The sequence below is a fragment of the Manis pentadactyla genome, chromosome 3, assembly GCF_030020395.1.
Source record: "Manis pentadactyla isolate mManPen7 chromosome 3, mManPen7.hap1, whole genome shotgun sequence".
Lineage (NCBI taxonomy): Eukaryota > Metazoa > Chordata > Mammalia > Pholidota > Manidae > Manis > Manis pentadactyla.
The window spans coordinates 183,877,416-184,129,260 of NC_080021.1; the positions used below are offsets into that span (position 1 = coordinate 183,877,416).

Consider the following 251,845-nt stretch of genomic DNA (forward strand, 5'->3'; position numbering starts at 1 on the left):
AGTTTTTCTTGAGGGGTGTGGTTTTTATTACTTTTTTTTTAAAGACTTCACCCTCAAACAATTTGCAGTTGAAACCAGTTGCTTAGTTAGGATGGTTTGCCCTCCACAAAAATAGTGATATAGGGGTTTTTGTGTGTGTGTGTTTTAATAAGTAATTGACTAGCAAACTGTGGCTTAGATCAACAAAAGGTCATTTTTTGGTTTGATTCTGGAAAATACTTGCTTAATCTGACTCCAGAAGCTTTTTTTTTCTTCCCTATACAAAATTCTATAAAGCTTAAAGTAACAAGGGCAGCTTTCAGCATGCCAGAACCACCTACATGGGAATATACTTGATACAGAACCCAAAAGTGGAGCTAGAAGCAGAAGGATATAGTTGTCACCTTTGATTGGAAAATAAAAATCTTCATTAGGCATGCTGTGTGTGGAGAGGAGTTAGAGAACTTTTTTCCCTTAGGCATAAGGTAATACTGTTTTGTGGTGGATGAAGTCCTTGTGAAGAATCACTAGCTAGGAACTTATTAACCATTGGCAGGTGACTTCTTTTCTGTAGCCTTGGTATCCTTACAAGACCTCCACCTTCCACTTCCCATTCCGAGAAGAGATAATGGCATTCTTGTAGACACTGGCCACGTTCAAATTTAGATTAATTCAAGTCAAAAATAAAATTCATTTCCTCAGTCTGCAGTAGCCACATGTGACTACTGGCTACTATTTTAGATACCATGGGGACATGAACATTGCCATCACTGCAGAAAAATTCTGTTAGACATCAGTATGTGGTAAGGCATATGAGACATCCAGCCTTTGTACAACTAGTGCTGTCCCAGCAGTAAATGTGCTGTTCGTAGTTAAGGAAGAAGTAGGTGAAGACCAAATTCATCAGCTTCCCTGATTACTTGGAACTTGTGTGCTGAAGAATTTTTGAATGAAGTTACTGGTCGTACTGCTCCATACCATACTAAATGAAAAAGTCAAAGAATGTATCGGGACAAAAATGCAGTTTAAAGTATTGTGAAATAATCCTCTATTTAATGTATTGTGAAATCTACCTCTGTTTAAATAACACTTGGTTTTCTCAAGTGACTGCAGTTAGTGTTTCTCACTGCCATGATTTTTTAAGATGGCCACAACTACTTAGGCAAATTACTTTTTCTCACCCAATTTTCTTCATCTGAAATTACATCATTTTGAGGATCACATGTGATAATGTGTCCAACATGCTATAGACAATAGGTGCTCATCAGATGTACCCTGTGAAGCTCTTCTTTCATTATCCTTTACCATTTTTTACAGTGCATTAAACAAAATGCAGCATCTCAGATTTTTAATGAGCAATTTTTTTATTCTAGGTAAAAACGTTGTGCATCAACTCTCAGTAACCTTAGAAGACTTATATAATGGTGCAACAAGAAAACTAGCTCTGCAGAAGAATGTGATTTGTGACAAATGTGAAGGTATGGTCTTCAAACATCTTTAATATAACTGAAAATGGAGCTGAAGCCTTTCTGAATATATAAACTGACAGATAACATACTACCTAAGTCTTGGAAGAGAGAATATGAAGGAAAAAACACCTGAACCTCCCACCTAGACAAATACTAGCAAAATAATCAGCACTGTCTTGGGTGTCTGTTCAAGATCTGATCTGGTGTGTCTTTTTTTTTTTTTTTTTTTACATGGTTCAGAGATGAGCACTTTTTGTTATCTCTAAAACTTCAGAATAATTCCAGTGGCTTCATAATATGGATATGATTTAACAATGTCCTTTTTAGAGCTTGAGCTATTTCATGTAGAGACAAATTTCTATGAACCTCTAATCTTTTCTATAAGTACAAGTTATTTGTTGGAAGTAATGGTATCTTCTAAAATGAATAAACTCTAAAATGTTTTAATCTCATAAAGTAGCCCTAGGAATTTTGCTTTGAGAAGACAGCAGTCAAGATAATTGAAGCTGATTGCAGCTGTATTTTGTCAAAAAAGCTGAATTGTGGATTTTTAAAGCAGCATTCCATCAGACTCTAAAATAATGTGTAGTGTTCAGGAACATTCATTACTGTGTCTGATACTAAATGCACAAACAATTTCTTTTTAAACGGTTCAGGCCGAGGTGGTAAGAAAGGAGCAGTAGAATGCTGTCCCAATTGTCGAGGCACTGGAATGCAAATAAGAATTCATCAGATAGGACCTGGAATGGTTCAGCAAATTCAGTCTGTGTGCATGGAGTGCCAGGGCCATGGGGAACGGATCAGTCCTAAAGATAGATGTAAAAGCTGCAATGGAAGGAAGATAGTTCGAGAGAAGAAGATTCTAGAAGTTCATATTGACAAAGGTGAGTTCTGAACTACTTTTTATTCTGAAGTCTTAAGTGCTATGGCAAGTTTGTTAACATTATATTTTATAATCGTTCAAAACTATCCTTAGTAGGGTTTGAGGGTATGATCTTAACACCCAGAGATAGTTTTTAACGACAGAGTAAATAATGCTATTCCTTCCAGACATTTTCACACATTTGTGGGAAAAGCATTAAGAACCTCCTCACTTAATACAACAGTGATATCAATAAATGTACTAAATAGTGTTTCAAACTTAATTTACCTGTATTAAACCATTTAGTACTTCCCCAGTGGGGAGACAACTCCACAAACATTCTTTATTTCCTTAGGAACTGCTAGATTAATAGTGCATTCCACCCACCCACCCCCAGACTTTGCACACATACCTGTCAGTTTCTTGTCTCTTGGCCCCCAAGTTTTAACTGTTTGACCTTTTTTTTTCACATTAGGATTTAATTATTTTACCAATTCCTTAGTTTATAATGTTTTAAAACATTTGTTGTGGAAATTTTAGAAATGTATATAACCCCAGAATAAATTAAAATCTAATTCTATTCTGAAATTATGGGAATCTCTTTTATAGACTTTGCTGTTTTTAAATTTAATAGTATACTATACATACTGTTAACAGAACTGTCAAATATGAACACCAGATACTTAAACCTACATCTACATTAACTTAAGCTCCTGCAGTGTTCTCCCATGCAAATCCTGATACTGCCCTCCCTCCCACTTTTTTCCCCCCTTTCATTGACCCGTGTTTAGTAGGGCTTGGGTTTTTCTTTTCCCCTCTGGTAAAATGTGCCCCCCACTTGCTGTTAACACTGTGTACTTAGAAGGCATTAATTGAAAGTGAAACCATTTATGCTGTGTTTATGTATGCTCTTCACAGTAATGGAACCACCAGCAAAACTTAGCTGATTGCTAGTGTAAGATATTTTGCCTCATTAGTTAAAGACAGGTCATGTTTACTTTTTTTTAGTGTAGTACTGGTATTGTGGTAAGTCCTGTTTTGAAGTATTTGTGGGTTTATGGGTGTGTCTGTATTTGCTTCAAAATACATGAGGTCGGGAGTGGTGGATGGAGGAGGTATAATACATGAAATGTTAGTCGTGAGTTGATAACTGCTGGATCTAGGTAGTTATATAGGGGTCCATTAATTGACTACATTTTTATAGGCTCATTATTTTCCATAATGAAAAGTGAGAAAATAATCAGCACTTTGTTATGTGTCTGTTCCCCTCTTGTTGAGGGGAGGGGGACCTCAGTTGATCATTGGCTCAGGAAATAATCAGGAGACAACTACTGCCAGTGTGATGACCTGCAAACACATTACATGAGTTATGCTTAGAGATGTTGTGTAAGTAGCCCTTGCTGAACTAAAATATGTGGGCCAGGGGTAGGAGGGAGGGAATCCCAGTGAAATATGTTGGCCTTTAAGAAATTTTTGCTCTATCGGAAAATACTTTTCTCTGTACTTTTGATACTAACCACATGGGCTGAAGTAGTCTCCAGTGGTAATTACCCTTTTTTAAGGGGGCTACATAATGTGAATCATTCTTGAACAAAAAGATTACTGATATTTCAATTTTTTTAATCTATATATAGGTTTCCCATATATAAATACTGCTAATGAAATAGAAGAAAGTGTTGATGTTAGAGTTAATGGGAATAATTTGATACAGGCTAAGTAAATAGGGAAATTGAAATAGTTAATACTAGTGGTTATAATGTTTGTCAGGGTACTAACTTGGTGCCAACAGAATTTTTAATCCTCACAACAGCCCTGATGCAGGTCCTTCTGGGAAAGTTTATGCTTAAGAAGGTTACACAATTTGCTTCCCCATGGTAATCCAGCTAGTAGTAAATAGCAGCTCTGAGATTAAAGCCTCATCTGTTTGCCTCTGGAGTTTGTGTTCATCAATATGATAGTTTTTCTCAGAAACGGAACTGATGAATTGAGATTTTGACCTTAGTTAGGATGTTAAGTAAGAGTATAAAAATTAACCTTTTGTTTTTAGGCATGAAAGATGGCCAGAAGATAACATTCCATGGTGAAGGAGACCAAGAACCAGGACTGGAGCCTGGGGATATTATCATTGTTTTAGATCAGAAGGACCATGCTGTTTTTACTCGGTAAAAACTTTAATCAGCTATTCAAACTGATTCTCACATATTTGGGGACTTTTTTTTTTTTTAATGAGCTTTTCATTACTCTATAACTTATTTCCTGGAAATACCTTAGAATAGTAGAGCAGGAAAATCACACTGGTTTTAGCCCTAAGTTGTGAAAAAGTTGAGTTGCTTTTAATTGTAAATACTGTGTAGAACCATCACTTTGGAAAAGTAAAATAGCATACAAATTCAGATCTTTTACTATGAAATACTCAATACTGTGTACGATAAACTTCTAGTGAAGCACAAGAAAGATTGGCTAACAGTGAATGTGTTAAATATATATGGCTGATTTTAAAGCATTGGTTTGGAGTAGGGTTCCAATAAATATGTTGGGAATGGCACCTGAAGGAATTAGTTTTGGATTAATCATAAAAGGATATTCCACAGGTGTCTCAAAAATGAGAAATGTTACCAGGATTTTTATGCTAACATCTGAGGTGAATCCTTGAGTTTTTCTGGAGAGTGTTATGCCTGATTACATATATTTTACTAACATGGATTGGAAAGAACGTCCAAGCAAAAGAGGACATGGGCTTTTACTAAGTATGAAAGATTGTATTCATAATGTACCAGGCACTATATTCATGCACATCAGTAATTCTATGCTTGAAATTGGCCATATCCCCATTATTTAATTCCATAGAGCCTAAATAATCCAGGACCCAGCTAGGGTTTGTTCGTACCATAATGTCCTCTATCCCTAATGAATGTTTGCTTTCTTTTAGTCTCACTTTTGAGAATTTTTTCTTCTCCCTCTATGTGAGGAATCAGATTTAAAATTAGGTAATGAAACTATTCAATGATGATAAGTGGTACAAGCTGTACAGTGTGTATGAAAGGATTGTGAATCCATTTTTAGAATGGGTAGAAAGGGCGTCTTTGTGAAAGATGATCTTGCTATTAAGGAAACAGTTACCTGCCATGGTACTTCTAATCATTGGTGATTGAAAGACGTAACATATTTACGTTGATACAGACGAGGAGAAGACCTTTTCATGTGTATGGACATACAGCTGGTTGAAGCATTGTGTGGCTTCCAAAAGCCAATATCTACTCTTGACAACCGAACCATAGTCATCACCTCTCATCCAGGTATGCTAACTAGATGAGATTCTATTTCTTTACTAGTTATTTCCTTTTTACTGGCTGCTGGTAGGTACTGAGAAAACTGGTATTTGCTTAGTTACATACCCTCATCATCTGAGCTGAAATTACTGTCTTGGCTCTCTTTTGGGAGCCGCTTGAAAATCCATATGAAAGGATTATGGGGCTGCTTATATGAATTTATCAGTGCGCTAGCTGTGACTTTGCTCTTCTGTTCATTTTCCCTGCCTCAAAAATGTGACTGTATTTAAAGGAAGAACTTGGCTTCAATGTTTTTAGGTCAGATTGTCAAGCATGGAGATATTAAGTGTGTGCTAAATGAAGGCATGCCAATTTATCGTAGACCATATGAGAAGGGTCGCCTAATCATCGAATTTAAGGTAAGGTATAAAGTATTCCAGGAATATTTGCAAATGATAAGCTTACTAAAATCAAGTAACAAATTTTCTGAATGACAAGTGGCATCAAATTTATATTCTCCCTTGTCTAAGAAGAAATATGTTGAGCTAATAATACTCCTGTTAGGTTGAACATTTTTTGTTCGTGAGTTGGGAATGGGTTTGTTTGCATCACTAGTGGCTAATGGTTGGTTGAGGGAGGAATGCATGGCAAGAGGGTATTTAATTAATGAAAGGCTATAACTGGGATCTTAAAAAAGTACAGCAGAAGCACTTAACCACTGTGGATTTTGACAGAATAACAACAGTGCTTGGTCTGTTAATTACGGCAGTTCATAAAAAAAACTTAACCACTTGCCTCAATCCTAAATTGGCCTCTTACATATATAGTATTTGTTAAAAACATTTTTGGTAAAGGGCTATCTTCTTGAATAAGAACTTTGCTAAAATTATCTGCTAAAAGGGATTAGAATATGTTAGTGTGTGTTCTCTGTTTAAAAGTGGTTGATAGAACAATGATTCAGTGCAGTTTTATTATCAGTATTTTTAACAAAGACCGTTTGTTTTTTATTTTACTTCAGAGTACTAGATGGTGTGCCTTTTAGAACATGTGTTGTAAACCTGCGATTGGCAGATTTGCTGAAAGATGTGATTATATGTTTTTCTAATGATGAAGCAAATCAAATTGAATTTAAGTAGAAATTTCTTTTTATAGGTAAACTTTCCTGAGAATGGCTTTCTTTCACCGGATAAACTCTCTTTGTTGGAAAAACTCCTCCCTGAGAGGAAGGAAGTAGAAGAGACTGATGAAATGGACCAGGTAGAACTGGTGGACTTTGATCCAAATCAGGAAAGACGGCGCCATTACAATGGAGAAGCTTATGAGGATGATGATCATCATCCTAGGGGTGGTGTTCAGTGTCAGACCTCGTAATGGGGCCAGTGAATATAACACTCACTGCTGGCATTTTATATGCAGTAGTGAATGAGTGAAGGACTATAACCATAACTCTCTACTTGATATTGTTTTGTTTTAATATTCAACTATAGTAGTGTTTTATTAAAAGTTAAATGAAGAATGAACTCAAAAAGCTGACTTTGCCCTGTATGTATGATGACTTAAGTATGTAAGATAACTTTAATACCTGTAAAAAACTACTACTTTAGAAAAATCTCCCCTAGTATTTGTTAGGTTGTATCTTGTAATTGATTTCAGCTGTGTACAAGAAATTTCTTAGAATGAAAATGCTAGGTGTGTGTACTGATTTATTAGTGTATGAATTGTTAAGCTTTGAAAGTTAAAACTGTATTTAACTGGCAATCAAATAACTGAATTTGTAGAGAAGTGTTGGTCTGTTATAGTTACATTGAGATTTCATTGTGATGCTTCTGCATTCTGTTGCCTCAGCTGTTAAAAGATGGCATGCTATATAATTTAGCCTGTGGTGTCAGTGATAGGAATGATACCTTTCTAAAGAAGGAGTTTATCATAATAGGCTGCTTCTTGAGGGCTTGCACTTGTAGAATTGCATTCCCTTTTGCGCCATCTTTTTTTTTCTTTAAATACATTTAATTATACCAGTCCTGGTTACATATTTTTTTCTTTGGACCACAGTAAGCCTCAAGTAGTGACTTCTGGAGCAGAGTACCATAAAAGTCAGTGATGAGACATTTACATGGGGAAGTAACTTGCATGTATGAGATCAGAAGGTATTCTTTAGGTATGTTCCAGGCTTCCTTTAAACCATTTAACTTAAGCTCCAAAGTAACTGTAATGTTGGTAGTATAGCAGATTACAATGAATAGCTTTAATTGTATGTGTTCAAAAGTCATGTTCACAAGCTTAAATCCTGGGTATCAGGATTTAAGCAATTCTTGAAATGTATGAATGTCTCCTTAATACACTGATTACAAAGCATTTCCAGTGTGTCACTACAGGCTTTTTTTACCCAGCTTCTAAGATAGGTAACTTCATATAACTAGTTAGTTAACGTGGGGGGGGGGGTTGTGCACGCGTGCGCACAAATGCAGTGGGAGGTGGTTAAGAACTTGGCAAACACTGAAGTGAGAATGAGCTTTCTGCCTGTTTTTTCCTGTCTCGTTTTACTACAGCTCCTATAATCAGGAAGCTTAAACATTTCCAGCCTGGAGGTGGCTCACATTTTAAGTTAACCTCATTAAAAATACTTGAGTTTAAATGGAGAAACTAAAACTAAGGAATAGTTCCCAAGCCTTCAGTGTTACAGTGACACTCCTAATTGGTAACCTGTTGTCTCCTTGCATTGTCTTTTTTAGTCTACCAGACAGCTACTTGCATATATTTGGATATGAAGCAGGTGTTCAGAAAAGCATAACAAAATACTCAAAATAATGGCTGTGACAAGAAATGTTAGTTTTTACTGGATTTATATATCGATTCCTAAAATTTCTATAGTGACTGGTTCTATAATTCATTTAAAGTTATTTTCATGAGGGAAATAAAAATAAAAACCACAGTGAGATACCACTTCACACCTAGTAACCTAAAATGAAAACAAATGAGAATGTGGAGAAATTAGAACCCTGTACATTGCTGATGGGAATGTAAAATGATGCAGCTGCTATGGAAAAGATGGGTAGCTCCTTAAAAAACCAAACATGGAATTAACATGTGACCCAGTGATTTTAGTCCTTGACCCTGGTGTTTGTATGACCATGTCTGTTAGAGCATTACAACAAAAGGAAACCTGTGTAACAGATAAAATGTGAATGAATGTATGTAAGAACAAATACTATATGCTTCCACTTACATGAAAATAAGCAAAGTCAGGTCACCAAAGGCTGGAGGGGGAAGGAATGAGGAGTAGGTGCTTTAATTGTTGAGGGTGATAAAGTTTTTGAAATGCAATGATGGTGCTGCACGACATTGTGGATGTAAACGCTACTGAACTATACACTTAAAATAGTTAAAAGATTTCATTTTATATATGATGTACCACAGTAAAAATCCTTTAGAAATAAAAGTACAACCTGGAGAGGCAGAAACACAAATTTGTAGTCTAAAACAAAATGAATGCCTCTTAGGACACTAAGGTCATATCTTAGAACTTTGACCCAAGGTTGTCACATCCATACGAGTGCAGTTCCTAGCCCTACCATTAATTCTAATGCCTTTTGTGTGATGCTTCTGCATTCATACTTGAAGGGAGTAAGAATCATAGAGGTGACTGTCCTATGAATATGCTCGGGAACATAGTAGCAGATATTCCTGTGTGTGAAATTAGTGTCATCTTTTCTGTATATGGTAGTGGTTCTCAAGCTTGGTTACAATTGGAGTTAGAAAACTTCAAACCATTAGTGATTTGAGTCCCAGCCCTCTAGAGATTTTGATGTAACTGAGGGGCAAGTAAAGATTTGAGGCTCAGACTAAGGGAGCTTCCCAGCTTAGATCTATACTTAGTTGGAATTTATTATCCTCTGAAATGTGGGAAGTGAACCATAAGCTATAAAGGCAATCAGATTGCCAGCAAGCTACAGCAGTACAAAGATGTTCTTTCAAGGGTTTTCAAAGGTTTGTACTTTATCAGCAACCTTGTGAGACTGACAAAAAACCTGTTTTACAGACGAGGAAACTGCTCTGGTCACCTGGTTCTCAAATTCAACAGTGCTTACTGAGCTCCACTAATAATTTCTGATTATGAAGGTCTGGGGTAGGACCTGAGAATCTTTGAAATGTAACTGGGTGACACTTAGAACCACTGTTACGGCTCAAGTAATTCAATGACAACAAAAACTGGAATCCATAATCTTGTAATTCAGCTCTTTCTACTCCTCTCACTGCCTGTGGTGTTCATGTGGTACTCATGGATTCTTTATCTCTGCCCATACCTGAATATTCAGGAGAAACTGACAACTAGATGCAAAAAGAGTAAAGAAAATTGAGTTTTGGAATCACTTCATTTTCAGTGTGAGCTCCATGAGTGAGATATGTAACCTGGAAAACTGTTCCATCAACTGTATTGTGGGAATTATAATACGCTGTTCTTCATAAAGTGGTTCTGATGTAAGTCTGCTTACATAAGAAGGGCTTAATATTATTAATGGTAGTAATATAAGTTGACAAAACTAGTGAAGATAATTGTGCCTGAGACTATTTATTTAAAAAGCTGCTCTGAAATACTATCCTTAGGTTGTTCCATGCTTTCCAGTCATTCGAGTGGGGGATAGGACAAATGTCCTTAACTTCATAGAATTATCTTTAATGCCACATATTTTAATTGCTAGAGAAGAGTATCAGTTACATTGGTGGGCTGCAGCAGAGTACCTTCCTTAGGGAACTTAACATAGTTGCAGGAGGGAGTTCAGTAGCCCCCCTTTATTTGTGGGAGTTATATTCCAAGACCCCCAGTGGATGCATGAGACCACAGACAGTATGGAACCATATATATACTGTTTTTTCCCATACACTCAGTAAAGCTTAATTTTTAAGTTAGACACAATGAGATTAATACAAAATACTGTAATAGGGCAATGTGGCCTCCTTTGTACTTACCCTTAGGACATAAGATGATAAAATACCTGTATGACAGTAAGAAGTGAGGTGACTGACATAGGCTTTGTGACGTAAGCATTAGGTTAACATTGACCTGACTACGTCTGGAGGATTGTATGCTGCTTCATCTCTGGTAACAAACCTCAGGAAGTGATTGGCTACTGATTGCCAGCATCCAGCTCCCATTCACTAAGCCTCTGCCATTGACCCTGTGATAACAGAGCCAAGTAACAATCTCCAACAGCCAATTTGTAAAGTGAAAAAGCCCAGTGATGCGATAACAATTTGAGTCCCTAACAGCTGGCTGTGGTGGGTATGCAGTGTACCTCTATAGCTGTAAGGGCTTCACTGCTCAGCCTCATCCAGACCCACAGCAAAGGCCCACCAGACTCAACCATTAGCCCAGAGGGGCAAAGCAGCCCTGGAGCTCACATGGCCCACCATCTGGTGTTGATGCCTTTCTGCTCAGGAGAGCTGGAGAAGTCCTGGAGGTGTTGACTGTGTGTGGCCCATCTTCCACCTAGGTCTGTCCCCAGGGCTTACCCTGCCTTCTGTACTGGGAGATGGCCACATGGGCCTTAAAAAGAAAAGTGAGGCAGTGTAAAGGGAAGTGCTTGTTTCCACTTCTAAATCAAGTAACACTTTAGGTTTATACAACATGAAGTTGTAGATACGCAAAAGGGTTACCTGGGGAAAGCAGATTTTGTGTCACACCAAGTACATTTTTTTTTTTTTGGTATCATTAATCTACATGAAAGACATGTTTACTAGGCTCCCCCCTTCACCAAGTCCCCCCCACATACCCCTTCACAGTCACTGTCCATCAGCATAGTAAGATGCTGTAAAATCACTACTTGTCTTCTGTGTTGCACAGCCCTCCCCGTGCCCTACCATACTATACATGCTAATCATCATGCCCCCTTTTATCCCCGCCCTTATCACTCCCTTCCCACCCATCCTCCCTAGTCCCTGTCCTTTTGGTAACTGTTAGTCCATTCTTGGGTTCTGTGATTCTGCTGCTGTTTTGTTCCTTCAGTTTTCCTTTGTTCTTATATTCCACATATGAGTGAAATCATTTGGTACTTCTCTTTCTCCACCTGGCTGATTTCACTGAGCATAATACCCTCTAGCTCCATCCATGTTGTTGCAAATGGTAGGATGTTTTTTTCTTATAGCTGAGTAATATTCCATTGTATATATGTAACACATCTTCTTTATCCATTCATCTACTGATGGACACTTAGGTTGCTTCCATATCTTGGCTATTATAAATAGTGCTGCAATAAACATAGGGGTGCATCTGTCTTTTTCAAACTGGAGTGCTGCATCCTTAAGGTAAATTCCTAGAAGTGGAATTCCTGGGTCAAATGGTATTTCTATTTTGAGCATTTTGAGGAACCTCCATACTGCTTTCCACAATGGTTGAACTAATTTACATTCCCACCAGCAGTGTAGGAGGGTTCCCCTTTCTCCACAACCTTGCCAACATTAGTTGTTTGTCTTTTGGGTGGTACCCATCCTTACTGGTGTGAGGTAATGTCTCATTGTGGTTTTAATTTGCATTTCTCTGATGACTAGCAATGTGGAGCATCTTTTCATGTGCCTGTTGGCCATCTGAATTTCTTCTTTGGAGAAGTGTCTGTTCAGCTCCTCTACCCATTTTTTAATTGGATTATTTGTTTTTTGTTTTTTAAGGTACATGAGCTCTTTATATTTTTGGATGTCAAACCTTTATCGGATCTGTCATTTATGAATATATTCTCCCATACTGTAGGATACCTTTTTGTTCTATTCATGGTGTCCTTTGCTGTACAGAAGCTTTTCAGCTTGATATAGTCCCACTTGTTCATTTTTGCTTTTGTTTCCCTTGCCCAGGGAGATATGTTCAAGAAGAGGTCACTCATGTTTATGTCTAAGAGATTTTTGCCTATGTTTTTTTCTCAGAGTTTTATGGTTTCATGACTTATGTTCCAAGTCTTTGATCCATTTCAAATTTACTTTTGTGTATGGAGTTAGACAGTGATCCAGTTTCATTCTCTTATAGGTAGCTGTCCAGATTTGCCAGCACCATCTGTTGAAGAGACTGTCGTTTCCCCATTGTATGTCCATGGCTCCTTTATCAAATATTAGTTGACCATATATGTTTGGAGTCTCTATTCTGTTCCATTGGTCTGTGACTCTGTTCTTGTGCCAGTACCAAATTGTCTTGAGTATTGTGGCTTTGTAGTAGAGCGAGATCCCCCCCCCCCAACTTTATTCTTCCTTCTCAGGATTGCTTTCGCTATTCGGGGTCTTTGGTGTTTCCATATGAATTTTTTAACTATTTCTTCCAGTTCATTGAAGAATGCTGTTGGTAATTTGATAGGGATTGCATCGAATTTGTATATTGTTTTGGGACACCAAGTACTTTTTGAAAAAGATAAAATACATACTTAACAGCTCCTAACCCAGAATTCTCTTCTCCTGGTCTCCCCAGACACTACCATTTGTCCTGCACATGCCTTGCAGCTATGCCACACTGCAGTGCCTAGAAAAAGTTCCTCTCAATTTAGATCAACCCTTTACTTCTAGCTCCTCCTGGGAGCCTCTCCTGACTCAGTAGGACTGGATTAAGTGCCCTTCCATTACCAAAAACACAACTCAAGATCTTCTCTTAACCCATTTAATTTATTCCTTTTAACTTGCATTTCTTCCCTATCATATGACAAACTGGTCTTTTTTAACAATCCATCCTCAGCACCTCAGCAGGAACAGATATTTGATAGAAAGGCCTAGGAATGAATGAATAATGATGACTACATTCTTGCTTATGAGCCTTGGCACAAAGTTTTTTTTTTATTTTGTTATCATTAATCTACAGTTACTTGAGGAACATGTTTATTAGACTCCCCCCATCACCAAGTTCCCCCCACATACCCCATTACAGTCGCTGTCCATCAACAAAGCTTTTTTTGGTAGATAATTATTTTTTATTGAAGGGTAGTTGACACACAGTATTACATTAGTTTCAGATGTACAACAGTGATTCAACATTTATATACATGATAATTCTAGGTACCAGCTATCACCATACCAAGTTGTTACAATATTTTGACTATATTCCTTATGCTATACATTACATCCCGGTTACTTATTTATTTCACAATTGGAAGTGTGTACTTTTTGTTGTTGTTGTGAGGGCATCTCTCATATTTATTGATCAAATGGTTGTTAACAACAATAAAATTCTGTATAGGGGAGTCAATGCTCAATGCACAATCATTAATCCACCCCAAGCCTAATTTTCGTCAGTCTCCAGTCTTCTGAAGCATAACGAACAAGTTCTTACATGGAGAACAAATTCTTACATAGTGAATAAGTTACATGGTGAACAGTACAAGGGCAGTCATCACAGAAACTTTCGGTTTTGCTCATGCATTATGAACTATAAACAGTCAGTTCAAATATGAATACTCATTTGATTTTTATACTTGATTTATATGTGGATACATTTCTCTCTTTATTATTATTTTTAATAAAATGCTGAAGTGGTAGGTAGATACAAGATAAAGGTAGAAAACATAGTTTAGTGTTGTAAGAGAGCAAATGTAGATGATCAGGTGTGTGCCTGTAGACTATGTGTTAATCCAAGCTAGACAAGGGCAATAAAACATCCACGTATGCAGAAGATTTCTCTCAGAACAGGGGGGGTGAGGTTCTAAGCCTCGCCTCTGTTGATCCCCAGTTTCTCACCTGATGGCCCCCCTGCGACTGTGCCTGTCTTAGGTTGTTCCTCCCTTGAGGAATCTTACCCGTCTCTGGCTAACCAGTCATATTCCGGGGCCATACAGGGAAATGTAAAGTTGGTAAGTGAGAGAGAAGCCTTATTGTTTGAAAAGGTTAGCTTTTTACTTCTTTGCAGATTTATGCCCTGTGGCTTCTATGCCCAGCATTTGTCTTGAGGTATCTTTACCACTTGGAAGAATTATGATACTCGGTAAATTTGATATGAGGCACGAATTCTATTTAAGGGTTGTAATTAGGAAGGAAGAAGAAAAGCTATAGAAGTAGCAGGCGGAAGAAAACATGAGAAGATTGATTATTTCTTTGACGTATCTTCTTGTAGAGTAACTTCAGCATGTATAGGTTTTAAACTACTAATTAAATTGCGCACACATTAACATAATAGGAGTATAGTTACATAACCAAAGCATACCTGTAATTACCAGCCATCTCCAGTGAAACCAAGAAAACCAGTTAGGCACCTCAGGCATTTGTGAAAACTTATCTATGATATGGTGGATACTGTCCAGCTGAGCTTGAACAGTCTGAGAGAAATCAGACAAATTAAAACAGCCCATTCCTGGGGACTGTTCACATCCCATATGTTCTTTTAACAGTAAATAATCTGTAGTTGTAAGATTTTGGAGCACTACAATTTGCACTTGTCCTAATTCTTGTTTGAGTTCCAACAGTATAGATCCAGTCAAATTTGTAGTTTTACTGTATGCACAGGCCAGCTTAGATATCTCCTTCTTCATTCCCATGGCAAGTCCAGGAACTGGTGGGATGAGTGCATCTACAGCTGTAGCAGTGTGTGGATCTTTGTTGGGGTTTTTTGATGATCATCTTCTGGCATGAGTCTTCCAGAGAGTGCTGATGTTGGAAGTTCTTTTCCACATCGTATCTTAGTTCATTTTCGGGGTAGCCAAATTAGGCTTTGATCCTCTGTACAAACACAAACAGACCCTTTGCCTACACTTTTACATGCCCTTTATACCCTTGTGTAGAACTCATTGGAGGTCTCCACACAGGAACTGCCTTTTTCTTTTTTTTTGGTATCATTAATCTACACTTACATGACAAATATTATGTTTACTAGGCTCTCCCCTATACCAGGTCCCCCCTATAAACCCCTTTACAGTCACTGTCCATCAGCATAGCAAATGTTGTAGAATCACTACTTGCCTTCTCTGTGTTGTACAGCCCTCCCCTTTCTCCCAGCCCCCCATGCATGCTAGTCTTGATACCCCCCTTCTTCTCCCCACCCTTATCCCTCCCCACCCACCCATCCTCCCCAGTCCCTTTCCCTTTGGTACCTGTTAGTCCATTCTTGAGTTCTGTGATTCTGCTGCTGTTTTGTTCCTTCAGTTTTTCCTTTGTTCTTATATTCCACAGATAAGTGAAATCATTTGGTATTTCTCTTTCTCGGCTTGGCTTGTTTCACTGAGCGTAATACCCTCCAGCTCCATCCATGTTGCTGCAAATGGTAGGATTTGCCCTTTTCCTATGGCTGAGTAGTATTCCATTGTGTATATGTACCACATCTTCTTTATCCATTCATCTATCGATGGACATTTAGGTTGCTTCCAATTCTTGGCTATTGTAAATAGTGCTGCGATAAACATAGGGGTGCATTGGTCTTTCTCATACTTGATTGCTGCATTCTTAGGGTAAATTCCTAGGAGTGCAATTCCTGGGTCAAATGGTAAGTCTGTTTTGAGCATTTTGATGTACCTCCACACTGCTTTCCACAATGGTTGAACTAATTTACATTCCCACCAGCAGTGTAGGAGGGTTCCCCTTTCTCCACAGCCTCGCCAACATTTGTTGTTGTTTGTCTTTTGGATGGCAGCCATCCTTACTGGTGTGAGGTGATACCTCATTGTAGTTTTAATTTGCATTTCTCTGATAATTAGCGATGTGGAGCATCTTTTCATGTGTCTGTTGGCCATCCTATTTCTTTTTTGGAGAACTGTCTGTTCAGTTCCTCTGCCCATTTTTTAATTGGGTTATTTGCTCTTTGTTTGTTGAGGCGTGTGAGCTCTTTATATATTCTGGACGTCAAGCCTTTATCGGATGTGTCACTTTCAAATATATTCTCCCATACTGTAGGGTTCCTTTTTGTTCTATTGATGGTGTCTTTTGCTGTACAGGAGCTTTTCAGCTTAATATAGTCCCACTTGTTCATTTTTACTGTTGTTTTCCTTGCCCGGGGAGATATGTTCAAGAAGAGGTCACTCATGTTTATGTCTAAGAGGTTTTTTCCCTATGTTTTCTTCCAAGAGCTTAATGGTTTCATGACTTACATTCAGGTCTTTGATCCATTTTGAGTTTACTTTTGTATATGGGGTTAGACAATGGTCCAGTTTCATTCTCCTACATGTAGCTGTCCAGTTTTGCCAGCACCATCTGTTGAAGAGACTGTCATTTCGCCATTGTATGTCCATGGCTCCTTTATCAAATATTAATTGATCATATATGTCTGGGTTAATGTCTGGATTCTCTAGTCTGTTCCATTGGTCTGTGGTTCTGTTCTTGTGCCAGTACCAAATTGTCTTGATTACTATGGCTTTATAGTAGAGCTTGAAGTTGGGGAGTGAGATCCCCCCTACTTTATTCTTCTTTCTCAGGATTGCTTTGGCTATTCGGGGTCTTTGGTGTTTCCATATGAATTTTTGAATTATTTGTTCCAGTTCATTGAAGAATGTTGCTGGTAGTTTCATAGGGATTGCATCAAATCTGTATATTGCTTTGGGCAGGATGGCCATTTTGACGATATTAATTCTTCCTAGCCATGAGCATGGGATGAGTTTCCATCTGTTAGTGTCCCCTTTAATTTCTCTTAAGAGTGACTTGTAGTTTTCAGAGTATAAGTCTTTCACTTCTTTGGTTAGGTTTATTCCTAGGTATTTTATTTTTTTTGATGCAATTGTGAATGGAGTTGTTTTCCTGATTTCTCTTTCTGTTGGTTCATTGTTAGTGTATAGGAAAGCCACAGATTTCTGTGTGTTGATTTTGTATCCTGCAACTTTGCTGTATTCCGATATCAGTTCTAGTAGTTTTGGGGTGGAGTCTTTAGGGTTTTTTATGTACAGTATCATGTCATCTGCAAATAGTGACAGTTTAACTTCTTCTTTACCAATCTGGATTCCTTGTATTTCTTTGTTTTGTCTGATTACCGTGGCTAGGACCTCCAGTACTATGTTAAATAACAGTGGGGAGAGTGGGCAGCCCTGTCTATTTCCAGATCTCAGAGGAAATGCTTTCAGCTTCACGCTGTTCAATATAATGTTGGCTGTGGGTTTATCATAGATGGCCTTTATTATGTTGAGGTACTTGCCCTCTATTCCCATTTTGCTGAGAGTTTTTATCATGAATGGATGTTGAACTTTGTCAAATGCTTTTTCAGCATCTCTGCAGATGATCATGTGGTTTTTGTCTTTCTTTTTGTTGATGTGGTGGGTGATGTTGATGGACTTTCGAATGTTGTACCATCCTTGCATCCCTGGGATGAATCCCACTTGGTCATGGTGTATGATCCTTTTGATGTATTTTTGAATTCGGTTTACTAATATTTTGTTGAGTATTTTTGCATCTACGTTCATCAGGGATATTGGTCTGTAGTTTTCTTTTTTGGTGGGGTCTTTGCCTGGTTTTGGTATTAGGGTGATGTTAGCTTCATAGAATGAGTTTGGGAGTATCCCCTCCTCCTCTATTTTTTGGAAAACTTTAAGGAGAATGGGTATTATGTCTTTCCTGTACGTCTGATAAAATTCCAAGGTAAATCCATCTGGCCCGGGGGTTTTGTTCTTTGGTAGTTTTTTGATTACCGCTTCAATTTCGTTGCTGGTAATTGGTCTGTTTAGATTTTCTGTTTCTTTCTGGGTCAGTCTTGGAAGGTTGTATTTTTCTAGAAAGTTGTCCATTTCTCCTAGGTTTCCCAGCTTGTTAGCATATAGGTTTTCGTAGTATTCTCTAATAATTCTTTGTATTTCTGTGGGGTCCGTCGTGATTTTTCCTTTCTCGTTTCTGATACTGTTGATTTGTGTTGACTCTCTTTTCCTTAATAAGTCTGGCTAGAGGCTTATCTATTTTGTTTATTTTCTTGAAGAACCAGCTCTTGGTTTCATTGATTTTTGCTATTGTTTTATTCTTCTCAATTTTATTGATTTCTTCTCTGATCTTTATTATGTCCCTCCTTCTGCTGACCTTAGGACTCATCTGTTCTTCTTTTTCCAATTTCGATAATTTTGACATCAGACCATTCATTTGGGCTTGTTCTTCCTTCCTTTTTTAAATATGCTTAGATTGCTATATACTTTCCTCTTGAGAGTGCTTTTGCTGTGTCCCACAGAAGTTGGGGCTTAGTGTTGTTGTTGTCATTTGTTTCCATATATTGCTGGATCTCCATTTTGATTTGGTCATTGATCCATTGATTATTTAGGAGCGTGTTGTTAAGCCTCCATGTGTTTGTGAGCCTCTTTGCTTTCTTTGTACAGTTTATTTCTAGTTTTATGCCTTTGTGGTCTGAAAAGTTGGTTGGTAGGATTTCAATCTTTTGGAATTTACTGAGGCTCTTTTTGTCGCCTAGTATGTGGTCTATTCTGGAGAATGTTCCATGTGCACTTGAGAAGAATGTGTATCCTGTTGCTTTTGGATGTAGAGTTCTGTAGATGTGTATTAGGTCCATCTGCTCTACTGTGTTGTTCAGTGCTTCCGTGTCCTTACTTATTTTCTGCCCGGTGGATCTATCCTTTGGGGTGAGTGGTGTGTTGAAGTCTCCTAGAATGAATGCATTGCAGTCTATTTCCCCCTTTAGTTCTGTTAGTATTTGTTTCACATGCTGGTGCTCCTGTGTTGGGTGCATATATATTTAGAATGGTTATATCCTCTTGTTGGACTGAGCCCTTTATCATTATGTAGTGTCCTTCTTTATCTCTTGTTACTTTCTTTGTTTTGAAGTCTATTTTGTCTGATATTAGTACTGCAACCCCTGCTTTCTTCTCGCTGTTGTTTGCTTGAAATATGTTTTTCCATCCCTTGACTGTTAGTCTGTACATGTCTTTGGGATTGAGGTGAGTTTCTTGTAAGCAGCACATAGATGGGTCTTGCTTTTTTATCCATTCTATTACTCTGTGTCTTTTGATTGGTGCATTCAGTCCATTAACATTTAGGGTGACTATTGAAAGATATGTACTTATTGCCATTGCAGGCTTTAAATTCGTGGTTACCGAAGGTTCAAGGTTAGCCTCTTTAGTATCTTACTGCCTAACTTAGCTCGCTTATTGAGCTGTTATGTACACTGTCTGAAGATTCTTTTCTTCTCCCTTCTTATTCCACCTCCTCCATTCTTCACATGTTGGGTGTTTTGTGCTGTGCTCCCATCTAGAGCAGTCCCTGTAAGATGTCCTGTAGAGGTGGTTTGTGGGAAGCAAATTCCCTCAGCTTTTGTTTGTCTTGGAATTGTTTAATCCCACCATCATATTTGAATCATAGTCGTGCTGGATACAGTGTCCTTGGTTCAAGGCCCTTCTGTTTCATTGCATTAAATATATCATGCCATTCTCTTCTGGCCTGTAGGGTTTCTGTTGAGAAGTCTGACGTTAGCCTGATGGGTTTTCCTTTATAGGTGACCTTTTTTCTCTCTGGCTGCCTTTTAAACCCTTTCCTTGTCCTTGATCTTTGCCATTTTAATTATGTGTCTTGGTGTTGTCGTCCTTGGATCCTTTCTGTTGGGGGTTCTGTGTATTTCCGTGGTCTGTTCGATTATTTCCTCCCCCAGTTTGGGGAAGTTTTCAGCAATTATTTCTTCCAAGATACTTTCCATCCCTTTTCCTCTCTCTTCTTTTTCTGGGACCCCTATAACACGGATATTGTTCCTTTTGGATTGGTCACACAGTTCTCTTAATATTGTTTCATTCCTGGAGATCCTTTTATCTCTCTCTATGTCAGCTTCTATGCGTTCCTGTTCTCTGGTTTCAAGTCCATCAATGGCCTCTTGCATCCTATCCATTCTGCTTATAAACCCTTCCAGAGTTTGTTTCATTTCTGTAATCTCCTTTCTGGCATCTGTGATCTCCCTCCGGACTTCATCCCATTTCTCTTGCGTATTTCTCTGCATCTCTGTCAGCATGTTTATGATTCTTATTTTGAATTCTTTGTCAGGAAGACTGGTTAGGTCTGTCTCCTTCTCACGTGTTGTCTCTTGTCTGCCTGTAGCTTTGCCTTTTCATGGTGATAGGAATAGTTTGCAGAGCTGGGAAGAGTGACGGCTGGAAGAACTTCCCTTCTTGTTGGTTTGTGACCTTCCTCTCCTGGGAGAACAGCGACCTCTAGTGGCTTGTGCTGGGTAGCTGCGCGCAGACAGGGCTTCTGCTTCCTGCCCGGCTGCTATGGAGTTTATCTCCGCTGTTGCTGTGGGCGTGGCCTGGCTCGGGCTGCTACTCCAAAATGGTGGAGTCCCATTGGAGGGGGAGCGTCAGGGAGGCCATTTATCTCTGTAAGGGGCCTCCGTGCTCCCTGCAGCCCAGGGGATTAGGGTGCCCAGAGATCCCCAGATTCCCTACCTCTGGATTAAGTCTCCCTCCCTGACCCTTTAAGACTTCCAAAAAGCACCTGCCAAAACAAAACAACGACCACACAAAAAAAAAAAAAAATTTTAAATTGAAAAAAATAAATAAATAAACAAAAAATAAATAAATAAACAAAAATTGTCCGCTCGTTTTTCTTTACTCTCCGGCGCCAGCCTCAGGCATCCGCTCACCGGTCTTGCTGCCCTGTTTCCCTAGTATTGGGGTCCCTATCCCTTTAAGACTTCCAAAAAGCGCTCGCCAAAACAAAATAGCAAAAAAGCAAAAAAAAAAAATGGTCGCGCGCTTTTCTTATGTCCTCTGTCGCCCAGCCTCCAGTGCCTGCTCACTGTTCTTGCTGCCCTGTTTTCCTAGTATCGAGCGCCCTGCACTCTGGCCCGGATGGCGGGGGCTGGGTGTTCAGCAGTCCTGGGCTCCGTCTCCCTCCCGCTCTGCCTGCTCTTCTCCCGCCGGGAGCTGGGGGGAGGGGCGCTTGGGTCCCGCATGGCTGGGGCTTGTATCTTACCCCCTTTATGAGGCACTGGGTTTTCGCAGGTGTTCATATGGTCTGGATGTTGTCCTGTGTCCTCTGGTCTTTATTCTAGGAAGAGTTGTCTTTGTTATATTTTCATAGATATATGTGGTTTTGGGAGGAGATTTCCGCTGCTCTACTCACGCCGCCATCTTGGCTCCACCTCCTCAACAAAGTATTTTTAAAAAATAAAATTCAACTGAGTAAACTTGAAGATTTAGTTGACTTTATTCAATGATGGGTGAATCAGACAGCATCCTCTCTGGTAGACAGAAGCTCTGAAGAGCTGCACAAAATGAAAGGATTTACAGAAGAGTAGGAAAAGGGAATTCCTAACAAAGAATTTACTTCTGGAAAGGTCACCTTCCTCTGGGGGATGGGCGGCGTCTATCAGGCACATTACTTCACTAGCATTGGCCAGGTAATTCGACATTGAGTGGTTAAAGGTTACATGCCTGGGAGAGGCCGAAACTGCAATTAGGTTGGGTATTAAGTCTCGGTTTGCTAACTTAGGACTTAGCGCAAGTTGACTCCATACTGGCCTGCTGTTTCCTTTTTCTTAAACAGTGTGTGCAATTGCCAGTTCATGAGGTCACAGGCTAAAACATGCAATTTCTTGCAGATCGTTCTCAAGAATTTTAGCATAAGCTGTTTCCTCTTTGCACTTAAAACCCCTTTTAAGTGAAAACTTCTTTTCACTGGGATGGCAGATTGCATTTGCATGAATTCATGGATTCATGGCTTTCACCTCTCAAAATGGCAGCAAATAATATTCTGTCAAAAAGCTGCAGGTTGGAGGGCGGAGCCAAGATGGCGGCGTGAGTAGAGCAGCGGAAATCTCCCAAAACCACATATATCTATGAAAATATAGGAAAGACAACTCTTCCTAGAATAAAGACCAGAGGACACAGGACAACATCCAGACCACATCCACACCTGCGAGAACCCAGTGCCTCGTAAAGGGGGTAAGATACAAGCCCAGGCCTGGCGGGAGCCGAGCGCCCCTCCCCCCAACTCCCGGCGAGAGAAGAGTAGGCAGAGCGGGAGGGAGAAGGAGCCCAGGAATGCTGAACACCCACCCCAGCGATCCGGGCCAGAGCACAGACAGTGCGTGCGCGGGGTGCTGGAAACTAGGGAAACAGGGCAGCAAGAACGGTGAGTGGGTACCGGAGGCCCGGCGCTGGAGGACATAAGAAAAGCAAGCGGCCATTTTTTTTTTTTTCTGTTTTGTTTTGGCGAGCGCTTTTTGGAAGTCTTAAAGGGATAGGGACCCCAATACTAGGGAAACAGGGCAGCAAGACCGGTGAGCAGATGCCTGAGGCTGGCGCCAGAGAATAAAGAAAAACGAGCGGACAATTTTTGTTTATTTATTTATTTTTTTCAATTTAAAATTTCTTTTTTTTTTTTTTTTTTGTGTGGTCGTTGTTTTGTTTTGGCAGGTGCTTTTTGGAAGTCTTAAAGGGTCAGGGAGGGAGACTTAATCCAGAGGTAGGGAATCTGGGGATCTCTGGGCACCCTAATCCCCTGGGCTGCAGGGAGCAGGGAGGCCCCTTACAGAGATAAATAGCCTCCCAGCAGCTCCTGCTCCAACGCGACTCCACCATTTTGGAGCAGCTGCCCGAGCCAGGCCACGCCCACAGCAACAGCGGAGATAAACTCCATAGCAACCGGGCAAGAAGCAGAAACCCTGTCTGCGCGCAGCTACCCAGCACAAGCCACTAGAGGTGGCTGTTCTCCCAGGAGAGGAGGGCCACAAACCAACAAGAAGGGAAGTTCTTCCAGCCGTCACTCCTCCCAGCTCTGCAAACTATTCACATCACCATGAAAAGCAAAGCTACAGGCAGACAAAGTTCACAGAGACAACACGTGAGAAGGAGACAGACCTAACCAGTCTTCCTGACAAAGAATTCAAAATAAGAATCATAAACATGCTGACAGAGATGCAGAGAAATACGCAAGAGAAATGGGATGAAGTCCGGAGGGAGATCACAGATGCCAGAAAGGAGATTACAGAAATGAAACAAACTCTGGAAGGGTTTATAAGCAGAATGGATAGGATGCAAGAGGCCATTGATGGACTTGAAACCAGAGAACAGGAACGCATAGAAGCTGACATAGAGAGAGATAAAAGGATCTCCAGGAATGAAACAATATTAAGAGAACTGTGTGACCAATCCAAAAGGAACAATATCCGTGTTATAGGGGTCCCAGAAAAAGAAGAGAGAGGAAAAGGGATGGAAAGTATCTTGGAAGAAATAATTGCTGAAAACTTCCCCAAACTGGGGGAGGAAATAATCGAACAGACCACGGAAATACACAGAACCCCCAACAGAAAGGATCCAAGGACGACAACACCAAGACACATAATTAAAATGGCAAAGATCAAGGACAAGGAAAGGGTTTAAAAGGCAGCCAGAGAGAAAAAAGGTCACCTATAAAGGAAAACCCATCAGGCTAACGTCAGACTTCTCAACAGAAACCCTACAGGCCAGAAGAGAATGGCATGATATATTTAATGCAATGAAACAGAAGGGCCTTGAACCAAGGACACTGTATCCAGCACGACTATGATTCAAATATGATGGTGGGATTAAACAATTCCAAGACAAACAAAAGCTGAGGGAATTTGCTTCCCACAAACCACCTCTACAGGACATCTTACAGGGACTGCTCTAGATGGGAGCACAGCACAAAACACCCAACATGTGAAGAATGGAGGAGGTGGAATAAGAAGGGAGAAGAAAAGAATCTTCAGACAGTGTACATAACAGCTCAATAAGCGAGCTAAGTTAGGCAGTAAGATACTAAAGAGGCTAACCTTGAACCTTCGGTAACCACGAATTTAAAGCCTGCAATGGCAATAAGTACATATCTTTCAATAGTCACCCTAAATGTTAATGGACTGAATGCACCAATCAAAAGACACAGAGTAATAGAATGGATAAAAAAGCAAGACCCATCTATGTGCTGCTTACAAGAAACTCACCTCAATCCCAAAGACATGTACAGACTAACAGTCAAGGGATGGAAAAACATATTTCAAGCAAACAACAGCGAGAAGAAAGCAGGGGTTGCAGTACTAATATCAGACAAAATAGACTTCAAAACAAAGAAAGTAACAAGAGATAAAGAAGGACACTACATAATGATAAAGGGCTCAGTCCAACAAGAGGATATAACCATTCTAAATATATATGCACCCAACACAGGAGCACCAGCATGTGAAACAAATACTAACAGAACTAAAGGGGGAAATAGACTGCAATGCATTCATTCTAGGAGACTTCAACACACCACTCACCCCAAAGGATAGATCCACCGGGCAGAAAATAAGTAAGGACACGGAAGCACTGAACAACACAGTAGAGCAGATGGACCTAATACACATCTACAGAACTCTACATCCAAAAGCAACAGGATACACATTCTTCTCAAGTGCACATGGAACATTCTCCAGAATAGACCACATACTAGGCGACAAAAAGAGCCTCAGTAAATTCCAAAAGATTGAAATCCTACCAACCAACTTTTCAGACCACAAAGGCATAAAACTAGAAATAAACTGTACAAAGAAAGCAAAGAGGCTCACAAACACATGGAGGCTTAACAACACGCTCCTAAATAATCAATGGATCAATGACCAAATCAAAATGGAGATCCAGCAATATATGGAAACAAATGACAACAACAACACTAAGCCCCAACTTCTGTGGGACACAGCAAAAGCACTCTCAAGAGGAAAGTATATAGCAATCTAAGCATATTTAAAAAAGGAAGGAAGAACAAGCCCAAATGAATGGTCTGATGTCAAAATTATCGAAATTGGAAAAAGAAGAACAGATGAGTCCTAAGGTCAGCAGAAGGAGGGACATAATAAAGATCAGAGAAGAAATCAATAAAATTGAGAAGAATAAAACAATAGCAAAAATCAATGAAACCAAGAGCTGGTTCTTCAAGAAAATAAACAAAATAGATAAGCCTCTAGCCAGACTTATTAAGGAAAAGAGAGTCAACACAAATCAACAGTATCAGAAACGAGAAAGGAAAAATCACGACGGACCCCACAGAAATACAAAGAATTATTAGAGAATACTACGAAAACCTATATGCTAACAAGCTGGGAAACCTAGGAGAAATGGACAACTTTCTAGAAAAATACAACCTTCCAAGACTGACCCAGAAAGAAACAGAAAATCTAAACAGACCAATTACCAGCAACGAAATTGAAGCGGTAATCAAAAAACTACCAAAGAACAAAACCCCCGGGCCAGATGGATTTACCTTGGAATTTTATCAGACGTACAGGAAAGACATAATACCCATTCTCCTTAAAGTTTTCCAAAAAATAGAGGAGGAGGGGATACTCCCAAACTCATTCTATGAAGCTAACATCACCCTAATACCAAAACCAGGCAAAGACCCCACCAAAAAAGAAAACTACAGACCAATATCCCTGATGAACGTAGATGCAAAAATACTCAACAAAATATTAGTAAACCGAATTCAAAAATACATCAAAAGGATCATACACCATGACCAAGTGGGATTCATCCCAGGGATGCAAGGATGGTACAACATTCGAAAGTCCATCAACATCACCCACCACATCAACAAAAAGAAAGACAAAAACCACATGATCATCTGCAGAGATGCTGAAAAAGCATTTGACAAAGTTCAACATCCATTCATGATAAAAACTCTCAGCAAAATGGGAATAGAGGGCAAGTACCTCAACATAATAAAGGCCATCTATGATAAACCCACAGCCAACATTATATTGAACAGCGTGAAGCTGAAAGCATTTCCTCTGAGATCTGGAAATAGACAGGGCTGCCCACTCTCCCCACTGTTATTTAACATAGTACTGGAGGTCCTAGCCACGGTAATCAGACAAAACAAAGAAATACAAGGAATCCAGATTGGTAAAGAAGAAGTTAAACTGTCACTATTTGCAGATGACATGATACTGTACATAAAAAACCCTAAAGACTCCACCCCAAAACTACTAGAACTGATATCGGAATACAGCAAAGTTGCAGGATACAAAATCAACACACAGAAATCTGTGGCTTTCCTATACACTAACAATGAACCAACAGAAAGAGAAATCAGGAAAACAACTCCATTCACAATTGCATCAAAAAAAATAAAATACCTAGGAATAAACCTAACCAAAGAAGTGAAAGACTTATACTCTGAAAACTACAAGTCACTCTTAAGAGAAATTAAAGGGGACACTAACAGATGGAAACTCATCCCATGCTCATGGCTAGGAAGAATTAATATCGTCAAAATGGCCATCCTGCCCAAAGCAATATACAGATTTGATGCAATCCCTATGAAACTACCAGCAACATTCTTCAATGAACTGGAACAAATAATTCAAAAATTCATATGGAAACACCAAAGACCCCGAATAGCCAAAGCAATCCTGAGAAAGAAGAATAAAGTAGGGGGGATCTCACTCCCCAACTTCAAGCTCTACTATAAAGCCATAGTAATCAAGACAATTTGGTACTGGCACAAGAACAGAACCACAGACCAATGGAACAGACTAGAGAATCCAGACATTAACCCAGACATATATGATCAATTAATATTTGATAAAGGAGCCATGGACATACAATGGCGAAATGACAGTCTCTTCAACAGATGGTGCTGGCAAAACTGGACAGCTACATGTAGGAGAATGAAACTGGACCATTGTCTAACCCCATATACAAAAGTAAACTCAAAATGGATCAAAGACCTGAATGTAAGTCATGAAACCATTAAGCTCTTGGAAGAAAACATAGGGAAAAAACCTCTTAGACATAAACATGAGTGACCTCTTCTTGAACATATCTCCCCGGGCAAGGAAAACAACAGTAAAAATGAACAAGTGGGACTATATTAAGCTGAAAAGCTCCTGTACAGCAAAAGACACCATCAATAGAACAAAAAGGAACCCTACAGTATGGGAGAATATATTTGAAAGTGACACATCCGATAAAGGCTTGACGTCCAGAATATATAAAGAGCTCACACGCCTCAACAAACAAAGAGCAAATAACCCAATTAAAAAATGGGCAGAGGAACTGAACAGACAGTTCTCCAAAAAAGAAATAGGATGGCCAACAGACACATGAAAAGATGCTCCACATCGCTAATTATCAGAGAAATGCAAATTAAAACTACAATGAGGTATCACCTCACACCAGTAAGGATGGCTGCCATCCAAAAGACAAACAACAACAAATGTTGGCGAGGCTGTGGAGAAAGGGGAACCCTCCTACACTGCTGGTGGGAATGTAAATTAGTTCAACCATTGTGGAAAGCAGTGTGGAGGTACATCAAAATGCTCAAAACAGACTTACCATTTGACCCAGGAATTGCACTCCTAGGAATTTACCCTAAGAATGCAGCAATCAAGTATGAGAAAGACCAATGCACCCCTATGTTTATCGCAGCACTATTTACAATAGCCAAGAATTGGAAGCAACCTAAATGTCCATCGATAGATGAATGGATAAAGAAGATGTGGTACATATACACAATGGAATACTACTCAGCCATAGGAAAAGGGCAAATCCTACCATTTGCAGCAACATGGATGGAGCTGGAGGGTATTACGCTCAGTGAAACAAGCCAAGCCGAGAAAGAGAAATACCAAATGATTTCACTTATCTGTGGAATATAAGAACAAAGGAAAAACTGAAGGAACAAAACAGCAGCAGAATCACAGAACTCAAGAATGGACTAACAGGTACCAAAGGGAAAGGGACTGGGGAGGATGGGTGGGTGGGGAGGGATAAGGGTGGGGAGAAGAAGGGGGGTATCAAGACTAGCATGCATGGGGGGCTGGGAGAAAGGGGAGGGCTGTACAACACAGAGAAGGCAAGTAGTGATTCTACAACATTTGCTATGCTGATGGACAGTGACTGTAAAGGGGTTTATAGGGGGGACCTGGTATAGGGGAGAGCCTAGTAAACATAATATTTGTCATGTAAGTGTAGATTAATGATACCAAAAAAAAAGAAAAAGGCAGTTCCTGTGTGGAGACCTCCAATGAGTTCTACACAAGGGTATAAAGGGCATGTAAAAGTGTAGGCAAAGGGTCTGTTTGTGTTTGTACAGAGGATCAAAGCCTAATTTGGCTACCCCGAAAATGAACTAAGATACGATGTGGAAAAGAACTTCCAACATCAGCACTCTCTGGAAGACTCATGCCAGAAGATGATCATCAAAAAACCCCAACAAAGATCCACACACTGCTACAGCTGTAGATGCACTCATCCCACCAGTTCCTGGACTTGCCATGGGAATGAAGAAGGAGATATCTAAGCTGGCCTGTGCATACAGTAAAACTACAAATTTGACTGGATCTATACTGTTGGAACTCAAACAAGAATTAGGACAAGTGCAAATTGTAGTGCTCCAAAATCTTACAACTACAGATTATTTACTGTTAAAAGAACATATGGGATGTGAACAGTCCCCAGGAATGGGCTGTTTTAATTTGTCTGATTTCTCTCAGACTGTTCAAGCTCAGCTGGACAGTATCCACCATATCATAGATAAGTTTTCACAAATGCCTGAGGTGCCTAACTGGTTTTCTTGGTTTCACTGGAGATGGCTGGTAATTACAGGTATGCTTTGGTTATGTAACTATACTCCTATTATGTTAATGTGTGCGCAATTTAATTAGTAGTTTAAAACCTATACATGCTGAAGTTACTCTACAAGAAGATACGTCAAAGAAATAATCAATCTTCTCATGTTTTCTTCCGCCTGCTACTTCTATAGCTTTTCTTCTTCCTTCCTAATTACAACCCTTAAATAGAATTCGTGCCTCATATCAAATTTACCGAGTATCATAATTCTTCCAAGTGGTAAAGATACCTCAAGACAAATGCTGGGCATAGAAGCCACAGGGCATAAATCTGCAAAGAAGTAAAAAGCTAACCTTTTCAAACAATAAGGCTTCTCTCTCACTTACCAACTTTACATTTCCCTGTATGGCCCCGGAATATGACTGGTTAGCCAGAGACGGGTAAGATTCCTCAAGGGAGGAACAACCTAAGACAGGCACAGTCGCAGGGGGGCCATCAGGTGAGAAACTGGGGATCAACAGAGGCGAGGCTTAGAACCTCACCCCCCCTGTTCTGAGAGAAATCTTCTGCATACGTGGATGTTTTATTGCCCTTGTCTAGCTTGGATTAACACATAGTCTACAGGCACACACCTGATCATCTACATTTGCTCTCTTACAACACTAAACTATGTTTTCTACCTTTATCTTGTATCTACCTACCACTTCAGCATTTTATTAAAAATAATAATAAAGAGAGAAATGTATCCACATATAAATCAAGTATAAAAATCAAATGAGTATTCATATTTGAACTGTTTATAGTTCATAATGCATGAGCAAAACCGAAAGTTTCTGTGATGACTGCCCTTGTACTGTTCACCATGTAACTTATTCACTATGTAAGAATTTGTTCTCCATGTAAGAACTTGTTCGTTATGCTTCAGAAGACTGGAGACTGACGAAAATTAGGCTTGGGGTGGATTAATGATTGTGCATTGAGCATTGACTCCCCTATACAGAATTTTATTGTTGTTAACAACCATTTGATCAATAAATATGAGAGATGCCCTCACAACAACAACAAAAAGTACACACTTCCAATTGTAAAATAAATAAGTAACTGGGATGTAATGTATAGCATAAGGAATATAGTCAAAATATTGTAACAACTTGTTATGGTGATAGCTGGTACCTAGAATTATCATGTATATAAATGTTGAATCACTGTGTTGTACACCTGAAACTAATGTAATGTAATACTGTGTGTCAACTACCCTTCAATAAAAAATAATTATGTATAAATAAAAAAAAAAGCTGCAGGTTTTGTGGCAAAAAGAAGAAAAGTTTTGGGAATATGACCGGGAAAGAGGAATTTAATCTCAGGGTTTCTACGAATGCAGCCAACACTAAGCATTATTAAACCAAATACAGAATTAGGCTGTATTTCCAAATTACAATCAAAGGTAAATTATAAGGCTGCAAATTTTTTTTTTTAAGTTCCCAACTAGTTTGTGCCTAGTAAATCCTAAAATTTAAAGGGGGCATAAAAGACCTACACAACAAGGTCTAACTTTCTTGAAATTGTACCAGTATAGTTCTTCATACATTAAGATCAACTTGAGTTCATACTGCATCATTAGTTGAAACAAAACACTGTCAGGGGTTTTGTTGGCTTTCAACTTTTTTCTTTAACAGGTAATGATGCACATAGCAAAAAAAGGCTTCTAAATCTCAGGTCCTTTTCTAATTTTTCTTCAAAACAGCAGCACATTTTCAATGCCAAACCCTCCTTCACATACAAAGGGGAGATGCCAAAACTGAATTCTCATAATGCATCCTGCAACTAGTTCTATCTAGACGATAGAGATGATATTTTTTAGAGTTGGCCATAACATGGGAAAAGGTACAGCTAAGACGAATGAGTGGACAGGTAAGGGCAGTGAAATGAGAGTCTATGCAACACCTGACTTTTTTATATTCAGTTTATCCTTCTACCCAGGAACTGACTTGCTACTGTACTTAAAGATTCATGGATAATACTGTGTCCCACCCACCTTCACTTGATTCTAAGTAAATGTTAACTGGATGAGCATTTATTTACATTTAAAACAAAGTCTCCAGAAAGGCGTAGAGTTTATTGACATCTAAAAAAAAAGGATGAGAACAGCAAACAGCTACTGAATATGGGACAGTTAGCTCTTTATTTACAGGTTTTACTGCAAGAGGTACATTTTAATCAGCACTTCCAGTAATCAAAGGAGTATAATTTTTTCCTAGAAATATCATTATTTCATTCTTCAGGTAGATTATTGAAAATATTAAGTGACACCACAATTAGAAACAGATGAATACCTTTAAAATATGTAAAAAAGAGTAACTGCTACTTAAACATGTATTTGCACAAAGTAATTATTGTGCCTACCTTAATTTGCTTAGAAAAGCTGGCCAAAAAAAGAAAGCAATACATGAATATCAGGTACATGCTATCAAGCTAGCTTAAAAAGAAAAGTTGAATTAGGGTTTCCAGAGCTTTAGGAGGCCATCTTCACTGTAGGTAGCAATCAGGTTCTGGTGAGGGTGATGAGCGATACCAATCACATCCTTCTCGTGAACCTGGAAAACAGGGTTAGGGCATGTGGGTCTATTAAAAAATCATTTTGGTATCATAATTCTTCCAAGTGGTAAAGACACCTCAAGACAAATGCTGGGCATAGAAGCCACAGGGCATAAATCTGCAAAGAAGTAAAAAGCTAACCTTTTCAAACAATAAGGCTTCTCTCTCACTTACCAACTTTACATTTCCCTGTATGGCCCCGGAAGATGACTGGTTAGCCAGAGACGGGTAAGATTCCTCAAGGGAGGAACAACCTAAGACAGGCACAGTCGCAGGGGGGCCATCAGGTGAGAAATTGGGGATCAACAGAGGTGAGGCTTAGAACCTCACCCCCCCCGTTCTGAGAGAAATCTTCTGCATCCGTGGATGTTTTATTGCCCTTGTCTAGCTTGGATTAACACATAGTCTACAGGCACACACCTGATCATCTACATTTGCCCTCTTACAGCACTAAACTATGTTTTCTACCTTTATCTTGCATCTACCTACCACTTCAGCATTATATTAAAAATAATAATAATAATAATAATAATAAGGGAGAAATGTGGGATTCACATATAAATCAAGTATAAAAATCAAACGAATATTCATATTTGACCTGATTGTTTATAGTTCATAATGCATGAGCAAAACCAAAATTTTCTGTGATGACTGCCCTTGTACTGTTCACCATGTAATAACTTATTCACTATGTAAGAATTTGTTCTCCATGTAAGAACTTGTTCGTTATGCTTCAGAAGATTGGAGACTGACGAGAATTAGTTTTGGGGTGGATTAATGATTGTGCATTGAGCATTGAGTTCCCTATACAGAATTTTATTGTTGTTAACAACCATTTGATCAATAAATATGAGAGATGCCCTCTCAAAAAAAAAAAACTAAGTAAACTAAGGAAAATAACTTTAAAAAAAAAAAATCATTTTGAAGAGGCTTCCAGAGCTGATTGGGAAGAATGGTGAAGCTTCCATTTCTTACCAAAGGAATCAAGCCTAACGCAGCCTCAAAAAAGGGGTAAACACACAAACCAAAATTTCAACCAGGCTATCACACAGATGTTTATTTTTCGTACTGTTTTTCACTATGTGTGAATAATACTTTGTTCCAAATCACTTCCTCACTATAGCAGACCCTAATCATCACCATTTTGTAAATTCTAGGCCAAGATAGTGGCTGAGACCAAATGATTCCTTCAACTCAGTGAACCTGTATTGTCCACGCCCTTCAGCTAGAGGACACTCTCCATCTCACCTTATTTTACTCACATCTTAGATGTGTACTGCAGGCTTCACAGGGCAGGTGCACCCAAAGTACTCATGATTAACATGAGATTATTCCCTAACATGCATATATATACAATTTTTTATATGTTCACCATATTTCTTTTTCTTCCTGGAACACAGAAAACTACATTTTCCCTGTCCCCCTTGAATTTAAGTTGTGGCCATGTGACTGAATTCTAACAAGAAAAGAATGAGATGTGGTATGTGAGGGGTCACGGGGAAGACAGTGCAGCTCAGAAAAGACAAATGGGGACTCTGTGGCATCTTACTACACTGATGGACAGTGACTGCAATGGGGTATGGGGGGGACTCGATAGTAAGGGTGAATGTAATAACCACATTGTTTTTCTTGTGAAACCTTTGTAAGAGTGTGTATCAATGATACCTTAATAAAAAAAAAAAAGTTACATAGGACTGAGTTAACTGAAAAAAAGAATGAGGAACAAATATAAGCCACTTCCAGATATGGATCTTAATAGCATCCAGTAGAGCACTCCAGCTATCTTTTCTCCTTCTGACATCTTGGAGGCCACATATTCCAAATGACCCAGCTATGAGAAGAGGAGGGTTCTCCAACTCCTATCACATCATGATATAATAATAAACTTTCATAGTGTTAAGCCACTGAAATTTAGGGATTGGTTATTAAAGTTGGCATTAATTGATCCTTGTACTGATACAACACAGAATTACTTAAAGACATCATTATCAAATCGATCTGACGGGAATGTAAAAGTAATTTGCCAATAAAAAGACATGGAGATAACTAGCTCTATCTGTCACTCTCCAATTCTTTTGTGGAAGATATGGCTAATCCAGCTTGCTAGACAGGCATGTTCCTTTCTTTCTTCTCTGTTGTATATACACCCATCCTATCCACTTTGAAGCTGAGGGCTCAATGAAGGATGATTTCTCCTGAGACAGGAGGTAATTCCATACAATTACTACAGAGCCCTTTATTTAATGATAAAATTTTTATGTTTTTTATACCTAGACTCACAGTGACAGCAGTCTGGAGAAGGCAGGTTACTTCAAAATTCATAAAGATACAAGCATTAATGTAATTTCTTTAGATGGCCTATGTCAGTAATACTCACTGTCAAAGTTCTCTCCAGTTTGCCAGTGACTGTGCTAAAGCAATAGAGCACAAAGTCCTCCCCTACACAGTAGATCCATTCACCGCGGGGGGAGAGGGCACAGCAAACAAAGTCACCACCTTCTCTCTTACCAGAGCTGAAGCTTCTGACAATCTAGATCATACAGCAGTGTAAGGCAAAAACAAAACATCTGGATTAGCAGCAGTTCTGACATCTTAACATTGTTATTTTGCATTTTGGTTTACTGTCCCCTATAATGAGATCACAAATTCCAATCATCATGTGCTAAATCCTCTTGCCTGGAAAATATTCAACAGATAAGCTATCTAAAATGAGTGGCAGACATCAATTTAGAATTCCTAAGTACCAAGTCACCAATTCTGCTCTTTAGTCTACTGAGCCATTTTATCTGAAGCCAATTCACTACCACATATACAACAATTTCTAAATCATATGCCATTGGTTCTCAATGCTCTGGACTCATGCTCCCCAGTTTCCTCTTTCTAACAGAATGAGATGCTCTCCCCATGTAGGACAGAACTCTGTCTCTAAGTCCTTGCTTGCTCTATTTATATACTACTAAAATCACAAGTCAGGCTGAGAGAAACCAACCTCAAAGGCTAAAAGGTTACATACCACATGATTCCATTTATACACCATTTTCAAAATGATAAAACAATAATAATGAGAAATAGATCAGTGGTTGTCAGGGGTTAGGGTCTGACTGTAAAGGTGTAGCACAAGAGAGGTTATTTGGGGGTGATGATACAGTTCTGTATCTTGATTGTGGTGGTAATTACATATATCTGTACATGTGATGAAATTTCATAGAATCATTAACTTCCCACTTCAAAATGAATGCATATAAAAAGTGGTAAAATCCAAGTAAGGTTTTTTGAGTTAACAGTATTGTACCAATGTCAATTTCCTGGTCTTGGTAATTGCACTAAGGTTATAAAGGACATTACCATTGGGGAAAGGGTAGACAGGCACCCTCTATACTGTTTTTGCAATTTCTTTATGAATCTAAGATTTTTTAAAATAAGAAGTCCTCAAATCAGAAAACAAAGAAATGGGCAGGAAATTGGACTATTACACAGGGTCCCAGCAAGTACTACAGACCAGCCATCTGAACCATGGGTTCTAAACTACTAAATTATCAGTTATAGGGACTAAAGAGATGGAGAGAAGGTTCCATACATCAGCCCCTTGGTGTTCTCCATGCTCAGCAGAATCCACAAGTGCCCAGGCCAACATTTCAGTAGCACCACAACACATTCCCACAGCTTGAGACATCAATCTTGATGTCCTTAATGTCTCTGGTACTACAAAAGTGAGGTTCCTTGGGAACCATGCAGGTGTCCTGACTAGAAATACACATCTTAAAAACACTGTTGTCCTTCTCCTATGACAGTTTCACCTTAGATCATGTAGTGGCTAGGAAATGTCCCAACTTGGTAATCCACATACTATATACCTCCCTTACCCAGAGATTACTATCTTAAAATCTTCAGTGAGATTCTGAAGAAGACTTAAAGACAGATCAGAGCCTCATTTATCCAAACAATGCAAAAGAAGGTAACCCTTTGAGACACTAAAGAGATATACAAAAATGTATAGTTTAAATAAAAGTGTCCAAAAAACAAATACAGAGCATATGGTTTTGGGCATGGTGAACTCGTATTTGGTCACTGGAAGGGCCAGGACCAAGACATGCTGATTTGGGAATAGCCCACAGGATCTGTGCAAAGGCACTTTGTGAGCACTCACCTGCCCCTGCATGTTCATGATGACCACTGTGTTTGATCTGTTGCACACCACAAAGTGCTCTGGGTTTTTAGGAAGCAGGATCACACTGTTGACAGTGATATCTGTCCCTGCAGTGCTGCCCAGTGATTTAAAGGTATTTGAACATTCTGTGGTCTTCATATTCCAGATCTATGACAGAAAAATGTAACACATGAACATTTTGGGGGTATAAGAATTTTTCAAAGTGCTGAGGTTTAGAAAAATGAAAATTAGATTACTAAAATATAAAATTGACTCAGAATAAAAAGCTTCTTTCTTGATTTTCAGTCCAAGGAAATACCGAGCATTACCATATGCATAGCAAGCACATATCACCTATTTGCTGATAAACTGGAATAAATAAAAGTCACAAAGCTAAATAATAAAAACCTTTTAAAAATCTATAATCTTTTCTTTAAAAATTTTCCTAACAAGCTATCTTTGAAATTAGCTATGTCAACACTATTACAGTCATAAACCACTGGAAAACTACCCTTATCTGGATATCAAAATAAAATGGGGTTTTTTTTTAGTTACATGGTTGGGACCCTATTCTCTGAGATTTTGATTTGGTAGCTCTGGGGTGGGGATAGGTGTGTGTGCATTTTCAAAAAGCTCCACAAATGATTCCAGTGTACAGCCTGAACCACTAAAACAGAAGTCACGATGTTAATGCACAGACGGGGATCCATGAAGTGGAAGCCGCTCTTGCCACTTGTATTCTCTCTCCCAGTCCAACATGTCTTCTGATAATATTTGTCCCTGCTAATGCTTTTCACGTTGCCCTTCTGGGCTGTCAGGAACTGAAGGGGGTTAAATCAGACATCAGCTATTGAAATCTGAGATGTGCTTAGAGAAGGGATACACCACCCATTGCATGGCATTGTCCAACACCATTCAATGAGTTATAAAAGCCTCGAGGGTGTAGACTGTGTGGTGTTTCCTCTGTGCTGTCAACAAAGTATAGCACAGAACAGATGCTGAATATCTAGAACAGGAGGAAATAGTTGCCCCCACTAGTGGCCCCAGTGTTTATGAGAAAATTGTTACTTTCCTAATAAATACTGTTACCATCTGCCCCAACTCCTCTCTCAAGCGCAGTTACATTGGAGAAAAACATTTCAGGGATCAAGAGTTCTACAACTTCTAGTGTGTTCTGTCCAAAAGGCCAGAAGATGCTTTACCCTACTCACTGCACAACTAAAGGAAAAAGCTAAAAAACAAAAAGGCCTAGACAAGCCACCTCCAATGGCCTTTTACACGTTGTGAGGCCCATATACATAGCACGAAGAGGGCAAATTCCATTACTGAAGTACTAAAAGCTCTGTGTATCTGTCCATCCGTCCTGAGGAAGAATACATCTCCCACCCTCAGGTTTCTTGTTTTAATTCCCAAGCCAGAACAAGCAATCTCAGAGGATGGTATGACTTCTAGGTATTTGTATTAAAATGTTTAGTATGTCTTCTACCACAAAGCACTAACTTACATTAGGCAATTTAAATGCAAGTCTAGGATGTACATGGAGTGTCTCAGAGATCTCCAGCAATATTCTGTCTGGATTTCTCATCTTTTCTAATGAGGTCATCTCTTGAAATAACTAAATCTCTTAAGATCCATTACTTTCAGCTGATAGCCAAGGGCAGTAAGTATCTGAGAGGGAGCTTAGTTCTACTCTACACCTCTCCTACTCCTTCCTCTGTGAACAAATGCTGTGAGAAAGGCCCTAAATGTGGGGGGCCAAGGATGGAGTGAGGTTGTGTGATAAGAAATGGATCTATTTATTTGGGGACTGAGCCCTTTGTGAATTTGACTGTTCTGGATGGACCATACCTATGGTAAAACAGAATTTAACCACTGTAATGGGTGATGACTTAAGTTTAGGCCTCCACACCCTCCCTCTTTTCCTACACATGATAAAGTCTGTTTTTATTTTGTAGGTTTGAGATTTGAGGTCCTTAGGCCAATAGGTCCTTACTCACAGAATTTTACTATTGTCTCAGACTCACCCAATTATGGCTATAATAACTAGTAAAGAGATTTACTCCACCAGTTATTACCATTATCACCACTGAAAACTCAACAAAAATGGAATATATGCCCAAAATAAACCAGTAGCAAATACTTAACCTTTACAGTGCCATCAGAGGATGCACTAATAATATAATGTCCATCTTGAGTAAATGTTGCTTCATTAACAAAGGAGGAATGGCCACGAAATTCCTTCAGAGTTTTCCCAGATTTTAAACCATGAATTCTACCACAAAAGCAAATGAAAAGAACAATTAATATTCTGTATATTATGGTTGGGACCAAGTGTTGAATGTATTTTAGATGAATCATAGAAGTTCATGTTACAGTATTAGGTGATTAGGATTATGCAGTTATACCTATAGTATAATTTTCATTATGTCAAACAGACAAATAAAACAAGTGATTGACACAGAGAGTGGTAGAAAATATGTCAATAATACCAAACGCTTCTGTTCAAAGACACACTTCTAGGTCTTGGCTGGGTCCCAGGAAACTATTTGTAATATGCCCTCTAAGGTGATTTCTGATGCAGGTGGGTCCAAAGACCATACTTTAAAAAACATTAAACAGTGCTATGACCCCTTTCTAATCTCAAATGTACAAAACAACAGCACTGTGTTAGCTGTAATCTGACTAGGGAAATGAGGTTTCACATACCCTTTGTCTCCAAATAATACCCTATTGAAAATATAAGGAATCACTAGGACCCTTCACTAAGTGAAGGCAGTTAGGAGAGTCTTACTTACCTAATTGTCTGGTCAAAAGAGGCACTAAGGATCTGACTGCTATCCTTAGAAAAGCTCAGACAGGTGACACCTTTACTGTGTGCCCTTTCAAATCTCCTCAAACACTGTCCACTCTGAATCTTCCATACCTTTACAACACACACAAAAAAAAGCAAACACTTTGTAAACAGTGTTCCACTCTAGCCTGCAGAGCCAACAAGATGCAACGCTCACTAATGTACTAAAACAACATAAAAAATGCATGTTAATACATAAGAACAAAGCAAGGGGAATAAGAGGAATTACAATTAGCACACATAACTGGGGGGGGGCATGGGGAAGGCAGTATAGCACAGAGAAGACAAGGAGTGACTCTATCGCATCTTACTACACTGATGGACAGTGACTGTAATGGGGTATGTGGTGGGGACTTGATAATGGGGGGAAATCTAGTAATTACAATGTTGCCCATGTGATTTTATATTAATGATACCAAAATAAAAAATAAATGCATGCTAATAGCTGAATATATGTCTGGTTCACATAGTACAATGATAACTGAATCCTTTGAAACTTAAACCTCTTTCCTTATAAATGATTAAAACAAAAATATGTAAGTTGAATTAGCAGAGACCATTTCTGTATTTTACCTAGGCCAGGGCATTTACCAGCACTTAAATACAGACCATAGCTAATCAGCTGTAGACCATCCCACTTCGTAAAAAAAACAAAGTATATTATATCATGTAAGGCAAGCCAGGGTGGTACAGTGCAAAGGGCATAAGCAGATCTAGACTGAAATCCCAGATCTATCACTTACCAACTGTGTGATCTTAAATTATTGGACCTACCTAGGCAGTTTTTATTGGGATTAAACAAGAAAAAAGTGATTAGCATAAAGTTGATGCTCAACAAACAACAGCTGTTATTAAGCTGAATATCATATAGGACACTACCTCATTGCAGAACTCTCAAAACATCTACATACAACAGTTTGTGCCATTAAACCATACCTTGATTTTTCCATCTTGGGCCCCAGTTGCTAACATTTCTGTATCTCTGCTGAAACACATGCAGAGGACAGCATCATCCATCATCATAAAGTTATCCTGTGCCTGGTACTTAAGGTCCTAAAGGAAAAGTGATAAGCAGTTATAAAAATAACACTAACACAAAAATCTGTTACCCCAGATATCTACAAACTCACTGAAAGTAGGAAAATGCACTGTACTTACTCTAAATCTCCAAAGCAAATAGTAGTGTCATGCAAACACATTCCTAATGAACAACTGATAATGTGGGGAATAAACAATTCTACACTATTCAAATGAATACTGTAAAAAATGCCAATAAAATACCCTACATTTTTTGCTTACTATCTTTTCTAAGCAAAATTTCCCTACAGTTTCATATTGCACATCTTTAACAAATCTGAATGTTTTAGGAGTATGATGTGAAAAACTTTTTTTAACTGTTAGCTACTTTTCCTAAAACCATGTATTGACTAATTTATTTATTTGTGATGTGATTTTTCTTTTATCATTCATTATTATTCAAATCAAAGTATTTTTTTCTAATTATAAAGTTAGACTGCTTCATGGTTTTTTTAAAAAAAGGAAACTTTTTTTTAAAAATAAAGAAATGTATCAAGTATTTATATACTGTGAAAACATATAAAAGTGAAAATTATCACAAATCCACTGCCCATGGAGTGGAATTTAGTGCTCTGTGATAAAGACAACATTTTAAATTAGTAGACAGTCAGTAAATAGCTATTTGGGGAAAAAATTAAGTTAGATCTATAATTTTATCCCCCTAAACAAATTCCAGATGGATAAAAAATTAAACATAAAATGAAACAAAACCAGAAGAAAAGATGAGTATGATGATACAAAAAAATTTTAGGTTACAAAGCAAAATCATAAGCAAAGGCAAAAGGCAACAGGCGAAATTTTAAAATATTTTTAATACATATTACAAATCCATAAGGAACAATCCAAAAGAAAAAGGGCCAAGGAGATGAACAGATTTCATGGGACAGGAAATATTAGTGGCTTTTCATATATAAAAAGATACTCTATTCATAATAGGAGACACACAATTAGTACTACAATTAGGTTAAACTGGAAACAGTAAGTAATTGCTTACATATACCTACAATATTCCAAGAAGATTACATAGGAAACTGGTAACCCTGGCTAGAACAAGGAAGAAAACTGACCAACTGAGGAACAAGAGTGGGAGTAAGGCTCTTTACTGAATAACTTTTCTATTTTATAAACTGTTGCATCACATATACATACTACCCATCTAAAAAATAAATTCAAATTATAAAAATGACATAATTATTTTATGTTATTATAGAGAATTCTCACACTGGAAAAGTGAATATATTTTAAATATTTTACCTTTCTGATTTTTCCGGTCGTAAAGTTCCATACTTCAATGAATCCATCAACAGACCCAGTGACCAGATACTGACCATCTGGAGAAAATCGAGCACACTCCACATGTGATTTCTGACCAAACTGTTTCAAATGAAACAATGAAACAGACACATTTTTATCTAGTGGCCTTAAAACAATTCCTATTTAACTTTCTGAGAAACAATGCCCTAGCTTAAAGTCACAGCTAGCCTACATTATGTGGGATTGGAGGCGCTTCTGTATACCTGGATACAGAGAGAGAGTGGAAAATTTTTCTCTGATCAGTTTTATATCTAGGATTTCAGCTGAACACTAGCTTTTTAATGTGAAGCTGGTATTTTCAAAGAAAAGTGAAAAAACTGTTTTAACACATGGGACTTAGAACAAATAATCCTGTTAACTCAAACAATACATAATTTACCAGAAATTACCCACTGTTAGAATGACTTTCACACTGAACTTAAAATGGCTTAATATGTTCCTGTTGTGCCTCTGTAGAAAAAAATTCATTTTTTTCAAAATGTCTGTTTTCCTACATTTTATAAATAAATTTTCCATCACTGTTCCTTCTCATGACTTTCATTTTCAATCAAATGATAATGTGTGGCTAACTCTAGAACTAGTTAAAGCTGATAGATTGTTTGCCTCAGCATTAACCAGTAATGATGCTCCCGGTAACAGATAAAAACTATTACAGAACATTAGCCAGATAAGAACAGAGAAAAGCTCTATTATGAACCTCATTTTAAACACCAAAAAAGGAAAGTGTTTTTAACAGAAAATCTTAGCCCAGCAGCATAATTACAATGGATTTTATTTGTCTTAAGGCTTCAGCCAGGGTAAAAAAAGGTGCTGCTCAAAAGTATCTGTACATGCAAGTGAGAACACATAACCCAGAAGAAACAAATGCAGAGCACTAGCCAAAGTTAAAGATTTGAGGAATATGAAATATTTTTAAAAACATACATTCAGTGAGAACATAACCCAGAGAGAAATTATAATGTAAAGGAGATGATGAAGCAGCAAATATGCTTGTAATTCTCAGGGCTGTAGCAATTACTTGATTGTGTATTTTCCTAAAAAAGCCTCAGATTTTAAAAAATAAAGAACCAGTCATAAAATGCTAAAATTATTTTCCTCAAACACCACACAAGCCTACTCCACACTCCATGCCTGGATACTCTGCCTGACATGTAGAAGGCAAAAACACCAATGCTAAATAGGACAAATACAGAAAGTTCATAGACCCAGGCTTAAACAAAGGGCTAACCATTCTTCCAAATGCAGGATTCTTTGGAGGAAGTGCAAGGGCAAATGATGGGCCAGATGTCAAATGTATATCCACTGGGCTATACATTTGAGGTGTGCCACAGGGGAACCCCAGCGGTTACCAGCAGCACCCTAAATACCATCAGAACTGGAGAACTGTGCCTCCTGGCACAGGCTGACTGAGCAAGTACGTGTTGAGTCCTTAACAAATGATTACCATCAGTCTGAGTGACTAAGGATCGTACCTTAATATGCCTGCTCAACTGTGTAGGAAACTTTTCTTCTTCCACATCTTTCACAGCCGCTTTGCCTCGGAACAAATCTATGGTCATGCCAGGAGGAAGCAACCCCTGGTGCTGCTGCCACTTCAGTGCCTAGGAGAAAGGAAATGCACAGTAATCCATGTGGGTGCCTTTGAGATCTGGTCCTGACTGCTCAGACAAAGCCACACCGAAAAGGATGAGATTCACAGGACACTGTGAGCCCTCCCCACCCAGTCATTGTTGGTTATCCAAACACAACATACTCTGGGATACTCTGTATGCCCTAGGAACACAGGCTGATCTCAGGGTGGAAGGGGACTCTGAGAGCCAAAAAAGTTGCAATTATATTACATGTAAAATTTCATATTCTCCTGTTTTCACCTATCATCAATCATGCTATGATACAACATTTCAATGGCTGTAAAATATATTCTACCTGATGGTGTTTAACAGCTTATTTAATTACTATACTAATAGACATTTACACTGCTTCCAATTTTCACTCACCTAAATAATGCTGCAACAAACATCTTTGGACATAAGACTTTTTTTATTTAGGGGATAGTCTCCCCTTAGAATAGATTTCTAAAAGAAATACTGAATACAAAAAGAACATGAATGGTTAAAGCTCTTGATAAGTACTACTAAGCCGTTTTCCCAAAACAGTTGTTTTTACAACTCCAATAGCATTCACAACTGCATTATATAGAGTGAAAAAATCATGGACTTCAGAGACAGATGGTCCTAGACTAGATCATTTGCCAGTATTGACTTCCAATTGTGCCAGGCAAAAAGTCAAGAAAAAAGCCTGATTTCTAGAGCTGCTAAAAGGATTAAAAAATAAGTTATGTAAAATCTATATGGCAGGTACATAATATAGTTTATTCCTTTTTCCCTTTATTATATCAAGAAAATTCAACAATTCTGGATATCATTTTAAAACTCTAATTTAATAAGTGGAAAGTTATTCCCTGCTTTAGTCAATTCTCTGATTAATGAACATGAACTTTTCTCCACACTTATTAACTAGATATATTTCCCCTTCAGTTTATTGCTTATTCATGTTCTTTGCTCACTTACCTATTGCAGCCTTGTTTTTTTCTTATCAATTTGTGAGTATCTATGTGATCAAGGTATTTGTTGTTTGTGTTTGCTGAAAAGAACTTTTTCCAATCTGCCTATTTTTGATGAAAGCTCTATAGATTTCTTTTTATCCTAAAATACTACATGATAAAACTTGTTGATCTTTACCTTGGTGTTTACTCCCTAATTATAGGAACCCCATTCCTATCAGAAGATTTGATATGCTATGCTATTTTCTGTTTTACTATTTTATTAAAATACGTAACTTTTAATCTACCTGAAACTGCTGCACTGTAGCCAGGAACCAGGAAAGACCTCTGTCCTCCTATGAGGTACAAGCGCCGCATGCCTGAGACCCCCACCATTGCTCTAGTCCAGGCAGAAGGCAGCCCTGCCTACAACAGCTTAGGGACTGAACGCAGAGGCTGCTTCCTGCACACAGCCCACTGGCTCTGACAGCAGAGGCTGGCACCAAAGCCAGGTGTCAGGAAACAGCATAGACACTGACACTGCTCACCTGCAACCACTACCATTGCTCCAGGTGCTGGGCAGCTCCGAAGAGCAGAGCTTCTAGGCACTAGAGGGTGCAGCCTACACAAACCTAATATTTCTCATTAGCCAAGAGGATTATAAAAAGGCAGAGCCAAGAGGATTATAAAAAGGCAGAAGAACCTTGTTCAATCCAAAATCCCCCCCAAACACCAGAAAGAGGGCTCACTGAAACTGAAACCACCAATCTTCCTGAAAAATAATTAAAAATAAAATCCATAATTGGATTAAACATGGCAGAATGAGAGGTGAGACAGAGGCTTCCTTCTAAAACCGCATATAATATGAAAATATAATTAATCAACTAATCCTGAAAGAGCAACAGTAAAGAGGACTGCATCAAACTGCATACACCTGTTCCTCAAGGAACAGGGTAACATACCAAAGCTGTGGCCCAGTGGGACCCAAGCCCTTCCCCTACCCCAGCTCACTGGACGAAGGAAGAGAAACGGAGCGGAGAAGGGGTGGAAGGCCTGGGACTGCTGAATACCTAACTCCAGAGATCTACTCTGGGGGCACAAACCTACATTTCATGGTGCTTTCATGATAAGGGGATTGGAAAGCTAAGACCGGCAGAATTCCTAAAGACACTGAGATTCCAGCCACTTGTAGAAAGCAGGGATCCATATCCGGCTGCCCCGGGACAAAAGAAAGGCAGGCAGTCTGAGAGACTTCCTAACAAGGAAGCTCTTAGCAAGATGGCTGCTGAAGGGGCAAGGACTGCACAAAGCTTAACTGCTGAGGAGAAAGGACAGATAGACAAAATGGTCCAGGTGCACTCTGCCCAGCAGGTTGAGAACTTTCAGGATTTTCAGGTGCTCCAGCTCCCTGGCTGGCTACACAGCTCCAAGGACCCCCTCCACGATACGCAGCCTACTGTGTCTTTCTCCCAGCCAGGCCCACCTAGCTCACAAACCGGCAAACCCTATCCTGGCGTTAGGCCAGCCAGAGGGAAGATATGTCTACAGCAACTACAAACACAAAGCACAGAGGCTTATACCTGTGTGCTCGGCCCACTGGTTCAGGCAGTGGAGACAGGCATAGCAGCCAGGAAGCAGTAAATAGCTCTTTCCTCCCCCCAGGCACCAATACCACTACCCTGCGACCCCCGACATTGCTTCAGGGGCTGAGCAGCTACAGAAAGTAGAGCTTCTGGACACTAGAGGGCGCCATATACAAATATGAAACACCAAAGGAACCTGGTTCAAAGTAAAATTAATACAACTCCTGAAAAAGATGACATCAACCTCATGAATCTCCCTGAATGGGAGATCAAAATAAAAATCATTAACATGCTCATGGAGGTATGGAAAGACATTCAAGAACTCAGGAATGAATTCCGGTCAGAGATCCAATCATTGAAGAGCACAATGGAGGGTATTAAAAGCAGACTAGATACAATGGAGGAGACGATAAATGAAATATAAACTAGAGAAGAGGAATACAAAGAAGCTCAGGCACAGAGAGAAAAAAGGATCTGTAAGAATGAAAGAATATTGAGAGAACTGTGTGACCAATCCTAACAGAACAATATTTGCATTATAGGGGTAAGAGAATGGCAGAGCCAAGATGGCGGCATGAGTAGAGCAGTGGAAATCTCCTCCCAAAACCATATATATTTTTGAAAATTCAACAAATACAACTATCCCTAAAAGAGAGACTAGAAGATACAAGACAACAACCAGGCTACACCTACACCTGCGAAAACCCAGCGCCTCGTGAAGGGGGTAAGACAGAAGCCGCGGCCCGGCGGGACCCAAGCACCTCTCACCCCAGCTCCCGGCGGGAGGAGAGGAGTCGGAGCGGGTAGGGAGAGGGAGCCCAGGACTGCTAAACACCCAGCCCTAGCCATCCACACTGGGAGCGCAAACACACAGTGAGTGGGGTGCTGGATACTAGGGAAACGGGACAGTAAAACCTGCAAGTGGGTCCCCTCAGCCAGTGCCCCTGGGACAAAGAAAAGCAAGTGCTTTTTGAAAGACTTAAAGGAACAGGGATCCCACAGCTGGACAGAAACATCCCGGGACATTTAGTCCAGCAGCTGAGAATCCCGGGGAACTCCAGGTGCCCTAACCCCCTGGGCGGCAGTGTGGCTCAGAGGACCCTCACAGAGATAAACAGCCTCCCACCTGTTACCCCTCCAATGCCGCTCCGCAACAGTGGAGCAGCAGCCTGAGGCAGCAGGGCAGAGCTTCTTTCACAGCGGCGGGCCAAGAATTAGAAACTCCGTCTGTGCGCAGCTGCCCAGCACAAGCCGCTAAGGGTCGCTGTTCTCCTAGGAGAGGAAGGCCACAACTAGCAAGAAGGGATGTTCTCCCAACCAACACATGTGCCAGCTTTCCACAACTACCTCTATCGCCATGAAAAGTCAGAAGAATTTTACACACACCAGACTAACCCAGGCATCCTCCCCTGAGAAGGAATCTGGGAAGATAGACCTAACCAATCTCTGTGAAAAAGAATTCAAACAAAAGGTCATAACCATTCTGATGGAGCTGCAAAGAAATATGCAAGAGCTAAGGGATGATGTCCGGAAGGAGATTACAGAAATGAAACAATCTCTGGAAGGATTTATAAGCAGAATGGATAAGATGCAAGAGGCCATTGATGGAATAGAAACCAGAGAACAGGAACGCAGAGAAGCTGACGCAGAGAGAGACAAAAGGATCGCCAGGAATGAAACAATATTAAGAGAACTGTGTGACCAATCCAAAAGGAACAATATCTGCATTACAGGGGTACCAGAAGAAGAAGAGAGAGAAAAAGGGATAGAAAGTGTATTTGAAGAAATAATTGCTGAAAACTTCCCCAAACTGGGGGAGGAAATAATCGTTCAGACCGCGGAAGTACACGGAAATCCCAACAGAAGGGACCCAAGGAGGACAACACCAAGACACATAAAAAGTAAAATGGGAAAGATCAAGGACAAGGACAGAGTTTTAAAGGCAGCTAGAGAGGAAAAAGGTCACCTACAAAGGAAAAGCCATCAGGCTATCATCAGATTTCTCAACAGAAACCTTACAGGCCAGAAGAGAATGACATGATATATTTAATGCAATGAAACAGAAGGGGCTTGAACCAAGAATACTGTACCCAGCACGATTTTCATTTAAATATGAAGGAGGGATTAAACAATTCCCAGACAAGCAAAAGTTGAGGGAATTTGCCTCCCACAAACCACCTCTACAGGGTATTTTAGAGGGACTGCTCTAGATGGGAGCACTCCTAAGGCTAAATAGATGTCACCAGAGAAAATAAAATCACAGCAAAGAAAGCAGACGAACCAAATACTAACTAAAGGCAAAAAATAAAATCAACTACCCACAAAAGCAGTCAAAGGCAACACAAAAGAGCACAGAATAAAACACCCAACATATAAAGAATGGAGGAGGAGGAATAAGAAGGGAGAGAAATAAAGAATCACCAGACAGTGTCTATAATAGCTCAATAAGCGAGTTAAGTTAGACAGTAAGGTACTAAAGAAGCTAACCTTGAATCTCTGGTAACCATGAATCTAAAGCCTACAATGGCAGTAAGTACATACCTTTCAATAATCACCCTAAATGTAAATGGACTGAATGCACCAATCGAAAGACACAGAGTAATAGAATGGATAAAAAAGCAAGACCCATCTATATGTTGCTTACAAGAGACTCACCTCAAACCCAAAGACATGCACAGACTAAAAGTCAAGGGATGGAAAAAGATATTCCATGCAAACAACAGGGAGAAAAAACCAGGTGTTGCAGTACTAGTATCAGACAAAATAGACTTCAAAAGAAAGAAAGTAACAAGAGATAAAGAAGGACATTACATAATGATAAAGTGGTACCAGAAGAAGAGAGAAAGGGATAGAAAGTGTCGTTGAAGAGGTAATTGTTGAAAACTTCCCCAATCTGGGGAAGGAGATAGTCTCTTAGGCCTTGGAGATCCACAGATACCACAACACAAGGGACCCAAGAAAGACAACACAAGACATATAGTAATTAAAATGGCAAAGATGAAGCATAAGGACAGACTATTAAAAGCAGCTAGAGAGAGAAATAAGATCACATACAAAGGAAAGCCCATCAGGCTATCGTCAGACTTCTCAGCAGAAACCTTATAGGCCAGAAGGGAGTGGCATGATGTATTTAATGCAATGAAGCAGAAGGGCCTTGAACCAAGATTACTTTATCCAGCAAGATTATCATTTAAATTTGAAGGAGGGATTAAACAGTTTCCAGATAAGCAAAAGCTGAGAGAATTTACCTCACACAAACCATCTCTACAGTGTATTTTGGAGGGACTGCTATAGATGGAAGTGTTCCTAAGGTTTAATAGCTGTCAGAAGAGGTAATAAAACCACAGTAAAGAAAGTAGAACAGCGAATTACTAAGCAAATGCAAAATTAAATTAACTATCCCCAAAATTAATCAAGGGATAGACAAAGAGTACAGAATATGATACCTAATATGTAAAGAATGGAGAAGGAAGAAAAAGGAGAAGAAAAAGAAAAGAACCTTTAGATTGTATTTGTAACAGCATACTAAGTGAATTAAGTTAGACTCTTAGATAGTAAGGAAGTTAACCTTGAACCTTTGATAACCACCAATCTAAAGCCTGAAATGGCAATAAGTACATACCTATCGATAATCACCCTAAATGTAAATGCACTGAATGCACCAATGAAAGGACACAGAATCAATAAATGGATAAAAAAATAAGACCCGTCTATATGCTGCCTACAAGAGACTCACTTCAAACACAAAGACATACACAGACTAAAAGTGAAGGGATGGAAAAAGATATTTCATGCAACTAATAGGGAGAAAAAAGCAGTAGTTGCACTACTCATATCAGACAAAATAGACTTCAAAACAAAGAAAGTCACAAGAGACAAAAAAGGACATTACATAATGATAAAAGGGTCTATCCAACAAGAAGATATAACCATTGTAATTGCCTATGTCCCCAACACAGGAGCACCTACATATGTGAAACAAATACTAACAGAATTAAAAGGGGATATAGAATGCAATGCATTCATTCTAGGAGACTTCCACACTCCACTCAGGCTGAAGGTAAGATCAACCAGACAGAAAATAAGCAAGGAGATAGAGGCACTGAACAACACATTAGAACAGATGGACCTAACCGACATCTACAGAATTTACACCCAAAAGCAGCAGAATACACATTCTTCTCAAGTGCACATGGAACATTTTCAAGAATAAATCAGGTACTAGGCCACAAAAAGAGCCTCGGTAAAATCAAAAAGATTGAAATTGCACCAACCAGTTTCTCAGCCCACAAAGGTATGAAACTAGAAATAAATTAGGCAAAGAAAATGAACAATCCCACAAACACATGGGGGTTTCACGACATGCTCCTAAATAACCAATGGATCAATGACCAAATAAAAACAGAGATCAAGCAATATATGGAGACAAATGACAACAATAATTGAACACCGCAATAGCTGTGGCACTCAACGAAGGCCATGCTGAAAGTTAAGTATATTGTAATACAGGCCTACCACAGGAAAGAACAATCCCATATGAGCAGTTTAAACTCACAATTAACAAAACTAGAAAAAAAACAAAGGAGGCCCAAAGTCACTAGGAGGAGAGACATAATAACGATTAGAGCAGAAAAAAATCAAGAAAAATAAAAAAATAGAAAGAATCAATGAAAGCAAGAGCTGGTTCTTCAAGAAAATAAACAAAACAGATATACCCTTAGCCAGACTTATCATGAAAAAAACAGAGTCTACTCACGTAAACAGAATCAGAAATGAGAAAGGAAAAATTACTACTGTCACCACAGAAACACAAAGAATTATGAGAGAATACTATGAAAAATTATATGCTAACAAACTGGATAACCTAAAAGAAATGGACAACTTTCTAGAAAAATACAACCTTCGAAGGCTGACCCAGGAAGAAACAGAAAACGTGAACAGACCAATTACAAGCAAGGAAATTGAACTGGTAATCAAAAAGCTAGCTAAGAACAAAAACCCTGGACCAGGTGGCTTCACCACTGAACTTTATCAAACATATAGTGAAAACCTAATACCCATTCTCCTTAAAGTTTTCCAAAAAATAGAGGAGGACGGGATACTCCCAAACTCTTTCTATGAAGCTAACATCACCCTAATACCAAAACCAGGCAAAGACCCCACCAAAACAGAAAACTACAGACCAATATCCCTGATGAACGTAGATGCAAAAATACTCAACAAAATATTAGCAAACCGAATTCAAAAATACATCAAAAGGATCATACACCATGACCAAGTGGGATTCATCCCAGGGATGCAAGGATGGTACAACATTCGAAAGTCCATCAACATCATCCACCACTTCAACAAAAAGAAAGACAAAAACCACATGATCATCTCCATAGATGCTGAAAAAGCATTTGACAAAATTCAACATCGATTCATGATAAAAACTCTCAACAAAATGGGTACAGAGGGCAAGTACCTCAACATAATAAAGACCATATATGACAAACCCACAGCCAACATCATACTTAACAGCAAGAAGCTGAAAGCTTTTCCTTTAAGATCAGGAAAAAGACAAGGATGCCCACTCTTACAACTTCTATTCAACATAGTAATGGAAGTCCTAGCCACAGCAATCAGACAACACAAAGAAATAAAAGGCATCCAGATTGGTAAGGAAGAAGTTAAACTGTCCCTGTTTGCAGATGACATGATATTGTACATAAAAAACCTTAAAGATTCTCAGGGCGGAAGATGGCGGCGTGAGTAGAGCAGCGGAAATCTCCTCCCAAAACCACACATATCTATGAAAATATAACAAAGACAACCCTTCCTAGAATAAAGACCAGAGGACACAGGACAACATCCAGACCATATGAACACCTGCGAAAACCCAGTGCCTCATAAAGGGGGTAAGATACAAGCCCCAGCCATGCGGGACCCAAGCGCCCCTCCCCCCAGCTCCCGGCGGGAGAAGAGCAGGCAGAGCGGGAGGGAGACGGAGCCCAGGACTGCGGAACACCCAGACCCGGCCATCCGGGCCAGAGTGCAGGGCGCTCGATACTGGGAAAACAGGGCAGCAAGAACAGTGAGCGGGCACAGGAGGCCGGGTGCCGGAGGACATAAGAAAAGCGCACGACCATTTTCTTTTTTTTTTTTTGCTGCTTTGTTTTTGCGAGCGCTTTTTGGAAGTCTTAAAGGGATAGGGACGCCAATACTAGGGAAACAGGGCAGCAAGAAGTGCCCATTTTATTTATTTATTTATTTTTTTGCTGTTTTGTTTTGGCAAGTGCTTTTTGGTAGTCTTAAAGGGATAGGGACCCCAATACTACGGAAACAGGGCAGCAAGACCGGTGAGCAGAAGCCCGAGGCTGGCACCGGAGAATAAAGAAAAACGAGTGGCCACCATTTTTTTTTTTTTTTTTTAATTAAAAAAATTTTCTGTTTTTTTGTTTGGTGGTCAGTGTTTTGTTTTGGCGAGTGCTTTTTGGAAGTCTTAAAGGGGCAGGGCAGGACACTTAATCCAGAGGTAGGGAATCCGGGGATCTCTGGGCACCCTAACCCCTGGGCTTCAGGGAGCAGGGAGGCCCCTTACGAAGATAAATAGCCTCCCAGCCGCTCCCGCTCCAACGCGACTCCACCACTTTGGAGTAGCTGCCCGAGCCAGGCCACGCCCACAGCAACAGCGGAGATTAACTCCATAGCAGCCGGGCAGGAAGCAGAAACCCTGTCTGCGCGCAGCTGCGCAGCACAAGCCACTAGAGCTCGCTGTTCTCCCAGGAGAGGAGGGCCACAAACCAACAAGAAGGGAAGTTCTTCCAGCTGTCACTCGTCCCAGCTCTGCAAACTATTCCTATCACCATGAAAAGGCAAAGCTACAGGCAGACAAAGATCACAGAGACAACACCTGAGAAGGAGACAGACCTAACCAGTCTTCATGAAAAAGAATTCAAAATAAGAATCATAAACATGCTGACAGAGACGCAGAGAAATACGCAAGAGATATGGGATGAAGTCCGGAGGGAGATCACAGATGCCAGAAAGGAGATTACAGAAATGAAACAAACTCTGGAAGGGTTTATAAGCAGAATGGATAGGATGCAAGAGGCCATTGATGGACTTGAAACCAGAGAACAGGAACGCATAGAAGCTGACAGAGAGAGAGACAAAAGGATCTCCAGGAATGAAACAATATTAAGAGAACTGTGTGACCAATCTAAAAGGAACAATATCCGTATTATAGGGTTCCCAGAAGAAGAAGAGAGAGGAAAAGAGATGGAAAGTATCTTAGAAGACATAATTGCTGAAAACTTCCCCAAACTGGGGGAGGAAATAATCGAAGAGACCACGGAAATACACAGAACCCCCAACAGAAAGGATCCAAGGAGGACAACACCAAGACACATAATAATTAAAATGGCAAAGATCAAGGACAAGGAAAGAGTTTTAAAGGCAGCTAGAGAGAAAAAGGTCACCTATAAAGGAAAACCCATTAGGCAAACGTCAGACTTCTCAACAGAAACCCTACAGGCCAGAAGAGAATGGCATGATATATTTAATACAATGAAACAGAAGGGCTTGAACCAAGGATACTGTATCCAGCACGACTATCATTCAAATATGATGGTGGGATTAAACAATTCCCAGACAAACAAAAGCTGAGGGAATTTGCTTTCCACAAACCACCTCTACAGGACATCTTACAGGGACTGCTCTAGATGGGAGCACTCCTAGAAAGAGCACAGCACAAAACACCCAACATATGAAGAATCGAGGAGGAGGAACAAGAAGGGAGAGAAGAAAAGAATCTCCAGACAGTGTATATAACAGCTCAATAAGCGAGCTAAGTTAGGCAGTAAGATACTAAAGAGGCTAACCTTGAACCTTTGGTAACCACGAATCTAAAGCCTGCAATGGCAATAAGTACATATCTTTCAATAGTCACCCTAAATGTTAATGGACTGAATGCACCAATCAAAAGACACAGAGTAATAGAATGGATAAAAAAGCAAGACCCATCTATATGCTGCTTACAAGAAACTCATCTCAAACCCAAAGACATGTACAGACTAAAAGTCAAGGGATGGAAAAACATATTTCAAGCAAACAACAGCAAGAAGAAAGCAGGGGTTGCAGTACTAATATCAGACAAAATAGACTTCAAAACAAAGAAAGTAACAAGAGATAAAGAAGGACACTACATAATGATAAAGGGCTCAGTCCAACAAGAGGATATAACCATTCTAAATATATATGCACCCAACACAGGAGCACCAGCATATGTGAAACAAATACTAACAGAACTAAAGGGGGATATAGATTGTAATGCATTCATTCTAGTAGACTTCAACACACCACTCACCCCAAAGGATAGATCCACCGGGCAAAAAATAAGTAAGGACACGGAAGCACTGAACAACACAGTAGAGCAGATGGACCTAATAGACATCTATAGAACTCTACATCCAAAAGCAAGAGGATATACATTCTTCTCAAGTGCACATGGAACATTCTCCAGAATAGACCACATACTAGGCAACAAAAAGAACCTCAGTAAATTCCAAAAGATTGAAATCCTACCAACCAACTTTTCAGACCACAAAGGCATAAAACTATACAAAGAAGGCAAAGAGGCTCACAAACACATGGAGGCTTAACAACACGCTCCTAAATAATCAATGGATCAATGACCAAATCAAAATGGAGATCCAGCAATATATGGAAACAAATGACAACAACAACACTAAGCCCCAACTTCTGTGGGACACAGCAAAAGCAGTCTTAAGAGGAAAGTATATAGCAATCCAAGCATATTTAAAAAAGGAAAAGCAATCCCAAATGAATGGTCTAATGTCACAATTATCGAAATTGGAAAAAGAAGAACAGATGAGGCCTAAGGTCAGCAGAAGGAGGGACATAATAAAGATCAGAGAAGAAATAAATAAAATTGAGAAGAATAAAACAATAGCAAAAATCAATGAAACCAAGAGCTGGTTCTTCGAAAAAATAAACAAAATAGATAAGCCCCTAGCCAGACTTATTAAGAAGAAAAGAGAGTCAACACAAATCAACAGTATCAGAAACGAGAAAGGAAAAATCACGACGGACCCCACAGAAATACAAAGAATTATTAGAGAACACTACGAAAACCTATATGCTAACAAGCTGGGAAACCTAGGAGAAATGGACAACTTCCTAGAAAAATACAACCTTCCAAGATTGACCCAGAAAGAAACAGAAAATCTAAACAGACCAATTACCAGCAACGAAATTGAAGCGGTAATCAAAAAACTACCAAAGAACAAAACCCCCGGGCCAGATAGATTTACCTCGGAATTTTATCAGACATACAGGGAAGACATAATACCCATTCTCCTTAAAGTTTTCCAAAAAATAGAGGAGGAGGGAATACTCCCAAACTCATTCTATGAAGCTAACATCACCCTAATACCAAAACCAGGCAAAGACCCCACCAAAACAGAAAACTACAGACCAATATCCCTGATGAACGTAGATGCAAAAATACTCAACAAAATATTAGCAAACCGAATTCAAAAATACATCAAAAGGATCATACACCATGACCAAGTGGGATTCATCCCAGGGATGCAAGGATGGTACAACATTCGAAAGTCCATCAACATCATCCACTACATCAACAAAAAGAAAGACAAAAACCACATGATCATCTGCAGAGATGCTGAAAAAGCATTTGACAAAGTTCAACATCCATTCATGATAAAAACTCTCAGCAAAATGGGAATAGAGGGCAAGTACCTCAACATAATAAAGGCCGTCTATGATAAACCCACAGCCAACATTATATTGAACAGCGAGAAGCTGAAAGCATTTCCTCTGAGATCGGGAACCAGACAGGGATGCCCACTCTCCCCACTGTTATTTAACATAGTATTGAAGGTCCTAGCCACGGCAATCAGACAAAACAAAGAAATACAAGGAATCCAGATTGGTAAAGAAGAAGTTAAACTGTCACTATTTGCAGATGACATGATACTGTACATAAAAAACCCTAAAGACTCCACCCCAGAACTACTAGAACTGATATCGGAATACAGCAAAGTTGCAGGATACAAAATCAACACACAGAAATCTGTGGCTTTCCTATATACTAACAATGAACCAACAGAAAGAGAAATCAGGAAAACAACTCCATTCACAATTGCATCAAAAAAAATAAAATACCTAGGAATAAACCTAACCAAAGAAGTGAAAGACTTATACTCTGAAAACTACAAGTCACTCTTAAGAGAAATTAAAGGGGACACGAACAGATGGAAACTCATCCCATGCTCGTGGCTAGGAAGAATTAATATCATCAAAATGGCCATCCTTCCCAAAGCAATATACAGATTTGATGCAATCCCTATGAAACTACCAGCAACATTCTTCAATGAACTGGAACAAATAATTCAAAAATTCATATGGAAACACCAAAGACCCCGAATAGCCAAAGCAATCCTGAGAAAGAAGAATAAAGTAGGGGTATCTCACTCCCCAACTTCAAGCTCTACTATAAAGCCATAGTAATCAAGACAATTTGGTACTGGCACAAGAGCAGAGCCACAGACCAATGGAACAGACTAGAGAATCCAGACATTAACCCAGACATATATGGTCAATTAATATTTGATAAAGGAGCCATGGACATACAATGGCGAAATGACAGTCTCTTCAACAGATGGAGCTGGCAAAACTGGACAGCTACATGTAGGAGAATGAAACTGGACCATTGTCTAACCCCATATACAGAAGTAAACTCAAAATGGATCAAAGACGTGAATGTAAGTCATGAAACCATTAAACTCTTGGAAGAAAACATAGGCAAAAACCTCTTAGACATAAACATGAGTGACCTCTTCTTGAACATATCTCCCCGGGCAAGGAAAACAACAGCAAAAATGAGTAAGTGGGACTATATTAAGCTGAAAAGCTTCTGTACAGCAAAAGACACCATCAATAGAACAAAAAGGATCCCTACAGTATGGGAGAATATATTTGAAAATGACATATCCAATAAAGGCTTGACATCCAGAATATATACAGATGGCCAACAGACACATGAAAAGATGCTCCACATCGCTAATTATCAGAGAAATGCAAATTAAAACTACAATGAGGTATCACCTCACACCAGTAAGGATGGCTGCCATCCAAAAGACAAACAACAACAAATGTTGGCGAGGCTGTGGAGAAAGGGGAACCCTCCTACACTGCTGGTGGGAATGTAAGTTAGTTCAACCATTGTGGAAAGCAGTATGGAGGTACATCAAAATGCTCAAAACAAACTTACCATTTGACCCAGGAATTGCACTCCTAGGAATTTACCCTAAGAATGCAGCAATCAAGTATGAGAAAGATCAGTGCACCCCTATGTTTATCGCAGCACTATTTACAATAGCCAAGAATTGGAAGCAACCTAAATGTCCATCGATAGATGAATGGATAAAGAAGATGTGGTACATATACACAATGGAATACTACTCAGCCATAAGAAAAGGGCAAATCCAACCATTTGCAGCAACGTGGATGCAGGTGGAGGGTATTATGCTCAGTGAAACAAGCCAAGCGGAGAAAAGAGAAATACCAAATGATTTCACTTATCTGTGGAATATAAGAACAAAGGAAAAACTGAAGGAACAAAACAGCAGCAGAATCACAGAACTCAAGAATGGACTAACAGGTACCAAAGGGAAAGGGACTAGAAAGGATGGGTGGGTAGGGAGGGATAAGGGGGGGGGAGAAGTAGGGGGGTATTAAGATTAGCATGCATGGGGGGGTAGGAGAAAAGGGAGGGCTGTACAACACAGAGAAGGCAAGTAGTGATTCTACAACATTTTGCTAGGCTGATGGACAGTGACTGTAAAGGGGTTTATAGGGGAGACCTGGTATAGGGGATAGCCTAGTAAACATAATATTCGTCATGTTAAGTGTAGATTAGTGATACCAAAAACAAAACAAAACAAAACAAAACAAAAGGGCAGTTCCTGTGTGGTAACCTCCAATGAGTTCTACACAAGGGTATAAAGGGCATATAAAAGTGTAGGCAAAGGGTCTGTTTGTGTTTATACAGAAGATCAAAGCCTAATTGGGCTACCCCGAAAATGAACTAAGATACGATATGAAAGAGAACTTCCAACATCAGCACTCTCTGGAAGACTCATGCCAGAAAATGACCATCAAAAAACCCCAACAAAGATCCACGCACTGCTACAGCTGTAGATGCACTAATCCCACCAGCTCCTGGACTTGCCATGGGAATGAAGGAGATATCTAAGCTGGCCTGTGCATACAGTAAAACAACAAATTTGACTGGATCTATACTGTTGGAACTCAACCAAGAATTAGGAGAAGTGCAAATTGTAGCACTCCAAAATCTTACAACTACAGACTATTTACTGTTAAAAGAACATAAGGGATGTGAACATTCCCCAGGAATGGGTTGTTTTAATTTGTCTGATTTCTCTCAGACTGTTCAAGCTCAGCTGGACAATATCCACCATATCATAGATAAGTTTTCACAAATGCCTAGGGTGCCTAACTGGTTTTCTTGGTTTCACTGGAGATGGCTGGTAATTACAGATATGCTTTGGTTATGTAACTATACTCCTATTATGTTAATGTGTGTGCACAATTTATGTAGTAGCTTAAAACCTATACATGCTGAAGTTACTCTACAAGAAGATATGTCAAAGAAGTAATCAATCTTCCCATGTTTTCTTCCGCCTGCTACTTCTATAGCTTTTCTTCTTCCTTCCTAATTACAACCCTTAAATAGAATTCGTGCCTCATATCAAATTTACCGAGTATCATAATTCTTCCAAGTGGCAAAGATACCTCAAGACAAATGCTGGGCATAGAAGCTACAGGGCATAAATATGCAAAGAAATAAAAAGCTAACCATTTCAAACAATAAGGCTTCTCTCTCACTTACCAACTCTACATTTCCCTGTATGGCCCCGGAAGATGACTGGTTAGCCAGAAACGGGTAAGATTCCTCAAGGGAGGAACAACCTAAGACAGGCACAGTCACAGCGGGGTCATCAGGTGAGAAATTGGGGATCAACAGAGGTGAGGCTTAGAACCTCACCCCCCCCGTTCTGAGAGAAATCTTCTGCATACGTGGATGTTTTATTGCCCTCGTCTAGCTTGGATTAACACATAGTCTACAGGCACACACCCGATCATCTACATTTGCTCTCTTACAACACTAAACTATGTTTTCTACCTTTATCTTGTATCTACCTACCACTTCAGCATTTTATTAAAAATAATAATAATAAAGAGAGAAATGTGGTATCCACATATAAATCAAGTATAAAAACCAAATGAGTATTCATATTTGAACTGACTGTTTATAGTTCATAATGCATGAGCAAAACCAAAAGTTCATGTGATGACTGCCCTTGTACTGTTCACTATGTAACTTATTCATTATGTAAGAATTTGTTCTCCATGTAAGAACTTGTTTGTTATGCCTCAGAAGATTGGAGACTGATGAAAATTAGGCTTGGGGTGGATGAATGATTGTGCATTGAGCATTGACTCCCCTATACAGAATTTTATTGTTGTTAACAACCATTTGATCAATAAATATGAGAGATGCCCTCACAAAAATAAAAATAAAAAATAAAAAAAAATTTTAAAAAAAACGTTAAAGAATCCACTCCAAAACTACTAGATCTAATATCTGAATTCAGCAAAGTTGCAGTATATAAAATTAATACACAGAAATCTGTGGCTTTCCTATACACTAAGAATAAACTAGCAGAAAGAGAAATCAGGAAAACAATTCCATTCACAGTTGCAACAAAAAGAACAAAATACCTAGGAATTAACCTAACCAAGGAAGTGAAAGACCTATATCCTGAAAACTAGAAGACACACATGAGAGAAATTAAAGACAATACCAACAAATGGAAACACATCCCGTGCTCATGGATAGAAAGAATTAATATTGTCAAAATGGCCATCCTGTCTAAAGCAATCTATAGATTTAACACAATTCCTATCAAAATAACAATAGTTCTTCAGTGAACTAGAGCAAATAGTTCTAAAACTCATACGAACCACAAAAGACCATGAATAGCAAAAGAACTCCTGAGAGGAAAGAATAAAGCTGGGGGGATAAGCTCCCCAATTTCAAGATCTACTACGAAGCCACAGTAAGCAAGACAATTTGGTACTGGCACAAGAACAGACCCATAGACCAAAGGAATAAACTAGAGAGCCCTGATATAAACCCAACCATATATGGTCAATTAATATACGATAAAGGAGCCATGCACAGACAATGGGGAAATGACAGCCTCTTCAACAGCTGGTGTTGGCAAAACTGGACAGCTAAATGTAAGAGAATGAAACTGGATTATTGTTTAACCCCACACACAAAAGTAACGTAGAAATGGATCAAATACCTGAGTGTAAGTCATGAAACCATAAAACTTTTAGAAGAGAACGTAGGCAAAAATCTGCTGAATATAAGTATGAGCAACTTCTTTCTGAACACATCTCCTCGAGCAAGGGAAACAAAAGCAAAAATGAACTCATGAGACTACATCAAACTAAAAAGTTTCTGTACAGCAAAGGACACCATCAATAGAACAAAAAGGCATCCTACAGTATGCGAGAATGTATTTGTAAATGACATATCCGACAAAGGGTTAACATCCAAAATATATAAAGAACTTACATGCCTCAGCACCAAAAAAGCAAATAACCCAATTAACAAATGGGCAGAGGATATGAAGAGACAGTTCTCCAAAGAAGAAATTCAGATGGCCAGTGGACACATGAAAAGATGCTCCACATCACTAATCATCAGGGAAATGCAAATTAAAACCACAATGAGATATCACCTAACACCAGTAAAGCTGGCCAACATCGAAAAGACTAAGAACAACAAATGCTGGCAAGGATGTGGCGAAAGGGGAACCCTCCTACATCGCTGGTGGGAATGTAAGCTAGTTCAACCATTGTGGAAAGCAATATGGAGGTTCCTCAAAACCTCAAAATAGAAATACCATTTGACCCGGGAATCCTACTCCTTGGATTTTGCCAAAAGAATCCAACTTCTCCTATGTTTATCACAGCACTTTTTACAATAGCCGAGATATGGAAGCAACCTAAGTGTCCATCAGTAGATGAATGGATAAAGAAGATGTGGTTCACATACACAATGGAATACTATTCAGCCATAAGAAACAAACAAATCCTACCATTTGCAACAACATGGATGGAGCTGGAGGACATTATGATAAGTGAAATAAGCCAGGTGGAGAAAGGAAAGTACCAAATGATTTCCCTCACTTGTGGAGTATAACAACGAAGGAAAACTGAAGGAAAAAATGGCAGCAGACTCAGAGACTCCAAGAAGGGACTAGTGGTAGTTACCAAAGGGGAGGGTGGGTGGGGAGGGAGGGAGAAGGGGATTGAGGGTTATTATGTTTAGTACACATGGTGTGAGGGATCACGGGGAAAACAGTGTAGCAGAGAGAAGGCAAGTAGTGATTCTGTGGCATCTTACTACACTGATGGACAGTGACTGCATAGGGGTATGGGTGGGGACTTGATAATATGGGTAAATGTAGCAACCACATTGTTTTTTCATGTGAAACCTTCATAAGAGTGTATATCAATAATACCTCAATAAAAAATTAAAAATTAAAAATTAAAAATTAAAGCCATAAGCATACTAATGGAGCTACAGAAAAATACTCAAGAGCTAATTCAGGAGGGAGACAGACACCTTGAAAAACGAAGTAACTGAAATGAAACATACAATAGAGGGATTTAAAAGCAGATTAGATGAGGTAGAAGCGACAGGAAATGGAATAGAAATTGGAGAACAGGAATACAAAGAAGCTGAGGCACAGAGAGAAAAAAACATGTCTAGGAATGAAAGAATATTAAGAGAACTGTGTGACCAATACAAACAGAACAATATTCACATTACAGGGGTACCAGAAGAGAGAGAAAAAGGGATAGAAAGTGTCTTTGAAGAAATAATTGCTGAAAACTTCCCCAGTTGGAGAAGGAAATAGTCTCTCAGGCCATGGAAGTCCACAGATCTCCCAACACAAGGAACCCAAGGAACACAACACCAAGACATACAATAATGAAAATGGCAAAGATCAAGGACAAGGATAGAGCATTAAAAGCAGCCAGAGAGAGAAAAAAGATCACCAACAAAGGAAACCCACCAGGCTACTATCAGACTTCGCAGCATAAACAATACAAGTCAGAAGGGAGTGGCATGATAGAGTCAATGCAATGAAACAGAAGGGCCTCAAACCAAGAATACTCTATCTGGTAAGATTATCATTCAAAATTAAACAATTTCCAGATAAGCAAAAGTTGAGGGAATTTACCTCCCACAATCTGTCTCTACAGTGGGTTTCGGAGGGACTCTTATAGACAGAAGTGCACCTAAGGCTAAATAGCTGTCACCACAGAAAATAAAACCACAGCAAAGGAAGTAGACCAATTAATTACTAAGCAAATGCAAAATTAAATCAATTCACAAAGGCAGTCAAGGGATAGACAAAGGGCACAGAATATGACACCTAACATATAAAGAGTGCAGGAGGAACAAAAAGAACGGAGAAAAAAATAAGAATCTTCACGTTGTGTCTATAATAGCGTAATAAGCAACATAAGTTAGACTGTTGGATAGTAAAGAAACTGCCCTTGAACCTTTGGTAACCACAAATCCAAAGCCTGCAATGGCAATAACTACATATCTATTTATAATCACCCTAAATGTAAATGGACTGAATGCACCAATCAAAAGACATAGAGTCACTGAATGGATAAAAAAACAAGACCCGTCTATATGCTGCCTAAAAGAGACTCACTTCAAACCCAAAGACATACACAGACTAAAAGTAAAGAGATGGAAAAAGATATTTCATGCAACTAAAATGGAGAGAAAAAGCAGGAGTTGCAGTACTTGTATCAGATAAAATATACTTCAAAACAAGGAAAGTAACAAGAGACAAAGAAGAAGAACATTACATAATGATAAAGGGGTCAGTACAACAAGAGGATATAACATTATTAAAAATCTATGCACCCAACAAAGAAGCACCTACATATGTGAAACAAATACTAACAGAATTAAACGGGGAAATAGAATGCACTGTGTTCATTTTAGGAGACTTCAACACACCACTCACTCCAAAGGACAGATCAACCAGACAGAAAATAAGTAAGGAGATAGAGGCACTGAACAACACATTAGAACAGATGGACCTAACCGACATCTACAGAATTTACACACAAAAGCAGCAGGATACACATTCTTCTCAAGTGCACATGGAACATTTTCCAGAATAGACCACATACTAGGCCACAAAAAGAACCTTAGTAAATTCAAAAAGATAGATATTGTACCAACCAACTTCTCAGATCACAGAGGTATAAAACTAGAAATAAATTGTACAAAGAAAACAAAAAGGCTCACAAACACATAAAGGCTTAACAACATGCTCCTAAATATTCAATGGATCAATGACCAAATTAAAACAGATCAAGAAATATATGGAGACAAATGAAAATAACAGCACAATGCCACAACTTCTGTGGGATGCAGCAAAGGCAGTTCTAAGAGGAAAGTATATAGCAATCCAGGCCTATTTAAAGAAGGAAGAACAATCCCGAATGAACTCTCTAAATTCACAATTATTAAAACTGGAAAAAGAAGAACAAATGAGGCCCAAAGTCAGTAGAAGGAGAGATATAATGAGGATCAGAGAAGAAATAAATAAAATCAAGAAGAATAAAACAACGGAAAGAATAAATGAAACCAAGAGCTGGTTCTTTAAGAAAATTAACAAAATAGATAAACCCCTAGCCAGACTTATCAAGTAAAAAAGAGAATCTACACACAAACAGAATCAGAAATGAGAAAGGAAAAATCACTACAGACACCACTGAAATACAAATTATTAGAGAATACTATGAAAAATACATGACAACAAGTTGGATAATTTAGAAGAAATGGACAGCTTTGTAAAAAATACAACTTTCCATGAATGACCCAGGAAGAAATAGAAAATTGAACAGACCAATTACAAGCAATGAAATTGAATTGGTAATCAAAAAAACTACCCAAGAACAAAACTCCCAGACAAGATAACTTCACTGCTGAATTTTATCAGAAATTTAGAGAAGACCTAATACCCATCCTCCTTAAAGTTTTCCAAAAAGTAGAAAAGGAGGGAATACTTCCAAACTAATTCTATGAAGCCAGCATCACTCTAATACCAAAACCAAGCAAAGACACCACAAAAAATGAAAATTACAGACTAATATCCCTGATGAACATAGATGCAAAAATACACAACAAAACAATAGCAAACCGAATTCAAAAATACATCAAAAAGATCATCCATCATGATCGAGTGGGATTTATTCCAGGGATACAAGGATGGTACAATATTTGAATATCTGTCAACATCATCCACTACATCAACAAAAAGAAAGACAAAAATCACACATCATCTCCACGAACGCTGAAAAAGCATTTGACCAAATTCAACACTCATTCATGATAAATACTCAACAAATTGGGTATAGACGACAAGTACCTCAACATAATAAAGTCCATATACAACAAACCCACAGCCAACATCATACTTAACAGTGAAAAGCTGAAAGCTTTTCCTCTAAGATCAGGAACAAGACAAGGATGCCCACTCTCCCCACTTTTACTCAACACAGTACCTAGCCATGGCAATCAGACAACACAAAGAAATGAAAGGCATCCAGACTGGTAAGGAAGAAGTCAAACTGTCACTGTTTGCAGATGACATGATACTGTACATAGAAAACCCTAAAGAATCCACCCCAAAATTACTAGAACTAATAACTGAATTCAGAAAGTTGCAGGATACAAAATTAATACACAGAAATCTGTTGCATCCCTATATACTAATGATGAACAAGCAGAAAGAGAAATCAAGAAAACAATTCCATTCACAACTGCATCAAAAAGAATAAAATACCTAGGAATAAACCTAACCAAGGAAGTGAAAGACCTATATCCTGAAAACTACAAGATACTTATGAGAGAAATTAAAGAAGGTACTAAGAAATGGAAATACATCCTGTGCTTATGGATAGTAAGAATTAATATTGTCAAAATGGCCACCCTACCTAAAGCAATCTACTGATTCAATGCAATCACTATCAAAATACGAAGGACATTCTTCAAAAAACTAAAGAAATAGTTCTAAAATTCATATGGAACCACAAAAGACCCTGAATAGCCACAGTAAGTTCTGAGAAGGAAGAATAAAGCTGGGGGATTATGCTCCCCAACTTCAAGCTCTACTACAAAGCCACAGTTATCAAGAGTATTTGGTACTGGCACAAAAACAGACCCATAGATTAATGGAACAGAATAGAGAGTTCAGATATAAACCCAACCATATATGGTCAATTAATATATGATAAAGGAGCCATGGATGTATAATGGGGAAATAACAGCCTCTTCAAGAACAGATGTTGGCAAAACCGGACAGCTTAATGTAAGAGAATGAAACTGGATTATTGTCTAACTCCATACACAAAAGTAAACTAGAAATGTTTAAAAGACCTGAATGTAAGTCACGAAACCATAAAACTCATAGAAGAAAACATAGGCAAAAATCTCTTGACTACCAACATGAGCAACTTTTTCCTGAACACATCTCCTCAGGCAAGGGAAACAAAAGCAAAAATGAACAAATGGGACTAAATCAAACTCAAAAGCTTCTGTACAGGAAAGGACACCATCAGTAGAACAAAAAGACATCCTACATTATGGGAGAATATATTCGTAAATGACATATCCAATAAGGGGTTAACATCCAAAATATATAAAAAGCTAACACACCTCACACCCAAAAGGCAAACAACCCCATCAAAATATGGGTAGAGGATCTGAAGAGACACTTCCCCAAAGAAGAAATTCAGATGGCCAACAGGCACATAAAAAGATGCTCCACATTGCTAGTCATCAGAGAAATGCAAATTAAAACCACGAGATATCACCTCACACCAGTTAGGATGGCCAACATCCAAGAGACAAGGAATGATAAATGCTGGCAGGGATGCGGAGAAAGGGGAACCCTCCTACACTGTTGAGGGGACTGTAAATTAATTCAACCATTGTGGAAAGCAATATGGAAGTTCCTCAAGAAACTACAAATAGAAATACCATTTGACCCAGGAATTCCACTCCTAGGAATTTACCCAAAGGAAACAAGATCACAGATTCAAAAAGACACATGCACCCGTATATTTATCACAGCACTATTTACAATAGCCAAGATATGGAAGCAACCTAAGTGTCCATCAGTAGATGAATGGATAAAGATGTGGTACAAATACACAATGGAATATTATTCAGCCATAAGAAGAAAACAAATCTTACCATTTGCAACAACATGGATGGGTATTATGTTCAGTGAAATAAGCCAGGGGATAAAGACAAATACCAAATGATTTCACTCACCTGAGGAGTATAAGAACAAAGCAAAAACTGAAGGAACAAAACAACAGCAGATTCACAGAACCCAAGTATGGACTAGCGGTTACCAAAAGGAAAGGGGTTCTGGAGGGCTGGCGGGAAGGGAGGGATAAGGTGATTAAGGGGTATTATGATTAGCACACATAATATAGGGCAGCACAGGGAAAGCAGTATAGCCCAGGAAGACAAGTAGTGACTCTATAGCATCTTACTATGATGATGGACAGTGACTGTTACGGGGTTTGTGGTAGGGACTTGATAATAGAGGGTAATGTAGTAACCACAATGTTGCTCATGTGAAACCTGAGCATAAGATTGTAAATCAACCTTAATAAAAAACATAAAGTTTTTTATTCTCAAGTATCCAACACCATACACTGAATAAATCTTACCTGTTCCTAGATTTTGTGACCTTCCCATTATCATGTACTAAAATTCTTAAAAATAATCAGACCAATCTCTTACACTTTTGTTGCACTGGTTGCAACAGGTATTCAATGAGCCTTCACTAACTGCTTCAATATTTCTAGGGTTCATATGCTCTCAACATTCTTTTTTTTTTTTTCAAAATTTCTTTGATGAATATATTTTCAACTTAATTTTTCCAGATGACCACTAGAATTATTCTGTGAAATAGTTCTAGTCCTATTGTGATCTTTATTATAATTGCCTTAAGCCTAAGAACTGATAGCAATGCCCAGTCTTAATCCAGGAAAATCAGTATTTCTCCATTTACTCAAATCTTTTATTTCTTAAGTTTTGAAGGGTTTTTGCCTTTTTTAAAATGGAAATTATCTATTTCCCACAAAAGCTAGTGCTAGAATTTTTACACTGCATATTATTGCTACAAATGAGCTATTTTTCACTGTATTTTCTGGCTGTTGCTGATATATGGGAATGCAATAAACTTTTGTATATTTTATATCTAGAAATGTTATCAAATTTTTTAATTATCTCTACAATTATTATAGTTGAACTATTCAATATTTCTAAATGCTACTGTGTTTCTTTCTTTCCAAAACTCATGTTACTTATTTTTCCTGTTTGATGCAAAGACCAGAGAACTTGTACCTCCTCAGGACCTCTCTCCAATCAGTATATACCCTAGGCTGGCTCTTTACCCTCAGTCTGTAATACTTTGAAATCTCTCCCATTTACAAAAGAAAAAAAAAATCCTCTCTCACTCTCTGTTCTTTAGTTACCATTACCCACTCCCCTTTCCCTCACCATCTTCTACCTTTAACAACCAAGTGTCATGAGTTATCTACACTGTCTTCACTTCTCAGTTAAATCACTCCCAGCTTGCTGCAACATACCTTCTGTCCCCACTTTTCCAATGGAAATGCCTCTCAGCTATCCCAATGGCCAAATCCAGACTGACTTTTTTTTTTTTGAGAGGGCATCTCTCATATTTATTGATCATATGGTTGTTAACAATAAAATTCTGTATAGGGGACTCAATGCACAATCATTAATCAACCCCAAGCCTAATTCTCAACAGTCTCCAATCTTCTGAAGCATAACGAACAAGTTTTTACATGGTGAACAAGTTCTTACATAGTGAATAAGTTCTTCCATGGTGAACAGTGCAAGGGCAGTCATCACAGAAACTTTCGGTTTTGATCACGCATCATGAACTATAAACAATCAGGTCAATTATGATTATTTGTTTTATTTTTATACTTGATTTATATGTGAATCCCACATTTCTCCCTTATTATTATTATTATTTTTAATAAAATGCTGAAGTGGTAGGTAGATGCAAGATAAAGGTAGAAAACATAGTTTAGTGCTGTAAGAGGGCAAATGTAGATGATCAGGTGTGTGCCTATAGACTAAGTATTAATCCAAGCTAGACAAGGGCAACAAAACATCCACGGATGCAGAAGATTTCTCTCAAAACAGGGGGTGTGAGGTTCTAAGCCTCACCTCTGTTGATCCCCAATTTCTCACCTGATGGCCCCCCTGCGGCTGTGCCTGTCTTAGGTTGTTCCTCCCTTGAGGAATCTTACCCATCTCTGGCTAGCCAGACTGACTCTTTTTTGATAAACTTCCTCACATTCTCTGTTGCTCTCAACCCTGAAGACTTGTCTTCTTAAACTCTCTCAGCTTTTCTACCCCTTTTCTCTTGGCTTCCCTTTGTATCTCTCTGGCTTTTCCTTTCTCTGTTCACCCTGTTGACTTTAAGGATTGCCTATGGCTTCCTTCTCAAGTTTTTACTTTTCTTACTCTACATACTTTCCCTGGGTAATCATACTTACATGTATGGCTTTAACCACTGCTGCAATTTCCCAATCTGTAGCTCTAGCCAAAACTTCAAGGCTGAGGTTCAGATTCACAAATCCTAGTACCTATACTGGATATCTCCACTGTATGTCCCAAAGGAACTTCAAAATTCGTACATCCAAAACTAATCATCTATCCCACCCAGTCTCTACCTCCATCCCAACAAATCTACTCCTCTTCTTGTTTTCTTTTTCTTTTTCCTCCCCCCTCTTCTTCTTGGATTCTTTACCAAGTCATCAAGAAACCTAAATGAGCAACCAGAGCCAAAGATTCACTCACTCCTCACATCTAACCAATTAAATATAGAGAAACAAAATGAGTTATTTCCACTCTCTCTAGAAACTCCAGTAAAGTAACAATAACAAGAAATTAAAAAGTACATACCCAAAAGACAAAGAATATTGAAGAAGATAACAACAGAAAATAAATGTTAGTTGAGTTCAGAAGTTTAAAGTGAATGGACCAGTCACAACCAAGAAGAACAGAGAAAAGTGAAACCTAATTATACAAGGTGGGAATGAGGAAGTCAAAAGAAGCAAGCCAAATTACCTTGCAAATTCCAAAAAGGTTTAGGAATTGGAGAAAGCATCATACACTCCTCAAGGGCAAAGTATGACATAGGCAGTGATAAGATCTGTATCAAAAGCAGTTGGCTCCCAGAGCCTCTCCCAACTCTATGCTTTATAATGACAACACTAGTAAACTATACTACTACTAATTTTTAAAAAAATCACCACCAACAGTTACCATTCACTGAGTTTTAACAAGGTACTAGGTAATAATAGGAAATGCTTTAAGTGCATTATCTCATTTAAGCCTTACTATACTACCACCATTAATAAATGGGATCAGAAAAGTTAGATAATGTGCCCAAGACCACACAGATACAAGTGAGAGAGCTTGGATTCTAAAATAAGGGTAAATATTTGTTCCAGTTTTCCTGGGCAGTGTCCTGGCACAATGATCAACAGTGCCCCCCAAGCTATCACAGATAGAAAGATAAATTCTATGGTCACCCTAATTCTAACTGACTCTAGAGCTTATGCTCTTAACTACTAATCTATACTGACTCTCCTAGGGAAGATTAGACTGGCATGGCACAGCTATTGGTACAAGCAGCTCAACAGGTAGTCCCCCAATCTTAGGATGTCTGATTTTTTTTATCTCATACACATAGCTTCTATATAGAAAACTGTACCAGGGGTTCAAGGTAATTTTAGTTCCATAGACGTTAATTACCTGTCCCAACAATGCCATGAGACGAGATGGAGGCACCACACTGACTTCCCCAGCTAAGGCCTGGGCAATTGCTGCTCTTCTCTTCTCTTTGCTACTTCCATCTGGGTATGCCTGAAAAAGACAGGGGGCAACATCATTTTCAAGAAGCAGCTACAAGATGTAAGTGTGCTTATTTTTTAAAAATAACAAAAATTAAGCAGAAATATTCTAAAAAGGAAATATGAAAAGAAACTACCCAGTAAACAGGGGACTAATTAAATCAATCAGTTCTTAAAACAACTTCCCAATTCTATCCACTTGCATTTTCAAAGTATTACTGGAAGAGAATGGAGGTCAACCAATCCACACTATTATTCCTGAAAAGAGTCCAATTAAACTACATCAAAGCCAGACCTGTTTTTTCAGTTTTTTTAAAAATTTGCATAGCTAAGGATTCTTTTATATGCCTTGGTAATTTCTTCCACTCAAATGATTCCCAGCTCTGAAGTTCTCCGGGACCTCTAACTAAAATCCTACGTTGGTAATCTAAACTCCTTTCCTTCCTCCTCATAGTTTCTCAGTTTACCTTAACTTCCCATAGTCCAGTGCCTATTATATTCTTCTTCCTCCTATTTAGACAAGTAAGAGACTACATGAGAAAGAAGGAAATTATACACATAAAAAAGTTTTATTAAAATTAAAGAATATCCATCACCATGCTCTACCAGTTAGTATAATCAGCTGAGAACAAAAAACATGTTTTCTAAGAACTAAAAGAGCTGGAAGAAAACTGCAAACTGTCAGGGGCAAGCAACACAAATGCACAGTGACTGTACCAGCAGTCAGGTAGCACTTCAGGGCTAGACAGGTATGTGGCCTAGTGTAGAAATAGTACCATAATAAATTTTCTGCTTCTTTACTAATCAACACACAATCTTCTATAATGGGGTATGTGAGGGAAGAAAGACCCTCAAATATTCCAAAAACTGAGTATGACTATTCTCTTTAACATATGCAAACTTTAACCAATATACATCAGCAAAAAAGTATCACTCTCAAAAATTAAATTAAGATCACAAAAAGTATCCAATAAAATGGTAAAAAAAAGAAAGATCACATTAGTGCATGTTTTTAAATTTAACAACTTTTCATTATTACCACAGTCATACCTCACGAGGATCAAAATACGACCTTGCCAACAGGTTCTCCAGATGAATATATCGCTCTGGCTGTGTTTGTTTTAACATGATCATGGGGTCAGTCTGTCTCAAAAGTGACCTGGCAGCCCCCAGTTCACGGAGCTCTATCAATTCCAGAACCACCTAGATAATTGAAAGAAAATGGCTGTTTTAAATCAATCAATCAGTAATATTTCTTTTCAGTACAATTTCTGATCCAGAAATGGCCTGCCAAAGTGATTTCAAATATTAGAAATGCCCCTTTTCACTAGCATTTCACTAGTATACCACTGAAGTAATTACAAGTAATCATTTCAATCTTTCAACTTCCATGCTTCATTTTTCATGCTTCCTTTTTATCTATTAATCTCTTCTCTTAGGCCTCTTGTTCTGAATGTAAATGTTTAAGAAAGAAAAGATGGTAATAACTCCATGCACTCCACAGAAATCTTTCTCTAGTTACCAGAATTTTCTTTGAGGAATTACTGAACTCATATAGATTATTAAAAAAAACCAAAACCAACTATTCCATTTTTACATCAAACAACATTACAGTCTTATTTCCAGGAGCCCACTCTGTTCTGTTAGATAATAACTACTGTGTATGATCTTTGTCCTGGTTTCCTGGCACAGAGATTCTAAAAATCTTGGAATTTCCTCAGTGACAGGAGTATCTTTGTTATTAACATTCACCCAGCATCACACCTGAGTTTGTGCTAAGATGACAGCTCATGATAAGGGCTGGTTAGCAGAAAGCACAACCGTGTGATTAGAGGGCTGAAACTCTGAGCCAGCCTGATGTACAGAGAGTTGGGGAGCTGGAGATTAAACAAAACCCCAGTGGAGCTCCCTGGTTAGTGAGCACTTTAATATACAAGATGAGAGAGACACCCTGATTCCACAGGGAGAGGACAGTGGAAGCTCTGCATTCAGGAACTTCCCAGACCTCACTCTACGTGTTTCATCATCTAGCTGGTCCTTGATACAAGGATCTGTATCCTTGATAATAAAACTGTAATCATAAATATAGTACTTTCCTATTTTGTGAGTCACTCAAGTGAATTATAAATTCTGAGTCATGGGGACCCCCAAATTTGTAGTTTGTTGTTCAGAAGTATGGGTGGCCTGAGACCCCAAAATGAAGTTGGTGTCAGAAGAAAGGGCAATCTTGTATAGAACTGAGCCCTCAACTTGTGGGCTCTGTGCTAACTCTGAGTGGTTAGTGCCAGAATAGAATTGCAGTTCACTAGTTGGGTGTCAGAATAGCTCACTTAATGATCAATTTGAAATAATTTCAATTTGGGAAAATCTTGGTTTTTCCAAGATGAGGTAAAAAAATACAAAGTAGCACTCAAGCCCTGACAGTGTAAGTGTTAATGGCTATTACAGCCTTATAGTGCTTGAAGGAATGCCCACTGCTGCTTTCTAGTCAGAGGGCCCACAGTAAACCTGCTCTTGGGTATCAGCATCACCTCCACTCTTACCTGTTCATAGAGGTCAATGAGGGTTTTGTCTGGCAACTTCAGAGACTGTATGGCCTGTAAAACAGTATCCCAATGGCCACTATTAATGTCAGCCACAAAACTCTCAATGCTATCCACGGTATTCAGAGATACAGTAGTTTCTTCCTGTAAGGTAGCCAACGCCCGATGTAAACTATTCTCCTTCAGGTACTGCATGATAAGGCGGATCACACTGAAAAAAGAAAGCAAGTCATCCAGCTCACAGATCCTCTTTCACCAAAGAGGCCACAAACAACTCTTACCCCAGCTTATTTCTCTTACTCAACCATCCTCCTTTCACTACCTACTTTGTTTCGTTATCACGTAAGTAAAAATTTCCAAAAATCACAGAACCTAAGTTACCAGGGACCTTGGGGATCATCCTGTCCTACCTCCATCTCAGAAATAGGAGTAATGGAGTTTAACAAAGGGGAACTAATTCGCCCTATGTCTCACAGGCAGCTAGAAAGGGAGTTGATACTAAGGTGACTCTTTATTTTCAAGGTTTGAGACCTTTTTATTATGCCAAGTTTCTTATTAATCTATGTAATTATATTGTTGTACACTTTAATGAAATATTTAAACCTAGTCTAGTCATTGATATAAAATAGCGTAAATGCTTGTAGGATGATTTGGTTCATTTTTTAAATAAACCCAAAATTACAGATTGAGATTTTCTTAATAGGGATTTGCTGGACACAAATAAGTAGAGCTACACTGTATGTAAAAGCAAAACAAAGCTGTGTTCTCATCTGCAAAAATAACACCCGTCCACTGCCTTTATGACCAAATTTTCAGGACAGGTCAAACAAAAACATTTATTCAGCTTCCCAAGGAAATAAAGTGAAGTTAAAACTTCAGTGGGTTCAGCTTCCCAAGGAAAAGAGGAGGCAGACAATTTCCAAATACTGAGAGAATAAGCAACATTTTTCAACATATGACAGAAAACTTAAAATTATTTATAGTTAAACATATAAATTTTACACTTAAAACTTCTTGATCTTGGACTTAAGAATGAGGAATCTGGCAAAGATATGTTCATACAGACTGTAAAAGTTCACTGTACAATGCTGTGACACACTGTTTTCCTTCTCTTTCTTTAAAAGTGCATACTTGGCTCACACCGTATTTCTACTGGTAGGGGGTCAGACTGTCCTGGTTGGAATCTCATACTGAAATTTAGTTAATTCTCTCTCCTGAGGAGAAATAATAATCATAGAATAACCAATGTTAATTATGTATTTACTATATACCAGGTACTGTTCTAAGCATTTTAGACATGCTGTCATTTATTCCTCAAAACAACCTTATGAGGTATTATTATGTCCATTTTACAGATGATTTGACCAAGTAACAGAGGTAAGTGGAAAAATGAAAATTCAAACTGACAGTGTGGCTCTTGAGCATAAATTCATGGCAGGAAAGCAAACACCTAAAAACAACTCCTACAGAAGGAAACTGTTTACTGTTACTCATAGTATTCTCAGAGTCCCTTTAAGAGATACCCAGGTTTAGATCCCTGCTATTTTAGCACCTATCTTCCTTGGCACACCTCAATTTGCATACCCAAAATAAGACATTCAATTCCCTGTAAAGATGTTCATGTTTGACATAGCCAAAATCAAATGCATTTCCTTCAAACACAGTGTAATACATAAAGAGCTAAGAACTTTGAAGACAGGCTGTAATTTGAATGAATTCTGTCCCTTACTAACTGTGACCCTGGGCAAGTCAGTTAACATCTTTGTGCCTGTTTCCTCATCTGTTAAGAAAAATATCTAACCCTGCAGGTTTGGTGAAAGGGTTGACTATACTGCCTATAGTGTGACTAGCACAGAAAATACTTAGTAACTACTAGCTATTATTGCTAATAAAAACATGCAGCAGCTCAAGGCTAGGACAATAGTTGGTGTCCAGCTATTACTCAGACCTCAAGGCATGAAACCCTTTCCAAATCCTACCCTGATTTAGTTGTCTTAAATCTCCAACATTCTCTATCACTTTTCTTTGCTTTATTTTTCTCCATAATACTTATCACCATCTGTCAAGTCTCTAATACTTTACTTACTGTTTTTGTCTATTGTTAGTGTTCCCCAATCACAATGCACATTCTATAAGGGCAAAGATTTCCGTGTTTTGTTCAGTACTGTATCCTCAGGGTCTAGTAGAGTATATAGTGGACTTCAATATTTGTTGAATGAATAAACTTCCTTCCCACCTATGGCAGGGCTTCAGGACAAGTCCTATCCCTTACTAACATTCAGGACACAAATATTGTCTGTTCACTTAATTATTAAGTGTGGCAAGGGCAAGGTGGAAGATGGATTCCTAGAGAAATTCACTGAAGACCCTCGGTCACTCAGTCGCCCTCGTCTCCAGACCTATCATTCTTCTGACCCCATCTTCACATTCTGTTTCTCTTTTAGACAGAGCTCACGGTCTAACAAAATTCAGCGCCAGATAAAACCTGGTAAAATAGCCAGTCGTCATTTCAAAGGCAGCAGTCGAGTCTGCTGCCTAACTAGGTACTAGGACATTAAGGAAAAGGAGCCCCTAGGAGCCTACACAGACTAGTAGCATGGGCAACGGCAATACTGGTTTAAGTGCCGGGCAGGGGAAAGCAAAGGGCCATGTAAACACAGGAAATACATCACACCCTTTAAGAAGGGTGGTGAGAGAAGCAAGTTTTAGAGTCCAAGCCCTCTTGTGCAGATAATTAGACTGGTGAATGGGTAATCTGATCAATCACTGGGCGCGCTACGAGTCGAAGATGGCTACAACTCAGGTCTTCAACGTGTAGTCTTCCCCCAGCCCTACAGCACCTCCCACGGGGCTTTGGCTTCTCCTCCGCTACTTTCTTGTGAGCCCGTCTCGAGGTAGCCAGACCCAAGAAATTTCTTTGTGGGCAAGGAAATGCCCCTCCACTCCCTAGCCTCTCGGATGCCTTCCCCGAGCACCTTCCAGCCCACATCCTTCACTTCCCGCCCCCGCCACTTCGCCAGCATCCGCCACCGCAGGACTCACTCCGAGGACTCTATTTCAATCGACATGGTACTTTCTTCCCAGGGACAGGCGCCACTCCACTCTACGGCCCCGTCGCGCAACACACCAACGACACCTCCGGCGGCCGCTTACGACACTTCCGCTCGACGTACGGCGCCCTCTCGGTGCAGGACCGAGGGGCGTGGAGTACGTGGGAGGGCGAGGGCTTGCGGAGCTGTCTGAAGTAGGTGTTCTAACGCCTGCTGCAGAGAAGAGGTCTCCATTTCTCCCTGGAGGTCGACTTATGGCTAGAAGCACTGTTCGAAAATTTTGCTTTCATTTGGTACAAGTAGTTGATTATATTTGAAGATAGGATTGAATTTGCAGTATCTGACTGAGAGATTAATACATTCAAAACCAATGGAACCGTAGCCAACATTTGCAGGAAGAGTTGAGAATAGGTAAATAGATAAATAAAAATTTAAAAATAAATGAGGCTTTGAAGCCAAAACACAGTTTAATCAGTCTAAATATAAAAGTCTGGGACCTAGTTAGGATTTACATACCCACTTCTTGGAAAGAGCTAAATTACAGCATTTCCAACTAAGTATTTAGTTGTAAAGGGTTTTACTGCAGTGGTAAGGTTACTGGAAAAACAATGACACCAAATGCAAATGTGTAAAGGAAGATTTGAAAAACCTTTTCATAGACTTTAAACCATACATTATTAAATTAGTAGAAACAAATGAAATGTAAGGGTATCAGTGAATCACAAAGACTAGTTTTTAAAATATTTTATTGCCGCTCTATACACATTTTTTTTAATGTTTGCAGGACAATGATAAATCTATGTTTTGAAAATTACATATTGAAATGGTTTATTTGGATATTTCCTCTTGGTTTTCAGTCTTTCCTGATGCTGTCCCTGAAAATCTGCTATACCACTTCTCCAGCTTCTTAAGTACTGCTCCTTTTTCTCCAATCTTCCTCCATTTCCCATAAGTATGGGAAATATATATTACTATATAACAAATTAACTTAATGTTTCCTACATTTTAGGCAAGATACTGATTATTTTTAATTATCTGTGTGAGTAGATAACATTATCTATGAATTTCAGGTTACTGAAGGGAATGTTACAAAATATTTGAAGGGCCTGGAGCCTACAAGCACTTGAGAACATGTTAGGAAGATCTGCATCAGAACCAATTTCAACATAATAACTCCACTTTCTTATTATTTCTCTTACTCTTTCTCTTTAACCTTAAAAAGATATTTTAGAAAATATTTCTTTTGACAAAGAAACACTTATGTAAAGTGAAGCAGTTCCTTTGGTTTCACTTCAGTTTCTTTTTATTCTATTACAGGTACAATTAAATTGATTACTTTTTTCTTAAAAAAAGAACACGTGTTATATGATCCTACATTATGAAAGCACAGGTCCACATTCCTTACCTGCAATTCTGAAACCTAAAACGCTGTGAAAATTAAAGGTATTTTATAAGTCATTTACCAGTAAAATTGTCCTGAATTTAAGTGAGGCCATTTGCAGTTTTTAAGACATGTCTTAGTGTTAGTAAGTATTCATATGCAGCAATGTTAATATATTTGATTATGGAGTACTGCCTAGATCCTACTGGGAGATATAAGATATACAAAATATATGCCATATTATCTTTCCAAAATATAAAAAACTCCAAATTCCAAAATATCTAGCCTAAAGATTTTTCAGAATAAGTATTGTAAGCGTCTTCTATCTGCTATCTATCTTATCTCCTATAGTATGTATACATAAAGGCTCTGGATTTATATTTACCTAACAACACTGGGTGATAGGATTTGGACAAATAGTTAATTCTCTTCATTCTTCTGCATCATCTAAATTATTTTTCATAAGCATGTAAAAAGTAAATTTTTTTTAATTTCAAGAAGAAAAATTACAGTACTTAAAGATGTGAATGTTGGTTATCTGAAAAATTAATATACATGAAAAAACTCAATCTCTGATAATTCTAATTTCAGAGAAATAAAAATTTGCTTATCTTAAGAAAAAAAGATGCGTGGAGTGGGGGTAGGAGAGTAAACCACTAAAATTCTATCTACATTGCTTGCTGCTTGAGAAAATACCTGGTGGCAAGTAGCCTGTTTCAAGTAATAACTTGTTATTTGCTTCTGTATCTATGCTTTATACATATACAACAACCAGATCATCAGACACCATTCTTGAGAAATGAAACTTTTAGCAGCCACAGATGTATCCTCATTCTTTGCTTCTTAGATACATTGGATTTTTAATCTCTGATTGACAACCAATGTTTGTGGCTTTGCAAACTGTCCTTAAATGTAATGATGGACTTGAATACGACATTTTGTTACCATATGCTAGTGAAACTGCAATCTTTTCCTAGTTAGGAAAGTTTTTTTTTCCACCTAAACTAGCTGTTACATATAAATCTTCTGTATCCCAACTATATAATCTGTCAATTTCCATTTCCTTTCCATACCCAAAGGGTCAGCTTTTGTTACCTTGATTGATCCCTTATTAGTTAGTTGATAAAGTTTGGCAATTGCTAAAGATCAATTTGCCTAGGAAATTTTATTTTTAGTGCTAGACAAATGAGGTCTCTTACATCTGTCCATCTGTATATAGATAAAGAAACTCAAACAAGACGCACTATACAGACAGCTTCTAACCTCTAAACTAGGGGGTTGTATTCCTTAGGAAGCTTCCCACCACCACCTCACACTCAGGCTGGGTCACCACCTCATTGATCTGATCTCTAGGACTGAACAAATGGCCTAGAGTGACCCCAAGGGAATCCGACCTACTGATCACGTCTCCTTTCCGGAAAGCTGCCCCTTCCCTTAAATTCATGTCTCCAACATCTACCTCCATTAATCCAGCAGAGGGCAGACTGACCACAGAAAAGCTGCCATGTAAGCCAGCTTCCCGGTGTCTGGTTTTTAAATAGGAGAGGTGTAGGTAAAGGAGAGATATCCTAGGTCTCATGGGCAAAGGAAGTATAAGGTCGGGTCAGTATTTGAGTAACAAAATGGGGCAAAGGTTTACCCCTTCCTATTAAACTGGATCAATTTCATCTAACATGACAATAAGGCAAAGTATAGAAAAAAGTAATTACACCATTCTACCGGCTCATGGCAGGACATGACTTAGTGGTTTCAATTTTGTTCATTTTAATTCCCACCTCCAACCCTAGGGCAGGAATCCCTTCATCATCCCTGATGACAGACCTTCATCTTTTTTGTATACCTACATGAATGAAAGCCACGTATTCCAATTTAGAGCAACATGTGCTTTCCTGTAACAAAAAGCAAAACTGTTCCCTTCAGAGATTGCAATGTGACCCTGGTCCTAAGTCAAAAGGGGAGTTTCTCCACATGGATTAGTTTTTATCAGGGACAAAAACCTTTCCCAGAAACCCCTCCCCATTCAGTTGATACACTGGCCAAAGTGGCATCATATGTCAATTCTCAAATTGAAGCCATCCCTGGCAAAGAGAGTAGAATTACCATGGTGGCCTGAACATGTGCATGTGCCCCCTGGGGCTGTAAAGGGACCGCTTTCCTGAGCATCTAAACACAGTTGCAGATCATCTGGCAAGAAAGAGGAGATGGAGCTTGTGGAATGATTGATGGGTGGACACCACTCGTATCTGCGTGGTCTTGTCTATGAGGCTGGTAGGAGGCACTAAAGGGTCCCATCACACAGACAAGAAGGCAGAGAGCAGGAACTGAAGGGCCCCACTTAGATCTTACAGTGAGTGAAATTCCAAGCTTGTAAAAACTCATTTATGTTGACTCCTGTCCCTTCCCTTCCTTCTTTGACCAATGTCCAAATCAATAGCTACAGATGCTGTCCTCAGTGGACTTGGCAGTTCTAGGCTTGTAAGATTGGAAGGAAACAGAGGGAAAAGATGCCTTCCTAAGCAGGTAATGAAATGGGACTGATTTGGGGCACAGAGAATAGCTCTAGCCTGACATGACAATGGACAAGACCTGAGCTGCACATGCACATGAAGCACCTTCCAAGGAAACAGCCTCACCCACAGCATCACCTAAAAGGACAACTGTAGATGACTATGTTTCATACCATGTGACTCCAATCTCCATCCTAGTTTGAACTGATTGGACTAGAAGTAGATACTGGACCCAAAAGAAGATAAACTATAGCCTAACTGGTATTCTACAGTGTCAACTGGTTCAAAAAGATGTGTTGAGCCAGTATGTGTTTCTCTGTCTCAGCTTGAAAATGTGGAGAGATCAGGCACTTAGGAGTAGGAGCAACTGAAAAGTCTAACGTGTGTGGGTGGGGTGGGCGTAATGAGGTAAGTAAGACAGACGTGTAAGGCAGCTTTAGCAGAGAGTGTAAAAAGGTACTGAACTGAGAGAAGAGGAAGTCAGTGAGTATATATAAGGTGAGCATGGAATAGAAACACTTGAATTATGCTGAGTGGTGTTAATGAAGGGATTCTGTAGTGGGTAACCTTAAATTCCACTTTCTTGTTGAGGATGCTGGAGTGACCTCGGAGCTTAGAGAACCTCCACTTCAAGGTTCCTAATGGCCTGCACCATTGTTCCTATTTTTAGATTTCTGAGCTTCTGTCTTCTTCTTTTAGCTGACTTTTATCCCATAATAACCCTTCTTTCCTTAGAGTAGCTTGTAGAATGCTGTTTCTTGCTTCAAAAGGAGCCTAAGCAATATATACCTTTGGAGTGAGAGGGGCTGTACTGAGAGTGGTTAAGAGCACAGATTGCCAGGGTCAGAATCTCAGCTCTGCCACTTACGCACAGTGTGACTTTAGGCAAGTTACTTAACTTCTCTGTGCCTTGTCTCCTCATCTATAAAATAAGGATAATGATAGTACTTGCCTCAAAAGTTATGAGGATTAAGTGTACTAATACATATAAAACACAGCAGTGCCCGGTATGTAAGCACTGAGTGAGAGTTTGCTATTATTATTATATATTAAGAAGTAAAACCCTTTCCTTATTTTTGCTCCTTAACACAATATAAAAATTAATACTGAAAGTCAAGATGAAGTTTAAAACTGGTGAGTTTTGGAGGAAAGGATTCCACCCCTCTTTGGTGCAAGCTCTCACAGATGGGTTTGTACCCTGATCATGCACCACCAGTTGGTGGATGACTGATCCCCCATAATCCTCTACTTTGTCTTGATCCCTGGAATTCCTGTCTGTGTCCCTGCTGTCCATGACCCAAAACCAGAATAGGGTGTGTGTGGCCAACACTTTTATTTACACAGACAGGATTCTTCCCACAAGCCTGGGGCACAGATGGGAGGCAAGGGTTAGAGAACCCAGTTCCCCACACCATGACTTGTTAACACTCATGGTTTCCAGAGATTTCCCATAGGACATCTTTGATTTGGCATCTGTACACACAGAATCCTCAGGGCCAGACCAGGATGAGCCCCAACAGCTTCCTGTGCTTCCCCCACAGTGACTTCCCACTGTTCTCCTTTTTCTTAAATAGCATCTCTGACCTCCTTACCAAGACTACTTTCCTTCAACCTTCAGGGACTCTAGGGTATAGAATGAGGGCTAAACTTATATACCTGGAATGCTTGGCCTTTCTTTACCTATACCAAGGGGAAGCTTCTAGCTTCACTCCCCATATTACTCCCACTCATAGAGCAGACTGGAGAATTCCTCATTCTCCAATTGCAATGGACACCTTTTGGGATGTCTGGCAATTCAGAATCCTCCTTTATCCCTGTGGTACTCCAACCCTCAGGGTGGGCCTGCTATAGCCACATTTTACCAGGTATGTCTCTTCCCACCATACCTAAATGACCCAGTGGTGGACACTGATCCAAACTAAGCCAATAGGGTTTTCTCTTCCAAATATTAAGAATTGGGATCAAAATATTCAAAATAGTCTGATATGCTGAGGAGAGGTGCTGTGAGTGATTACTTTCTCTTATGTGACTGGGGAGCAGAGAAAGTCAGGCTGCAGAGAAAAGAATGAAACCAACTGCATAGAGACAGAGAGATGAGAACCACCAAGAGTGCTATCTGGGTTTCTGATGGCTTTTATTGCTCACAAAAACTGTGTGGTAAGGATAGTTATTATCCCATTTTACAGATGAAGGAACTGAGGCACAGAGTTGTGCCATTATCCAGGTGGCATCCCATAGCTCCTGGATCTAGCTGTTCTTAAAAAGGATATAACTTAAAAAAAAAAGGATACAACTTTGAGCATCTGGTTGTGTGAGCTAGTAAAGGATCCCTTTTTGTCTCCTCACGCTGGTTTGGGTTGGGATTCTGTCACTTTTGATTAAAAGAATATTGACAAAAGAGAACTGAGACCCATTCTTTTGGATGGATCTTAGATGTGAGGAAGGACACCAAGACACAAGAAAAAGAGATGAGAAAGGGTGCAGCCGCAGGCAAGTATGAAGGTGGGAGAGGGCAGGAAATGGGAAGTTCCCACCCACTAACCTGGGGGTGCGGGTTCTGTGAGGTGGTAAGAAGCAAGGTGTTCGTGTTGAGATCAACTGAAGCACTTGGGGTTGAGGGAAAGGGTGCAACTGGAAAAAAGGAATAGCTGTAAATAGGAGAGGGAAGGTGGTCTGTATGAGGTAGAGGTATCCCCAGCTGTGGTTATAGGTGATGAGTTTTAGGTAGACTCATCCACCCTACTGTATATGATTTTTCTCCAGCAAGGCTCAACAACATTGCTGGGGATTAGCTGGGTGGGGTAAAAATGGGAAAAGGTTAGGACACTGAGGATGCTGAGGAGAGAGCTGCTGAAGTGATACCGCTGCAGTCAAGGCTGAAGAGGATGGGTTGCTGTGCAAGGTTGCAAGCCCCAGTGAGATGGAAGACACGTGCGGTGACAGTCACAGTGTGAGAAAACTGAAGAGAAAGGATGGCATGCCTGACCTGAAAGTGGATTTCAAGACTTCTGTGGTGGAGCCCTTCTCACTGAAGACAGGATTCAGGACCTGACCACAAGAGGGAGTAACCGAAGTGAAGAAGAAATGTTGGTGAGGAAGTCATGGAGTTTGTTGGCTAAATACCTATGAACATACAGGCTTAGAAACACATGCAAACATATGTCAGATACACCCAAACACAAACTACAGACATACATGCAGACATACATGCAGATAGCCACACGTACAGACGGGCATACACTAATTCATGGATTCCAGACACAATGCAAATCCTCCCCTCATCTTCCTCCCAGCATACAAAATGCAGGTACACACATGGACACAGGACATGCACATATACAGACATGAAAAACATGGACAGAGACACATAATCATGTGACACAGACACACACACCATATACATACACACCATAAACTTGTGACTTAAGAGCATAGGTCTTTCTCTGGCATACTGTTTTTCTTGTTGATTCTGGCCACTGTGGTACCCGCGTGGCACATCCTTGTTCTTAGAAAAAAATCCTCTTCCAAGTTAGAAACAATGGCCCTGGCACAGCACAGCCCAGGCTCACTAGTGCAGGATGTCTGTTCCTACCTTTGTCTCCCTGGAACTATAGTTCTGGCTCATAGGTGCCCCAGGGGCTCCCAGCCAAAAGAAACAGAGCCTCCCAGGTACAGAGTAGCTCTGGGACAGCTGACCTGGGCTGTGCAGACAAACTATGACATCCAGAGCCCATGCCTTCCCCAACCCAAACATTTCTTTCCCATATAGGCCAGCCTTACTCCTTACAGTGGTCTGCTGGGAAAAAGGAACTAGGGTAAGGCTGGAGAGACAGGTAGGCATTAAGGCAACCAGAGGAAAATGGTTAGCCAAGAGGTATTACTACGTGAGAGAGTGACATGTTTAAATTTGCACATCAGAGCTCCTAACACCTAGAGTGGTGGGTGGTTGACACATACTAAATATGAATGGCTTTAGTAACTCCCTATAGAGGGGGAGGCTGGAAACTGGTGACCCTAATCATGAACATCAAATCAGGTAAAAGGGGATGGGGGACACAGTCTAGTTCCAAGCACAATATAGGTGCAAGTAGATGAAGAAATGGAAGTGATTATGGATGTGATCAGAAAGGCTGACTAGAGACAGACCTCAGGAGTGGCAGGGCTCATGGGCTTTAACTCAAGCTAATTAAAACACCACCATGGGGCAGAGAAAGGAAGTCAACTTGTTTATCTATGGAATTGGAATAAAGTAATTCTGGAGTGCCAGTGACTCCCAAGAGCCTGGGAGAAGCAAACTTAAATCCTTTCTGGAAGAAGACATTTTAGGCCTCAAATTATTATTTAAACAATCTTTTGCATGGTTTTTTGCAAACATAATGGTCCATGTACAGACAATACTAAAAATACATAATCATTTCAAAAATAAGGCAAGAAGGGAGAGAAAAAGGAATGTAGAGGATTTGAGACAAAGAGAAAGCACTTAATAAAATGATAGACTGAAATATATCAGTAGTTATTATGAATATAAATGGAAAAGAACTCTCCAGTTAAAATACAAAGATTATTAGACTGGACTTAAAAAACAATCAACTGTATGCTGTTTACAAGAGACAGGCAAAATATAAGGATACAGAAATATGAAAAGAATAGAAAATATAGAATGGGAAGACAAACCAAAAGAAAGCTGATGTAACTATATTAATATCAGAGAAAGCATAATTTTTCTTACCTTTTAAGGTGTACAACTCAATGATTTTTTTTTCATATATTCACAAGATTATGCAACCATCACCACTATCTAATGCCTAGCTGAAGTTGACTTCAAGGCAAAAACTTTACACCAAAAAGATGCAATTCTAAGTTTATAAGCCCCTAATAACAGAGCCTCAGGACAGAAAAGGTAAGAATCAATAGAACTACAAGAATACCCAGAAAAATACACAATCACAGTGGAAGATTTTTAACAAGTAAAGGGTATAGAAGATGTGATTTAAAGATTCACTAAGGTTATAAAGATTTGAACAATATAATTAGCAGAATTGACCTAATGGGCAAGCATAGAATGTTGTACCCTAAAATTCTGACTACATTGTCTTTTCATGCATACAAGAATACTTGCAAAATTTGACCATATGCTGGGTCACAAAACAAGTCTCAGCTAATTTCAAAGGACTGATCCATACTAAGGATGCTTTCTACTGACAATGCAATTGAGCTAGAAAGCCAATCCTAGAGCAATGAACCATATAGAATTCAGAAACAGATCCTCACAGGTATGGACATTTGCTTCATGACACTGAAGGGCAGTGGGAAAGGACAGCCTTTTCAATAAATGGTGCTGGGATCACTGGCTATCCATATGGAAAAAAAGTAATCTGCCCAATGTCCTACAGTGGCTATGTGGTGAAGCCAGGTGTTTGAACCCAAATATATCTGTCCCTTCAGTCCATACCCTTCACACTCTGCCAACAGCCCAGACACCTCCCAGAGCTGTCAGGAGCAACAAGACCACAGTTATGGAAGTGCTTTATGAATCAAGAAATGCTATGAGCACACCTGTGTGAGAGGCTGTGGCCAATGAGGTGATTACCTTTTGCAGCTTATTCCAGGTGGTAAGGCAGACTACAGAAGGAAAAGCAATAGACCTTCTGAGAAGTCTTGCAGCAAAGACCTAGTTCCCTCTGGACTCAGGGCCATGTCCTGAGGGTGACTTGGACTGCCAGGAAATGCCCTTCTTTCCACCCTCCCCATCCCTTGTTTCCTGGATTGATAAAGGGCCTTTGTTTCTGGCCTTGAGTCCTGTCTTAAATGCTTCAGCAGCAACCTCAAACAGGCAGAGGGGACTGGAGGAATAAAACACCAAGAGTTTTCCTAGAAGCACAAGCTGGCAGGCCTGAAGGGCCCTCACAGCCTCCCCACCCGGTTTCCGGCCTTGGTCACCAGCAAGTCAACACTGGTCTGCCAGTCCAGGGCTTCCTCAACTGCCCCAATCACCTGGATCCCCCCAAAGCAAGGCGCCCCCAGCAGTGGGCTAGGATGTGTCCCCACCTCAGGGCTGGTAAGGGGCTAGGGAAAGACCTGCCAGGCTTTGTTTCCCATGAACGAAAGTCCTGGAACAGTCTTCCGGAGGGTGTGGGCAGTGAACCTACAAGACAGAGCAGGCCCAAGATGCGGAGCATGCCCACAGGCCCTAGCAAGGCCAAGCTCATCACACAAACCTACCAGTCAGAAAGCCCAGGGCCCATGAGAGACACAGCAGAGCCCCAGCCCCTGAGGTAGAGGCAGAGCACGCAGAGCTGGCAGACAGGCAGGGCTGAGGCTGGCGTCTGAGATGCACTGCCCCACAAATGGGGCTCATGGGGGAGATTTCTTCTGTCTTCTCTCTTCGTTATACCATCTCTCTGTGGCTAAGTCAGCTTCTATCCAGAGCAAATAACCCGAAACCTAAATCACAGGTCTGGAGTCTGATGAAATTCAACCCAGCAACTGCTTTTTAGAGCTCTTGGTTCAGCTTGTCTAGAAATCATGCTTGATCAGACGAAACCAAAGTTCCTGGCTTTTTAGGAAAATGCCATTGGCTAAGATCATTTGGGAATATGGGAAAAGGAGCTGCCCTCCTTTGGGGAGGAGGGTGTATGGTGCGGGAGAAGAGGTACCAAGAAAGAGAAGTGAGAGCTGAGCAGGAGGCCAGGCTCAGCGAGCTGCCTGCCTCCCCAACCTCCCCCATGGGTCTCCACAGCCTTGAGACAAATACTCTGAGTCCTGGACACCAGGCATGGCCCAGGGCAGAGAAAGGCTGAGCAGTGGAATGAGGAGCTGTACTGTCTGCGAGCAGGACAGCTGCTGCTGCCCAGAGGCAGAAAGCAGCCCCACTTTCTTAGGCCCACATGGGTCCTCACACTCAAGTGTCTCCCTTCCTCCCTGTACCCGTAACCCAGTTCTCCTGCATGCTTCTGCATGCTTTCAGTGTAAACCACTCCTGTGAGTCTCCCAGATGGAGGCTGCACTGATGTCCCTGGTATAGGGAGCTGCTGCCGTGATGTAAGCCAGGTTCCCAAGTCCTCTAAAACAGTAAAAGGTAAAAAAACCAAAATAAACAATACCTAAAACAAACCCATGCTCATGGGTCCAGCCCTTAGTCTACACTGCATTTCTCTTGTAATGCTGTTGAGGCCAGGTGTGTAGTGAGGGCCACACATTCCTGAATGGGACAGGGCCCCCCTCAGCCTCCAGCCTCCAGCTCCCACACCGTTCTGTGCAGGGAGAGCTGCTGAGGCTGGAGGAGTGGCTGGATCGTGGGCTGGTGGACTGGGACTCAGGACACCTGGGTCAGACACAAATCTGTGACCTTGTTCAGGTCACATGACCTCCCTGAACATAAGTTTCTCATGATGGGGATTATTGTCATGAGCAACACAAAGCGAGTGGGAAAGTGCTGGGTGTGCTCATAAGGGGAGAAGCCCTGCGAGGGATGACAATTGTATAGCTGTTCACCAAGTCTCCCCTTACCACATATGTGCCTTTGGTGAAGCTGGGAACTACAAAGCTGGGGCCTTGGAGCTGGCCTGTCTCCTGCTGCTGTCATCAGAGGACACCAAATTCACTGCAGCCACAGCAACAGGACGCTTTCACAGGAAGAGAGCCCTCAGAAGGCCCCACCCATGGCCTGAGTCCACATTGGATAACCTCTGGTGCCTCACCCTGTCTTCAGTGCAGGAAGTTCCAGCTGGCTGGGCTCCATAGAGCTAAGCAGGATGGGAACAGGGCTGGGCACACAGCTCTTGGCAACCCACCACATAGAAATTCAAAGACAGAGGCGGGTGCTCTTGCTAGTCATGGACTGGTGTCTGCCCTCCCAGTCAGGGACCGTGTCCAGGGGCACAGACCAATTGTTCAGCACTCACATTTGGCCTAGATATGAGCCTACAGTAGCTCCAGGCTTGGGTCTGTGTCAAAACCCAGATGTCAGGGCCTCCCTCAGCAACAGGGCTTCTGGATTCTGGGGCCACAGATCCATGGGCAGTGGAGTTCCCCTCACTTCCTCTTGGGCCTACATTCCTCACAGGGCCCCAGTCAGGTGCCCCAGGCCAATCTTGCCCCTCCAATGCCAGGGCACAGTGACCCCCACCATTTTTTCTGTTCTTCAATATTTTTATTACCCAAGTATAATAGGCACAAATATACACTTGGGAAAAAGTGACAAGAATGTCCTAACTTTATTTTTCTAAATCTGAGAGAATAGCTAGAAGTTCCCCAGCCCAAGTTGAGCTTCTTTCTAGCCTCCATGGACATCCCCACAGCATGCCACATCCCACATGAGAAAAGGGTACAGGCCTCCACCATTCTCCTGCGGAAAGAAGCCCCCATTTCTCTTCCCAGTCTGGGCACTTCCAGAGAATGCAGTCACCCTAGGGGGCACCCAGCTCATTGTCTCCAATGGTGGGCCAGCACTACTAAAGGCCTCAGCCCTCAGGCAGCCCCTGAAACACTGGAGGTTGTTACCCCAGAATGGGAACCTGGCTGCACAGCCTGTGCAGAGAAGGGAAGATCACATCTTCATTTTGTTGCTCATGCATCTGCTCCCACAATTACAGAGTAATTTCTGCACTGAATTATTCATACATTTCCCTGCCATATATGGAAATGTCATTCTGCAATTTGCTTCTTTCCCTTAGACCTCTTTCCAATCCATAAATATAGATCCACTTCATCATTCTCAATGGCCACATGGTACTTAATTGTTTCAACGCACCTCCTTTCACTCAGCACAGTTTCCTATTGAAGATGGCTTCTGAGTTTTCTGTGTTAGGAGCAGCAGCAGAGCAAACATGACTGCACATGTATCTTGGCACACGGATTTGATGGTTTTCCTTAGACAAACTTCTAGAAGCTGAATTGTGGGGTCAAGGGATAGACCCACAAGATCTCCTACAGTCCACCCCCACAGAAAGGCTGTACCAATGCAGCAACACAGGGGTGAAATTCCACCCCCCTCACCGACACCAAGCCGTAGAGCCATCTCTGCTAAGGGTCCCTTCTGCCCTCCAAGCCCCAGAACTCACTCTGGTTCTCCCTCCTCACACCCAAGGGCCTTCCTCCCCATCTAGACAGACCCTATCTAGGTGACTGTTTTCATCCCCAGGTGTAATCTGGCCCCAGCTTGTCATTTCTTCCCTTAAAAAGCCTCCAGTTCAACCCCTCATTTCTGCCAATAGTAAATGGGAACCAAGTGGGACTTGGAATAAACACCTCCTTGCCTTGCCTCCCCTCCTCCAGTCCCGAGATCCTGCCTGAGTCCACGCTTCACCTCCACCCAAGCCCCTAAGTGATATCTGTACCTGTGCCGTGGTTTTGCCTCGTCTAGCTTCTTTAGGGAAGGATGTTTGTTTGGGGAAAAGGTAGCAACTGAAAAGTCAGTCATCTAGGGTAGAGTGCAAGCTGGATTCTGCAGCCAAGCTGAGTGCCCAAGATTCACCTGTCCTCAGGTGGTTAACACCCCACACAGCCAGCCCATCTCACTCCCCAAATCTCCAGGTGGGTGCTGGACTCACAGCAATGTATTTGGTCATCTCCAGAGTAGGACAGAGTCAAGCCTGGCCACAGAGAGCCTCCATTTTTAAAAAATGTGGTAAAATATACTATCTTGGTCTTTTGGGGCTGCTGTAACAAAAATACTGTAGAATGGATGGCTTATGAATAATAGCAATTTATTTCTCATGGTTCTGGAGGCTGAGAAGTCTAAGATCAAGGTGCTGTCAGATTCAGTGCCTGGTGAGGGGCCTGCTTACTGATTTGTAGACTGCCTTTTCACTGTAACTTCACATGGCAGGAGGGATGCGGGAGCTCTCTGGGATCTCTTTTATAAGAGCACTAATCCCATTCACAAGGGCTCTGCTTTCACGACGTAATCACTTCTCAAATGCCCACCTTCAAATACCATCACATTGTGAGTTAGGTCTCAACATACAACTTTGGGGGAGCAGGTGAACACATTCAGTCCATGTAACACAAAATGTATCATTTTAACCATTTTTAAAGTACATAGTCCTGTGGCATTTAGTACATTCATATTGTTGTGCAACCATCACCACCATCCATCTCCAGAACTTTCATTTTTCCAAGTAACTCTGTACTCTTTAAATACTAACTCTCCGTTCTTCCCTCTACCCCACTCTCCCCTATGGCCCCCTCACAAACATCACTCTAATTTCTGTCTCTTTTTTTGACTACTGTAGGTACCTCATTATTAGTAGAATCATACAATATCTGTCTTTTTGTAACTGGCTTACTTCACTTGGCATGACTTCAAGGTTCATCCATGTGGTAGTATGTGTCAGAATTTCCTTCCTTTTTAAAGGCTGAATCATACTCTACTAGAAGTATGTACCACATTCTGCTTATCCATTCATGTTTCAATTCACACTTGAGTCATTTCCACCTTTTGGCTATGGTGAATAAGGCTGCAAGGAATGCGGATACACAAGTATCTGTTCAAGTCCTTGTGGATATATGCCCCAAAGTGGACAGGTGGGTCATATGGTAATTCTATGTTTAAGTTTTTGAGGAATCACATATATTTTCCACAGGGCTGCATCATTTTACATTCCCACCAACACTGCACAGTTCAAATTTTTCCACAACAACCCTTGTTAGTTTTTTTAATAATAGCCTTCCTAATGGATGTGAAATGGTATCTCAGTGTGGTTTTGATTTGCGTTCCCACAGGGAGCCTTCTTAAAGTTGGGATTTTCTTAGTCCTTTTGTCTCAGGGCAGATGGTCCAGCTGAAAGGAGCCGGCTCCTGCACCACCTTTAATCCTCCCTCCTTCTCCAGGAGGTGAACAAAGGCTCAGACCTTCCCGCCCCAGATCCTGTGCTTTTCCGTCAGGTCCCCCGGAATGGTCAAGAAGCCTGAGTTTTGAAAAGCCAGAGGAGAGTAGGTGAAAGGAGTCTGCCCTTGGCCTGGAGGGACCTCAGGCAGAAGATGGGGATGTGATCAGCACACCAGCCCTCCCTGTCCAGGTAGAGCTTTAAGGGTTTACCCCTGTGATGCTCAAGGCAGCCCTAGGATCAGGGGGAGGCAAGGGAGCTCCTGCCGTTTTCACAAAGGAAGACTCAGAGATAAAGTGACTTCCTTCAAGGCGATAGAAGGATTAGCTTCAGAGACAAGAGGAAAGGCAAGACTGGGGCACTTCCTACTGCGGGAAAACCAGAACTCAGACAAGAGGTGGATTCTGAGAGCAAACCACGAAGGCTCAGGGCGGGAAGGGCCTTGTCCAGAGTCACACAGTGAGTGGGAGGCAGAGGGGGCCAGAGGTAACGACCAGTGTCTGTATGGCTTCTTCCTGGCATCTTCCCAGGTCCCCTGCTTGGTGACCTGGCACACAACTTGCTCAAGTGCAGATGTCCTTGGAGAGCCACGTTCCTCGGTTTCTGGTCTGCTGACTCTGTCACTCCCTGTGACAACCATTCCCTACAGGTTCCTCTGCCTCACAGCCTGGTTACAGGTTGCGGTGCCCAAAGGCAGCAGCCACGTTCCCTGCCCGGAGCCGGGATAGAGGAAATGAGGCTTGTTTGGCATGATCTGCCCATCCAGACAAACCTCATTTCCTCTGACAGAGTAAGAAGTTCCAGTTCTCAGAAGAAATCAGCCCCTAGGAATATCTGAACCCTCACCTCCTGGAAGAAGGGGGGAGCTTGGGAGTGAGGTGGAGACTTGTAACACCTAGAACTTGGCTTCATTTCCTCAACTTCCTATGCATAGCTTCCATCAGCAGCAAACACTACTGCCTGGGGGGCCCCACTCCCACCTGCACAGGCATGTATCTACCTGGGCACCACAACTCTGTGTTCTGTCACATTCTCCCATGGAAAAGGGCTACAATAAAGGCAGCAAGATGCCTGGGGCCCACCAAGTCCACACTTCTGACTACTGGGCTCTCCCAGGCTCAGACTGGGGCCCATGTGAGGTGGGAGACTAAAGACAGAGCATTTCTCAAGGAAATGACCAACCTCAGGAGCCCTGCTTCTTGCCACCTTCCCTTCCTGGGTCTCTTGGAGTGCAGCAGGGGGCTTCAAGCTCCCTCCCTTGCCAAGGCTGCCATTCCAAATACCATTGCTCAGTTGAGGCAGGGAGGGGTGGAGAAACACCACCGGTGAGGTCCTGGGTGTTCTCCAGAAGAAGAGTGGTCACTTACCCTGAGATTCACCCACTCGACTTCCACAGTTAAGCCCTAGACCTGTGCTCTAGAAGAAGAAAAAAGAAGATCCCCCAGCACACCTAGTGTGTGCATGTACGTCTATGGGTAATGTGTGCACAGCAGTCTGGGTGTACATGCCAGCACGTGTACCCACATGTATTTTTAAAAATTTAACAAAAATTAAAAACATTTGTAACATGTATAAGTTTATTATGAGCCAGGCATGTTCTTAGTGATTTATAAACATTAATTCACTTGATCTTCATAACAACCATATGAATAGGTACTGTAATCTCCAAAACAAAGATGAACAAACTGAGGTGCAGAGAGGCTAAGTGATTTTGTTCAAGATCACAGGACTAGGAAGAAAGAGGCAACAGCAGGATTTAAACTGAGGCATTTCTGGCCTCTCACAGCCAGATGACAGGTGTGTTACACATGTTAGTGTGTATGCATGTTTGTGGATATGTGCCTTTCTGGGGAGGGAACAGTATTTCACAAAACCCAGATCTTACAGCATGCAAAGCCCTGTAAGGCAGCACTTTGTCCAAAGGACCAAAATCTCCTGTTCAAGCTCAGATCTGAACCCTGTTCAGGCCTGAAACTACTAGGGATCCTTCTAGCAGTCACAGAGATGGGTGGAGACAGCTAGATGGCCCTGGGGAAGTCTATAAGGGGCTGCTCTTCCTGTTCCTGTTTCCCAACTGGTGCCACATTCACAGCTCCATCCTAGCCAGGTCTGTCTGCAACTCCCTTAGCCTAAACAGCAGGGTGACCTTTCCTGCACAGTAGTCTCGTCTGGCCCATTTCTTCCAGATGCCAATTCAATTCAACCAGCACATAGAGGAGGGCCTGGGGGGCCCCACTCCCACCTGCACAGGTATGTACCTACCTGGGCACCACAACTCTGTGTTCTGTCACATTCTCCCATGGAAAAGGGCTACAATAAAGGCAGTAAGATGCCTGGGGCCCACCAAGTCCACACTTCTGACTACTGGGCTCTCCCAGGCTCAGACTGGGGCCCATGCTGGTGCCTGACCCCAGGGGCACTGAGGAACAGGAGCAGGTACCCAGTCTACTTTCTTGTCTCAAGTCCTTGGATCACAGCAAAGACCCTTCAGAGCACCTGGTGAAATTTCCTGGGGCTGACAAGAAACCTTATTTTGGATATTATCATTTAAGTTACACTGTGAACACCTTGCGTAAATGGCTCTGAGAACTCTGCAGGCATTTGAAAATAGCAGAATGCGACCAGAGAATTCCTAGGGTAAATTCTACTCTGAAGTGGCACTAGCTACTATGCAGTGAGTACCTGTGGGGTATCAGTAATCATTTTAGATACACCATTTCTTTTAAGACTCAAAAGGTCTCTTTGTTATTTTTCCCATTTTATAGATAAGAAAATAAGGCTCAGATGGGGAAATAGCTGATTCCAGGGAGATGTGTATACTCCAGCTGTGTGATTCCAGGGAGGTGAGTGGAGCATACCCAGGTAAGACTACCCCCACCCCTTACCCCCAGCTATGATACCCGCTGAGCGAGTCAGGCCCAGGAGGCAGATCTCTGCTTTCCTCAGATCCTCCCAACACAAAGCCCTAGTCACTGCCCTCAAGCTCTGGCAGAGCCCAAATCCCTTCAATCAGAAAAGAAACCACCTGCAGTTACAAAGATAGGGTCATTTATTCATGTTATATTACCAGATTTTAAAGGTAAAAATACAGTTCTGTTTTGAACACCCATGTCAGACAACAATCCTCCCACTTATAATGGTAAATTCATATATTCGCATACATGGCAAGTCAAAATACATAGCATAACAGTTCTCTAGGACAAGAAAGCTGCTGTCCTGGCAGTGTGGGCACCCCACGCCCAGCCGCAACGTCAGCAGAGGCCTGCCTAGGCTGAGAGCCAGCACCACCATTTCCTTTACCCTCCTGTGCCACCTAAGCCCTATGACCTTTCATTTCTCAAAGGCCACTTTACAGGGTCACCAGCACTGGGATAGACAGAAACAGAGAAGGGCAAGCACATGATGGCTTCATGGTGACAACTTCCAGGTGAAGGAAATGTTCCTTGAATGCTGAGCCCTGAACTCCCCGGGGAGGAAACAGAACTGGCAGCATCTCATGAGCCAGGCAAGCATCCAGGCCTAACTGTGGGCCAAGGTAGGCCCCATGAGAGCACCAAAAAGGCAGCAAGTGAGGGACAGGTGAAGCAGGATTTCACTGGTTCTCAGAATGAACCATAAACTTGACTATTCCAATGGAACATCAAGGAAAATGTAACAGGAGAACATAAAAGAAAAAAAGGTCACAACTCTGTTTTAAGAGTAAAGGAAGTAACAAAGAAGTTACCACTCAGGGTATTTGTTTCCTTTCTTTAAGGCACTTTGTAAAAGTCAGGATCTGGGGACAAAAAGAGAGTCCTTCATTCTTTGCATTTCCCAAAACTCCCTCAGTGCAGTCATTCTTATATATATTAACATTGCCATTAAGGAGTGGGGAACTGACAGAAGGAATACTCTTTGCATAGCCTAGCTGCTTCTGCATTGGAAAATAATTTTTAACCAATACAAAGACTTCTGGAAAAAAGAACCAAGTCTGCATCTGGGATGCTCAAAGCAATAAAGGCACAGGTAAGACTGGAGGCACGGCTCAGCCTCCACACTGAGGCTGGACCCCAAGAGGTCAGTGATGGGTGGTATCCAGGCTGTCACCAGCTGAAGGGTCAACCCTGGGATTAGACAGCTGAATCTTTTGCCTTAGCACAGGATGGACACAGTGGTAGAAACTGCCTTGAGCATCTCACCCCAGAAGGCTAAATCTCTCCCAGCAGAGGTGTGTTTGGGGAAGACACCCCAGCAGATCAGCCTCCCTGAAGTGGGAGCACCTGCTAAAAACCTGAGAGGGAGTGGGAGGCTTTAGGCACCAGAGTGGTCATGGGGGATTATAGGTGGATTCAGCTGAACTTTCTAGATCACTAATTAAAAGGCACATTCATATTGAAGAATGAGGTCTGTTTGACCCTGAGTGCCACAGGTAAGAGGCAAAGGAACAAAAAGGGGGATGGAAGAATGAGAAAGACAACAGAAGGCAGGAAGGGGGAGGAAGAAGAATGGGTTCTTCAGGGTGGGCCAGGCAGTATGGCTGGCAGAGCCTCAGGGAGGCAGGGGCAGGGGGAACAAAATGGAGGTTTCTCCATCTCCTCAGGCTAAGGGCCAGTAAACAACCTGATTGCTGTCACTACAGCTCCCCAGCCTAGGCCCGGACAGGAGGTCCCAGGGTAAGTCAGTGGAGGTGGAGGTCCCCCCAGAAGTCTGGCAGGATAATGCTGACCAGGAGGTCCTTGCTGACTCAAAGGGCCTAAAGGTGATTTCGCTCCTCACAAAACCTGCCTGCCAGCTAAATCAGAGGCCTGTTCAGGGCCACTACAGCACACATTATTTTTTTCCCTAAAAAATGCTCAATCCCCTTCCCACATTTAAAACACCACAATAAAAATACATAGGAAATTCAAGTTCACAGAGCATGCTCAGAAAAATAAATTGTGCCATGACTTAACACTAAACAGCTATGCAAATCTGGATCAACACAAAATCAAGCTAGATCATAATTAGAACCTGATTTGTTCTTTGTTTAAAATACTATGAACTGCTATTTTTAAAAAGTCTTTACATTCAGAAATCAGACATTCTGGAGAAAGGCCACTGAATGTGAGAAACCCAAGACTTCTGCTCTGATGGCTAAAACGGCCTTGGAAGTCACACGTTAGCAGGGCAAAAGGTCCAAGGCTCAAGTTTTAAAATTATTTTGCTAAGAAAAGACACACACACATAGTGATTGTAATAGTTCAGCATACCAGTGAAAGGAGGTCAGGGAGGGGTAAAATGAGAATGATTGAAATTGTGTGTTTTTCTGTTAAAATATGACAACCAAAAACATCACACCAATCTAATCTCAGCAGCACTCTCCAATTTTTCATAAGGTAATAAGAATACCAAAATTTAAAGCGAAATTCTTACCTATTTCACAACAAATTATCAGTTTATCACTGGGAATAAGTCCCAGTCACCAAATTTTGGGCTGTGTACAGCTCTGATTCTTTGGGGTGACTCTCTCAACATGCCAAGAACCCGCCAAAGGCTGACAGTTTCTATGCTTATAAACACTTCATAGAGCTAGGAATTCACATGCTGAGCCAAGGCGGAGGCAAAATATCCCCCTCGTCCTGGTCATCTGGAAAGGCATCTGAATGATGAGCGAAGGGGGCCTATCGCTCTGTTTGGTAAAGATGAGAGGGACCAGCCCAGCAGATTGGCAGAGACGCACTATGAGGTCCCTGGCCATTTTCAGGTCTCTTATTATTGCACCAAAATGCTAGCTTGGTGTCCCGATGTCCACTGTGATTTTGGTATATAAGGGATATCTCTGTATGTCCAGCACCTGGTAGGTGAGTGTGTTCAAGCCATCAGAGAGCATTGTTTCCTTTGTGTGTGCAATTCGGTCAAACCTGCAAGGAAAAAAGGGCAAAGGATTGGTGTCAAAACAAAAATCTTTAAGAAAAAAAAAAACATTAAATGGACTTCATTGTCATGCCTGCCCCCCACCTACTCCACCCCCTGTCCAAGGACTGAACTCTTCCATGCCCTTGAGGACGGAGCCCTCTCTAGAGCCTCATTCCTGCAGCCTGCCCCAACCAAAAGAGAGAAGGAATATAAATGAACACAACGCACCTCTGGGGATTGGGTTCATTTTTCTTGTCTCTTGAGTGGCGGATCATCCGACACTTGCCAACTATAGTATTTGGGCGAGATACTGACATGCCTCTAAAAACTAACCTGCAAGAAGTAAAAGGACAAGTCATCCTCGTGGAACTACCACAGGCTTATGTCCAATAGCCCAGCTGCAAGACTGTGGCCCTGTTCACCATCCTGCTTACTGTTCTCACTCAGCCCATACCCCAGCCCAGTGTGGTCCTCATTACAATTTACACCCCTTCCCCATGTCCTTTTACCACTGGTCTGTGGTTTGTGTGGGTGACTATTCTGCGCCAGGCACTGGGGCTGTCTGCCCTCCCAGAACTTACACCGTGGATGTGTGGAACACAGGACCTTCAGTGCCAGGATGGAGGTGAGGAGGGCAAGGTTGTGGAGCACAGAGGTAGAAGCAACTAACTCTACCTGAGCTAGCTTGCAGAGCCGTGTCACAGAGACAAATGGGCGTCTGCCAGAGCATTTCCAGCTGCAAGGACAGCAAAGAAAAGGGCAGGGTGGTGAGAGACAGCACAGGGCCCTCAGGGAGTTAGAGGATTGCAGGGACTAGTGAAAAGGGTCTGGGGTAGGAAGTGGCCTCAGATGAGGCTGAAAAGAAGGGCAAAGGCTCATTACAGAGGCCTTCTCAGAGCTTCAGTGCCCCAAAGAATGGCACCAGTGTCTGAGATGAATGCATCATGCCGTGTTTCCCAAAGGATTTTGGCCAATGGAAGTCTCTCTGATAAGCAGTATAACAATGGAAAGCAGGGAGCAGAGCAGCCAACAGAGTGGAAGACTCTGTGCAGGTCTCAGGGAAAGGAATGAGGACCAAAAGCAAAGCAGGAATACAGAAGTTAGTTAAGAGGCAGGACCGGCTGGTCCCGGACGACTTAAAGCCTTCTGGCCTCACCTTGCCCACTGCCGCTCTAGCACCTGGCACACCGTGAGTAGGCGTGTTAGAGTTAGGGCCTTTATCCTGTAAGACAGCTGCTCCATGAACCACTCAGCCTTCCAGGTCCTCTCGGTGCTCCCCGCTCCCGCTACCTGTCTGACCACTCAGGTCTGCAGCGTCACATCAGCCCTACACACTGTCACCTGGGCCCAGCATCTACACAGGTGTGGTGCTGTGGAAGCAAGTTTGTTTTGGTCTGGACCCCTTGTCCAGAACTTCAGTGTCCTCCCCTCTGGGCCTGCCTTACACAGTGCTCTGCATGCCACAGTTGCTCAGTAAGTGCATGCTAATCAGTCTTCATACTCTAAAACTGAAGTTGTCCTCAAGGCCTACGTATTGGGTTATGCTAAGTTCTCACACAAACCTAACCTGGAATGACTTGGGTGCTTCTCTGGCAAACACCTTCTGTTAATTGATCAAATTAATTTACTCCAATTTGGGAAGGTACTAGGGTGTATTCTGATACCAAACACAGTGACAAGCTCACTCTAGCTCCCAGAGGGAGAAGGTGTTTATCATTTTCACTGGGCAGGGCTGAAGCCACCACTGCCAGAAGAATGGGGAACAGCATGGTTCCTTCTTGTTTCTTTTTTTTAAGAGCATGGTTTCAGATGCCACTGACAGACTTTTTTTTTTACCCTCTGCAATGTCAACCCACATGATAAAGACTTTCCAGCTTACAACAAGCCCCAGGGTGTAGATGAAGCAGGGCTGGCCATGGAGAAATGCTTGTTGGGGCCAGGTGGGTCTACAGAGGTTCATTATACTATTGTGCCCTCTTTTGTGTATGTTAACACATGTCTAATTCTTCAGAACAAAACAGCATGTGGTATAAATAAAAGTAAACTCACTCTTCATTTGGTTCCATTTTACATTTTCCTAGGCTAATGCAAAAGTCACAGAACCTAATGTTCTCAAGGACATTCCTCAACACCAATAGCACCTACAGCAGGGCCCACTTAAGAATTTGGTTGGAGTGGGGACCATGTCTCTCCTGAGAGTCAATCCTTGCACAATAACGAGGCACTGATTAAAAAAACTGGAAGTAAAGGGAGACAGGGAAGAAACGGATATAACTTGTGACCATTACCTGTTAAAAATGTCATCATCTTCACCTCCCCAGCCCCAGTAATTATTAGGAAATCCATTGATGGTGAGAAACTGTTGTTTACTTAGAGCAGAGACACCTCCAAAATACTGAACATAAGGCAGGCTGGGAGGAACAAACATACACAAAGAAACAGTGGTTAGTAAGTTTTGACAGTTCAAAGTAAAGCTTGCTCAAAAATAAACATTTCTAAAGGTACTTCTATTCTCCAGAGAAGAATAAATTGGGGATTTAAGGGTTTTCTTTGTTTTGTTTTTATATCACATTCCACTTATCTTAGAGAAGACACAGATAAATAAAGTAGAGTCTTGCTCTTTTGGAGAATACCATGTTGCTTCTGTGGTTTATTGAGAAAAATCAGTCAGTGACCCAAGAACAAAAAAGCCCAGTTGTTTTGCCCCACGTGTCCTGCTCCTACACAAGGCATCTTTATCCTGGAGGTCTTGGAAACTAAGATTGTTTTAGAGGCTCCCTGTACCCACCCTGTCATACCCAGCCTTCCCATGTACCATTCTACCTTTCATTCTTCCAAAGGTGTAAGTGGCTTGAGCACTGATCCCCAACAGTCAAGGCTGCCTTTCTGAAAATTTGCTAAAATAAAATTTTCTTGGAAATTTCTACCATACCCTGACTTAGCAAAACATATAATGGTAAATCTATTTGACACATTTTTAAGCAGTAGGGCATCTGGGCTCTCAGCCTTCCAAACCTTTTTGTATTTCAGTATTTCAATGGTTATGAGTCATGAACTCTTGAGGGATGCAGAAGAAGCATTGATGAGAATTACAAATCAGGATGTTCCCAGAGGCCATGCGAGGCCTTCCTATGGGCGCTTTAAAAGCTGTGGTTTTATGATGACCCTCTATGCAGCCCCAACCACACTAGCACTCTTACTGGAACCCAAAGAGACCAAAACCCATCATACAAATAAAGGAAAACTCTACCTCAGACTCTGAGGGGCAGAGACAGACAAACCATATAGAATGTATGAAAAAAAGATGCAATTATTATTTTCAAATACATGCAGGAATTCTGACTGTAAGTACCCATAAGCAAAGGTCCCTGGGGGCCTGCTCTAATGACCGGTAGTCAATCTATTTGCAATTAGATGTCATCAGTTAGGTGCCAAGTCATCCACCTTTTGGCATACCTCACCTACAGCCTGTGCTTGTTTACAGGTGAGGGTTTGAACCAGAGGTGGCCAGGCCAATGAGGTTTTTTCATAATCAAGGTTTTTACAGAAATGGACTCTTCACCACCTCAGGGGAAGTACATAGTGAGTTGACAAAATCTGGTTTTGTTGTCCCTGCTGCTTTCTCTTACCTACCTGCCCTATCCCCCAAGTCTAACTGCTTCTGGGTAAAACAAACATGGTGCTATGGTAAAGAACTAAGTGATCACTACGATGCTTCAAGGGAAGAATTAAGAGGGATCAGGGTATAAGCCTGTGTATCTCAAAGAGAAGAAGGTACATAAACAGGAAGATAAGGAGGGAAGACAGGAGGGCACAGAATGTTTACTGTCAAATTCTCCCCCTTTTAAGATGGCAAGGTTAGGGTCTGAATACCTGTGATGTGGGGGAAGGACTTCATAGCATCCCTATATTCATCTCACAGCCAAAATGCCCCAAGCAAGGGAGGATAGAAATAAATTATGAGAATAACATGAGCCAGAAAGAAGCTGTTCTACCTAACCAAGGGTTGCTGGTTGGCACAGGCTCACTACATTATGGGAGTCAGCCTAAGCCAGGGATGCTAACCCCCAGGATACCTGTAGAACACCTTCACAGCTTTGAGGGGACTTAGAGCGGGAGAGGGAAGGTGTGGTTACTCAGCTGATAGGTGATTGAAAACAATTTTATGTTAATATAAACATGGATAAATACAGAACAAAATGCAGATTTATTATGACTACTTTTTAACATTAAAAAAAACAAGTACTACGAAGCTATTTTCATCACCAAAGCATATGCTTTGGATTACACCACTGCCCCTGGGGACAAGCATCAGCTGGCCTCCTCAATGGGTATTTTGGTGGAAAAGCTTGGGCCCCAGTGTTTATGCAGAAGCCTGTGCTCTACAGGAGAACAGAATTGTGTTTCTTCTTAAAGTGCCTAGGAACATGGGCTGAGGTATCCAAACCCAAGAATTTACTGGGGGAAAATGATTCCAATTTGCTTCCCAAACTGTGTGGGAAAGGGGAGAGAAGACAGCAAGGAAATATAGCATCTGTCTGGAACGTACAGATGAGATCCAGCCCAGACACAAAAGCTCTTCTCCCTTGCATGTGCAGCGGTATAGGCTTTTATGGACTCCACTTTCCTTCTCAATTAATAACTGACTTGGAGCTTCAAAAGCACCCAATTCTCAGAGGAGTCATCTTTCCCCAAGAGATAAAAGAGGCACTCCTGGGCTGGAGGAGTTGCATTTTCTAGTCATTATGTTACAGAGGAACATATTTTCTGCAGATTCTGGTAAACATCTCTTACCTAAATCCAAACTTATCCATTGCTACAGAAATGTGCCGTGGCTGTGAAAAACACCTGTAGGTGTTATGGTCATTCATTGGAATGAGGTCCACATCGCTAAACACAAAGCAGTTGTAGTCATAGTCCTTCAAGGCTTCTTGAAAGCCAATGTTCAGGAGCTTAGCACGATTGAACATGGATTCTCCAGCCTGGTGCAGACACAAAAGAAGTGGTATCAGATGCCAGAAGGCCTTTGAACAGAACACTCACAGGGACTAGTGACTTGTTCACTACACGTGGTCCACTCCTGGGCCTCAGTTTTCTGCCCTCATGTTACAAATCAATATTGAATGGCGTGCCTTGAGTCAGCAATCCCACTTCTAGGAATTATCCTGTAGGACACGCAAATGTGTGAATGACATAGGAACAATGTTGTTCACCGTGGCATGTTCATTCCAGCCAGACTACAAACAATAATGTCAGTATCACTAGGGAACTAGTTAAATAAATCATGGCACATCTGTATAATGGACTAGAGCTTTTTAAAAGAACAAGGAAGCTCAAAAAGGAAATGATATCAAGACAGTATTGTTAGGTGAATAAGGATTTAAACATTTATTAACCTATCATTTACTTATATACTATACACAGACTGATTCCAGGAAAGATACCCAGGAAACTGGGGCCTATGGGACTTTTCTATCTTCTTTGTATGGGTGACTGTGGGTGGTTTGCTCACCACACTGTGTACCTTCCAAGTGTTTCTCACTAAATTAGGCACCAAAGAAATATGGCAGGCTCAAATCAATCTCTGCCCTTATGGGCCTCACAGTGTATAGTGGGAAGCAGTGTGATACACACCACGATAGAAACCAAGAGGGTGACACATGCTTTAGTATGAAGACGACTGGGTCCCAAAACACCGAGTCTGTTGGTGCAAAGGTACTTCATATTTTATTTACTTATCTTGTTTATTTTCAGTTTCCTCCACTAGAATGTAAACTCAATGAAAGCTGGAAATTTTTTTGTTCACCTAGTGCCTAGAACACTGCCTGGCATATAATAAGAGCTCAATAAATAACTGCTGGATGGATGGATGGATGGATGGATGAGTAGACCAATGGATAGCTTTCAACATACAATGACAGCAATCCTTTTGGGAAGCTCCAATGAAAGGGCCCCCTCAAGGTCACCACCATAGGTCTCTGCTCTTACCAACTCCCACGGCCCTAGGTTAATAAAGACAGTAACAGCACTGACACTGCCACCCTTATACTTAGCAGTTCACAAGCCCTTCTATGCATGTCCTCTCACCCTGACCGGCCTCCTCCACACAATGACATGAAGAAACTAAGGCCACATAAGTGACAGCCAGTGCTGGAGCCCAACACTCTGGAATTCTCACTTAGTGCTCTTTCTCAGTATCTCCCGGGATCAACAGGGCCCACTGCTTTGTGGAAAAACATTGTGCAGTGGCTACACAACATCATAGGTGTGATTCCCAACACCCTCTCTCTAAGACCCCACTAGAAGACTCAGAAACTGGAGGTCCACCAGGAGGCCTGCGAGTACAGAGCACCCCAGCACCCCCCACCCCAGCCTCAGGTGGGTGACTTGAGAAAACAAACCACTGAAGACAAAAACCAGGAAGTCAGAAAAAGCAGCCAGGAGAATAGTACCCCAATTAAGGAAACACCTTACACAAGGCCCTTTCTTCAGCCCAGGACAAAGCTTTCTAACCAAGCGTGACGAAAGGAGGGCTGTGCCCGATGGCACACACTGTGCTCTGCGGCTATCCCACCAGTCAAGAGTCTTTAGAATTCTGCCTTCAGCTAATTCTGTGTAATTCATGAGGCAGAAAGAAGTTCAACCTTTAGAAACTGCATATAAAAACTAGAAGTTGTTGTGATTATTATTATTACAACAACACATTGCTGATATTCATTGGTGGGTATGATATACCAGTTACAAGGTGAGTGTGTTTACACACATGATGCATTATTTAATTGTCTCAGCAATCTTGGAACAACTGTGCCCAGCCCAGACTGACTTCATTCCTCCCATACCCTCTACCTTCTGGTAATGGGGAGAGAGGCCTGCACCTGGTGCCTTCTTTCTTGCTCTTCCAGCCCCACCCAGAGAGAGTTAGTTTTCTCTAAATATTTTCTAACACAATTCGCCCCACTGAACTTTTCCAACAAGTGATAAGGTGGTGTCCCAACAAACTTTTTACACCTGGGCCGTAGACCCCTGAAGGTGGCTCCCCAGTGACAGGGGCAGGAGGCTTGTGGTGGCCATGTCTTAACCACAGGACTGGCCTGCTGGCTGTGACTGTCTGGTCCACACAGATGCCTGAGACTACACCAAGCATTTTTCCTCTCCCAGGAACTGGGAATTTTGGATCATGAATGGGCAACCTCTGGTACCAAGCCCTGAGAACAGTGGCAGCCTGGAGAAACCCAAGCAGCAGACCTGCCCTACTACTCCTTCCTCCGCCTGTGGTGTAACAGCTCCTTCAATTTGGAGATGATCCAGTGTCTGGCCCACTCTTAGAATCAGTCAGGCAGTTTTTCCAAAATAACCTGAACTACACATCACTCCTCCCAGCCTGGCCTCACCTCTGTGATCCTGGGAATGTGAAAGGGCAGGGTCCACTTTTGCAGGTGTAATTACCTACCAGAGCCCCTAGGAATGCCAGACCAGCAAACCGGGAGATAAGAAAAGTGTTTTCCCCTTCCTCCCCTGGGACTATAAAAAAGTCAATTCTAGTCTCTTTTGGGTGAAATGGTGCAACACCTTGGGTAACTTTCTTGATAAGAAACACAGGCCCTAGCAAGTCCTGCAATTCTCACCACTGACAGGAGGTGCTCTTTCCTTTCCATGGGGTGGGAAGACAAGCAGCCCTCATTCCTGCCACTCCTCACTGGACACATTCACCCAATACATCTGCTACTTCATTCACTCCGGTAAACATTTCTCAAGCACCTATTGTCCAGCCAAGCCAAATGCACAACTGTGACACCAACATGCATTTTTACCCCAGCAATGCCAGCTTCTTCACTTACTAAATATGTGACTTTGGGCAAATCACACCTTTAGGCCTCAGTTCCCTCACTTGGTCATGGGAATGACAACAGGAGAGTTGTATTAAATGAGGCAATGCATGAAAAGGCCTTAGTACACTGCCTGGCAACACAGGTTGACTACTGTCACTATAGGAGTAGGTTTTCCCATCCATCTCAGCAGGCAAACCTTCCAAAATGTCTCCCAGAGACCCAACCTGGAGAGTCCTCCTTCTCTAATACTAGTGGGTGTTGTTCCCAACTGCTTCAAGATTCCTCCCAAATCTGCTTCTCTAATGGAGGGGGATTTCTAAAAAGGATTAGCCTGTGGTTCACATGACTGTTGTTTCCACAGCAGCAGAAGAAAGTCAGAGAAACCTGAAAGTCATGCAATATGCGATGGACAAGTGCACTGGGGGCAGCGTTCCTCTGAAGGAACCGAGATTTTTAGTGCAGGCTTCATCTTACATCAGTAGCCAAGACTTATACTTACCACTTCTTTCTAGGGCAACCAGCACCTCTTAACAGAGGGAGAGGAAGAATGAAGAAAGGCCCAAAACAGTAACATTCCCACAGCTAGACAGGACGCCTGTCCCACTGACCAAAGCTCACAGAAAAGCCTGTAAACCTTTTATATCTAGGCACACATCTGACAGTGGGTTCATCAGTTAGTCAAGCAGCTGGTCAGGTTGATGGCCTGGGGTGGAGTGAGGAGACTTGAGGTGGTAGGCTTGACAGACCGGAGGCCGAGGTCCTCAGAGGAAAGAAGGAAGAGGCTACCCTCAGACACTTCACATAGCAAACCCGGCACATCTGGGTGGCAGGGATGAACATTTTAAGAAGCATCAGATGGCTCTCCAGGGCTGTTTAATTAAGCCACTTTCTAGAACTCTCATTTACACTAAAGATAACAGAGAGCATGTAGTATGTCCGCTGAAAATGGAACCTTAATGCGCTGCTGGTAGCAATGTAAAATGGTGCAGCCATCTTGGAAAACAGCTGGCAGCTCCTCAGATGGATGAACAAAGAATTACCACACGATCCAGCAGTTCTACCCCTTTCATTTCATACCCAAGAGAAATGAAAACATATGTCCACACAAAAACTTTTACAACTTTTATAGCAGCATTATTCAAAATAGCTAAAAAGTAGAAACAACCCAAATGTCAATTAACTGATGAATGGATAAATGAAATGTGTATAGCCATATAATGCAATGTTATGAGCAATAAAAAGGAAGTACTGATACATGCTATGACATGGATGAACCTTGTAAACATCATGCTAAGTACAAGAAGTCAGTCACAAAGGGCCACATATTATATGATTCCACTTATATGAAATGTCCAGAATAGGCAAATCCATAGAGACAGAAAGTAGATTAGTGGTTGCCTAGGGCTGGGGGGAATGAAGGGGTTGGCAGCTAACAAGTACAAGGTTATTTTTGGTGTAATGAAAATGTTCTAAAATTGAGGTAATGGATGCATAATTCTGAATATACTAAAAGCCACTGAACTTTGTACTTTAAAAATAAGTAAATTGTATGGTATGTGATTATATCTCAATAAAGTGGTTCCAATAAATAAATAAATAAAAGAAGAAAAGAGAGAGAGAAAAAGCCAGCCTCAGAAACAGAAGTTCCTGTTTCTCCCTCTTTCTCATATATTCATTCTTGTCATTTACTGGGTGTCCACTTCATGCTTATCCGTAGGAATATAGAAAAGGAAAAGACACAGGCCCTGCTTTTGAGGAGTTTGAGTTGAACAGGCAATGAACACTCACAGCTACTAGAGAGGGGAGGGCTGCAGAGCCAAGCACAGACAGAGCAATGGAGGTGGAGACACTGACCTAATCCTAGAGGGTCCAAGAAGCCTTCAAAAAAGTTAGCCAAGTTTATTGAGGAGGCATGAGAAAAATATTCCTATGAGAGAGGGCAGCATTTGTAAAGGCTACAGGGAAAAGAGAACATTCAAGGAACTACAAGAAATCCAAATGGGGAAGCCAGAATAAGACATGAAGGTGGACATGGACCAAATCATGTGGGGGAGGTACAGGCTGAGAACTGTGCTAAAATACTCAGGTTTTATCTTTTATTTAGGCCATAGGGAGCCCTTGAGGGTTTTAAATGAAGCTTATGCTTTGTATGTCAAAGAGGGATTTGTGCCTCACCCTTCCAACTGAAGGCAGGAATACCAGTTTAGAAGCTGTTGCATAATTCATGTGAGACACATCAGAGACTAGGCAATAATGGTGGGCAAGTAGAGAATGACTCCCTGCAGGGCCTAACTCCAGGCTCCACTTGACCATTCCATGTCTCACCTGCTCCCTGGGCATGTGCACTGCACCCAAAGGAGCTTTCAGGGGTAGCCAGGAGGGGTACCAGAGTCTGCTCTAATCCCCAGGCAAATCCTGTCTATGACTAAGGCAAGAGTGACTTTCCCTTGATTGCAACAGGGGGCAGACGACCAAATGCAAAAAGCCATGACTCCCCTTGCCCAAGTCTCTTAAAGAGCCATCAAACCACCCTGCTTTACCTGAATGCCAGGCCCACATGTGTACACCAGCTCACATGTCCCCAACCATGATGGCTTGGGGACTGATCACACCTGGCCCCTCCTCCACCAAGAGACACAGTGGCAGTGAGGTTGGAAACATCAACCTGAAGACAAGACTCTCAAAGAATCAGAATTTCTATGTAAAGGGAGCAAAATTTCTATATTTTGCTTGTGTACATATGCCCTGGCCCATTACAAAGTCCCCTCCTCCTCAATACCAACAGTAACCACAGGGTCTCAAGCTCACAGATTCAGAGGCAGGTCTGCAGTCAGTGGAAATGTTTGTTGAAACACCCTCTTGCATGCTTTTCTGTGCCCACTCAGGGACCAAGAAGAAAGGCCTGGGCTGAGTGGGTGGTAGGACAGCAGAGAAAGCTGGCTGGACAGTCTGAGATGGGACTGACCTGAAGGCCTAAGTGTGAGCCTTGCGGTGGTAGACAGGCTGGCTGGGAGGTGATTCCCAGAGAATTACTGGGATTATATATATGCTGAGTTTGTGAAGGGCTAATATCTACTCACTCATGATTTCACAGCAGTTAGGCCTCTGATATTTAGCCATAATAATATGGGAGCTCTGATGTTGGACAGGGCAATCAACAAAACCTAGATCTGAGACTTAAGCTCTTCACCCAGGGAGTGAAGGAAATGGGCCCTTCAGGATCAGGGAGCTGATGAGGTGGATCTGTTTGCCAAAGTAATTATAAGAGTGAGCACATCCTTGCCCCTTGCCAGACTTGAGCCCAGGTCAGAAGCCATAACTGCCTTTAGAGAGAACAGAGCTAACAGAATAGCCCCACAGGAATCCTGGGTACAGTAAGCACAGAGAAGAGAGTTTTTAACACCAACTCCACAGAAGCCATAGCAGGATGTCTGCCTCTTTCCCTGGACCTATGGCACTGAGACCTGACCTTCCATAGAAAAACTCTTGAGAAAATAAGGGCTTCTCTCATTTATATGAAGAACTACATATATGTTTAAGCCATTTCTGAACCCATAATCCCATATCTGAAGTCTGGGTAAGTGATTCTAAATGTGAAAGAAGCAAACACATAATAAGCTTCAGACTCAAAGATATTCATTACGGTATTATTTACACTAGTGAGGAATAAAAAAACTTATCTAATAAAAAAATTATCTAAATGCCTTTGAACTGAGGAACAGCCAACTTAATTATGGCAGAACTTCATGCTCAACTACTATGAAAACATGGAAAATGAGGATTATGAAGACTATAAAATAACATGGGACGATGCTGATGATATAGAATTGAAGATAAAGCAGGTTGCAAAAGTATATACACACACAGTATGAGCTCAACTGCGGCTTATCTTGAAGGGAAAGTCTCTTAGACCTGTGCACTACAGGCTGGCTTCCAGCAACCTCGGGATTTCCTAACAAGCCCACAGAGGCCACGGCCTTGACTGGGAGACCCCAGGGCCTGAGGATGGCACACTCTCAGGATTATTTACCCAGCTTCCCACAGGCACCAGGACCCGGGCTCTGGTGTGATCTGGTGGCAGGCGGACATTATCCGGGCGGCAGCAGTCACAGCAGCAGTGAGGTCGGCACTCCTCTCTCTAGGAGGTGGAGGGCACAGAAGAGGAGGCAGGTGGAGAGTAAGAGCAGATCACAGAGAGCAGCTCCTCCTTCAGCGTGCTTTGCTACAAACCGGATTAACAAGTAAAAGCAAAAGTCCCCCACTAGAAGGAAAAAAAAAGAGAAAAAGAACAAAGAGACAAGGATGGACGCAAGGGAAAGAGGCAAATGTCAAGGCCATGAAGGAAAGGGGACCCATTTTGACTACCCTTGTTCCAGGACAGAGGCCAATTCCCAATAAGGTGTCATTCCCTGCAAGGAAGTCAAGGGTTAGCAGCAAAAAATGGCATTTCCAAGAACAACTGTCAAGGGAGGCAACTCACTAGCAAGTGAGTACCAGTGAATACTTTGACATCCTCCAGGAGAATGGTGTGGGCCTTGGACAGAGAGAGAAGGAAACACACAGCAAAGAAAATGACCAGTCACTGGGTCAGAAGGCAAGCAGTAGTAGGACACAGACGCTGCCAGCCTCCCAGGCCCCAGGCTCCAAAACGTCCCCATGCCCAAAGGAGGAGGATGCTCAGGACAGGACTGGCCCTAGCCCTTCTGAGCCCCATTCACACACATCAGTCTGGGTGCTGACAGCTAGGGGGCTTGGAAGGCAGGCATTGCAAATGCCAAATGGACAATATTAAGACAGAAATCAAACTATTGGGGCCACAGGCCCAGGCAGCTATCCTCAGTAATGGGGCGGACTCATAAGTCTGCTTCACTCTGATTTACCTTGGCCTCATTAGGAAGCAGCTACCTGGCCCAGGGACAGAAAGAAGTCCCTATGGTGACAGATGTTCTTACTGAGGGTACACAGGGCTGTCTCCAAACCTGCTCACACCTGGCCCCAGACAAGCTGCCTGCAACCACCTCACAACAGCACCCACATGAAAAGGAAGAGGAAAAAAATTTCAAAGCCAGACAAAGACCCCTCAAGCAGGAGTTGGGTCCTCCTCTGATGTGCCCCCTCAAGCCTTTCAGGCCAGGGTTGACCTGTTAGCCTGATGACTGGGCAAGTCTCCCAGGGGTTCTGAGGCTGTCAGTCCAAAGCTGCTACCCCCACTTTCAAGACCCAGTGAGACTCAGAGGTGTCGCCAAATGGACATGGCGCTGTCCCCCAGTGAGGGGAATGGGGCTTGGGAATAAACATGGCAATGTGATGCATTCCCTAAGCCTCAGGTGATCTTTGTCCAAATCCCAGCTCTGCCACCCAGCCATCAGGGAACCCCAAGTGAGCTGCTTGCCTTCGTGAGCTTGCCCTCAGCAGAAACAATGAGAGTATTCATGTGCCTCACTGGGTGCTATTAGGGTCAAAATTCAAAGTGAGACCATGAAAGAGGTGCAGTCCAGAGGACTATAAGAAGTTTTTATGACCATCATCAACCACAGGGCTAAAGCAGGATCTCTGCATATTTCCTGAAAAGGGAGGTCACCCTAAGGGCTGAGTCCCAGGCAGCCTGCTCTGGTCAGAAGGAGGCGCCCTGGGAATGGGTGGTATAGGTTCCCATGGGTCGTGACTTGGCCTGACTGGGAAAGAAGGCTTCACTTCCAAAGAGAACAGACCTCACCAGAAAACTGGGCTCATGGGGTCCTGCGAGTGGGTGTAGATAAACGGGCAGGAGTCACAGGAAGCAGCTTCGTGTGCCAAATCCGGACCGAGCACTGGACTGTTCAAGGAGCCACGTGGTCAAGGAGAGAATCTAGGGGCCACAGGCCTGGGGAATCTGCACACAGGTAATCATCTCTCAGCCCTCACTTAGGAAGGCTCTAGGTACCTGGGGAGCAAAGGGAGGGAGAAGTCTGTTCCAGGGCTTCACAGAGCTAAGAAGGCTGGGGAGGGCCTTAAATGGCAGCTGGAAAGCGAGCAGTAGGGGAGGGAAGAGAAGGCCCGCAGGGCCACAGGGGCAGAGTAAACAAAGGCACAAGGAGGGGAGCACACAGTGTGTTTCAGTGAGGAGAGCGAGTTCAGTGTGGCTGTGGCCTAAGTGTGTGAAGGAGAGCCAATGAGGAAGTGGCTGCATACAGGTCAGGGCTGGACTGCAGTGGGTCTCAGACACCAAGTTCAGAGCTTCAGATCCTTCAGACCCCTGCCTGTGGGCAGTGGAGACATACTGAAGGTGTAAAGAGAGGGAGGACATGGTGAGAACTAGAAAGATCCCAGGCAGCTGGGTGAGATCGGAGGCAACGGAGAATATACAGATGGTTTGGAGAGACTGGTCCTGAGCCCTAGCTCGGGGGCAAAGGGCCACCACAGTTATTATAAACCTACCTGGCCAGCTGGGCCAGCATTCCTTACCTATATAATGGCTAATCCCACTGACATCTTGGGTTTCGCATTTAGGGCTATTGCTGCCAGGTGGCAACCTGCCTTCTCTTTACCTTGGGTGGTTTTACAGTTGTTTTTCCCAATTAAAGTATGAGGAAGTGCAGCGTGCACCACTCCCCCACCCCACTGCAATCTGTTATGACATCATGATATCCAACTCTACACCAAGGTCCCTCAGGGGAACCTTCCTGAACGTCAGGTAGGACATCTGTGCCCCAGGAGGCTGGATATGCAGAACTCTAATTGGGTGTTCAAACGCTGGTGGGCGAGGACAGGAGCAGGGGTGGCACCCTAAGGACAACAGCAATGCCTGTTCTTTTCCACCTCGACTGGAAAAGCCTTCTTCCCTCCCCTCCACCCCATTTACTTTGAGTTGCAAGTGTTTATGGTGACTGGAGGGGCCTAAGCCAAAAGGCAATGGTTAATAACTTAATATAGACAGAGGGGTAGGAGCCATCAAACCCATGTAAGCCCACATGGAGCCTGAGACACAATCCTACTCTGAAGAAGCTGGTGGGCTTGGGATGGTGCCCGAGTCCCGAGATTCTGTTTTCTGTCATTATCCACTATCCTCTGATTCTAAGGAGGCCATACAAATGGGAGGGAGGGTCTCGGTGCTGGCACTGAGGGGGGTGAAGCAGGAGGCAAGGAGAGAGGTGAAGAGCTCATCACCAAAGCACTGGGCAGAGGACACGGGCAGGGAGAAGGGGAAGTTGGCAGGGAGAAGGAACTCAGATCTCAGCAGTCAGAGTTCATGTTTACTGAGGGCTCTCTGGGTGCCAGGTGTTTTATAGCCCGATGCGGTAAGTATTAAAACCTCTCCCTCCCACCGATAAGGCAATGGAGGTTTGAAGAACTCAAGCCTACAGTCACTGAGGTGGGGGGTGGCAGCACCGGAACCCAGGCAGTCTGGGCATGAAGCTCCTGCCCAGCGCCAGATACCAGCTTTGAGGAACACTTCGAGGGAGGAGCTCAGGAGCTTAGAGGAGAGAGCTGAGCTGTAGTGACAGGGCACCGGGAGGAAAGGACTGGGGCGTGAGCTGCAGCCCTACTGTGACCTCTGACTTTCCTCTGGTCACTTCCCCTCTCTGAGCTTCAGTTTTCTCACCTTTGAAACACTCAGAAGTTTTCATACTCTCTGGCCTCAGGGGTCCAGGCAAATCCCAGCAAGACTGAAGGGGAAGTGAGTGGGTACAGCGGATGGGGACACAGCCCCCACTTGAAGTAGAACAGCACCACTGTGACCCACTGTTCGGAGCTGTGTAGCATTTTAATGGAAAAGAAGTTTCTCAAAACCCAGAGCCCCTCCTATTTTACGTATTCTTTCTCTCTAATCTTAAACAGGGTGGGGTAAATGGCACCGGGGGCATGGTCAGGGCAAAATGACACCAAGTGTTTGAGATAGGGACATGCTGAAAGGCTCGAATGACATCTAGTTGCACAAAGGCAAAGCTACATACATGTTACCAACTCCCTTTCTTCTTCGAGAATGTAACAATAAAACAGAGAACACAGGAAGTCCCTAATTTGCAGACGAAGCAAGCTCCACCTGTTTCAAGGCAACTAGGCTTCCCAGCTTCAGTTTATTATATGTTCTTTATACATATCATACAGATGATATCCTTTTCTAGAAAAGGTAGGGCAGACTTTTGGTTTCTTCATGATTTGGCTATGTGGAAGTTGGTTCCTATTTTCCCAAAGAAATAACCAGGATGGAGTTGAAGCACAAGAATAATATTAGCTGAGGCAGAGGGAGTAAAGAGGGGAGAATTCTCCTATGGTGGAAGTTGAAGAAAAGGAAAGACGGAGAAGCCAAAAGACATGAATGGAGGTCGGGGAAGAGGGGGATGGTGATGCTACTGACAAGACAAGAGAAAAAAAAGATGTAAATATGTTTGAAAAACTAAAAATATTTCCTATCCTAAGTTGCAAGTGGGAAAAGAGAGGAGATGGAGGGAGAACGGGGGGTTTCTCAGGAGGCTGGGGATAGTAAAGAGGTGTTAATTTAGGCCTGCTTTCCCCAAAGTGTAATTCACAAAACACTCATTGCTTGAAATGGTTCTTGGAACACAGTCCCCAGTCAGACAAGCGCAGGGAGCACTGGAGGCTGTAAGGTGCATTAACACACTGAAGGCTCTGCAGGAACGACGCCTGCTTCACGTTGTTCAATCCAGTGTTCTTCAAGTACATTTGGCCTCAGATCTCAGTTTCGGGAAGCACTCTTAGGAGAAGCCCTGTCTTTGGCAGTGTCCAGGGCCAGCCAGCACACAGTGCCACCGTCTGAGCTGGCTTGCTCGGTTGTCCACCAGCTTGCACTGGGGCTGACAGGGGCATGTTGCTGGCATAGGACATTTGGAAATTTGTGATTTGAGACCTGGGGGATATCTATGTAAATTATGTCATAGGAATTTAAGATAGTGGCTAAATCTCACTGGTCCATTATTTGTTTTGGCTCTAAAATTCAACAAGAAAGTCTCGCATTCCCCTAAAATATAACCTATCTATACAATGGCATCCTCCCTCCAGTCTTCCTTGCCCACAGTCACCTAAACTAAAAACTCAGCATCATCACTCTCTTTTACCCTCTTTATCCAAGTATATATTTTAATCTAATTCATATACCACCCATACCACAGTTGGCTATCTTCTGCTCAGGGGAAGACCTGCAGAAGTCCATCAGATGCTCTGCTGAGTAAGTTCTGACAGCAGTGTCTACAGTGTGTCCCTCATCTACTGGTCTAATAACTGTTGAACAGAGGAAGATGTGGCTGGCATGGCTTGTTTTAGTAATGCCTGTTGGCTCCCAGTGATAGTGGCTTCCTCTTCCACTCAATGCACTGGTCTAGTAACAGGCTCCTGAATCTTGCCATGATCAACAAGTACTCACTGGCATGAAACAAGCCCCTTGCTGATGGCATTTTCCTTAAACAAATACTTGTTGAAGTGGCTTAGATTTTGCAGAGTATTTACCTGTTCTCTATTACATTCTCAAATATTCTTCTAAGATGACCCACAATTGTCTGGGTATCTTGCTTGCAGATTTTCTCAAGGCCTAGTCCATGCCCCACTTGGCCAAAGGACTCAAACAGCCTCAAAGGGTTTGCCTGCCACCTGCTTCCCCACCTTGAGCTTCAGCTACCTTGCAAGCAGGACTGTTCTGCTCTTTCCTGCCTGACAGACTCTGCTTCCACACCTGGCCCTAGTACTTTTGCTGCTTTCCTACTCCAGTGGTCATCTTGATCTCCAGGAACATGCAAAGCTCCTTTCTGCATTGAAGTCCCCATTCACAGGCTCTAGCTGGGATGCCCATGGATCCCTCTAGCCTTTAGAACCTAGTTTACATCCTGGTTCTTCTGGGCCATTGCGTTCTCCGTTCTCTGAGCTTCCAATGCATTTGGCAGCCACCATCCAATCACATACTATTTGGGATTGTTAGCAAATTGTTTCCTGGAAGGGTCCCATTTGCCATAGTGGGGATGGAAGCTTCAGGACAGGTAGAACTGGGACCTTACACTTCTTTAACATCTCTCTGCAGCATTATGCCACGGCCATGCTCAGAAATGCTTGACGGACTAACTGCTATTTCTGGCTTCCCTTATGGCCCAAGGAAGGCACACAAAGTCCCTCAACTTTGATGGACGCTGTCAAGACCTCAAGCAGATCTAGAGTTTATCTTGAAATGAAATGGACATTGGACCTTTCAGAAATGGGGCAGTGTCTTTCTCTTCAGACAAATTTCAATGAAACTTGGTATATAGATAAGTTAAATATGTTATTCCACCTAAGAGGTTACAGTCTAAAATTATGAATTTAGATATTCAAGACTTAATTCCAAACTTAAAATACCAAACTTAAACTTAAAATACCAAAATTATACTCTTATAAAAGTAAAAATGCTCATCAGACTGGATATACGCAGTTATTTTTTGAAGAACCTTAGATCAGGTTCTAGATCAGTCTCTTAGATCAGATTCTCTAAGTTGTGATGATGAAGGCTGAAATGACTTCAACATTAGTTTCCTAAGCATAGCTAAGACCACTATACACAAATTAGGCACACAGTAAGATGCTCTCTTTTCTCCGACCCCACCCAGTCCACATGATGCTCAGTGGTCCATGAATCAGACTTCCCCAGACATTTTCCTGAGGGCTAACATTCAGGCCTGACCTAAGGGTGCTGTCTCCTGCAGGTGTCCTAGAAGATGGAGATAGACTGGATAACTAAACTGCCTAAAAGTTTGACATCTAAATGGGTGTTTTTATTTTTTGAAAGTAAAATACACAGATACCCAAAAGACAGGAAATAACCACTGCTTTACTTTGGTATAATTAAGTTGTCATTTTTATCTCAATTTTGCAAACTCACCAGCAATTCTCTTTGCCTAAAAGCACTGATAGTGATGGGCAAGCACAGTTGTATGGCAGTAAGCTTATCTGCATTGTTTAAGATAAGAAGACTGACGTTCATAAAATGCCCTATGTCAAGGAAATTACTTTCTTTCCTTTATCCTCATTACCCACATATTTGCGTGCGCACACATACACACACACACACACACACACACACACACACAAACTCACTCACTCTCCCTCCCTTCCCCCACCCCATCTTCCCAGACCTCACCTGGTTGATAACATAGATGCCATAGTCCAACTGCTGACGCTGTAGGATTGGGTGCAAGTAATACAGCCAGTACTTGAGGTGTTCCTGCCGGTTGCGGAATGGAATAATGATGGCCACCTTGTGAGGAGAAATGCAGTCCTTGGGGCTGTAGCGGCCACCCACCTTCACCTCTGGGTTCTGTTTCTCCACAAGCTTCAGGTCCACAGGCATGTTAAACTCAATCAGCATGGGGCCAACTAGAAAGGTAGAGAAGGAGAAGTTAGCCACAGGATGCACCACTCCACAGGCTGTGGCAGATGGCCAGGCCTCAACCTCAGGACACCACTTTCTGGGAGGCAATTTGGTCATGGAAAAGGCACCTGTATCCAGCAGTAGGTACCGTGTCCAGCACTACCATGACCAGTATTTCCAAGAAACCCCTCAGTACAAGGCAAACACAGACAGCTGGTCACCCAGTGAAGCACTTGTCTGCCCAAGACCCACTCCCCTGAGACTCTCAGTTGTAAAATGGAAATGGAGTAATTCCTGCTCAGACTTCCTGATAGGCTGTTTTGAGGATCAGAGAGCATGGATGAGAAAGCACCTTCTCAGGAATCCTGAGGGTGAGATCTCACTCTGCCATCTTCCAGCTGTGTGGCCTTGGATAAATGACTCCCTCATCTCTCTGAAGCTAGCCTGGCTGAGGCAAGGTGTGTGAGTGTGTGTGCAGTTGGGGGAGGTCAGTGCTGAGGAAATCAGCCTCAAGTCAGAAGGTAGCAGGGAGTGGCATGAGTGACCCATGTCATTTTGATGAAACAGCCTCGATGGGGGGGACTGGAGGAACTGAGGCCCCAGAGGAGACTATGGGGAAGAGACAGGAGAAACAGCTGGGAAGAATTTCAAAGAAGAATCCTTGGTAAAAGGATGGGGTGAAGTAATAAAGGTGAAGAAGAAGAGGGGAAAAGTCAGGGATGACTCCAAAGTTTCTGGCCTGGAAGAACATGGCTCCAGATGAGAGAAGTTAGCAATAGAGCTCTTGGTTTCTGGAAAGTCACAATGCACACCAAAGACTCTGAGAAGCTGTGCAGTCAAGAAACCCCCTTCAATTAATTTAACCCACCACATCCCAAACTTATTTGGCTACAGAATCATTTTATCAGGGCACACACTTTGAGAACTGTTCCTCTAGTGTAACCAGCTTCACCTGTGACACAAACCAGACACAAGAATGAAGGAACTACAGAACAGAGGTAAGAAAAAACTACAAACTCAGAACCAGTTCACATGGTAAGAACCCTCTGCTGTACTGTTTACCAGCAATATGGGCTTCTCTAAGCAATGCATGTCCCTGGAGATCACTAACCCTTCCGAAATGAGACAGCCCAGGAAGGGAGGCTGTGACTCTTTCCTCCTGCCTGTTAGCAGGTGCAGACTTGCCGTCTCCTCCCAAGGACCCCCCCATGCTCCTCACAGCTTCCCTCCCTCCCACGCTGGCCCAGTCCCCCCATCATAGGACCTGTTTCCCATCTGTCTATTTTCTTCTGAGGCACAGTTCTGATCATATCACTTTCCCGCTACACACTTCCAACAGCTCTAAGCTGTGTTGGCCTTGGACAAGGTAAAGCCAAACCCCTTAGCTTGGCTGAGACCCTTTAGTCTCAGCTCTACCTCCCTCCCCATTCCTAAAACCATGCCTATGCCCAGCACTTTTCCCTTTGCCAGAAATACCGTTCCCTCTTTCCTCTAACAGCAAACTTTTGCATTGAGAGACAGACTAGAACCTTAAAATTAAAGCCCCAATCTGGCTCTGTCCCTCCCTGGGCAAACACCTCTGTCCCTCCAGAGAGGGACAGATCAGATCAGTCCCTCACACAACTGCCTGCTGACCCAGCTCCCACCTCCCAAGGTGGATAAGTAGGAACTAAGCTCCAGGACTAAGTAAAGGGTTACCCTGGGCCAGTTTTCCCCAAACCTATCACAGAAATCATACAAGGCAATTGGTAAAAATAGGGAATGTCAGGCCCCTCCCTTAGAGAGCCTGACTCAACAGATCTTGGGAAGGACCTAGACTGATAACAAAGAGACCACGTGATTCTTACAGGGCAAAGGTGGGCAATGGGGAGCTGCACTCCCATCTTCACCAGCCTGGGCTTTCATGGACAGTGATGCCTCCCCACAAGGTCAGCCAGGCCTGGGCTGCTTGACTCCCCAAGCCCCAGCAAAGCCCTCGGGAGGCCCTGCGGCACACTGCACTTGAGAAAAACATGAAAAGATCTGTCGCTGGGCTCTTCTCACTTCAGAGGGCCTGCAACATCTGCAACCCCCCAGCCCCACCCTACCTTCGGTTCTGAAGATGCTGCTAAACATAACTTCATTTTCAGGAACCCAAGAAGCATCTGGACTGTCACCCTACCAACTTGCTCATACCTTCTGAAACCAGCCCAAACAACAGGAATTCACACTTGGTCTGCCCAGCCTCCCAGTGCAGACACCTGCAGGCTGGAAAGCACCTTAGTTTTGCCCCTTCAGGGATTCCTGAGAGGTGGTCCTGAGGTAAAGTTTCCTGGACAGAAGAAAAGCTGCCTGGGCTCTGGTCCAGCTCCACTGTGACTTTGGGCAGGTACCATGCACCGTCAGGATCCTTGTTTCCTATCTGTGAACTGCAAGGATTAGAATTCAACCTGCACCAAACACACTCTTGTTCAACCTGCCACACCACCACCACCTATGGTCAATCCTGCTTCTGCTCCAGGGTTCCCTCAGCAACAGGTACCACTGTGCACCCAGGCTGGGGAACTGGTAACCTGAGTGGTCCATCTTCTATTCTTCCATTGCTTCCCCCACCCCTGGGCACACATACCCACTCGTTCACACACAGGAGGTGTCAACAGCATGTGACAATCCATGGGAACTTACTCAAGTGCCAAACTATTGAGGCATTTGTTTCACTCAAACTCTTCCTTTGGTAGGTGTCAAAGCCACTTTCAATTTATTCAATCAATACTTTCTGGGACCTACTGTGTGCCAGGTAGGCGAAGGGGAGAGGTGATGGGATGGACACGGAGATAGTTCCTTACTTCAAGGAGCTCCCTCCTGAGCGTGTGGCAGGACCTAAGAGAAAACCACCTGCCTAAGGCCATCCAGGGGACGCGCCCCTCCACCAGCTCCAGGCAGAGCTTTATCACTAACAGCCTCATCTCACTCTCATGCTCCTCTCTGAGCCACTCAAGCCTCCCACCATGTCTCCAACACATGTAGAGCACCATGACCCCCAACGGTTGCCCAATCTGGCAATTTCTCCCCACCTTCTCTCTTTGAAGCCTCCACAGCTCTGCGAATTCTGCCTCTCACACGTGAGACCGGTGAGCACTCGGCAGTAGTGGCAACTGCAGCCCTGGAGCCAAGTGCCTTCTTGGGTCCAGTGCCAGCCCAGAGGCCCCCCTGAGTGCCCTGCACACCTCCTGCCACGCTGCAGGGGCTGTTGTCCACTGCATACCTGGCTGTGTCCTAATGAGAAAATCCAGAGCGCTCAGACCCCAGGAGGACAGTGACCAGCCTCAGGGAAAGGGGAGGGGAGAAAGCAGAGGGCTGAGTGCTTCATGACAGTCCTCAGGCTGCGCCAAGTCTCCCTTGCTGTGTGACACATGGTGTATGCTACCACAGGCCCTCAGCCCCGCTGGGCGGGCTTGTGTGTTTTCTTAGCTCTGAGAGCTGGGAAGCCGGGTTATGTAAGCAGATGAGCAGATGTGAGCCTGTCCTCAGCTCCCCCGGCTAAAGCCCCACCACGTGGGCCTCTTGGCTGGGAGTCCAGATCACGGCCTTGCGTGTTAGGCGCTCACTAACTTCAATGTGTGAGCTCAACTCAGACAAATTCCACTGCTCCCTTGCCCAGCATGGCAAACCCAAACACACACATGCCCCTCCATCAAAGCCCTGCTTATCTAGAGCCAATCCCGCATAAACTCTCCGACTCACTTTCATGCTGGCTGAGCCACTAGTTCATTCCTCTAGACTCAGCAAAATAGGCTGGAACATCTATAGTCATTGTGTACCAACTGATCGGCCAGTGATTCAAGACAATCCCTGGTGTGATGCTGGATGGCGACAGCGTTTCACCAGCCGGGCACAATATGGTCAAAGTGAAGATAATGCACATTGTTCTTCATTGAGCTAAATCAGACCAAAGCATTGGAATGCCCTTTCTTCGAAGATTAGTACTTCTTACTCTTTAAATGTTAAAATGTCCTTTCTTTTATGAAATGATCACAGTGGGTTTTGGTGCTGGATTGTTTTTTTTTTAATTTAAATTTTTAAAAATCTTTACTTGGCAGCCAACAGTCAGGCTCCTGCGTTTCTTTTCAAAATTTCCTGGGCAATGAAATTCAAACATTTGGGAACTATGGGACCAGGCAGTACCTGGAGATTTGTGGTTCTAAATGCTGAAATACTGAATGTCTTCCATGGCTGGGCCTCAGACCTGATAAAAAGCACAGCCCTGCTTCAAACTATCTCCTGCTCAACTACAGTATTGCTCCACAGGTTCACAGGGGTGGGCCATTTCTCCCTGCACCAATCTTCTGAAGGCCAAATAAGCACTGGAAGCTCAGCCAGGTGCTACCAAATCCCCACTTGGGAATGAAAGCTGTCTGTAGTGGTCCCATGAACTCATGGTACCCCTTGTGGCCCCTTAGACTGGAAATAAGAAGTACCATTTACTGCACAGGGTTCATCCCAAACCTCTTTTTCAGGGAAGAGAAGCTCTCTAGAGTTCTCCACAGACTTCTATCACCAATCCAACAGTGGCCTGGCCTTGGCTCAAACATCGCTTACCCTAGGAAGTCTTCTTGGACCCCTCAAGATTGAATCTTGCATACAGCTATTCTCCCCGCTTCCCTGCCATGGATGCAAGCAACCAAGAGGATATTGATAAACCTTGAGACAACTTGATGGAAGAGCCCAGGACAGAGCCACCAAAAGGGACTTTTCAAGTTAACCATTTCTTACTAAGTTTTAAAATCTAACTCATAAAGGCTTCAAAAGTACTGAAAATCATTTATATCTTAAACCTGATGTTTGTGGTATTTTTCTTTGTACCTTTGGGTATTACCTTTGAAACAGAACAATAAATATTTTTAAATATAACTCAAGGACAAGAAATGTGACCCTCTCTCCTTTGTCCCTTTCCTATAAGGAATTGTCTTCCAAAATAAAGATTTCAAAACATACAACTCAGTGACCAGAATACAGGAATCATCTATTCCTAATGCTGACTTGACAGATCTGTGACACACTGAACACAATTCTGATACTGTTCTGCCACTGACCATCCAAGCCACTATCAGACCCCAAGGAAGGAAACATATTTTCAACCAGAAGCAAAGCACATTTGTGGTCTTAGAACCCTGTATTTGGAGATACAGAGAAAAACAAAGTATTTGCTCAAAAAATAGGGGAAACTGCCAGAGGAGGTCTGCAGAGCAGACCTCAGGTGGCCAAGGGAAGCTGGACCAATCAAATTTGGTGGTTCAGTTGCTCCTCTGACCATCTCTGTGCTCAGGAATGGCTCTGCCATTTACCTGAAACTACCATACCTTGTAGGTCTTCCCAAATCTGACCTGAAAGTGACCTGGCAAGTAACAAGCCATTCATTCACCTCAGTGGAAATACTGTTTCTTGTGCCCTGCTTCTCACCCAGTCTTCAAATAAAGTCCAACTGCTCTCATTTGCTATTGCATTGGCTTTCACAATGTTGTTGAGGTTTCCAACTGTTGCAGAGGTTCCCGAACTGCGGAGGGCAAGAGAAAACATCCAAGGAAGCATGTAAAACTGCAGATTTCTGTTGGGGATCAACAGAGGTGAGGCTTAGAACCTCACCGCCCCTGTTTTGAGAGAAATCTTCTGCATCCGTGGATGTTTTGTTGCCCTTGTCTAGCTTGGATTAATACTTAGTCTATAGGCACAGACCTGATCATCTACATTTGCTCTCTTACAGCACTAAACTATGTTTTCTACCTTTATCTTGCATCAACCTACCACTTCGCATTTTATTAAAAATAAAAATAATAATAATAATAATAATAATAAGGGAGAAATGTGGGATTCACATATAAATCAAGTATAAAAATCAAACGAATATTCATATTTGACCTGATTGTTTATAGTTCATAATGCGTGATCAAAACCGAAAGTTTCTGTGATGACTGCCTTTGTACTGTTCACCATGTAAGAACTTATTCACTATGTAAGAATTTGTTCACCATGTAAGAACTTGTTCGTTATGCTTCAGAAGATTGGAGACTGATGAGAATTAGGCTTGGGGTGGATTAATGATTGTACATTGAGTCCCCTATACAGAATTTTATTGTTGTTAACAACCGTTTGATCAATAAATATGAGAGATGCCCTCTCAAAAAAAAAACTGCAGGCTTCTGGGTCCTACTCACCAGAGCTTTTGATTTTTAAGTCTGGAGCCCAGGACTCTGCATTCTAAGAAGCCCTCTAGGAAACTTTAATGCAGGTCCCCAGACTATATTTTGAGAAATGCTGGTTTACAGGTTCGCTCATAAAACACTGCCTCCCTCTCACCCCTAGGAGCTCTTTAAGAGAGGTACCAAGAAAAACTTCTTACACTCAGGAACTACTGTGTCTGCTCTATGACATGGTGTATCACATCACGCAACAGAACATGCCTCACTTTTGGCTTCTGTGCAAAGGGACAGATGTAATAACTATGCTGGGCCCCATGTCTGACTAGCCACATTTTTAACTCTTCCCTAGTCTTAACTTTCTAAGTTATACTTTTTCTTGTTCACATTTTAATTTGTTTATATTGGCCCTTTTTATGGTATATATTCTTATAAGCTACCTCAAAAGCCTTTGTGAAAGAGGTAAAGTGATAATCCCCCAAAGTTCCAACCACATGTAACCCCTCATTAAGGCTCTCCCTGAGCCCCCGGACCACCAGTCCCTGCTCCAGATGCCCACGCCTCTTGTGAACTAACACCACAACCTTTACAAGCTTACATCCGAGCCCTTCAGGGTGAGGGCGCCCATCTGTCTACCTGCTTCCCCCGTTAGACCCTCACCTCCTTGAGGGCAGGGCTTGTGTCTCATTCCTTTCTGTACTTGGAACAGTTTCTAGCAGAGCAGGATCCACAAACATGTGTTGGCCCACACAGCACTTGTTTAACTAGAGTTAGGCTGAACTACCAGAGCAGGGAGCCATCTTGCCTGTGATGCTTTAAGAATCTAGACTGTTGTCCTAATTATACAACTACAACTAAGGGCAAAACACTCCTTTTTGGGCTCTAAAGATGGCTTTTGTTCCCATGTATAGCACCTGGATTTGTGACATATGGTCACATCTTCCACCTCAATTTTAAAATGAGTTTCTTCCAGGTTCTAGACCTATAATTTGTGACTTTTTGGCAGTGGACAGGCTAACTTCCTAATGAAGACGTTGCATTTCCTCATCTAAATCTCACACTGTTCACCAAGTATCACTTGTTCCTTGAAAGAATGATAACCTCCAAACACAGTCAGTCATGGGTCATGAGATCACCAGAAAAGCCTTGGTCATCAGCTGGTTCAGGATCCTGTGGCCAAGGTACCAAGGCCTAAACCGAAGAGAATAAAGCCAAGGTCAGATTCCATCACCTCAGGGGGTCAGGATCCACCTGAAACACCCTGAAGAACACTCACAGAAAATAACTTTGAGAATTTGTTTCAGCACTAGGGTTACCCATGAGTGAAACTGAAGGCCAGAGAGAGACTGACAGACTTCCTCAAGGATACTCTCAGATTAGCAATCCCCTTATTAATCCTTTAGAGTTCTGATGTTCTTCGATGCATCTACACAGTGGACAGCAAATCACAGAACTCATGCCCCCTACTCAACCTGTACTGTGCTCCTGGGGATTCTGCCTCAGAATCCTTCTCAACAAAGAGCTCCAGGGAGCTACCAACAGGATCCAAAAAGTGCATCCTATTTGACATCACTGATCTAAACACTTTTCAAGTGCATTTCTATAGCATATGTGGTCATGGCTCCTGAATTCATCAGGGCAGTAGAAAGAAGCAAGGAGAGAGCACTGGGAAACCTCTGGGAGACCCCAGAACTAGGGACATGGCACTACACTTCTGGGATGACTCAAGGAGAAGGTTTCCACCTTCAGTGAAACCACACAGATGCAAGGTGCTGAGGTCAAAAAACAGTGCCAGGGCATCACAGGCTTTAAAACACTGGCTTCCCAGTATATGTGCTCAGGGGGAACTCTCCCAGGAGGAATCTCTGCTTTGTTTGGTCCTGGCCCAAAGGCAGATTTCTTCTTCACCCAGCCCTTCTCCACTGGCTTCCCTTCCTCCCTCCACTGGAATTTGTGGAAACTGCCTCCCCACAGTTATCACTGCCAGGAAAGGCTCAAGGAGCCAGTTGCCTGGAAATTGTTAGCCCCAGGAAGATCTTGCTCTACATCTCTCAGAATTACAACACTTCTGGAAGAGATGATTTGATCTTCTCAGAATGGGTTAGAATGACACAAGCCTGGTGTTTTATTTTAAGACCATCCCCTCCAGCTGGTAGCCCAGAGCTTAACACTTGAGAACTCCAGGCCCAAGATGGCAGGAGCCATATTTACGTCCATTCCTCTCATGATTACTTTCCCCTTCTCAGAATGCTGGGGGAATACACTTTGCTCTGCACTTTTTCGGGCCATTTGTTAGAAAAGACATAGAAATCTGACACATGGTTCTGCAGGAACCAAATGCAATTTCCAAGGGAAGCAGCATAGCATGGTAGGAAGAGGTTACAGACCAGGGTTCAAATCCCTGCTTTGCCTCTGAAAAGCCACAGGCAAGTTTCATGACCTCTGAATCTCATCAGTGATAGCACAGTGCTTAACATGCAGTTGGTATTTGCTGAATAAATATATGAATATTATATGAATAATACTTACATGGAAGCCTTATGCTCTAAGAGACAAAGTCATTCTTAATAGAACTCAATAGAGGCTAAGGGGTCATAAAAATAGATTGCTTGTTGAGGAGACTCAGCCAAGTTCAGCTACACTGGCATACATGAAATGTACAAAGGGTATTAACATAATTACAGAAAGAGAAGAGTGCTGGTGAGAGGCTGCACAAAACAGAGAAAAAAAGAGTCTTACCTTCAAACAAGAGATAGCATGGACAAAGTGAACAGAAAGATGATGAATTCAAAAGATATCTTCAATGTCTGGGACCAGCAAGGGATTAGTATCCAGGATGCATAAGGAACTCCTGCATATCATCAAGAAAAATGCAAGAACCCCACTGAAAAAAACAGGCCAAGGATTATTATGATCAAGCAATTTACCAAAGAAGAAACTCAAAAGCCATCAGGCATATGAGGGATGCTCAAGCTTGTTTACTATCAGAGAAGGGCAAGTTAAAACAAAAGCTATCCCAGCACCTCTACTCATTTGGCAAAAATTAGGAAGCTGGTTAATGCCCAGTATTTGTGGAGGTACAGAGCTGGTATAAACGTAAACCAGACAACCATTCTGGAGTAATATCTGGCATTCCTGAATCAATATAATATATACACATAGGTCCATAAAGGACATGGAGAAAGCTGTTCCTCACAGCAGTATTTGTTAAGGCAGTGTTGGAAGCAATGTGGGAGTCTATCACTGAGAGAGGAAAGTGAGATAAACACTATGTTCGCTAGCTGCATACATAGCAATGAGGGTGAACCTTAAAAGGGTGAGCACCTGGAACTCAGTTCTTGGTTTCTAAATACCATTCTACCAAAAAAAACCTAGGGCTTGCTGGAGAAATAGCTGACTCCAAGGCTGAATCAGGGAATGAGCAAGAGGAGCCTGGAACAATCTTGCTGTGCCTTAAAAGGAAGAAAGTGCTAAAAAATGATGGGATATGTCAAAAGGGCACAGGAGGCAGCCTGAAAGGGGATCTCATTGGCCAAATCTGGGACAATCTGACCATCAAAATAAATGCTAAAGGATTATGAGCTATTGAATAAAGTAAAAACCTGTAAGTCTGATATATGAATTAATAGCGGAGAATGGAAAGCTCTTTCTTAGAGGAAAATACTAACTAATAAACACAAATGGAATGATGGGATGAGATCACCAACCACCATAATAAGAATTGATTCAGGCAAGAGTTATCAATAAATGCTAAAAACCAGTGGATGAAAGTTTCAGGAATGACAAAGCATTTACATGATCTCAAAGTAAATGCCCATAACATACTTTTTAATTAAAAAGGGTAGAAAACTCTGATAATGGAGAATCAGCAGACATCACCATAATGAAATGTTCAAGTTCACACTGCCAGTAAAGAACGACTTGACAGCATGTGCCTCCGGATATTGCAAACTGAGAAGAACTCAGCATCATTCACATAGTACTCTTGTCAGTAGTGCATTACTTGACCATTGCCATGGGGAAATATTAGACAGACCTCAACTAAGAAGGCGTCTACAAATAGCTAGCCTGTGCTCTTGAACAAAGACTTGGGCATTGTAACAGATGAAGAGACTAGAGAGACATGACAACTGAACGCAATACGTGGTCTTTGACAAGGCATTCGTGGGACAACTGACAATCTTCATAAAGTCTACAGATGAGATAAGAATTTTTTCAGTGCTGATTTCCTGATTTTGATCATTATACTCTTGTTATACTTTAAAAATCATTTCAGGAAATACATACTGAATATTTAGGAGTAAGGGGCATGGTTCTGAACATACCACACATGTGCACACACACATATATGAAGAGAGAGAAAAACAAATCTAGTAATATTTGGGGATTTAGGGAAACCCAGAATATCAGAAATTATTTGCATAATTCTAGCAACCTTTGTATGAGTTTGAAATTTTGTCAAGCTTCTCAAAAATTAGAATCAGAATGAACTAAAAAAATAACACCATTTACATAAGTTAAAAATACATGTATATATACTGTATGATCCATTTATGTAACATTCTCAAAAAGACAAAACAATAGTAAGGGAGAAGAGATCAGTAGTTGCCCAGGGTTAAGAGTGGGAGGAGAATGTGTTCACAAGGGGGATTACTTGAGTGATGGAACTATTCTGTGTCCTGAATGTGTTAGTGTTATACAAATATATACTTGTGTTAAAATTCATTGAACTATAGACCAAAAAAAGCAAATTTTACTGTATGTTAATCTAAAAATATTTTTTTAATTAAAAAATGCAGAGGCTTCTATCTGGCAAGAGCAAAACAGATACACATTAAACACATCAGAATGGCTGCTCACGGTAGGGGTGGGAAATGGAAGTGGAACTGATGATAAAATAGAACAAAATAAATAAGGTGAAAGAATCTGTGATGATAATGGACCATGAAATAATTTGATAGCCCAACAGAAAGGAAGGAAAGAAGGAAGAAAGTACAGAAGGAAATAAATAGGGAAGTGGTAGAAGACAGGGCTGGGTGTGTCTTTCCAGGGCTGTATAGGGGAAAAAGGAACCCTGACCCAGAGACCAAACAAAGGTCTCTGTGAGAGGTAGTTATACTGTGGGGATGGATTCATCAGCCATGACAGCTTCACACCATCCAATATCAGAGTACAGCTCACTTCTTGCTCTGACTTCTGATTTACCAGCTACCTGGTTTGGTTATACTATGGCTTCCTTTGTAGTGCTGCCAGCAGCCAGAGAATTCTAAGCCACTTGACAACAGTTCTAATTCCCCCAGTAAAGCGGCATTTAGCATTCCAGTATGTAAATAAGTCTCATTAGTTTAATTACTGAGTCAGCTGTTCCTCTAATCAGTTCTAGAGCCCTGACATAATTTCTGGATCTGCAGTACCAGTTACAAGTAGATCCTTCTCTCTCCACCTAGAACCAGATTTTGCAATGTGGAGAGCCTGCTGCCTTACAGGCCAGCCAGCCATGCACTCATGGCAATGCCTCTCTAGTTTCAGGATCACTTTAAATATAGCCAGTTCCAACTTCTTCCTCTAAGGAGTGGAGATAAGAATGTGTTCTTTTCAGCTAGCAAATGAGATAACACACACACATATATATATATACTTAATCACAGTGCCTGGCACTGATAGTAAATACTACTTTGCTTTCTCCCCTGACTCCCTAGAACTTCAAAGCCTACAGATTATTCAGTTCTATAATCACAAGTGGCTAAAATTTCACATTTCCATTCTGATCCACCAGCATCAGTGATAGATTTGGAAGAAGCATCTGGGACCTCAAAGGGTTCTTTAGGTATGAAGTAAGGCTTCTTGCACAGCACACGAGTTTTGAACAGCGATTCTGTTCATGTTTTACTGTCAAGCGACAAGTACTAAAATGTTAAAGAACAAGCTTAGAAGAGAATACAGAAGAAAAATTTTATAATCTTGGATGATGGAAACCTTCTTAAGTGCAAAAACAACCTGAATTAATAAGGAAAAGACAGGTTTAAATATACAAAAATTTAAAACTTCTGCATGGTCAAAGATATCAGTGATAAAGTTAAAAGATAGCTGACAGATGGAGAGAACATATTTGCAAATAATATATAATAAAGGAATACTATCCATAGTATTAAAAGCTCCTACAATCCTATTTTTAAAACTAATAGAAAAATGGTAAAAATATGAACAAGTAATTTACACAATAAATACAAAAGGCCAACAAACACGTGAAAGTTTGCACAACACCATCAGTAATCAAAGAAACAAATTGCAACAAGATACCACACTTGACCATATTGACAAATATATAAAGATTGATAACACCCAATGCTGGCATGGATGTGAAAAACCTCTTGTACAATGATGATGAGTATAAACTGAACAGTAATTTGATAGTATCTATCAAAGTTTTAAGAGTATATGATCTTTAGATCTCAAATCAATAAACTAACCTTTCGCTTTAAAATAAATTTAAATATCAAAAATTAAAAACTTTTTAAATGTAATGGAAAAGAGAAAACTCAACCTAAAGCAAACAGAAGGAAGAATATAATAAAGATCAGAGCAGAAATTAATGAAATAGAGAACAGAAAAACAATAGAGAAAATCAATGAACCAAAAGTTGGTTCCTTGAAAATATCAACAAAAATTACACACTTTTGGCTAGACTGACCAAAAAAGGAGAGAGGGAGAGATGACTCAAATAACCAAAACTAGGAATGCAAGAGGGAACATCCTTTACCAACCATACAGAAATAAAAAGAATTATAAGGGAATACTATGAACAATTGTATGCCAACAAGTTAGATGACTTAGATGAAGACGATAAATTCCTAGGAAGACAAAAACTACTGAAACTGATCAAGAATAAACAGAAAATCTGAATAGATGTGTAACAAGAAATTGAATTAGTAATCAAATAGCTTCTCACAAAGAAAATCCCAGCCCCAGATGGCCTCACTAGTGAATCCTACCAGATATTTAAAGGATTAATACAAATCCTTTACAAACTCTCTCTAAATTCAAGAGGAACACTTCCCTAATCATTCTATAAGGCAATATTACATTGATACCAAAATCAGACAGACATCACAAGAAAGAAAACTACAGGTAATTTATTTGTGAGTTATACCTCAATAAAGCTGGGGAAAAAAACCCTACAGATCAATATCTCTTATGAATAATAATTCTCAACAAAATACTATTAAACTGAATCCAGCAGCATATAAAAGAGGATTACACCATGACCAAGCAGGGTTTATGCCAGAAATTCAAAACTGATTTATATTTGAAATCAATCAATGTCTATAATACACCAAGAACACAAAACAATAACAAAAACACACAATTATCTTAACAGACACAGAAAAACAGCGGACAAAATGCATCAATACCTATTCATGTTAAAAAAAAAAGTTCAACAGACTAGGAACAGACAGGAACTTCCTCACCTGATAAAGAGCATCCACAAAAAAAACCCACTGCTTACATCATACTTAATAGTTCCAAGACCGAATGTTTTCATCCTAAGATCAGGTACAAGATAAGGATGTTCTCTTTATTGCATCTATTCAATGTTATACTAAAAGTTCCAAAGAGGGCAATTAGGCAAGAAAAAGAGCTGCTGTGAGAGTTAATGAAAACAACGCATATAAAGTACTTCTCCCATGCCTGGCATGCAGTAAGTACTGAATAATCATTATCTATCACAGGAATAGTTGATATTGTTGTTCCTGGAGCCAAGGACCCTAGATTCACAGCAGCTCCCACTGATTGGGTTTTCAAACTGACCAACTTACCCATTCGTCCCCTGACTTTGATTTTATGCATAGAAACAAATCACTTGAAGGGTCAGGTGGGTGTGCATTTGTCTAATAAAACTCAATCATAGTTGTCAGGGCTCACCAACAGTAACCCCAGTTCTACGTGGCTGGCCCTAGTGGGAATAGCACTCAACTGTCCTGTAGCAAGGCCATTTAGCCATGCTGAGTAGGAAGTGCACGGCTACATCAGAACTGTCAGGTAGGAAGAGAATCCAGAGAACATCCAAGCCAACCCATAGTCTCATTTCATAGACAGGTAAACTGAAGCCCACCAAGGATGTGACTTCTCTCAGATCACTCGCCATCAGACTGAAGGCTCTGGCATCCTGGCTTCCAACACCAGCCCCTAGGTAGAGTAAAGTCAGGCTATCTGTAGCCCTGCACCTAAGTTTTTCTAACACACCAGGCACAGGTTGCTGGGCACCTCAGGCTGAGCCCACCTATATCCAGTCCCCAATTTTTTTTTTTAACACATCCCTTCTCATCCCAAGACTCCACCAAACATACAACGCTCCCTCTAGCTCCAACTCCTGACCACTCAGCTCTTTGGGATCTATGGTGGCCTTCTGCAGGACACTGACATGCCCACCTGGAGGAAGGAAGGCTATGGATCACCACAGAATCCTGGCACAAGGCACCACCCACTCCACGTGCTAGTGTTGTGGATTCAACAAGAAGGAGGCCTGGGCCTTATGGCCTGGTGTAGTTTCTTGTTCACATAAGCCAGGCCAAAGTCTCCACTAAATCCTGGCTCCTGGCTATATAAACCCTGTCTCAGAACTGTGGTCACTGCCTCACACCTCTCCCTTTTCCTCTTAACTCTGCCCCAGGGCAGATGAAAAAAAACTGCATTTGGAGGAAATTTTACTTTGCAGCCTTGGTGTTAAATGTGCTCAAGGGGATGGGTTAGGCATCGATCATAAGATAGAATGCTGATATTACCACATATCTCAATCTCATCTCAATCAATCTTCTTAACCCTTTGACTTAAGCACTATCTCCCCATTTTACACAGGAGGGAAGTCTTGCCCTGGTCCTCCAGGAACAATATGCTGGACAACATCTCTAGTCACCCTGTTAAGTCACAGCTGATTGCTGCAGAATAGGTACCCTGTTAAGTCATAGCTGATTGCTGCAGAATGCAGAAGAGAGGACATATAGATCTGCTACAAGAGGAAGGGAACAGCTGTCACAAATTGAATGTACTCTGCTGGATTTGTAAATATTTGGTCACTGAATCATTCTACAATTTATACAAGCTAGCAGGCTCCTGTTTATCTACAAAAGAAGCATGTGCATAGAGGGTGGCTATAGAGACCGAACTGGTAATTCATATTTGTAGATCTTGGGCTACTGATCTACTTATTTTTACCCAGTATAATTTAAAAGCCTTTCTTCATTTGGGCCCACTTCTGGATCCCATAAACCACAGCTGTCAGATTGGAGTTCATCCATGTGGGTTAAATGGTCAGGTGCCCAGGCTAGCCCCTCAAAACTGTACATGCACTGCTTCCAGCAACCAGCCCACAAAGTTCTAGATCAACACCATTTTAAGCCAGGGTTTTAAAGCTAGGATCTGCCCCCATTCTACAGGCTTGGCTTCACAAATAAAGGAAGCAGGAAAGGTTCTTGTGTAAGTCAACTCTTTGGCAAAGGTGCATGAAGTGTCAAAAGTGTTACCAGTAAAGTTCCTACTGTGGACACCTGGTAACTTCAGGAATTGCCCAAAGGCAATGGCTTAGAGGAAAAGCCTCACATTCAGAGTGATGGCAGTGTCCCGCAGAAGGAATTTCACACACATACGCACACACACAAACATGCCACATGTACAGGCATACAGGCTAGGAGTATAAGTTTGAGAGTCCAGACAGATCTGACCCTCTCTTGGAATCCATACATTCTCTAAAAGCTAATGTTCCTGGTCCAGAAATTTACAATTTAGGGCCTGTGGATTATTACAATCTTCCTGGAAAGCAAAGTGTCAATGTGAACCAGTATCATAAAGATGACTATACCCCATAGACTACAAATCCTTTTCTAGGAATTTATCTCAAGGAAATAACACAACCAAAGGAAAGAGCCACACATAGCAAAAATGTTGAAGATTATCTATAATGGTAAAGCCTGGAATGTTGAACCTAAGGGAACATCCATAAAGATTAGACAGCAGCTATGAAAGATAATTAGGATAATTATAAACAACACAACAGTTTATAAGATAACAGAACAAAAATAGAATGCAAAATAGTTTCACACTATGATAGCAACAGAGTCAAAATATGCACCTTTTTGGGAAGTAATGGCAAGTTTTCTTAGTGTGGTAGAGGCATTATTGTTATAGTGGTAGATAGCAGAATCGTATTTTTTAAAATATTTAATGTGGTGATATATTTTCAACTAAAAAAAAAACAGAAAAGGAAATAATCCTACAAAGCAAAACCCAGATCTTCACAAATTAGAACAAGATAGCATGTATTTGGAGCTCATTCTGTGTGAGGCACTGTGGCCCTGTTATGCCTCCTATCTAAACTCCACGTCTATGAGGTAGTTAGCATTATTACCTTCACCGTATGAGTGAGAACACTGAGACACAGAGAGGCTAACATCATTACCACATCACACAGCTAACCAGAGCAATAGAAAGACACATTCCCACTCCCCCTGCCATTTCAAAGTTCATCCATCTTTAGCTAAACTCTTTATGCCTGCTTAGACAGAGATGGAAAAAATCCTCACCAGAAGCCTCACTGTAGGAGCCTGAAATGAGTAGTGGGTAGTGAGCTTCACAGGGAATTTCAGAGGCCTTCCACGTTGCAGACAGGTCAGGATATCCCCCACACACCAATCTCAACTCTTAGGAGGTAGAGGTGGAAGGGCAGGCACTAAAGACCAACAGGTCCAGCACACACACAAACCTCAGACCCAAAGGAGCTGAGACTTGCCCAAAATCCTATAATGAGTTAGGAGGGCCAGAATTCTGAAATCTCACACCAGGGTCCTTCAAGGCTGGCCCCTACCCACTGCAGACCATGAAACCCCTCTTTCTGAACCTCTCTCCCCCTTTACTTTCCTCCCTTTGGTCCCTCGTTTTAGCTATTTTTGCTTGGTCTTCCCATGACCGGCATGGTCTCATCTACACCAGCTTCTCTGTCATCATCTTCCGTTCGCTTTGCCTCCACTTCCTGCCCTCTCCTGCCCCGCTGGTGATTATTCACAACCACTGGGACTTCAGCTATGCTGTTCTTCCCACAAAGGAAGAACAGGCCACATTCAGCAGTAGACCCTTGCCCTTCCCAGTGAGGGAGACTATTCAAACACACTGAGAGAGAGGGATGCTAAAACCAGTGTTGGAAGAGAGGCCCTTCATTCTGACTCTGGCCCTGACCCAGACCACCTATCTGGCTGCCTGGACCTCCCCAGTGCCCTGGGAGCACCCACGGCTCCTTTCCCTAACTGTACCATATTGCTAGTGTTTGCTGCTTGTGGGGATACCCGAGAGCAGCTGCCAGCCCTTGTTTATGTCTATCTCCCGTGCTTTGAAGAGTGTAGTTACCAATAATTGCTGAATAAGCAAATGAGTCTCCATTCATCCTCTTCCTGGGGGACCCTCCTGACTTTGCGGTAAAGACTCAAGTCTACCCATTCTCAGCAACACAGGGACCCTGCCCAGGCTCCCCGAAGTGCTCATCTGAATGCCAGGAGCTACCTAACACTTCAGTGCCAAGTCCCAGAACTCCTATAATGCCAATACCAGTTTCCCTAGGTCCACCCTTAAATCAGAGCCCTGTTTTTTCAAAGTGACATTTTCTGTTCTGAAACACCAATGACAGCTCTGGTTTCAGGATGTCAAAGGTGAAAGGACATTAGGCAAAACAGGAAGAAATTTTGAAAGAAATTGTAAAAGCCATTTTAGAATGCACCCTGTTTATCTACAATTACTGAGCCCCTGCCAAGGCCCCTCCCCACTACCTCCAGGCTCACAGCGGGGGACAGGAAGGAGCCTCACCACATGTTGTACTGCTCATGCTGGCCTGACATCACCCTGCCCCTTGCCTCAGTGCAGGCTCCCTGGATCCCCAGGTCTGTGCCAAATGACCCCTGGTGGATTCCCAAACCAAAGAGTACCTTAGAAGAGAATTTAGCTACAGTGAGGATTTTCAAAGTGGAACAACTTCAAAAATAACTTACTGGGAAGAGCTTAGCGCACTAGCCTGAGGGTGGCTTGCTCTAACCCACTTGAACAAGCCCCGACTGAGTACTAGGCTCTGCTAGTCTCTGAGGCTTCCCCCGAATGCAATTCCTGGAAACCTATAGGGTCCCATCTACACCAGCTTCTCTGTCATCATCTTCCTTTCGCTTTGCCTCCACTTCCTGCCCTCTCCCACCCCAGATCTCAGGAATGCCCCCACCCCAAGGTGGGAGAACTGTGCTGTGTGTTTCAGAGTTTCATTTGCTAGCTTGTTCCACACCACCTGTGGAAACAGTCCCAAGGCAGCCATGTCAACGGCATTGGGTTAACTAGCTGGCATTCACCCAGCACCATGGCCTCAATGCCACAGTCCATGTAAGCCTAGCCCAGGGACTTGGCTGCTAAGGAGACAAACGAAGAAGTTACTAAGAAAGCTGACTCCTGGGGCATCACCCCCACTGCTTCTGTTGACAGCAGATTTCTGCTTAGCCTGATCCCAAGAGCCTTCCTGCAGCCTGGCCCTCTGCCCTTGCCCCAGGCACTTCCTCATCGTGTTTCCTTTTTACTTAGAATTCTAGACATATTCTTCATTCAGCAATAAATGATACTCATCTGCCAGGGCTAAGCAAACCTATAATTTTTGAGGGGTCTATCCTTTAGTAAGACTGGTTTAAGAACCCAGCCCTTCTCAAAAAGCACTCATCCCTTTTTTCCTGCTTAGAAAACTCTACTATGGAAACAATCCAAAAAGCGCATATAGCTTTCTGTATGAGCTTCACTGAACCACTCAGAAAAAAAAGGCAAAAACTGCAACGAGTGTGGGGTTCAACAGCAGTTGAATGAAAAAAGAAAGTTACGGCATATTCAGTTGACAGAATGGGATAGCCTTAGTGGTTTTTACAGGCGTAGGACCAAGCTTGTGACAGAATCTTAAGTGAAAATTGCTGGACACCAGGATATCTATATCTATATCTATCTATGCCTGTCTATTTATCATATATAAAGATATCCATTATTTCTTAAACATGTACAAGAAAAAGGACTAACAAGAAATATGTCAACATGTTTCCTCTAGGTAATAGGGATATAAGTATGTTTTTCAACCTCTTTTAACTTTTTTGAATTATTTTCAATGAGACTCTGTTACTTTTTGCAGAAAGGATGAAGAGATCACCTACTTCTCAAAAAAAGGGGCAAAAGCATAGACTTGTGGTGCCAGCCTCTGGCATTCCAGTGAGGCAAATCCTCCTCTATCGGCTTCAAGAAGGGTTTGGTGAGGGACTTTGGAGAGGCGGCAGGGGGAGAGAAAAGCAGCTACATAGCACACCCGGACCAGACATTAAGACTACTGCCAAAGAATTCAGCAACAGCCAATTACACAAACCCTGGCCTTCATTTGTGCAGGCAAGGGACGGGCTGAGGCCAGGCTGAAAAGTGGAACCTGAAACACTGAGCATGTGACTCAGCCCTTCTGCCTTTTATGGACAAGTCACATTAGGCCACGTTCACCCAGCACCAGACTCTGTCCCCTACAACCTTCCAACCTGATGGTCTTTGACCTTTAGAACAGAATCTGAGATCTCTCCCTAAGTTGGTGACCTGTGTGGGCCCAGGTAAACACAGATGCCCTACAATCAAGGCCTTTACAGTCATTGCCACAGTCTGGCTCCCAGACACCCTCACTAAGTTAAAGGATAGGAAGTTAAAGGACAGGAGGGACCCTGTGGAGGCCACCAAATTCAATCCCGTACCTTGCTAACTCTGCCAGGAGTCAGGGTCTGGCTGGCTGGCCTTACAGTGACCTCTTTGCCTAGACAAACTGGGCAGTGCCAGAGCCAAATGTGAAATGGCCAGAATGCCAGGCCCCAAAGGGACTTAAGCTGCAAAGCACAGACCATTTGTCCTAAAGACAACTGGACTGCCACTTACACAGATAATAACTGGGATTTCTAGGTGGACATGGAGTGAAGCAGAATTCCAGTCTCTGCTTCTTGTCAGAAACAGGCAGGGAATACTGAGTAGGAAACAAGTTATAGGAGGCACTTGGTAAACGAACAGTGGAATGGTCACCAGATTTGACTTAACCACAGATGACTGGGCCCTTCCACATACACCCAGAGCCCAGCTGAGCTCGAAGGGGATGAGCCTCCCAGCCCAGCCCCCAAAGTCTGGAAGGTCCCCTGGGTGGAATCTGTGGAAAGTCTCGGACTGCCTGAGCAGCAGCTGTCCCATCATTCCCAGACCATGCATTAGTCTAGTCCCTGCCTGGAAATCCCTACTCGCTGATTCCCAAAGACCATATGGCTTCTGATATGTCATTATAGTCATTATAAAGCAGCAAGTTAAAGATTACCCTACAGAGCTAATGTGAGGCTTCAGAAATTAGAGGAACTTGCACACGATCAAATATAGCTAGGACTAAAGACTTTTGATATCCACTCTGGGTTAGTGAATAAGAGAAAGAAGGGAGGAAGGAAAAGGGTGGATGGGAGAGGGAGAGACTAAGCATATACACACACACTTTGGTTTCCCTAAATGACATCAGTACAGTTTTATGCCTCCTCTGCCTAAACTATGAGTTCCTAAAAAGGAGGCATTTTGCAATCTTCCTTCTTGTAGCTCTTCCATATAACAGGGCAGACATGTTTCATGAACTGAATGAATGAAGTTATCGGATGCCTTAGCCATCAAGTTCTTCCAAGCAAGCTGCCATCATGTAAGACCTTTCAGATGAGTCCAAAGACATACCCAGTGGGGATCCTCCCAAATTCTAGGTCACATTAGGCTGCCTTGAGCATCGGCACTGGGGAGTCTCAAGGAAGAGCACTGGACTGGGAAGCAGGATACCTGGGTTCCAGCCCCAGCTGGTCACTCCCTGGCTGTGTGGCCTGAGCCCTCCCCTCTAGCACAATAAGGGATGGGGGCCAGGGAACTAGAGAGTCCCATCCTGAGATGCTGTGATTCCAAGATGCTACAGTTTGAATCCAATCCCACATTTGGCTCTTGCTCCCCATTCCCCAAGGAGCTTCCGCCCTGGTTCATCAGGTAGTGGCTCCCACATTAGCTCAGAGTCTGGAACGAATTACAGTAGGAAGGAATCACTTCTGCTACCATCAGGTTGAATGGAAGAAAGGGAGCTTGACAGTCATGGAGAGTATTTCTCAAATTCAGACTGTTAGACAGGACGTGCCTGTGTATATGTCAATAAATTATTTTCCCCAGGAACAGCAACAGGACAAAACTGGTTTAAAGGACTAGCTACCTAACTTCCCAAAGCTTGAAGATCTGGACACATCTAGACTTCTGCCTCCCCCAACCCCCAGGAAGAGGCACCACCTCAAGCTGGAAAGTGATGAGGCTCTAAGATTCATCCCCAAAGGAGAGAAAGAGGCCTTTCCTGAGCCAAGACCAGGACAGATGTCCTCAAAATACTCTCTGTGCTTGGCAGCCTGCTTGTGTCCACATGCATACATGTGGGGGAAGGACAGGAGGGGAGAAGAGTGTGCCTGTGGATAAACACCTGAGAGCTAAGAGCCCAGCAGAGACTCAGCCAGTGCTTGTCTTCCCAAGGGCACAAGTCACGGCAGAGGCTCTGCTGACAGCCCCCACAACAGCCAGGGGAACTGGCTCATGGACATGTGACTCTCAGGGCCTGGCTACGAATGGCTGCTGTTTGCTGGCCCAGGAGCCCATGACTCTTTGGTGCCCACCTCTAGGTCAGAGTCCTCTTCTGAACAAATCAAGATGCTCTTTTCAAAGCATAGCTGGGCAAGAGGGGCCTCGGGGGTTTAAGCAGTCCTATACTTACCACTCCCTGCCCCACCACGTACCCTTGAGGGGACTGTACCAACCATCCTAGGCCCCAGTTGAGCCACGCCTCCCCAAACAGCCCAACCTGTGGTACTGCCCACCCCACCCAGACCATCTCTGGGATGGTAGTGCCAGGGCCAGTCAAGTCATTTTGAGCTACTGCCAAATCTGAGCAGAGATAAACGTTCAGGGAAAAGAAACTCAATGCAAGGCTGTTGTTCCTTCCAGGCTGACTATATCTTAGGCAAACACCCAGGAGGCCAGAAAAGGGAGTCTCACCACCATGTTCAGTGGAGTTGATGCTGCATGGCCCAAGGGCCAAGAGAAGAGTCCCTGCAGGTCTAAATCCCTGGGAGAACTCCCTGGACAACTTGTAAAAATGCTCCAGGAAGGACTACCTTCTCCCCGTCATTCCTGAAGGCCTTGCATTAGCCCATAGAGGATCCTGGGGCTGGGCCTACTATGGCTGTAAATAATGCAACCTGCCCTACAGCATGCAGATAGTATAGACAGAGACAGGATTCAAGCCCAAGTCTATCTGAAGTCTATCCCAAGGCTCTGAGAACCCAGACAGATCAGTGACTCATCTAAAGCCCAGTCTGGTGCCTGGCTTCCCCAGGGAAGGGCATGCCCATTTCCCACCATCTAGCGGCCCAGAGGTTATTGGGGCATATGTCCCACACCCCTGGACACCAGAAAGTAGAGCCAAGTTGTGGAAAGGAACTGCAAGTAGTGAAAAGGCCACAGCTCTAAACCCCACTGATGCTTTCTCCCATCAACCTCAAAACCACCCTGCAAAGAGCTTCTGTTGACACCTGTCTAGCTGAACAGATGGGCTGGACTCCCCCCAACCCACACACTCCCAGGGAGACTTTCGGCTTTCTAAAGGCCCCATCCTAGCTAGGAGCAGACCCTCTGAGAGCTGCACCCAACCACTCAAACCCAAAGACTCAATTAAAATGAAAAAAAAAACCTCTACACTCACTTTCTGGGGCTGCCCCAGCAGCAGCCTAAATGCCATTATCCCATGCATGTCACACAAATGCAGCCAAGTTAGAGAAGGCCCAAGGCCTCCCTCGTCACCCTCCAAAATGTTATCTCTCAGGAAGTCCCTTCATGCAGCCAATTCAGAGTCAACTCAGAAACACCAGTAACTGGTCACCCATCACTAGCAATATGATTACAAGATAAAGCAGAATCAGGTCACAATGGCCTTTCATGTTTCATGGAGAAGACCCTATACTTCAAACACCTATGCAGTAAATTTGGGGGCACTTTTCTTTAATTTGCTAATTTCTCTCTTTCTGCATAATTTTCCAGGTAACAAAAACAAAGGGACAAAACCTCGCCGCTCAGGGGCCTGGGGACTCACTCTCTGTCTTCTCCCTTCTCTGCTGTTCAGAGTCATCTCCACGGTAATCTAAGAAAATGGAACCTCAAGTCTCAAGCCCTTTTTGCCATGTACTTGACACACACAATCTCATGTAGTCCTAAAAATAACCCTGTGAGTTAAGTATCAATGAAGTAAGTGTTCATTTTAATTGAGCCTTTGGGTTTGAGTGATTGGGTACAGCTCTCAGACCGGACACTCCTGGCTGGGAGGGGGTCTTGAGAAAGCTGAAAGTCTCCCTTGAAGTGTGTGGGTGGGAGTGGGGTGGGGAGGAGAAGTTTAGGAAGAGATTCTGATAAACTCTGTAACATGCCTGAGACCAGACACTTAACAGCAAGACAAAGATTCAACTTCATTTTATAGGACTACTCTTCTTCCCAGACAAACCATTAAGTCCAAAATAATTCAATTTTCTGCTTTAAAAAAACTCCCCCTTATTACCACAATCCATGTCTGACCAGTTCCAAGAGCTTCCTCCCAAACTTGATACAAATACATTGAAGTAATTATTGGAAAACAGAGCAACAGCATGTAGGAGGCCTACTTGGCCAAGGCTCTGGGAAAGGTGACAGAGTTCCTATTGGCAGGATGCCTGCCCTCCTTGCCAGGGCCCCTCACTCAGAACAACTTTCTCTAAGCCCTAGCATTAAAATGAGCAGCCACCTGTCTGGTAATCTTACAAGCAACCTGTGACCGCCCTGTGCCAGACTGCCTGTGGATTAGAGGTCAAGGAGAGGTCCTAGGCAAAGTGTGCCAGGCTTCCCCCAGAGGTGAGGAATGTAAGCCCACCCACCAAGCTCCCTGCCTGTGCTGAAACAGAAGCTGTAGGTTCCTATCATCTGGATAAGATAACTGAGATGTGGTGTTAACTGGTTATATTTTAGCCCTCCACCCAGGGTACACACATTACACTGGTACAAACACCCTCAGCCTCTGAGAAGGCCTGGATAATTTGGGTTTGGGGTACGTACTCAGGCAGGACACCGGGCAGGAGGGCCCCAGGAAAGAGATCGACACAGAGGAGGAACTGAGCTAAATAGTGACAATTTACTGAGGGCTTACCCTCATTACTGTAAACACTTATTTACAATGTTTCACCTAATCTTCCAAAGCAACCCCGTGAAATAGGTACCACTTATTATCCCCACTTAACAGATGAGAGAGGTTTACAAAGTCACTTGCCCAAAAGCTCAGGAAAAACGTTAACCCACCCTCAGGACTGATGTCTCCTGGGAGGTCAGATCCTTTTCCCACTGGAGGCCTCACCATCAGACTCCCAAACTGGAGTGGATTAATCTGAGCTGACTCTTAGTTCCTACCAGCTTTAGCAGGGTGAAAGCTGCTGCAAGCACTAAGCACAATTTCCGAAACTTCTTGAGGCTTGGATCCGAGCAGGGAAGTCTCCAAGGCCTTCTCTAGTTCTGGGGCCAGGTGCGGCTTCCCGGTACGGCCCCCGCCCCAGACTTCAACAAAGTTCCAAACGGACTCACCACCCAACCTCTCACCCCTATCCAGCCCGGAACCTCTGTTTGGGATGAGGGGCTGTGTTCCGGAATAGAGAAGCTAGCTGTTGTGGAAGGGGGCATGGCATGGACGAGCATCCGGGGGGGGGGGGGCCTGTCGGGGAAATCCAGGAAGTTTCTGAGTCCTTACCGAGCAGCGGGGACTCCTCAGGACATGCAGGCGGCGACCATGCTGGGGTCGAGGGCACTGAAGCCGAAGTCAAGTTCCTCGCGGGGCCGGGGCCGGGGCGGGAGTCCGCGTCCCGCCGGGAGTCGCGACCCGAGCGCGGCTCCGCGGAGGTGCCCAAAGGCGGCAACGCCGGGGCCCCTCGGAGCCGCAGCTCTCCCGAGGGCTGCCCGATGGCGGCGGCGCCGTTCGGGCCTCCCTGCAGCGGTGTGGGGACGCCAACCAGCTGGGGCAGGCGGCTCAGGTCGCGGCCGGCCAGGTAGTAGACAAGAGTGACGCCGAGATGCAGAGCGCAGACAGCCACGAGCAGGCGGCAGGCCCGCTGGAGGGACGCACCCGGCATCGCGGTGCTGCCGCCCAGCAGCGGCTCCCGAAACCTCATCTTCCCGCCGCCGCTTTAAGAGGCGGGTGGGCTACAGTGGGGAGGGCGGCCCGCCCGCGGGCCGCCGGCCAGGAGCTACCCGACCACGGCAACTGGGGGAGGAGCTGGACGGGAGGCGAGCGAGCGCTGCGCCGGCGGAACGCGGAAACCCGGCCGGCGCGACCGCCGAACGACCAGAAGCGCGCCCGAGGCGCGGGCGGGGGCGGGGCGGGGCCGCCCGGAGGAGCGGGGTTTTCTGGACCGGAGCGGGAGGGCGGGGCCGTCGGGGGCGGGGACTCGGGGGTGGGCTGCCCGGCGCTGAGCCGCTGCCCGGAGCCACCGGCGGGCTTCCCGCTGCGCGCCGCCCTCCTTCCGAGCCTTCACCGTGTGGCTTCGGTTAGCCACGCGCGCCTCCTGCTCCTCCGAGCTGTCCTCGAGAGGCGCCACCACTTCCAGCCGTGCTGAAAGGCCGGATACGGGCCTGGGCCCAAGCGCGTTGGCAAAGAGGGCGCGAGAGACAGCAGGCTGCTCGAGGTCTTGAGGGCTGGGGGCTGCGGCGGCTTTCCAGCCGGTAGGCCTCGGTAGGTCTTGGGGGGTCAGGAGGTGGGGCGGAGAAAGGGTGCCCAAGGAACGGGTCTTGACGCCCTGCGGGATTTGGAACATTGAGAACCTCCTCCTATGGCTGGGCTAGGCCTTTCTACCGCTGTGGGGGCCCAGCAAGGAGGCGTGGCTCACCCAGCATACCGCAGAGGAGAAAGTAGACGAGCCTCCACTTCTCCCGCCCAGTCCTAGAGCCCAGGCTAGGGGATCTCGGGCTGCCCAGCTGGTTTTGGGTGTGGGTGCCTCTGTTAGTGCATGTAAGATAGGCAGTTGAATATGAACCTGGAGGTGTAGGCTGGAGACAGAAATTTTGCAGTAATCAGCACCAAAATAGGATAAATCTGCCCTAGAGAGTAGGATAGGCAGGTGAGAGCTCGTGGACCATGTCCTAGGGCCTTCAGCAACTGGGGAAGAGGAAAAGCCCACAGAGACAGAAGAGTGGCCCGTGAAGTGAGGAAGATCAGGGAAATCGTGTCCAGGAAGCCAAGTAAAGAAAGTAGATTCTATATGATCACAGCCAAGTGTTAACTCCAGAGCCTGTCTTCTCATCTGTAAAATGGAGGCAGTAACAACTGCCTACCTCACATGTTAGGGTTGAGACAGTGTATATAAACACAGTTAGGCTTATGTCTGGCATATCCTAGCCCTGCCAGGATACACGCTTTGAGTGGGACAGTGGCAGTGACCCTCAGTAACTCCCGCGAGGTCATGCAGTAGGGAAGCAGCCAGCCTTGTTTACAGTTTACATGGGTCTGGACACAATCCCTTGAAGCAGGGATTTTCCCCATTTAACAATTAAAAGTTCAAAGCTGAGGAAGCTTGCCAGAGACCCATGGCTGGTGAGAGGCAGAGGCAGAATTCTGGCAAAACTTTTATTTACTATATATATATATATATACCCCTTTTTGAATTGCGAGTAAGGGCTGGAGGCTATATGAGTGAGAGGTTGGTTCAAATTTGGCCCACAGGCTACTGCATAGGCCCCCCTGATGCTTAAGGGAGCAGGGGCACCTCACCTCTGAGAAGGCTTCATGGAGGTGCTATCATTTATGGATAGGGGAAGCTGAGGGGCCTGGCAGACAATCTGAAGTGAAGGGGATGTTAACAATAGCTACCATAGATTGAGAGTTTCCTGTATGCTTGTCAGACATAAGCCTAACTGTGTTTATATACAGTCTCAGCCCTAACAAGTGAGGGAGGCAGTTGTTACAGCCTCCATTTTACAGATGAGAAAACAGGCTCCGGAGCTGACACTTGGTTGTAATCATACAGATTATCCTGATCTTCCTCACTGCACTGGTCACTACTTGGTCTCCTCTGTGGATTTTCCTCTTCCCCAGTTGTTGAAGGCCCCAGGGCATAGTCCATGAGTTCTTACCTGTCTATCCTGACTCCCTCGGAGTAATTTCTACTGTGTGCTGATTACTGCAAAATTTCTATCTCCAGCCTACACCTCCAGGCTCAAATTCAACTGCTTATCTCATATGCATCTCAAACTTAACACATCATGCCTCACACAGCTGATACCCTATACTCCACTCTCATTCTTTTTGATTTTTTTAAATTGAAGTATAGTTGATACACATTCTCATATTAGTTTCAAGTATACAGCACAGTGGTTCACCAGTTACCCACATTTTTAAATCCTTACCCCAGCTAGTACAGTTACTATCTGTCAATATAGAAAGATGTTACAGAATCATTGGCTATATTCTCTGTACTGTACTACCATCCCATCAACTTATGATTGACTCCACTCACATTCTTAACCCACCTCAGAGAATGCCACCACTGTTCATCCAGTAAACAAGGCCCAAAACCTAAAAGATGTCCTCAAGGTGCTGCTCTTATCAATGTCAATCCCTCAGCATTACCTTCAAGTCATCAGAATTACCCACTCACTAACTACTGTAACCATCCTGAACCAAGCCACCATCATCTTGGCTTGGGTTATATGGTAGCTTCCTAATTGGTCACCGGGCTTCTACCTCTTCCATGCCTCTTCCCTGGTCCATTCTCCAAACAGCTGTGTGGAGACCTTTGTAAGCATAAATCAGATCATTTCATTTTATTCAGAATAAAATCCAAATCTATAGAAACCCTATCTAATCTATTCCCATCTCTCTTTCCCACTCTCATCTCCTATCTCTCTCACCATGCTTTACCTGCTTTAGCCACACTAATCTAATTGCTATTTCTTTAACTTGTCCTATTTCTTCCTGCCTCAGGGCCTTTGTACTTGCTGTTCACTTAGCCTGAATACTTTCCCCCATATTTCATTCAGCTCTCTCAAATGTTACCTTGTGAGAGAAGTTTTCTCAGACTACCCTGTGTAAAACAGTCCCCCACCCAAGTCTGCTTAATCAGCTTGATTTTTTCAGAGCAGTTATCACTGCCCAACATTATACATTTATTTATTGTTGCTTGTCTTCCTCATTAGAAGACCAGCTCCATGAGTGCAGGAACTTTCTGTCTTGTTCACTACTATATCCTCATCTCCTAGAACTGAACCTGGCATAGTCGGCACTGAATAAATATTTGTTAAAATACCCATTAAGTGAATGTTTATGATCATCTGGATGATGTGGGGAAGGGAGAGGTGGGAGAACTACTGCTAAGTTATTTTAAACACAAAAGAGTTATTCACCAGGGAGTTGGTGAGGGTGAAGATGACCTCAATAGCCTATGCCTCTAAAGAAAAATGCCTGGCCAATGTTTGATAGGTCAGAGTAGTTCCCTATTTGAAAAATGAGCAGGGTGGGGAATGGAGATGTGTTTTCCATGTGCCCAGATAATGGTCAGGAGACAGGACTGAGAGGTGGTTAGGGCTCACACACCTATCCCAGGACCCTCTCTGTGGCCAGGAAGCAAGGAAAGGAACAACACTTGCTCTCTGTCCCTTGAGTACCTGCAGAGTCCACTGAGGCTTGAACACCAGCCTCATCAGCCTGTGATCCAGAGGTACCTAGAATCAGTAAATTTCTTGCTTCAGAAAAGTCCTGAAGGTCAGGACAACATTGTCCATCTGTCCAAACATGAACTGGTGTTAGAGACAGAAAGACCCCAGGCAACCTTTTCCAGCTCTTTCCACTCTTAACTTTGTCAGGTGAAAAATTAATCCCATTTGAGTCAACTAGAGGAGGAAGCTGCAGTGCTGACTAGCAAAAACCAGAATCTGCGTTTTATAGTTTGCCCATCCGGTGCTGATCTGCCCAGAATCACCTAGCTCTCTGTTTCTCCCTGCAGGCTGCTGTCAGCTCGTTAGTGGCTCCCTCTACCCTCTCATAGTGCCCTCGTCTGCACCTGTCAGCTTACATTTCAGTTTCACCCTAGTAGATCACAGGGGCATAAAATAGCACTTGGCACATGGGAGACCGTTACCTATTTCTGCATAACACACCACCACCAAACTTAGTGTCTTTAACTATTTCTTTCTCACAATTGTGTAGGTTCATAGCTTCACAGGGTGTCAGCGGAGCACTGGCCCAGCTGGAAGTTCCAAAATGGCCTCATTCACTTGACTGGCAGTTGGTGCCGGCTGGGGCTGGGGCATAATGGATCACAGGTCAGGAGCCTTGATCTTCTCCACATGGACCTCGCTACAAAAGCCCCTCACACACTGGAGGGTATATTCCAGGAAGGAGCATTTCAAGAACAAGGTAAGAAGATGAAGATCTCTTAAGGCCCTAAGTGTCATTTAAGTGTGACATTTTAGTTAAAACAAGTTACAGAACAGACCAGATTCAAAGGGAGTAGAAGGAAACTCCACCTCTTGATGACAGGAAGGTAAAGAATTGGTAGCCATCTTTTTAAATCTACCATAGTTTTCCCAGTGGCCATAAAATAAGATTCCTCCCATATGTAAAATATATTAGTCTCCTCCCAGGATCCCCCAAAGGCTCATTCCATCATGACTTCAGTCTCAGACTCCAGGTCCAGGACCTCATCATCTAAATTAGGTCCCAGTATAGTTCCTCAAGGTCAGAGACCTATGAACTGTAAAACAAGTTACCTTCTTTCTCTTTCTCTTCTTCCCAAGCAATTCAGTCCAAAAGCTGTAGGTAGGGATGAGCAAGGTAGGAGTCCAAATGGCACAGAGAGTGTGTCTAAGCGCAGTCAAATGAGGAAAGAGGTTGGGTGAGAGGTGGAGAGGGGAGGCACCCAGCCCCGGGTATCAAAGCCCAAGCAGAGTCGGGAGGACATCCACTGGGTGTTAGGATGTTAGGGGTTTCTGTGAAGGAGGGCAGCCCAGGGCAAGGTGGTGAAGCCCAAGTGGGATGAGGAGATCGTTAAATACAGGGAGGCTGATTAAAAGCAACTGTATATAATGAGACTATATATATATTGAGTCACCCAAATTTCTGTCAGAAAATGGTTACAAATATACAGGGAGAAAACTAAAATGAATTTTTGATACCTTATTGGAGTTGGAGAAATCAATGTGAATTCATGGTTTTCAATATAAATACAGGTAATGAAATAAGTATAGGGGTGTGTTTGTGTGTGTGTGTGTATTTTATATGTAAATATGAATGAATGTCTTGGAGAAGGCATGGGAGTATAAACTTCTCAATGGCAATGAGCATATCTAGCACCAAAATCTGGGTTTCTGAACACCATTTTCCAACAAAAGGAACTAGGTATTCTTGGAGAAAAGGCTGATTTCAGGGATGAACCAGAAATACTACAAGGTGATCCTGGAAAATCTTGTGCCAGAAGGTACGAAAGAGCTCAAAAAATGATGAGGCTATGTCAAAAGAATACAGAAATAAGTTTGATGGAGTCCCCACTGGCCACATCTCGAATGAAAGTAAACATTGATAGGAACAGCTTACAACCAATTGAACAAAATAAGAAACCATGAGTTTATACTGATATAAATAAATTAAAATTTGATGAGTAACAAGGTATTTACATAATTTACAAGTACCTCTCCCACAAAATACTTGTAGTTTCAATGGGAAACATTAGAGAAATCCAAATTTGGAAACATTTCACAAAATAACCACCCAGAAATCTTTTTAAAATGTCGAGGTTATGATAGTCAAGAAAAGACTGAAGAACTGTTCACCACTGAAGGAGGCTAAAGAGACACCGAAAACCAAATGCAGTATCATGATTTTGAACTGGATTCTTCTGCTGTAAAGAGTATTTTGGGGCCGACCAGTGAAACTTGAATGGAGTCTAAAGATAAGATGATGATAATGTATCAACATCAGTTTCCTGATTTTGATGGTTATATTGTGGTTATATTAGAAATATGCATATTTTATTTGGGTACCCCAAATACACCTATGGTACCGTGTCAGAAACTTACTTTCAAATGGTCCAAAGAAGTATTTGTACTACTCTTGCAACTTTTCTATAAGTTATCTTCCCCCCACACATCCAGCATACAGTGGGAAGACAGAGACAGGAAAATTACAATGGGCAGTCCCACTTAAGGGGGTATTAAAAGGCATGTAACAGTCACTGGTCTCTAGGAAATCTAAGATCCAGTCATGCACTTGTCACCAATTCCTCCTGCCCCAGAAGCAGAGAATATGAATTCTCTGTGGCTCTTACCTCCACCTTTTTGGGCTCTAAGTTCCATCCTCTGAGTCATTCCTCCTTTTTCATAAGAAATAGCCCTTGTTTGCAGCAAAGCAACTTATTCAGGCTGCTTCACTGGGTGCTCAGTGTCCCAATTTCATTTTGAACTGTTTTCTGTCTATTTTACTCTAAGCAGGTGATGCTTATGCTAGTACAGTTCTCTTAGGGGGGAAAAATGTTTCCCATGAACATTACTGAGTTTCACTCCATTAGATAAAAAGCACACCCCTAGATTGCAAGATAAGCCCCTACATTCTTTAGTCTGTGAGTCAGGGTGCTGTGGGACAAACCCTTCAAATTCTTAGGAGCACTTTTGTCCAGCTGAGAGTTCTAAGAGGCACTGATGAAATCTTTCGGAGATATTAAAGAGTCATAGAGATCAGTGACATCCTTGCCCCTTGGCCAAATTTTACTGGCAGAGTCCTGTAATTAATCTTTCCCTCTAAGTTTTAGTTTACTTTGAGTATCTTGGGGAGCTGTAGAGACTGTCTGGGCTCTCTGTAGTTCCTCTAAATTCTGCATAAAACAAGAATTTCTTCTTCCTGTACATTTTCATAAGCAGCTAAAGGGAGTCATTTGGAACTTTGAACATTTTGCTTGGAAATCTCTATATCAAGACCGAACGTTCACTTGATATATTTTGTCTCATCCATGTTGCCAATATGTAATTTATCCCTAGTATCCTACAGTAACAATTTCCTTACTGGACTTGCAACTTACTTACCACTCCTAAGAAATCTGTAAGCTTTCTAGTTTCAAAGTCAGTGCTATGTTTTAGGTTTTTCTTATGGAAGCACCCTACTTCCAGGTGCCAATTTCCATTTCAGTTATCAATTGCAGGGGTTGGCAAACCAGGTTCCATGGGCCAAACTCAGCCCACTACCTGCTTTTGTAAATAAAATTGATGACAATTCAGTCATTCTCATATGTTTACCTATTGCCTGTGTTTGCTTTTGTGCTATAATAGCAGAGTACTGCAATAGAGACCATATCACCTGTAAAACCTAAAATATTTACTATCTGATCTCTTCCAGAAACAGTTTGCCAACCCCTTCTATTCAAAAACTACTCTGAAATGAGTTTCTTAAAAAAATTTATTATTTCTTAAAATTCTGTATATTAACCAGGTAGCTTTCTGCTTCATATAGTGTTGGCTGGGCAAAAGAATGTCTGGAAGACACAGATGGCCTCACTCACATGGCTCAAAGTTAGTGCTGGTTGCTGGCTGGAAGCTTAGGTGAAATTGTTAGCCAAGGGTCCGAGTTCTCCAAGTGGGCCTCCCCACTTGGTTGCTTTGACTTCCTTACAGGATGGTAGCTGGATTCTAAGGAGGAGTATATTCCAAATGTATAGGAGGAAGTGGAAGATCTCTTAAGGCCAAGTCTTGAAAGTTATACAGTGATACATCTGCCACATTCTATTGGTCAGAACAAGTCATAGGGCCAGCCCAGATTCAAAAGGAGGGGAACAGACTTCACCGACTGATGAGAGATGTTGTAAAGAATTTGTAGCCATCTTTAATCCATCACAACACAATTAAATTACTTGTTAGTATGCTACTCCCCCTCAGGTTGTTCTAAGTACCCAGCTGGACTTCTTTCCATGACCTAAAGTGAGGTCACCTTCCCCCTTCTCACCTCTTTCCCCCAGTATGCACAAAGTGTCTCTAACGCTGGGATTAGGCCCCACGTAGTAACCATGGTCATCCATTCCAAGCAACATCTATACCTAGGACAGGATATGCCCACAATCTGTTGGGATGGGTTCTTTGCCTCAAGTGCTACTTTCTCAGATCCTAGAAAGACCAACAGAAGCCTGGGAATTTCTTTCAATGCTATATCTGAAAATCTGTTGGAATAGCTCACGTGTCTTAGTTCTTGCCACAATAATGCTGCATAGCGAGTAACCACCAAACCTAAGTGCTATACAACAATAAAGCATGAATATCTCTCTCATGTGCCCATAGTTTGATTGGGGCAGTTCTGCTTAAGGCTGTAAGTCTGTAGGTTGCCAAGGTGGGTCTATTCCATGTGCCTCTATTCTTCTGTGATGCCTACCAAGGATATGTTTTTCACATGGTAAGGACAAAAGCACAAGATGGTTGAGCAAAAAAAAGCCGACACTTCTTAGGGACTATGCTTGGAATAGTCACTTCTACTCACATTCTGTGAGCGAAAGCAAATTGCTTGGCCAACCCAAGTGTATTCTGTCTATAATGGGAGGAACTTCAAAGTCACATGGCAAAGAGATCAGAAATAGGAAGTGGTGAACAATTGAGAATGAGCAAACATCCATTCCCTTTTTTTTTTCTTGCTGGAACTAGGATGGTGGCTTTAAAACTGTGTTCCAGAACAGCTCCAGATTTAATTCCTCTGGTCTCTCCTCCTTCCCAACCTGCCCTATAGAGTTGGTTATATTTCCGAATTAGAGGGAATCTAGAAAGACACCAACCCTACCTTCACCCATTGAAGGTTTCCCACACACAGTGTATTCTCTGAAAGTTTGTCAAGGGGCACCCCTCCAGTGACAGGAAGCTCACTGTATCGTGAGGCAGCCTGCTTCTTTGTGGCTATCACTGACCCAACACTTAAGCCTTCTTCTGTTAAGCTAAAACTCACCAATTGCAGTGCTGCCAGCTCTGTTCCTTGGCGCCACAAAGAATAAACTGAATCCTCATTCATTTGATGGTCTTTCAGTTATTTAAAGAGAGCAGACATGTGCCTTCTCTCAACCTGAGGACAGCTCCTCTCTAGGCTGACTAAAGCCTGTCATTTCTACTGTTCTTCATGCTTCATGGTTGCACTCTTTCTGTGTTCTGATCATTCTTCTTGACCAGGCTGCAGTCTGTTTCCTTCATAAAAGAGGAGTGCCTAGGACTGAATGTAGCATTCTAGCTGGCATCTGAACAGCAGAAGAGAGCAGGACCATCAATCACCTCCACAGTTCCAAATACCATACTTCCATCAGTGCCTTCTAACACAACATTTGCTTTTTGATGTTCGTGTTAAACTAAAAGACAAGGCTGAAGACAGGCTCCTGAAATAGTGGAAACACCCCTACAAGTTGACTTGGATCCTTTAAATACAGTCATTTTACCAATCAGGGTTTTTGACTGCAAAAACAGCCCGTTACACCATTGCTCTGCCTATCACCACTGTCAGTGAACGCTCAAAACCACCACTGCAGGACTGTGCAAGCTGCTGCTGCTGGGAATACTGTCTGTACTATCTATACTCTCCCTGCCTCTTAGCATCCCCCCTAAAAATTTAAAGTCCTTGGGAGGAGTGGTAGAGCCCATTTTACATGCTAGAGCCCTAGCTGCCAGGAAGTGAAAAGGAGAATCTTCCCCTTTCTGCTTCCATGGAGGGAGCAAGGGCACTACAGCCCTCCAATACTGTATTATCATTATTAGAAATTTATTCCCAGATAAGATGGGGTTGCATGCTGAGTGAGCAAATATAATGACAAAGGTTCGTTCTAGTATTTAGCAGGTTACTTTTCCTCTTAATCGTATTATCATCCAACCCATATTTTCTATTTCACCCACAAGATCATCACAGCAGAGATTATTAAAGGCCTTGCTGTAAGCCATTTTTCCAACAGACTATGAAGTGCAGCTCTGCGATCTGTCAGTTCAGAGACCCGTCAAAAAAGAAAATTCAGTTGTCTTTGCCCTGACTTGTTCTAAGAAATCTCTACTTCCTTTATATCTTAAAAAAGTATTCTTGGATGGGAATATAGTTTGCAGAATCAACTTTGTCTCCCTATAATGGGCAGGTGTTAATTTTGTCTGCCCTGTATTCATTCCTCTTTCTGACGAGAAACCTTCACTCTTCTCCATGTGGCTGGGAATGTCACCATGGCCCCTCCTCAGTGGGTGTGTGACTCATGTCTGGCCAGTCAGAGCATGTTTCCCTCTTGCTGCAGTGACTGGTTCAAGGATTGACACATGGTCCAAGGGAGCCAAGAAGCAAAGGTCCCCCTCCCTGTATTATTTTTCTAGGACTCTTGTGACAAACTGCTGTCCACTTGCTGGCTTAAAACAACAGAAATTTATTCTTTTACAGTTCTGGAAGCTAGAAACCCAAAACCAAGATGTCAGCAGGGCTCTGCTCCTTCTGAAAGCTCCGGGGAAGAATCCTTCCTCGCCTCTTTATGGCATTCCTTGGCTTGTAGCTATAGCACTTCAATCTGCCTCTGTCTTCACACAACCTTCTTCTCTGTGTATATGTTTCTGTTCTGTCAATGCAGCTTCTCCTCTTGTTATTAGGACACCAATCATTGGAAATAGGGCTCCCCCTCATCCACAATCAACTCATCTTGACTCAGCTAATTATATCTGCAAGGACCCTATTTCCAGATAATGTCTATTCTGACGTTTGGGGTAGACATGAATTTTGGGGCACACTATTCAGCCCCCTGCAGCTATCATGTGAAAAGTGCCTGCCTAAGAATTAAGCCCTAGGGGGAAAATGCCCTAGTATGGCCATGTCTGACTCCCTTAATCAATTATATGAACTGGCAAATCTCCCCTCCCTTTTTTTCCATAAGTCAGTTTGAAGTAACAGAAAAAAACTGAATACCACCCTTCCTTTTGCAAAATTAGAAAATCATTTGCATTTGGCTACTGTTCCAAACTTCTTACTGCACATGTCCTCCAAAATTCTCTGACAGGGATTGAGCAGTCTGACTTGGAAGTTCTCTTAATGCCTTGAATTTACTTCATTTGTCCAGGAAACAAATTTATTTTGAGCAGCTAGGTGATGGCTAGGTCCTCAGTGTAAACCTACCTTAGTCTTGAAGGCATCACCCCAGGTTGAGGAACTCCAGATCTTCAAACCTCGTCCTCCTTAGGATTCCCACACAACTGGAATTTCTGAACTGATGTCTGAAACCACCACATCTCTCCATAGGGTTATCAGCTGTATGGCAAAATTAAGAGCACAGATTCTGACACCTCCCATTCACTAACTGGGTGACCCCTATGTTTCTGGTGCCCTTCCGTCATGGTCAGCCTGTCCCTCAGCCTGCTGACTCAGCAGCCATGCTCTCACACCTGTTAGCTGGAAGTGAGATATTCCAGGCCAGGACAGATGTCTCCCAAGAACTCTGCAAACAACTACAGGACATCTTGAGGATATTTGGTATGGCATGGTTGGGGAAAGTGTATGAATTTCCTGCAGCCAGCTCTACCACATGACTGTTGACAACTGGAGGTGAGGTCTGTCTGTCCACAAAGGCACCTGGCCCATGCTGGTTTCTTCTTCCCTCTTCACCAGGGGAAGTGTATGCACCAACGCAGGCTTTGTATGTCATGATGAAAGCAAATCCTGAAGCCCTGGTGCTGGGTTTCAGGCCCTCTAAGGAGAGAACCCCAGGAGTTCATGGAGGTCTCACCACCTCCCCGTGGGCCAGCTACACAAGGCCAACTCTCAAAGGCCTCTTGTGACTGTCCTTTCTCTCATCTTTCCCCACTCTGATAAACGTCCTGGGATTAGCTCCTCTGTATTTATTGGATGAGCAATTTGTGTCTGTCTGAAAAGCTGTGTCTGAATAATATTTGGCACAAGCTGAGGAAATGTGATCTGCTGCACTCCCCTCCAGCCAGCTCTCTGGAGCCAGTCCGTCTCCTGCCAATAGGGTTATATAGCTCTGCAGCTGGGTCTGCAGGCTTAACATGTTTGTGGTTGGGGGAAAGGTGGGGAGTGGGTTAGGGGGGTGGGGGAGGTGCCTGCCGTGGACCAGGAACCCAGAGGGACAGAGAGGTAGAGCAGCTTTAGTGAATCTGCCAACCATTCTGGAGCCCCTATAATAATTTGGTGATAGCACATATGCCCACGGTGGCCACCCAGACTTGGGGATAGGGAAAGAGGGCCCCCATACAGCTCATGAGGCCATGTGACCACCTGCAGCAAAGGAGATTCAAGGTAGTCCAGTGGGCAGCACGAGGATCCCAGCTCTGGAGGCGTAGTTGGGGCTGGGCTCTTGAGGTTTGTGTGTTTCTGTGGGGAGGGGTCTGAGTGAGGGGTGGTAGGATGTACTGAGGCTATTTAAATGTTACCTGACTCCATCTCTACAGGCTCTGGAACTGGGGAGGACAGAGCTTGCACAATGGCAGTCAGGCAACACAGCTATGAAGTATTGAGGGGTGTACAGAAAGAGGGAATTTGTGGGGGTGGGTATGTCAACACCCTCCAAAACACACCCCGCGGGCCCTCCGCTGTTCTCCCTTAGCACTCTGCCTGCTCTTCTCTGAGGACCCCCATCACTCCCGCTGTGTGCTGTGACTCAGGTCTCGGGCTTTCTTCCACCCACCTCACTCTCCCAAGTCAGTGACCCAACTGAAGGCAGGACATCATTCCTATGCTCCTAAGAGCGAGCTGGCACCAAGGAGGCATCAGTAATGGTTTATTTGAATAAATGAATGAGAGAGGCTGGGAGCTCAGACTTCAGTGACCACAGGTTCACAAGAAGATAGCAAATGACAGGCCAGACAGAAGTAACAGTTCAGGAAATAGGTTCAGGAGTGAGAATGTGGCCACACTAACACCATCTTCAGAGTCTTCCCTGGGTTGAGGTCTGTAGGGAAAGAAAGCTCATCAGGACAGGCCCCTTGAGGCTCTTCAGGAACTGTACACCCATCTTGGTGTTTCATATGTTCCATCATTCTATTAATGTGTTTTGAATCCTTGCCTTGTACCATACTCCATAGGATACCATCTCTCCCCTCAAATAGAAAAAAAACAGATATACTCATAAAAAAGTAGGAGCAATCTGTGTTCTTACAGAGGCAAAGAGAGAAGGTTAATACAGTTCAGAAAAGAAAAGGGGTTTATTTCACTTGGAGAATCAAGGAAGCCTTCATGGGGATGGAGGGATGCAATAGACCTGGACCTAGAACAAAATCTGCAAGTGCATCCCAGGTGGGCTGTTCAGTCCCCACCCCAACAACCTGCCGCCCCCACTACACATTCAGTTCGGTGGCCATGGAAGGTTTTGCTAACTGATTGCCTTACTTTTTCACTGAGCCCAGGTATAACCACAGAACCCTTCTCAACACAGCAGCACAGACATGATCAGAGCACATGCGTGAGAGATGAAACACATTTACAGTTCCACAGATTGGCATGTGTGTACAATTGAGACATACAGGGATGGGAGATAGAACAGAGTGAGGAGAGGCACAGTGGTGGGAAAACACTGAATGCATATGATGGAGGTGAGTGGGCTGTTTAGACTTGTGGGTAAGTTTTGTGAATGGGGAACAATGGACAATGTGGTTGAGAAAGTAGGTTGAGGCAATATCTGGATTAGGATCTGGCCAGGCTAAGGAATGTGGGCTTAGGCCTGCAGCAGGCACAGGCAGTCGCACAGCTGAGCTGTGTTCAGAAAGACAGTCTGGCAGCAATGGGCAGGGTGGGCTGGGCAGGGTGCAGGGCAGCAGTGGGCAGGGTGGAGAGAAGCTGGAGGTGGCTACAGCAGCCAGACAACATCCCAGGCAACCAGTGATGGAGTCTCCTATGAGCTCCTACAGCACTTGGCAAAAACATCTGTTCAAAAGTCATTCCACTGTCTCTCTTGGAGCTGTCTTTAGACAGCCTGATGGCCCCACAAGCTGCAGGATCCTTGACAGCAGGAACTGTTTGCCGCCTCTCTGGGGCCCCAGGCCTGACATGGTTCTTGGCAGGTGCTCATTATATATTTGTGAAGTTACTGAATAAGGCAGTGAAAGAAGGACAAGAGGCGTACAGAGAAGGGCACAGATTTCCAGGATAACATCCTGTTTAGCAAGTGCAGTTCCTCAGGCCTGAGCATTGGCACAGCTGTCCTTTGGTGTGTGTGGAGTAGAGGCATGTGCAGGCAGCATAGGCCAGGGAGGAAGCACAGCTCACTCCAACAAGCTGGGAACTGTCTTGACTATGTGTGTGTGTATGTCTTAGGGAGGGGCTTGCAAGATCTTCTGGCTTTTCAGAGAGCAGTGGACAGACAAACAGGAGACTTCACGATGTGTACTGTCCTCGGGTGCCTTAGGGAAGTGTATTAAAAATGTTTTTTTGGTTGCAAGTGACCAAAATTCAATGCAAGTGAGCTTAGGGAAAATGGTATATTTTTTGGTCCATAAGGTGCATTTCAGGACAGCCAGGGCCAAGGATCCCAACAATACCAGAGTCTCTCTATCTCTAATGTCTTCTTCCTCCACTTGTCAGTCAGCTTCGTCCACACAGCCTGGCTTCCTCCACAGGCTAGAAACATGGCTACTAGGAGCTTGGGTCTCACATCTGGGAGCTTCCCCACTAGAGAGGCACTACAGGCTTCTTTCTCATGTCCCAACCTCAGAGATTCCACGAAAAAACTCTAATTGGCTCTGCTTATATGAGGTACCTGCTCCTGGCCTAAGACTTAATGCAGCAGCTAAGGAAGCAGGGTCACATAAGAAGGAAAAACCTTCCATCGAAACCTCATAGTTGAAGTGGAAAAGGAATATTTCACAGAGACAACAATAATAATCCTGTCTGAGTCCTTAGCATGAATTAACTATTCCACACAACAACCCCAGTAGGTGTTACAATTCTGATCATTATTACCCTTGAGAATATTACCTCAGAAAACCAAGGCACAGAGAGGGTAAGTAACTATCATAGATCACACAGCTAGTAAATTGCAGAGAGGTAGCTGGGATTTAAAAAGGTGTAGGGGTGTAGGGCTGTGAAGAAGGATCCAAGACAGTTTCTCCTGGGAAAATCCACAGGCTGAGCAGAGGAGCCTGTGTGAAGTGATCAGTCCAATAGAATAGGAAACACCACCCCCATCTTAATTTCACTGGCGATATCTGAAAAGGAAGGTTTCACTTTGACCTCTTTTTCCTTCCATCTTTACTTACTTAAAGTAGAATTAGATGAAGCCAAGAAAAGCAAATGAGAGAACAGTGAGGTCCCATTTCACCTATTTAAAATTTAAGCAGCAGTATCATAGCCATGTTGGCAATGGTGGGGAGATAGTTTGCTTCTGAATAGCTAGCGACAGGATAAGTGGTCCAATCAATGAAAAGAATTTATTTGGCCATGAGAGGCAAGAGCTATGAAAATGTTCTCTAACTTGTACCTGGTAACTGCACTCTCTAGAGTCACTTTGGAGTTATACTGTGTGCGAGAGACATACCTAAAATAGTGTTCCTTACAAAGATTGAAAGTAAAAGAGTAGGAAAAAATAGAAAACAAAAACAATGCCATATATGCAAATTCAAGTAACAAAAAAACAAGGGTTGCAATATTAATATCAGAGATGGTTGAATTAACAGAAAATCAGAAAACAAGACCCAGGAGAAAATGTTATAATGATAAAGGCTGAGAGCCACAGTGAAGATTTGTCATAAATATTTATGTGCAAAGTAATATAACATCAGAATTCATAAAGCAAAACAACAGGAAACACATGGAGAAATAGAATGAAATACAATAATAATTAAAAATTTTAATTCAGACTGTGACTGATCAATAAACCATATAATAAGTAAGCCTTATAGAGGACTTGATTTATTAAATTAGTAAGGCAGAGTGAATTAAAAGATACCAAACTTCATATTTTGGAAACCCAGAATATATTCTTTGTAAGTGCCTATGGGTCATTAACAAATGATACAAGTAAAGCTACAAAAACCAGCAAATATACATACAAACAAAAAATGTCAATATATTTCAAAAAGTAGAATGAGTACAGAAAATAGTCTCTAATCACAATGCAATAGAACTAGGAAGTTATAGCAAGAACAGAAACTGAAAAGCAACTGTCAAAAAACAAAAAAATATACATGTGTGGAATATTATTTAGCCTTGAAAAGGAAGGATCTGATACATGCTGCCAATGAATGAACCTTGGGGACATGATGCTTCATGAAATAAGCCAGTTACAAAAAGACAAATGCTATGTGATTCCACCTACATGAAGATCTAGAGTAATCAAATTAATAGAGTCAGAAAATAGAATCATTGTTTCCAGGGGCCAGGAGGAGTGGAAAATGGGGAGTTGCTATTAAATGGTTATAGTGTTTCACTTTTACAAGATGAGAGTTCATCTTGTATATTGTTCAACAATGTGAATGCACTGAACACTACTGAACTGTGTGTACACTTGAAAATGGTTGAGATGATAAATTTTGTTATGGATATTTTAAGAAATTCTCTCAATTTTCAAAGTATACAATATCTTTTGGAATAAAAGATAGTGCAGAAGATGAGTTAAAGGAATGAGTATTTTTATGGTTCTTGGTTACATCTCACATAATCTTCAAGCGAGAATTCAGAGGGATAAATTCTGAACAGTGCAAGCTCCAAGACTAACACATTGACTGTGCTTGAAAATGTTGGTTTTCTTGATGCACTTGTTTCAAAGAATGTATGCCAGACCCTATTTTAGGACCTGGAGAGACCAAAAAGGTTGAGTTTGTCTCTCCTCAGTGAGCAAAACAGCCTGGAGGGAAGGCAGGCCTTGAGGAGATCCTGTGCATCAGAGTGTGAACCAGAGCTAGGCTGGACCCTGTCTGAAGAGCTATGGAGCCCTTCGCCTGGGAGGGGAAGGAGGAGGGGAGAGAGGCTCTACCAGAAACAGAACATTATAGCTGGCCTTTAAAGGGAAAATAAGAGTTTACCAGAGGAGAAGGGCTGTGAAGGGCAGTGCAGGCAGAGGAAACTGCAAGAACAAAGGCCCAGAGAACAAAACTGAAAATTCTGTTCAACCCCACTAGGTAGTTCCAACTTGGAGAGGGGAAGGGAGAAGAGATGGTCATAGGTCCTTATCTTCTGTGAAGCTACCCCTTCCTTACCTGGGCTTCTGATTGTGCCTTCTTCATTGTGAATACAGGTAAATCATTTTAGTTCTCTGAGTGTCACTTTCCTCATTTAGAAAATGGAACTGATATTGCCACCTGGTTTTCATGAAGATCAAATGAAATAAAGCATGTTGAGAGTTTGGAGCTTCACACATATTCAGCACACAGGAAATGCTGGTGTACATATTTTATAGATGAGGGAGCATTCTCCAACTCAATTGCATTCCTTGTTCTCTTGAAGGTTTTAAGTTGATTCTTAAAATTCTGATTCTTCCCTTCCTAAAATTTCTTCCAAGATTCTCTCTATACTCATACATCGGTTTTCAGCTCCCTGAGGAAAAGAGACAAAGTTGACTCTTCCTAAGGCTTGGTCAGAAGAGAACAGACTCCTTAGCTTCAGTCAGCCTAACCAGTCACAGCCACTGTGTGGTGCCAACTGCTGTGCCACAAACATCTGGGGCCTCAACAAATGTTGCAGATGAACTTGTCCACAGGGACAGCAGCAACTGTACATCCTTTTGTAGGTTTTTTTTCCCCTGAATCTGGAAGATAGCATCCTTTATGCCTGGTAACTTAGGTTATTTGTTAAATAATTTATTCATCCAGACAGACATATCAACATTGTACTAGTCAAAAACTGCACTAGAGATCTGTGCAAAATGCAATAGGAACCAGGAGGAGGGGCACCTAAGCCTCATGGGACATACTTGGGCAGAATTCACAGAGAAGTAGCATGAGCTGGACTTTGAGTGATCTGTAGGGAAAGGACATGAGGGTTAAAGAAAGAAAATACAGTTCAGGAATACAGCTTGGGGCCCCTGGAGTTTCTTACAAGGCTGAGCAACTGTTCCCCATGAGGTCATGCCCAGTGGCTAGAACACAGCAACTATTAACCTCCTCTCGAGGGTTCTCTGTAATACCTCCTCTCACTGCTTCGGCTCTCCCAGCCTTGCATTGGTCAGAACTTTTTCCCTGAGGAGAGATGAGCTCTGCCAGAGTCCCAGAGTGAGCAGCAATGGAACAGAGATTAGGATCTGAGTGAGTTACAGTCCTGTCTTTTCTATTCTTAACTCCTAGGCTTTTATGGAGTTCTGTGGGTTGAGCTGCCTTTTGAAAGCTCCCACATGGAAAGCATGGTGGGTACAACTGGCTCACCATGAGGAAAAAAATTAAATTAGAGCTCCAAGTCATGGCTGCTTTTAGAATAAAGTCCAGATGGCTGGGAGATTTGAATGTAAAACATGAAATCATAAAAATAGTAAAAGAAAAAAATAGAAGGATATTTATAATTTTGGAAGGGAGGGGGAGTGTGGAAGACCATTCTGAGTTTAACACCAATAATAAAGATTGGCACTAGTGAGAAAAAAATAAAACTCATGCACAAAAAGACTGGCACAAAAAGTAGAAATATTAAGAAAGAACTCCAATTTTGGAGTTAATAGATATAAAGAAAACAGAGCCCTGAGCCATTCCTTGGGGTGGTTAATTGGGAAACTACATTTGGAGCATCTAATGAAGTTATTCCCTTCCTTCTCACATTTGTACTAATCAGCCAGGTGCAGAAGGAATTTACCCCAGACCAAACCAGTGAGCATGAGCTCTTGGGCCAGAGGCAAAGCCTTGCCCCAGAGAACAGCTAATGCCCAGAGGGGAAGAGAATTGCCATACCCAAAAGACAAGACAGGACTTCTTTTTTTTTTTTTTTTTTTATTGAAGGGTAGTTGACAACAGCATTGCATTACATTAGTTTCAGATGTACAACACAGTGATTCAACATTTATATACATGATAATTCTAGGTACCAGGTATCACCATACCAAGTTGTTACAATATTTTGACTATATTCCTTATGCTATACATTACATCCCGGTTACTTATTTATTTTACAATTGGAAGTGTGTTTATATATATATATATATTTTTTTTTTTGTGAGGGCATCTCTCATATTTATTGATCAAATAGTTGTTAACCACAATAAATTTCTGTATAGGGGGGTCAATACTCAATGCACAATCATTAATCCACCCCAAGCCTAATTTTCGTCAGTCTCCAATCTTCTGATGCATAACGAACAAATTCTTACATGGAGTACAAATTCTTACATAGTGAATAAGTTACATGGTGAACAGTGCAAGGGCAGTCATAACAGAAGCTTTTGGTTTTGTTCATGCATTATGAACTATACACATCAGTTCAAATATGAATATTCATTTGATTTTTAAACTTGATTTATATGTGGATACCACATTTCTCTATTATTATTATTTTTAATAAAATGCTGAAGTGGTAGGTAGATACAAGATAAAGGTAGAAAACAGAGTTTAGTGTTGTAAGAGAGCAAATGTAGATGATCAGGTGTGTGCCTGTAGACTATGTGTTAATCCGAGCTAGATGAGGGCAATAAACATCCATGTATGCCAAAGATTTCTCTCAGAACATGAGGGGGGAGGTTCTAAGCCTCACCTCTGTTGATCCCCAATTTCTCACCTGATGACCCCCCTGCGACTGTGCCTGTCTTAGGTTGTTCCTCCCTTGAGGAATCTTACCCGTCTCTGGCTAACCAGTCATCTTCCGGGGCCATACAGGGAAATGTTAAGTTGGTAAGTGAGAGAGAAGCCTTACTGTTTGAAAAGGTTAGTTTTTTACTTCTTTGCATATTTATGCCCTGTGGCTTCTATGCCCAGCATTTGTCTTGAGGTGTGTTTACCACTTGGAAGAATTATGATACTCAGTAAATTCGACATGTGGCACGAGTTCTATTTAAAGGTTGTGATTAGGTAGGAAGAAGAAAAGCTATAGAAGTAGCAGGCAGAAGAAAACCTGGGAAGATTGATTATTTCTTTGACATATCTTCTTGTAGAGTAACTTCAGCATGGATAGGTTTTAAACGACTAATTAAATTGTGCACACACATTAACATAATAGGAATATAGTTACCTAACCAAAGCATACCTGTAATTACCAGCCATCTCCAGTGAAACCAAGAAAACCAGTTAGGCACCTTAGGCATTTGTGAGAACTTATCTATGATATGGTGGATATTGTCCGACTGAACTTAAACAGTCTGAGAGAATTCAGATAAACTAGAACACCCCATTCCTGGGGACTGTTCATATCCCATATGTTCTTTTAACGATAAATAGTCTGTGGTTGTAAGATTTTGGAGTGCTACAATTTGCACTTCTCCTAATTCTTGGTTGAGTTCCAACAGTATAGATCCAGTCCAATTTTGTTGTTTTACTGTATGCACAGGCCAGCTTAGATATCTCCTTCATCTTTCCCATGGCAAGTCCAGGAACTGGTGGGATGAGTGCATCTACACCTGTGACAGTGCGTGGGTCTTTGTTGAAGTTTTTTTTTTTTTTTTTCTGATCATCTTCTGTCATGAGTCTTCCCGAGAGTGCTGATGTTGGAAGTTCTTTTTCATATCGTATCTTAGTTGATTTTCGGGGTAGCCAAATTAGGCTTTGATCCTCTGTATAAACACAAACAGACCCTTTGCCTACACTTTTATATGTCCTTTATATCATTGTGTAGAACTCATTAGAGGTCACCACATAGGAACTGCATTTTTTTTTTTAATCATTAATCTACACTTACATGATGAATACTTTGTTTACTAGGCTCTCCCCTATACCAGGTCCCCCCTATCTACTCCTTTACAGTCACTATCCATCAGCATAGCAACCAAGACAGGACTTCTTCTTGACATACACCCCTACATTTACACCTAACCAGCACATTCCATGCATGCCTCCTACAAAATCACTGCATGCAGACCCAGTAAACAGAACAGACAAGAACTAGAATGCACAATTAAAAGATGAACAAGTGTCTAGATTACTAAACATCTGAGTAAAGTCAGGACTATGAAACAGGGCCATCAAAATCCACCATCAGGAAAATTAACAACCAAGAAACAGAATTAGTAAGTACTTAAGAATAAGACTTCAGATTAAGTATAATTAACAGCTCCACAAAAAATGTGAAAAGGTATTTCATCTATTAAAAAGAATCAACTGGATATTTTGCAATTTAAGAACTTGGTTTTCCAAATAAAAATTCAATGGGCTGACTGTTGGAGTAGGGAATCAAGAGGACATGACTACTGGCTGACCTGAGAGCTGGACCTGGGCAATCAGAGGCTCCTTCTCTGTCCTGGGAAGGTACACTCTGCCCCCCGCCCCCCATTCCCACAGTGGAAGCTGTTCCAAGGACACAGCCTTGAAAAAGTAAGGTGGTGTCGAGCCCATCTGAATGGTATATATGACTGAACCCAGTTAAGGTGGTAGGGGACTCAACCCCTGAGGGAGACCCTCTAGCAAAGGCTGTTCCATCTGACCCATTCACTCCTTTTCCTTGCACACCTGGAGAAGGAAATTTCAGCCAAGCTCAAAATCACACTGCCCTTAACTCAGATAGCACATTATTATATTTTCTTCTCTGGGAGAAACATCTGCAAAAGTTTCACCTCAGGAATGTGCCTACTTTTAAAAAGTCTTAAGACTCAAGAATGCTTGTAGTATATGCTACTCTGATGATCTAGCTGAGCAAATGGTAAGGAGGGAGACCGTGAGAGCCCACTGCAACCCTGCAGTGTTTAGGGACATGGAGATGTGGGCCTGATAGGTGTACAAGCTCAGGTCAGGAAGGCTGAACACCGCTTGCATACTGGGCTCCACTACAACCAACTGTGTGAGGCAGACCCATCTTTACTTGCAGAGCCTCTGTATACTGGTTGGTGAAATGGGAACACACTTATTTTGCCTCCCAGGGTAGTTCTGAGGCTAAGTTGGCAAAAACATAATGAAGACCAAGGGTCATTTATGCAGATACCTTCAAGGGCCACTCAGGTTATGCAAACTTATGAATTAGCCAGTGTAAGAAATTAGGGAATGGTGGAGACCCTGACCTAACAAACATGCCTGGGAGCCAAATTTGGCCTTGAGTCACCAGCCTGAGACCCCTGCTCTAAATAAAAATCAGGGTAATTAGAGCAAAGCAGCTCTCAAAATTGATGTAAAATAAAATTCCGTTTTCATTCTGTGATGGGTTGAATTGTGTTCTGCCCTCTGCTCCCAAAATAAGTTGAGGCCTTAACCCCAAGTACTTAAGAATATAACATTATTTGAAATAAGCGCATTGCAGAGGTAATTAAGATGAGGTTGTAATGGAGTGGGATTGGTCCCCAACCTAATATGCTTAGTGTCCTTATAAGAAGTCGGTCGTGTGAAGACAGAAAGACCAAGGGAGAAGGCCATGTGAGGACAGCAGCAGAGAACGGAGTGGTGCGACTGCGAGGGAAGGAACGCCAGGATGGCCGGTTGTCGCGAGTGGGGGGAACCAGGAGTGAGTCATGGAGTAGATTCTCCCTCCCAGTCCAGGAATGGAACCAGCCCTGCCTACACCTTGATTTCAGACTCCTAGCCTCCAGAACTCCAAGAGAATAAGTTTCTGATTTTTTAAATCACACAGTTTGTGATACATTGCTATGGCTACCCAAGAAAACCAATACACTGCCCTAAACAGAACTTTATTTTACATCAGGTGTGATTTTCAACAGGTCAGTGGGACTCGCAGCTTAAGTCCAGGCAGGGCCAGGACCAGGTACATTAAGGTGACTAGGACCCACAATTTCAGGAGGTAATCACCCTTAGGTTCCTGTAAGTGCCGGTCCTGAGAGTGAGTGCCTCCTTCAGAGCCAGGCATGCTGGACTGTGTGGCAGTACTGATTGAACGCTTTATCTAAAAATCTTTGACTGGTGCTTCTGGAGTTGATTAAAATGTAGTTTCCAGACACTTTAACCCAGGGCAGAACAAACACGCATTTCTCACCATCTCAGAATACTTCCTCTTTACTTAAGGTGAAGGCTGAAGGGTAGCAGAATATACCACCTCAAAATATGACTGCAGGAGTCAGGACATGCCACCCCAAAATAAGCTGCTTGGGTATATTGATTATTTTGAGCTGTAAGCACTTGAAAAACAGCAAATGTGAGAGAGGCTTCCTGTGAACTCCTTTTGTCTGCCTGAGACAGATCCTCCAAAAGGAATTCAGTTGTCATAAATTCCCTTCCAGGAGTTTCATCAGGGAAGATGTTTTCAACCAGGGAAGATTGAATGTTATCACAAGAGAGGAGACTAGAAGTCCACCCCACACTCACACAAACTTTGTCACAGACTATCATATCTCCTGTCGTTCAAAGGGCCCATTCGTTCTTTCTAAAAGTCATTTAACTTTCCTCTAAGGTATTTCCCTATTAAGATGGTATTTTACCCTTAATTCTAAGTCATTTTGGGGAATTCTTCATTTTTCCCTCCATATCTCCCATGTGTGCATGAGGTACACATGTTAATAAACCATTTGCTTTTCTGTTGTTAATCTGTCTTTTATTACAAGGGTATCAGCCAAAACCTCAGAAGAGTATGGAGAAAAATACTTTTCCTTTTCTACAGTTTCTGGTGATGAGGATGGGATGACTGAGATACCCTACTCAGATGGGCTACTGGGAAAACTAGTAGAAAGATAAGAATTCTTATCAGTCAGCTCTCCTGGGTCTCTGTATGTAGTGCCCAGTCAAGAGAGGAAGGTAAATTTCATGTTGTTCCTTCCTTCTTAAATTTAAATTAGTAGGAGAAAAATATTTATAAGAATTAATTCTTTGAACTGTGAATCTTATGAATTTGGTTTTGGGGGTGTCCTTTGGTTATCTACCCTTTCCCTCCCAGGGACAGCTATTGCTTTTCTGTTGGTCTTATTTTGTGTCCTGAGACCTTAGCTTGGCACGCAAGTTGTTGCTTCTTATGTGTGCAAGTGGCTCAACCATCAGACTGGGGACCCCAAGAATTTGGCCAGATAGGAATGTGGGTTTGCAGCTAGTCTCCCACTGACTGTTACCAGGACAGTTGTCTAAGTCTTTCTTTTGTCTATCTTTGTGAGTAGTTCTGGCTCTGGGGAGGGTTGCATCTTTTGCACCCTAAGGGACACCTCTTGTGTCCATTAAGTTATAAAAGGCTTGCTTTAGCTTTGAGTCACTCGATAGATATACTTTTGGCTTAAAAGACGAAGGAATAATAAGTTCAGTGCTGCCAGAAATATTTGCTGTTTGTCCTAATAAGATACTGAAAATATTTTTTAAAAAGAGCTCTAAGGTCAGAGGTTGGTTGAATTAGAAGCTGATATTCAGAGCCTGATAGGAAATTTTTTTTTAAGGCTCTCTTTATTTGGTCCTGTTTCTCACACTGGGACTTCTCAGTCAACTGGAAACCCTTTTCTTGAACCCCTGCTAACTATATGCTCTGCCAACTCTGTCCACTTCCTTCTTGTCAGCATGATTTTCTGAGGATAATTTGGAACTTCATTGGTTTCTTTGGGAAACAAGATTTCTCCAAACTGGCTCCTCTAGAACTCTTCCTTCCCATTGCTTCTGCTCCTCCTTCCTCCTTTTGCCAGCTTTGATTTCCCATTCAGTTCCCTTGGATCCTTTCGTTATGTCCTCCTTCAAACTCCTGCCTCCTCCATCCCTCTGTCCACCTTGCCAGTTTTTTCCCTTCCCACTTCAGCCCTCAGCTCCCTTCAGTCACTTGAACTTTAGGCCCCCTACCTGCCATTGGGGCTCTCAAAGGACTCAGAGATCCCAAGGCTGGGAAGATTGGAGACTTGTGTTGGACACTTTGACTCCACTACTTCCAACTGTGTTAGCATATGGTCATTTGCTCTTCTTGCTGCACTTACATAAATAATCAGACAAAGTTTAATGAGATTATTTTGCAAACAAATTAGTCTTACTCTGTCAATCTTTACTAGAAGCGTGGGTGACTGTAGAGAGGAAAATTATGTTTCATAGAAAACTATAACACCCTTGTGAATATGACTCTAGTCCTGTTTGCTGTTTTTGAGGTTTGCTATCTACCTGAAAACTGGACTGGATCCTGAATTCTTCTAGTTTTCTCCAATATCTGGCTACAACTTTCCAAACTACTACAACTAATTTTCTTTTAGCCTTCTGGCTTGAAATCAGTTAGAACAAAAACTTCCCTTTTCCCAAAGTCCTGGAAGCTGAAGCTGGACCACTTGACATGAACTTAAAGTTTTTATCAGATTTAGATATGAAGGACATAGGAAGGTTTTTTGCACAACCTTCATGTCTGTTGCTGTGTGGGCCACTCAGAAAGTTCATTGAATACCCAATGATATCATCAGAAATATTAAAAATGTGAAAGATGCTTCCAGCCCAGTATATGGAAATCTTCTCAACTGGTTGCCCTCCACATTCAGAAGCTGGTTTATAGTCTGCTATAACAATTAACCTTTGTATTTGTTTTGTTTCCAAAGAATTGCCTCTTACCAAATACCTGCTCACTTGTACCATATAGGGCCAGGGATTCCAAGGACTCAGGCAGTGTTGAGAAAAACTGAGAAAACAGCTTGTATGCAATATAAGAAACACTGGGTATTACATGCCCGCTCTTGGAAATTTGCAGTGCATTAGCACATTAACAGTTGTAGAAGTACCTCAGCATGGAAATAAATTTCATTTTATTTAACCCAAACTTATTTTAATACAGAGGCTTTCTTTCATGCCTTGCTCATCTGTAGTTTCTGGTCAGCTGTGGATACTGGAATCTGGAGCTCCAGAAAGAGTACAGATTGGACATGGGAGTTTGAGAAACATAGGTAGTGATTGAAATCCAGAGAATTGAAGAGATCATCCAGGAAGTGTTTGTACAATGATCCCAAGCCTGAGTTCTGTGGTACACCAGTATTAAGGGACAACACAGGAAGAAGATCCTTAAGAGTCCCTTCAAGGAAGAAGAGTCACAGAATTAAAAGAATCAGAAACCATCATTAGGTAGTAAAAGTACAAAGGAATTTATGACCAGGTATAGGTAAGCTGAGGACACCTGGAGACACCTGGAGCTACTCAAAAATCCAACCTAACTGTCAGACATTACCCAGAAGCTTGTTAGAAACATAAAATCTGAGAGCTCACTCCAGAGCTACTGAATTAGAATCTACCCTTTAGCTGGATCCACAGGCTATTTTTATGAATATTAGAGTTTGAGAAGCTCTGGCATATAACATGCTGGAAGGGCTGGAGGAGGAGACTAAAATGGGGCTTCCAGAGATAACTGTATGCCCTCAGAATCACCATGCCTCTGCTACCATGACCACGAAAGAAGTCACCACCACTGCTTCAGGAAGCTGCTGAGCCAGGAAGCTGGTGTGACCAGGAAACCAGTCTGCCCTGACCCGCACCAGCGAAACTGATGCCTCACCTGCTGCCTTTCTTGGTTCCAGGTTCAAACCTATGTAAGTTCATTTAATTAGCAATTCCTAAATCACAATTGGAATGTCAGCTACAAGTGAGTCTAGAAAGTGTGGTTTCCCAGTTATAATGTATATACTAGATGGAAGCAGACAGGGATGCTATGTGAACCAGCCCACATATCCACCATTGTTGGTGTCATGAAAGCCCTGACAGGTGCTGATAGCCCTTCCCCCATATCTATTCTCCCCTTCATCCATGGTCATAGAATCTTTTTTTTTTTTTTTGTAGATAATTATTTTTTATTGAAGGGTAGTTGACACACAGTATTACATTACATTAGTTTCAGGTGCACAACACAGTGATTCAACATTTATATACATGATAATTCTAGGTACCAGCTATCACCATACCAAGTTGTTACAATATTTTGACTATATTCCTTATGCTATACATTACATCCCAGTTACTTATTTATTTTACAATTGGAAGTGTGTACCTTTTTTTTTTTTGTGAGGGCATCTCTCATATTTATTGATCAAATGGTTGTTAACAACAATAAAATTCTGTATAGGGGAGTCAATGCTCAATGCACAATCGTTAAGCCACCCCAAGCCTAATTTTCGTCAGTCTCCAATCTTCTGAAGCATAACGAACAAGTTCTTATATGGAGAACAAATTCTTACATAGTGAATAAGTTACATGGTGAACAGTAAGTACAAGGGCAGTCATCACAGAAACTTTTTGTTTTGCTCATGCATTATGAACTATAAACAGTCAGTTCAAATATGAATACTCATTTGGTTTTTATACTTGATTTATATGTGGATACCACATTTCTCTCTTTATTATTATTATTTTTAATAAAATGCTGAAGTGGTAGGTAGATACAAGATAAAGGTAGAAAACATAGTTTAGTGTTGTAAGAGAGCAAATGTAGATGACCAGGTGTGTGCCTGTAGACTATGTGTTAATCCAAGCTAGACAAGGGCAATAAAACATCCATGTATGCAGAAGATTTCTCTCAGAATGGGGGGGTGAGGTTCTAAGCCTCACCTCTGTTGATCCCCAATTTCTCACCTGATGGCCCCCCTGCGACTGTGCCTGTCTTAGGTTGTTCCTCCCTTGAGGAATCTTACCCGTCTCTGGCTAACCAGTCATCTTCCGGGGCCATACAGGGAAATGTAAAGTTGGTAAGTGAGAGAGAAGCCTTATTGTTTGAAAAGGTTAGCTTTTTACTTCTTTGCAGATTTATGCCCTGTGGCTTCTATGCCCAGCATTTGTCTTGAGGTATCTTTACCACTTGGAAGAATTATGATACTCAGTAAATTTTATATGAGGCACGAATTCTATTTAAGGGTTGTAATTAGGAAGGAAGAAGAAAAGCTATAGAAGTAGCAGGCAGAAGAAACATGGGAAGATTGATTACTTCTTTGACATATCTTCTTGTAGAGTAACTTCAGCATGTATAGGTTTTAAACTACTAATTAAATTGCGCACACACATTAACATAATAGGAGTATAGTTACATAACCAAAGCATACCTGTAATTACCAGCCATCTCCAGTGAAACCAAGAAAACCAGTTAGGCACCTTAGGCATTTCTGAAAACTTATCTATGATATGGTGGATATTGTCCAACTGAACTTGAACAGTCTGAGAGAAATCAGACAAATTAAAACAACCCATCCCTGGGGACTGTTCACATCCCATATGTTCTTTTAACAGTAATAGTCTGTAGTTGTAAGATTTTGGAGCACTACAATTTGCAGTTCTCCTAATTCTTGGTTGAGTTCCAACAGTATAGATCCAGTCAGATTTGTTGTTTTACTGTATGCACAGGCCAGCTTAGATATCTCCTTCCTCATTCCCATGGCAAGTCCAGGAACTGGTGGGATGAGTGCATCTACACCTGTAGCAGTGCGTGGATCTTTGTTGGGGTTTTTTGATGATCATCTTCTGGTATGAGTCTTCCAGAGAGTGCTGATGTTGGAAGTTCTTTTTCATATCGTATCTTAGTTGATTTTCGGGGTAGCCAAATTAGGCTTTGATCCTCTGTATACACACAAACAGGCCCTTTGCCTACACTTTATATGCCCTTTATACCCTTGTGTAGAACTCATTGGAGGCCACCACACAGGAACTGCCCTTATTTATTTATTTTTTTGGTATCATTAATCTACACTTACATGACGAATATTATGTTTACTAGGGTCTCCCCTATACCAGGTCCCCCCTATAAACCCCTTTACAGTCACTGTCCATCAGCATAGCAAAATGTTGTAGAATCACTACTTGCCTTCTCTGTGTTGTACAGCCCTCCCCTTTCTCCCACCCCCCCATGTATGCTAATCTTAATACCCCCCTTCTTTTTCCGCCCCCTTATCCCTCCCTACCCACCCATCCTCCCCAGTCCCTTTCCTTTTGGTACCTGTTAGTCCATTCTTGAGTTCTGTGATTCTGCTGCTGTTTTGTTCCTTCAGTTTTTCCTTTGTACTTATATTCCACAGATGAGTGAAATCATTTGGTATTTCTCTTTCTCCACTTGGCTTGTTTCAATGAGCATAATACCCTCCAGCTCCATCCATGTTGCTGCAAATGGTAGGATTTGCCCTTTTCTTATGGCTGAGTAGTATTCCATTGTGTATATGTACCACATCTTCTTTTTCCATTCATCTACCGATGGACATTTAGGTTTCTTCCAATTCTTGGCTATTGTAAATAGTGCTGCGATAAACATAGGGGTGCATTGGTCTTTCTCAAACTTGATTGCTGCATTCTTAGGATAAATTCCTAGGAGTGCAATTCCTGGGTCAAATGGTAAGTCTGTTTCGAGCATTTTGATGTACCTCCACACTGCTTTCCACAATGGTTGAACTAATTTATATTCCCACCAGCAGTGTAGGAGGGTTCCCCTTTCTCCACAGCCTCGCCAACATTTGTTGTTGTTTGTCTTTTGGATGGCAGCCATCCTTACTGGTGTGAGGTGATACCTCATTGTAGTTTTAATTTGCACTTCTCTGATAATTAGCGATGTGGAGCATCTTTTCATGTGTCTGTTGGCCATCTGTATTTCCTTTTTGGAGAACTGTCTGTTCAGTTCCTCTGCCCATTTTTTAATTGGGTTATTTGTTTTTTGTTTGTTGAGGCATGTGAGCTCTTTATATATTCTGGACGTCAAGCCTTTATCGGATCTGTTATTTTCAAATATATTCTCCCATACTGTAGGGTTCCTTTTTGTTCTATTGATGGTGTCTTTTGCTGTACAGAAGCTTTTCAGCTTAATATAGCCCCACTTGTTCATTTTTGCTGTTGTTTTCCTTGCCCGGGGAGATATGTTCAAGAAGAGGTCACTCATGTTTATGTCTAAGAGGTTTTTGCCTATGTTTTCTTCCAAGAGTTTAATGGTTTCATGACTTACATTCAGGTCTTTGATCCATTTTGAGTTTACTTTTGTATATGGGGTTAGACAATGGTCCAGTTTCATTCTCCTACATGTAGCTGTCCAGTTTTGCCAGCTCCATCTGTTGAAGAGACTGTCATTTCGCCATTGTATGTCCATGGCTCCTTTATCAAATATTAATTGACCATATATGTCTGGATTAATGTCTGGATTCTCTAGTCTGTTCCATTGGTCTGTGACTCTGTTCTTGTGCCAGTACCAAATTGTCTTGATTACTATGGCTTTATAGTAGAGCTTGAAGTTGGGGAGTGAGATCCCCCTACTTTATTCCTCTTTCTCAGGATTGCTTTGGCTATTCGGGGTCTTTGGTGTTTCCATATGAATTTTTGAATTATTTGTTCCAGTTCACTGAAGAATGTTGCTGGTAGTTTCATAGGGATTGCATCAAATCTGTATATTGCTTTGGGCAGGATGGCCATTTTGACGATATTAATTCTTCCTAGCCACGAGCATGGGATGAGTTTCCTTCTGATAGTGTCCCCTTAAATTTCTCTTAAGAGTGACTTGTAGTTTTCAGAGTATAAGTCTTTCACTTCCTTGGTTAGGTTTATTCCTAGGTATATTATTTTTTTTGATGCAATTGTGAATGGAGTTGTTTTCCTGATTTCTCTTTCTGTTGGTTCATTGTTAGTGTATAGGAAAGCCACAGATTTCTGTGTGTCCATTTTGTATCCTGCAACTTTGCTGTATTCCCATATCAGTTTTAGTAGTTTTCGGGTGGAGTCTTTAGGGTTTTTTATGTACAGTATCATGTCATCTGCAAATAGTGACAGTTTAACTTCTTATTTACCAGTCTGGATTCCTTATATTTCTTTGTTTTGTCTGATTGCCATGGCTAGGACCTCCAGTACTATGTTAAATAACAGTGGAGAGAGTGGGCATCCCTGTCTAGTTCCCAATCTCAGAGGAAATGCTTTCAGCTTCTCGCTGTTCAATATAATGTTGGCTGTGGGTTTATCATAGATGGCCTTTATTATGTTGAGGTACTTGCCCTCTATTCCCATTTTGCTGAGAGTTTTTATCATGAATGGATGTTGAACGTTGTCAAATGCTTTTTCAGCATCTATGGAGATGATCATGTGGTTTTTGTCTTTCTTTTTGTTGAAGTGGTGGATGATGTTGATGGACTTTCGAATGTTGTACCATCCTTGCATCCCTGGGATGAATCCCACTTGGTCATGGTGTATGATCCTTTTGATGTATTTTTGAATTCGGTTTGCTAATATTTTGTTGAGTATTTTTGCATCTACATTCATCAGGGATATTGGTCTGTAGTTTTCTTTTTTGGTGGGGTCTTTGCCTGGTTTTGGTATTAGGGTGATGTTAGCTTCATAGAATGAGTTTGGGAGTATCCCCTCCTCCTCTATTTTTTGGAAAACTTTAAGGAGAATGGGTATTACGTCTTCCCTGTATGTCTGATAAAATTCCGAGGTAAATCCATCTGGCCCAGGGATTTTGTTCTTTGGTAGTTTTTTGATTACCGCTTCAATTTCTTTACTGGTAATTGGTCTGTTTAGATTTTCTGTTTCTTTCTAGGTCAATCTTGGAAGGTTGTATTTTTCTAGGAAGTTGTCCATTTCTCCTAGGTTTCCCAGCTTGTTAGCATATAGGTTTTCTTAGTATTCTCTAATAATTCTTTGTATTTCTGTGGTGTCCGTCGTGATTTTTCCTTTCTCGTTTCTGATACTGTTGATTTGTGTTGACTCTCTTTTCCTCTTAATAAGTCTGGCTAGAGGCTTATCTATTTTGTTTATTTTCTTGATTTCATTGATTTTTGCTATTGTTTTATTCTTCTCAATTTTATTTATTTCTTCTCTGATCTTTATTATGTCCCTCCTTCTGCTGAACTTAGGCCTCATTTGTTCTTCTTTTTCCAATTTCGATAATTGTGACATTAGACCTTTCATTTGGGATTGCACTTCCTTTTTTAAATATGCTTGGATTGCTATATACTTTCCTCTTAAGACTGCTTTTGCTGCGTCCCACAGAAGTTGGGGCTTAGTGTTGTTGTTGTCATTTGTTTCCATATATTGCTGGATCTCCATTTTGATTTGGTCATTGATCCATTGATTATTTAGGAGCGTGTTGTTAAGCCTCCATGTGTTTGTGAGCCTCTTTGCTTTCTTTGTACAGTTTATTTCTAGTTTTATGCCTTTGTGGTCTGAAAAGTTGGTTGGTAGGATTTCAATCTTTTGGAATTTACTGAGGCTCTTTTTGTGGCCTAGTATGTGGTCTATTCTGGAGAATGTTCCATGTGCACTTGAGAAGAAAGTGTATCCTGTTGCTTTTGGATGTAGAGTTCTGTAGATGTGTATTAGGTCCATCTGCTCTACTGTGTTGTTCAGTGCTTCTGTGTCTTTACTTATTTTCTGCCCGGTCAATCTATCCTTTGGGGTGAGTGGTGTGTTGAAGTCTCCTAGAATGAATGCATTGCAGTCTATTTCCCCCTTTAGTTCTGTTAGTATTTGTTTCACATATGCTGGTGCTCCTGTATTCGGTGCATATATATTTAGAATGGTTATATCCTCTTGTTGGACTGAGCCCTTTATCATTATGTAGTGTCCTTCTTTATCTCTTGTTACTTTCTTTGTTTTGAAGTCTATTTTGTCTGATATTAGTACTGCAACCCCTGCTTTCTTCTCGCTGTTGTTTGCCTGAAATATATTTTTCCATCCCTTGACTTTTAGTCTGTACATGTCTTTGGGTTTGAGGTGAGTTTCTTGTAAGCAGCATATAGATGGGTCTTGCTTTTTTATCCATTCTGTTACTCTGTGTCTTTTGATTGGTGCATTCAGTCCATTAACATTTTGGGTAACTATTGAAAGATATGTACTTATTGCCATTGCAGGCTTTAGATTCATGGTTACCAAAGGTTCAAGGTTAGCCTCTTTAGTATCTTACTGCCTAACTTAGCTCGCTTATTGAGCTGTTATATACACTGTCTGGAGATTCTTTTCTTCTCTCCCTTCTTATTCCTCCTCCTCTATTCTTCATATGTTAGGTATTTTGTTCTGTGCTCTTTATAGGAGTGCTCCCATCTAGAGCAGTCCCTGTAAGATGTCCTGTAGAGGTGGTTTGTGGGAAGCAAATTCCCTCAGCTTTTGTTTGTCTGGGAATTGTTTAATCCCACCATCATATGTAAATGATAGTCGTGCTGGATACAGTATCCTTGGTTCAAGGCCCTTCTGTTTCATTGCATTAAATATATCATGCCATTCTCTTGTGGCCTGTAGGGTTTCTGTTGAGAAGTCTGACGTTAGCCTGATGGGTTTTCGTTTATAGGTGACCTTTTTCTCTCTAGCTGCCTTTAAAATGCTTTCCTTGTCCTTGATCTTTGCCATTTTAATTATTATGTGTCTTGGTGTTGTCTTCCTTGGATCCTTTCTGTTGGGGTTTCTGTGTATTTCCGTGGTCTGTTTGATTATTTCCTCCCCCAGTTTGGGGAAGTTTTCAGCAATTATTTCTTCCAAGATACTTTCCATCCCTTTTTCTCTCTCTTCTTCCTCTGGTACCCCTATAATACGGATATTGTTCCTTTTGGATTGGTCACACAGTTCTCTTAATATTGTTTCATTCCTGGAGATCCTTTTATCTCTCTCTATGTCAGCTTCTATGCGTTCCTGTTCTCTGGTTTCAATTCCATCAGTGGCCTATTGCATCCTATCCATTCTTCTTATAAACCCTTCCAGAGTTTGTTTCATTTCTGTAATCTCCTTTCTGACATCTGTGATCTCCCTCTAGATTTCATCCCATATCGCTTGTGTATTTCTCTGCATCTCTGTCAGCATGTTTATGATTTTTATTTTGAATTCTTTGTCAGGAAGACTGGTTAGGTCTGTCTCCTTCTCTGGTGTTGTCTCTGTGATCTTTGTCTGCCTGTAGTTTTGCCTTTTCATGGTGATAGGAATAGTTTGCAGAGCTGGGATGAGTGACGGCTGGAAGAACTTCCCTTCTTGTTGGTTTGTGGCCCTCCTCTCCCGGGAGAACAGCGACCTCTAGTGGCTTGTGCTGGGTAGCTGCGTGCAGACAGGGGTTCTGCTTCCTGCCCGGCTGCTATGGAGTTTATCTCCGCTGTTGCTCTGGGCGTGGCCTGGCTCGGGCAGCTACTCCAAAATGGTGGAGTCGCGTTGGAGGGGGAGCTGCTGGGAGGCTATTTACCTCTGTAAGGGGCCTCCATGCTCCCTGAAGCCCAGGGGATTAGGGTGCCCAGAGATCCCCGGATTCCCTACCTCTGGATTAAGTGTCCCGCCCTGCCCCTTTAAGACTTCCAAAAAGCACCCACCAAAACAAAATGACCACAAAAAAAAAAAAGAAATTTTAAAAATTAAATAAATAAATAAATAAATAAATAATGGCTGCTCATTTTTCTTTTTTCTCCAGCGCCAGCCTCAGGCATCTACTCACTGGTCTTGCTGCCCTGTTTCCCTAGTATTGGGGTCCCTATCCCTTTAAGACTTCCAAAGAGTGCTCGCCAAAACAAAACAGAAAAAAGAAAAAAAAAATGGCCGCTCGCTTTTCTTATGTCCTCCGGCGCCAGGCCTCTGGTACCCGCTCACCGGTCTTGCTGCCCTGTTTCCCTAGCATCCAGGGCCCCCTGGGCATGTACTGTGTCTGTGCTCTGGTGGGGGTGGCTGGGGCTGGGTGTTTGGCAGTCCTGGGCTCCGTCTCCCTCCCGCTCTGCCTATTCTTCTCCCGCCAGGAGCTGGGGGGAGGGGCGCTCGGGTCGCTCCGGGCCGGGGCTAATATCTTACCCCCTTAATAAGGCCCTGGGTTCTCGAAGGTGTGGATGTGGTCTGGATGTTGTCCTGTGTCCTCTGGTCTTTATTCTAGGAAGAGTTGTCTTTGTTATATTTTCATTGATATATGTGGTTTTGGGAGGAGATTTCCGCTGCTCTACTCACGCCGCAATCTTGGCTCCACCTGGTTATAGAATCTTTAGCTGAGTAAAGAACTGCCAAGAATAAAGATGTTTCCCAGCTTCTCTGCAGATACATGTGACCATGTGACTAAGTTTGGACCGATAATATAAAAATGGAAATGTCACATAGAAGCTCTCAGGAATACTTGAAAAATAACAGAAGCATGTCCTCACTGTCTGTCCTTCCCTCCAACATGCTGCTTGGAGCATGAGATGCCACCATCTTGGACTATGAGGTTGAAAGCTACACACTGGGGTTAGCAGAGCACAGCTCAAAAGAGCCTGAGTCCCTGAGGACCTCATAGGTTGGAGCCACCATTCCTGCTCTGATGACTTACCTCTGTATATTTGAAAGAGAAATCAACCATTGTTATCTTGGATCATTAGTAGCAGAACATAATCCTAGCCAATACAGATCTCAAGGCACTCGTTCTTAACATTTTGGCAGATCATTGATCCCTGTAAGAATCCAATGAATGTCCTGGACCATTCTCCCTAGAGAAATGTACATTCGTACAACATTTATATAACAATTTCAGGGACTGCATATTGTTTCCTCCTGAAGATAATTAGGGACTCATTGATCCTGGTTAAGAAGCCCTAGGGTTGAGAATTCTGAGAAGAAAGAATTTTAATTAAGAGACAAATGGCTCAATGAAAAAGTAAGAACTGAGAAGTGGCTCCTGGATTTGGCTCCACAGTGTTGATGCCATTGGTAGGAGCAGTTTCAGTAGAGGTGGAGTGGGGCAGAAGCTAGACTGCAGAATGCTGACAGAATGGGAATCAGGAAAGTAGCGGAGCAAGTACTGTCAACCATTTGGAGTAGCATGTTCCCAAAGATTAGGGTGGCCAGTGGAGGTCATGGGCTCCAGGGAGGTTTTCCTGGCTTTCCTTCGCTTCTAGGACCAGACCAGCCAGAATAAGGGTGATTGTGGATATCCAACACCATTCAGTGTTACAGCCAACCTGGTGGCCTTGGGCTTCACTGCCTGGGAAATGCTGGTGCTGTATCAGAAGTGAGGGGGAAGGGTGGGAGCCTGGAATAGGAAAGCTGGAGGATTATTTGGACTCAGCAAGAGTAGATGCTGTTAAGTCCTTCACCTTCGGACACTCCACATAGGGTGTCTCTGGGCACCCGTCAGTGAGAAGGCTGCCCTCTGTTCCCCTCCCTCCTACCTCTGGCGTTGCTGCTGCAGCTGGATCCCAAAACCTGAAGCCACTGCATCCAGTAGCCTCGGCACACGTGGGAACTAGTGTCAAAGCAGACCACAGCTTGTCTGGAGAGGACAGGAACCACACCATGTGTCCTGGTTTCTCTTCTCACCAGGGAGCTCTTTCACACTTTTCTGCAATCAGGCCTTAGACTGGCATTCTTGATGTGCCTCCATGATCTCCCCAGCACCTCCTCAACCTTGCTCTGCGATCCTGAATTATCCCTTTCCTGTCACCTGGGCCCTTCCTTTGCATCATCCCCTGAACACATTAGTCACTTAGTGCTCTCTTTCTTTAATATCATCCTTTCAAAGGATAAAACTACCTTCCCCAATCAAAGATTTAATGTGCAGGGAACCCTCCCCCATGACCCACAGTGGTGAAACTGACAAAGGCTAGTCACATATGGGAAACTAGAGAAGAACATGGCTCAGATTTGCACTGCAGCTTCAGCAGGGGAGTCTATGGCAGAGGACCCGCCCTAGTGGCTGACCCTCTGTGGCGACACAAAGTGCCCGTTTATCTCCTATCTTGGGAGGAAATGCGAGTCCTCTCTGGAGCCTAGCACTTACCAGTTTTGCCAATTGCTGGGCAATTGTCAGGTTTTAGTAGTGCCTCAAAGGGCTTCAGGAAGAGACCTTCCCAAGAGAAAGCAAGGGTCTCAGTCAGAGCCAGAGCAGGGTTTGTTCCCACCCTTCAGCTCCTACCTCCCAGGACGTGCTCCTGCTGCTCTGGAATAGAGCGAACTTCAGAAAGGAGACTGGACTTACAAAGAGGAAATTGGCATAAATCTTATAAACATCCAGCTACTATCCTTCTCACTTCCCACTCCTGGGCCCTCTCTGTGTTTGAAACAAAGTGTAGCAGCCACAGAGCCTTTAAAATAGGTAAGAGCCAAGCCAAACAGGTTCAGATATGCATGGGCCTAGATCCCTAGGGTGGCCTTGTCTTCCTCCCCTGACCAGCATTTCCTGGGTGAGAAAGATGAATTCAGCAAAAGAAGTGAGCTTCTCCCTGGAATTTTAGAAAGAAATATCTGTTTCTAGAAAGAAATGCCAGCTCTGGCCTCTGAAAAGCCTGGGTCCTACTCCTATCCCTGCCACTGACCTGCCTGGTGACTTTGGGTATATCCCTTAACTTCTCTGAGCTCCCACTTACTTTCCCAAGTGTAAAATAAAGATTAGAATTCCTCTTATATAAGGTTGCAAGAATTATGTAAAATAATAGATGCATAGTTTCTAGCTCTTATTTTCTAACCTGCTTGGAGTTAGAGCCTCTAAATAATTTGTTTCCCATTTTCAGAAATTTTCTCCTTTCTGCCCTCACCTTACCATTTGCTTGCCTCTCTCATCATTTGTTTCCCCAGCACCTGAAAGATCTTCTAGGTCCCTGCTCTTCAAAGATCCATGACAAGCAGCCTCATCTAGGCATTTGTTAGAAATGCAGAATGTCCAGCCCTACTCCTGACCCTCTGAGGCTGCATTTTAATAAGATCCCCAAGTTTCTCTCTGTGCATATCAAGTGTGAGAAGCACTTGCACTGGGTCACCCCATACTTCTTTTATTTACAACATCAAATAGCACCAGATTTCAATAATTCACACCACCTAACAGAGTTTCCCTCCAGCAAATTGCACATTATGTACTAAAAACTTCCTAATTGTGACTCTTGAGTAACAACAAATCATACTTTTAGAAAAAATAATAACACAATCTAATATGCATTTAATGCTTTGGTATTTACCACACCTTTTTTTACCCACATAAGCTCATCTGACTCTAGAATAAGGAATAATTACCATTACAGAGTGTGAGTGAATTAATGAATAAATGACTGAATGACTTGGGGACTATTTAGTGGAGATAAACTGATTATGAAAGGGTTTGGGGATTATGCCAATGAGGAATTTTTCTTGCCGCTAGTGAGAGAGATCCAAAATAATAATGGCCTATATAAGGCCTGGGCTTTCTTTTTTTCCCACATGATAAACCATCTTCAGGCAGGCCAGGCTGATATGGGATCTCAGAAGCTAGAATCCTTCTGTCTTCTGCTTCTGCCATTCTTAGCACATGACTTCAATCCTTGAGATCACCTCATGGATGAAAGATGACTGTTAGAGCTCCACCCATCAAGTTCACAGCCCTGGGACAAATAAAGAATAGGGGAAATGGGCAGAGGGGTGCTTGCTAGCTAAGTTAACCCCTTTCACCAGCTTTTTCAAAACGCCACCCAGTCACTTCCACTTTCTCATTAGCCATTCCATCTGCAAGGAAGGTTGGGAAATGTGGCTTTATTAGCTAGGCACTTTCCTACCCACAACATAGGAGTAAAGAAGGTCGGGATGATGTCTATTAAGACAAAAGTTAGCATGAATGAAAGGAAAGAATGGATGTACAAATTATGTTCAGTGTGCCAAGGTTTTCTTAGAAGTGTTTGTGTTTCTCCCTATGCAATACATCATCGAGGAATAGAAGAATCTGAAGGAGAGAGTGGTAGTCCTGCTGGGCTGCTTATGGAAGAAAGGAAAGAGTCTTCTTACTGGTGTATTAGCTGAGTGCGCAAAATGGGGAGAGGTGAGAAACAGGACCCCCAGCTAGCCCAACTCACACCAGCCCCATCTGCTGGCCACAGCTCCAGCATCTTCTTAGATTAATGCCTGGATCTCTGGGGCCTCCACTAAGTCTTCAGGGTCCTTGCCAGAGTCCTCTGGTAGATTCTAGTATCTAGCTTTCAACTTTTTATTCATTCCCGCAAACCTTTCCCCAGCAATGCCAGTGTTCAGAAATGCCATGGGCATTTGAGGCTTCACAGGGGGGCCTCCTCAACAACCAGAAGAGCCGGGTTTTCCTGGCTGCAGAAGGAAAGTGGAGTCCAGAGGGCTGTTAGGCATGGGCAGACCACAAGTGGGGACAGCTCTTCCCATGATTTCCCTCAACTAGCACTCAACTTCTCTTACATCTGGCCATTGGGCAGCTATGAGGAATGAGTTTACATAACCATCTGACAAATGAGGAAATTGAGGCTTTAAATGGGATGTATGGTTATTCAGTAGATCAATAGTAAAGATAATACTTGAATTTAAGCCTCCTTTCTTTATGTTCTTGGTATAGGGACTGGAAGAGTTCAACACCTCTTCTGCAGATATAGGGCTTGCGTTCACACAGACTACATTTCCCAGGTCACCTTGCAACTGGGTATGGGTCATATGACTGAACTCAGCCAATGCGAAAAGGGTAGAAGAAATGCATGCCACTTCCACATTTCCCCATAAAATATCAGCAGTATCTTCCACATTCTTTTTCCTCCAACTGTAAGGCTGGAAGCAAAAGGCTCTGAGATGGTAGAGCTTCCAAATGAAAGAAGGCTAAATCTCTGATCTCACTGCTTGGAGGAGAGCTGGCCAGGAGTCACCCTACCAAAAAGATCTGCACTGGACTTTACTGAAGCAAGAACGGTATCTTTACTGTGTTAAGCCACCGAGATTTTGAGCCTTTATGTTATTATACATAACCTAGCATACCCATACTAGTGTCTCTGATGGAACCCACTTCTCTATGAAGAATTAGACTTGACCTCCTCCAACACTCTCTCTGCCCTTTGATTCTGGCAAAAAAACAACCTGCAAAGGGGCAGTACAGCTTTGCAATTAGGAACACAGGCCTCAAATCCAGTCAGATCTGAGGCTGAAACCTGGATCCACCACAGACAGATTTATTGACCTCTTTGAGCTTATTTCCACATGTGTAAAATAGAGACAGTACCCAGTCAAATGTGGTTGGAAGGATTAAGTGAGTATTATATATCAGTAGATAGAATGATGCCACCCCCTGGGAAGAGGGAGTTGGAATTTTGTAAGGCCATGTTTGGTTGTAGCAATGAACATGGAACCCTCTGGCTAGAGACAGTGGATGTTCTTGATGCTAGGACACCCCTACGCAATGACAAGTTGTCTCTCATCCCCCATAACTTTCATATGGTCCTTGAGATGTTCACTTATCTGACATTACTATTCCATCAGCCTAGAAACAAACTCTGTTTTACAAAGAATCACATGGGTTTTTTGCATATTTCTAATATCTATTGAATGTTCTGGGAACATAATTGCCATGTATATCTGTCAGCCTGCAACAGGAATCACCACAGTCAAGTTAGGATAATTCATGAAGGGTTAATTTACAAAATGACTAATTTCAAAGAGGCAGACAGGTGTGCGGAAGCCAGATGGGACATGACAGACACCAGGCCTGGCAGCAGCACAGCAGTCACCACTACTATATCCAGGGTGTGAAGGGAGGCGAGACTGCTGGAAACTGAAAGGAGAGAGAATGTTGCAGGGTGGGCAGAGTATCACAGAGACCATTAATTTCCTAGGGCTACTGTACCAAGTTCCTGCAACCATAGTGGCTTTAAACAACAAAAATTTATACTCACAATTCTGGAGACCAGAAGTCTGAAATCATAGTGTTGGCAAGGTCACTGTCCCTCTGAAGGCCCTGGGGGAGAACCCTCCTTGCCTCTTCCAGCTTCTGGTGGTGTCCCTTGGCTTGTGGCTGCGTAACTCCAAACTCTGCCTCCATCATTACATGGCCTTCCTCTTCTCTGTGTCTTCTTTTCTGTCTCTTACAAAGACTCTTTGACACTGGATTTAGGGACCACCTAGATAATCCAGGAAAGATCCTTTCTTCAAATAAAGTCACATTCACAGGTTCCAGGAGTTAGGATCTGGACACATCTTTGGGGGCCTTCATTCAACCCACTATAGCCAATTGAGCACAGCAGACCTTAGACAGGGAGGTAGGTAGAAAAACAAATACTCCAATTTCTCTTTCCTGCCTCACTCCATCTCCTACCAGGGCGTTCACTGGCCAAACCCAACAGGAAACCAGAGGGCATGAATGTGGTTGGTGGGTCAGGCTCTCAGGGCCAAGCACAGGGTAGAGCAGTGGGGGAGAACAGATCTGGAGGGGCAAACAAAACATAGCAGAGCACCATGTCAATCAAGGGAAGATTAGACTCTGTTTATTTGGAACTATAGCAGGAGAGATAATCAAATGGCAACAGTACTGGGGGTGTTTGAGCCAATAAATAACATATCTCTATCAGTCTGCTTTGTAGTTGCATGTTCATAGGGAATGACTGCTTCATTTTATGTTCTAGTCGGGGGGTGGGGTTTGTGCAAGCATATATATTCTTGTATTATAAATTCACTGTGGCATCTTATGGTTTAATGCTATGAAACTGTGATGTAGGTTGGTTATATTATCTATGAATGCTTAAAATGGTGTTGAAAAATATTTATTATAAGAAGAGGGCATTGAATTGCATGAAGTTGAGAACTACAAGGTGTCAGAGACTCATAGTGCCTGCACATAAAGTACAATAAATAGTGCCTATTGTTTTTAGGGTTGTTACCATTCATCACCTCCAGGCACAATCAGGTTGGGGACCCTGGAGACCAGTCCTGCTGTGAGTCACCAGTGCTGTGAGTCAGAGGAAGGAGAGGTTTCAGCCTGGAGCCAGTTCCCCTGTGGGTGGTGTAACGCAACCGTAGGTCCCAAGAAACCCAGCCCTGACACAGCCAGCCCCTCCCCGGGAGCAAGATGGCTCCAGAGGAAGGGACTTCTTGAGCCCTGGAAGCCCCCAATGAGCCCCCTACTAGGTGCCCTTGCAGGGCTCCCTCTGAGCACACCAGCATCCTGGGCTTTCTTCCAAAGCAGGAGGCCTGGCCAGGCCTGGCTCCAAAGCTGCAAACCAGACAAGCCCACCAAGCTGACATCAGCCTGGGAATGGGTGGGGTTGGTCTGGGAGCCAGGCCTTCTCACATCCCACACCCTCCATAAACTGGGGGAAGAAAGAGGTAAGAGAAGAGGGAGGAGGGAAAGGAAGGAGGAGAAATGCAGGTATGGACAGGGAGTGAGCCTGCTGGAAGTCTGACTCAGGCTGGTCAGGACAGCTGTAGAGAGCAGGAGTGGAGCACTGTGTTACCTCCCTGCTTGAAATTCGGCATTCAAGATCCTTGCCTAAATGTCAACCCTCATCTCAGGCTATTCCCTGCTACGCGCAGGACACTCTCACAGAACGACTTTTAGATCCCTCCAAAGTCCAGGCTTATCCATGCCTGTGGGTATACAACTCTCTACCTGAACTGCCTTTCCTTGGCTCATCTAGCTCAAGGTACCCTTGAAAATATCACCTTCTCCCTTAAGTATTTCCCCAATATTGACATAATGACTCTTGTCTCTGTGCTAAAATCTACAAATGTCTAAAGTAGACTAGAATGGCCATTTATCGATTTAGTACAGTGTTGGCAAACTTTAGTGTGCGTCAGAATTACCCAGAAGGCTTGTTAAACATGGACTGCTGATCTCAGAGTTTCTGACTTTGGTCTGGGGCAGTATCAGAGGAAGTAATGGAGAGGTTGTTCCCTCTATTGGTCTGGAGAATGTTAGAGCACACATAGAAGCCTTTGCTAAATTCACCCAACAAGGCTTGAATGATGGCCAACAAAACCTGCTGTGACTGAGCACTGAAATGTCTCTAATAAGAAAAGCTGTCCTCCAAAATAAAATGGCCTTGGACAATACTATTCCCCATAAGAAAGCACCTGTGCCCATTATCCAAACAGAATGTTGTGTGTCATGCCTGGTAAGTCTGCTTCACATGAGAACACAAGTGAATACCCTGAGTAATCCAACTCCCGGTCTAGGGGACTTATAAATCGGTGGTTTGTATCATGAGGATCTTAGTGGAAAAGACTGTTATTTATTTTAGGAATCATTATCTTAAGCTGTGTTTTCTCTTACATGTGTCTATACTTTTGTTTTGGCATCTGCTTCCAATGCAGCCAAATAGCCACTAAATGAGCCACACTGAAGCTGGGGAAGCCCCTTGCTAACCACTCAGGGCACATTGCAAAAGAGGGAAACAAATAAGATTGTAAGGTGGATGTGGAGTATAACAACGAAGCAAAACTGAAGGAACAAAATAGCAGCAGACTCAGAGACTCCAAGAACGAACTAGTGGTTACCAAAGGGTGTGTGTGTGTGGGAGGGCAGGTGGGGAGGGAGGGAGAAGGGGATTGAGGGGTATTATGTTTAGTACACATGGTGTGGGGGATCACGGGGAGAAGAGTGTAGCACAGAGAAGGCACATAGTCAATCTGTGGCATCTTGCTGCACTGATGGACAGTGACTGCATTGGGCTATGGGTGGGGACTTGATAATATGCGTAAATGTAGTAACCATATTGTTTTTTCATGTGAAACGTTCATAAGAGTGTATGTCAATAATATCTTAATTAAGAATTAAGAAAAAAATATTGTAAGGTGGGACCAAGAATTTTTCACTTCCAATAAGTGATGTTGCTGGTCCAAGGATCACACTTTGAGACTGCTGGTTTCGTGCAAGAAATTATCATTCCTGGGTGTGACCAGTCTTTATTTATTCATTCATTCATTGAACGTCAACTGCAGGCCTGCCCTGTGCCAGACATGGCCCAGGTGTTGAGTATTCAATGATAAGCAAAGCAGACATAGAACCTACTCCCATGGAGCTTCCAGTTAACTGAGAGAGACACATACTAAGCAAATAAACATACCATTAAGTATATAATAACACATTGTAATAAATACTCCAAAGGAAATGAAAAAGCATAATACCAAGAGCCTATTTCAGATTGGGTGGTCAGGTAAGGCCTTTTGGGGAAAAGATACATATATACAGGCATATGTTAAACTCCTATAGGGTGCACTCATTGCACTGTATTGTTATCTATTTTTAAGTTGTCCAGCTAACCACTACTGTGTACTCTCTGAAAGCCAGAATCTTGTCTTATTGACATTTGTGCTTTCAGCATGCCACAGAGAGCAGGGCCTTGGTAGCTAATGTAAGAAAGGATGGAAAGATGGAGGGATCATTGGAAATATGAACAAATAAATGAATAAAATGTCAGATGCATGCATTTATGCATGCATACATGGATTGATGGATGGATAGATGGATGACCATTTCTGGCAGCCACATACAGAGCCAGGATTCTTGGTGATATAAATGAGACATGAGTGGAAACTGACAGAAACTTAGCTGACTCCTTTACTATATTACCAAACCTCGTCCATCATTTAGGGTGACCACCAATGGCCCCTCATCCCCAAAGCTTCCTTGATACCATCATTAAGTCCCACTCCGCACATGAAGGAGTTGCTGCCACCTCTTGCACTCCCACACAAACCACATTTACTTCAACACACACAACTGTCTTATGCTTGCCACCTACAAACCACCTGTGTGCAAATTTCTCAGGACGAGCCTGCTCTCTATTATCAGTCTTAGAAGGCAAAAGGGCTGGGGGAAGAAAGAAGAGAAAGTTTTTCTTCTACCCCTGAACCAAAGAAGGAACAGAGTTTAGAGGGTGGTGAAGAGATTCTTGCTCTGATAATTCATCACACGACTTCAAAAAAGCACTTTAAATGACACATTTCGTCTAAATATATGGCTTAGGCTCCTAGGAGGAGCATAGTTTAGAGACTCAAATTGAATCAAACAAAGAGGAGAAAAACACCCAGGGCCCGTCTGGGGTGTTTAAAAATGGAGAGTGAAAACTCCCCTTTGAAGACTCTGCACCTGGGGATGAAAGCTCACGTGGTTTTGCGTACTTCAGATTTCCATACACTTGTTTCTCATTGAAGCTCTTTGCCACCCAGCTTAGCCCTCCTATGCCAAAGAAACTTGAATTCAAACGAGAATTTCCAAAGGACTTCGATATGGGAGAAGAGCCCTTCTCCATCCAAAAGAGGGCAGAATGAAGAAACTGGGACATCAAAATCCCTAGAGATTTAAATAAAATACTTCTCAATTGTGAAGGATCTGAACAGACAATTCTCAAAAGAGGGCAAGAGATTATTAACAAATGTGGGCATGAATATCTAACCCCACTATTAGCCAAATAAGTGTAAAGAAAGCAAGATTTCATATGTGCATGTATGCAAACACATACGCACACACACACATTTTAAACTATAATACTCTGTGTGAGCCAGGATGTCCTGAAATGGTCTCTAGTGGGACTGTAATTGGTACATTTCTGAAATCTTTGGGCAGCAGGTCTCAAGTGTCTATGCAATGTTTATGCTCTTTTCTCCCACCTAAAAAAGAAGAGGTTGTAATTTGACATCAGTTTATTTTCAGTTCTGATCATCTATCCTAAAGGAATCATTTGAAATACAAAAACAAACAATAGCAAAAGAACACTAATCACAAACATTTCATGCCTGTGTTATATGCAATAGTGAAAGAATGGAAACAGCCTGAAAGTCCAGCAGCTAAAGAATGGTTGTTGGTTAGACATTAATAGAATACTACTTATCCATGCCCAATGATGTGCTCTGCAGGGTTCTTCCTTGAGGAATAGGCTATCAGCAATATTATCTAGGGTGCAGTCTACAGGTCCTTTAGGAGAGCACTCTAATTGAGTCCCTCGTGTCCAAAACCTGGTTTTCAGCAACTCAGGGTCAGAACTTGGCTTTTCTCAGTGTTCCAGGTACAAGCAGAGTCTTGGTGACAGACTTTCACTAATACCACACAAGGCTGATGCAGCCATCAAAGGCCAATTTATTAGGCCACAGTGGATGACATCCCTTTCAAAACAGCTGACTGTGTGTACCCACTACCCAAGATCTGTTCCTCAGCTGATATTGGATATATGGGAAGAAAAATCAGGTTTCTTGATGAACTGCATATTTGAATAAAAGGAAATGGATAGTCTTGGGTATTTTTTCAAACCATGGCGAGTCTTGATGAATTATCCTGACCGGCAATTTCTCCAGTGACTGAAATGCTTCCTTCTCTCCCCTGGAAATCAGAGGCTGCTTGGTGAGCAGTCTGCTTTCTTGCACCTACCTTTCCATGCTCCCTGCTTCTCTTTTCATTAATGCAGCTCCATCCTCAGCACAGATGACTGACCAGTCCATGGGTGGCACCAGCTGGCGTCATTGTCCCTTCTCTGGGCATACCAGAGACAAGAGTTGGGATTGTGCTAGTTATCAATCTATTGCCTCTCAACTCCAAATTCAATCTTCATTGTCTGCTCTGAAAAAATGTAGTGGACCATGTCAAAATTTTCCTTTGCCAGCTGACAGATGTTAAATTTTGTCAGTAGAGGGCACTGGAAAGATATTGTAGAAAGGATTTTCCTTCCGGATTCCAGTGTGCTCTGCTCAGCAGGCCCCTGTAGCATGTGGCACCTGGCTTCTATGGCCTGGACAACTTCTTCAGTATCCAGATTCTGCAATGCAGGTAACTTCTCCAGTATCAGTTTCCTGCAGGACATATTGTTTCTTTTGCATCCACCTCCTTCAGGACATGGTGGCCAGCAATCATCCAAAGGCCAGCAGCTTCCCCTGGCACTTCCCCAACAGGCGGTTTTGTAGAGGAGTAACTCCAGTGAAAACGTCCCAAGCACCCAAGAGGGTGGATTTCCAGCATGTTCTGCCAGCACAGCACCGTGGTGACTTCTCTGCCACCCAGTGAACACCCTCTCCAAAAAGGTCTGGATCTCAGCCACGGAGGTGGGCTCAGGGGGCCCTGCCTTGGACGCTCTATGTCAACCCTAGGGGAAGCAGCTGCTGAATTCCAGCTGACATTCTTACACTCCTGAAGTCCGCTGGGCCTGGGGAGGCTCCCCAGTATCCTAATTATCCTGATAATTAATGTTCCCTCTCTCTCTCTCTCTCTCTTTTTCTTTCAGTTTAAACTAGTTGAAGTGTTCTGTAACATACAACCAAAAGAGACTTAACTAATACAGTCTGACTGAGAGATACTGCGCTTCCTTCCATTATATATTGATTTCATTAGAACATTTAGAGTTTGAGGGGTGTCCTCTTTTGAGACAATGTTTTTTATAAGAGTGATAATGAGAAACAAGTAAAAGTCTAAAATAGATATGGCTTGAAGATGATTAATGTGTTTGTTTCTTTTGCCTTTTCCCTCATCAGTGCAGATCATGTGGGCTGTTTATTCTCCACTTGCCCCTTCAAATCCCTTGTCCATCCTTTTCTACTTGCTCTGTGCACTAGGAGGTTAACCTCTGCAGAATACTTATTCTTCTGTCTTCCAGTTCAGTTCTACTAATGGGAGGCACTAGAAAAAGATCAGAGGGTGGAGATAGATGTCAAAGTGATTACTCCCCTAGCACCCTCTAGGCCAGACCACAGGAGGCAATTGCTCCACCTAAATTCTTGGTGGGCAGTCTCTCCCACAGCTACCCTTTTTGCTGTTGCTCCTATAGGACTGGCGTGGTAGGTAGTGCCCTCCCACATCTCTAATCCTGGCTGCTTTGACATTTCTTGTTTGTTACCCTAGCCTTGCTGGCACCTTTGTAAATAGTCCCTTCATTAAACTCTTTGTGATCACATTGAGTAATGTGACTGGTTCAGCATCCATGGCAAGGTGGGAGGAGCAGGGGTTAGAATTTGTTATGGAAGGGATGCAAAGATAAAGACTGAAATGTCTGACATGTGGAACAGGATCATGTAGAAAGATAAAAGCCTTAAAGGCAGGCAATCTAAATTATTTCTTCAGATTATTCTTTAGTTAGACCCACTGTTAATTTGTGCTATAAAGCGACTGGGAAGTTGTGCATGAGACTAGATTAGCTAGAGACAAAGAACACAGAAATTACAGGCTTTTCTGTGTAGTCCGCATTGAAGTGTGATATAAATCTATGACCCCTACAGGGACATGGCTAACCAAAGTATAGAAGGGTAGGATGGACTACTTTTTTTTTTTTTTTGGTATCATTGATCTACAATTACATGAAAGACATTTGTTTACTAGGCTCCCCCCTTCACCAAGGGATGGACTATTAATGATGATTACAGCAAATTTTAATCAGTAAGAACTTAGAGTGTACTGCCAAGTGAAAAGCTAAAGCATGAACTTACAGTCGTCATGATCTCAACTATGTTAAATATGTACATGTGTATGCATAGAAAAAAAACCAAACACTTGTCAGGAATTCACTGAAATGTTCAAAGAGGGTGCCTTTAGGTGGTGGGATTAGGAGTGATACTTATTTTGTTCCTTTATATTTTTCTTCATTTTCTGGGTTTTCTACAATGAGCATGAATTGCTTTTGCAGCCAGAGTTTTGTTTTTTTAAGAGAACACATACATCATGCTCTGCTCATGTTTTCAGGAACAAACCAGTCTGACCCTGGCAAGTCCCAGCCAAGGAATCTATCTCTAGATATGCCTGACTAGTGTCACAAACTTCAGCAAACAACTCTCCAAGTTAGCTTCTTCTTCCAAAAAGAGGAGGAGGTGGTGAGGTGGGGACCCTTGTGATGAAATCTACCTGTAGGAGTGGGGATGCTGCAATGGATCCAGTTGTCCTGAGCACCTACTGTGGAGATATGGGGAGTTCTTAGTCTTCCTGTCAGGGTTAGGTTGGGCCACCTGTAGTGGGCTCCTGGAAAATAAGTTGAGTCAGAACTAGCCCTGTCCTTGGGAAACAAACATGGGACTTTACCACCAGTGACATACACAAGGTATGAATGGTGCCTGGGAGAGTAGAAACACGATAGGGCCAGCTTAATCAGGACTAGATGGAGACATACAAGTTGATGTCCCTCTTCCGACCAGGTGAGTGTGGTCCTGCTTTTGGGCCTTTGGATTGGCCCTTCCTTCTACTTGAAAGGTTACCTCCCTAATTCTATCTCTGTCTACCTGATTCTTGCCCTGCCTTACCTTTGGGGAATTTAGGTAGAATAGCTAAAAGTCATCATCATGGTGGATTCAGGCATTGGGTATGCACCTCATCTGTTCCTGCCCTCTGGAGGACACAGACAGCCACCCCCTCCTGGGGGGTGTATCACACATAAGATTTTCTCCTGCATTCAGGATCAGGGAAATAATGCTGAAAGGCAGTGTTGGTATTTCCATATTTTGTTTTGTTGGGCTGTTGTAAGAGAGGATAAATGACATTCTCTTTACCTTCTTGAGTTCTTAGCTGAGACCCCTGTAATAAAAGACAGATTAACAAGAGAAAAACAAACCACAGCTTATTAACATGTGTACCTCATGCATACCTGGGAGATACCCAGGGAAAAATGAATGACTTCCTGGCTTAGAATTCAGGATTAAATACCATCTTAATAAGGAAAGGGAAGGGGGTATGTAGGCCTCTTAGGGGATCAGAAATGGTTTTTAGGAAAGCTAAATAGGCCCTTAGAAAAATAGATGGGGGGTATAATAGTTTGTGACAAAGTTTGGGTGTCGTGTCAATTTCTAGTCTCCTTTCCTGTGATAAGAGTCAGCCCCCTCTGTGGGTGACACCTCTGGGAAAGGGATCTATGACAAATGAGTTCCTTTTGGAGGATCTATTTTTAGGCAGACAAGGGGAATTCAGAGAACACCTTCTCTGCATGTGCTGTGTTTCAAGTGCCCACAGCTCAAAGTAATCAATATACCAAAGCAGCATATTTTGGGGTGGCCTATTTGGCTACCCTTCATTGTAGTTATTGATATTGTGGTTTTTCGTTTCCTTCACCTTAGTTACCCTGACCTGGGCTAGTCTCTCTCCACCCATCACAAACCAAGTCTGTGGGAAGAGACCTCCCTGGGACCTCTCCAAGGTCTCTGGCTGAGGCCCTGCCTACTTGCAATCTCACTGTAGCCTGTGAGCGGCTCCTCTCATGGACCTGTGCCCAGGCCCAGGCCCAGACTGGGATGTCACCTATTGGGAGGGGAAGAGATTGCAAAACCAGACCACCTGCTTGCCCTCGAGGTGTCCTGGCCCTGACTTCACTGCTTGCTGGTAGGTCAGGCTGCCATGAACCCTCCCTGTACTCTTCCATCAACCAGTGTTAAGGATCAAGAGAAAGAAGCTGAAAGTTGTACAAAGCCCTGGGCTCTGAGGCTGGCCATTTACCAGGCTGGTGCAGAGTTGATGTCTCTGGGAGGGTAACAGGAAATATCCCCTTCCCCTCTGAACCCTGCTCATTCACCTCTTCCCAGCCATACCCATTATGCTACCCAGTGGTGGCAGACCTAGGCAGGAAGGACAACAGTGATGGCCTCCTTACCTTTCCTTGCTTTCTGATGACATACCTGTAGCCTTACCTGATTAAGCAGTTATTGTTAGGTGAGGGCAAGGAAAGGAGAGAAGACACTTGTGGCCTCTACCAGTCTTCCATTTCTATTCTGTCTGCCTGGCCTGGCCTGGCCACCACTAGGTCAGCCTTTGGCAAAGTCACCACACAGAAATATGTTGTGGTTCTGTTTACATTCTTGTCAGGAAGTGTGCTTATTTTGAGAGCTTCTAAACAGCAATGTGCATAAAGTTCACCTGGGGATCTTGTTAAAGTGCAGGTTCTGAGTTGGTGGTTCTAAGGTGGAGCCTGAGATTCTGCCTTTCTTATAAGTTCCTGATACTGCAAGGATGTAAATGACCCAGTCTTATATGCTAGGCTTAGTGAGATATTGCCTGATCTGTGAAGATGATCACAACTCATGTTATAATTAATCACTGGGTTCCGTCATATCCGCAGCACCTCTCAGATCTCGACACAATCTGACCCATCTGTCTTCTTGCTAGCCTGAGTGCTGCTGGGACAAGTAATCTTTGTAGCCTTAATACGTAGCATAGTGGATGACCAACAGTCTTTAAATAAATGAATGAACACATTAATGGCATTTGAAGGCAATTTACAAAAGGTGTATGTGGTCAGTAACTAAGAATGTTTCCCAAACTGTGTTCCTTGGGACACCAGTTCTGGGGTGGGTGTTAATAGATATTTGTCAAATAATGGAGGGAGAAGTGGGAAGGTTCTTTATTCACTTAATCTGGAAAATGCTGGATTAAAAATAGACATCTGAAGAACTTCCCAAAGCCTTTAATAAACTCATAGTCATTCCCAGTGCCCAAAGGAGGGACCCAGTAGACAGCGTTGGCTTCAATTATTTGACCAAAGAGAACTTTCCTGAGAAGCATCTTATAAGACTAGTGTGCTGAGGAATATATGGGACAGTCATCACTCTGGGTAGTCATCCAAGGACTGCAGATAAAAGTTATGTCACAAAGGAGATGTCAAGAGAGAATAGCTATCTAAGATGTGAGAACAAAAGAGAGGCCCCCTTTTCTGTTCCCCTTGCACACTGAGTCATCAGACTTTAAAGGTCTTATTAGCCACTGTGGGGCTATCCTTGCTCTTCTGGATTCCTCAGGGAGGGAACACAAGGAGAATTCTGACACCCTCTTCCTCCTCTGTAATGGCTGAGACAGGGAGGCCAGGAAACCTAAAGAAAACAGAGCCTGGAGGACTGCTTGGATCTCAGTCCACTAAAAGAAAGTGCAGAGATCATAAATAATAAAGATCAGAGCAGAAATAAATAAAATTAAGAAGAATGAAACAATAGGAATAATCAATGAAACAAGGAGCTGGTTCTTTGAGAAAGTAACAAAATAGATAAACCCTAGCCAGACTTATCAAGAAAAAAAGAGAGTCTACACACATAAACAGAATCAGAAATGAGAACAGAAAAATCACTATAGACACCACAGAAATACAAAGAATTATTAGAGAATACTATGAAAAATTATATGCTAACAAACTGGATAGCATAGAAGAAATGGACAACTTTCTAGAAAAATACAACCTTCCATGACTGACCCAGGAAGAAACAGAAAATCTGAATAGACCAATTACCAGCAACAATATTGAACTGGTAATCAAAAACTACCTAAGAACAAAATCCCTGCACCAGATGGCTTTACCACTGAATTTTATCAAACATTTAGTGAAGACCTAATACCCATCCTCCTTAAAGTTTTCCAAAAATTAGGAGAGGAAGGAATACTTCCTAACTCATTTTATGAAGCCAGCATCACTCTAATACCAAAACCAGGCAAAGACACAGCAGAAAAGAAAATTACAGACTAATATCCCTGATAAACATAGATGCAAAAATACTCAAAAAATATTAGCAAATCGAATTAAAAAATACATAAAAAAATCATCCCTCATTGTCAAGTGGGATTTATTCCAGGGATGCAAGGGTGGTGCAATATTCAAAAATCCATCAACATCATACAAAAAAAAGGACAAAAATTACATGATCAGCTCCATATGGATGCTGAAAAAGCATTTGACAAAATTCAACATCCATTCATTATAAAAACTCTCAACAAAATGGGTATAGAGGGCAAGTACCTCAACATAATAAAGGCCATATACGACAAACCCACAGCCAACATCATACTTAACAGTGAGAAGCCAAAAGCTTTTCCTTTAAGATTGGTAACAAGACAAGGATGCCCACTCTCCCCACTTTTATTCAACATAGTACTGGAGGTCCTAGCCACGGCAGTCAGACAAAACAAAGAAATAAAAGGTATCTAGATTGGTAAGGAAGAAGTTAAACTGTCACTGTTTGCAGATGACATGATATTGTACATTAAAAAAAACTAAAGAAACCACTCCCAAACTACTAGAACTAATAATTGAACTCAGCAAAGTTGCAGGATACAAAATTTATACACAGAAATCTGTTGCATTCCTGTATACTAATGATGAACTAGCAGAAAGAGAAATCAGGAAAACAATTCCATTCACATTTGCATCAAAAAGAATAAAATACCTAGAAATAAACCTAACCAGGGAAGTGAAAGACCTATACCCTGAAAACTACAAGATACTCATGAGAGAAATTAAAGATGCCATCAATAAATGGAAATTCATCCCATGCTCATGGATAGGAAGAATTAATATTGTCAAAATGGCCATCCTGCCTAAGCAGTCTGCAGATTCAATGCTATCCCTATCAAAATACCAATGGCTTTCATTCTTCAACAAACTAGAGCAAATAGTTCTAAAATTCATATGGAACCACAAAAGACCCTGAATAGCCAAAGCAATCATGAGAAGGAAGAATAAAGCTGGGGGGATTACACTCCCCAACTTCAAGCTCTATTACAAAGCCACAGTAATCAATACAATTTGGTACTGGCACAAGAACAGATCCGTAGATCAATGGAACAGACTAGAGAGCCCAGATATAAACCCAAGTATATATGGTCAATTAATGTATGATAAAGGAGTCATGCATATACCATGGGGAAATGACAGCCTCTTCACCAACTGGTATTGGCAAAACTGGACAGCTACATGTAAGAGAATGAAACTGGATTACTGTCTAACTCCATACACAAAAGTAAATTCGAAATGGATCAAAGACCTGAATGTAAGTCATGAAACGATTAAACTCTTATAAGAAAACATAGGCAAAAATCTCTTGAATATAAATATGAGCAACTTTTTCCTGAACACATCTCCTCGAGTGAGGGAAATAAAAGCAAAAATGAACAAATGGGACATCAAGCTAAAAAGCTTCCATACAGCAAATGACACCATCAATAGAACAAAAAGTCATCCTATGGTATGGGAGAATATATTTGTAAATGATATATCTGACAAGGGGTTAACATCCAAAATATATAAAGAGCTCACACACCTTAATACCCAAAAGGCAAATTACCCCATTAAAAAATGGGTGGAGGATCTGAACAGATACTTCTCCAAAGAAGAAATTCAGATGCCCAACAGGCACATAGAAAGATGCTCCATATCACTAATTATTAGGGAAATGCAAGTTAAAACCACAATGAGCTATCACCTCACACCAGTTAAGATGGCCAACATCCAAAAGACAAGTAGCAACAAATGCTGGCGAGGATGCGGAGAGAGGGGAACCCTCCTTCACTGCTGGTGGGAATGTAAATTAGTTCAACCATTGTGGAAAGCAATATGGAGGTTCCTCAAAAAACTAAAAATAGAAATACCTTTGACCCAGGAATTCCACTCCTAGGAATTTACCCAAAGAAAACAAGATCCCAGATTCAAAAAGACATATGCACCCCTATGTTTATCACAGCACTATTTACAATAGCCAAGATATGGAAGCAACCTAAGTGTCCATCAGTAGATGAATGGATAAAGAAGATGGGGTACATATACACAATAGAATATTATTCAGCCATAAGAAGAAAAGAAATCTTACCATTTGCAACAACATGGATGATGCTAGAGGGCATTATGCTCAGTGAAATAAGCCAGGCAGAGAAAGACAAGTACCAAATGATTTCACTCATTTGTGGAGTGCAACAATGAGGCAAAACTAAAAAGGAAAACTGAAGGAACAAAACAGCAGCAGACTCACAGACTCCAAGAGACTAGTGGTTACCAAAGGGAAGAGGGTGGGAGTGGGGGTGGGGTGAAGTGAGAGAGAAAGGGATTAAGGGGCATTATAATTAGCACACATAATGTGGCGGGGTCACGGAGAAGACCCTATAGCACAGAGAAGACAAGTAGTGACACTGTAGCATCTTACTACCCTAATAGTGACTGCAGTCAGGTTTGGGGCAGAGACTTGATAATGTGGGTGAATGTAGTAACCACAGTGTTACTCAGGTGAAACCTTCATAAGGTTGTATATCAATGATACCTTAATAAAAAAAAAATACATGACCACAAAATTACCTCCTCCTTTCAAGAACACTCACAGTGATTTCAGGGGATCTTAGTCATTGCACAAACTTTGGACTCTTAGGAATTAGGCACCACTGCCACCTGGTGGTCCTAACTCAAAATTAAGGCACACTTCAGGGTTGGGTGTTTTTTAGATGCAATTTACATACTAAGAAATGCAAAAGATCTTTAATGTTTAATTTGATTGATTTTGACAACTGTATATATATATCAATGTAATCACCACTGTAAACAATATATAGAACATGTCCATCACCCCAGAAATTTCCTTCCAGCCCTTTCCAGGAAATCCTCCCCATACCCTACCTAAAAGCAACAACTGATCTGTTTCTGGTACTGTAAGTAAGCTTTGCCTTTTGTAGAAGTTCATATGCATGAAATTATACAGTGTGTACTCTTTTGTGTTTGCCTTCTTTAGGGAATTATAATTCTTTGAGAATCATCTGTGTTGTAACATGAATCAATTAAATTCATTTTTATTGTTGAGTAATATTCCATTGTATGGATGTTTCACAGTTTATCTATTGGCCCAGTGATGGACATTTGGGGTGTTTCCACTTTTTGGCAAATAAAGCTGCTATGAATATTCATGTAAAAGCCTTTACATGGACATGTTTTTATTTCTCTTGGGTGGAATTGCTAGGTCTTAAGGCATATGTACGTACCATTTACCTACATACAGAGAAACTGCCAAAACAATTCTCTAAAGCAGTTCATTCTACATATCAACCAGCAGTTATTTATATCAACAATAGAAAGATGAGCTTTACGATTAGCACACATAATATAGGGGGTGGGGCATGGGGAAGGCAGTATAGCACAGAGAAGACTAGTGATTCTACAGCATCTTACTACGCTGATGGACAGTGACTGTAATGGGGTATGTGGGGGGGACTTGATAATGGGGGGAATCTAGTAACCATAATGTTGTTCATGTAATTGTATATTAATGATACCAAAATAAAATAAAATAAAATAAAGATGAGCTAACCCAGTTTATTTAAGTGGGCAAAAAGACTTCAACAGACACTTGATGATATGCAAATAGCCATAAACCACATGAAAAGTGTCCAACATCACTAGTCTTTAGGGAAATGCAAATTAAAACCACAATGAGATATCATTTTACACTCACTAGAATACAAAAGCAAGATGTCAAAAATATAGAGCAGTTGGACACCACTGGTTATCACACAGACACATGCACAACAATGAGTGGCAACAGCTCTCAGAGCCACCAGCTGAATTCCTTTACAAAAGAAGGATTCAACGTGGGATTTTCACATTCCCACATAGACTGGTGTTGGTCAAACCTAGAAAACTGAGAGGTCAGAAGACAAACCTGATGTTTTCCGTCAGGTGGGTGGGGTCACTGAGGGTGCCAGGAACATAATAAGGGCAGGCCCTTGTAATGGTTCTTTATCTCATGCTATATAGACTGAATGTTTGTGCGCCCCCCACCGTGCTAAATTCATATGTTGAAACCTATTCCCCAATATGATAGTACTGGAGGTGGAGCCTTTGGGAGGCAATTAGGTCATAAGAGCTGAGCCCTCATAAATGGGATTAGTGCCCTTATAAAATAGATTCAGACACTGAATCTATTGGTGCCTTGATCTTGGACTTTCCAGCCTACAGAACTGTAGGAAATCAATTTCTATTGTTTATAAGCTACCCAATCTAAGGTATTTTGGGTATAGCAGGCTAAGCAGACTAATACACTTCAGTTTCTCACTCAGAAGGCAAAGTTTTCTGGAGGGTGTATTAGCAGAAGTTGCCCCCTGACCCTTCTAAGGGGTATAAGAGCACCCTGAAGTCAAAGCAAATTAAAGCTGGATCATGGGTCCAGGGTAGAGTTGTGCAGGTTTTCATGGAACCCCTGGGACTATCCAGAATGTGGGTCACTGTAGCTTTGCTGCTGCACTTCTCTCTCCTCTCCTTTCCTCTTTCTGCCTCTACTCTCCTCTCTCTTCCTCCCTCTACTCTCCTCTCTCTTCCTCCTTTCCATAGCAGCACCATTTATTAAGTTTTATCATGAATCAGGCTTTTAATACATATTTTTACGAGTACAACAACCCTGCAAGGTAGGCTATATTATTCCCAGTTCACCGATGGTGAAATTTGGGCTCCTCAGACTGAGGAACTTGCTCAAGGTCTTAGAGGTACTGGATCCATTTCTATGGCTGCTATAACAAATGACCACAACCTTAGAGGCTGAAAACAACACAGATTTATCTTAGAGTTCTGGAGGTCAGAGTCTAAAATGGGCCAGCAGGGCTGTGTTCCTTCTGGAGGCTCTAGAGGAGAATCTGTTTCTTGCCTTTTTCAGCTACTGGGACTGCCTGCATTCCCTGGCTTATGACCCTGCATCACTCCATTGTCACCCCTCTTCTCTGATTCCCACTCTCCTGCCTCCCTTTTACAAGGACACTTGTGATTACATTAGTCCAACCCTGATAATCCAAGATAATATCCCATCTTAAGACCCTAACTTAATCACATCTGCAAAGTCCCTTGTACTATGCAAGACAACATAGTCACAGGTTCTGGGTATTAGCAGGTGAATATCCCTTGGTGGGTAGGGGGCATTATTCTGCTTACTACAGCTGTGAGTAGTCAAGCCAGGATTCAATTCCAGTCCTGTCTTTTCCCTAAATCTGTGATCTTTCTTAAGCTACACTGACCCTTCTTTCATCTCCTCCTCTCCCTGGAGCAGCCCTGGATCCTCAACAGGAACAGCATCCCAGAGAGAAAGAGATAGCAGAAGACCCTATGACTGGACACCTGAGGAGGAAGAACTCCTCCAAAGACTCCTCACGGAGCTGGGAAGAAAGAGGGGGCAGAAGACTCCATGGTGGCCAGACCACACTCACACAGAGTGAGCACAGCAGCCTTCAGGTCCAGGCAGGAGAAATTCACTGGGGAGGAGGCAGTACAATCCCTGAGGCCTCTGCTGTCAGCACACCATGGCACAAAGCACTAGCAACAACTCATCTTTCTCTCTCTACCTCTGATTGGGCAAACAGCCAAAGGCCCCTAAAGCTCCTGCCCCCTAGAAACAGGCTACCTGCTTCCAGTCCCAGCTGTATGACCATGATCAAGATACTCATCACTCAGCACCTCAGTTGCCTGATCTGTAAAATGGAGTTCTTATACTTATTTCATAGGGGTTTCATAAAAATTAAATGAGTTAATACATGGAAAGGACTTAGAGCAGTGCCTGGCACAACAGAGGTTATAAATCTATAAATCTTGAGAGAAGGGTACAGGTTGGAGGGGGAGGGAGGACAGTCTTTTGGGCCCTCAGGGTCTAAATTTAGCCTGGCTAGTGGTCGTGTCTGGGAAATGGGACACAGACCACATGTTCTAACCTATCCATGCTGCAGAGCATGTGTGTCAGCACCTCCCACCTGCCTGGTCCTCCAGATTGATGGCCTTCTGGAGGGTCCCACGTGCAGTGACCTTAGCCAGGCCCAATTGCTAGGTTTCCTCCACCTGTGATCTACATCTGGCTATTTGGAGACTTTCTGCCAAGGCTAGACTACAGAAAAATTTTCAGAAGACGCACTTGAAATGGCGTGTTTCCTTCTTCCCCTGCCATTTCAGTTACTGGGCCAAGGCTGCACTGCTGAATGCATCCATTTGAAACCAGAATCTCAGTTGGGTAGAGAAATCTGGTAAAATTTTGAGATTTAAGGTCAGATAGATTGAATGCAACTCTACCACTTATAAGCCTTAAGGCTTTGGACATGCCATTTAATCTTTCTGAGCCTTAGTTTCTCACCTGCAAAATGGATTATAGCAAGTGCCTCACAGGTGTTTTTTTTTTTTTATCATTAATCTACAATTACATGAAGAACATTATGTTTACTAGGCTCCCCCCTCCACCAAGTCCCCCCAACATACCCCTTCACAGTCACTGTCCATCAGCGTAGTAAGATGCTGTAAAATCACTACTTGTCTTCTCTGTGTTGTAGAACCTGCCCCATACTGTGCGCCCCACATTATACATGCTAATTGCAATGCCCCCTTTCTTTTTCCCGCCCTTATCCCTCCCTTCACACCCATCCACCCCAGTCCTTTTCCCTTTGGTAACTGTTAGTCCATTCAGTCTCACAGGTTTTTATGAGATTATATAACACATAAAGTTTTTGGCACAGTGTTTGGGCATATGATAAGAAATTCCCAACATATGGTGGCCATTCCTCTGGCCTAAGTGGTCAAACTGCATGATTTTCACACATCTGCACCCAGTGACATAGAATGACAAGCCTTCAGGCATATGATGGCTACTTCTTCTGGGGCCAGGGAGGCCTCTGGGGAGGTTGGCAGTGTCTACTCCACGATGTCTGGCCTTGTCTGAGTAGGACAGGATTGAACAGCTATTGAAGTTCCTAGATCTGGGAGACTCAGCAAGGCAGCAAGGAAGGAAGAGCAGGGAACCCAGGGACCAGGCCTGCCCGGAGGCATCTGGACGACAGTGGTGCCATCACCTGATGGGGGAATGGCGACGTAGGACATCTCTGGGTGGGGAGGAGATGGTTAGTTGACTTTTGGACATATGAGTGAGGGGTCCATGGATATCTCTGTCACAGTTTTTTCACCTGCCCTGACCATAGCATTTTATAAATACCTGCTCAAGTGGCCATGTGTTATTTCACCTCCCCACCACTCATGAGCTGTAAGCTCCCTGAGCATAGGGTCCATTTTCCACTCATCTCTACGGTCTCAGGTCCTGGCACAGTAAGTGATGCCCATCAATAGTGCTCGGTAAGTGTCTGTTGAGTGACAGAGTGGGTATAATCTCCCCTTGAAGTAGAGGCATGCCCTTTCCTCTCACTACCATTGTGTGGGGCTTTGCAGCTTTGCACCAGGCAGAATGGGAAGCAGCCAGACCTGGGAGTTGGATGGCTGAGAAGCCCAGGACAAGACAGGCTGGGGAACTGTGTCCATATCAGGTCTCCCTGGAGTGGGTGCCCACACCTGGGCTGCTCATAATAGGTAGATAGGCAGGTGGGGGCACTTGAGGTTGGAGGAAGGGTGGAGCAGGATGTGGGCTGAGGGTCTGGGAAGATGGTCCAGAGGCAAGCTGGCCATGCCATCTGGCAGGCCCAAGGGTGACTGCTCAGCCCATCCACCATAAAGCAAACAAGGCCACTCCACCCATCAGCGGGCCTTGTGACTCACCTACTGGATCCTGTGTTGCCGTCATCAAAGAGAGGATGTATTCCTGGAGGGGCAGGGCACAAGTCCAAGTCTTGGCAGTTGGCAGGAAGGCTGCTGGGTGAGGCTGGGAGTGTCGGCCCAGCCAGTCCCCATGTCCTGGTCTTCACATGGACCTGAAGAAGGAGAGGGGGATCACCAGTGCCCCTGCCCAAGCTCAAATTTAGGGCATCTCTGTCCTTAGCATATTGATCCCAGCCCTTGTGTAGGTGCCCAGGGCTTTTAGGGCTTGCCCTCTGCTCTGCTTCCAGGGGTCCCTACTCAAGGCACCTGGCATCACAGTGCTGCACACATATCACCTCATCCTCTCCTCTTCAGGGCTCACAGCTGCCCTGAGTGTCAGACTGGAGGTGGTACCTAGCATGTTTCATTCATGGGACTTATTCCAGCCTGATAATACACCCTGCTGCTCATCAGTGACCCACTTAACCACAAGCTCCTTGTGCAGAAATTGTGTCCAACTTATTCCCTGCTATATCCAAGCACTCAGATGAGCTTGGCACCTAGCTGCTCATTAAATAAAGCCTTGTTGAATGGATGGATGAATTCTAAATGAATGAATGAGGTTTATTTGGATACACTTACATCCATAAGGGTGCTGTCCAAGAGCAGTTGGATATAGAAGTCAGGCTCATACTTTGGTGGGAGGATAGATTAGGAAGTTTATTACTATGAGTGAATCTAGGAGGTGTTTGAGGAAATAGATGTTAGACAGGAGGAGATGGTGGGATAGTAGGTGGGCTCAGCACTCCATGGACTGCCTTGATTTTACTCTGGACTTTGAAGGATGCAAGCTTTCTGGTCCTTTGGAGCAGCTAGAACCGTCAGCAGCCATTCCTGCCACATTGATAAAAATCTAAGGTCCAAACAAAGGAGGTGACAAAATCCTTTGTTCTCTTCAGTCCCCTTCTCACTCTAACCTGGGACATTAGCAGACAGACCTGGGAACCAGATTCTCAGACATGGTGTGATAGAGCCAGGAGCACCATCATATGCAAGGGTGGGGGCAGGCACGGAGCTGGACCTGCTCAGCCTGGAGATACTCGCCTGGGGTTCTTGAAAGTGCAGTAGACTAGTGACAGAGATGGGACTCCCACCACAAGTAGTCTTGGGGAAGCAGACCTTTTGTGTGACTCTGTTCAAAGCACCCAACAATGAAACTGGTAGGTAGTAAGCACCCCATTAATGGAGGCTGAATGACTTCATGGTGGGGCTGCTGCAGGAAGGCCTCAGTGAAAGGTGGGAGACAGGACCTAGATGACCTTAAAGTTCCTCTCTCTGTATGAAATGATGTTCCTGCTTCAGGACAGGAAATCATTGGTAAATATTTGCTCTGCCTGGTTAAACTATGGAAGGATAGCTGTCACCTGCTTCAGAGGCACCAGTGGGCCTGAGATTCCTGAGGAGGGGCAGAAGGTGAGTCATGGACCTCAGGCTGGGCTTGGCTACAGATATGGGGCTTCTATCCGTCTGTAGGGTGACTGGTTTCTTGGGGACCCCAAAGGGGCTATTCTTGAACAAGAATCCTTCCCATTGACTTATTTAACTATTTTTACAATTTACCTGTAGGCTCAAAATCTTTTAAAAAAAGGTTTTTTAAAAAATCATTGAAACTTGGATTCAAATGTTTTGGACTGAGGCCCAGCATCTGCAGTTTTAAATTCTCCCCAGGGAAATCTAACCTGCAGATGGAGCTGATAATCACTGACCTAAATGAACTGGTGACATGCATATGGAAGTACAATTTTGTTATTCTTTTTATAAATTAGAAATTTTTTGAAAGCAAATAACCAAATATCTCATTCATCTATATTGTTGAAGTTTGGGGGAGTTTTAGATATTGATTTTTCTTGAAAAGAATATTGTTTTTATTTAACCCATTAAAATCTGAATAGGCATATAATACATGCAAAGCATGAAGGCATCTTCCTTGTTTTGTTCTGCTTTTTTTCCCCTCTCAGTTGTTCCCTCTTCATGGTGCAAAAATAAAAATAAAAAGAATCACTTCTGTTTACATTTACACTTCATTTCATTCCTTGCAAAATGGTCTCCTCTGCTGTCACCACTCTCCTCTTCACAGCAGTCCTAGGAGGAAGACAGAGTCAGAATTATCATCCCCATTTTGCGCATGGGTAAACTGAGGCCCAGTTAAGGAGCATGGCTTTTCTAAGGTCAGAGGGTTGGTGGGTGGAGGCACTGGCAAAGGAATCCATCACTGCAGCCCCTTTTCTCTGCCTCCTGCCACCTTCTAGTTGTCTTTTTTCTGATCTGCCCCCATCTCTCCCAGCTCCCCACCCCAACTTGGTTTCTGTTTTTCTCTTTCTACTTCAATTTCCCTTTCCCTCTCGCTCCAGCCCTCAGACTGGGGGCAGCTTTGCAAGTTGTCCAAACTTTTCCTCACTCCAGCCGCACAGCTACAGCCCTAGGCCACCAGGAGTTCAGTATCTCTACCAAGAGCCCTTCCCAGATGCCAGGGTGCAGAGGTTACCTCTGGGTGACATTCTCAGCCTCTCCATCTGGCCTGAGATAAGATAAGGGTGGGGAGCAGCACTATAAACAGGTCCCCATCCTTTCCCCCCAGCTCAGGCCTCAGTTAGCTCAGGCCACATCAGCCCAGGATCAGCATGGCCATCCGCCTGTGGGTGGTCACTCTGGCCTTGGCAGCCCTCCTCATTGTGGACAGGGGTGAGTAGGCAGAGCCTACATTTTCTGTGGCTTGGTGTTGGTAGGTGAGCTCGGGGTGGGGGCAGAGGCAAGGCCTGGAACACGTTGTGATGCCTCGGTTTTCTGCATATACCTTCTTTCTGCACCCCTCCACTGTGGTGGGGAAAGGCCTGAGTAGGACGGGAAGAAAACTAGGTTCAAGTCTTGACTCTGGCCCAGAATTGTGTAATTCCCTTCCCCTCTTGAGGCCTCCATTTCTCCAGCTGTAAAGTTAGGAGATTGTGTTAGTTCATTGTTGCACTGAGCAACTACTGGTCTAGAAACCTGGGAGGCAGAAAGGAGCAGGCCTATCTCAGGGAGGATGGGCAAGTCTGCTGGCTGCAGGGTGGGGGGCACTCAGGGAGCACGGCCTGGGTCCTCTGAACAACATCCGCTCTGTCAGGCTGTGGTTGTGGGACTGAAGGCAGCGGTGTGAGCACATGAGAGCCCTCTACTGGGAGCCTTGATCTGGACGCATGCTAAGGGCCTAGGGTACCTCTGCAGTCTCCTACCTGCTGACAGGCATTGTTCTAGGCCCTTAAGACATATCAGTGAGCAAAAGAGAAAAAGAACTGCTCTGATGGTGCTTAAATCCAATGGGTTAAGAGGGAGGGGAACAGATAATGAACAAGATAGGTGCAATGTATGTTAAACAGTATGTTAGAAGGTGGTAAAGGCTAAGGAAAGATATTGGGCTGGGTGATGGAGATTGGGAGGGGGTTGCAATGTTAAATCAGGAGAGTTCTTTCTGAGAGCTAATGTTTGAGCAAAACTTGAAGCAGATGAGAGAGTAAGCCATGTGGCTAACTAGGAGAAAAGGGTTCCAGATGCAAAAGCCCTGGGATAGAAGCATACCTGGAGTGTTTTAGGTACAGCAAGGAGGCCAGTGAAGCTAGAATAGAGAGAGAGGGAGGGTGCAGAGTGATGGGAGAGGAGATGAGGGAGGCAACTGGGGACTACACTAGGCATTTCCTCTGAGATTAAATGGGAAGCACAGAAGGGTTTTGAGCAGAGTTGGGTGTTAAAAGTATGGCTCTGGCTACTATATTGAGAATAGACTAAAGGGGAAAGCAGGGAGACCACTTAGGACAGACCTGGACAAAGCCATGAAATTATAGGACATGGCCCAACAGGATCCCAAGGCCACTGACCTCATGGCCAGTCCCCCAATGGGAACACAGACATGGGGACTAAAGCAACAGAGAATGAGTCGGGGTGGGGGCAGAGGCAAGGCCTGGAACACATTGTGACGCCTTGGTTTTCTGCATATACCTTCTTTCTGCACCCCTCCACTGTGGTGGGGAAAGGCCTGAGTAGGAGGAAAGAAAACTAGGTTCAAGTCTTGACTCTGGCCCAGAATTGTGTAATTCCCTTCCCCTCTTGAGGAGCTCTGGCCCAGCACAGCCTGTTTATTTGCATCCTGGCATCCATTCTCTGAGTGGTTCCCTGTTGGGAACACTGAGTGGGCCTGCCATGAAGAGAGTCCTTAAATCCATTTCAGATTCCTGCAGTCTCCTACCTGCTGTCTCCTGTTTAGTGAGCAGAGAGCACCTTAGGCCAAAGTCAAGGGGATTTGGGGAGATACAGCAGCTTCTTCCACATCCTCCAGGAAGCAACTTTGACACCAACAGGATTCTGAACAGCTGCTCCCTGCAATGCACGTTAGTGGTCAATCCTGACCACTCACTGTGTCGGGGGCACTGCCATGTTGGGGCAGAAACAAAGGAGCCCCAAGAAGTTCAGATCTATAGGAGTGACCTAGTGAGAGGGACAGCACATGGTATGAAAGAAACTGCTGCAGTCTAAATGTTTGTGGCTCCCAAAATGCCTGTGTTGAAATCCTAACCCTCGAGGTGATGGTATTGAGATGTGGGAACTTTAGGAGTTGGTTAGGTCTTGAGGTCAGAGCCCTCATAAATGAGATTAGTACCCTTATAAAAGGGACCCCAGAGAGCTCCCTTGCCCCCTTCCACCATGTGAGGACACAGGGAGAAGTAACCAGCTGTGAACCAGGAAAAGCATCCTGCCAGACATCAAATCTGCCAGTGCCATGATCTTGGACTTCCCAGCCTTCAGAGCTGTGAGAAGTAAATGTTTATTGTTTATAGGACACCTAGTTTATGGCATTTTTGTTATAGCTGTCTAAAAGGACTAAAATAGAAGCCTAAATCCAAGTCTGCTTAGGAAACCCTTAGGAAAGGTTTAGGTCATCAAGGAAGCTTCTCAGGAAGGTGGCGTCTGAGCTTTGAAGTAAGGGTATGAATCAATAGGAGAAGGGGGAAAAGGACATTTTAGGCAGAGGGAACAGCAAGCCAAAGCAGAGCCCATTCTGGAAGAGTGAGCAGAGGAGTAACTGGGGCATAGATTACATGGAGAGGTGTACTAGGAAAGGAGTCCAGGAGTGTGTTGGATCAGCTTATGCAGTTCCCTAAACATAAAATGAAACAGCTTAGTGATCATGACAGGGAGCCGTAGAAGAGCTTTTTATTTTTCTAATGCTTTTTTTTTCTCCTAAGAGTTACATATCATGAAATGCATAAATCTTATCACTCAATGAATTTTATCCAATGAGTTTTGACAGTGTGTATACCTGTGTAAACCAAACCCCTATCAAGATACAAATATTTCCACTGCCCTAGAAAATTCCTTCATGCCAGTCAGTTCCCACCCCTAGAGGCAACCACTGCTCTTTTTTCCACCATAGATTAGTTTGACCTGTTCTAGAATGTCACACAGGAAGTTGCATTTACCCCAGGTGGCCCTTGACCTTGGCTTAAATGTGCCCCCTCCAACAGTATGTAGTCTTCTACTCTGGCTTCTTTTGCTCAGCATGTTTTTAAAATGAAGCCATTGTTGCATATATCAGTTGTTTCCTTGTTTTTATTGCTGAGTTGTATCTTATTGTATATGTGGTATCATAGTTTATCCATTTTCCTGTTGAAGAACATTTGGGTGATTTCCAGTTTGGGCAATAATGACATGGAAGGTTTTGAGCAGTGTAATCACAAGGCTAGATGTGCATTTTGATGCTCCAATGCCACCCTTAATCAGCACATCAGAGGTCACTTAGTCTCAGTTCCCTACTCCCTCTCTACCTTGGAAAACCCTTATAATAGCATCCCCAGGGCCTTGCGCACCCCCAGCAATGGAGAACACTCCACTTCTCCTTCAGTGACAAGGCATAATTCCCACTGAGAAAATATTCTTGGAACTAAAACCTGCTTTCCTGCTCCTTCTTGCATGGGTGAACTCCGCCCTGTGAGGTTATGAGCTCATCTCTCCCTTGGCCCAGGACAGCCCTTCAGAGATTTCAGAAGCATCCTGCCCTTCTCTAATTTACATAGACACCTTTCCTTCCACCTGTGGTATTAGATATGGCTCCTATTCTGTCATCCATCCATCACACTCACCAATCACATCACAGTTTGCTTGTGTCCTGTAAGCAGTTCATCTAGACCTTGAGTGGCCAAGGAGCACAACAGTGTTTGTGGAGAGCCAGGCTGTGGAGTGACAGACCTGTGTGCAAACGCAGCTCTTCCCTAAAACAAACTGCGTTGCTTTACCTCTGAGCCTCCTTCAGAGGTCTGTCAAGTTCCCCAGAAAATACTCAAATCTGCATGCATTTTACTGGGGAGGGCTCCTAAGGAAGACACCCATGAGGGAGGAGGAAGGCTGACTGTAATGCAGTGCAACAGAGGCTTCTCGTGACCTCACAGCCCTTCAGCACTGTTCTGAATAGAGGGGTGCGGCCGACAGCGACAATGTCATCGCATATGGGCTGTTCCTGGGTGGGAGATGTGACTGTGGGTGAGACAGCTCCATTCTCTGGGGGTAATTCCTAGGAAGGGCCTGGCTGTGAGCGGCCAATCCTCCTGGCAGCTGAGGAAAGGAGCACCTCAGTCCCGTGGTGGGTGATGGGTAGCCAACTAGTCCCCACTACTGCCTCCTTTCCTCCCCGTTACATAGTAGTGAGAGGAGTGAAGGCTTGTTTAGAGCATACCTGGTACATAATAACTTAATTATTTTTATTATTATATTGGGCATAATCCCAGTAGGATCTGACTAATAAGTAACAGGCTGGACTGTCACCTCCTTAATTCTAGACTTTCTCTGTTCTTATACCCAAGGTCACATCAGCTTTCTGGAAGCCCCACTGTCTGGTGACTCATTAGCTTTCCTTGAGGAATTCCCGATGTAGTAGCTAGGGCAGTTCCCCTGAAGCAGTCCTCAAGACCCCTGGACCTGGTGCCGAAAGCCGACATCACCTAATTCTTGCTTTTTTACCTTTCAGAAGTGCCAGTGTCGGCAGCAAAGCCTGTTTTCTCAAGAATGGTAAGGCAGCAGCTTGCACTTCTGGCCCCAGGGTTACGGTTCCAGCCTTCCCTACAGAGGAAGGGTTTCATCCATGCTGGGAAACCAGTGTTTTTCTTCTTTACATTCCACTCAGATAACTCCCTGGCTTCATGGTGGCCAGGGTGGCCTCCAGAGCCTGCATGTTCCCCAGGTTAGCCTTTCCAGGATGAGCAGGCCCCAGCCCCTTTGCCAAAGTCCCAGACCTGACCTCAAGGCCCTTCAGAGACCTGTCCCAACCTGATCTCCAAGGCTGCTGCTGGCAAAGAGATCCCATCACCCGGGCTCAGTAGGACCAAGTATGCCCTCTGTTTTGCATAGTGCAGACCATCAGGCTGCAGGGTGCAGGCCAAAGAGGCAACCCTGGCTCATTGAATTGCCCTGTGGAGTGTGCCAGTCTCCCCACCAACACTCCCCATCATCCATCCCTTCATGCTGGAACACAGACACCAGGTTGTTCCCAAACCAGGATTCCACCTTGGCCTTGAGTCTGATGCTCCTAGGGATCCCAAGGCAGTGTTGCTGGCCTCTTGAGACCCTCAACCCACCCTTCACAGAGGTGAATGAGAAGGATCAAAGCCACCTTCCCATCCAGCAGCCACAGCGTCTTTGCCATCAGCCCATCAGAACCCAGCTTCACTTACTATGCCAGATGGAATCGAATGCTTTACATACATATTGCAGTTAACCCTGTGAGAAGGATACTATTAATATTTACAGTTTTTGCAGATGAAGAAACTGAAGCTTGGAGAGTGGAATTAGCTGATCCAAGTTTATAGCTAATTAGTGCATAACTCAGGTCTGCAGAGCCTGGGGTCTTGACCACAGCACCAACTCCCTCCCTCACCCTATATTATCCCAGTCCTGATCCAGGTCTGATCCTGACCTCATGCCTGGCCTGAAACCCTTTCAGACTGAGTCTCAGTTAAATCCCAAGCTCTGCCTCAATTCTCCAGCCTTCCCACAATGGAAGCTTGATAGATCATGCAGGCCCAGGTGAGTTCAGGAGCCCTCAGGGAGAAGAGCCCCCTCCCTGGAGCCCCAGGGTCCCTCCGAACTGCCTCCGAATCCCTGAGTGCCCTCCCTCCCTTCCTCTCTTCCACAGCCTATCTGTGAGCACATGGCGGAGTCTCCAGAGTGCTTCCAGTCATTCAACCCGGTTTGTGGTACTGATGGAGTCACATATAAGAATGAATGCCAGCTCTGCAGCACCCGGATGTAAGCCCACCCCCTGCCTTCCCCTTGGCTTTGCTTGGGTGGGTCTCATTTCTGGCACATGCAAGTCTGGAAGGAGCAAGACTTGACCTGCCCCTTCCTTTACATACACTTGGTCTGAGAGGAATCCTCCAACATTTGCCCCAACCAGATGAGCACAAGTATAATTCAGAGAAGGCACATGGTGCCAAAGCCACAGCTGGTGGCTGGTGGGGGGTGGGCACAGAAATCCTGGGTTCTTTTTCTTGTTCTGCCCTTGGCTGACAAGATGACCTAATTTGTTCATTTATTCCTCCAGCCAATGATCACTTATTCAACACCCACTATATGCTAGGCACTGGGGATATAACAGGGCATAATAAGCTAGACAGCATTGCTAGCCTAGGGCATACCAAGTTTAAGGGGGACATGAAGCCTACAGTCAGCTAACTGCAGCAGACAATGCTAAAGGCTTGGATGGGGGCACACAGGGTACTGTGTGTAAAGATCAAGGGCAGGAAAGACTTCCCAGATGAGGTGACACTCCAGCTGAGCCCTGAGAATAAGTAGAAATTAGCTAGGAAAAAGGAACAAGGTAAGGTAATTCTAAGTAGTGAAATGAGTTTGGAAAGGTCTAGAAGGGAAAAAAAGTTTGTATTTGAGAAAATGTAATAAATAGTATATACTGGGGCATAAGTTTAAACGACAGTGGGACAGAGACAAGAAATGAGTCGAGGTGAGCAGGGCCAGAAGATGACCTTGGTATGTCTGATCCCCTAATTGGTCTTTCTCCATTAATAAAACCCTTGAGCCAGCCAGCACTAAGTAAGATCAAAGAAGACAAGAAAGTCTTTGGAAGCTGTAACTCTTTATAGACAGGTGGGCAGGAGAGCAGCAGGACATTATCCTAACTTAGATGGGGGGATGGGAGTGGGGGTTAAGGGGCTTGTGGGACAAAGATGTTTGTGGGGAGTTGAGCCTCTAAGATATCCCAGTGGAGATGTGCCAAGTTCAGAACAGAAGTCAAGGCCATACACGGACTCAGCAGCCATCAGCATGCAATGGTGGGTGAAACCCCAGGAAGCTGAAATCTAGGGGGAGGGTACCCAAGAAGGAACAGCTGCAGAAGGATGTGCCCAGGGACCCCTGGGACCTGCCCTGGTCTGTAAACTAGGTGGCACAGTGTAGAAATAGTGCTCAGCAGAGTGTCTGGATGGATTGGTATGTTACAGTTCCTGAAAAAGTGGCCTCATCCTTGTCTTCTGTGATCCTAGGAAAACCAAACAGGATATACAGATCATCAAGGATGGCAAATGCTGACCCCATAAGCTATGGAGCTTCAGGCTGGAAATTAGTGGTGGGAGTGGAAAGGATGTGACATGAAATAAAAGATCCAGCCCAACCCAGCCACATGGCCCAGTGTCTTTGGGAATGCCGGTGAGGTGGTTGGGGGTTGGGGGGGATTTTGCCCTGTCCCGCATACTCTGAATCTGATGTCTTCTCCATCACTCCAGTGCTCCTCAACCTTGTCACTTGTTCCCTTAGAGGTCCCAGATATCTTCTGCCTTCTTGAGGAGGTCAGGGCTCTGAGAGGCCAGCCCTATCCCCAGGACTCCACTCAGTGCTCTACCCTAGCCTGGCCTGCCAGTGAGGTCAAGAACCCAGGTGAGATCTGTACCCTCTGCCACTGACGGGCTGCATGGCCCAGCCTCTGGCAGCTTTGGGAGGGTCCCAACATCCCTCATGGCTTTCTCCCTGGGCTGTACCAGCACCAGGCTGTCTCACTCACACATACACACACATGCATACACACAGACACACTGACCGTGGCTGATATACAGAGTACAGATATTCAGATATACACTGTACATCTGAACTCCTTGTTAAAATGCTGAACTAGGCCAAAATATGAGCAGTTGAGAACAGGTGCTGCCCCAAGCACTTGAGTGTCCCTTTGAACCCCGGCCACCCACCCACAGCAGGATGACTTCCAGATCCTGTTCTGTTCTTCTGGTCAACATCCATTCTGACTGGTGGTTAAATATATCAACATTGGATACAACCCGAGGCACACACAGCATGCATGCACTCACACAAATGGCCCACAGGGACACACAGCATTCAGAAATCCCACCACAGACAGAGACCCCAGCCTGAGGTATACATTAAATACCCCCTCTTTTGGCCAAAGCTCATAGGAAGAGCCTCTTGATAATGGTGGCAGGGGAAAGGAGTGTGGCGAAGGGCCTGACCAAGTGAGAGCACTTTGACATGGACTGATTCCCGCTGTAGGGTAGGCAGAGAGAGCAGGAAATGCTCTATGGAAAAACACACTGAGAGGAATGTGGGGGCAGGAATTGTTGCTGATAAATCTGCAGGTGACAGGGACTGAAAGGCCATCCACAGGCCCTTTCACTGCTACTGGTAACAGAAACTTGTTTCCATCCTGCACAGGAATGACATAGGATTTAGTTTGGCTATGAGAGACCAGCAAGCCAAGATGTGTTGTTTAACCAGATAGCAATGAACTCTCACACATACCTCTGCAGTATGCTTACTTCATGCTCCATTTGTGTTGTTACTCTGCTATTCTCATCAGTTTCCACCTGTGTTCAAAACAGCTGCTCCCCCTCCAGCCATCAGGTCTACATTCCAGCCCAGACAGGGGGAAAGAAGGGCACTTCCGTGCCTCTGAAGATGCTTCCATAAGATGTACACACTGTTTATATCCTGTCTGCTAAAATACAGTCTCTTGGCCATGTTAGTGCAAGACTGGGAAATGTTGTTTTTATCTAGTTGGCCATGTGCCAAACTGAAAATTAGGAGTTAACTTATTGTGGGAAGAGAGTGGTTACTGGTGACATCTAAGTCTATGCTCTAAGTGGGAAGCCCCTTTCATACCCAAGTGGCATAGCTCAGCCAAGCTTCTCTCAGTGACCCTCCCCTCCCAAGCTTCCACTCACATGATGAGGAACTACAAAGATTATGCCTGAACTATGCCATGCACCACACTGGAAGAAATACCTAATTCCTCACTTTACAGATGTGTAAACTGTGGCTCTGTCTCTAGGAACCACCATGAAACCTAAGTGCAGGCCCCTAACGGCCTAGTCTATGGCATGTGGCACCTGCTGCTCCAGCTATTACTAATTGGCCAGATTATTCTCCAGGATTTTTCAAACCAGAAAGATGCAGTTCATTTCTGGTAGTAAAATTGTTTAAGATGTGTGAAGTGGAGCCTGCTGGCAGCCATGTTTCCTGCTTCTTGGAAGCAGGACTGAATGATGCTAACATGCAAAAGCCACGGAGAGTGATTCCAGGCAATGTTTGAGTTCCTGAAGACCAATTGCCCTTGAACTTTCTAAAGTTACATGAGATAACCTGACATCCTGCCAACAGATTTTCTATTTCAATAATCTCTTTAGATTAGGTTTCTGGTACTGTCAGCTAAGAGTCCTGATTACTAGATGGAGAAGGGCTTCTCAGAGTAAGTAACACTTAAGCTATGCTTGAAGGATAAATTGTTGACTGAACAGTGTGTGGGAGAATTCTCGCAGCACTGTGAGGCTAAAAGATGTTTGTGGGATCATGGATCCCCATTTGTTCCCTTGTAGCAGGACTGACCATGTCACAGGAAAGTAGGCAACTAAGAGTGTCCTTTCTGTGGTCGCCAGCAGAGCGACCCTGGGGATGTTCCCATCTGTATGGGTGAGCCATGTGCCTAGGCCCTGGTCACCACCCTGCACATCTGCCTGGCCACCTGCACCTTAGCATCATTTTCCACCCTTAAGTAAGACAATAGCTATTGATGCTGTATATTCCAGTGTTGACAGAGCTTCAGTGGCCAACTGTAGATGCAGGAATTTCACCCCTGATGTTTGTGTTCAACATTCATCCAATCTCCAAATTTTTATTGAGCACCTACTACAAGCCAGACTATGTGCTTAAAATACACTGTTAGCAATACAGAGCAGCTCCTTAACCCAAGGAATTAGTTAAGTGTTAAAGGCAAATATTAATCAAATAATCCACAAATAAGTCATCACAGATTGCAATAAAAGCTGCTTATCATCAAAGTAATAGAGCAAGCTGTGAGAGCTTATCACCTGGGAGCTTATTATGTACATGCTGTTCTCAAACACTAGGTAAGTTTGCTCCATGGAAGAGACATTTAAGTTCTAAAGGACAAATAGGAATCACCTAGGAAAGGAGTGGGGGGAGAAGGAAGGATGAGGAAGAGCTGGCCAAGCAGAGGAACAGCATATACAAAGACCCCAGGGCAGGAGAGGCCATAGAGCAGGTCAGGACCTGAACCAAGACCAGAGAGCTGACAGCAGAGAGCACAGGATTGTGGCCCAAGATGAAATGGGAGAGGGTGGAGGGTAAAGCTTTGGCCTTTATCCTATGAGAAATAAGATGTCATTTGGAGGGTTTTAAGCAGGGGAATGACATGGTAAGACTTGCACTTCATGATCACTCAAGCTGTTCGGTGGAGAATGAACTGGAAGGGCCAGAGACCAACATGGGAGATAGAAGGAGAGCAAGAGAGAGAAAATGAGAGCTAGCAATCCTGTGTTAGTTGGGAGACAGTACAGCAGAGATTAAGGGCATTGACTCTGCAACAAACTGCCCAGTATTATGTCCTGACTTTGCCACTTATTCTATGACCTTGAGCAAATTACCTAAGCTCTCTCTGTTTCCTTATCTCCAGAATGGGGATAGTATCTACCTCCTAGATTGTGTGAGGGTTAAATGACTAATACACCTAAAGAATTTAGAACAGTATCTGGCAAACAGTGACTTCTCAATAAATGTTGTGGCCCAAGACCACACAGCTACTATATAAAACAGATAAATACTGAACTGCTCTGATTAAAGTTGTGGGTAGGATGTGCTGGGCCAAGCCTTGTCCACCTGTCTACCACCACCACCACCTTGTCCTTGGTCTCACACACACAGTCCTAAATTGCTGGGACTTCAGTGACTCCCTCTCTGCCAAAAAAGGTCAGCCACAGAGTGGCCTCTGGGAAGCCTGTCTCCTGGGCACTGTTCGGAAAATGGGGTGACAGAGCTCACCAGTTTAAGAGTTCTAGCATGCAGGGCCACCCTTGACTTTATTAATGTAAATTACAACCAGAGGCACAGAAGCCTTTTGCTTCTCATCCTTCATCAAACAAAAAAAGCTTAAATACTCTTCTGCTTGTTGATGTATATATAAAATATTTTAAAAAGAAAATAACAATGTGGGGGCCAGAAAATGGATGGGAATAACCTTAAATAAAATACAGAGCTCAGAAGGGTACAGTTAATAGAAATGTGTAAGAAGGAACTCCTGAGAAGTTTATGGTTTGCCTTCACCACCTAATTGCTCTACTTACTCTGGCTCCCCTCTCTGCCCCTCCCAAGCCATGCATCTGAATCTGGTTTTAAGCAGAGATTAGTCAACACTGGGTTGTAACCGTCTAGAGATTTGACTGGGGACAAATAAGTTCATGCATCAACAACAGGCCCCCACCCCAAGAATAGCCCCCTGAGACCTCATGGCCTATGGCTGGGCAGGGTCACTGGGAGGTGAGAACAGGGTCTGTGAACCAACAACCCAGCCAGCTGTTCCAGAATTAGGTCACAACGAGAGATATTTAGACTACAAACACCTGTTCCAACACTCCCAACATTCCTGACCACATGTAATCTCCTGGTGATTTTGGTTTACATCTATGGGACTATGGAATTAGAAGGGCAAAAATCTGAAGACCAGGGTGTTCTATAAACCTGGAACTACCCAGGATAAATGAGAGCTCTCTCCAACCCAAAGAAAAGCACCCAAAGGTCAAAAGAGCTGGGAAGACTTGGGCAGGGGGACCCTCTCCAGACAATGGTGGGCTTCTGGACAGCACAGCCCCACAGAGACAGAAATAGAAAACCAGCTCTACTTCAGATTATAAAGACAATACTTGTTCACTGAGAACAGGTGTAGGAGTAGGAAAATTGGCAGTCGGCCAACTGTCCTTAACAGCCTTAGCGAAATCAGGTAGCTTCTGTTCCAGAGAAGACAGAACTGGTGGTGGTGTTCTTCAGGGCAGCATAGCCTCTCTGCCTCCCTTCACTCGGCCAGGGCCAAGTTTGTGGACCGCAGCAGCTCTGTTTCCTGGCAGATGTTCTGTTCCACGATGTCACACTCAGCTAGGAATGCCTACAAGATAAGTGCAGGGCAGTGAGGGACCATCTAGGGCTGGCCAACCCCTGCCCATGCAAGGCTCTTTGTTCGGCCATCGTGGGGAACCCATGGCTGAAAGACTCAAAAAGGATGTGCACACTGCACTGTAAATCAGTTCTAATAAATTTTAATGAAAAGTTACCTCTTTACATTAAGAAGAAAAAAGAAAAACCAGGCCATGCAGGAATGGAGATGGCCTGGGCTCCAACATAAGGGGAGGGAGGCAGAGGGAAGTATAGAGCCAGGGTTCCTGACAACACTTTAGACCAGCAACCCCTGTAAGAGTGGTGAGGATGGAAGCCTTGTCTTGCAGCTGCACAGCTGCCACACTGGGGACACCGTGCGCATGAACAGTGCCCCCTGGGATTGGGCATGCGACAGTACTACTTGTTCTCCAGTGATTTGGCTTCCCAATTAGTTTAAACTCAAATATAATTACAGGGAAAGGAAGGGAGCTCTCATGTTCTGGGTTCATGCTGAGAAGAACCCAAACCAGTTCAACACTGCACATGACACTTCTACACTACCCTACTTTGAACAGATGAACACACACACTAACACATTACACTTCATAATCCTCTACCACACAACTCACCTGAACCCTTTTCACCAAACCCTTCCTTTTCAGTCTACTGTCTTTGAAATTTTCTGGCAGAATCTATGGAATAAGTTGACATAAACAATCTCAGTGAAAATAACATAAGAACACATCAGAAATACCTACAATGCACTAAACAGGTCACAGGTCACCAATGTGAGTGAGACATACATTTTCAGGATCATTTTCCTGGGTCTTTACTTGCATGGCCCTGGGTTCCCATGGCTCTCGCCCCTCTAAAAGCTCCCTTTGTGCTCAGTGTCTGGGCCATGAAAACTGACCTGTGACCCAGTCTTTGTCCTTTGTCTATTTCCTGTGTGGGGATACTATGTTCTGGCCAGACCATGAGCTCCCTGTGGCAGGGAAAGCACCTTCTGCTGCTTCTTTTCAACCTCCCTCTCCCCCAACAAAAGAATTACAGAGTAGTTCACCCTCAAGAATGAGGCATCAGGCTAGAGACATCATTACCATCATCTGTCAAAGGGAACATGGCATCAGTGAGTCCCAGTAGCCTCACGGAGCTGGGTCTGAACTCCTGGCAGGTAATGACCCCAGTGGAGTATCAGTCATGTGAACATGAGCAAAGTGAAGCCCCATGTTTGTCTGACCATCAGACCATGGATCATTTAAGTTCCAGCTTCGTGAGGATCTGCTACTAGCATACATAAATGAAAATGACAATAGCCCTATGTTGGTGAGATGAGGGCCCAGAAATCAGAACTATGTTATCTTTCTGTGTACTCACTGAGATCCAGGATTGTCTGGCACATAGTAGGTACTCAATACTCTCAGGCAGTAAGAGCGCTTTACTGAAAGAATGAAACTGACCGAAACATATTCAAAGGAATCTAGTTCTTCTCAACTGAATATTTATTTACTTACTAGTGTGTCAATCTTCTCCAAGATCTTCATAAACTGCTCAGTTGTGGCTTTTACTCTCCTATGGAGTTTGCAGAGAGATTCAGCTTGCAAATCCTTGGCTAGAAAACCCTTTAGAGGAATAACAGATTATTGGAAGGATTCCTTGAGGCTGATGGAAAACTCCAAGTTAAGGCACTGGTGAAGCAGCCACATCCTGAGTCCTCATTTACCCAACAAGCTGGGCCAGACCTTAGACCCACAGCTTCATCTCTTTGGAAAAATGGAAAAGCTAGCCCTGGACCACCCAAGCACTGTAATAGGCAGCCAGCTATTCTATCTCATGTACCCCAATGGGGCTACAAACACCTCCGGAGGCTTGGCTCTGGTGAAGCTCCCAGCCACTAGTGTAAATATATACCTGCACACAAGAGGCAGACATTAAGAGCGCAGGGTTTAGAGTTCGATAGGCACAGGATTGAATTCTGACTGCATCTTCAGCAAGTTACTTAACCTATCTGTGCCTCAGTGTCTGCGTTTCTTAAACACCCCAGAGGGTTACTGTGGGCATAAAGAGGAATTCATGTAGATCCTTAATATAATTCCTGACACAGACATGTGTTAACAAATAGCTGCACTTGAATTATTATTATTTTTTATTTTGGTATCATTAATCTACAATTACATGAAGAACATTATGTTTACTAGGCTCCCCCCTTCACCAAGTGCCCCCCACATACCCCTCCACAGTCACTGTTCATCAGCGTAGTAAGATGCTGTAAAATCACTACTTGTCTTCTCTGTGTTGTATAGCCCTCCCCGTGCCCCATGCTAATCGTAATGCCCTCTTTCTTTTTCCCCACCCTTGTCCCTCCCTTCCCACCCATCCTCCCCAGTCCCTTTCCCTTTGGTAACTGTCAGTCCATTCTTGGGTTCTGTGATTCTGCTGCTGTTTTGTTCCTTCAGTTTTCCTTTGTTCTTATACTCCACATATGAGTGAAATCATTTGGTACTTGTCTTTCTCTGCCTGGCTTATTTCACTGAGCATAATACCCTCCAGCTCCATCCATGTTGTTGCAAATGGTAGAATCTGTTTTTTTCTTATGGCTGAGTAATATTCCACTGTGTATATGTACCACATCTTGTTTATCCATTCATCTACTGATGGACATTTAGGTTGCTTCCATATCTGGGCTATTGTAAATAGTGCAGCGATAAACATAGGGGTGCATCTGTCTTTTTCAAACTGGAGTACTGCATTCTTAGGGTAAATTCCTAGAAGTAGAATTCCTGGGTCAAATGGTATTTCTATTTTGGGCATTTTGAGGAACCTCCGTACTGCTTTCCACAATGGTTGAACTAATTTACATTCCCACCAGCATGCACTTGAATTATTTTTATTAAATTGTCTTGCTGTTTATTCACATTGCTTGGCCTAAAAACCCATTAGCTGGTGACAACAGATGGACAAGGATCTCTGAGGATGTTTATCAAAGCTGAGCAGATTTGACAAAATGTAGTAAAAGCTTTAAGCATTAGCCAACAATGCCAACTCAAAGAATGTGTTCTACCAAAAAAATCATAAAGGACCAAAAAAGATTTATGTCCAAGGATGTTCAAAGAAGTGCTATGCATTAACAGTAAAATAAGGTTAGGTGATGAACAACAGAAAATTTTTATCTCTTAATGTAACCATGATACATTCATATATGAATGAAATATGCAAGTTTTAAAAAGTATGATTATTTTTAATGACATAGGACAATGTTCAATTTTTAATCCAATTAAAGAACAATTTAAAGACATACATAACATTATAACAATTTCTGTAAGATAGAAAAATATATTCTAGTCTTTAGTAATGGTTATCTTTGACTTGTGGCCTTATAAGTAATTTTTACTTTCCATATTAGTGCCCACATATTTAAGTTATATACAATCAGCATGTATAACTTTTGTAATTAAAACACAGACATACATCCATTGATGTTATAAAATGGCAGAGGGGAAGAAATATGTGGTTTAGGGCTATTCCTAATTTTTACTTGGTTTCAGTACCCCATCTCTAACATAATTAGAATTGAATAAGAATTCATACATATTCAGAATATAAATAGGAATTGAATAGGATGATACCCCACTAAGATAATGCTCAACTTCAACCTCTATGAATCAATAAAATGTTCTTTGCCTTGCTAAATACATTACAGCAGACTAGATTCAAAGCAGCAACCTATTCTGTTTCAGACAATACATTCCTAGCTTGGCAGGCATTATCCTAGGATCATAAATGGATGCTGGCTAGGGTTTGAAAATAACAATGACAATAACACTTACTATTAATAATAAGCACTTTGTATTTTGTCAGGCTTAAACTACAAAATTTAAGCCTCACAACAACCCTAAGAGGGAGGTACCATAATTATTCTCTTTTTACATGAGAAACTTGAGACAAAGGCAAATTTGCCCATACTAATAGAAAGGGTGGAGCCAGGATGTGAACCCAGGCAGTCTGACTACAGAGCCTGGCCTCGTAACCACACGTGTCAATCTCCATAAAGTTCTTATAGAAGGTAAAAAGTCCAAGTCCATGAAGAGAGTTACCTGCTGGATTCCAGTAAGCTCTTTGTTCAACTCTTTGAGTTGGTCAGCTACCTTTTCCACAAACTTCTCCAAATCTTTCAACTTCTTTAGTTCTACCTCTTCCTCTGGACTGTTCTAAAATGTTTATGAATAAAATGAAGTCAATAATCACGAAGAACAGTAGCTTCTGTCATGAAAAATATCTGACTACAATAGAGCAAAAACACTCACCTAGAAAAAATAGTCTTAAATCTGTTGCTTCTTGGAAAACAAGCTAGAAGGTTATACATTAACATTTTCTACCTACAAAGGTGCCAGACTAGAGAGAAGGTATTAGGTAAATATTCTGGTGACAGCCCTGAAAGCTTGAGTTCAGACAATATAGTGATTCCAAGTGCCAGACTCAACCTCAGCCTGGGGCTGATCATAAGTAGACCCCAGACTGAAGCCTGGAGGGTGAACAAATTATAGTGTAACACCTGTGAGGAGTCCAGAATGATGAGATAGGTGGAATTCTACTTTTCCTTTAAATGGAATTCCTAATTGTCAGCCACCAGCTGAGCTCTCCCATTTAATATGATGATGAAGACAATGATGGATTGGTATTGCACACTCCCTCTATGTCAGGCACTATCCTAAGCACTTTACCTGTATTATTCTTTTAAGCTTTACCACAACCCAATGAGGGAGATAGTATTTTAGATGATGAAACGGAGGTTTAATGGAAAGTAACCTAAGGTCACAGAAGTCCAAAAGAGGTGGAGACTTGAATCAGACTTGGCTCCAACACACCCCAAGACAGCTCCAACTGGGGGCCCTATAGCTTCTTCAAACTCCACCCTTGGGTTCTGCCCATTGCCCAGCACCAGTCTCCCTGACCCATGAGGCAAAAAATCTAGAATATTTTCTCTTCCTTTACCTAAAAAATTGGTAGCCAGGGCCAGCAGCTCCCTGCTTTTACACTATCCCTGTTTACCTTCTTCTTTGTGGAAACCCTGGAGTGTCAGTCTCCTGGCAGTTCCATGGCTGGACTAGATTTTTTTTGTCTCCACTTTGCTAATCTCTGACCCTCTCCCTACTCTGAATCAACCACCTCATTTGAAGTAAGGGAACTTCACAGGACCAATAATTCCACTGTGTCACAATACAGGGCTGGCTATAGCCCTCTCTCATCATCCCAGGAGCTACTGTCTTCACCTGTCACCAACCAGTTCCTTTTCTCCCTCAGTTCTTTAATCTGAAACTTTCTCTCCAGCCAAAGAGGGTTTTCCCTTTGGAAGATTTTAGTTAAGAGAGTGGGGCTCCTAAAACTTGCACAGAGTACTTATTTTTAAAATCTTAATGTTTAATTTAACAAAATGTTCTCTTACAAATCCCCTCCGAGTAAGGCTTGTCTCAGGCACCATTTTAACCTGGGATTCCACCATCAGCACAAAAGCTGTTACTGAGGCAGCACAACTGCTCCTAACTCCCAGAGCAAAAGCCGTAACCACCAGGAGCCAAAGTGCACAAGAACAACAAAACCGGTATCCCCAGCAAACAAATGAAGACTGCATTTGCTTAGAGGGAGCTATTTCACCAATGCAGGATCTAGGTCCCCAATTTGGCTTTCTAAATAGAAATATGTATAAAAGAACTTAGTCATTTGATTCTGGGGTATTCTGGTGGAAAAATCAATTTACCTTTTTCCCAATTAACATGACCCGGCATCCATTTTGTATTCCAAGTGCTGACAATGGCTTCTCCATTTCCTTCAGAGATTTTCCTGGAAAAAGAAGACAGTTAAGCCAAGTTTTCCACAACACTGAAAATAGATTTTAGCAAGAGTACAGGAAGACAAGTATGTTCACTAATAAGAGAATAAATTGGTATAACCTTTGTAGAAGGTGCCTTGACCCAGTAATTTCACTTCAGATTTTTATCTTAAATAAATAGCTGAACATGTGCCTGCACAAAACTGTTATACACTAATTCTCAGTGCAACCAATTCATAATAGTGAGAAACTAGAAAGAGCCAAAAATTCAGGAATAGGGGATTAATGACATGGATTAACTATAATACATCAGTACAATATAAGACTCTGAAGACATTAAAGCTCATTTTTTCAGGAAACTTTAATGCCACAATAAATATTGATGACCCAATGTAGTAAGAAAAAGTATCATAAAAACTGCATTATCAATTTGATCCATTTTGTCAACTGAAAAACAAACACAAACAAGAACCCACACTTTGTGATACCAGGACAAAGGCCAGAGAGAAATATACTGAAATGTTATGAGAGCTTTTATCCAGAAAAACATTTTTTTTTCTGTGCTTTCCTCTATTTTGAAACATAGGTTTCTATTGCCTTTATAATTCTAAAATGAAATGTTTTTGAAAAGACAAAGGACTTGCACTACGAAGTATGAATAATAAGTAAGCATACTTCCTGTCACTAATTCTTTATGATTGGCACCACGTGGGATAAATTTGGCCCATCAGATAGCAAAATAATGGGTTCCCTTGGGAATGGGAAGGCAGAGGATGGGGGTGGGTCCTGACAGAAATCAGCATCATCCACTGGGCCTGCCACATCCAGGCCCCTGGTAAGTTCGTTCAACACTTCTCTGGATCAGCACTATACTGAGCATTGGACACACAGTAGTATCTCTGTCCTTAAAGAGTTTAATATTCTACAGAGAAATAAGATGTTCAGCAACTGTGAAAACAATTATTTGATAGTGAATTTCAATACATGTTACACAAAAGTGGTACAGAGTGTCATATGAAAGTATAAGAAGAGAGTCTAACTTAGCTGGGAAGACTGCCCATGTGCTTCATCAAAGATGGAAAGACTTCTGCTACCCTCATGCGACTTCAACTCTAATACCTGTCTAAATATTTAAAAGTGTCCAGTATACAGTAGGTCCTCAATAAATATTTGTTGAAGGAATTAATGAATAAACAAGCAAATAAGAATTGTCCAAGTTTGAAAACTGAGCGTTACCATTAGGTAAGGTTAAGCAGTTTTAAATAGGCTCTTTAGCCATATAGGCTCAAAGATGGAAAAGAAATGCCTACCCTTAAATATGAGTTTCTGAAAAGGCAGTGGGACTCCTGTGGCCTCTTCAACAACCTGGGCCAGGTCTTGGACAATTGGTTCACTACCACCCTGTTGTGGGGTAACATGAAGGTCATGTTTCTTATTGCCTGGGTAGAGAGAAAAGCATTCAATGAAGAAAACTCTTTCACACAAACCAATATAGGTTGACACTTTATTGTATTTATTCACTCCACATTCAATGCCCAAATCATAGGCCACCTACTCCAAAGAGCCTGTCCCCCTATCTGCCTAGCTTTCCTCTGGTGACCTGCTCAAGGATTTTTGTTTCCTCTATTACAGTAACTAACAATATTAGTGATATGAGCCAACATTTTAGGCTCTTAACATGCATAAAGTCTTACTAGGCCCATTTCATGCATTATCTTATTTTATTTTCAGAACAACTCCATGAAGTAGGTACTACCTATTACTTGCTGTTTCATAGAAGAGCAAGCTGTGAGTTCAAGCCCATTAAGTCCTGCCCAGCTGTGGAGTCAGAACTTGACCTTGAATCTGTCTGATTCCATGCTTTTCATCACAAGCTGTCTGCATCCTATGGCCTGAGTGCCCTGTTCTGTACTATACTGGTCTTGTCTCCTTTGCTGTAATGAGCAAGGGACTGTTTTTCGTTCAAGTCTCTCACACTGGGCACCCCTGGACACATATATGGTTGGTGCTCAATAAACAGACAAATGAGTCAATAAACTCAAACAGCAGAAAATTATTTTGGAGCAGAGGTACCAATTCTTTTCCAGGTCTGTGGACAGCAAGGAGGTAGCCTGTGTCCAGTGCCTTGAGCCAAGGCAAGCCCCGAGCCTGCTCAACAGCTACTTGAAGTCAGCAGGGCAGGTGTTACCATCTCTTCTTCACAAAGAAACCAGATGCCTAGAGACATCCCAAGGTCACTAAAAACTGCAGGATCTAGAATCCTGGTGATCAGATTCTGAGGTCCTGGGGTCTCCCTTAGTTGCATGGACTCAACTCTTTGGTTTAGTTCTGACTCAATCCCAACAGTAGGCAGACCCGGAGGGTGCCCAGAGCGTATACTTGGACCACAGCCCGTTCAAACAGGGGACATGGGCTCAGACTCAGCACACAAGTAGATGTCCAGACACACAGCATTCATACACAACATGGCCAATACAAGCCTAATGCAAAGACCCACAATAACCCGGCAGACACGCACTAACATACAACCAGGACCACGATGTACAGCACGGACATCAAGGATCAAATCAGGCCTGAGACAAAATACCCCGGCCACACGGGAAAGTGTGCTGACACAAGACCTGCACAACAGCGGTTCCCATCGACACAAACAAGAACCCACACTTCCGAACACCAGGACAAACACAAGGACACACGCTTCTGCAGGACACGCGGCCAAACCCACAGACCCCGCATGACTTTCTCAGCCCCGCACAGAGCACCCCGGCCGCCTGCGCTTACTGTGGGTGACCGTCACGCTGAGCCCCGTTGCCGCCATTTCCCCGCTCCGGGCCGCCTCTTCGGGCCACGCGAGGCCGCACTTTCTTCTTCACCCGCGGCCGGCGAGCTCCGGCGGCGGCGCCTCTGGTGGATCCGGCATGTCTGCTGGCTACACTCCGGACTACTGATCGCTGAGAGGGAAGCGCAACGCGTTCGGCCGGGGGCACCGACTGGCGCGGCTCCCGGCACAGCCGAGGGGCGCGCTGCCCAGGGCCCAGCCGCTCCGGGTCGCCTAGCGTTCTGCGCGCGCCACCGCGCTCGGCCAGACCCGCACTTGCTGACCGCGCAGGGCCTCCCCCACCCTGCGCCGGTACTTTCCCTGCCCACCCCCGGCCCTCCCCGGCCTACCGGCCCCGCCCCTTCGAGCCAGCCCGCCTCCTGCCGCGCTATATTCCGTCAAAGCCACCACTACGCCCCACCCAATCCGCCGAGGCCCCGCCTTGCTCATCTTAGGCCACGCCCCCCGCCGCCCCTCGGTGAGCTGCCTCCAATCTCTTGGAGCTCGCTTTCCCCGGAAGGCCGAGCTGAAAACCCGGAAAAAGGATCAGGAAGTGCCTATAGACACATCGCGCTTGCGCATGAGGGGCCGGAAGTCAAAGGGAAGGCGGAGGTGACTTGGCTTCCGTTTCTCTTCCAGTGTTTGGGTGTTCTTCGCGGCCGCCGAAGATGAACCGATTCTTCGGGAAAGCGAAACCTAAGGCTCCGCCGCCTAGCCTGACTGACTGCATTGGCACGGTGGGCACTTGACCATGCATAACTGAGCCCAGGATCTCTGACACTTCCGACTCCGCCAATCCCTGGCTCCCAGCTCCTACTCCTCCACCCCATTCTCCGCCTGGGACCCATTACTTCTCGGCCATCTCCACCCCTCCTTCATTCCTGTTACCCAAATCACTGTTGACGGCATAAACCAGGGACCCCCTAACCCTTCATTGTCAATCCCTACTTGCACGCAACCCCTTCTGATGTGCACTGCCGCGTCCACTCGCTCTTTCCTTATCCCTTTACCCCAACCAGCCTTAGGCCTGTACACCCTTCCCACCTCGTCCAGCCCGACCCCTTATTTCTCCTTCATCCCTCATCCCTCTCCTACATCAGGAAACCTCAGCTTGATATACTCGATCATCATATCTGTACCCGAATTCTCGATCTCAGTAACACAAAATTCAGAGCCCCAACCTCTCCATTAAGGCACCACCCTCTAAGTGAACAACATTAGCCCAAACATACTTGAGGGGAACCCTGGAATATCAGAATCTCGGACGGGGGGGTTGGGGAACAGTTTATAAAAGCCCCCAGTGTTGTGACTGGGAATCAACTGCCCTGTTGGGAACCACTGTTTTCCACCCTTCATCATATGCTCTTTTTCTTTTCTTTCTCTATAGTCTTTACTCTCCTGTCCCTTTTCATATAAGTGTATTGCAATAATTACCACTGCCTTTGTTTTATTTTTTTTTCCGACAAGGTGGACAGCAGAGCAGAATCTATTGACAAGAAGATTTCTCGACTGGATGCTGAGCTTGTGAAGTATAAGGATCAGATCAAGAAGATGAGAGAGGGTCCTGCAAAGGTAAGGTAGGCAGCAGCTACAGAAGGTACTGTGACAGTCTAACTGGAGATCTGTTTACGTAGAGCCTATGGTAGGGACTGGTGAGAGATACAGAAGAGATACAGTCTGGTAGGGAGAAAACATGTGAGGGTATATTCTTCAGGAGAAGAGTTTGTTGCGAGGAATGAGAGGGAGGCTGGGGTGTGATTTGGTGGAGAGAATATGCTGATCACATGTCCAGAAATATGCATGTGGGAATTAGCAAATTCTACTGAGAAGGTAGCAATCTGGAGAGGAAGGACTGGGCCTTGCTCAAGAATAGTGAGCTGCTAGGCTGGTTAGGTTAGGTACATATAATAGACTGGTTAAGAAGTGGCATACTGGGTAAAAGTACGAACTAGGTATCAGGAGACCAGTATTCCATCAATAACACATCACTACCTACTAGCTGTGATCTTGATAAAAATCACTTAATTTCTTGATTTCTTATTCTGTTAGGTAGAAACAGCATACTGTATTAAAACACATGGACTGTAGATATGGAACTACGTTATTTTTTCCCAGCTCTGCAGCTTCATTAGCCATTTGAATGAGGACTAGTTCTTGGTATCATCGAACCTCAGTTTTCCTATCTATAAAATGGGGATAATATCTACTTTATAGTGTGAGGTAAATGAGGTAATTCATGTGACCTACATAGCAGTATGCCTAGTACATAGAAACCTTCAGTTAATGTTAGGTATTACTATCCTTTATGAAGTAATATTTGCTTTTCCTTCTTCACTGGAGGAGACAAATGTAATGATTTATGGAACAGTGTAGAAAGAGAAGTGATGAGGCTTCTCTCTCAGCCATCTTAGTTGGATGGCATGGAATGAAGTGCAATTAGAGTCAGGAAAGTTCATGTAGACTTGAGGAGATGAAAGCCTAAACCATGATGGTAGTCATGAGAATGACATGAAAAGAATCAGTTTGAAAGTGAGTTCTGAAAATCAGTAATGAGATGACTGTGCATGAAGAAACACCGAGAGGAAAGATAAGGTTGATGTAAATGTTTTGAATGTAAAGAAGTGAGAGATTGGTGGGGGCATTGTTAGTAGTTTCCAAGATTAGAGCAGGTTGAGAAGTTTGGGCATGTTGAGTTTAAGTGGATAGTAGGGTGTCCAAGTTTGGAATTTCCCCAGGGCGATGATTTACAAAAGAGGCACTGGTGGATGAAGGGTGGGGATAATATATGCACTAGGAAAAGGTGATGTAATCCAGTACACTGAGACATGGGATGCAAAGACAGAGGTGCAAAGAGCTGAGGCTTAAAGACTGTGCTTGGGAGATAAAGAACAATCCAGGAGCCACTATGTCTACTACTTTGAAGAAGAGAAAAGGTAAATATGTATGTATGATGATATGGGAAATTTCTTCTTTGAGATTCATAGATATGTTTCCTATGTCTTGTCATTAAAATCTGTTTTTCTCTCCAGAATATGGTCAAGCAGAAAGCCTTGCGGGTTTTAAAGCAAAAGCGGATGTAAGTTATAAGCAAAATCTCCTCCTCTCAGCAGGTTTAACCAAAGGGGAAATGGTCTTCCATTCCTTCAGGTTTTCATACCATCTTATAAGCATTCTTGATTTAATTACAAATTTCATATATGTATACAGTTAGCTAGGTTTTTCTCCCCTCCATGTTCAGCAACATCTGTTATAGCACTGTCTATGCATGGCTATGAAGCACTTGAAATGTGGCTAGTGTGGCTAAGGAATTAAAGGAATTTTCATTTTATTTAATTTTAACCATATGAGTAGCCATGTGTGGCTAGTGGCCTGTGTATGTAACTGCCCAAATTATTAGTGTGCCTTTTTATTTTTGTTTGTCTATAAAACTGGGAATCTTCAATATTGGTTTCATCAGACTAGACTTAAGGGTCCTTAATTTGTTGTAGGTGACTATGTCCTAGTGTTTGAGCAGAAGCCAAAAAGTATCTTTGGTGCTTACCTCTGTGGACTGGCTGTCCTGGTAATGAGACCCTCTACAGGTTTGCAGAGGTTAGATGTAATCAGCTAAGAAGGAACCAGAAAAATCGTTGGTACCTCTATGTCCTTTGCCCTAACAGAAACTTTTTAGTTTGATGTAGTCCCATGTGTTCTAGTGTGTTGTTTAGTGCCTCTGTGTCCTTACTTATTTTCTGTCTGGTTGATCTGTCCTTTGGAGTGGTGGAGTGTTGAAGTCTAGAATGAATGCATTGCATTCTATTTCCCCTTTTAATTCTGTTAGTATTTGTTTCACATACATAGGTGCTCCTGTGTTGGGTGCATAGATATTTATAATGGTTATATCTTATTGTTGGATTGATGCCTTTGTCATTATGTAATATCCTTTGTCTCTTGTGACTTTTTTCGTTTTGAAGTCTATTTTGTCTGATATAAGTACTGCAGTTCCTGCTTTTTTCTCCCTATTACTTGCATGCAATATCTTTTTCCATCCCTTCACTTTTAGCATGTGTATGTCTCTGGGTTTAAAGTGAGCCTCTGGTAAGCAGCATATAGATGGGTCTTGTTTTTTAATCCATTCAGTGACTCTATGTCTTTTGATGGTGCATTCAGACCATTTACATTTAGGGTGATTATCAATAGCTGTGTTCTTATTGCCATTGCAGGCTTTAGATTCGTGGTTAACAAAGGTTCAAGGTTAACTTACTATCTAAAAGTCTAACTTAACTCACTTAATATGCTATTACAAACACAATCTAAAGGTTCATTTTTTTCTCCTCCTTTTTCTTCCTCCTCCATTCTTTATACATTAGGTATCATATTCTGTACTCTTTGTCTATCCCTTAATTGACTTTGGGGATAGTTGATTTAATTTTGCATTTGCTTAGTAATTAACTGTTCTACTTTCTTTACTGTGGTTTTATTACCTCTGGTGACAGCTATTAAACCTTAGGAACACTTCCATCTATAGCAGTCCCTCCAAAATACACTGTAGAGATGGTTCGTGGGAGCTAAATTCTATCAGCTTTTACCTACCTGGAAATTGTTTAATTCCTCCTTCAAATTTAAATGATAATCTTGCTGGATAAAGTATTGGTTTGAGGCCCTTCTGCTTCATTGCATTAAATACATCATGCCACTCCCTTCTTGCCTGTAAGGTTTCTGCTGAGAAATCTGACGACAGCCTGATGGGCTTTCCTCTGTATGTGATCTTATTTCTCTCTCTGGCTGCTTTTAATAGTCTGTCCTTATCCTTGATCTTTGCTATTTTAATTACTGTATGTCTTGGTGTTGTCTTCCTTCGGTCCCTTGTGTTGGGAGATCTGTGTACCTCCATGGCCTGAGAGACTGTCTCCTTCCTCAGACTGGGGAAGTTTTCAGCAATTATCTCCTCAAAGACTTTTTCTAACCCTTTTTCTCTCTTCTTCTTCTTTTGGTACCCCTATAATGCGAATATTGTTCCGTTTAGATTGGTCACACAGTTCTCTCAATATTCTTTGATTCTTAGAGACCCTTTTTTCTCTCTGTGCCTCAGCTTCTTTGTATTCCTCTTCTCTAATATCTATTTCATTTATTGTCTCATCCACTGAAAGGAAAGGAGTGACACACAGCAGCAATTCACCGGAGAATTCCGCTTTATTAGGGAAAGGTGCTGGGTTATATAGGAAGGGGCATGGGGTGATTGTGGTGTCACTTCTATGGGGCTGGTGGCTATTGGCTAGGTGCTGGGATTAGGGGGGCGAGGGGTGATTGGGGTTCAGGTGGCGCCGGCGGGAACCGAGGACCCGGAAGAGAAGCAGGAAGTTCGCCATCTTATGGGTGGGGGCCCTTCATTCCCCCCTTTCTCCTCTATGGGGTTGTGGACGTTGCTTTCTCTCTGACTGCTTCCTGCTGAATGGGGGCAGAGAAGGGAGTGAGGGCTTGAGGACTGGGAAGAAAGGGTTGATAGGACTCCCCACAGTAAGGACGAGTAGATGTGGACTTCTTCAGGTTGGAAATCAATGAAGGTTCCCTGTAACTATAGGTCGAGGACTTGTTGATTCTAATGGTGCCAAGAGGATACGGGTTCCAGAAGCCAGGCGTCTGCGGCCATTGTTTCCAGGAACAGTTTCCAGCGGAGAGGGGGGTCCATCTCAGCGTGTGGTGAGGAGGTTACGTGAGGGTGAGGGATCTTCTGTGGCTAAAAGCTGGTAGTTCCTGAGTAAAAGCTGGTTGAAAGTTTGATTAGAGATTTTACCGACTTGGGATTTGATAAACTTTACTATACAAGGTAAGAAGAGACAGGCAAGAAGAATGATTATTATAGGGCCTGCAATGGGCCACAGCCAGGTGAGGAAGGGGTTTGTTAGTATTGAAGAGAATGGGTTGGAGGAGTAATACTGTGGGTACCGGGAGTTACCCATGTAGTGAATGGCGCAAGACCAGTAGGGACATCTCCGTAGGTGTCTGGCCATCGCCTGCAACAGGCTTGTTTTTGGTCATAGAGGAAGCAGAGGTAGGGAGAATAAAGGTAGCTGCTAGTGAACACTTCGGTGGAGGGAGGAAAGTGGAGGTATAAAGGCTTGGAGCAGCCTTTCAGAGGGCAGTCTGATGTGGCAATGAGGGCACTAATTTTTGTTTGATGCTGTGTGTAAGTCTGTCTGACTTTGAATCGCCATACAATGGAGGCTGGGGTGGTGAGGAAGACAATACGAATGAGGAAAAAAAGCGAGAGAGAGCGAGGGAGCAGTAAAGGAGGAAAAAGTCATGATTCGGGTATGATGGCAAAGGGGGTGAACGGGATTTTGGAGGAAAGAGGACAGTAAGGTCAGGAGTCTGGAGGGAGGGAGAGTCTGTAAACTTTTGTAGGTTAAGAGATCCTTTAGGTGATCTGGGGACAGAATGGTAAGGGGCGCCCCGAATGTCAGTTTATGAGCTTCCTTCTGCAAGAGCTGTCCAGCGGCTAATGCCTGTAGGCAGGGGGCCCATCCCCAAACTGTGGGGTCTAATTGCTTGGAAAGATAAGCTACTGGGGCAAAGGATGGGCCATAATGTTGGTCTAGGACTCCTAGAGCTTGACTGGACCTCTCATGAATGTATAATGAGAAGGGCTTCGACAAATCAGGAAGATGGAGAGCTGGGGCTTCCACAAGGGCTTGACGGAGCTTAATGAAGGAGTGTCGGGGTGAAGAGGATAATGGTTCTTCAGGAGGGCCCTTGCTGAGGTCGTATAGGGGTCTTGCCAACAGGGAGAAGTTAGGGATCCACGCTCTAAAATACCCAGCCAGGCCTAGAAAGGAAAGGATTTCTGTCTTGGTTTTGGGAACGGGCAGGTCAGAGAGGAGCCGTTTTCTGTCTAAGGTAATGGACTTTCTTTGTTGAGATAGAAGAAATCCAAGGTAAGTGACAGAAGGGGAAGAGATTTGAGCTTTGACAGGGGATACCCGGTAACCTCTGGAAGCTAGAAAGTTAAGTAGGGAGGCAGTGTCAAGTTGAGACTGTTCCCACGAGGGACTGCAGAGTAGAAGATCGTCCACGTATTGTAATAAGGTGGACTCGGAAGCCTTGTGGCAAAACTGTCCAAGTGAGTTGTTCAGAATGTCTTGTGTATGGGTCCGTCCAGGTGAAGGCGAAAAAATCTTGGGAGGAGGGGTCCAGAGGGATAGAAAAAAAATGCGTCCTTGAGATCTAGGACTGAGAAGTGGGAGGCCGAGGCAGGGATCTGCGGTAAAAGGGTGTATGGATTTGGAACTAAGGGATGGATAGGGACGATGGCCATGTTGACGAGGCGAAGGTCTTGGACGAGGCAGAAAGATCTGTTGGTTTTTTTAACAGCTAATATGGGGGTATTAAACGGGGAGTGAGTGGGTCTGAGGTAATTTTTGTTTAAAAGATCTTGAATGATGGGTTGGAGGCCTATGAGGGCTGAAGTGGTTAGGGGGTATTGGGCCTGACAGATATACTGAGAGGGGTCATGTAATTTGATAGAGGCAGGAGGACATAGAGCCACAGAGGGGCTTGTAATGTCCCAAACTTTGGGATTTACAGGGTGTATGAGGGCAGAACTGGAGCTTTCATTGGGTAGAGGGGGGTCGTCGGCTATGAGGGCCATCAGAAAGGGAGTACTGGGGGCTGTGGGAGTGGATATAGTTATGGAAACATGGAGGAGAGAAAGGATGTCCCATCCTAGTAAAGGGATGGGACACTGGGGCATAACCAGGAAGGAGTGGGAGAAAGGTATGGGATTGTCTTAGATTGTGCATAAAAGGGGGGGGATTTTAATGGGAAAATCTGTTTACCTCCTACCCCAACTATAGGAGTAATGGCAGGCGTGGTAGGGCCCCGGTATTCTCGCAAGACTGAGAAGGTGGCTCCTGTATCTAGGAGGAAGGAGATGGGGCGACCGTCTACTATTAAAGTAACCCTGGGCTCCTGTTTGGTGATGGAAATGGTCGGGCGAGAAGCCCCCAGGCCCCATCAATCTTCTTCTGCCAGCCCCACTATGGCGGGCTTAGGATGGGGGTTGTTCGTCCAGCCTCCCCTTCGGGTGGCTGGGCAATCAGACCCCCGGTGGCCCTTTTTGTGGCATCTGGGGCATGGGGTGGTAGGAGATCTGGGGGAGGGGCACTCCCTTGACCAATGTCCTTCTTGTCCACTCTTGAAACAAGCTCCTGTGGGGGGTTTGTAGAAGAGTGCCCAGGTTGTGGTTTTATCAGCTGGGCCAACATTTGGAAATTGGCCTGATCAGCCTTTTGTGTACAGTGTTCTTTCTCCTCCTCCCGGTTATGGAAGACTTTAAAGGCCACTGTTAGGATCTCAGTCTGTGGGTAGCGGGGCCCTGTTCTAACTTTTTGAGTTTAGCTTTAATGTCGGGGTATCTTTGAGCTAGGAAGTATGTCATAAGGACCTGTCTTCCGTCAGGCATTTCTGGGTCTAGGCTGGTATACTGTCATAGGGCTTGAGTGAGTCTGTCTAAGAACTCAGAGGGAGTCTACTCACTCCTTTGAATTATGTCTTGGAGCTTTTGAAAATTGACTACTTTATGAGCTGCGTTTTTCAGACCTGCTATTAAGCAGCAGGCGAAGATATCTCGAGAGCGGAGACCGACGGCGGTGTTATAATCTCAGTGTGGGTCTTGTTCAGGGACAGCGGTGGGGCCAGGGGGTTAGGTGGGGTCAGTCCTGTGGGTTTTGGTGGCGTGCGTTTGGACTTAGTCCCAAACTCGTCTTCGCTCTTCAGGAAGGAGGGTATTGGTCAGGAGCATGAAAATGTCATGATGTGTGAGGCTGTATGACTGGAGGGTCCATTGAAACTCCCTGATATATGTCGTGGGATCAGTGGAAAAGGAACCTAGGCGTTTCTCAAGTTGGGCTAAATCTCCTAAGGAGAAAGGGACATGAACGCGCACGATGCCTTTGGATTCTGCTACCTCCCAGAGGGGGGCGATAATTTTGGGAGGCCCTCGGGACCGAGTCTGAGGGGGACTGAAGGGTTCAGGCTCAGTCTGTGGGGGAGAAACAGGTGATGGGGGCAAAGGTGGCGGAGGCTCCTGGGACTTAGAGGGGGGCTGAAAGGCTCAGGCTTGATCTGCAGGGGGGTGAGGTGGGGGAGGAGATGGTGGTGGAGGAAGGTGGAGGGGCTGTTGTAGGAGAGGAGGGGGAAGGGAGTGAACGGGAGGCTTCTGCGGGGGAGAGACGGCTTGCACGCTAGGAGAACTTGGGAGGCGGGGGGAGGAGGCGGCGGTGGCGGCGAGGGAGGCGGGAGGAGGAGGCAGAAAGCTTCGGTATAGGGAATCTCCTTCCATTTTTTCAGGCGCTGGCAGTAGTTAAAGGATCGCGAGTGATGTTAGAATCAAGAGCTCCCCCTGCGGGCCATTGGTTGTGATTGTCTAGGGGGTATGTCGGCCAATCTTGGGAGCAGTATTTACGGAGAAGTTTTGGTTTTATATCAGGTGTCAGGGAGAGGGTGGCTAGATACTTGAGCAGGCATTCAAGAGGTGAACTTTCAGGGAGGGATGAGGAGGCTCCCATGGCTAAAGGACAGAGAAGGAGACAAACAGGGGAAGACGAACGGAGATCCTCGGACTGGGAGCAGACCGCAAGGAGACAAAGGGCGTCCCCGATGATCCTTGGTGGTCTGCGGAAACTCGTATATGAGTCGGTTTCTTAGGAAGTGTGGGTCGTCACCCAGACTTCTCTAAGAAGGCAGAGTGCCGGAGTCACGAGGAACCTAGTACTAGGAATTTTCGGCGGAAGGAACAGAAGGAGGAGGGGGGGAAAGGGGAGCATTCTCATCCGCAAAGGAGTCACCTCGTTTACCGCTGTTGGAGGAGGGGCCTGAGGGTCCACCAGCCGTGAAGGCCTGAGGCGGGGAGAGTTCCCTCCTCGTCGGGGAAGAGCGGCCCACTCCGGGGGAAAACTTACCCAAAGGCCAAAGAGGAGTGGTGAGTGTGAGGAGCCAGCGCCGGAAAAAGAGGACGAGGGCAAGCTGCTGCTGGTGTCGGGGGGAAGACGGGGCCCAGTTGGGGTGTCCCGTCTCCCGGGTTTCGGCATCAATGAAAGGAAAGGAGCGACACACAGCAGCAATTCACCAGAGAATTCCGCTTTATTAGGGAAAGGTGCTGGGTTATATAGGAAGGGGCATGGGGTGATTGTGGTGTCACTTCTACGGGGCTGGTGGCTATTGGCTAGGTGCTGGGATTAGGGGGGCAAGGGGTGATTGGGGTTCAGGTGGTGCCGGCGGGAACTGAGGACCCGGAAGAGAAGCAGGAATTTCTTCATCTTATGGGTGGGGGCCCTTCATCCACCATATCTAATCTGCTTTTAATACCCTCCATTGTGTTCTTCAACGATTGGATCTCCATCCTAAAATCATTCCTGAGTTCTTGAATATTTTTCTGTACCTCCAAGAGCATGTTAATGATTTTTATTTTGAAATCCCTTACAGGAATATACATGAGGTCAATTTCATTTGAATTTTTTTCAGGTGTTGTATTCATAATTTTACTCTGAACCAGGTTCCTTTGGCATTTCTTATTTGTATATGGCACCCTCTAGTGCCCAGAAGCTCTTCTCTCTGGAGGTGCTCAGCTCCTGAAGCAATGTCAGGGGTTGCAGGGGAGCAGTATTGGTGCCTGGGGGGAGGAAAGAGCTGTTTCCTTCTTCCTGGCTGCTCTGCCTGTCTCCACTGCTTTACCAGTGGGCCAGGCACACAGATATAAGCCTCTATGCTTTGCGTTTGTAGTTGCTGTAGATGGGGCTTCCCTCTGGCTGGCCTAACACCAGGGTAGGGTTTGCCAGTTTGCAAGCCAGGTGGGGCTGGCCAGGAGAAAGGCACAGTAGGCTGTGTATCATTGAGGGGGTCCTTGGAGCTGTGTAGGCAGCCAAGGAGCTGGAGCACCTGAAGATTGTGAAAGTTCCAAACATGCTGGGCAGAGTGCACCCGGACAATTTTGTCTACCGGTCCTTTCTCCTGAGCAATAAGCTCTATGCAGTCCTTGCCCCTTTAGCAGCCCTCTTGCTGTTAGGAAGTCTCTCAGACTGCCCACCTTTATTCTGTCCCAGAGCAGCTGGATATGGATGCCTGCTTTCCACAAGTGGCTGGAATCTCAGTCTCTCCAGGTATTCTGCCTGTCTTAGCTTTCCAACTCCCTAATCATGAAAATACCATGAAAGCACCATTTTCTATGTAGGTTTGTGCTCCTAGAGCAGATCTCCAGAGTTAGATATTCAGCAGTCCCAGGCCTCCACTCCCTCTCTGCTCTGTTTCTCTTCCTCCGGTGAGCTGGGATGGGGGAAGGGCTTGGGCCCCGCCAAGCCACGGCTTTGGTACATTACCCTGTTTGGTGAGGTTTATTCTTTTCTCCAGGTATATGTAGTTTGCGCAGCCTTCTTTCCTGTTGCTCTTTCAGTATTAGTTGTATTAATTATATTTTCATATTATATGTGGTTTTAGGAAGAAGCCCCTTTCTCACCTCTCACACTGCCATCTTTAATCCTCCTCCTCTATTCCTATTTTTAAAATGACTTTTTATTAGACATCAGGTACCATCCTCCTCCTTTTAGATTAGACAAATTTAGAAAAAGAAATTATAATGCCTAGAGTATTGAGAGTGTGGTAAACTGTTCTCTTCTTAATCAGTAGTACTGCAATTTTTAAGTAACTTTTTTGAAAATAAAAGGAATATGTGTTCATTGTAGAAACTTGGGGAACAGTGAACCAAAGAAAATTTAGCTAGATTCCTAGTACCAGAAGTAACCATCTTTAGAAGGCTAATTTCTTAAGAGTTTATTTTCTTTGCTTGTGTATCTGTACTATGTGTGCATATAACTTTTTAGGAGAGAACAAGTTGTATATATATAGGTTATCCTTACCCACTTAACATTATATCATGAGCATTTCTATGTCCTTTTAAATATTTGGAAAGTTTATACTTTTTAACAAGGTGGTGATATTCCACCACCATTTGCCTACACCATGAGCTGACCATTTTTCTTCTACTTGGGTAGTTAGATGGTCTGCATATATTTTATAAAAACATAAGTCTTGGAGATAGTGTTATACTTTGATAAAAAAAAATTCTATTGAGAAAAAAAAACATTGTCAGCACCAGGCATTATATTAGGTTGGATGGATTACCTAATTGTGGATACTAGATTAATAAAATATAATACCTGTCCTCAAGGAATTTAGTCTCCTGGAAAAATATTTTAGCTATATGTATGAAGAACCTTAAAAATAGTCTCACCCTTTGCTCCAAGAATTCCACTTGTGGGAATTTATCAGAGGAAATGATTAAAACATTAAAAAGACATACATATTAAGAGTATGTAGCAACGTAAAAACAGCAAATACTATAATGTTAAGTGGAAAATAGTCTTATAACTAAAATAAAAAAAAAGATAGGAGGGATATGTCAAATGATATTTGTGTTAAGATTATTAAATTGTTTTTGCCATGTTTTCTGGGTATTTAATTTTTTTAAGCTTTTTCAAAGAAAATTTTCTTATTTAGAATAAAGAGACATCTTCTTCCTATGTATTTCTATCTGGCTCACACTAACCATTTTCAATTGACTCTAAAAAGGTATGAGCAGCAGCGGGACAATCTGGCCCAACAGTCATTTAACATGGAACAAGCCAATTACACCATCCAGTCATTAAAGGACACCAAGACCACGGTACTTCCATAGCACTTTTCCCATGACTTCATTTTATTTTTTTACTCTTGCGTTCTTTTCCCATGGTATTTAAAAGGCAGTTTAACCAACCTGGCTTCTTAAAACACCGGGTTCTTTCTTTTTTAGGTTGATGCTATGAAACTGGGAGTAAAGGAAATGAAGAAAGCATACAAGCAAGTGAAAATTGACCAGATTGAGGTGAGATGTGTACTAGTTTCTGCAAGAATGTGTACTACTTTCTGAAAGAGTCCAGGTGAATGTGTAGTGATGGGAGGAGCTCAGAAGAGGGATTGAATCTCGGTCCTGCCACTTACTGGCTTTGGGAAAAGATACCAAGATCTCTCCTTGTTGTTAGTACAATGATCTTAATGCTACCTCTGGTTATTAGGAGGATGAAATAAATGAGCTGGTGTATCTGCACACACAATGCCTGGCACAGTAAATAAGCAAACCGGTTCCCTGTTACTTCTAACTCACCTAGTAATCTTTATAGTGTGTGTCCTAACTGTGAGTTATTGATGGTGCTGCCATCTTCCAGGATCGTCATGAGGTCATGTGAGGATGTGTATGGGAAGCACTTAACAAAACTCCTGGTACAGAGTTGGTTCCCTTTCTAGTAATTCTCTTTAGATTTTTACTGGTAATGTCACCTAGGTTCTTGTAAGTAGCTTTCGTCTGGAGATAATGTTTTGGCTGGGAGGTGAGCCCTAAGTGCTTGGCACCTTTCACCTCTGTCAACCTAAATGGTCCAGATGGTAAGCAGAGACAGATAGGGAGCAATGTTAAATGGCCAGAAGAAAGAGGCTTCCTTACTGCAGATATGATGGCACTCCACAGACTCCATCTCCTGAGTAGAACATCTCTGTCTCTGAGGGCAGGGACTCAATATTGTTCACTGTGGTGTCCCTGTGCCTTGAACAATGCCTGGCTATAGTTGGTGCTCAGAAAGTATTAGATGGTTGATGAACAAAAAGCTATTAAAGGAAATAATGTAGTTCTGGCCAACTCAAGCATTGTTTGTTGGTTGGGTATTTACTGTGTACCTGACATTTTACTGCCCCTGCAGAGGTATTTTCTGGGAGTGTCAGTCTAAATTTAGTAAGAGTGAAGGCATTCCTCTCATCTTGCTTTTTTTGTGCACCCTTCCTTAGACTGCCTGTGGCCACCTCTAATCTTCCCCTGGTCTCTGCTTACAGGAGTTAAGTTTAGCAATATCTTCCAGGAGATTTCCTAAGAAAAATATTCTGTGTATGTTTGTCTTATTTATACAATACTATTTGGTAATATGAAATTGAATTTTATTTTCTGTGTACAGGGTTCCTTATGTTTTAAGTACTTATTTAATATCAACAAAATAGAAGTTTTAGTCTTTAGGGGTTTTTTGTATGTCTCTCCATCTTATATATGTGGTTTTCTATTTCCCTTTCTAATTTTCCTATTCCTGTCCCCTATTAATTTGCCTACATGACAGGTGGAGAGCCCCTTTCTCAGTGGGGGTAGGGTGTGTGTGTGTGTGTGTGTGTGTGTGTGTGTGTGTGTGTCTGGATGGGCTATATATTTTGAATTTCATTTGTTTTCCTCAAAATATTTTACCTGTAAAACATTTTCATTGTTTTATACTTCTACTTTTTTTATTTTGCCAGTTTGTGTGTGTTTCTCTGTTTCTATCGTTTTTTTCATTTTCTGTACATCAAGTCTAATGCTTATATTTGTTTATATTGCTTTTTGTCCAAATTGAACCTAATTCTTTGTGTGATGATTTTTTTCTGTTTCTATCATAATGTCTATTCCTAGGAATCCTATTCAGGGATAATTTGGTGAGACTTGTCTTGATATATAATAGCACAGTATAAGCTTGACTTTGTTAACTTAGTCTCTGTTATTTTCACTCTCTTATTTGTTTCAGTGAGTGCTTCTCTGTGTAGCAGAATGTCATGTGTACAGTATGGTACTTTGGCACTTGAAAATACAGAAAAACACAGTGTTTTCTTTTTTTTAAATGTTTTTTTTCCATTTTACTTTCTATCCTTTCACCTTTATATGGAAAACCCCTGATTTGTGAGACAGGAATGAGTTTTCAAATGTTTTGCTTTGCTCTAAAAATTCTAAAGGCTAAATGGTGCTGATTGTGACCTTCTGCATTATCAACACTAGTCTGTTCCTCTCGGTATGGAATTTTTAGATGAAGAGCATATTGTTCTGCACATCCTTAACACAACAGAAGGATATAGTGTTTTACACATATTACTGCAATAAATCCTTACAGTAACTCTGTGGTATGGTTATTAATAATCCCATTTTACAGATGAGGAAATTAAGTCTTAGAGACATTATTTCTCATTGAGTAGGCCTAGCTTTGAGCTTGGATAAGTCTAATTCCTAACTATCACACTAGCTCCCTTTGTTATGCTGTACCACTTCTCAGATTGGTTGTACATTATTTCTGGCCTTATAGTCTTGTAGTCTTCTAGTTAAGCACAAGTATATTGTTCACAGATGATTTATGCCCTCTGTCAATTTTTATTTCACCAGCCTGATCTTAGATAATCAAGCCTATTCTGATTCCATTTCTGTTTCCCCATCAAGGGTGGGTCCCATGCAATATTTTGTAGCAACCAATTGTTTCTACTACTGTCTCCTTTCTCTACACAGTGTAGTCAGTGTTTGGCTAACTTAGGAAGACTAATTCGTCTAAATTACTGCCTTTTCCCATTAATAGAAAATGTTGATAGTATAGATGTTGCTTGATTAATTTTCAGGTAAATGCTCTGTAATGAGAGAGAGCTAACGGTCATCTGTTCTCATAGTAGGACTTCAAATTTCCATGAGGCACCTTAAATTCAAGTGCAGAATCTCCATTTTTTTTTTTTTTTTTAAGTTTACACTTTACCATCAAAAATAGGATCGTGTAGGTCAGTGGCATCCACAGTTCTCGTAGGGGAATCTTCAGGCTTGTGACTTTTAAATATTTCTTTAAACTTACTTTCTTATACTCTTAATTGGAAGGGACATTCAGGAGTTACTCAAACCTGTCCTCTAGAGGAGCACCCACTCAGTTGTTGACTAGAAACAGTCATTAGCCAAGAATTGAGGTGAGGGAGAACAAACAGTTGGTGAGAAATGGTATGTGCTTTGGCATTTTACTTATATTATCTTTTTAAAAATTGCTCATTTCTAAGATTCAAAGGAGAGAGTAGGGTGGGAGGGTAGTTAGAGGAAAATGGTAAGTAATGAATGAAAACTGTCATATATATTTCTCTAGGATTTACAAGACCAGCTAGAGGATATGATGGAAGATGCAAATGAGATCCAAGAAGCACTGAGTCGTAGTTACGGCACTCCAGAACTAGATGAAGATGACCTAGAAGCAGGTAAGTTATGAAAAAAGCAATTTATATGTAGCTTTAGAGTCTGAAAGGAGTGACTCCCTGGGACTTTCTCCCAAATGCTAGGGAAAATTTCTTTGAGGGTTTCCTGAGAGTTTATTGTACAGTGTCTGGGCAAAGAACTTGTGAGGCAGCCATATCAGACTGGCACACTCCAGCAGCAACTCTGGGATGGACGAGCTCTGAAGGAAGGTCCAGGCCAAAGCCCTGCTGACCTGCTGCTTGGCATCTGAACACTGCCTTGCCCTGCTGTCTTCCTTTTGATGTTGTTCTCCCTATTTTCCTACTTGAAGTCCTCTTCCCTCAGAACAGCAAAGCAAAGCAAGAAACAATAGTTAGCAAATACTTAGTGTGCATCTACTATATGCCAGGCACTGTGTTCAGTGCTGTGGATTTAGCATTGAAGAAAATGAATACAATCCCTGCATTCATAAAGCTTAACAGCAGGGTAAGAAACTGCTTGTTTTAAGTAACTCATTACAAGAACAAAGGCTGTTGGGAAGAGAAGTAGGGGGGTACCGTGAAGCACACAGCTGGGGAATCTAACCTAGTTGGAATGGGGACAGGCATGGGACCTGAAGGATGAATAGGGAATAGCAGGAAAAAAAATGGTAAGGGTTATTGAGTGGCCTTGGGGAAAGGAGTCTAGAAGCAATTGCTGTAGTCCATTTAAGAGATGATGGTGGCTGAGTCTAAGGTGGTAGCAGAAACAGAAGTGGACAGATTGAAGAAATTTTTGGAGGTTCAGTGGTCAAGACTTAATGACTGATTAAATGTGGAAGAAGAGGGAGGTGTCAAGAATGTCACTTTCTGGCATGAGTAACTGGGTGGATGGCAGAACCACCTCACTGGACTTTGTCACATGATTCTGGCACATTACTGCTGCTTCTCTCTTTGTGTCTCTCCCTCTTCTGTTTTTGCCTAGAACCTCTTTTTCCTTACTCATTTCTTTATTTTTCTTATGTCCCATCTTGAGTTTCCCCTGATGAGTCTCTGCTTGTTGATATTTCTCCTGGTCACTTTCAACTCACTTTTCCATAGACTCATTTTTAAAGCCTGATTTCACAGAATGATCACTCAGTATACAACAATCTCATGCCTCCTTTGCCTTCTTTCAGGTACATCTATAAATGAGATTTTCTTGTATTATTGCCAGGATTTTCTATTTGAATTGACCATTTAGTAACTATAGAGTCTTCTCATGAACACTATGGCCTTGTAAATATGTGAGGAATGGTGGTTTAGTTTGTTTTATTTTGATTTTTGTTTTTCATAGATTTTACCACATCAATTCCCTTGAAAGTTTCTTATATAGATATCTTGTATTTTGAAAATAGAAATTAATAATCCTTTTCCCTTTTGTATTTTCATCTTATTACAAATAATTTCGCTAACTTTCTTAACATCAGTGGCCAGTTTTCTTGCTTACATTTTTTTGAAATGTTGACTATTTCCATCTCAGAGTTGGATGCACTGGGTGATGAGCTCCTGGCTGATGAAGACAGTTCATACTTGGATGAAGCAGCATCTGCACCTGCCATTCCAGAAGGTGTTCCCACTGACACAAAGAATAAGGTGAGAGCTCTTCCTGTTGATATTTTCTATGCAAACTAGCAAAGGTTTTATGTCTGATCACCAGTTTGGGAATCTACAAGGTAGTCTTAAGTTAGGATAAGGAGAGACCATCTTGGTCATTATTTTGGAAACCCTTGAAGGCCCAGCTTTCCTGCATTGGATTATGGATTATGGACAGGCTGTATAAATAAGTGTCACTACAGCCCAGCAATATTTTTATACAATGATAATTTGTATAATATACATAATTACCTTGTTGTGAACTCGCACTGGGTACCATTTACAGATTGTAGTCATTTACTGGAGCAGCATCAGCAAATCATGCATGAACAGTTCTAGGCAGCAGTGTAAAAGAAAGTGCTGCTCTCCAGACATAATGGTTAATTGTAGTGTGGATTTTTTCTTAACTAGGGATTAATAATTTATAAAATTTAATGTAGAAAGATTCTAATTTAACGAGGTAAAAAAAATCAGGATACCTGGGTTCAAGTCTCAGCCCTGCCACTAACTATGAGACCTTCGCAAATCACTTAGCCGTTAGAAATTTTTTTGTTCCTTGCATCTATAAAATGCAGATCATTGCAATTCTCTCACATAATTGTTGTGTAAACCAAATTAGAAGGTGTATGTAAAAGGACTTTGCAAACTTTAAATCCTGTCCAAAGCTTCATGGTTTTTATTATTATAAACAGATAAAATTTTGCTGTTTATAAGTCCTGTTCACTCCATTTTAGTTCCTGGTGTATCATTTTTTCTACTGCCACTGGAGATTTACAGCCCTGGTGTTTGCTTTATCTCCCTACACATTGAGTGTGCACAAGGTAGTTGACAGAATCCTTGAATGGAAGCCAGCCTCAGCTCTGCCTTTACTCACTGTGTTACTTAGAGCAAATTAGAAATTCATGTATTCTCTCTCAACCTCATCAGTTTTTCCCACCTGTCAATTGTGGGGAGAAAAGGTGAGGAGTAGGTAATTTCTCAGGTCCCTTATAGCTGTGAATTTTTTTTTTTGGTATAATTAATCTACAATTACATGAGGAACATTATGTTTACTAGGTTCCCCCCTTCACCAAGTCCCCCCCACAACCCCCATTACAGTCACTGTCCATCAGCGTAGTAAGATGCTGTAGAATCACTACTTGTTTTCTCTGTGTATAGCTGTGAATTTTTATGAATATGTCTTGCCTTCCTGTATCCCCTCTTCTTCCTTGAGCCTGGATTGATCTTACCTTTCTCTACTGCCCACCTGACCTACCCTACTTCCATTTCTGGAACTTCAAGGTTCAGGTGCATGGGTTGCTTTTCCTCAGCATACCTGAAATAATTTTTATTAATGCTACCTACCATAGCTCACCTTTTCAATTCCCTGAAGTATTTATGTTATTTCCACTTTTAGAAGGCCACAGATTCCTGAGTTAATTGTGCTGTTGAGATAACGGTTTCTTAATTGATAGTGGTATTACTGCTTATGAGTTTGTAGTAAAGTATGATGTGGAAGTAACTACCTGTCCTAAGGCACTGCTCCTTTAAAATTTAGGAGGCTGTAAAAGGTAGTGGTTCACTTTAGCAATCAGAGAGAAAATGGGACTCTGGAAACAAGGACTAACTCCTCAGCCTTTGCACCTGGATCCTCCCAACCCCCTTTTCCCCTTTCTAGGCAAACTTTTAAGTTTCTCTTTCTCTCTTACTCTTCCTTTACCCTGCATAGGATGATCCCTTTTGATCCCTTCCAGTTGTTTTCCTAGTTTGTCACTTACTCCACATTTCATAAAAATCTCATTCTCATCTTTTGAGTGAGATTTTGGTTTACATCGATTAAACACTTGGAAATGAGAGTTTTGACTACTAAATATTTATAATCTTTTTTTTTTTAATCAACTGAAAAGTAGTGGCACTAAAATACTGCTTCCTTTTCACAGGATGGAGTCCTGGTTGATGAATTCGGATTGCCACAGATCCCTGCCTCATAGACTTGCATCATTCAAGTGCTTCGTGTAAAATAAACACATATTCTGGGACTATTTATCTTTCCAAATTTACCATAACAGATTTAGGTTTCTTTCCTGTCTTCAGAGGGAAAGGTTAATTACATTGCTCCTTTATTTTTTTTTCCATTAAGATACTCATTGCTTGGGGGATACTTTCTTTGTACTAAATTTTTATTCCTTTCCTCTTATGAAAGACTAACTTACTTAAAAGTATCAGTGGCTATGTATGACTTGTTTTCATTCATTAATAGTAATTTGAAATGAAACCAAGAAAATGGGAGTCTTTAAATTCTATGACAGTATATCTCCACAGTCTCAAACTGACCTGATACATTGATAAGACAAAGAAGATTATTGAGACTGTTCATATTACAATTCAAAACCATTTTCTATTATGGTATTATAGGTTGGTTAAAGTGATAGCCTTCTTTGATGGGTTTGTTGTGTCTTGTGAGTAAATCATTACTATGTCCAATATTGGAATGGAATTATCACTACTGTATCATGGATATTTTGTGGATATTTTGATTCTATGGTTCCCTCAGTATTACAGCCTGGCTTGTAATCAATAATGAATATTTCTTGATATTTAATGTATAGAACATTTATTTATACTCAATAAATATTTTTCAAAATGATACAATTTTAATATCACACCAGCCTAAATCCTCCACTACAGAAACCAAGTTTAATGTTGGCTCAGCCTAAAAGCTCCACTATAGAAATCAGATTTAACCACTAGCATTATGGTATAGAGGAAAGAGCAAGGAACAATCTGGGCTTAGGCCTTGGTCTGCCATCTAATAACTATTAAGTAGTCTACTCACTTCTCTAAACTTCTGTTTCCTTATGAGTAAAATCATGCCGACTTCACAAGGCTTTGTGAGGAATAATTGAGGTAATGACTGTGAGTGCTTTTAACTGCAGCTTGCTATTCTCATATGAAGGAAAAAGCAGAGGATTCAGTCTTTCTTGCGAAGTACCTAAAATGCTGCAGCAAGTCCAGAGTCTTGCCCAATTTCAGGGTCTTTAATGATTGATCCACCCTTACTTAATTCAACGTCTCACCAACAGCATTCCCTCCTCCAGACTCACTGCGTACCTCCAATGCCACATGTGCCAGCCTGTCAGTTTACAGATCAAGCCAATAAATATTTATTGAATACCAGCTATGTAGAGTCTCTCTATCAACCAGGGGATACCAAGAATAGTCACAGTCCCTCTCTTCAGAAGTTCACTGTCCAGTTACAGGTGGGGATGAGACATGTATGTACCCAATCTCAAGCTCTCAAAAAGCCTCCAGTGGGAGTGAACATTATATTCTCCATAATTACCTTCCTAAAACCTCTCAGCTTCTCTGCAAGTTCTCACTAAGCCCTTTAAATATTTCTTCCATTATAGTTCCAATCCCGGACTTACCCTCACACTTCGTACTCTCCTTGAGATCTCTCTCTCCCATCATCATTTTAACTATTACCTATGCACTAATGACTCAAAATAGCTCACTAGCCTAGACTAATTTCTTTATTATTATTTTCAGTTCTGGACATTCCCAATTAAGTGTCCCACCATTACCTCAAATCTAACATTCAAATTAAGCTTATTCTTGGGGCTTACTCTCAGCAAACATTCCTGCTTTATTTCTTGCCAATGTTAACCAGTGACCCGTATATTACCAATTATAACAGGTGATATTTTGTCCAGCTAGACCTCTTCAGTGCTTTGGATACCTGTGAGCATCTACCAAACTCTACTCCTAGGCTTTTGTGACAGTACTCATTCTCCTGTTCCTCTGACTATTCTAAGACTCCTTTCTGAAATCCTCATCTCTCCAACCCAGGAATGGTAGTGTTCCTCAGGATGCTAGCCTTTTTCCACATATTTCCTTCTTTGCTCACTTATATTTAGTAATCTCAACTATTCTCATGGCTTTAATTGCTGACTTGTAAATCTATACTATCCATGATCTTGCCCTGTCAGACTCCTATTTATATCTCCAGCTGTTTGCCTAGCAATTATTGGATGTTCCTTCCAGAAGCCCACAAACACCACATTCAAATGGCCAAGATAACCATTACCTTTTCCCCAGACCAGAATCTCCTCCTTTTTCCCTGTCTCAGCTAATGGAACCATTATCCTATATCATTCAAAATAGAAAGCTCTTGAATTGTCCTTAATGCCTACATTTTGCCTCACCCTATACAGTCAATTAATCATTAAGCCCTGCTTTTAACTCCTGTTTCTCAAATGAAACCCCTCCTTTCCTCTCAACTCCTTGGCCTAGACATCCCTCAGGTAGTGTTTTGAAACAGATTACTTGCTTTCTCTGGCATAGTTTCACTTCTTGAGTCCATCACATTCAGCTACACTTTTCTAAAATGCAAATCTGACCAAGTCATTCCCTTAAAATCTTTAATGGTGTCTTGATGCCTCTAGCAGGGCATTAAAAGCTGTCTGTGACATGCCACTGCTCCTCTGTAATGGCTTATTGCTTAGTCTTTTCAGAATAGCATTTCTTTCTTTTAATGAACTGTCTCCCCCATTCTCAACATGTGAATATTGGAAAATTACTGATTAGAGTAGCTTTACCTAGACACTTCTGAGCTATGAGAGGGCATGTGACCAGCCTGTGTCTACTGGAGTTCATCCCTCAAATCTTCTACATGGAAATGAGGGAAGATGCCTTTTCTTTTTCTTTTTTAAACTCTGCAGTATGAGAAGCTTGAGATTGAGGCCAGAGGAGCCAGGATGAGAGAATACAGAATGAAAGAATCCTCATGGCACTGAGCCCTGACTTCTGATCCATGTCTCTGCAACTCAAATTCCTTTCATTCTGTGAGTTATCAGAATTCTGCCAATAAACCCCTTTTTCTGTTTAGATAAGTTGGAGTTGGGTTTCTGTCACTTGTCAGTAGAGTCATGAATAATTTCTCAAAGCCTCTCTCTGTGCCATATCCTACTTTTCAATTTTATGCCTTTAAAATTGCTTCCAGTTCTGCATCCACCAGCCTGATATATACATAAATTTCTAAAGGTGATGATAAAGTTGGTATGTCTGATGAAGTTATTTGTCAAAATTAAGGATCTAGGTTTCACTGCAGATGGCTGGTAATTACAGATATGCTTTGGTTATGTAACTATACTCCTATTATGTTAATGTGTGTGTGCAATTTAAGTAGTAGCTTAAAACCTATACATGCTGAAGTTACTCTACAAGAAGATATATCAAAGAAATAATCAATCTTCCCATGTTTTCTTCTGCCTGCTACTTCTATAGCTTTTCTTCTTCCTTCCTAATTACAACCTTAAATAGAATTCGTGCCTCATATCAAATTTACCGAGTATCATAATTCTTCCAAGTGGTAAAGATACCTCAAGACAAATGCTGGGCATAGAAGCCACAGGGCATAAATATGCAAAGAAGTAAAAAGCTAACTTTTTCAAACAATAAGGCTTCTCTCTCACTTACCAACTTCACATTTCCCTGTATGGCCCCGGAAGATGACTGGTTAGCCAGAGACGGGTAAGATTCCTCATGGGAGGAACAACCTAAGACAGGCACAGTCGCAGGGGGGCCATCAGGTGAGAAATTGGGGATCAACAGAGGTGAGGCTTAGAACCTCACCCCCCCGTTCTGAGAGAAATCTTCTGCATATGTGGATGTTTTATTGCCCTTGTCTAGCTTGGATTAACACATAGTCTACAGGCACACACCTGATCATCTACATGTGCTCTCTTACAACACTAAACTATGTTTTCTACCTTTATCTTGTATCTACCTACCACTTCAGCATTTTATTAAAAATAATAATAATAAAGAGAGAAATGTGGTATCCACATATAAATCAAGTATAAAAACCAAATGAGTATTCATATTTGAACTGACTGTTTATAGTTCATAATGCATGAGCAAAACCGAAAGTTTCTGTGATGACTGCCCTTGTACTGTTCACTATGTAACTTATTCATTATGTAAGAATTTGTTCTACATGTAAAAACTTGTTTGTTATGCCTCAGAAGATTGGAGAGTGACAAAAATTAGGCTTGGGGTGGAATAATGATTGTGCATTGAGCATTGACTCCCCTATACAGAATTTTATTGTCGTTAACAACCATTTGATCAATAAATATGAGAGATGCCCTCACAAAAAATAAAAATAAAAATAAAAATAAAAATAAAAATTCATTTCTAAAAAAAAAAAAAAAAAAAAAATTAAGGATCTATGTTCAACAAAGGACAAAATTAATTGACTTAATGAAACAGAAGACATATGTCTAAAACTGACAAGCAGTGGATATCTACAATATACAAGAAACCATCAACAAGAAAAATAGAGCAACCCCAGTAGAAAAATGGGCAATGGATGTGAATAAGCAATTTGAGCAGGGAAATCTCAAAAGGTCATTAAGAAATACTCAAACGCATTAGTAATCAGAGAAACACAAAACGAGACCAAGCCACACCTGTTTGAAAAAAGTATAGAAACTGAATTACGGTTACATCTCAAATATACCTCATATCTGTCATATTTCCATGACATTTACTGCCACCATCATCTGCATTAGTGTAATACAGAAATAACAGAAAAATGTTACTGGTCTGCCCACTTCTATTCTTAATCCCCTACATACAGTTCATTCTTCCCTGGGAGCAAGAGAAGCCTGTGTCATCAGATACCACTTCTCTGCTTAAAATGTCAACTTCCTATTGCTCTTGGAATAAAATCCATTATCACGGCCTGCAGGTGATTTGCATGATCAGGATCCTACCTACTTCTCCAATTTCATAGTGCCATTTCCCTTGCTCACTGTTCTCCAGCAAATATTTCAATTTGTTGAATACTCAAGCTGTTTGCCTCCTCATAGACTTTGCACATGCTATTCTCTCTAGCTGAATCTTCACATATCTTGCTCCTTCTCATCCTTTGTTCTACTTAAAGAAACCTGGCTACGTTGCTGGAGCAGATCCTAAGAAGTCTTATCACTGCATATTTCTTTCACAACACTAACATAATTTATAAACATAAATTATGTGGTTTTTATCTCCCCTACTAGACAATGCACTTTTAAGTGGGCAGAGACCATGTTTGTCTTTTTCACCATTTACCTCCAGCACTTAAAGCAATGTATAAGGCAGACTATACATTAAAACATATGTGAATGTATGAATCTATTTCATGTATTTGAGGAAGCCTGGACTAGTGAATTACTTTACAAATGCAGGTACTTCACACTTAGTTGTGTCCTATTTAGTAATGCAAATGTCATGGTATAGTTCAGGGAGAACTATGTTCTACAGAATTCGATAGTTTTTTCTTAAAAAGTCACTTTTTAAGCTGTCCTATATCTGAAAGTTACCATTTATTCCTCAAGAATCATGTCGTGCTATGAATATTTTCTCAAAGTCGGCAGACTGACAGCAAGGGGCATATATAAACTTGATCTGAGAAGAAATTTGCTTCTCAATGGAGGCAAGATTATATCAAAGAATTGGACAGACCTTGGTGAAATACTTCCTGAATTAATTTTGTTTCCTGTTAACGGTATTGAGTGAGATTGAATAAGTCAGACTCTGGTAAGTATTCTGTCAACTAATGTCACAGCTTGTTTAGGGCATGCAAGCAACTCTTGGGGTAGTTAATTGTCCCTAAAGAGAATGGAGTTCCCACTGTCAGTCAACTCAGGAAAGCCTTGGATAGAGAGGTAGGTAGGAAAGGATTTCTTCTACTCTCCAGATTCAGAGTAGAGGGTTGTGAGCAGATTCCTGGAGATTTCCGTTGGTAAAGATTGAATCAACGCCCTACCACACAAAGGACTTCCGGGCCTCAGCAGAGACTTGAAGTCAAGTTTGGGCTCCTAGGAGTGATTAATTTTAATGTTAATTATAAACTGTTCTCTACATTGGCCTTTGTAATTCTCAAGCCTTCGTTAAATGTTACACCATGGTCTTTGCTGTGCTTTCTTCTGGGTCTTAGAGATTTAAGGTCAAGTTTGGGCTCCTAGAAGCAATTAATTCTAATGTCAATTGTAAACGGCTCTCTACGTTGCCCACTGTAATCCTCAAGCCTTCATTAAAATTTTGTTTAATGTTACACCTTGGTCTTTGCTGGTCTTTGGGGAACTGACGGAGGTTCCTGTATCTGTGTTTGAGGTTCTAATATAAGATATTGTGTAAACCCTGCAAGTGCTGTCCCACAAAATTCCACAGCAGCAATGGTCTTGTGAAGAGGGCTGGCTTTGGGGACAAGCAAGCTCTGTGTAAATTTTTCACAAATATAATGAAATATTCCTAAGTGATTCCAATAAATGTTGAGTTGGGACAAGTTAAGAAGTCCAGTTTAATGGGACTCCCCATTGACTGTAGGATTAGGCATTAAAAGGAGGTATTAACCCCAAGACTAAAGGGGTCAGAGACATCTTGGCTATATCTTTAATTTCTGGAAATCACAGGCAAAAACAAACTAACCAGAAAAGTATATAGCAATCCAGGCCTATTTAAAGAAGGAAGAACAATCCCAAATGAATAGTCTAAGGTTACAATTAATGAAACTGGAAAAAGAACAAATGAGGCCCAAAGTCAGCAGAAATTGGGACATAATAAAGATCAGAGAAGAAATAAATAAAATAGAGAAAAATAAACAATAGAAAAAATCAATGAAACCAAGAGCTGGTTCTTTGAGAAAATAAACAAAATAGATAAACTCCTAGCCAGACTTATTAAGAGAAAAAGAGAATCTACACACATCAACAGAATCAGAAATGAGAAGGGAAAAATCATGACGCATCCCACAGAAATACAAAGAATTATTAGAGAATACTATGAAAACCTATATGCTAACAAGCTGGAAAACCTAGAAGAAATGGACAACTTTCTAGAAAAATACAACCTTCCAAGACTGACCAAGGAAGAAACAGAAAATCTAAACAGACCAATTACTAGCAACGAAATTGAATCAGTAATCAAAAAACTACCCAAGAACAAAACCCCCAGGGCAAGATGGATTCACTGCTGAATTTTATCAGACAGATAGAGAAGACATAATACCCTTCTCCTTAAAGTTTTCCAAAAAATAGAAGAGGAGGGAATACTTCCAAACTCATTCTATGAAGCCAGCATCACTCTAATAACAAAACCACGCAAAGACCCCACCAAAAAAGAAAATTACAGACCAATATACCTGATGAACATATATGTAAAAATACTCAACAAAATATTAGCAAACCGAAATTCAAAAATACATCAAAACGATCATCTATCATGATCAAGTGGGATTCATCCCAGGGATGCAGGGATGGTACAACATTTGAAAATCCATCAACATCATCCACTACATCAACAAAAAGAAGGACAAAAACCACATGATCATCTCTATAGATGCTGAAAAAGCATATGACAAAATTCAACATCCATTCATGATAAAAACTCTCAACAAAATGGCATAGAGCGCAAGTACCTCAACATAATAAAGGCCATATGTGACAAACCGACAGCCAACACCATATTTAACAGCGAGAAGCTGAAAGCTTTTCCTCTAAGATCAGGAACAAGACAGGGATGCCCACTCTCCCCACTATTATGCAACATAGTACTGGAGGTCCTAGCCACAGCAATCAGACAAAACAAAGCAATACAAGGAGTCCAGATTGGTAAAGAAGAAGTCAAACTGTCACTATTTGCAGATGACATGATATTGTACGTAAAAAACCCTAAAGACTCCACTCCAAAACTACTAGAACTAATATCTGAATCCAGCAAAGTTGCAGGATACAAAATTAATACACAGAAATCTGTTGCTTTCCTATACACTAATGATGAATTAGCAGAAAGAGAAATCACGAAAACAATTCCATTCACAATTGCATCAAAAAGAATAAAATACCTAGAAATAAACCTAAGCAAGGAAGTGAAAGACCTATACCCTGAAAACTACAAGACACTCTTAAGAGAAATTAAACAGAACACTAACAAATAGAAACTCATCCCATGCTCTTGGCTAGGAAGAACTAATATTGTCAAAATGGCCATCCTGCCTAAAGCAGTTACAGATTCAATGCGATCCCTAACAAAATACCAACTGCATTCTTCAACAAACTGGAACAAAGTTTTAAAATTCATATGGAACCATAAAATAAGCCTAATAGCCAAAGCAATCCTGAGAAGGAAGAATAAAGCAGGGAGATCTCACTTCCCAACTTCAAGCTCTACTACAAAGCCACAGTAATCAAGACAATTTGGTACTGGCACAAGAACAGAGCCACAGACCAACGGAACAGAATAGAGACTCCAAACATTAACCCAAACATATATGGTCAACTAATATTCGATAAAGGGGCCATGGACATACAATGGGGAAATGACAGTCTCTTCAACAGATGGTGCTGGAAAAACTGGACAGCTACATGTAAGAGAATGAAACTGGATCATTGTCTAACCCCATACACAAAAGTAAATTCCAAATGGATCAAAGACCTGAATGTAAGTCATGAAACCATAAAACTCTTAAAAAAAAATAGGCAAAAATCTCTTAGACATAAACATGAGCAACTTATTCATGAACACATCTCCATGGGTAAGGAAAACAAAAGCAAAAGTGAACAAGTGGGGCTATATCAAGCTGAAAAGCTTCTGTACAGCAAAGGACACCACCAATAGAACAAAAAGTTATCCTACAGTATGGGAGAATATATTCATAAATGACATATCCAATAAAGGGTTGACATCCAAAATATATAGAGCTCATGCACCTCAACAAACAAAAAGCAAATAATCCGATTAAAAAATGGGCAGAGGATCTGAACAGACACTTCCCCAAAGAAGAAATTCAGATGGCCAACAGACACATGAAATAATGCCCCACATCGCGAATCATCAGAGAAATGTAAATTAAAACCACAATGAGATATCACCTCACACCAATAAGGATCATCACCATCCAAAAGACAGACAACAACAAATATTGGCTAGGATGTAGAGAAAGGGGAACCCTCCTATACTGCTGGTGGGAATGTAAATTAGTTCAAACATTGTGGAAAGCAGTATGGAGGTTCCTCAAAAAACACAAAATAGAAATACCATTTGACCCAGGAATTCCACTCCTAGGAATTTACCCTAAGAATGCACCCCTATGTTTATCGCAGCACTATTTACAATAGCCAAGAAATGGAAGCAACCTAAGTGTCCATCAGTAGATGAATGGATAAAGAAGATGTGGTACATATACACAATGGAATATTACTCAGCCATTAAGAAGAAAACAAATCCTACCATTTGCAACAACATGGATGGAGCTAGAGGGTATTATGCTCAGTGAAATAAGCCAGGCAGAAAAAGACAAGTATCGAATGATTTCACTCATCTGTGAAGTATAAGTACAAAGAAAAAAAACTGAAGGAACAAAATAGCAGCAGACTCACAGAACCCAAGAATTGACTAA

General features: G+C 42.5%; 6 protein-coding genes and 1 long non-coding RNA gene across 11 annotated transcripts in view; 3 read left to right on the plus strand and 4 right to left on the minus strand.

Moving 5' to 3' along the window:
- Positions 1-7,934, plus strand: part of DNAJA1 (DnaJ heat shock protein family (Hsp40) member A1) — a 10,253-nt gene extending 2,319 nt beyond the window's left edge. Inside the window, exons 4-9 of the mRNA XM_036898064.2 lie at positions 1,353-1,457; positions 2,105-2,332; positions 4,358-4,472; positions 5,491-5,606; positions 5,898-5,998; positions 6,732-7,934. Coding sequence (XP_036753959.1) covers positions 1,353-1,457; positions 2,105-2,332; positions 4,358-4,472; positions 5,491-5,606; positions 5,898-5,998; positions 6,732-6,950 — 884 coding nt within the window. The 3' untranslated portion in view covers positions 6,951-7,934. The remainder of the gene's footprint in view (positions 1-1,352; positions 1,458-2,104; positions 2,333-4,357; positions 4,473-5,490; positions 5,607-5,897; positions 5,999-6,731) is intronic.
- A 23,163-nt stretch (positions 7,935-31,097) lies between these two features.
- On the minus strand, positions 31,098-74,961 carry SMU1 (SMU1 DNA replication regulator and spliceosomal factor). Of its 2 annotated transcripts, none has more exons than XM_036898080.2 (12): positions 74,841-74,961; positions 71,799-72,009; positions 70,306-70,458; positions 69,158-69,268; positions 42,459-42,587; positions 40,927-41,046; positions 39,532-39,648; positions 38,540-38,667; positions 37,890-38,016; positions 35,745-35,912; positions 33,975-34,127; positions 31,098-31,596 (listed from the first exon to the last, which is right to left on the minus strand). In XM_036898080.2, exons 1-12 carry the CDS (start codon positions 74,864-74,866, stop codon positions 31,498-31,500), a joined length of 1,542 nt encoding a protein of 513 aa, XP_036753975.1. In that variant the 5' UTR covers positions 74,867-74,961; the 3' UTR covers positions 31,098-31,497. The 2 variants fall into 2 exon arrangements, with proteins under 2 accessions (XP_036753975.1, XP_036753976.1); XM_036898081.2 differs by having other exon boundaries at positions 71,799-71,852; positions 74,841-74,928.
- A 17,635-nt stretch (positions 74,962-92,596) lies between these two features.
- B4GALT1 (beta-1,4-galactosyltransferase 1) lies at positions 92,597-140,288 on the minus strand. Its single transcript, XM_036898046.2, has 6 exons — positions 139,654-140,288; positions 114,367-114,602; positions 100,234-100,421; positions 97,728-97,850; positions 95,668-95,772; positions 92,597-95,444 (listed from the first exon to the last, which is right to left on the minus strand). Exons 1-6 carry the CDS (start codon positions 140,069-140,071, stop codon positions 95,312-95,314), a joined length of 1,203 nt encoding a protein of 400 aa, XP_036753941.1. The 5' UTR covers positions 140,072-140,288; the 3' UTR covers positions 92,597-95,311.
- Positions 140,289-140,365: 77 nt separating this feature from the next.
- On the plus strand, positions 140,366-209,347 carry SPINK4 (serine peptidase inhibitor Kazal type 4). 2 transcript variants are annotated; one of them, XM_057498761.1, is made up of 5 exons: positions 140,366-140,631; positions 144,100-144,309; positions 206,688-206,728; positions 207,852-207,964; positions 209,215-209,347. In XM_057498761.1, the coding sequence occupies exons 2-5, from the start codon at positions 144,240-144,242 to the stop codon at positions 209,258-209,260; spliced, it is 270 nt and encodes an 89-aa protein (XP_057354744.1). In that variant the 5' UTR covers positions 140,366-140,631; positions 144,100-144,239; the 3' UTR covers positions 209,261-209,347. The 2 variants fall into 2 exon arrangements, with proteins under 2 accessions (XP_057354744.1, XP_036754052.2); XM_036898157.2 differs by lacking the exons at positions 140,366-140,631; positions 144,100-144,309 and adding an exon at positions 202,253-202,378.
- LOC118918870 (uncharacterized) lies at positions 186,458-202,262 on the minus strand. The gene is made up of 3 exons (XR_005027282.2): positions 201,709-202,262; positions 199,658-199,809; positions 186,458-187,065 (listed from the first exon to the last, which is right to left on the minus strand). It is a non-coding gene; the product is annotated as an uncharacterized LOC118918870 (long non-coding RNA).
- A 2,470-nt stretch (positions 209,348-211,817) lies between the features above and the next one.
- On the minus strand, positions 211,818-222,974 carry BAG1 (BAG cochaperone 1). 3 transcript variants are annotated; one of them, XM_057498759.1, is made up of 7 exons: positions 222,732-222,974; positions 221,261-221,389; positions 219,879-219,961; positions 218,218-218,331; positions 215,638-215,745; positions 214,753-214,815; positions 211,818-214,133 (listed from the first exon to the last, which is right to left on the minus strand). In XM_057498759.1, the coding sequence occupies exons 1-7, from the start codon at positions 222,766-222,768 to the stop codon at positions 214,044-214,046; spliced, it is 624 nt and encodes a 207-aa protein (XP_057354742.1). In that variant the 5' UTR covers positions 222,769-222,974; the 3' UTR covers positions 211,818-214,043. The 3 variants fall into 3 exon arrangements, with proteins under 3 accessions (XP_057354742.1, XP_036754050.2, XP_057354743.1); XM_036898155.2 differs by lacking the exon at positions 215,638-215,745; XM_057498760.1 differs by lacking the exon at positions 214,753-214,815.
- Positions 222,975-223,349: 375 nt separating this feature from the next.
- Positions 223,350-243,577, plus strand: CHMP5 (charged multivesicular body protein 5). The gene is made up of 8 exons (XM_036898153.2): positions 223,350-223,505; positions 224,236-224,340; positions 225,798-225,844; positions 235,369-235,462; positions 235,589-235,660; positions 238,725-238,833; positions 240,311-240,423; positions 242,343-243,577. Exons 1-8 carry the CDS (start codon positions 223,437-223,439, stop codon positions 242,391-242,393), a joined length of 660 nt encoding a protein of 219 aa, XP_036754048.2. The 5' UTR covers positions 223,350-223,436; the 3' UTR covers positions 242,394-243,577.
- Positions 243,578-251,845: the final 8,268 nt, after the last annotated feature.

What these genes read in the sequence shown, in the direction of transcription:
- CHMP5 (XM_036898153.2), top strand. Translation starts at nt 223,437, where the DNA reads ATGAACCGATTCTTCGGGAAAGCGAAACCTAAGGCTCCGCCGCCTAGC. An exon ending in TGAGAGAGGGTCCTGCAAAG is followed by an intron (nt 224,341 to 225,797) that starts GTAAGGTAGGCA and finishes TTTTCTCTCCAG; the next exon opens with AATATGGTCAAGCAGAAAGC. An exon ending in TGAAAATTGACCAGATTGAG is followed by an intron (nt 235,661 to 238,724) that starts GTGAGATGTGTA and finishes ATATTTCTCTAG; the next exon opens with GATTTACAAGACCAGCTAGA.
- BAG1 (XM_057498759.1), bottom strand. Translation starts at nt 222,768, where the DNA reads ATGGCGGCAACGGGGCTCAGCGTGACGGTCACCCACA. An exon ending in CAGCGTGACGGTCACCCACA is followed by an intron (nt 221,390 to 222,731) that starts GTAAGCGCAGGC and finishes CTCTCTACCCAG; the next exon opens with GCAATAAGAAACATGACCTT. An exon ending in TCATGTTAATTGGGAAAAAG is followed by an intron (nt 218,332 to 219,878) that starts GTAAATTGATTT and finishes TAAACATTTTAG; the next exon opens with AACAGTCCAGAGGAAGAGGT.
- B4GALT1 (XM_036898046.2), bottom strand. Translation starts at nt 140,071, where the DNA reads ATGAGGTTTCGGGAGCCGCTGCTGGGCGGCAGCACCGCGATGCCGGGT. An exon ending in ATGGATAAGTTTGGATTTAG is followed by an intron (nt 97,851 to 100,233) that starts GTAAGAGATGTT and finishes TGTTCCTCCCAG; the next exon opens with CCTGCCTTATGTTCAGTATT. An exon ending in GATGATGACATTTTTAACAG is followed by an intron (nt 95,773 to 97,727) that starts GTAATGGTCACA and finishes TACTTCTTGCAG; the next exon opens with GTTAGTTTTTAGAGGCATGT.
- SMU1 (XM_036898080.2), bottom strand. Translation starts at nt 74,866, where the DNA reads ATGTCGATTGAAATAGAGTCCTCGGA. An exon ending in TCTTTTGACCAGACAATTAG is followed by an intron (nt 38,017 to 38,539) that starts GTAAGTAAGACT and finishes CTTTTGTGGTAG; the next exon opens with AATTCATGGTTTAAAATCTG. An exon ending in TCATGAACATGCAGGGGCAG is followed by an intron (nt 34,128 to 35,744) that starts GTGAGTGCTCAC and finishes TGTATGATCTAG; the next exon opens with ATTGTCAGAAGCTTCAGCTC.
- SPINK4 (XM_057498761.1), top strand. Translation starts at nt 144,240, where the DNA reads ATGGACCTCGCTACAAAAGCCCCTCACACACTGGAGGGTATATTCCAG. An exon ending in AGCCTGTTTTCTCAAGAATG is followed by an intron (nt 206,729 to 207,851) that starts GTAAGGCAGCAG and finishes TCTCTTCCACAG; the next exon opens with CCTATCTGTGAGCACATGGC. An exon ending in CAGCTCTGCAGCACCCGGAT is followed by an intron (nt 207,965 to 209,214) that starts GTAAGCCCACCC and finishes CTGTGATCCTAG; the next exon opens with GAAAACCAAACAGGATATAC.